The sequence below is a fragment of the Bos mutus genome, chromosome 13, assembly GCF_027580195.1.
Source record: "Bos mutus isolate GX-2022 chromosome 13, NWIPB_WYAK_1.1, whole genome shotgun sequence".
NCBI lineage: Eukaryota > Metazoa > Chordata > Mammalia > Artiodactyla > Bovidae > Bos > Bos mutus.
The window spans coordinates 54,332,302-54,620,659 of record NC_091629.1 but is presented as its reverse complement, the minus strand read 5'-3'; the positions used below and the strand labels follow the sequence as shown (position 1 = coordinate 54,620,659).

Genomic DNA, 288,358 nt, shown 5'->3' with positions numbered 1-288,358 from the left:
AAGACTTCAGAGCATGCTGCTTGGGCCTGTTTGAAGTCGTCTCATAGAAGGATGAAGGAAGACATTCAGGATTCCCTAATAAGCCAGATCGTTCACCTGTGATGGTGGGTTCTGGTCAGGGGAAGGAAAGGAACCGTGAAAAGGAATTTGAGGCAAATGAAGGATTCAAAGGGCAGAGAACAAAGCTGTGTAAGACAAGGATGAAAGGAGAGTTTCAGCAAAGGCTAGAGGACGTGATCACAGATTTAGAAAAAGGAAAAGAGCCATGGAGTCCTGGAAGCCAAGAGAGCCAAGTTCCTGGAAGGAATAACAATTGCTGCAGGGGTTCAAGGCAGGAGAACACTTTAAAATAACCGGTGGAGGGAGTTACGGTTCACAAGGGGCCCATAGCATATAGTGAAAATATGGTCCATTGTGGTGACATGACAAACAAGGGATGAAGCCACAGTGGCCACCTTGCCCTAGTGGGCATCCTGTTTTTTTTCCTGAAGGCAATATCCTGTTTTTCCCCTGCTGGTGCCAATTTCTCAAGACCACGTGACCACCTGACCATGAGACCCCTTCGACTATGTGACCACAAGACCTCAGCTAAGGGTTAAAGATGAACTAAGGCCCCCTCCCTTCAGGGCACAATTTCCCATCAATAGAGTATAAGAAGGGTTGGCTATAAAGGGAGGGCACTGGTTTTTCTCTAAAGCCAGTCACTTTCTTTCTTTCTTTTCTTCCTATACTAAATCTTTTCTCTGCCTGAATGCCCAGATTGCTCTCTTTTTCTCCACACTCACCTTACAGAGGGGACATCCCTGGTGGTTCAGTGACTAAAACTCTACATTCCCAATGCAGGGGAGCTGGGTTCGAGCCCTAGTCAGAGAACTAGATCCTACATGTGTGCGTGTGTGTGTGTGTGTGCGTGCACGCACGTGTGCACATGCTCAGTCTCTCAGTAGTGTCCAACTTTTTGCAACCCCATGGCCTGTAACCACCAGGCTTCTCTGTCCATGGAATTCTCCAGGCAAGAATATTGGAGTGGGTTGCCATTCCCTCCTCCAGAGGATCTTCCTGACCCAGGGATCAAACCCATGTCTCCTGCACTGCAGGCAGACTCTTTATTGTCTGAGCCACAGAGAAGCCCTAGATCCTACATGCTGCAACAAAAATCGAAGATCATGTGTCCTGCAATGAAGACCTGGGGCAGTCAAATAAATAAATCAAAAGAACTGTTGGATGTGACAGTCTAGAAGCCACTAGTGACCTGCCTGAGAGTCACTTCAGTAAAGCAGTGACAGCAGAATCCAGATTGCAGTGATTCCAAAGGGAACAGGAAGTGAGAAAATAGGCCCATTGAGTGTAGACGTGTCGATGGCTGGCAGACTGGTTGGAAAGGGGAAGGCGGGGAGGTGGCCTCGGGGGGAACCTAGGAGCAGGGCTCAGAGGACCTTCGCTCCACTTCTGCCTCTGCACAGGCAGCTTACTCATGCTCAAGGCCAGAAGAGAGAGAAAGCGGGAGTCCAGCTTCCTATACCAGCCTCAGCAGAATCATAGTTCCCTAGGGATTTGTATAAATTATCCATAGTGACAGAACTCTGTGCTCATCCTGTTTGCAAGACCTATGCATGAAGTATGATAATAACAACAGTCACCATTTACCGAGAGCTTATTTATGCAGAGCTAAGAGCTTTACATAAATTACCTTGTTTAATCCTCACAACGACTCTGTGAGGTAGGCCTTATTATGTTCTCCAGTTTGAAAATGATGAAACCTGAGATGCACAGAGCTTCATCAACCTGCTACAGGGCATCCAGCCAGTAAATGGCAGCATCAGGATCCGAACCCAGGTCTGCCCTCTTCCAGCAGTGCTCCGAACCATGAAGCCGGGGTCCCTCATGCTGGACTCCGTGAATCACAGGCATCAGGGTCACCTGGGACCATTTGAAACATGCAAACCCCCAGGTTCCACAGATCTACTGACTCCAAATCTATGAAAGTGGAGGCTAGAATCTGCGCTTCTATCCAGCTCCCCACACGACTCTCATGCTCACATAAGTCTTCTTTAAAAAAAAAAAAAAAAGATTTATTTGTTTATTTTATTTTTGGTTGCGCTGGGTTTTCATTGCTGCACTTAGGCTTTCTCTAGTTGCAGCGAGCAGGGGCTACGCTCCTGTTTTGGAACACAGACTCTAGGGTGCGTGGGCTTCAGCAGTTGTGGCACATAGGCTTAGCTGCCTCGAGGCATGTGGAATCTTCCTGGACCAGGGATCCAACCCGTGTCTTCTGCATTGACTGGCTGGTTCTTTAACCACTGGACCACCAAGGAAGTCCAGAAATCTTATGTGAAGAATTTCATCTCCTTCCTGGTTGAGGTGCCTATCATTGGTCATCATCCACACTGGGATTTACAATCTTCCTCAAGGATAAAGACACCCTGGACTGCTTGTTTGAGATAAAATAACTTCTCAGGCCTTAACATGAGCCTACTGAATGAGGATTTCCAGGGGAGAGGACTGTGGCCATCTGTGTATTGAGCAAGTTTCCCAGGCAATTCATTTGTTCTGTTATTTGAAGCTGAAAGTATTGTAAGCACCACCCTGGACTCTAATTTAGGTTCTGACACTTAATCATGCTACGGTTCCTCTTCCTTTACTGTCAAATAGGCAGAAGTAGGCCCACCTGGTAGAGCTGTGGTAACGAGAAACTGTACCAATTAAGATTAGATTTACCTGTTTATAACACAAACAAGGTAAATTATTACCTTATACAAAATGGGTTTATTTTCCTCTCAGGTTGAAGTTGGAGCTAAGAAACCCAGAACTGGTATGAGGTCTCTAATCATTAGGGACACAGACTCTTGCTGTCTGTCTTTTGGTACGCCATGTCATTATTAACATATTGCCTCTTGGCACAAAACAGCTGTTAAGGCTACAGCCATTTTGTCTATAGTCCCTGCAAGGAGGAAGGGAAAAAGGGATGCACCTCTTAGTCAAGTCAGAGCCCCTTCAGAAGCATTTCTGGCAGATCTTCATAATATTCCTGTTTATATTGCATGACCAGGGGTCTTGCAATATAGTCACAGAGCCACATCTAGTTGCAAGGAAGGCTAGGAACTAAAATTCTTTCATTCAGAATCAGGTCTTTGCCACCCCCAAATAAATCAGGCTTCGGATACATAAAAAGAAAGAAGATTAACAAAAACTGGCTGCCACAAAAAAGTGTTCTTTCTGTTGCAGGGAGCTGAAGACACCGGCCCCTGTGCTCTGAAATCCATTGGCCATGCCTCCCAGGGGCTGCCCCAACCCATGGCTGAGTTCAATGGCGTGCAAAGTCAGACCCAGTCCTGAGACAAGGGACTCCTTTATTGGCTAACGTTGGCTCAAGGAGGCCCTACAGCTTTGCCAAACCTTTGTTAGACTGAATCTTCCTGAAACTGCAGGGCCGTCTGGGACACTTGCCCCCCCTTCTCTTCTTCACCTGGGGTCTGATGGCCCTTCTGGCCTTCTCTAGCTCCCGCCCAGGCGCTTCCCCCAGTAAAACCCTTGCACAGTTAACTCCAGCTTGGTGTCTGCTTCTTGATGGACCTGGACTAACAAAATTAGTAAGGCAATTCTCAGGCTGTCGCATAGATTTAAATAATGCATGTAGCAGCTGCATAACTTGGGGATGAGCATGTAGTAGGCACTCAATAAATAATGGCTGTGTGGTGATAATGCTGGTGTAGGTGGAGAAGGGGGAAGAAGTAGGGGAGGAGAAAGAGGAGAACTGCTGCTGCTGCTGCCAAGTCACTTCAGCTGTGTCCGACTCTGTGAGACCCCATAGACGGCAGCCCAGAGCTAATTATGGAGAAAGGAGTGTTTACAAATTGGTGGGACAAGAATCTGAAGCAAATCACTCTGTTTCAATCTTCTCCACCCCCAGAAAATTTCTATTATAGTACAATCTGGTTAGAATCAGCACCAAACAGACTTCCCTGGTGGGTCAGTGGTTAAGGGTCCGCCTTACAATGGCGGGGACACAGGTTCAATCCCTGGTCCGGGAAGATCCCACAGGTCATGGGGCAACTAAGCCCGTCCATCACAGCTACTGAGCCCACAAGCTCTAGAGCCCGTGCTCCACAGAAGAGAAGCCATCACAATGAGAAGCCTGTGCACCACAACTGGAGAGTAGCCTTGGCGCACCGAAACTAGAGAAAGACCTTGAGCAGCAACAAAGACCCAGCACAGCCAAAAAACGATCAGCACCAAAGTCAGTGTGAAAGGGACAAAATAGACCCTAGATAGTGGTCATCTTAGGGGGACTGAACTGTTTTTAGTGAGCATCAGCCAATTCGAGACATTTTTTATACCAAAAAAAAAAGGCAGGGGTGGGGGGAATAGGGCAGGCCCTAAGACAAAGTTGCACAAAATAAACCCAATGCCCTGAGCAATTCTGGTTCTCATGGAGAAACTGTGACCAGAAATTACTTCTTGTAATGACCTAAGAGGGCTTCCCAGGTGGCGCTAGTGGTAAAGAACCGCTTGCCAATGCAGTAGACAAGAGACAAGGGTTCAGTCCCTGGGTTGGAGAGACCCCTTGGAAGAGGGCATGGCAACCTACTCCAGTATTTTTACCTGGAGAATCTTATGGACAGAGAAGCCTGGCAGGCTACAGTCCATAAAGTTGCAAAGAGTCGGACACAACTGAAGCAACTTAGCACAGCAGAGCACAAGGACCTAGGAACACTATTCCCATGAGAAAGTTTTCAGCATAAAAGTTAAATAACATGCAAGTCTTTGCTGCTGCTACTGCTGCTAAGTCACTTCAGTCGTGTCCGACTCTGCGAGGCCCCATAGATGGCAGCCCACCAGGCTCCCCAGTCCCTGGGATTCTCCAGGCAAGAACACTGGAGTGGGTTGCCATTTCCTTCCCCAATGCATGAAAGTGAAAAGTGAAAGTGAAGTCGCTCAGTCGTGTCTGACTCTTAGTGACCCCATGGGCTGTAGCCCACCAGGCTCCTCCATCCATGGGATTTTCCAGGCAAGAGTACTGGAGTGGGGTGCCATTGCCTTCTCCATGCAAGTCTCTACAAAAATAATAAAGAATTTCAAGGCAATAAGATAGTGAGGAGGGACTTCCCCCGAGGTCCAGCGGTTAAGAATCTGCCTGCCAATGCAGGGGACACAGGTTCGATTCCTGGGCAGGCAAGATTCCACATGCCGCAGGGCAACTATGGCTGTGCACCACTACTACTGAGTCTGAGTTCTAGAGCCCTGGAGCTGCAACAGTGAGAAGCCTGTGCACCACAGCTAGAGCGCAGCCCCCGCCACAACTTGAGAAAAGCCCTCGAACAGCAGTGAAGACCCTACGCAGCCAAAAATAAAATTAATTAAAAAGAGGTGAAAAAAAAAAAAAAAACAGGGAAAGCACAATGAGGGAGAAAGGTGGATGTAACCTGTATAGGACACAAAAGTTCCAGAGACATTGTATACTCGGCACATGGTAGAACCTCAGTTCATGATGGTTGCCCAGATAACTGAATGGCTCACCCAAGGTTATAGTTCAGCATTCATTCATACATGGAATAAAGATGTGTAGAAAGTCTACGATGTGCCAGGCCCTGTGCTAGGCCCTGAGGATGCCACAGTGAACAGGACAGTTGAGGTCCTTGTCTTTACCATCCTCTTGCAGAGACGTCTCCTTTGTAGACATTTTATGCGAGTCCTTCTACCTCTGTCTTTCCACAAACACAGCCTGAATTGGTGCCCATGTCTATCAGATTTAAAGCCTATTCATTTCTCCTAAAATATTTTCTTTGTCCCTGAAACCAAGCTGAACCACCCATGTAAAATGATCCATGATGCCACCCTGGGTGTCCATTAAATAACTCTGTATTAGTTATCTACTGCTGTGTAACCAGTTAACCTCCAAAATAAGCAGCTTAAAATAATATTCATTTTCTCACAGAGCTAAGGACTGACTTAGCTTGCTGGTCTGACTCTCCCCAAACTCCACCCAAATCCCAGTGGGGGAGAGGGAGTATGTGCAAATTCCACAGTTTGAAAATACAAAGGCACACAGAAATAAATTCACTCTGTCCTGGAAACCCAGCGTTTGAACCCCAGAGAACTAACTGCCTGTCCTCAATACTACTTTAGCATCACACCATAGGCCGGCAAAGGACATCACAGAAGTGTTAGGGGGACCACTGACCAAAACCACCTGCCTTGGCTAGGCACCACTGTAACTTGCATGAGTTACAATACGTTACAACAGGAGGTCCTTGTAAGGAATGCAGAACGAGCTACCACCAACCAGAAGAATTCAGGAAAGGGCAAAAGGAGAGAGGAGCTCAGTCCTAATGTCCAACCTCCCAGAATCCTTCTCACTGGAATCCACCTTGGCTAAGCGACGCGAGCACCATCAGGAAGGACCACGAGTCAGATGATTGGCCAGAGACAACCCAAAAATAACCCCTTCACCATAAAACCTGAAACTTCGAGTCACGTGGCAGAGAAGTTCTGGGCTCCCTTACCTGCTGTTCTCCACCCGGGCGTCCCTTCCCAATAAAGTCTCTTGCTTTGTCATTACGTGCGTCTCCTTGGAGGATTCATTTCCGAGTGTTAGACAAGCACCTGCTCTTGGGCCCTGGAAGGGAGTCCCCTTCCCTACAACAGACGCAGCTCCGATTAAGTCATCGGTGTTCGTTCCACCGTTAGTCGTGTCCTCTGTACTTTAGTCAGTCAGTGTCTTCTCTTCTATAACTGCTTCATTTTTCTCATGTAAAAATCGGGATTTTATTACCACTCATGTTTCCCTCTTTACTTTGGCTACGGGGAAGCTCAGAGTCAGCCGCGTAAGCCTCAGCGGGCGTCCACCTCCTTGAGCTAATGTCACCCTGAAGTTATCGCTTCTACTTATTCTATATCCCCTCAGATTTTCACTTTATTCTTTTGTGTATTTTGTGCTTTTATAATTCCTCTCAAAGCTTTTGTGAATTGGAGTATAAATACATAAAATTAAAAGTTTGCGTCTAAAAGCTGATTACTTGCACACATGCGCCATCTAGTGGCAAGAGTGATAACTGCCAGACTAGAAACCTCCCTGTTTTTTCGGGAAGTAAGAAGGGCTGGCAGGCGGGATGGAAGAAGATAGAGACTAGAACCAGTTTCTGTGCTTTGTCAGGGAAGTGAGACTGCTGGGGATTAAAGAGACTCCAGACAGCGTAAAGGAGCAGGTGATTCATTGGCTGGTATCCGACACGATTTACTTGAATATGAAGAAGCCAAAAAATTGCGAAGATCTAGCAAATGAGGAAGGCACTGGAAGTGGAAGGGTTAAGTGAAAGGTGTTAGAAAAACTAAACCATGAAAAAAATACCTGATTCAGGCAGAAGATCACTTGGAAGGTACTTAATGTGAGTTGACCGCAAACGTGACCAACCATTTTTTAAGCATTCACATTGACCACAGGAAGAAGCTTAGAGTCTACAATGTTTTCATTTTACTCAGGAGAAAACTGGGGCCCAGAGACGCTGAACACCTTGTCCAAAGTCACACAGCTTTTCACTCACAGCTCCAGGATGACTCCGAATCTAGTCCTCTTTCTCCAGAATGACATGCCCTTAATCATATGTAGCAGGTGCTTTTATTTTGCACTGTTGCTGCTGCTAAGTCACTTCAGTCATGTCCGACTCTGTGTGACCCCAGAGATGGAAGCCCACCAGGCTCCCACGTCCCTGGGATTCTCCAGGCAAGAACACTGGAGTGGGATGCCATTTCCTTCTCCAATGCATGAAAGTGAAAAGTGAAAGTGAAGTCGCTCAGTCGTGTCCGACTCTTAGCAACCCCATGGACTGCAGCCTACCAGGCTCCTCCGTCCATGGGATTTTCCAGGCAAGAGTACTGGAGTGGGGTGCCATTGCCTTCTCCGGTTTTATTTTGCACACAGGGTCTCAAAATAGAAAATCAGATTCTCACCCCAAATCGCTGGATCCAGCATGTTTCCAAGGAATTATTACTCGCTGGTTTTTCAGTTGCCCCTTGACACACCCACAAAGGGTCAGGATGGAAGAGGTGGTTTATGAAACACCGGTGTCCCTAACCTCCACTGGATGGCACAGGCCATTAGTCCACGATGATAGGGAGGGATCCCAGAAGCCCATTGCAGTAGCTGAGAGAGCTCCAGCCTGGGGAAGAGAAGATAAGCTCATCCATTCATAGTGTTGACCAGCATCTGCTCTGGGCAGGATGCTGAAGTGGCAAGGTCGCAAGGCACTGGCCATATCTGGATGCCATACACATTCCATCTGTCTGTACCCTACGTGTGTTCCTGAACATGGCTCGAGCTGCCGACTAAGAATAGCATAGTTACCGCTAAGGATCTGGAGAGCGCCATGAAGACTTAGCCCAAGGGTCTGTAGTCTGAGGCTGAACTGTTTTTCAAACAGCCTAGAGTCAAGGCCCACCCAGGAAAACTGGAACTACTGTCTGAGCAGAATTTGAGACATTATTTTATCAGACAGGGCCTTTATAGAAGAATTTAATCATCACAGAGTTCTACTAGACAGTACCAGCCCTTTCCTGGATTTTCTGCATCTTGCCAGTTCTTCCTGGCCCTTCAGATACTGACATAAGCAGAGAGTGATATGAGTCACTGGTTTCTGGAAGGGGCAGAACCCCACTGGCTGTGCCATATCTGATATTGCAGAGGTACAAATGGCCCACCTGAGATAGACGACACTTAGGAGGTCAGCTCCTTAAACTTTTCAGAAGTCTATACCAGTAAAAGGTGCCAGAATAGGGGCATGAAGGGAGTATTAGGGGCCCTCAACTTTTTCTTTTAATGTGAACCACTTTTTAAGTCTTTATTTATTGAATTTGTTACAATAGTGCCTCTGCTTTATACTTTGGGTGTTTTTTTGTTTGGGCTTTTTTCTTTTTTTGGGAGCAGGAGAGGTCGGGGTGGGGAATTGCTTGTTTTGTTTTGGCCGTGAGACATCTCAGCTCCCCAGACGGGGGATTGAACCCACACCCCCTACATTAGAAGGTGACGTCTTAACCAGTGGTCCATTGGTTAAGGCCGGGAAGTCCCCCGGCCTCAGCTATTAAGGTCAGAAACATGTAGGTTCCATTCCTCTCAGGTTTGAGACAAGAATCAGAATTAGTTCCAACCGTACTGAGTTCTTACTACACTACAGAACTCAGCTGTCTAGTCTGGTCAAGTCAACCACCTTTATCCACCATACCCTCAGTTTTCCCTTCCAATAAGATGAGAACAGTACCCCAGCAAGCTGGGCAGCAGGAACATCCTCCAAGGTAGAAACAGGAAGGCTAGGGGAAGGTCGTAGTCGCCCGGAACAGGAGCAGCTATCCGCTGAGGAGAGTGGGAAGCCCCGCGGGCGCCCCCTGAGGGCGAAAAGTCAATGCTCGCGGCAAGTCCCAACATAAAACAGATCCCCCACACGCCGGACGCCATGACTCTTTGCACCACTTAAAAGTGTCCGATGAGAAGCAAGAGCTGGGAAAATAATGTAGGGCCGTCATCATGTTTCTTTTGAAATAGCGCTCCCAACTTCTCAGATTTGCTTGATCGAAACCTAAGCTTGGCAAACTCTCAGGACTACACTGTAGAAGGGACATTCCCGCTGGTGATAACCCAGAGGTAGAAGCACTGACGCTCGGGCGCGGCGCCGCCTGGAGGTGGGGCGAGGCTAGTGTGGAAAGCCCACCCGTTCCCTCCGCTTCCCTCCGGAGTTTCCACCGCGCCCGCGACTCCCAAGGGCGGGGAGGCTCGAGCTCCCGCCTCTTGAACGTGGAGGGGCTCGACTTCAAGTTACTGCACTTCCCAGGGGCCTCTGTGCAAAGAGGGCGGCCCGGCGGCGGCTCGCTGTCCCCGACCTTCACAGCGCAGGATATTTTCATACCCGGAGGTCTCGCTCTCCCGGGGCTGCGCCTGCCGAGGCCCCCCAAAGACAGAGTGAGCTCGGTACCTCACCACCACCACCGCCTCCGCCCCCGTAGGAATAAAGCAGAAAGAAATCCGCGTCGCAAGACCCTCTGGGAAACGTAGTTTCCAGAATATTTCTGGGCAACAGTCGGAGGGAGGCCGCGAGGCTTTGGCAGCCAGTTAGCGCCGGGCTTGGGGCTTGTCACGTGGCCCGTGTGGTCAGCTGCTCTGGGGTCTGGGCTGGGCTGCGGGAGGGGGCGTCTCGAGCTGTGGGCAGCGCTGCTGCGGCCGTCTGGACTTCGGGACTGGAGTCCTCAGCACTCCCCGAGCCGTCCCCGCTGGCCAGTGACAGCGCTGACGGTTCATTTGCATATATTTGAACTTGGCTTTAGGGGACCTTGCAGTGTTCATCTCCTACCTTGGCCTCTGCAGCTACCAAACTGAAACACTGGAGTTGCTGCTTCAAAGCTTTCCTGAATAAATCATTCATCAGTGATTGGATGATGAATCAGTTATCGCCTCATCTTTTCTACGCGCTGTTCTCATTCGGCCACTTTTGTCTTCACCGATGACCTTGTCTCCTCGGAAACTTAAGTCCCGGGACCCGTCTGTTTCTCATTATCGGGCCCTCTCCCATTTATTTTTTCCCCTACCCAGCCTAGACCCTGCCCCGCTGTTGCGTGTTTCTGTAACATCAGACCGTCAGTTAATGCAGTCGCCCGCTTTGGGTTTGCTAGGTGCTCCTGGAGTGGGGAATCACTAACTTCACAGGTTGATGCCACTGGAATCAAGATCTCAGACGTCATCTAAGACCTGAACCTAGTTCATTGGGACCGCGCTGGGAGGCCAGAAAAAAACAGGCCGATAATTTGCTGCTGAAACCTCTGGTGGGAGTACAAGGTTTTAGAACCGCTAGCTTTGTTGCATCCACCTCGTGTTTGTCGTATTACAACCTGAGAATGAAGTGTACAGCAAAGCAACATATTAGTGATGAGAATATTCTAGAACAGTGCGTTGGTGAAAAAGTAGAAGATACTAAAAGTCTCCAGCAAATGTAAAGTAACATAAGGAATGAAATGAGAAATAGCGGGAAAGCATAGCCAAGACGCTAAGTTGGTATAAATCAGAAATTTTAAATGAACCCAGAGAGTAAGACAAAGTTCTTTAGAAACCATTATGATGGTTGTTGTCTCTGGGGTCGCACAGAGTCGGACACGACTGAAGCGACGCAGCAGCAGCAGCATGATGGAAAGAGATTGCATGTTTCTGATGGAAAAGCAGGCATTGGCCCTGTTTTTGCCAGCCTTCCAGAAAGATTAAAAGATTATACCCAAAAATATTCCCTTGAGAAGTGGCAGGTGTAAGAGGATCCTCAAAATCAGTAATTGGGCTTCAAGAATACACGTTCTAAACAGGAGTTTTTTCCTGGGGGGAAGGGAGCTGCCAAGCAGGTGCATTTGGGTTTATCAGAGGCACCTACCCTGTTGCTTCTCAGAAGCAGAATCCCAAGTAGCCTGGGTCCCTGCTGTCACAAAGGCCATTAAGCAGGCTTTGAAGCCCCAGGCGAAGACCACACACAGCCTGAAACTTCTCAGGAAGTGTGCTACCAAAGCCCTGGAGAGGAGATTTGGTTTGGTTTTGTTCTCTTACAATGATTATGTTTTATTAGTTTGTATCTTTCCATTCCTCTATAGCATATGGTCCACTTGTTACATAAAAAAATCTGTGAAATACTTTAAACCCTATCTAGCGTTTTCACATACTACGTGATAATTTGATTAAAACAGCAGCAAACTTGTCAGTTAACTGGAAAGGATATTGCTTTGAAAGCAACACAATGTATTACACATCTATATATCAACCTTGCCATCTGATTCTAAATTTAAAGACTTGCTGTTTACCAACAGGGTATTGCAAGTACATTTACATGTGTCTCTGGGAGAAATGCCTGCAGAAAATAACCACATATTTATATGCAAGGCAAATATCCGGAACCAAACAAAACAATTCTAGAATCCCAGGCTAGACATTAATATTTTAGGAGTAAAGCACAAGCTTTCCAATGAACAAGGAAACCTACACATTGTAGAGTAAGAAATCACATAGGTATCAATTTTCTTATACATCTCAGACTATCAGTTCAGGAGCAGTTTGGTTGGTTGGCTGGTTGGTTGGTTGTTTTCAATTCATTATACACCAATACTTTTGTAAGTAAGAGTTTATTTCTAGAAAAAAAAATTATAATGAATTATAAAATACAAAACACTAGTCCTACTTTTTAAATGGTTAGAGTCAGCATACATAAAATCACCTTCAAATTGCTATAAAAGTCTCCAAACACTCAGACTCAATTCTCTATTTCATTCATGGAATACCAGATAATCAACCCACCTTGTCCAAGGAGCATATTTTTATATAGCACAGAGATGAAGCATCTAAAATGGAGATCTTTTAAAAGTAAATCACTCCCTGGCTCAAAATCTCATTGTTTTTATAGTACTGACTTTTATTGTCAATATATGAATACACCACAATTTATTTACCCACTGTCCTGTTGACAGACATTTGGATTGTTTCCTACTTTTTATTAGTACCCAACAATGTTGCAATGAACATTCTTGTAAATGTTTCCTCGTGCTCAAGTCCAAGAACCTAGGGTATGTACTCATGTCATTCTGTGTGATTCATTTACCCATGAGTGAAACTGCTGTGTTGAAGAATGTATGTGTTTTCACTTTTAGATATTGCTTGCTTGGTCTCCAAAGTGCCTGTACCAATTTACACTTAACTTCAGCAGCGTGGAAGAGTTCTCAACTCTCCATTTGATCACAAACATTTGAAAGTGTCAGACTTTTTAATTTTCCCAAACTGCTGGATATGAAATGGTACTTCATTATGGTCTAGTTTGCATTTCCCTAGTTGATAATGAGATTGAACATCTTCTCATACATTTATTAGCTATTTTGCCTTCTTATTCTGTGATTTGCCTCTTTATCTTTTGCTCATTTTTCTATTGAGTGCTTTTAATTTTTGATTTATAAGTTATTTATATCAATATAGTCTGGATTTGGTCAATGATGTATGTTACAAATATTTTTTCCCAGGTTGCAGTTTGTCCTTTCATTTTTTAGTGATGTCTATTGATATTTGGACATTATTAATTTTAATGATGTTGACTTTATCAGCTTTTTTCTTTATGGATTGTGCTTTTTGTCATTTATTAAATCTTTGCTCTAAACAGAGATCATAAGACACGCTCTCGTAGTTTCCTCTAAAAGTTTTCTTCCTGCATTCTTGAATTCCTCTTGGATTTTTGTATTTGGTCCAAGACAGAGTTTCAGTTTTATTGCATTATATTCTGCCTGTATGAATAATGAATTACTCATCATCAGTTTTGGAAAAATCTGTCCTTTCTCCACTGATCTGCAATGCCACTTTGTCGAAGATATCAGACGTTCATCTATGGCTGTGTTTCTAGGCTCTGTATTCTGTTCCAGTGGTGTAGCTATCTAACCCTGTTCCAATGTTAACAATGTCTTAATTACCATAAAATAAGTTTTGTTGTGAGCTAGGATGAGTCCTCCATCCTCTTCTTCTTTCTCGTGCATGCCTCACATATTCTTGTACATTAGCATTTTCATTTTAGAATCGGCTTGTTGAGTTGCCAGAGAACCATGTCAGGATTTTTATCGTAATTGCAATAAAAATGGGGAACTGACATCTTTATGACACTTAAGTTTTTCTGTACATGTTCATAATGTTCTTCTCTTTATTTAGGTCATCTTTAAGATTTTTCTTTTTTAAAATAATTGTTCATAAAGACTAAACATCTTTTGTTAGATTTATTGAACAGTACCTTACCACTTCTTAATGCCACAAATAACATCTTTAAAAAAAATCATATTTTCTAACTCATTGTGTCTGAACTATAGGAAAACAATTGAATCACTTTGCCAAGCTCTCATATTATTTCTAATAATCTGTTTGTAAATTATCTTGTCTTTTTCTATATAGACAATCAGTATTCTTGCCTGGAGAATTCCATGGACAGAGGAGCCTGGCTGGCTACAGTCTATGGGGTCGCAAAGAGCCGGTCACAACTGAGTGACTCATACACACACACGGTGTAGACAATCACATAACCTTTCTCTTTATTTAGGTCATCTTTCTTTTTAAAAAAATCTTCATAAAGGCTTTAAACAACTTTGGTTAGATTTATTGAAAAGTACCTTACCATTTCTTGATGCCATAAATAACATCTTTTTTAAAATTATATATTCCACCGCTTTGTATCTGAACTATAGGAAAACAATTGAATCACTTTGCCAAGATGATGTTATTTCTAATAATGTTTGTAAACTGTCTTGTCTTTCTCTATGTAGACAGTCATATAACCTGTGAATGATTCCGTGGAATGATGTGCAGCAGACTGAATATCCACATCCCAGTCCCCTAAACCTGTGAATGTGTTACCTTACATGACAAAATGGGCTTTGTAGATGTGATAAAATTAAGGGTCTTGAGATGGAGAGGTTTCTCTGGACTATCCAGGATGGGCCCAATGGAATCACAAGGATCCTTTTAAGAGGCAGATGGAAGTGTCATACACAGTGAAGGCTATGTGATGACAGAGGCAGAAGGAGATGGTGTGACCATGGAAGCAAAGGTTGGAGTGATGTGCTTTGTTGATGGCAGAAGGGGCCACAAGCCAAGGAATGTGGACCTCTTTAGAAGCTGGAAAAGGCAAGAACATAGATCCTTCCCTAGAGCCTTTTCAGTTGAGTTAGTTCAGTCGCTCAGTCATGTCCCATGGGAAAAAAAAAATAAAACCTAGCACCAAGGTCTTTGCCAGTGAGTCAGTTCTTTGCATCAGGTAGCCAAAGTATTGGAGTTTCAGCTTCAACATCAGTCCTTCCAATGAATATTTAGGACTTATTTCCTTTAAGATAGACTGGTTTGATCTCCTTTCAGTCCAAGGGACTCTCAAGAGTCTTCTCCAACACCACAGTTCAAAAGCATCAATTCTTCAGCACTCAGCCTTCTTTATAGGCCAGTTCTCACATCCATACATGACTACTGGAAAAACCAGAGCTTTGACTAGACGGACCTTTGTTGGCAAAGTAATGTCTTTGCTTTTTAATACACTGTCTAGGTTGGTCATAGCTTTTCTTCCAAGGAGCAAGAATCTTTAAATTTCCTGGCTGCACTCACCATCTGCAGTGATTTTGGAGCCCAAGAAAATAAACTCTGTCACTGTTTTCATTGTTTCCCCATCTATTTTTCATGAAGTAAAATGTGAACCGTGAACTTCCAGATGTTTAAGCTGGTTTTAGAAAAGGCAGAGGAACCGGAGATCAAATTGCCAACATCCGCTGGATCATCGATAAAAAGCAAGAGAGTTCCAGAAAAACATCTATTTCTGCTTCATTGACTATGCCAAAGCCTTTGACTGTGTGGACCACAATAAACTGTGGAAAATTCTGAAAGAGATGGGAATACCAGATCACCTAATCTGCCTCTTGAGAAATTTGTAGGCAGGTCAGGAAGCAACAGTTAGAACTGGACATGGAACAACAGATTGGTTCCAAATAGGAAAAGGAGCAGGTCAAGGCTGTATATTGTCACCCTGCTTATTTAACTTATATGCAAAGTACATCATGAGAAACGCTGGACTGGAAGAAGCACAAGCTGGAATCAAGATTGCCAGGAGACATATCAATAACCTCAGATATGCAGATGACACCACCCTTATGGCAGAAAGTGAAGAGGAACTAAAAAGCCTCTTGATGAAAGTGAAAGTGGAGAGTGAAAAAGTTGGCTTAAAGCTCAACATTCAGAAAACGAAGATCATGGCATCTGGTCCCAATACTTCATGGGAAATAGATGGGGAAACAGTGGAAACAGTGTCATACTTTATTTTTGGGGGGCTCCAAAATGACTGCAGATGGTGATTGCAGCCATAAAATTAAAAGACGCTTAATCCTTGGAAGGAAAGTTATGACCAACCTAGATAGCATATTCAAAAGCAGAGACATTACCTTGCCAACAAAAATTCATCTAGTCAAGGCTATGGTTTTTCTGTGGTCATGTATGGACTCGAGAGTTGGACTGTGAAGAAGGCTGAGCACTGAAGAATTGATGCTTTTGAACTGTGGTGTTGGAGAAGACTCTTGAGAGTCCCTTGGACTGCAAGGAGATCCAACCAGTCCATTCTGAAGGAGATCAGCCCTGGGATTTCTTTGGAAGGAATGATGCTAAAGCTGAAACTCCAGTACTTTGGCCACCTCATGCAAAGAGTTGACTGATTGGAAAAGACTCTGATGCTGGGAGGGATTGGGGGCAGGAGGAGAAGGGGACGACAGAGGATGAGATGGCTGGATGGCATCACTGACTCGATGGATGTGAGTCTGGGTGAACTCCGGGCGTTGGTGATGGACAGGGAGGCCTGGTGTGCTGCGATTCATGGGGTCGCAGAGTCGGACATGACTGAGCGACTGAACTGAACTGAACTGAATGGGACTGGATGCCATCATCTTAGTTTTCTGAATGTTGAGCTTTAAGCCAACTTTTTCACTCTCCTCTTTCACTTTCATCAAGAGGCTCTTCAGTTCCTCTTCACTTTCTGCCATAAGGGTGGTGTCATCTGTATATCTGCAGATGACAGATATGCAGAGATTGTTGATATTTCTCCTGGCAATCTTGATTCCAGCTTGTGCTTCATCCAGCCTGGCATTTCACATGATGTACTCTGCATGTAAGTTAAATAGGCAGGGTGACAATAGACAGCCTTGACATACTCCTTTCCCAGTTTGCAACCAGTCCTTTGCTTCATATCCAGTTCTAACTGTTGCTTCTTGACCAGCATACAGATTTCTCAGGAGACAGGTAAGGTGGTCTGGTATTCCTATCTCTTAAAGAATTTTCCACAGTTTGTTGTGATCCACACTGTCAAAGGCTTTGGCATAGTCAATAAAGCAGAAATAGATGTTTTTCTGGAACTCTCTTGCTTTTTTGATGATCCAACAGATGTTGGCAATTTGATCTCTGGTTCCTCTGCCTTTTCTAAATCCAGCTTGAATACCTGGAAGTTCTCGGTTCACGTACTGTTTAAGTCTTGCTTGGAGAATTTTGAGCATTACTTTGCTAGCATGTGGGATGAGTGCAATTGTGCAGTAGTTTGAACATTCTTTGGCATTGCCTTTCTTTGGGATTGGAATGAAAACTGACCTTTTCCAGTCCTGTGGCCACTGCTGAGTTTTCCAAATTTGCTGGCATGTTGAGTGCAGCACTTTAACAGCATCATCTTTTAGGATTTGATTAGGATTAGAGCCTCTGCTGCTGCTGCTGCTAAAGTCGCTTCAGTCATGTCCGACTCTGTACGACCCCATAGATGGCAGCCCACCAGGCTCCTCTGTCCCTGGGATTCTCCAGGCAAGAGTACCAGAGTGGGTTGACATTGCCTTCTCCTATTAGAGCTACTAGAACACCTTAATCCCATCACACTAATTTCATACCTCCAGAAATGTAAGAGAATAAATGTGTACTGTTTTGTTTGGGGGGCCATACTGCACCACTCATGGGATTTTAGTTCTCCAGGCAGCAATTGAACCCTTGCCCTCAGCAGTGAGGGCATGGAGTCCTATCCACTGGACTGCCAGGGAATTCCCAAATTCGTGTTGTTTTAAACCACTAAATCTGTGATAATTCATTCTAGCAGCAATAAGAAACTAACGCAGAATGCATGGAAGGTATACTTTTTTGAGACCTGTCTTGTCTGAACTTGTCTTAATTCTTCTCTCAAAGTTGAGAGTTTGGCTCCAAAATTCTAGACTGAAATCTTGTTCCCTCAGAACAAGGTTTTTCCCCTAGGATATAAATGATATAAATCTTTATATAATTTCTTTCAACTATCTTACTGAACTTACCATACTGTCCAAATATGATGTTGAATAGAAAGATTTTAGAGGATATGCTTGTTATCTTCCTGATGTTATTTTTCAGATTATATGCTGATTTTTTCCAATGGAAATGGATTTGACATATAGCATTGTGTAACTTTAAGATGTATACCATGTTGGTTTGATGATCTGTCACTTTCCTGATTTTCAAGGGAATGTGTCTAATACTTCACCACTTAAGTATTCTATAGGCTATAAATTATTGGTAGAAAGTTTTCATCAAGTTAAGACATTTTTTCCTTCTCCTAGCGGGGAGCTTCCCTGGTAGCTCAGCTGGTAAAGAACTTGCCTGCAATACAGGAGCTGCTGCTGCTAAGCCACTCCAGTCGTGTCCGACTCTGTGCGACCCCATAGACGGCAGCCCACCAGGCTCCCCAGTCCCTAGGATTCTCCAGGCAAGAACACTGGAGTGGGTTGCCATTTCCTTCTCCAATGCATGAAAGTGAAAAGTGAAAGTGAAGTCGCTCAGTTGTGTCCGACTCTAGCGACCCCATGGACTGCAGCCTACCAGGCTGCTCCATCTATGGGATTTTCTAAGCAAAAGTACTGGAGTGGAGACCCCAGTTCAATTCCTGGGTCAGGAAAATCCCCTGGGGAAGGGAACGGCTACCCATGCCGGTATTCTGGCCTGGAGCACGGTCACAGAGTCGGACCAACTGAACGACTTTCACTTTCACTAGTTGATTAAGATTATTTTTAGCATAAATTGGTGCTGAATTTTATTAAAAATTTTTTTCTGTGCCTATCAAAATAATCATGTAGATTTTTCTCCTTTAAGCTATTGTTGTGATGATTTATAATGATATTTTTTAGAAGTTGGACAAGCTTTGCATTAATGAGGTAAAAACCAGCTTGCTTCTCCTGCTTTCACGTTGCTAAATATTAATGAAGCTTCCATTTATGTTCACGATCAACTGGCTGTAAATTCCTGTGTTCCTCTCTCCTAGTCTGGTTCAGGTTCCGGGTTTGACAAGCCTCACAAAATGAGTTGGGAAGTGTTCTCTCCCTTGCTATTTCGATTGATTCTTTTCGAAAATAAGCATTTACTCACCACTACTGCAGGTACAGATTTGATCCTCTTAAATTCCACACACTCTTACCCACAACCATACTTTCACTGCCTTCCTTCTTCTTATACAGTTGTGCTGTAATTTTTGGTTCCATCAGTATTCAGCATGTTAGGATTATATAAATTTTATACACTCATGAGCTACATTGTATATTATATTTATGTATGCTTTCCTGTACAGCCTTTGGTTTTCCCTGGGGTAAATAAATGGAATCTTGGTTGTTGGTTGGTTGGCTGGTTTGAGCTTAGTTTTCCGTGTGCCCATCGGTAACTCTTCTTGAAACTGTTGCACAGCACTCTAAATCTCATCTCCATTCACTTAAATACTAGGCAATGCTTAGTTTTACGTTTTTCATGGAGAACTGTCTCCTCGAGCTTTCTTGTTCTCCTGCTCCAAACTGGATTGTGCGGTGCCTGCTTCCTGCTGTTTGGGGGAATTTCCTTCAACTGGCATCATTTTTATTCCTTTTGTCTCTTTTATGTTTTGGAATCCTGGTTTCCATGGTTCCCTCTTTCTTGATTTACTGGCTCATCTTTGGTGGAGCACGATTCTCTCATTTTGAGAAGGGATGCAGAGAAGATAAATTTTGTGAGGCCTGGCTTGTTTGAGTTTGTCTTAATTCTGCTCTCTCATTTCCTACTTTATTGGGCCTCGAATTCTAGATAGGAATCTTGTTCCTTTAGAATCTAGAAGGTTTCTTGTCCTCTATTTTCAGTCTTACCAATGAAAGGACCAACACCTTTCTGATTCTCAGTTTTCGAATGAGTTGTTTCTCCTCTCTTATTGCTTTTATGATATTCTCTTTATCACTGATGTTCTGAAATTTCATAAAGATGTACTTTGGTATAGTGTTTTTCTTCCCCCCTCCCCCCTCCCATTGCCCTGGACTCTAATCTCGTATCCCTAGTTCAGGAAATTTTCTTATATTTTCATATATATATATATATATATATATGTGTGTGTATATATATATATATAATATAAGTAATACAAGTTATGAAGTATCATAGTAAAATAAACACCCATGAACCCACCACCCAATTTAGGAAATAGGATATTGGCAATACCTAGAACTTCCCTATGCACTCTTTTCTGATCCCATACCCTTCTGGGGCCATGCCACATGCACTCTCCGTCTACCGATCACATCACCATCCTCATAACTTTTCTCCTAATTCCCTTGCTTCTCTTTATGGTTTTACTATCACTGTCATTGTTCAGTCGCTCAGTCGTGTCTGACTTTGCGACCCCGTGGACCACAGCACACCTGGCCTCCCTGTCCTTCACCATCATGACCATTCATTACATGTGGCTAGACTATACTTCGTTTACTCTTGCTTGCTCTGAACACCATAGAAATGCATCACAGGAACTTCCGTGATGGTCCGGTGGTAAATAATCTGCCTTCCAGTGCAGGGGATGTGGGTTCGATCCCTGATCAGGAAACTAAGCCCCTCGAAGCAACTAGAGAAAGCCACGTGCCACAGCAAGGAGGCAGCAGAGCCAAAAGTGAGAAGTGAATGTCCTCACACACGGAAATGCCATTCCTCTGTGGCTCGAATCTCATTCCACATTGTTCCTAGCAGACATCTATGCATGTACCTAGAGTTTATTAACGTTGCATCATAGTGTAGCATTCTGTTGTATGGAGATACTAAATTTTATTTATCTATTCTGCCAAGGACCAGCATTAAGTCCTAACGTGGTCATTTCTTTCCTCATTTCTTTCCCTTATTTCCTCTCATCTATGAAACTTCCATCAGTCAATTGTTGAATCTTCTTGGCTGAGCCTTGCATTTTCTTACCTCTTCTCTCCTGTTTGCTGTTTCTTTGTAGTTTCCTTCCTCTCTGAGAATGTCTCAAATTATACTCTAAATCATCTATTGACTTTTTTTAAATTTCTGCTATCATGTTTTGAATTTCTCAAAGCTCTTATTCTTGGGATGAGCCTTTTCTTCGTTCACTGTTCTATTTTCGTAATTTTCATAGAGACAGACAGGGAAGGGGAAATTTCCCCTTTCCCCCTTGAGTTCTTTTGGCTCCTCTAATAGTTAAATTGACATGAGACAGATTAACAGGAGGAAAAAAAGTTAATTCTTGAGAACAGAGGTCTTATAGACCTCTGGTTGACCTTTAGTCCCTCTCATAGACCTTTGGTCCCAACAAGGACCCAAAGCAAACTGTGAAGACCTCACAAATTAGAGGGGCTTGTGCTTTTTAAGGTAACAGGCTAAAGAATAAGTAACAAAATGTGTTTATAGCTTTCTTAGCCTTAATAACCTAATTCTGGTGGTAAGCATGCTTTCTCTCCTTCTTGTATAGAAAGGGTACTTTCACATGGGAAATTTATTTCCTGCATTCACAAGGAAAGAGGGAGTCAGAATGGATTATATATATATATATAACTTTTTTACCAGCTGTTTCTCAAGGAACCTTAATTCAAAATAATAAATATGCCATGACGGCATATTTGGGGGCAGCCTTCCCTGGGCCCCAGCAGAAACAAGGTTTAGGATGTTCTTGCAATTTTCTTTTGCTTGCTGCATTCCCTCTTTCCGCCTAGGATACTTAGTTGGGTAATTGATGGATTTATATCTCTATATTCTGTATTAGAAACTCCCCTTTCAGGACTTTCCTGGCAGTCCAGTGGCTAAGACTTTGCACTCTCAATGCAGGGGGCCTGGGTTCAATCCCTGGTCAGGGAATTAGATCCTGTGTGCTGTAACTAAGACCCAGAGCAGCCAAATACATGTACAGACATAAATTATGTATATGTATATATATATATACACTCTCCTCTCATGTCAAGGAATGCTTAGCTGTAGGCTCTGACATAACAGTAAAGGCACCAAAATGCTAATTTTGAGCCCTAGGTGCATGGATGGGGCTTGTCTGCAGGGGGACTTCACAGTCTCTGCGTGGTGATCATGTGGGGATGCAGCTGCTTCACGGAGGGAAACACCAAATACTAGCAGGTCGTTTCTCTTGGCCTAGTCAATTTTCCTAGAGAGGAATCTTCCGTTCTTCCTCCCAGAGGATATAAGCTGGTCTACCATCGTTCTGGCTGCTGGCCCAGAACCGTGAGTGAGGCATTTGCCACTTCCAGGTAGACATTCACTTAATGCCCATTTTCAGTACAGTCCCCTGTTCTCAGCTGTGCTTGGTGTCTCTGAATCCAGAGCCTCTTGGTTTGACCTCCCCACCATCTTCCACTGCAGGGGAGGCAGTCATCTGGGAGTGGAGGTCTGGGCGGGGCGGGGAGGGTGGGGTGCGGAGTGTCTCACCACCCCTCAAACAAAGGCACAGCCAAGACCGCCTTCTATTTTCAGTCCCACCCCTCATCTCCATCTTCAGGGATACTCCAGTTGGGGTCCTGCAACAAAGAATCCACCTGCTGCTTCTTATTCTGCTGACCTCCCTTCTCAGTTTAAATTTCAGCCTTCTCAACTCTTCTAAATCAGTTACCACTAGCTTTTTTACAGATCCCAAAATTTTCTTGGCATCTGTCCTCTGTTCCTGCCTCCTCTCCAGTTCTCTTTGTCCTTGTGGATGTTTGCGTTTTTTGTTGTAATGTCTCTACTATCATTTTGAGACTTTGGGGACAAGGTGGAAATAAATGCACTTGTTTTCAGTATCACCACCCCCTTGACACAGGGGTGTTGGAGTGTGGAAGGTACCCAAGAGGAGGAGCAGAGGAAACTGCAGGAAGTCTGCAGGGCCTTGCTTGGACATCTGCAGCAGGCTTGGGTTTCAGAGCCTCCCTGAGGCTGGCCAGATGCCTGACATGATATGCAGTTCTGTGATGAGCAGAGAGGAGTTCTCTGCGTGTGTGTTCAGACCAGTGATGCTTGTGAAAAGAGCAACAGAGGAAGGTGCTGTTAATGAAGAAAGAGACTCAGGGTCTGCTGGAGCAAGCAAAAGTCTACTGGAAAATCATCGATGGCCAAGATCCAGCTGCATCTCACTCACCCCACACTGTCCTCCCCCTGTTAAGAGGGTTAATCCCAGGGGCAGCAACATCGGAACACTGGATGTTCTTGAGAAGCCATTCAGAGTTGCAGAGGTCACCAGTTGCCTCTCAGACTCAGAGGGCCCGGTAAGGGGAGGTTAATGTGGCTGATTCCAACCCCTGAGGGTGACTTCATGAAGTGGGGAAAATAGGAGATTTCTCATCCTCTGTCAGAGGGGCATTATCACATGCCAGGACTTGGATAACAACAATACCAAGTATCTTGCTTCCATCCTTGGGAAGATAGCCACAGACAGAAGAGTTGTGTCTCAAACACAAGGCTAGCCTGCCCTTGACATCTAGCAAACCAAAGTCAGGTGTTGCATATTTGAAAGAGAATGGAGCCCTAGCCACCTCTGCAGCCAGGGCTCCATGACCTGGGTGGGAACTTTATTCCCTCATCTAGAAGGGGAACAGAGTAGTTTCATGTAAGGGTTCTGAGGGGCTGATCCCAGGACTTAGTGTGAATGCTCATCCTTCCTTTCTGACCGTGAGGACCCTGAAGACCTCCTGAGAAGCTACCATGTAACTGAGAGGGGCCAGAAAATGGGAAAAGGAAGTACACTCAAGGGTATTTTCAACACCACCAAGCAAGTCTCCAGCTCTCAGCAGACACTGACTGGGTGTCCTACAGCTGAATTCTCACACTGTCTACCTAGACATAGCAACAGATCTCATGGACTAAGGGCTCAGTCCCTCAAGACTGCCCCCAGTTCAAAAGGAAGTTCAGGTTGTGGCGTTTGCTTCTGACCGACCAGTTGTAGAACATCTGTCAAAGCTCAGGGAGACATAATTTACATTTACCAGTTTATTAAAAAGAATATCATAGGGACCCCCCCCCCGGTGGTCCAGTGGTTAGGACTCCTTACTTCCAATACAGAGGGCACTGGTTCCATCCCTGGTCAGAGAACTAATATCCCACAGGCCTCTAGGGACTTCCAAAAATAAAAATAAAAAGGATATGACAAAGGATACAGATGAGCAGCCCGATGAAGAGTCCCATGGGATGACGTCAGGAAGAGTTCTGAGCTCAAGAGCTTCTATTCCCGTGGGTCTAGGGCGCACTGCCCTCCTGGCAAGTGGAATGTTCACCAGCTCATCAAATCTTGTTTAAGAGTTTTTATGAAATTTATTCTGCAGCCCCCAATCCCTTCCCTCAAATGGAGATAAAAGCTCCAATCCTATAAATCACCTGGTCTTCTTTTTTTCAATATTTATTCACTTGGCTGCATTGGGTCTTCTTTGTGGCGGGCACTTCTCTCTGGTTGCAGTGCACCAGCTTAGCTGCTCAGCGACATGTGAGACCCTAGTCCCCCGACAAGGGGTCACGACTGCATCCTGTGCATGAGAGGACGGACTCTCAACCACTGGACCACCAGGGCAGTCCCTACTTGGTCTTTCTAGTGACCAGCCCCCTCCTGAGGCTGTACAGGGGCCCCTCTCTAAGTCATCTCATTAAAGTAAACTCAAATGTAATAGAAAGGCCTTGTGAATAACAAAAGATACTCCCATCACCCAGCAAAGTGTAGGGGTTTTAGGAGCGCAACGCCAGGAACCAGGGATGGAAACCAAATACGTTTCTCATCATGTCACACATGCTGACATCACATCCTCAGTGACAGCTGCTTCTGCTTTCTAAGGAGTGGCGTGGCTCCCACCAGCGAGGACACTGTCCTCCACGAAACAGCCTTTCCCTTGAAGCGATGGGGAAGGGCGGAGAAGGGAAGGCTCAGAGCAGATACTGTTAGTGCTGTGCCCAGAGCCCCCAGGACCCCTGAACTGCTTGTGTGCACATTAGGTCTCCTTAAGATGTCACTCCCAGCAGCCTGCCCCTGCATCTCTTGATAGAGAGCTTAGGAACACATGTCGCTCTAGGGTGTGTGTGTTAGTTGCTCAGTCGTGTCCGACACTTTACAGTCCCATGGACTCTAGCCCACAAGCCTCCTCTGTCCACAGAGTTCTCTAGGCAAGAATACTGGAGTGAGTAGCCATTTCTTTCTCCAGGAGATCTTCCTAACTCTGGGATTGAACTGGGGTCTCCTGCATTGCAGGCAGATTCTTTACTGTCTGAACCACCAGGGAAACCCATGTCCCCCTAGGACTGATGCCAAATCTGGCCTCTATACCCTGACACCAACTTAAATCTCGGAGACACAGTTTTAGGTCAGGTAGAAAAGAACAACTTTATTGCTTTGACAGGCCAAGGGAGCTAATGCCCTCATACCTGTGTGTCCCAACCCAGGGTGTGGGGCGGGCATGGTGAGGAGTTTTATAGTCAAGGGGTGGGGTTGCTGATGAGGATTAGGGTGTGTGCAGGACCTACATTCCTTCAATCTAGAGACCTTCCCATGTCAGGAGGTCTCGAGATCTGTGGTTCTCAAGGTTACTGATCTGTGACCCTCTCTCTGGAACATCTTTCATTTGGTAGGGGCTTTAGTTTGGCAGAAGAGTTCAAAGATATGTCTAAACCTTAAGAGGGGACCGGGACCCTGCCCCAAGACAGCACTATTGTCTCGTTTTGAAATTTTTATTTATTTATTTTTGGCTGTGCTGGATCTTCCTTGCTGCATGCGAGCTTTCCCTAGTTGAGCTGTGGCTACTCTTCATTGCAGTGCAGCTCTAGAGCGTTATGGGTCAGTACTTGAGATGCGTAGGTTGCCCCACAAAGTGTGGGCTCTTCCGGGACCAGGGATCAAATCCGCGTCCCTGCATTGTCAGGAGGATTCTTAACCACCGGACCACCAGGGAGGTCCTGCACTATTGTTTCTTGACTCTGCATCCCCTCCTTTCCCTGATTAGCAATGGTTTGTACCCGCACTTTGGAACTCAGCAAAGGGGAAAAGCTGCTGCTGCTGCTCTGCTGCTGCTAAGTCGCTTCAGTCATGTCCCACTCTGTGCGACCCCATAGACGGCAGCCCACCAGGCTCCCCCGTCCCTGGGATTCTCAAGGCAAGAACACTGGAGTGGGTTGCCATTTCCTTCCCCAATGCATGAAAGTGAAAGTGAAGTCACTCAGTCATGTCTGACTCTTAGTGACCCCATGGACTGTAGCCCACCAGGCTCCCCCATCCATGGGATCTTCCAGGCAAGAGTACTGGAGTGGGGTGCCATTGCCTTCTCTGAAAGGAGACATAGAAAGGCTTTTGTGCCCAGGAACCCCACAGAGTCCTGCTGAGTTTCAGGACCAGCCGTTAACAAACGACTGAAAACAGGGGGTATAGCCCTCCAGCTCTCTTGCTCCTTTGTGGGGGCAGTTTTAAGGCGTCTCCAGTGTTGCCATGAGAGACTGCACCAGAGCTGCCCGTCTTAGGACACTGCCGGCTCCCATGTGTTTCCTTAGCCTCCTTTCTTTCCAACTCTCACTTCCCTACTCACCACCCACCGACCTGTTTGTTCGTTTGTTTTTCTGGGAACACTTCTTAAATAAATAATTTTTACATGAATCCTCTTCTTCTAGTCTCTGTTTCTGGAAACTCAATCTAAGACAGCCTCATCTTTCAGAGTCCTTGCTCGTTCTTTGCTACTACAAACTGGAAAGAGCGGGCAGCCTTTTGTTCATAAAGCTCAAAGATGCTGCAGGCGTGAAAGCTAGACCCTGAGATGAGGAAAGGGTGGAGACTTAAATTGTTTCTTCAGATCAAAGGGAGAAGAATTGGGCTTCTGAAGGAAACCTGGAGGGGGCTAAGAAGAGGCAGAAGCTGGAAGTCTGAGGCAGAGAAGGTGTTGAGCAGTAAGAAATGTCTCTATTGCACAAAACCTTCGATAAGGACTGCTACTCACACAGACACTGAGTAGGCACAGGGGGTTTGGGTAAGGCTGCTTGGAAGGCGATGCTTCTGTACGGACCAGAAGGTCAGGATGAAAAGGCAAGACAGTCCTGAAATGAGTTTGTTCAGTGGAAGCAGGAATTCTGGGCCAGAGAAGACTAGAGAAAACATAATCCCCCACATTTGCACCACACACACACACACACAAACACCAGTCCACCAAAAGGTGGAGGGAAATCAGATTCTCCTCTTGAGATCTGAGTTATACGTGAAAGGACAAACTTGAAATAAATGAAGGATAAGTTCTAAAATCATCCCAAATATACAAAGGCAGCTAGAGCATTGCAACAGCATCTGCCAATTAAAATCAATAAGTTGACCCCCGCAACAAACAGGAGCTCATGGGAGGTGGAGGAGGTAATGCCATCCAAGCCCACAGTGAGGGTCTTACAACACGGCATCCTTGCCCCTTATGACCCGAGCTCCTTCCCTACAACCCCAACCCAAGACAGAGCCAGGCAGCCCTCCTCCTTCCTCTGCCCTGAGCGCCCAGGGGCTCAGCTGCAGCCCTGCCTCTCCCCTGCCTCCCTCTCCTCCACCCTGCTGCCAGCTTCCCTCCCTTTGTGCCAGGGTCTCAGCTGTGGGTGTTCTAGAGTGAACGAGATCTACTGTGGTCAGGGAGCTGGGGACCCGCCTTTCAATCCACTCCCATCTCTGACTCTTAAACCCCTTTAAAGTCTTTATTCCACAAACATTTATTCACCACGTGCCACTCACCAGGAACTTCTGTCTTTATTCTGTCTCCACCCTGTTCCTGTTTCTTTTTTTTTTCTCTCTCTCTCAGACTCCATTTCTACCTCTTTTTCAGTTTCTTTCCCCTCTTTCTCTCTCCACTTTTCTCTCTTTCCCTTTCTCTCCCCTTTCTCCCTGTTCTGGTCTGTTTGAATTAAACTGGCCTGTATCTCTGAAGACAGATGATATAGCAAATTTGACAGTGCCCACAGTAAAGAATCTGCCTGCAATGTGGGAGACCCAGGTTCAATCCCTGGGTCAGGAAGATCCCCTGGAAATGGGAATGACAACCCACTCCAATATTCTTGCCTGGAGAATTACTTGGACAGAGGAGCCTGGCGGGTTGCAGTCCATGGGGTCACAAAGAGTTGGATACAACTAAGCAACTAACACTTTCACTTTCACAGATAACTGACAAGTCACAAAGCAGTTTGTGCTAGCAAGCCTTTCATTTCCTATTAGAAATAACCATGTACCGAGTGTGATTTTAGATTTTTATCTGTGTCTCTAAATAATTCCTTCAAAAGTGCTCTCTAGAGTACTTTCAGGTCAAAGGGTAAGGTCATTTTTAAGATTTGTAATATAATTGGAAACTTGCTTTTTCAGCAATATTGCACATGTAACTGGACTTCCATAACCTTATACCAACCTCGATTTAAGATAAGATCACACATGTTTATCCAGGGTCCCTGAAGACTCTCATATTCTGGAATATCTCTGTAGATTGGTTGGTTTGTAAAGCACAACGTAAATATTTCCCTTTCCGCACACGTAAATATTTGTTGATTTGTTCAACACACATTTATATCAAGCATGTGCCAAGTGCTAGTAATGACCTTGAACTAGACTTTGGTGGTTTAAAGCTTTGTCAAAATTATAGGTGACTCCTTATTTCAGACTAGACTTAATTCTGGCATTTGGTATTTCAAAAATCAGCAATGGGAATTTTCTCACAATATGAGACAGAGTGTGATCTAAGATCATTTGACCACCCATTATTTCTCTACCCAGACTCTCACCCACATTGCCTTCAGACTCTATTGGCTGAGACTTCTTTTTTCAAACAGCTTTGGATGTCTATATTTTAATCACTGCTTGCTAAAGACTGAATGTGTCCCTCCCCAGATTCATTTGTTGAAACCCAATCCCTAATACAATGGTATGAGGAGGTGGGAGCTTTTGGGGGGTGACTAAGTCAGGAAGGTGGAGCCCTTATAAATGCGATTAGTGCCCTTATGAAAGAGATCCCAGGGTAATCCCCGGTGAGGACTCCGCACTCCCTCTGCAAAGGGCCTGGGTTCAATTTCTGGTAGGGGAACTTAGGTCCCACAAGCTGTGCAGCATGGCCAAAATAAATAAATAATAAGTGAATAACTAAATAAATATAAAAGAGACCCCAGAGAGTTCCCTCAACCATTCCTCCCTGTGAGGACACAATGAAAAGAAAGTCATCTGTGAACCTGGGAACAGGCCCTCACTGAACACGAAATCTGCAAAGTGCCTTGATCTTGGACTTCCCAGCCTTCTGGACTGTGAGAAATAAATTTACGTTGTTTGTAAGCCACGTCCTCTATGGCAATTTCTTTTGGCAGCCTGAACAGAGTAAGGCAAGGCTTCAAAAAAGGGAGGTGGGGCTTCCCTGGTGACTTGGTGGTAAAGAATCCACCTACCAATGCAGGAGACATAAATTCAATCCCTAATCCAGGAAGATACCACATGCCTTGGAGCAGCTAAGCCTGTGCACCACAGCTACTGAGCCATTGCTCTAGAGCCCAGGAGCCATTACCTACTGAGCCCTAGTGCTACAGCTACTGAAGCCCTCATGCCCTACAGGGCTCCCCAACAGAAGAAGCCGCTGCAATGGGAAGCCCGAGCACCACAACTGGACAGCAGCCCCCAACAGCTGCAGCTAGAGAAGAGCCCTCACAGCAACAAAGACCCAGCACAGCCAAAAAGAATACATAAATACACTTTTTAAAAAAAGAAGGAAGGTGTTTCCATCCCTTTTATTTCCTCTCTTAGGGCAGAATGCAAGGGCCATGAATTCATAGGCTTATTTTTTTCTTTTATTCAAAGCAGGTCTAATGGTTGGCCTCTCTCCATTATCCAATGGGTATGTGAAAATACCAAACACTCCATATTCAACTTGTTGCAGTATATGCTCACAGATTCACAGATCTTGGTACAACTTGTTCACTAACACAATTTTTAGCTATTAGTTGAGTGACAAGGGGTGTTTTCAGGTTCCCAAGTGCAAGTTTGACTGAAGGTCTCCCAGAACATTTAGATGCATTTAGAAGCTTAAAGAAAATCCCATGGATGGAGGAGCCTGGTAGGCTGCAGTCCATGGGTCACTAAGAGTCAGATACAACTGAGCAACTTCACTTTCACTTTTCACTTTCATGCATTGGAGAAGGAAATGGCAACCCACTCCAGTGTTCTTGCCTGGAGAATCCCAGGGACGGGGGAGCCTGGTGGGCTGCCGTCTATGGGGTTGCACAGAGTTGGACACGACTGAAGTGACTTAGCAGCAGTGGCAGAAGCTTAAAGGACTGATGCTAAAGCTGAAACTCCAGTGCTTTGGCCACCTCATGCGAAGAGTTGACTCATTGGAAAAGACTCTGATGCTGGGAGAGATTGGGGGCAGGAGGAGAAGGGGACGACAGAGGATGAGATGGCTGGATGGCATCACCGACTCGATGGACATGAGTTTGGGTGAACTCCGTGAGTTGGTGATGGACAGGGAGGCCTGGCGTGCTGCAATTCATGGGGTTGCAAAGAGTCGGACACGACTAAGCGACTGAACTGAACTGAACTGAGAAGCTTACCAATGCACTTACCATGCATTTAGAAGAACAGCAGTGCATGTTAAGCCGATAATCACAATGTGTGTGTGTCTGTTCAATTGCTCAGTTGTGTCTGACTCTTTTGTGACCCCTTGGACTATAGCCCATCAGATTCCTCTGTCCATGGTATTTTCCAGGCAAGAATACTGGAGTGGGTTGCCATTTTCTAATCCAAGGGGATCTTCCCGACCCAGGGGTCGAACCCAAGTCTCTTGCGTCTCCTGCCTTGGCAGGCAGATTCTTTACCACTGCACCATCTGGAAAGCTCCAATAATCACAATACAACATAATAAAGGCTCTTCCAAAGTTGTACTATAGGGGACACAGGATTTGAGGGCGTAGTTAGAGTATAAGTCCAAAATACAACAAGCAAGGGCAAAAGACTTTATTAGCTGTGTAGCAGTCAACCACTGCTGCATAACAAACACTGTAATAATCTCAGGGTCAAACAACAATACATAGAGCATTTGTAAATTTCTCATGCAGATGACTGGAAGCTTGCTGGGCATTGATCTTGGTTTTGTCTGGGCTTACATGGGCTTCACTCCAAGCTACGGATTTGACTTGTCTTTTCCATGCATTTTGGCCCTCCTTCACTACTGGCTACCCGGTTATCATGGCAAAATAGAGGCATTCGAGAGACTAAGCTGAACGTGAAAGCACATTTTAAGCCTCTGCTCACACCACTAATTTCCCATTGGCCAAAGTAGGTCGTACCACAAAGCTGACAATCAAAGTGCAAGGAAATACATTCCTCCCATGGTGATGTGGTGAGAAGCAATGAATAATATTTGCTGAATAATCTTCCACCACAAGTGGGATCTTATAGAACCAAAGGATGTTTTTCTAAGGAAAAGCAGCAGGAAAAAGTGTTCCAAAGAGAGCAGCATCCGGAAAGGCAGGAAGACACAAGGATGTGTGAGACAGTTGGAAATTGTGGCTGTTTTGACAGACAGAAGCCCAAGACACTTGTGTGAGATGCTGAGTATGTGTAGGAAGCTGAGTCAGGAGAGGCAGACAGGAGCCAATGTTTCAGGGTTGGAGGAAACCTAAAAGATCTGGATAAATTGGGGCCAAGTATTGAGGCCAACCCTCCATTTTGGATTTTCAGGGGCTCCTGCTCTGCCTCCTGAACTCTCTGTTTCCTACGGCGGGGGGAACCGTCCATCAGTCCCCTGTGCTCTCTAAGCAACCAATATTATCTCCTCGTCACCATCCAAGTGAAGAACTGCACTAATTCTTTTCTTGATCACCTCCATGTTCAGCATGCTGCTGCTGCTGCTAAGTCGCTTCAGTCGTGTCCGACTCTGCGCGGCCCCGTAGATGGCAGCCCACCAGGCTCCCCCGTCCCTGGGATTCTCCAGGCAAGAACACTGGAGTGGGTTGCCATTTCCTTCTCCAATGCATGAAAGTGAACAGTGAAAGTGAAGTCACTCAGTCGTGTCCGACTCTTATCGACCCCATGGACTTCAGCCTACCAGGCTGCTCCGTCCATGGGATTTTCCAGGCAAGAGTACTGGAGTAGGGTGCCATTGCCTTCTCCCCATGTTCAGCATAGCATCTAGTGAATGTTTATTGTATATACTCCAGAATGTGGAAACAACTGGGAATTCTTCTTTAAAGTTTTTTTTTTTTCTGATAAGACATAATTATTGAGAGAATGGCACAAAATGATGAACAGGAAAGATACACAGCCTGTCAGCAGAAATATCCACCCTTCACATTTTGACCAATGACCTTCCAGATTATATGCAGAGCAATTACATAGATACCATCATATGTCCTGCTATCTTTAACCAGCTTCTTTATTAAAATTTTTAGTATTTATTTATTTAAATGGCTGTGCCAGGTCTTAGTTGCAGTACACGGGATCTTCGATCTTTGTTGCTGCTTACGAAAGCTTTAGTTACAGCATGCAGGATCTTTAGTTGTGGTATTCCAACTCTTAGCTGCAGCATATGAGATCTAGTTCCCAGATCAAGAATCAAAGCCAGACCCCCTGCACTGGGAGTGCAGAGTCAGGCACTGGACCACCAAGAAAGTCCCTGCTGAACTTTCTTATAAATCAACTCAAAACATAACCTATCACAACCTTTTTAATGGCTGCAGTGTATTTTATTGTATGACTATATCATCATTTATCCAATCTCTTTAATTTTTACTGCTAGAAACAATACTCTGAATAATATCTTTTTAAATATTTATCTACCTACTGGTCTAGTTATTTGTCGAAGCATAAGTTGCCAGAGTGGAATAGTTTGTTCAAATACATACTGACTTAAACTTTTCATACATATCACCAAGTTGCCTGCCAGAATGGTTGTATCAATATGCATTTCTATCAATGATGTCTGAAAGTGGCTTTTCCCCACACACTTGATGTCATTGGGTATTATACACATTGCTAGTGTGAACAGTTTTATCTAATTGTTATTGTAATGAAACAGTGGCTTTTTTTGTGACTTTGTGAATTTTTTTAATTAATTAATTTATTTAATTTGACTGCTCCAGGTCTTAGTTGCAGCATGTGGGATCTAGTTCCAAGGAATTGGACTCAGGTCCCTGCATTGGGAGCATGGAGTCTTAGCCTCTGATCCACCCTGAAAGTCCCTGAAAATAATACATTTTGAACCAAAATTCTCCTAGCAGAGCCACCAGCAAATGTTAAAGTAGACACAGATATTTTAGGAGGATGAATTATTAAAGATAGAAATAGAAATTAATAAATTAGAAAGAAAAAATTTAGATAATAAATAAAATGAAGAGCTGATTCTTTAAAAAAGGAGGAGGTTAAACAGAAGAGGAAAATTTAAAAATATCAAGCAAGAGAAAAAAATAAGAGGTAAAACACAATGCCAAGTATAAGGAATAGGGTTTTTATATCCACATATAAAGAACTAAAAATTATTAGAAAATTCTATGTTGATATACCTAAAAATTTATCTGAAGTGATTTCCTTGAAAATGTTAAGTTCCTGAAATTGATTCTAAAGAAGCAAAACCCATTGATAAAATGGAAACAGTTGTAAATAATCTACACCCACCAGCAACAGCATCCCAGATGGTTTTATGAATGAGTTCTAGGAAATCTTATTTTGAAGTATCTTTTCTATGTTATTTTAACTACATCTTTAAATTAGCATAGGAAAAGATGTAATTTGTAATACAAAAATACAGTGTGTTTTATAATACAAAAGTCTAATGAGGCATTTATAGACTTGAAAGTCTTAAATAAAATATTTATAAGTTATACCCAGCAGTATATTAAAAGAATTGTGCACCAGGATCATGTAGTGTTTATTCCAGGAAGGGTAATTTGTTCAGCATTAAGTAATGTGTGTTGAATCAAGCATTCTGTAATACATCAGATGGCGAAAGGAAAAGAGCATATGATCATCTCAATATATGCCAAAAATGCATTAATTAAAATGTGACATCTATTCCAGATAATGATGAAAATGACAGTAATGATGGCAAATACCTTAGGAAGAAAGAAAAGGAGGGCCAAGGATACTCTTTTAAAATCAGAAGCCACAGCAGCAATCTTAATAGTAAAACATTAAACATATTTCCATTAAATGAGATGCTCGCTATTATTGCTACTAGTCAAAATGTTTTTGAAGTCTCAGAACAATGCCATTACTTAAGAAAAAGAAATCAGTTCAGTCCAGTTGCTCAGTGGTGTCCAATTCTTTGTGACCACGTGCACTGCAGCACTCCAGGCTTCACTGTCTATCTCCAACTCCCAGAGCTTCCTCAAACTCATGTCCATTGAGTCGGTGATGCCATCCAACTATCTCATCCTCTGTTGTCCCCTTCTCCTGCCTTCAGTCTTTCCCAGCATAGGGGTCTTTTCAAATTAGTCAGTTCTTCGCATCAGGTGGCCAAAGTATTGCAATTTCAGCTTCAGCATCAGTCCTTCCAATGAATATTCAAGACTAATTTCCTTTAGGATTGACTGGTTTGATCTCCTTGCAGTCAAAGAGACTCTGAAGAGTCTTCTCCAACACCACAGTTCAAAAGCATCAATTCTTCAGTGCTCGGCTTTCTTTACAGTCCAATTCTCACATCCATACATGACTACTGGAAAAACCATAGCTTTGACTAGGGGGACCTTTGTTGGCTAAGTAGTGTGTCTGCTTTTTAATATACTGTCTAGGTTGGTCATAGCTTTTTTCCCAAGGAGCAAGTGTCTTTTAATTTCATGAAAAAAATTTTTTTAATAAATTTTTTAAGAAACTAATTTAAAGAAATTTAATTTTAAAAAAAGAAATTTAAATTTTAAAAAAAGAAAAAGAAATAAAAGATCAATATTAAAATAATAGTAAATTATCTTTATATCCAGACTACACTCTTTTCTTTCTAGGAAATCCATGAAAACCAACTGAAAATATTATTGAAACTAATAAGAGAAGTCAATAAAGTGCTTCAGTATAAGAAACACACACAAAAAAAGAAATACATAGAGAAATTTATGACTTTCTTCTATACTACCAATAACCAGTGAGTAAATGGAATGAAAAAAATCCATTCATAATTGCAATAATAACTGTAGAATACCTGTACATAGGACTATGACCAAAAGTATATGGTTTACATGAGAAAAATGATAAAATATTTCTAAAGAAAAAAAACTAAAAAGGTTTGAGATACCACATTTCATTATAAAAAAAGATACTAGCTTTCACTGAATTACTTTATAAGGATCCAGTGACCATTTTTTGAGGTTTTGAGTATGAAGATTTTCTCAAAAATGATTTATTTTTCCATCCCAGAGCTAGTTCAATTTGTGCCAAAAACTGTTAATTGTGCTTACCCCTTTCCTCTACTGACTGTTTCTTGTAAGAGGTCTTGATGCTCTTATGTCTGCCAGGATGGGAGAATGAGTTTTCTGGAAACACTCTGGTCTATAGATCTGTGTCTGACGAGAGAACCAAGAAGATTTGGACAGGGTTTGGGAAAGAGTTCTTGGAAGAATGCACAATCAAAGCAGTTCAAGGCTATGATTCAGGAATAGATGATGCTGACAGTGATGTGACAAGACTACTTCCCTTCTCATCAAAGCTTGGCACCTCCTGAGGCCAAGATAGCGCAGGTGGTGAAACAGATTCTGAATATATTTTGAAGATATAGTTGATAGGATTTGCTGACAAATTGAACACAGGGTGAGAGAAAAAGAGATGGATCCAAGATGACTCCAAGATTTTTGGCCTGAGCCGTTGGAAGCGTGGAGTTGCTGTTTCCTAACATGGCAGAAACTATAGGATGAGCAAGATTCAAAGAGGTCTGAAATTTGATTTTGGACATGTTATATCTGAGATGCTACTGGATAACTAAAAGAGGATATCAAGCAGGTAGTTAGATATGTAAGCCAAGAGTTCTTGGGAGAATCCAGGGTTGGAAATATCAGTTTGGGGGTGTTAGACTCCAGTATTCTTGCCTGGAGAATCCTAGGGACAGAGGAGCCTGGTGGGCTGCTGTCTATGGGGTCGCACAGAGTCGGACAGGACTGAAGCGGTGACTTAGCAGCAGCAGCAGCAGAGCCATGAGAGGGAGGCCCAGGTGTCTTCGTTGTCAAGAATCCACCTGCCATTGCAGGATATTTGAGTTCAATCCCTGGGTTGGGAAGATCTCCAGGAGTAGGAAATGGCAACTCACTCCAGTACTCTTACCTTGCCTGGTTAATCCATGGACAGAGGAGCCTGGCGGGCTACAGTCCGTGGGATCACAGAAGAATTGGACACAACTTGGTGACTAAACAACAGAGCCATGAGAGTGGATGAGGTCACCAGGAAGTAAATGGAGATAAAGAAAAGGATCCAGGACTGAGTCTGGAAAAATCCAACATTTAGATTGGGGAGAGGAGAAAGAAGCAACAGAGAAAACTAAGAACGGTTATTGAAGTAGAAGGGAAACTATTAATAGAAGAATGCAACGTCATGGAAGATAAGAACAGGAAGTGTTTCCAGGAGCAGAGAATCGTCACCTGTGCCAAACACTGCAGGTCAGTTGTATTAGTTCCGGAGGAACCAGCTGCTGTGACAGAGCTATTCCCCATATCTCAGTGGTATAGGCAATATGTTTATTTCTCGTTCACATATAGTATTTTCAGCAGCAGAGGGGAAGGATAAAAGGGAAAGAGAAGCGGTTCTCCACTCCACGATGATAACCAGGGTCCCATGCTGATAGAGTCTGAGTCATCTTCAACTTGTGGTTTTCAAGGTCAGTTAGCATGTGATGTCAGCCAGGAAATGGGGGCGGGAGATGAGGCTGGCACACGGGAAGTGAATTGGTAAGAGTCTGGTGAGAGACAGAGAGCACATTCAAGTTGGGTAACTAGAGAAAAGTGTAAAAAAGAGACGATGCATAAAGATGTGAGCAGGGGCAGGAACACTGTTACAGGCTTCCTGTAACTCTGGTATGGTTGATCGTGGGAGCTATTACCACCCCAGGTCTGACGAGACAGGAGAAAGTAATGGTCAGAGGAAATGGGGGAGAGAAAGAACTATGTGGGGAGAGATGCTGGACTGAAGCTTTGGTAGAGGAAAACAGCCAACCCAATCCCACAGGAGGGAGCCGGGGGAACAAATACTCTGACCTCACTCTCCTCCTGCCCTCCAGTCTCCTCCAGGTATCTTCCATTGACTCCACCCAACCAGAAACCAGAAGGCTCATTGATAAAGTCCCTAGTGGTTATGCTCCCAAGGTACACAACAGCATGGAGGACAGTGAGAGGAGTGGATCTGGAGGAGTAAATATCCCGCACAAGATGTTTCTATAAGTCAGGCTTGGAAGTCACAGAACTTCCTTCCACTTACCTTCCATTGGCTGGAACCCAGTCATATGGCCCCACCTAACCACCAAGAAGTTTAGGAAATATGGTCCAGCTGGTGCCTAGGAAGAAGAAAGAGAGATTTAGTGACCAGATAGCCTGTCTCCAACTCAAGGTCAAGCAAGATGATAACCATCCATTGACCATTAGATTTAACAACATGGAGGCCATTGGTGATTACAATAGTCTGGTCTTGGTAGAGTGGTGGGTGTGGGAGCCTAGGTGGAATGGATTCAAGAGAGAGTTGGAGGAGAAAGCACAGCAGTTATTAGCAACAACAACAACTTCTTTCAATAAGTTCTGATGTACAGGAAAGCAATAAGATTCCATTTCCTTCTTCAGGGGATCTTCCTGGCCCAGGGATCGAACCCACGTCTCCTGCATTGCAGGTGATTTCTTTACTGCTGTGGAGAAGGAAATGGCAACCCACTCCAGTACTCTTGCCTGGCAAATCCCATGGACGAAGTAGCCTGGTAGGCTACAGTCCATGGAGTCGAAAAGAGTCGGACACGACTGAGCGGCTTCACTTCACATCTTTACTGCTGAGCCCCTGGGGAAGCCCTCTAAACACTAGACTGCCAGGGAACTCCTTTGCTTTGTTTTTTACAATGAAGAACCAAAAGCTTATTTTTATGCTAATACGAGTTTTCCAGTAGAGAAAAAAAAAAAATATGTTGTAGGAAGCAGAGGCTAAATGGTTGTAGTGATGTCCTTGAGTAAGCAAGCAAGGATGGGGGCTAGCGATAAAGCAAAGGTTGGCCTTGGAAAGAACACAAGCAGTTCATCTCTAGTGACAATGATATATGGACAAAGTCCAGGTGGGGAGTAAAAGTGTGCTTATTGAAGTTCTTTTTCCAATCACTTGTATGATCTCAAGGAAATAAAAAGCAAAATTAGGGCACATCCCTGGTGGTCCAGTGGCTAAGACTTTGCTCCCAATGCATGTCGCGCAGGTTCCTTCCCTGGTTAGGGAACTAGATCCCACATGCCATGACTAAAGATTCTACATGCCACTGCTGCTGCTGCTGCTGCTAAGTCGCTTCAGTTGTGTCCGACTCTGCGCGACCCCATAGACAGCAGCCCACCAGGCTCCCCCATCCCTGAGATTCTCTAGGCAAGAACGCTGGAGTGGGTTGCTATTTCCTTCTCCAATGCATGAAAGCGAAAAGTGAAAGTGAAGTCAGTCGTGTCCGACTCTTAGCCACCCCATGGACTGCAGCCTGCCAGGCTCCTCTCTCCGTGGAATTTCCCAGGCAAGAATACTGGAGTGGGTAGCCATTCCCTTCTCCAGGGGATCTTCCCAACCAACAGATACCTAAATTGAATTCAGTCTCAGGCCGTCTGTCTTCAGATCCCTTGCCCTTGACTTCAACATGTGGATCTATACATACTGGCCATGTCAGAGAGTGATAAACACCAGAGGTGGCTGGGCTTGAGAGGAATAAATGAAATTTTACAATTTTTTGTTGTTGTTTTTATAAATTTGGCTGCGCTGACTCTTAGTTACAACATATAGGATCTAGTTCCCCAACCAGGGATGGAACCCAGGACCCCTGCATGGGGAGCACAGAATCTTTGGATTCCACTGGACCACCAGGGAAATCCAGAGAGGAGTAAATGAAACTTTAAAAGGTCCAAGGGCTGAGGCTTGTAGGTGAGGATGAGATGCTCTGCGTAGGAGGGAGTTTCTGGGGGCTTGCTGTGAGAGATGATTGACCAAGTGGTGACTCAGAAAGCCTAGGACCAGAAGGCAGAGCCAATATCAGGAGGACAGGGACGAGTGAGTAGATTCAAAGAGACCCTCCCACCATCCTCAGCTTGTGTCGGCTCTGCATCTATCAGCATGATACGCTTGACAGGGAGGCCTGGCACGCTGCAGTCCGTGGGGTTGCAAAGAGTCAGACACGACTTAGAGACTAAACAACAACAACAACAACATTCCCATGGTTTCCGTGTGTATATCACTGGCTGAGACTCTGTTCTGTTTCCAGGGTGCTGTGGTGGTAACCGTAATGACGATACTGTGGTAAAAAACAGCTTCCAGTCAATGAAAACTTGATAACAATGATGAACTTCGTGAAGAACTTTATCAATGAAAGATTCATCAATCCCGGGAAAAGGGGATATGTGCATGCATGCAGATGACTCACTTTCCTGTACAGCAGGAACATAACATTGCAAAGCAACTATACTTCAATAAAAATAAATAAATTCATCCGTGAGTGAAGAGGCTTCCCGAGTAGCTCAGTGGTAAAGAATCCACCTGCCAGTGCAGGAGACCTGGGTTTGATCCCTGGATTGGGAAGATCCCCTGGAGAGGGCATGGCAACCCACTCCAGTATTCTTGCCTGGGAAATCCCACGGACAGAGGAGTCTGACGGGCTACAGTCCACGGGGTCACAAAGAGTTGGATACAACTTAGTGATGAAACAACAAGTAAATGAAGAACCAAGAATTTTTCTTACATTTTATCATTTGATGCTTATAATACCACTGTGAGGTACACACCGCTCTTCCCATTTTCAGATGAGCAAAGTGAGGCTCAGAGAGGTTGTATCCCTTGTCCAAGGTCACACAGGTAGAGAGTGGCAGAGCTGGGGCTTCAACCCCAGCCTGTTAGAGTCAGAAGCCTACACTTGCTACATGGTACCATCTGCCTCTTTGGGGGATGAAAAACTAGGAACCTAACAGGGCCTCAGGGGGGCAGGGCCCCTGTGTGAAAGGGACTCCCTTTAATGAAGGCAATTGAGAAACAAGCCTCCTCTTTATTTGCCTGTAACAGGGGCTTGGCAAAGCTAATTATCTTCCTGTGAACCAGTTAACTATTCAATTTTCTCCATTTGGATAATTCATTATCAGAGTCAAATGCAGGATCCAGCTAATTTTAGAAACATGCAGCTGTAGGGTCAGCTGGGGAACAAGCCCAGCTGAGAAAGAAGGAAAAGCAGACACCAGCCTCCGCTTTGAAGGGAGAGGGGGAGACCTGAGGGGCCCCATGGCCGGCAGGAGTAGAGCAAAGGCTTCGGCGAGTGGGCTGGGATTCCCCCAGCACCAGAAAGCAGGGAAGTCAGGGAGGGTCTGGAGCCCCAGGACCGCAAAGCTGCAATCGCGGCTGCCAGCACCCACTCACGTAGAGATGGGGCACTTCAATCACTAGCTGCTTTAACTGCCTCCTCCCTCCCTTTTGGGGATCCACGGGAATCAGTCATCCCTTCATCCTTACGGTTTCACTGGGAGTCAGCTCATAAAGGTGTCAGGCCACAAGAAGAGAAAGACCTTAGGTCCTGCCTCTGACTATCGACAAGGGTCAACATTGCTAACATTTATCAAAAGTCAGTCCTGTCTCATACCAAGGAGGTTACGAGCTGTCATTTCCTGTACTATAGATGGGAACACTGAGGCTCGGAGAGGTAATGTCACCTGCTCAAAATCTAGTAATTAGATTTATGGCAGAAGTTGGGATTTGAGCTTAACTCCCAAATTCGTGCTCTCATTGTCCTTTTTTTCTTTTTCTTGCACACAAGTTATTTTTTTTTCCCCAGATTCTTTCCCCTCATAGGTTATTATAAAATATTGAGTATGGTTCCCTGTGCTATATAGTAGGTCCTTATTGGTTATCTATTTTATATTTAATACTGTGTAAATGTTAACCTCAAATTCTTAAGTTCTCTCTCCCTGCCTTTCCCCTTTGGTAACCATAAGTTTGGGCTTCTCAGGTGGCTCAGTGTTAAACTTTCGCCTGCTAATGAAGGAGACGCAGGAGACAAGGGTTTGATCCCTATGTCAGGAAGATCCCCTGGAGAAGGAAATGGCAACCCATTCCATTATTCTTGCCTGTAAAACCCCATGGGAAGAGGAGCCTGGAGGGCCACAGCCCATGGGTTTGCAAAGAATCGGACACACCTGAGTGCCTGAGCACAGCACAGCAACCGTTAAGTTTATTTTCCATGTCCCTGGGTATATTTCTGCTTTGTATTGGTATATAAGTTCATTTGTATCTCTTTTTTTTTCTTAGATTCCACATATAAGCTGTATCATGATATTTGTCATTGTCTGTCTGGCTTACTTCACTTAGCATGATAACCTCTCTATGACCACCCATGTTGCTGCAATGGAATCATTCCATTCTTTTTTATGGCTGAGTAGTATTCCATTCTGTATATGTACCACATCTTCTTTATCCATTTATATGTTGATGGACATTTAGGTGGCTTCCAGTCTTGGCTGTTGTAAATAGCACTGCTATGAACATAAGGGTGCATGTATATTTTCAAATTATGGTTTTGTCCGTTTTCATTCCAATCCCAAAGAAAGGCAATGCCAAAGAATGTTCAAAGTGAAGTGAAAGTCACTCAGTCATGTCTAACTCCTTGCAACCCCATGGACTATACAGTCCATGGAATTCTCTAGGCCAGAATACTGGAGTGGGTAGCCTTTCCCTTCTCCATGGGATCTTCCCCACCCAGGAATCAAACTGAGGTCTCCCTCAATGTAGGCAGATTCTTTACCAGCTGAGCCACAAGGGAAGCAATGTTCAAACATTTGAAAGAATGTTCAAACTACTGCACAACTGCACTCATCTCACAGGCTAGCAAAGCAACGCTCAAAATTCTCCAAGTAAGGCTTCAGTAGTATGTGAACTGAGAACTTTCAGACGTTCAAGCTAGATGTAGAAAAGGCAGAGGAACCAGAGATCAAATTGCCAACATCTTCTGGATCATAGAAAAAGCAAGAGAGTACCAGAAAAACATCTACTTCTGCTGTATTGACTATGCCAAAGCCTTTGACGGTGTGGATCACAAAAAACTGTGGAAAATTCTTCAAGAAATGGGAATACCAGGCCACCTTACCTTTCTCCTGAGAAACCTGTATGCGGGTCAAGAAGCAACAATAAGAAGTGGACATGAAACTACAGACTGGTTCCAAATTGGGAAAGGAGTATGTCAAGGCTGTATATTGTCACCTTGTTTATTTGACTTACATGCAGAGTATATCATGCAAAATGCTGGGCTGGATGAAGCACAGGCTGAAATCAGGATTATGGGGAGAAATATTAGTAACCTCAGATATGCAGATGAGACCACCCTTAGGGTAGAAATCGAAAAGGAACTGAAGAGCTTCTTGATGAAAGTGAAAGAGGAAAGTAAAAAAGCTGGCTTAAAGCTCAACATTCAGAAAACTAAGATCATGGCATTCAGTCCCATCACTTCTTGGCAAATAAATGGGGAAACAATGGAAACAGTGACAGACTTTATTTTCTTGGGCTCCAAAATCACTGCAGATGGTGAGTGCAGCCAGGAAATTAAAAGACTTGCTCCTTGAAAGAAAAGCTATGACCAGCATAGACAGCATATTAAAAAGCAGAGATATTACTCTGCCAACAAAGACCCATCTAATCAAAGCTATGGTTTTTCTGGTGGTCATGTATGGATGTGAGAGTTGGACTATAAAGTAAGCTGACCACTGAAGAATTGATGCTTTTGAACTGTGGTGTTGAAGAAGACTCTTGAGAGTCCCTTGGACTACAAGGAGATCAAACCAGTCAATTCTAAAGTAAATCAGTCCTGAATATTCATTGGAAGGACTGATGCTGAAGCTGAAACTGCAATACTTTGGCCACCTGATGCGAAGAACTGACTCATTGGAAAAGACCCTGATGCTAGGAAAGATTGAAGGGAGGAGAAGGAAACGACAGAGGATGAGATGGTTGGATGGTGTAAGCTCTAGGAGTTGGCAATGGACACGGAAGCCTGGAGTGCTGCAGTCCATGGGGTAACAAAGAGTCGGATAGGACTGAGTGATTGAACTGAACTGACTGATGGTAGTTCTATTGTAGTTTTTTTTTTTTTGAGGAACCTCCATACTATTTTCTATTCTGGCTGAAGCAATTTACATACTCATGTATAGTGTGGAAGAATAACCTTCTCTCCACACCCTCTCCTTTCCAGCATTTGTTATTTGTAGACGGTTTGATGATGGCCATTCTGACCAGTGTGAGGTGATACCTCATTGTAGATTTGATTCACATTTCTCTAATAATTAGCACTTAAAGCCACATGCTATGCATGCAATTTCTAGAAGCAGCAGGATAAAGAAAGGGCGTGTTGGGACATCTCTGGTGATCCAGCGGTTAAGAATCCGCCTTGAAGGGCGGGGCACTCGGATTCAATCCCTGGTCAGGAAAATAAGATCCCACATGCCTCAGAGCAACGAAGATCATGTGCTGCAATTCCTGAGCCTGTGCACTCCAGAGTCCACATGCCACAGCTAGAATCTCTATCCCAAAATTGCTGGAGCCCACATACTCTGGAGCCCATGTGCTGCAAATAGAGAGTCCAAGCGTTGTAACGAAAGATCCCGCATGCCGCAACAAAGACCTGATGCAGCCAAATAAATAAATACATAGTTTTTTTAAGGAAAAAAAAAGAGAGAATGGGGGTGTTTGGGCAGCAAGGTTTGGAGGGGCGCTCGGTTCAGTAAATAAAGTCAACTGATCAAGGATATTCAAACCCTCAGCAAACTCCTTAGAGGAAAGGGGCACATTCCTTCTGTCTGCAAAAAAAAAAAAAGGTCTAGAATTTTTGCCACTGTCTATTCCCATGTGCTTGAGGATCATCAAGAGAGATCAGAAAATAACCTGGTGAGTCTGTCTGCTGGGCCAGTTGCTGGGGGCCAGGGTTGGGGTGGGAGTATACTGACAATAGTTCTACTGAGCACTTATTCTATGCCAACAAGTATGATCATCACTTTTTTCAAGGTTTAACTCATTTAATCCTCACAATGCTCCCTGAGGCTGTCATTCGTATCATCGCCATTGTAGATAGAGAAACTGAAACACCAAACACAGTTCCTCACTAGCCCTTGGGAGAGGAAGCTGAATTCAAAATCTGAGCAGTTTTACTCCACAGCCTCCCTCCAGCCAGCTGGGCCCTGGCAGAGGGTCAGAGGGCTTCCCTGGTGGCTCAGATGGTAAAAAAAAAATCCTTCTGCAATGCAGGAGACCTGGGTTCCATCCCTGGGTCAGAAAGATCCCCTGAAGAAGGAAATGACAATCCACTCCAGTGTTCTTGCCTGGAGAACGCCATGAACAGAGAAGCCTGCGGGCTACAGGGTGTGGGGTTGCAGAGAGTTGGACAGGACTGAGCAACTAACACTAGAGGGTCAGAAGGAGAGCGGGTGGGAAGACCACCCAAACCATGGAGAGCTCCCTGAGGCCCTGAGCTTGAAGAGCCAGGTTCCTGAGGCTGGTTCTTTGTGACTCCTGACCACCACCAGTGTCTTGCCTTTGTGGGGAGCTCTGATTTCTTGCAGAGGGAAATTCTCCTCGGGCCAACGCTGAGGGCCCAGGTGCTCTGACTTGATTCAACTTCCTGAAAAGCCCTGCAGAGTGGAGTCCTGAGCCAGACGCATTCATCCTCAGGGTTCTGGAAACCCATCCTCTGAGAAGTCAGTTTTTTCCAGGGTGAGCAGACAGAGAATTGCTCTGCACATCAACCCAACAGTCACTTCCCCTGTCCAGCCCTGCTCTTTCCACATCTGCCACTACTTCCCATATCCCATTACTATGGGAAAGCCAAGCCCCTCTGTCTCAGCTTCTCCATTTTTACCTCTGCCATCCCTGCAAAAGCCCAGGGCCAAAACTGGATCTGCCCAAATTAGGTCTTCCACCTTTTGCCAGCCCTGATGGGAGTTTCCAAGTTCAAAGCCAAGCTCCCCGGCCCAAGCTGTCGGCCCAGAGCCCCAGCAGGTGCAGCCTAGTTGCTAAGCAACATCTTTGGAGCTCTGTGTTTTCCTGTCACATGACTATTGTTGCTAAGGAAACAAGTCCTCTGGCATCCCGGGACACAGCAAGGCTTAAGCAGCGGTGTGTTACCTGAGGTCTAACAAAAACCTTCCTGTCCCTGGTTTGTGATGAGTTGTGAGTCCCTAAACTGCTCTAAGGGACCATCAGATTGATCCTGTCTTTTCCTCAGGCATTGACTTTTCAGAGGGAGTACCTAAACTGGAGTCTTGGGCACTCACTGGGCACTCATAGCATCCAGTTCTTTGGGATGGTCAGTAGCAAGAATGGCTTTCAAGAGATGTACTAATATGCCAGGGTTCAGAAGACAATCTTGCAGTCCCAGTTCCCCCACTTCTATCAATAGATTCTGCTGTAGGGTCAGAATGAAAACGATTTGGATTGGAGAGTGGGAAAACTGAGGAGAGGCTATGGACAAGAGGGTTATAGCGGGGTCTCAGTAATACAGCGACAAGAGGGTTATAGCGGGGTCTCAGTAATACAGCGGCAAGAGAGCCGGACGAGGGTCTGCTCCCAGTACCACCCCCACACCCACAGCTCAAACAGCAGGAGGATGGATGCCACAGTCTCCCCGAGGGCTTGCTCCCTGGATGCTCATGAGGAAATGTCTCTAAAAGACAAAATGATATAGAGATGGACAATAAGAAAGGAAATATGAGGGACTTCCCTGGCAGTCCAGTGAAGAAAGCTTTACACTTCTAATGCAGGGGGCATGAGTTCGAGCCTTGGCCGGGGAACTAAGATTCCAACATGCTGAGAGGCACGGCCAAGAAAATAAGTAAATAAACATTAAAAATAAATAAATACAATTAATCCATTAAAATTTTTTTTCTAAAAAATGTAAAAAGAAAAAAAGAAATATGAGAGAATTGGGGTATCAATGAGGAGTTGCAACAATTGAATAACATATAGAAATTAGAAAAGTAAAGAACAGAGAGAACAAATGGGAGGAGATTATTCAATCAATAGTAGAAAAATATTGAAAATAATTGAAAAATCCCAGAAAATATGAGTTTTAAGATACAGAGATTCTAAGGAATAGATCCAAACCAAACACTTATTTCTATCTCCAAGTCACATCTTTGAGGGAATCACTGGTGACAGAAGATCCTAAGAGCTTATAGAGAATTAAAATGATTTTCATAGAAAATATCAAAATCATAACAGCATCAGACTTCACGAGTAGAAGACGGAAGACCACACAGATCTTCTAAATGTCCAAGGAAAATGAGTTCACCCTTTCCATGAGAGCTGCTTTCATTTCCAAGACTTCTTTTTTTAAAAAATATTTATTTATTTGGCTTTGCTGGATCTCAGTTGAGGCATGTGGGATCTTTCAGTTGCAGCATATGGGATCAAATTCCCCGATCAAGGATCAAATTCAGCCTCCCTGCTTTGGAACACAAAATCTTAACCACTGGATCACCAGGGAATTCCCAAGACATCTTTCTTTATGTGATTGATACGCCCTCTTTTTTTTTTTTTTTTAAGAGAAAGGGATATCTTCTCTTCTCCAACTTTTTAAAAACAGCTTTATTTATTTATGGCTGTGCTGGGTCCTTTGTTGCTGAGCAGGCTGTTCTCTGGCTGCGGTGCGTGGGCTTCCACAGTGGCCTCTCGCGCCAACCACGGTCTAGAGCACAGGCTCGGCAGGTGTGGTGCCCTGGCTTTAGTTGCTCTGAGGCACGTGGGATCTTCCCGCATCAGGGATCAAACCCACATCTCCTGCGTTGGCAGGCGGGTTCTTTGCCTCTGAGCCACCAGGGGAGACTTGATCCCCCTTTTATAACACCTTGTTCGTTTTTCATGGATGCACTGTCTAATCTTATCTCCTGTCTATTGTCTTGAATTCCTTCAAATTGAACCTATTTGGGTCTCTACCTTTCACACTGGAGTTTTCCTCAAATGTTTGGGGATGTTTAGTGGGTTGTTTGGATGACTGGATTAAGCTTAGAAGTTTAGGTTGCCTGGTCATACATAAGAGGAAAGCACCAAAAAACTAATCAGCAGCTTTTTGCACTTGGTGTGGACATGTGGTTTGAGAACTGCATGGTGAGGTGATTCCCCAGGATCCATTTGTTAGATCCTTCTTAGGCTGGGCAGATTCCCCAGAGAGACCAGTTGGCCACACTCCTGCCTAGAGGATGTGATCTGGCATTCTAGCAATTTTGAGAGAAGAAATGGGTGGGAGTTTTCACATTCAGTCTTCAGTTTCTGCATTCAGAAAATAGTGTTTTCAGCAGGGACACCCCTGGCCTCAATTATACCTGGCACCCCCAAATCTAGAAGCCCAATTTTACCTTCTCCAGAAAATAATCTGCTGGGGAAGAGAACTGGGAATTTTAGACTTTAATCTTTCTGGGTTTGGTTCTTTTTTTTTTTCTTTTAATATTTATTTATTTGGCCGTGCTAGGTCTCCATGGGAGGCATGTGAGATCTTGATCCTCATTGCAGCATGCAGGATCTTTTTTATTAATAGTTGAGACATTAGAGATCTAGTTGCCTGACCAAGAATCAAACCTGCTCCCCCTGCACTGAGAGCTCAGAGTCTTAACCACTGGACTGCAGGGAAGTCCTTAAATCAATCTTCATGTTTTAGCCCCATCTGATGGTGCTACCAATCCCTAAACTTTTTTGGGGGAGTGAGGGAAAAGGCAGGGGAGGTTCTACCATAAAAGCAGGTTGCATTTATTGGCTTTTCCCATGGCCAGTTTAGGATCAGGTTTCTGGGTCTTCTAAGTGAGCCCCATTTATTCCTGTGCTCTCCAACTTCTAAAATTTTATCCCTGCTTGGGGAGATTCATCTTTGAAGATGTAAACCTTTTTAAAACACCTGCACTGTTATGTGAGGATTCGGGGGAAGAAGGTTCGTTATCAGTTGCACTAGTTCAGTCTGCCATCTTGCACCCAAAGTCTTGAATAACAACTGGCACTAAAGAGCATCGCCCGGATTCCAATGTTGGCTTTAGTATCCTCACAGTAGTGTGCACTGGCTACTTAACCATAGGCAAGTTTCAGAAACTCTGTCTCAGTTGTCTTTTCTGTAAAATAGGGATGATGATGGTACTGAGACAGGCCTGGGACCTGGGACCCTTCGCTGCAGTGTTGCAAAACTTGCACCTGGACAAATGTCTTCCTAAGCTACAAAATACAAACTGTAAGGGACTAAGGGATTACGTGCATGCTGCAGTTGGGGCAAGTTATGAGCAAAAAAGATACAAAAAAGTCAAAAAGCCCAACTGCCACTGAAGACCCAAGAGCCAAAAGAGAGTGTCAGGAGCAAAAGCAGGGTGCTCTGAATGCCCTCTCCACACAACACCACCATAAAGGTGGGAGGAACACCTAAGCCCCTGCTCTGGCTGGATCCCTGGACACACCCCTACCCTCACCTCAAATAAGAAACTGAGGGAATGAGCAAGGGAACCTGTTACTTATTTTTGCTGAAGCCTGGCCTTGAAAGCTTTGTCTGGCCTCTGGTCAATTTCTATGGATTGGAGAAGGCTAAGAACCCTGGCTGGTAACAGTACATCCTTCCTTTGAATGTTGTGAGCTCTTAGACCAGTGCCTAGCACACAGTCAGCCATTCTATCAGAGATGATCAGAGGATGGTGGCAGTGACGATACAGATTACCACATGGCAGCCCCTGTGGCAAAGGCAGTGTGTCTGAGGAAACCAAGATGAACATTTCATTTCACTTTTTCCAGTTCCAAACTGGTGTAACTAGTTCTCCCACTCTAATCTATACCATGTAAATACAGTATGTGCCCTAGGTAAACTACAAGCAGGTGGAAGTTCTCCTTGTGCAAATATGACTGGTGACTGGTAACAGTGTAAACAGAGTATTCAAATGAACTGGAGGCTAGCATTGCAGGGCAGTTGTTTTCCAATACGGTTGGATCTCTTCTGTTTAAGTACAATGGCCACGGGCATCATTTCCCAAATGACTTCCTCACACATTTATTTCTGAGAGAGCATCCAAGTCTCATTGTCTGGTACTTGTTTCGCAGGGCAAATGACACCATCTGGACAAGGGAAACAGCATATGCTTGGGGGCAGTGTCCCCTTCTTACCCCAGTGGCTTAAGCAAAGTCTCCTCCCCCTTTCAAGAGCATTCTTCATGTTTTCCTTTCTTCTGGTCGGCTTGGCTTTCATCTTTTAAGCTCTGCTCTCTTTATCCTGCTGAGCAGGCAGCAAACCTGCAGGTTCTGTGATCCTGCTGCTCAGCTTTAAAAAAAGAAAAAAAGAAAAACAAAACAAAAACCAAAAAAAAGCCACTCTGTTGCAATTTGTGAACTTCCCCTCCTGGAAGGCATAAGCCATCAGGTTTTGTGAAAGCCACTGCTGCAAGGTCTTGAAATTGATGAGGAAAAGATGGAAGAGGCAAAGAAAGAAAGAGACAGAGGGAAAGAGGCATGGAGAGAGGGAGAGAAAGGAGAGAGGTAGGCGGGAAAGCAAGAAGAGGGGAAAGAGACAGGGAGGGTATCCCCCACCCCCAGCTCCCAGTCTGAACCCTGCTTTTAGAAACAAGGCTTCTTTTATCATGAATGCCAGGCAAGTTTTTTCCACTGAAGATTCACTACCAAGCTGAAGATGACTAGACATATTTTTTAAAAGACAGCAACTGGGTTAGTCTTGGAAGATGCAGCTATTCATATTATCAGCGTCATCGTGCCCTGTTGGGAGTGTTCTTCAACCTGTATTTGGATGGCTCTTCCTCCTAGCTTCAAACACAAAACCTCCACTTCCAGGCAACAATCTCAGACCAGATCATTCAGGGGCCCAGGGGTGTCTCACATATGTTCACAAGTCCGGACAGTTACCCTGAGACATCTGCAGATGTATTCTTTGGTTCCAGCCACCCTCCAGTGGGGTCACCTACATCACTGGGCAATGCTCTCTTCCTCCAGACGTTGCCACGTGGCGAGATACACTGGGAGAGAAAAGGGTTCTGTCCTTGGGACCGATAGAAGACCAGCAGCTGGGCTGTGACTGGGGACAGAGCTGTGCAAAGTCTTCAGGTTAGCATCTCTTTTAGTTTTCCCATTTACAGTCTGTCTTCAGTTCAGTCTCTCTCTCTCTCTCCCAAGTCCAACTTAAGATTCAGATATGATACTTATTGGACACAAATCTAAGTGGAACCCCCTTCTCTGAGCTCAGAATTGCCCACAATGAAGGCCTCGCTCACTAGGTCTTGTTCTCTGGTTCCCTCTTTGTTTAGGGTGAATTTCCTGCCACAAAGCCCCTGATAACCCAATGCCAATAGACATCTGGTTGGCAAGCTCATCAGTTCTACAGAGACATAATCAGACAGGTTACACCCCATATGTGGACACAGCTTAGACTAGGCTGGCGAGCCTGCTACCCTCTTGACCCTTGGAAATCTTTCCCAGTCTCTTTCATGAGCTTCTGCCTTCCCTCAACGGTTCTACCTTAAAAAGTGAAGATATGATTCCTCCATTAATGCTTTTCAGAGCTTGGCTTCCAGGAACAAGGATTTGACGTGCTGAATAATTCTGTCCTAATGAGCTCTCAGCACAAACAAAAGCTGTTCTTACATACCCCGGGAACAAAGTAAGTAAGCCTATTGCTGCCCTATGCTTTGACCTCTGATCTGGGGATCTATCCCCCAGCCCCTCAATCTCACCCGTCTCTGCCATGCCGAATTGATTGGTTTGAGGATTCCCCAGTCAGGCCCCGAGTTACATGGAAGCGGGCAGCTGTCTTCGACCTCAAAGGTGGAAGCAAGTCCATATGGATCATCTGATCCCTGAGCCAGTGTCTCCAGCTGCAGTCAGGTCTTCCTCAGGTTTGCCTTCATTTTGGTTCTTGGTCAGCTTCTTGAGGGTTTCCCACATGGCGCTAGTGGTAAAGAACCCGCAGGTTTGATCCCTGGCTCAGGAAGATCCCCTGGAGAAGGGCATGGCAACCCACTCCAGTATTCTTGCCTGGAGAATCCCATGGACAGAGGGACCTGGCAGGCTAGAGCCCATAGGGTCACAGAGAGTTGGACATGACTGAAGTGACTTAGCAGACTCACGTGGTTTCTTGACTGGAGAAGGGAACACTCCAGTTTACTTTTGGGGCCACTTCTTCCTGTCTTACTCTATTTTTACTGTGGAGCCATGATGCAAACAACACAGCTCTCCACTCGCTCTGTCTTTTTTTGGGGTTGGGGGAGCCTCACTATGAGGCATCTAGGAGCTTAGTTACCCAATCAGGGGGTCAAACCTGTTCCCTCTGCAGTGGAAGATTGGAGTCTTAACCACTGGACCACCAGGGAGGTCCCTTCATCTGCTCTCTTTGGTGGGGAAGGAAAATTACCTGCCTACACTGCACTTGGCCTTGAGGTCCTGCTCTCCCTGGACCATCATAAGCCGTTGTCATTTAGTCACTCAGTTGTGTCCAACTCTTTGAGACCCCATGGACTGTAGCCCGCCAGGCTCCTCTGTCCATGGAATTTTCCAGTAAAGAATACTGGAATGGGTTGCCCTTTCCTTCTCCAGGGATCTTTCCAACCCAGGGATCAAACCCACGTCTCCTGCATTGGCAGGCAGATTCTTTACCGCTGAGCCACTAGGGAAGCCCAATCAAAACGCTTGCCGGACGCTAAGTGGACCCTTTCCCCTCCTCCCTGGATTTTGAATCTGGAGCAGAATGTTGTTGTTGAGCCACCAGGGAAGCCCATATATACATATCAGTTCAGTCAATCAGTTGTGTCCAACTCTTTGCAACTCCATGGACTGCAGAACACCAGGCTTCCCTATCCTTCACTATGTCCCTGAGTTTGCTCAAACTCGTCCATTGAGTCAGTGATGCCATCCAGTCATCTCATCCTCTATTTTTCCCTTCTCTTCCTGTCCTCAATCTTTCCCAGTATCAGGGTCTTTTCCAAGGAGTCGGCTCTTTGCATCAGGTGGACAAAGTATTGGAGCTTCAGTTTTAGTATCAGTCCTTCCAATTAATATTCAGGGTTGATTTCCTTTAGGACTGACTGGTTTGATCTCCCTGAAGTCCAAGGGACACTCAGGAGTCTTCTCCAGCCCCACAATGTGAAAGCATCAGTTCTTTGGCACTCAGTCTTCTTCATGGTCCAGCTCTCATATCTGTACGTGACTACTGGGAAAACCATAGCTTTCACTGTACAGACCTTTGTCAGCAAAGTGATGTCTCTGCTTGGAACAGAATGATTCAAGAACACAAGTGATTTCCATGTAGTAGAGCTACTAAAACCAAACTTCCTAAAGAGACTGCTAATTCTGGCTCCCTAGATCCTGGAGCTAACCTTATTCCTGATCTTTCTAAAAGCTGACTATTTGGCTTTCCTTACAATCCTGTGACTTTTCCTATAGTCTGCGACTGTGTCTCCTTTATCCCTACATTAGTCCAAGTCTGTATCTGTTGCTTGCCACTAAGAGCCTTACCTAATTTCACAGGGATGGTCTATTCTCCATCACCCCCTGTCACCTAGGTTCATTTCAGAGCCAGGAAAGTTCAGGCTCATCACTCGCTGTATGCCCACAGTTCCCAGGCAAACTGCAGCTTCTGATTCTTTGTTACCATCTTTCAGAAAGTGGCTGTCTTCAGTTTAAAAAACAAAGTTTTCATCTATGATCCCTCTCCACTGATATTACCTATAACGGACAGGGCTTAACCAGGAAAAGAGAACCACTTTAAGTATTTAAAGGAGAGGGAATTTGGGGCTTCCCTGGTGGTCCCGTAGTTAAGAATCCCGCCTGCCAGTGCAGGGCACACAGGTTTGATCTCTGGTCCCCCATGCCTTGAGGCAAACCGAGCCTGTGTGCCACTACTACGAAACCTGTGTGCCCTAGAGCCCGCGCTCTGCAACGAGAGAAGCCACTGCAATGAGAAGCCTGTGCATCACAGCTAGAGAAAGCCCGAGCATAGCAACGATGACCCAGCATAATCAAAAATAATAAACAAACTTGTATGAAATAAAGGAGAGGAAATTCAAGGCAGAGATTTGGTTATGTAAGTGATGGAGGCGCTGACAAGCTAACCTGAGGACAGTGAGGCAACTCAGAGCTTAACAATGACAGGGAGTCACTGATACTCCTAGGACCGAGGGACAAAGACGACAGCCACTCCTGAGAATGCCTCCCACGACAGAGCTGGGGGAGAAACACCCTGGCTATTCCTTTCCTCCTGTTCGCCAGTCTTCTGCCAGCGCCTCCCAACTGTCACCCAGCTGACAGAGTAGCCGCGGAAAGGAAACTCCGGGGTCAGCCCCGCTGTGACAGAGCAAAGCAAGGGGGAGACAGTGATGGGATCCGAGAGCAAGCCAACCTTGGACAGCACACGCTTCGTTATTTCAGTGACTTTTCTGAGAGTATGATTTAATTTCCGAATGAAATGAATTTAGCATTTAAATAGCACTTAATAAGTGTTTGTCAAGGTTCAAAATGCATGCCTTATTTTCATTCCTTCTTAAATACAGATCTTATCACACCAATAAAAATAAAAAAGTGTTCTCTACTGGCAGCAGCTCTGTCTCTTGATCACGGGCTCAACGTAATTAACAAACCCCCTCCTTTCTTTCCTGTTCTCTTTGACTCACACACTTGTAGGATCAAGGGATACAGGAGCAAACCCACCACCGCCACCAAGAGCGGTTTCTGGTGCTGCATCCGCACACCTCCAGACCCCAAAGGAACAGGGCAGTTACTATTTGGCAGCTTAGTAACACAAATTACTCAGTTCCTCCCCCACCCTCCTGCCTTCTCCTGCCTGATTTCCCCAGCTGCCAACTACAAGGCAGGGCTGGCCTCACATCAGAGGACAGAGAAATGGGAGTGACCACAGCCCAATGACAAAACAGGGCTCTCTTTTCTTACATCAGGAGTTGTTAAAATGTGTATGAGTAAACATTTGGTTAAGCGATTTATTTCGTTTAACAATTTTTAACTCTGAGAGCAGCACAAGTGTGTGATCTGAGCCCGCAGCTTTATCAGTATGTGTTGTGTTACACCGAGGCTCCGGCATTCTGTGCAAGCTTACATAACTCTGAGAAAGTTGTGCTGCAGGGTTTGGGCTCAGTCTCCCAATAAAAGCCAGCTGCCCATCCTCTCTGCAGCTGTAAGAGAATGGTGAGCCATGGAATGAGAGCAGGAAGAGAAGACATCAGGATCAAGCACATAGTAAGCCCTCAATATTTATTTAAGCATACATAGATGTTTAATGGCAGAGTCAAAGGCAGAGACAATGCTGGGGTCTGAGACGTAGAACTTCCCAGGGTCTCTGTCCTGGGCTCACGTGTCCCAGCTGGAACAAACCCTCGCACTGCTCTCCAAATGAATTGCTACATCTCCACCAGTAGTCTATCTGACTGTAGGTGTGCTTTCCCAGGACCTTCTGTTGTAATGAACTTCCCAAGGGAGGTCACCACCTAGACGTCCTACAGACACCTAAAACAACATGCCAACTCATGAAGTTCTTCATCTCTACCCCAGTCTTTCATGTCTTAGGGAGTGGTAGCCCTGCCATTCCTGTATCTAACTGAAAAACTAGGATAGCATCCTGGATAACTTGTTCACCCTACCAGCATCATTACACCGCTACCAGCATCTAATGTACTCTATCTCCCAAACACTGCCTGAATCTGACTACTTCCCTCCATCACTATAGTTCAGAATACCTGTTATTTAATATTTATACTCCATGTCACCTTTTAATTGATGATCTGGCTACCTTGTCCATACCGTAGTTACTCATTCATTCATTGCACGATTGTTTATTGAGCACCTGCCGCATGTTAGGAGTTGTTGATACGTGTGTGTGTGCTCAGCCGCTCAGTTGTGTCCAACTCTTTGCAACCCCATGGGCTGTAGCCCACCAGACTCCTCTGTCCTTAAGATTTTCCAGGCAAGAATACTAGAGTGGGTTGCCATTTCCTTCTTCAGGGGATCTTCCCGACCCATGGATCAAACCCATGCCTCCTGTGTCTCCTGCATTGGCAGGTGGATTTTTTTACCACTGAACCACTTGGGAAGCCTTTGGTGATACAGTGGTAAGCAAAACAGAGTCCTTGTCCTTATGGAACTAACATCCTTATAGGAGTCAGCTGCCATTCCTAAAGCACGAATATCATCACATCTGCCCCTCCCCCAATTTCAAATATATCAATGGTGTCCCACTGCCATCAGCATAAAATCCAAATTCCCTACTATGCTCTTCTTCTATAACTCATCTCAGGGTCTCAGTCCTGGGCTCATGTGTCCCAGCTGGAACAAACGCTAGCCCTGCTCTCCAAATGAATCACTACATCCCCCATCCCCTTTGCTTATCTTCCCAGTCATGTGGAAGATGACTTTTCAGTCAGTAACTTAAATGCACCAAGCCTAGGGACCTTGCTGGTGGTCCATTGGTTAAGATTTCCCCTTCCAATGCAGGGCTTCCCTGATAGCTCAGTTGGTAAAGAATCTGCCTGCAATGCAGGATACCCTGGTTCGATTTCTGGGTCGGGAAGAGCCTCTGGAGAAGAGATAGGCTACCCACTCCAGTATTCTTGGGCTTCCCTTGTAACTCAGCTGGTAAAGAATCCACCTGCAATGCAGGAGACCTGGGTCCCTTCCAGTGCAAGAGGTGCAGGTTGGATCCCTGATCAGGGAGCTTGGCCAAAAAACCAAAGCATAGAACAGAGGCAATATTGTAACAAATTCAATAAAAATCTTAAAAATGGTCTGCATCAAAAAGAATCTTTAAAAAGATCACACCAAGCCTTTACATATCTTGGAAGATCTCTCCCCGCTTCTCTTTGCCTTGCTAATAGCTACTCACCACTCAGGCCTCAGCTTAGAGCTCTCTTGGTCAGTGTTAAGTTATGTTGGTGACGATGGAATTTGGAGAAGGTGAAGGATTCTTTGAGACCTGATGCCCATTCTGTCCCAACCACTTCTGCTCATTCCTTCTCCCTTAGTCTTTGAAAGAAATATACACCCAGAGAACAAAGCCAGGTAAATGTACAATATTGTGTTCATTTTTCTGAGGTTCTGGCCTCTTGTGCTGGATTGACCCACGTGGAGGATTTCTTTGATCTGAGCTAGAGGGAGACCTAACTGACCTCAGAAGAGTACATTCACCTTTGGTGCACCTGAGCAGCACCCATTGTAAGAAGTTAGAGCCTAGCCCATTGGGGGCAGCAGCTCTGGCAGAAATGACCTAACTGAACTGTCTCTGAAGTAGGATGCTAGCTTGCTTTTCTGAGGCCAGTGTTCAAGCCCTTTTTGTCAGTTCTATGATCTACTTCGAATAAATCACTTTCTCTCTTTCGGATCACCATGTCAACAGAAATAATCTATAAACAAATTGGGATGGAAACGTTTTAGTTGAGTCAAACTGGAGACTAGAGCCTGAGAGACTCAGACTCAAGAAGGGCTTCAATTGTATTTCTCCAGACTCCACAATGAAAGCGGCCACAGGCAAAACCTGCAAAGTCACGTACAATTGTCAGTCAAGAATTAGGATGGGAGGGACTTCCCTGATGGTCCAGTGGTTAAGAATCTACCCACCAATGCAAGGTACACAGGTTCGTATCCCTGGTCCAGGAAGATCCATGGGGTAGCTAAGCTGGTGCGCCCACAACTGCTGAGCCCGTGCTCCACAAGAGAAGCCACCAAAATGAGAAGCCTGCATGCCACAGCAAAGATGAGCCCCCGGCAGCTGCAACTAGAGAGAGCTCGCACATAGCAGTGAAGATCCAGCATAGCCAAAAACAAACAAACAAATAAAAAAATTTTTAAAGAATTAGGATTAGAACCGGCAAGAAGTAAGGATGCTTGTTAAGCAAGGATTGGTTGGGAGCCAAAATGATTACATAGTTACGAGGGGGGAAGCCTTTGAGACCTGAAGTTGGCGCTGGCGGCTGCTAGTAGACATTATTCTGAGAATGGCGGGTGGCGTCCTTGAGCTTGATACAGGTCAGAAAACTCAGGTTCTCAGTGATGCACGAATGTGTCTGAGATCACATCCACAGTGGCCACCCAGCTCCATTTTGGATGCCTGAACCATAGCCATTTTTATTTTTAAATGCCTTCTTTAATAGTTAAAGCAGATATACAATGCATATTTGACAAGCCGTAAGACAGGCTGTTCAAGTCAGCGTAAAGTTCAAGCCAAATCATGTATAAGCCAGAATGACTTCCCCATACCTCATATGGGAAAATGTCTTCCTTCAACTGGATGTGGTTTCTATTGTTGCAAACCAGAAACCCTGAATGGTTTCATATCCTTTCTGTCTTATCCCCACCATGGAGCCAATCTCCACTTCCCACCCCAATGGTACGAAATGGTAACCCCAAGGATGAATATACTGAGCAGGATAATTGCCCAGCAGGTCTTGACTTACCCACTCACCCCAGGCTTTCATTGATGGGTTAGAAACACAAATCTTAAATGGAAACAAATCCAGGACATTTATCTTCTCAACCACCTCGGAGGATCAGAGGTAGTATTTCAAAAGAGCTAATTATAAGGGAGGGAGATTCACCCTTGGCCCTGTGGCCCAGTTAGTATCCTGGCCTGTGGCCCATGCACATTGGCATGCCTCCTATTTGGAGGCAAAGCCAGGGAGAGAGAGAGTAGCTGGACCTCTCCCTGGAGTCTAGTAGTTGTGGATGAACAGAAAATGTTTGTTGTCTTTCCAGACATTCCATGGTTCCATGATAAATGGGCACCATTGCTCCCTGCCTTTGTTACTTCACCACGCTCGTGATCTATTGCCTTTCTGTCTCCACCTCCATCTCCTGCCTTCTCCCTCTGGTGAGTATTGATTTCTTTTACCCCTACTATTCGCTCTCACTGTGTCCTTGCTTCTCTCCAGGCTCCTTCTGTCTACCCCACAGCCTCTTCTGCCTGGAAACGTTGCTGCCTCATGGCTTCTGCCGGCCATGCTGCTACCTAAGTTGATCCCTCAGATCCAAACTTCCCCAAGGAGAGTGTGATTAGATCTGTGATCCCTATTCATCCAAAGAGTCCTGCACAAGTCCTATGGCTTATGGCCACTTTGCTCATAGAGACTAAAGAAATGTCAAACACACAGAGTTAATGGATTTCATTCTAATCCAGTATTTCAGACTCAACATGTACAAACCTAAGCCTGTCATCTTCACTCCCGGATCTGTTCTTCCTCCTGTGCTCCTGAACACAGTGTATGTTCTGTAGAAATGTGGTCTTCAAAATGAAGTCCTTGCCTACACCTTACCTCTCCAGCATCATGTCTTTTTGCTCCCTCTGTCCCACAGCTATCAGAACGTCTCATGTGCTGTGCTGTCCTCAGTCGGTCAGTTGTGTCCAACTCTTTGAGACCCCGTGGACTGTAGCTCACCAGGCTCCTCTGTCCATAGGATTCTCTGGGCAAGAATACTGGAGGGGGTTAGTCATGCCCTTCCTCAGGAGACCTTCCCAACCCAGGAATCGAACTGGTGTCTCCTGCATTGCAGGCGGGTTCTTTACCAGCTGAGCTACCTGGGAAGCCTGAACTTTTCATATATAATTTTTAATATAAAATCAGCTCTTGCCACCCTCTAACCAATGCTTTCCTTTTAACCACACTCCACACAAGGGCTTTGTTTGGATTTCTCCGTCTCAACTTGTATTTCCCTTTCTCTACACAAGAGCCCAGTCTGGAGTGTTCAAACATCTCCATCTGCTGAACCACAAACCCTTCAGGGCAAGAATGATGATTTAGTGACCTTTGGAGCTGATCCAGAGGGGATGCCAGCTGCTAAAAGCCAACTTTGCAGTGACCCTGAAAGATTCTTCCCTTAGGGTTCAGTATACCCGACCACCGCCCCCATCCCCTGATTCAACAGCTTGTCTTGAAGAGGTGTGGAAAAAACGAGGGTCCTGGAGATAGCCGAGTGGGATCGCATGGTCCTTCCCTTGTGCCAGAGATGACTCAGGTGTGAACAGGTTTGCAGGTTCGGTCCCGAGAGCACCTCTCTCCGTAGAGGGGCAACAGGCAAGAGGACGCAGTTACAATCTAGGTGGTCCTTTGCCTGACCTGCCTGGGGCTGTGGGGCTGTCTGGCTGCTCTAAGCACCTCTCTGTGGAAAGAGCAAATTTTCTCTCGCTCTGTTGATTTCACTTGTGATGTTGCAGGATTTCTGGCTCAGGAGTGACTCAGCTGATTTGCCTTCTGACATGCTTCAAGTGGAGTAGGAGGGGGGAAGAATGGTAGGGGATCAAGTTGCAACCAAAGTTTGAGTCTTATGATCATGAAGAGGCCTGGTCTCATGCCCATAAGACCCTGAAGAAGGCCAAAAGGGTCAGGGTCTGGTCCTGAATTTAACCCCAGGGAGGACAGCAGGGCCTGGGGGAACTCTGCCAGCTCAGGAAGGATTTAAAGGACTGCAGGGTTCACTGGAGAGCCCAGACTCTAGGACTCTCCCAATGAGCCACCAGACTTAGTGGTGGGAGTCCAGCTGATAGGTGATACCAAACAAGAGGTATATCAAGGTTGAGACAGAAAACAGTCTTCCTGAAAGTTGGAGAAGGAAGTAAATTATTTAAAGCAACAAATCAGAGTGAGATCTATTATCAGGTGCAGAAACAGTGGGATGTCCCTGGCGGTTCAATGGTCAAGACTCTGTGCTTCAAACACAGGGGGCCCAGGTTTCATCCCTGGTCAGAGAGCTAAGAGTTCACGTGCTGGGCAGCATGGCCAAAAAAAAAAAAAAAAAAGCCTCTCCTCTGAAAACAGAAGCCAGCCCCATGAGTCTAGGCACAGGCTGGGTGGGGAGGATAGACCTCAGAAGAACCATCCTGCATTTATCACTCTGTGCTGGGCACTGGGGGCGCAGAGATGAGTGATGCCCTGGGGGGAATCCCTGTTTGAGTTTAGTGGTGAACACAGACCCAGTAAAACTTGGTCAGGGCTAGGGGAGAGGTAGCACCAGGGTTGTAGCGCACAGAAGATGAGGCTCTGACTCTGCCTTTTTGGAAAGAGCGACTAGAGGTCCTTCCTCTCGGGGGGACTTGGGGGTCCCTTATAGTGGAGGGGAAGGTCTGAGGGTCCTTTACAGTAGAGGCGAGTTGGTAATTAAAGGATGTAAGAGCAATTACTAGGTGGAAAAGTGAAGCCTGGGTTCTGGCATAGAGGTATGTTACAGCAAAGCCTGCTTGGGGCCCTGCCAATACTGAGATGAGGCTGATGCGCTGGGTGCCTATGAAAATTAGCAGCAAATGCTGCAGATGTGGATGGAGGAAGAAGAAAGGGATGTAGTCCTGGTTATGATTTTGGTGGTCTTACCTACTAATAAGGGCTTCCCAGGTGGCCCAGCAGTAATGAATCTGCCTGCCAATGCAGGACACACAGGTTCGATCCCTGGGTCGGGAAGATCCCCAGGAGAAGGAAATGGCTACCCACTCCAGTATTCTTGCCTGGGAGATCCCATGGACAGAGGAGCCTGGTGGGCTACAGTCCATGGGGTCACAAAAGAGTCGGACACAACTTAGCAACTGAACAACAACAAAAAGAAGACCTACTAATAAATACGGATTTTCACACCACAACCCGAGCATCTGACACGATCAAATTACAACTCTTCCTCTTAAGGAGGGAAGATGGATGTTAGCTTTCTCCTCTTTAGTATAAGTTCCTTTTTTCCTCTAAATGTAGGAGTCTGACTTGGCCTGGCCTCAAGGCAAAAGGGAAACCAAGGCGAGAAGTGGGGGAGGAATTGCAACTCAGTGTGCGCTCAGGTGTGCCAGACTCAAACCCAAAAACTCACAATGTGCTGCAGCAAGGATGCTCTGATTGTCAGCCTACCCACTACTTCTGCCCGGCTGGTGCTGGTGCAGGAATACGCTGGGGCCCTGGGTGTTGTAGCAGGGTAGAGATTAGGTGATGGTCAGGAATGCTGGGAGCCTCCCGGGAGGGCACTTGCATGACTGAGAAGGACGAGCACAGCTTTCACTTCAGGATTCAGGTAGTCTTTGCTAGCTGTGTGTCCTTGAGCAAGTTACCCAGCCTCTCTGAGCCACCAGCTATGAAATGGAGATTATAGCACCTGTTTCCTAGGATTGTTTTGAGGATAAATGAGATAATTTTATGTGAAAGAATCTGGCACACAATGGATGTTTGGTTAAAGGGGATTCTCTTCTGCTTTTTCCTCATGTGTATAAAGGGTTAATTCCTGAATAAATAAATATATATATATATATATAAAGAGTTTTTAAATCAATAAGAGAAAGAACACCTCAATATAAAAACAGGCAAAAGATAGAAGCAATTAGTAGAAGAATATGTTATATAAATATAATATCAGAGACATACAAATATACATCTACGTATACATATGCACTTCATTAACAAAAGGGCAGCAGGGGATGAGATGTTTAGATAGCTCATCAACTCAGTGGATGTGAATTCGAGTAAACTCCAGGAGATAGTGAAGGACAGGAAAGTCTGGCTTACTGCAGTTCATGGGGTTGCACAGAGTCAGACAAAACTTAGTAATTGAACAACAATAACAAAAAGGCAAGTTATAACAATAATAAAATATCAACCTGACAAAAGTACAAAACAGTTACTCATAAGCACAGTGTGTTTCCTTTCACAATTTATAAATGTTTCGTATTCTTTTTCTGTGAACTGCCTGTTCCTATCTTTTGCCTGTTTTAGTGATGCAGTGTTGCTCTTTTCCTTATTGATTCATAGGCACTTTTTATTGGTTAGATTTTAGCCTTTCCCTTCTCCAGGGGATCTTCCCAACCCAGGTAACCATATGTGTTAGTCATATGTGTTACAAATATTTTTTCAGTTTATCATTTGTCTTTTGACTTCATTTCTGGTATTTTCATTGTACAGAAGTTTAAAATTTTTTGTGCACTCCAAATCACCAGTGAATGTTTACCTTTTTGGCTGGACAAGAGGATAAAGTTTCACAGTACACAGCAGAGGAAGGCTCTCCCTAACGTGAGATTGCCGGCTTGGGGTAGCATGGATTGGGATTACTTGTATAGCTCTTCCTAGTCTCTCTCCTGGGAGAAGGCAAAGGCAATCCACTCCAGTACTCTTGCCTGGAAAATCCCATGGAGGGAGGAGCCTGGTAGGCTGCAGTCCAAGGGGTCGCTAGGAGTTGGACACGACTGAGCGACTTCACTTTCACTTTTCACTTTCATGCATTGGAGAAGGAAAAGGCAACCCACTCCAATGTTCTTGCCTGGAGAATCCCAGGGATGGGGGAGCCTGGTGGGCTGCCATCTATGGGGTCGCACAGAGTCAGACACGACTGAAGTGACTTAGCAATAGCAGTAGCAGTCTCTCTCCTAGTCTCTGACTATAAATGTTTCTTATGATGTAATCTTATAAAGACTTGGCTTCCCATGTAAGCGTGAGCCCGGGACCTAGTCCCATCAAAAGCTGTTTTTTTCATTGAAAATTAATTGTCTATGATCTGGTTTATACATTGGTCTAAAGAGTTTGGTTACTGTGAGTCTGTCCTAGAGGCGAAACTGTTTTCCGTACTAACAGATCAGGTTGTTGAGCTGTACATCTGAGAATCAGAGTCCAGTTTGAGTTAATTCATCCAGACCTTTTTGAGAAAAGTCAGTCTTACCATGTTCTTTGGAGATAATCTCCAACATTTCCAGTGCTATGCAAATACCTTTCTTAATAATAGGTACCTTTCTTAATTGTAGAAGGCAAATCTGCCAGAAACCCCATAAATAATAATCACACTTACCCCCTTATTAAGCACTTTTTAGCTGCCTGGCACTGTTCTTGGCACATTTAATGGACTAGTTAATAGCCAGAACATTTCTATCATGTCAACAATATTAGTTTCTAATTTACAGATGAAGAAAATGGGACCTAGAGAAATGGAGTAACTTGATCTAAGTTTACTAAGTCAAAAAGTGGTGCTGTCAGGATTTGAACCCTGGACCATCTGCTTTCCTCTGTGCTTATGTTGGTTGTAGTTGATTATGACCCTGTCTTGAATTCTCCCTTTAGCTTGAAACTGAAAGTCGCTCAGTCGTGTCCAACTCTTTGTGACCTCATGGACTATACAGTCCATGGAATTCTCCAGGCCAGTATACTGGAGTGGGTAGCCTTTCCCTTCTCCAGCGGATCTTCCCAACCCAGGGATTGAACCCAGGTCTCCCACATGGCAGGCGGGAGCCACAAGGGAAACCCAAGAATACTAGGGTGTGTAGCCTATCTCTTCTCCAGGGGATCTTCCTGACCCAGGAATCGAACCAGGGTCTCCTGCACTGCAGGCAGATTCTTTACCAACTGAGCTATCAGGGAAGGGATCTTTACTATAATCTATAGTCTATATTTAATATAATCTTTACTGTATTCCAAAAACAAATTGATAACCCCTTTCCCACTAATTTCTTACTTTCCTTCTGAATTTTCAAGTCTCCAGCACTAAATCACATAGGTGGGCACCTTGGAAGTAACACAAAGGGACTATCAGCAAAATACTCTTTTTAAAAACAAATATTTATTTATTTGGCTGCACCAGGTCTTGGTTGCGGCAGGCGGGATCTTTAGTTGTGGCATGTAGGATCTAGTTCCCTGACCAGGGATCAAACCCAGACCATCCTGCACTGGGAGTATGGCATCTTAGCCACTGGACCACTAGGAAGAGGGGAGACAGTGTGCACTCAGTAGTGCCCAACTCGTTGTGACCCCGTGGACTGTAGCCTGCCAAGTTCCTTGGTCTGTAGATTTTTTTCCAGGCAAGAATACTGGAGTGGGTTGCCATTCCTACTCCAGGGGATCTTCCCCAGCTGGGAATCGAACCCCCATCTCCTACATCTCCTACATCTCCTGCATCGGCAGGCGTACTCTTACCACTGAGCCACCAGAGAAGAGCCACCAGGAAAGTCCCTGCCAAATCCTTCCCAGAAAACGTGGACTTCCATTCTTCCACTAGCTTTGTGGCTGTTGTGTCAAATTTAAAATACAGAGTTTCTTGTGCATTGCCTCTGAGCCAGAAGACGCATCAAAAGGCTGACACATTGCATATGAGATCTTAGGCCTCAAGGAAAGTGTCTGTCCCTTACTGTTTTCCAAAGTACTGCTTTAGCTCTTTATTTTCTGAATGTGAATACAGACCTTTATTTACCAGCTTCAGATGGTTTTTAGTAATGCTCAAACAACTAAAATTGACCAGTCTATAATTGAATTGAGTTATTTGGAGGATATAAAAATACTTGGCAATTTTGTTTTATGTAGTGCTATTTTTATGAAGGCTAGAAAACATTTTGTAGACAGAAGAGTGGAAAATAGAAAAGGAGAGCACATTGTGCTGTGGGAAGAAATAAGAGAGAAACAGCTGGGGGAAAAAGAATGGAAATTAATAATTGATCATCACTTACAGTTGCCAGTCATTGTGCTAGATGCTCCATTTATATCGTCTTATTTAACCTCCACAGCCACCCCAGGACACAGATTCATTGCATCCATTTTGTGGATTAGGAAATAGGCTCAGAAAGGTTAAGTAGCTTGTCCAGTCCTTGCAGCACGGGGATTCGAGCGCCCTGGACACAGAAAGGAAGCAAAGATGACAAAACTCAAACTGAAGCCCAGCAGATCCCTGAAAAGATCAAAGTGCAACTAACTAGAGGTGAAGTAAAGGGTGAACAGAGGTTCTTCTCGTCGCTAGAAGAGGTAGGGCTTCTGCTTCTGCCAGCCTGAAGCAGGGCAGGGGCAGATGGCTGGAACTGCTGCTGACGGAGGTTGAGATGGAAGATGGCTAGAATGGCTGGAACTGCTGCTGATGGAGGTTGAGATGGAAGATGGCTAGAGGCCCTCAGCAAGTCAGGGAGGTTGCGGTTTCCAGGAAGACGGAGTGAGGATGACCTGCGTTAAGGCAAAGATGTGTTGGACCTGGCACAGAGAAAGGGGCCCTATTCCTCTCTAGGACAGAAGACTTGAACTCAGCGTGTGGCTCCTCTCTTTTGGAGGAACATTCTTTGTCAAAATCTTCCATTAGGAAAGCCAGACATGGGATTCCCTGATGGCCTAGTGGTTAAGAATCTGCCTTCCAACGCAGGGGGCTTGAGTTCATCCCTGGTCAGGGAACTAAAATCCTACATGCCATGAGGCAACTAAGCCCATGCCACAAGTACTGAGATCACGCACACTCTAGCGACTGTGCGCTGCAATTAAGAGAAGCCTGCACGCCAAAACTAGAGAAGCCCCTGAATGCTGCAACCAGAGAGAGCCCATGCATTGCAATGAAGACCCAACACAGCCAAAAAGACTTTGCCACCATGTTATCAGTAATGCTCAGCAAACCAGCAAGATCTTCTCTGGTCATATGAGTAAGAATGATGCAAGAAGGTTTCAGACCATTCAGAAAGGTACTTACTAAAAAAAGCCCCACATTTTCTGTGTGCCAGGCATGACTTAAAAGATGGAGACAAAATGGTAAGTCCAAATACCATTTGATCCTTGCCCTTTGGAACTGCAGTTTAGTGGAGGCGACAGATACTAATCACATGATCATACAAATAAATGTAAAATTAAAAATTTTAAAGTACTCCAAAGGAAAGATATACGATACTATAAGAGCTTATAATCAGTAAGGCATCTTCGAGAAAGCAATGCTTGTGCTCTGATGCAGGGAATGAGTAGAAGTTAATTACATGAAGGAAGAATGTGTGTGCTTGTGCTAAGTCACTTCAGTCATGTCCAACTCTACAACTTTATAGACCATAGCCCACCAGCCTCCTCTGTCCATAGGGATTCTCCAGGCAAGAATACTGAAGTGGGTTGCCATGCCCTCCTCCAGGGCTCAAAACCATGTCTCTTACATCTCCTGCATTGGTAGGCAGGTTCTTTACCACTGCCCTACCTGGGAACCCCCAAAGTAAGAATATTAAGAATATTACATTCCAAATGGAGAAACCATCAAGTGCAAAAGTCTCTTGTTTTAAATGGTTCATTCCGCAGAATAGAGGGTTAGTGCAAGATCAGGACTTTGTACACTTTTTTACAGGCTATCTAGATTGCTCCTCTTCCAACTGGAAACTTCCCTGATGGCCGCAAAGTCCACATTTCAGGTCAATGATAGTGCTTCTGTCTTTAAGCATAAGATGCTTTCAATTTATGCATGCATCGCACACACAAGTACTCACCCATCCAATCAGATCTCCAACCAAGTATCTATTCATTTATTACCCATTTATATATCCATTTAATCACCCATCATACCGATCATCAGTCCATGCATCATCTACCCATTCACCAGACAACCATCCATCTATCCAAGTATCTACACACCCACCCACATTTTATCTTGCCATTTATTTGTATATCCACTATCTGTTCACTCACCCACCCATCTATTCTCCATTCATTTTCCCGTATGTCCATCAATTTGTTTATCCATTCATGTAGCCTAGCCTATATTTATTTATCTCTCTGTAACATAATAAATATGTTTGATCTCAACCCTTGATTCCTGACACAGAGCTCCTAAATCCCTTGGAATTTCCTGGGTGATTGAAAAATCTTTTGTTCTCATAAGGCAATCCTGAATAGCTTCAGAATGGGGCTTCTAACCAGGAAGATCAAGACATGATTAGAAGCCTGGAACTTTCAGCCTGATCCTCCATCCTCTGGGGAGTAGAGAAGGACTGGAGATTGAGTTAATCAATCATGCCTGTGTGCTAAGTCGCTTCATTCATGTCCAACTCTTTGCAGTCCTATGGACTGCAGCCTGCCAGGCTCCTCTGTCAATAGGATTGTCCAGGCAAGAATACTGGAGTGGGTTGCTGTGCCCTCCTCCAGGGGATCTTCCCGACTCAAGGATAGAATCCTGCATTCTCCTGCATCTCCTGCATTGGCAGGTGAATTCTTTACTGCTGAGTCACGTGGGAAGCCCAATCAATCATGCCTACAGTGATGAAATTTTCATAAAAATCCCTAAGGTATGGGGTTTAGAGAGGTTCCAAGTTGGTGAATGAATGTATCTGTGTTCTGGGAGGGTGGCACACCCAAGACTTCACCTGGACAGAAAATCCTGTGCTTAGGACCCTTCTAAACCTTTCCCTATATACCTCTTCATTTGGTTGTTCATTTTATCTGTTACAATATCCTTATAGTAAACTGGTAAACAGAACTAAAGTATTTCCCTGAGTTCTGTGATCCATTATAGCCAATTATCAAACCTGAGGAGAGAGTCCTGGGAAACCATAATTTATAACCAACTTGGGTAAAAGTGTAAGTAATCTGGTTCCCCTCTATTTGTGATTAACATTGAAGTTGAGGGGAGTAGTCTTGTGGGGATGAGTCTTTAACCTGTGGGGGTTCCAAGCAGTTAGTGTCAGAACTGTTTAATGTTAGGGGAAAATCCACATGCTTGATTTCAGAAGTGTTGTTAGAGACAAGTTTCCTTTTATCCTCTTCTCCAACAAACCAACCAACCATTTATTCATGTATATATTCACTGATGGCTCAGACTATAGAGAATCTGCTTGCAATGCAAGAGACTCGGGTTCGATCCCTGGGTTAGGAAGATCCTTTGGAGAAGGGAGTGGCTATCCACTCCAGTATTCTTGCCTGGAGAATTCCATGGACAGAGGGGCCTGGTGGGCTACAGTCCATGGAGTTGCAAAGAGTTGGACATGACTAAGCACCTAACACTATGCATTCACCAGTCCTTCCATTCATCCACCCATCTATCTGTATACTCATCCATTTTTATTGGTGCTGTGACAAACCGCCACAGAATTAGTGACTTGAAACAACGGAGAAGGATTTTCCTGCTGGTCCAGTGGCTAAGAATCAGTGCTCCCAATGCAGGGGGCCCTAGGTTCGATCCCTAGTCAGGGAACTAAACCTTATATGCTGCAATGAAGATTCCATATGCCATAACTAAGACCTGGTACAGCCAAATAAATAAATATTTAAAACAATAATAGCAACACAGATTGATTATTTTATAGTTTTAGAGTTCAGCAGTCCAAAATAGGTCTTAAGCGGTTAAAATCAAAATGTGGTTGGAACTTCCCTAGAAGTCCAGTGGTTAAGACTCTGTGCTTCCGATGCAGTGGGCACAGATTCCACCCTGGTCAGGGCACTAAGATCCCACATGTTTCATGGTCCAGCCAAAGAAAAATGTGGGTAAAATAGAAGTACTTCTGGAGGCCCTAGGGAAGAATGTGTTTCCTTGCCTTTTCCAGCTCCTAAAGACCACCTGCATTCCTGGTCTCCTTCCTTAAACTTTAAAACCAGAAGCCTACCATCTTCAAATCTCTAACTCTGTCCCTTCTGCCTTCTTCTAAAGGTACTTGTGATTACATTGGGCCCACCCAGATAATCCAGGATAATCTCTCCATCTCAAGGTCAGTTGATTAGTAAGCTTAATTCCCCTTTGCCATGTAATCTCACATATTCACAAATTTCAGGAATGTTAAAATATCTTTGGGAGCCATCATTTTGCCTATCACATAATGTATTCACTTATGCATTCATTTATCCATCTGTTCGCTAGCCCATCTTTGTGTTCATCCACCAATCCATCAGTTTGGTTACCCACTCAATCATCTAATATCTATGCACCCACACGCCTATCTATCTAGCTATTCATCCATCCATTGTACATTTATTTATCCATTTATCCAAATAAATCACTCACTTGCCCACCACCCATTCATCTGTCATATCAGTCATCCATCCTAATTTCATTATATCCATTTATCCATTCAACCATCCATTCCTCCACCAATCATTCATGCATCATTTTTTTCATTTTATCATGTTCTGCTTTATTGTGCTTCACAGATATTTCATTTTTTCATGCATCATTTTAACTATCCAACCACCCATCTAATCATTCATGAACTACCCCTATCTACCTTGTCTTTTCAAATTAATTAAACACTACCCTTCCAAGACCACATACTCTCTCTCTCTCTCTCACACACACACACACCACTATTTGAACATACTTACCAAAACAGACCATCCTACCTGAATCTTTGCTATTTGCTTTCAACCACTCATTTTTTTCTGATCCTAACTCCCAAAGACTTGGAGCCCCGGCTCCTAATCCTGACTCAGTTTTGCCTGTCCTTTGTACTTGCTCAACGTCAATGGGTCTTCCAGAAATTTTACTTCATTTACAGAGCCCTGCCTGTGTTGACTCTGATCTGCCCTTGTCCTTGTTACACCCAGAAGCAGTAAAGAAAATAAGTGATCTTGCAATACGTGAGCATTTGTGCAAGGAAGGCATTGGATCAAAGCTGTGTCTCAGTGTTTTCTCTGTTGCACTTCCCTGTGACCCTGATCAGGAAGTTTGGATGAAACCTATACTCCTCACCGTCTAGGGTGATTTTTTCCCCCTAGGGAAGTAAGACAAATAGTATTGAAAATATTTATGGTGTAATGGTTATAAAAGTGTTTTGAAAAAAAAAAAAAAAAAGCAATTTAAAAATTTCAAGAATTTCCATTATATAAGGAAAAACTAAATAAATCTGGCTAACTTTGTGTTTTAATATTTATTTTTAAAATAATTTTTGACATGTACACACTGCCCTATTTATTTATATTTGATTTACTTAATTAATTTATGGCTCTCCTGGGTCTTCATTGCTGTATGCGTGTTTTCTCTAGTTGCAGAGAGCTGGGGCTACTCTCTAGTTTCTATGTGTGGGCTTCTCATTAAAGTGTCTTCTCTTGTTGCAGAGCACAGACTATAGGCACATGGACTTCAGTAGTTGCAGCAAGGCTCAGTAGTTGTGACTTGCTGGGTCTAGGGCACACGGGCTTCAGTAGTTGTGGCACAGGGGCTCAGTAGTTACAGCTCATGGGCTCTAGAACATGGGTTCAATAGTTGTGGTGCACGGGCTTAGTTGCTCGGAGGCAGGTGGGATCTCCCCAGGCCAGGGATCGAACCCACGTCCCCTGCACTGGCAGGCCATTCTTATCCACTGCACCATCAGGAAAGTCCTGGCTAACTTTATTTTTAATGTTTTGCTTTCCCCCCAGACTTTTGCCCTATAAATACTAGTAATACGTTGAGAAAGCTTATGCTACTGAAGCAAAAGCATTAATAGCGGTGATAACTATAAATCATCACTCTTTCACCAACACCATCATGATTTATAGTTGTCAGAACTGGTAATGGTCTTGCACCTCAAGTGGAACCATAGATAAGGTACCCCAGTGCTCAGCTAAAATGCCACCCCTGCTCTGTTGCTCAGGACAGCACATCAGAATACAAATGAATATGAATGACATTATTATAAGAATATATGTTCCCGTTTATTTATTTTTTAAAAGGTAAATCATTTAGACTGTGTTCCTTTATATATGAGCAGTGACAGATTACTTGCCATATCCTGCATAACTGGCCATGTCAAGACATGACACTGAGAACCATGGCTAAATGAAAGCTAAATTCCTGTATAGTTTTAAGGTCAACAGTCCATCACGGGTACATATTTAAACTGGAATAAAATTATCTGGGCAAATCTTGGTAGCCCAGCTCTTCTCATGCAAATGTTATTTACTTGTTGGGTAATCAGAAGGCATAAAACCAGGTACTTCTTCATGGAACTCAACAGTAGCTCTTTAGAGGGCAATTGTTTACACTTCTTCAAAACTGTTCAAGAAAAATTTAATGAAAAATGTGCTGCTATCCAAAAGAGTATTTCAGAAATGCATGAAGAGAGGCAGTGTCCTGGCAATTCTCTATGACCGATGGGCAGTCTGGTCTGGGAAGATGTCACACGGCAGCAGTTGGAAGAGTCTATGGCCCTAACTCAAAAGACTTTGGAGGCACTGACATTTCAACAACACGAGGACACTGGTTTATAAATATGGGCTCTGGTCATCGCTAAGACACATGCAAATTATACATAGTGGGTTTATACTTGATGTCTTGTGTAGAAAATGCTACACCTGGAATCTTCAATAATGATTCTTGGTTTTACGCCAAAGCTCTTAAAGATGCTGCATCTCATTTAACCCTGATGACACCTTGAGAGATTGCCTAGACAGGGCATTATCCCCATTTTACAGATGAAATGACTACCTCATTGTTGTCACTGTCAAAGTCGATGTCTGGAGTTGGCAAACAGGTTTCACACTGCAAATCCTTCCTACTTTCGTGCTTGTCAAGTCACTTCAGTCACGTTCGACTCTTTGCAACCCTGTGGACTATAGCCTGGAAGGCTCCTCTGTCCATGGGATTCTCCAGGCAAGAATACTGGAGTGGGTTGCCATGTCCTTCTCCAGGGGATCTTCCCAATCCAAGGATCGAACCCTTGACTCTTATGTCTCATGCATTGGTAAGTGAGTTCTTTACTACTAGCGCCACCTGGGAAGCCCATCCTTCTTCCTACTTCACCCTACCAAGTAGCGGGGACAGTATAAAGGTTTGAATCCTTGCATGTGGGGATCGTTGAAAGATATCTTGGAGGGTGTCTACCATGCAACATGGAAATTAATTAATTTTAAAGAGCTATAGTGCTTAATTCCGAGGGTGAAAACAGCAATGTGTTTATTGTCAGTTTGCAAATAGTCCTCTCTCTAAATTAGTCAGTAATGCTTATGGTAGAATTTTGTACATAAGGGAAAGGATTCCGAAGCAACTTGAGGCTTGGTAAAAAGCTTCAGCTTGAGCATGTTTTTATGGCTAGAATGGTCTAACTGTCGCTGCAGGAAAGTACACTGCTGAGCGAGAATGAAGGATTTATGGAACTATTTCAGGGTAGGGTGATCAGTGTTTTCAAAAATCCTGCCCAAGAACATTTGAGGTGTGAGTTTCCATAAATCATGGTTATTGAAAGTGAGCACAGTCATTTATATGTATAAACTCAGATTAAAAAAAAAATCAAAATAGTAGCAGTGTCATACCTGGGTGAAGGAGCTCTACAGCACTTTAAGAGTTAAATCAGCCCAATTAATACATGAGGGATGGAGGCCATATACATCAGCAGAAGCCACTCGAAAAGACAAGGCGGTCCCTCAGGCCAAAAGCAAGAAGGACAGAGACTGACTTGGGTCGAATCAATAGAACTAATATGTTTCAAAAAAACAAGTCAACAGAACTGGGAAGGTCTATACAGAACTTAGGGAAATGGGGGTCAGAGGAAGGAATGTAATTAACAATTAGTTGAGCAGTTACCACGTGCTGAGTAGTTTGTATGAATAATTTAATTCATGCATGCATGTGTGCTCAGTCGCTTCAGTTGTGTGGGACTCTTTTTGACCCCATTGACTGTACCCCACTAGGCTTCTCTGTCCATGGGATTTTCCAAGCAAGTATACTGGAGTGGGTTGCCATGCCCTCCTCCAGGGAATCTTCCCAACCCAAGGATCAAACCCACGTCTCCTGTATTGGCAGGTGGATTCTTCACCACTGAGCCACTGGGGAAGCCCAGTTTAATTTATACAACCTATTATTTATACAACAACCCTATAATCAAAATCAAAAAACCCTAAGTAACTTTCCTAAGGTCACCAGTGGCAGAGCTGGAATTAGAATCAGCTCTTTTGGTCTCCAAATCCTGTGGACTTAACTATTCTTATCCAGTTTCATCCTGGGGAAAGTGCTTTTGCCAGGCTAGGACACTGCCACCAGCTATACATTTTTTTTTAAAATATTTACTTTTATTTATTTACTTGGCTGCACCGGGTCTTGGTTGCAGCATGTGAAACTATTAGTTGGAGCATGTGGGATCTAGTTCTCCAACCAGAGATGAAACCTGGGCCCCCTGCATGGGGAGTGTGGAGTCTTAGACACTGGACCACCGGGGAAGTTCCTATATGCGTATGTGGTGTATGGGTAGTTGCTCAGTTGTTGACTCTTTATAGTTTTCTAATTCTTCTTTGGGCATTACCTCCACACACCATGGGTCACTGGCATCTTCTCAGTGGCAGATCATAGGCACATGATTTTGAGCTGTAAGGAAGAACAGAGCTGATGCTGCCCACTCTCCTCCCTTAATAGATGATATCTGTGAGTTTATTTGTGCAAACCGCCACAAACCCCTCTCCACCAGCTCTGGGGAATAAGAGCCATGATTTAGCAGGGGAATTCCATTTTTGGCAATTGGTGAGAGTGGCTCTAAAGAGATGCTGTTGATTTTCTTAGGTGGTTTGTTGTATTCATCATGGTCTAATCAGAAAACAAAACATTCTGAGAGGTTAACACACAAGGACTTCATCAGAGGACAAAGATGTCTGGGACCAGCATTGCTTATAAATTGACTTAGAAGTTTTGCAAGGACAACACTATTGGAAATAAGTGTATGGCCTCATAAGATATTACTTAGAAGGACAAAACTCACTGGGAGTGATCATCCTGATACACTTTGTGTGTTAGTCACTCAGTGGTGTCTGACTCTTCATGACCCCATGGACCGTAGTCTTCAAGGCTCCTCTGTCCATGGGATTCTCCAGGCAAGAATATTGGAGTGGGTTGCCATGCCCTCCTCCAGAGGATCTTTCGGATCCAGGGGTCAAACCTTGGTCTCCTGCATTGCAGGCATATTCTTTACCATCTAAGCTACCAGGGAAGCCTGATGGTATACTTAAGATCTCAGCTAATGGGCAGCTTTACTGACTTCCTTAGTCAAGGCATATCCTTCCAGCACGGGCTCTGATGGCACCATGTGCCCCTCCTTTATGGCACTTACTACTGCTGCTATGTTTTACATTTGTTTGCACAATTAGTTGACTAACTGTCTGCAAACTCCACAAAGGCTGAGTTTTTGCTGCATTTTAAAAAATTAATTTTATTATTTATTTACGTTTGGCTGTGCTAGGTCTTTGTTGCAGTCTGCGGGTTTTCTCTAGCTGTGGCAAAAGGGGGCTACTCTTCATTGGGGTGCATGGGCTTCTCATTGGCATCTCCTATTGCAGAGCACCGGCCCTAGCACACACGGGCTCAGTAGTTGAAGTGCTAGGTCTTTGTCTCTTTGCGTGGGCTTTCTTTAGTTGCAGCGAGCAGGGGCTACTCTTCGTTGGGGTGCACGGGCTTCTCACTGCAGTGGCTTCTCCTGTTGCAGCTTGTGAGTTCTAGGGCGTGGACTCAGTCATTGTGGTATGGAGGCTTAGTTGCTCTGAGGCATGTGAGATCCTCCCGGACCAGGAATCCAACCTGTGTCCCTGTACTGGCAGGATGATTCTGAAACACTGGACCATCAGGGAAGTCCCTGTGCTGCATTTTATTCACCACTGTGTCCCCAGCACCTATTCACAGTGCTTGTGAGTCAGACAGTCAGTGAGTGTCCTTTCAATGTATGCATTCAATTATAAGCATCGATCTCCTTAGATATCTACCAAGATAAATGAAAACATATGTCCACACAAACACTTGTAGGTAATGTTCATAGTAGTGTTATTCATAATAGCTCCAAAATGGAAACCATCCAGATATCCATTAGTTCATGAGTGGGTAAGTAAAAGATGGCATATCCATACAAAGGAAGACTCTGCAGCGATAAAAAGGAAGAAACTAACAATATATCCTACAACAGGGATGAACCATAAAGATACTGTTTTACGGGAAATAAGCCAGACACAAATGACAGTATAGTGCACTATTCTATAAACATGAAATTCTAGAAAAGGCATGACTGTAGAGATGAAGGCAGGTCAATGGTTGCCTGGGCCTAGGAGTGGGAGTGTGAAGTGACTGCAAACAGGAAGAAGGGAACTCCTGGGGGTGATGGAGCTGTTCTAAAACTGGATTGTGGTAAAGGTTGCACAACTGTATACATTTACTAAAAATCATTAAACTGTACACCTACAGTAGGTGAGTTATATGGTATGAGAATTATCCTGAATAAGGCTGTTAAAAATGTTTAGAAACAGTCTCCTTATTTAGTCATTTTATCCTAACTTACGTTCTGGGAATATTATTTCTGCGGGACATTGTGCCAGAGACTGCTAATTAAGTCCGCTGTTTAATGACAGAACCTCAATTTTTTTTATTAAATTATAGTTGATTTACAATATTTTGTTTGTTTCAGGTGTACAGAAAAGTGATTCAGTCATATATATATATTGCTAAGTCACTTCAGTCTGTGTCCGACTCTGTGTGACCCCATAGACGGCAGCCCACCAGGCTTCCCCGTCCCTGGGATTCTCCAGGCAAGAAAACTGGAGTGGGTTGCCATTGCCTTCTCCAATGCATGAAAGTAAAAAGTGAAAGTGAAGTCGCTCAGTCGTGTCCAACTCTTAGCGACCCCATGGACTGCAGCCTACCAGGCTCCTCTGTCCATGGATTTTCTAGGCAAGAGTACTGGAGTGGGGTGCCATTGCCTTCTCCAATATATATATATATATATATACTTTTCAGATTCTTTTCCATTATAGGTTATTACAATACATTGACTATAGTTCCCTGTACTGCACAGCAGGTCCTTGTTGTCTACTTTGTATATAGCAGTGTGTCTGTTAGTTCCATACTGCTAATGTATCCCTATCCCCCTTTCCTCTTTGGTTTGTTTTCTATGTCTGTGAGTCTATTTCTGTTTTGTAAATAAGTACTCTTGTGATATGTTTTAGATTCCACATAAGTGATATTACATGATGTTTGTCTTTCTCTGACTTACTTCATTTAGTATAATAATCTCTAGGTCCATCCATGTTGTTACAAATGACAATATTTTGTTATTTTTTTTTTTACGGCTGAGTAATATTGCCACATATATAGTGTACATCTTTTTTATCCATTCGTCTGTTGATGGACATTTAAGGACCTCGATTTTTAACTTGACATATGGCCAAGTGAATTAAAAAAAAAAAAATACCATATTTCCCAGCCTCTTCTGCAGCTTGGTGTGGCCATGTGACTGAGTTCTGGCCAATGAAATGTAAGCATAAGTGATGTGTAGTGTTTCCAGGAAGGCTGTTTAAGGGCCATGACTCAGCTTTAATTTCTTCCAATGTGTCTTTCCTTTTTCCATCCAAAAAAAAAAAAAAAATACGGACTGGTGTTCCAGCAGCTATGGACCGTGAAGTTACCTGAGGAATGAAAGCTAAAGATGCAAAGGAGCAAAAATACTGAATCCTGGATTGCTGACGATACCACAGAGCTCCAGGCCTCTCTTGAAATGGGTGCTTCCTAGATTTTTTATGAGAAAGACAAAAATAAACTTCAATCTTAAAAAAAAAATTTATTTATTTGGGTGCCCTGGGTCTTAGTTGCAGCATGCGAACTCTTGGTTGAGGCATGTGGGATCTGGTTCCCTGACCAGGGATCAAACCCATGTCCCCTGCATTGGGAGTTGGAGTCTTAGCCCCTGGACTGGCAGGTAAGTGCACTCCACTGGATAGTTTTGCATCTGGCCAGCAGATGAGGATAGGAGAAGAGTTTGGAGGATCACTTAGGAAGTTTTAGAGGATGCTTAGAAATGAGATATACTTTTATTACTTCTGTCCTGATTCCATTAGAGCTCAGTCACAAGGACCTATCTGATTACTAAGAAATGTAGTTTTGCTTTGAGCCTAAGAGGAAAATGAACTGCGCTGGGGAAAGCAACCATTTCACAAATATATAAGCAAGAACAATAGAGAAGCTCACCGTCTAGAGGACTTCCCTGATGGTCCAGTGGTTAAGAATCTGCCTGCCAATGCAGAGGACATGGGTTCAATCCCTGGTTTGCCAAGATTTCACATGCTGCAGGCAACTAAGCCCACAGGCCCCAACTGCTGAGCCTAAGAGCTGCAACTACTGAAGCTCTTGCCCCTGGAGCCTGTGCCCCGCAACAAGAGAAGCCAACACACCGAGAAACCCTTGTGCTGCAACTAGAGAGCAGTCTGCGTGCAGCAACGAAGACCCAGCGCAGCCTAAAATAAATAAACAAAATTTTTTAAAAAGAAGCTCACAGTCTAAAAACAGACAAGTGAACAGAGGCGGAAAGACAAGAGAGAATGTGGTCAGGCAGGATGCAGCTCATGTTGGTGGAGCTGCCGTCACAAAGTTCCAGAACTGTCGGAAGCCCTTATGTGGCTCCCCTTCAGAGCTCCTAAGGATTGCTTTCTTTGTAAACAGGGATTTTTTACAGAAAGTCATGCATCACTGGTGTCACCCCGGCGTCAGAACTCCAGGACCTCTTAGTGGCAACCACGCCTGTCCCTGCCAGCTGCTGTAGCATCCAGCTCTGCAAGGCTGGATGACTCCACGTAACTGTACCCCAATAATTCTTTGCGCTGTGGCCCTGCTGCACACTCCTTGACACCAAGTTTTGGGGCCACCTCAGAACCCACATTGGCACCTAAGCACAAACAACTGGAGTGAATAAGAAATCATTCAAGATGAATTGGTAGATAAGCTTCCTTCCATTCCACCTCCCACAGGCTGTACTGAGTCTCATTTTATACGGATTCTGAGAGGACGATCCCTTGAGTGGGAGCCATCAGCAGCACTTAGAAGAGGAGATGGACAATTATCCTGGCACTGGCTCTTCCCTTTTCCCTGCCTTCCTCCTTTTGCCTCTCATTCCTGCCCTACAGAGTCAGGCTCTGCATTCTGGAAAACCCAGGCTAAGACGTCCCCATGGATGGATACAACCAGAAGACACTTAGCTGTCTGGGTTTCCTTGCCAGCCTCTGGATACTGTGGAAGCGTTTTAAGGGTCTGATTCCACTCACCTTGCTCAGTTCTACAAACCAGATTCTTCGAAGGTCAGGACTGCTGCCTCTCCTGAGTACACTGACCAGATCTTTCCTTCGCTTGTACCTGTATCATTCATTTGTGAATCAATCATGCACTCCTATAGATTTCTTGTTTAGTGATATAACATTCGTGTCTTTGCGTGTGTTTAATTTCTTACGTGCTACTGACTCTTCTTGAGTTTAAGAAGAGGAATTACTGACACATCTACCTCCCCCCTCCCTCTCCGTCCCACACCTCCCAATACTGTCCGTGCTTCTGTGCTTAGGCATATACACTCTCTTCCCTCTCCCCCACCTCATTTATGCTTTCATCTTTCGTGGGCAAGAGATTTGAGTGCGTGAAATGAGGACTGCTTGATTCCCATGTTGGACTCACCAACTCTGCCTCTAATACAATTCTACTCCCAGCCCCTTTCCAGAAGTTAAAGTTCACAGACCCAAATCCCATGCGCAGTTTTAAAACCTTGATCCTGGAGTCAGACTGGAGAAGCTGTGGCTACCAGCTGCTTGGTCCTGCTTCAGCCCCTGCAGCAGCTGGTTCAGGGGGGCAAGTCCGCTTTCCAGCTGGGCAGGACTGGAGCTCTTCAGAATCCATGCGTCAACCTCCCCCTTGTACTCAGCTAGACAATAAGCTCCTTGAGGACACAGATATCATCTGCCTCATTTACTGCTGTCTTTTGTGTCTAAAGCAATACCTGGAACATAGCTGGTGCTCAATAGTTAAGGAAGGAAGAAAAAGAAGGGAGGAGGGAAGGACCATGATACATCGTGGCCAGTCTTGAGTTAAAAGAGAGAAATGTGCACAGGTGAGGTTGACAGGTGGGACGGGGGCTGCTATCTGTATTTTCAAATTGATGAAATCTCTGGGTCTGCCAAGAAGTTGAAGAATTGGTCCAAAAAAGAGAGTTGGGGCCACAGGCTGAAAACCATAGGAATGCTGGGGTTTCAAAGACACTAAAAATATCCTCTCTCTGGGGGTGCAGTAAGGCTCTTCTAAATCATTACAGCTACCTCTGACAAAGTCAACCGTGTTCATCTTGAATGTATCAGACAAACGGCTCTTGGAATCACTGGGACTCAGATCATTCCTACTTTAAATAAGGTGAAATAAGCTTCTACAGTCAGAATCCAACCTTGTTTTGTTTATTTTTGTGGGTGCTAAGGAAACACCTATGAGGGAAGCAAACAGGGGGTAAAGTGGTGAGGTGACTTGCATCTGGGAGGTGGCAGTAATGGGATGGTATACAGAGTAATCAGCCTGACAGGGCCAACTCCCCATTCCTCTCTGCCTCCGTCTCTTTTGTTCATAGCACTTAGCCCTACCTCTCCCCTTGTATTTACTTACTGTCTTTCTTTCTCCTTAGCATGTCCATCGCACCAGAGCAAGGCCATTGTCTTACTAACCCCTGTATCTCCAGTCTCAGATCAATGCCTGGCATTTAGTGGGCATTCAAAAATTAACTACTAACGAATGAACGGAAGAATATTAAGACAATTAGTTGAATCCCTGCCATGTGCTGGGCCCTGTCCTTGAGGATGCTACAAGGATAGTGAGGGAGACAGGGCAGAACATAAAACTACCAAAGCTCGACCCCTGATTTTAGAGAGGTATATACCCAAGGTGTTGCAAGATTCCCCCAAAGCGGAAACCTCCCGGGGTGTGCGGGGCGGGCGCGGGGAGGGGGGGGATCGTCCTTGGGAAGAAGCCCGTGTGCCAGGAGTGCCAGGGAGCCAGGGGGACTGGCAGGGATGTGGCTGGAGACAGAGCTACTCTTCGCCTGGATCCTCGGCATCTTTTCCCGACCTACGGAACCTCGGCCCCAGAGCAATCTATCTGTCGCGCGGGACCCCAGTCACATCTTCTCCCGGGCCCGGAGATGCCAGCCCCGGGTGTTCCAGTTGTCCAGCCCAATACCTAAGAGACCTCCACCTGCTGGAGGAACCCCCTCCCCGCCCCGCCGGAGCGCGCTCCAGGTCCCCGCCCCCTGCCTGCCTTCTGCGGCGGGCAGGACCCCGCCCCGCCCTCTCGGGCCGCAGGACCCCGGCCCCGCCCCGCCCCCGTAGCCCCGCCGCTCCGTCCCGGGGGGCGGGGCCGCGCGCCGCGGCGTCTCCGAGGCGGGGGGCGCGAGGCAGGGGGCGGGGCGGCCCCCGGCGCTGGCCAATCAGCGCCGCTATCACATCCATGCAAATACGAGCACAATGGAGCGAGCCCATCACTCGCCCCTGCAAGCAAGCTTGAAATGGGCTTCTGCCTGAGCGGCAGCCGGGCTGACCAATGACGCTGTATTTTGGGCCGGCGAAGCCCAATGGCATGGCAGGGAAGGCGGGCCCGATCCGGGTTAGGGTGTCCTTGCAGGGTGTCTGAGCTAAACTTCACCAAATAATAGCTGTTTGTATTTTGGCTGCTGCAGGAGCCATTTTAGGTAAGTTCTTCTCTTAAACTTTTTATTTTCCTCCCCGGCGTCGGCGGGCCAGCCTTTTCCGCGGGCTCCCGGCCCCGCCCCGCCGGCCGGGCTGGGGTGCCCCTATGAATGAAGCCAGGATGAGGGGCTGCGGCGGCACCGCCGAGGCCCGGCCCGGGTCCGAGCTGGGGCCGGCGGCGGGCGGCCTGGCGGAGGGCAGGCGGCGGCCTGAGGCCTGAGGCTAGGGGCCGGCCTCCGCATGCGCTCCGCTCCGGGCTCGCGCTCAGGCCGCGCTCCGGCCGGGTGGCCGTCCTTGGGAGTGCGCCGCTGCGGGCCGCGCGGAGGGGCGGGGGTCCGGGCAGACCCCCGGCCGCGGGCCAGGCGGGCGGAGGCGGGGCGTGCGAAGGGCTCCCCCATTTCCCCCGCCCCCCGCCTCCTCGGAACCCGGCCGAGGAGGGACCCCGGTCGTGCCGCGGCGGGGCAGGGGTGACCGCTATTCTCCCCCCGCCGCCCCCGCGGAGAAGTTGCTCTATTGGCGTCCTGCGTCTGTTTGCAGGGGTGGAGGAGGGTGGGCTGGTGCCAGGCTGCTGCTCCGGGAGGGGGCGGGGGCCCCCGGCGCGTCCCCGGAGCGCGCACCCCCTCCGCCCCCTTCTTACGCACTAGCGCGCACTCGCCCCGAGAATTGGAACCCTGGAGGTGTCCAGCAACCCCGCAGCCAAGTTTTGTGCATTATTAGATTGCATGTTGGAGCGTAAAGGAAAAAAAAAAAGGAATCTCTCCCTTTCAGGGTATTTCTTTCCTTGGCTGTTGAGAAGTAACGGAGTCTGTTGCTCCCAAATTTCCAGGGACGTGCCTGTCAGATGTGCAAAGGGTTGGCAGCTACTTGGTTTTTAAAAAGACGCTATTAGGAAATCCCCTCACTAGTGAGATAATTGAAATTTGAGTTTGTTTGCAGCTTCAGTTTTATTTGATCCGATTAAAAATGCATAAGCAGACACTTATATTTGTGTACGGAAAGTGTTCCTAGTTCCAGTTATGACTGCTGTGACTGTGGTTTCGGTAGCGTGTGATCTAATAAGGCACTGTAATTCGATTTTGAACCTGTAGGCCCGTGTTCTCCAAATGAGGGTTTATGGACCATTAGTAGTCTGGCCAAGGTTGCTAGCGAATCCCTAACATCTCCAGGCATCTCTGGAGCTGTGTATGCGCCTTATTTCCCACCCCCTCTACACTGCTCCTTTCTGGTGTGGCAGATCCATGAACAGAGAAGATACCCATTTAAACATTTTTATAGTTTTTAGAGTGTCTGCAGTATTGCCTGAAATTCGATTTTTGTTTCTCAAATGGCTTATAGGAATACCATCCCAGTAGGCTCCAAATTTAGATGTACTTTGAGGGGATACGCTTGGGACCCGTACAAAAGTCCAGACAGGGACTACTGCTGTGTTCCCGAGACTAATTATGAACTGTCTTTCTTACTGGGGATTTGTCCCCATCAGCTGCATAGCACAGGAGAATTTGCTGGTATTCCAAATGGGAAGATCAGGCTGGCAACCTCAAGGAGATAGTTTTTCTAAACTTTGTGGCTCTCTGGGAATAGAGAGAAGGTTTGAGATCCATGTGTGATAAAAATGATTAGGCGTGAACCATCAAGTGAAAGGATGTGTGCCAACCAGAACAGGTGGTTTCGTATAAGCCATGCATGCCTGTAACCAAAGGCCTGGGAAAATGTGGAGTGGTGAAATGATTAATTTTGGACTTCTTTCTGTCCCAGGGCAGAATTCCTAGATGAATTATGATGAATTATTTAAGCCTTTTTTCTTGATTAATAGACTATTAAAAACTAACCTTTACAACTTCCTCCCTCCCTTTTTTTTTTTTTTTTTTGCTAACTTAGAAATCTCCCTTACCAGATTAGGATACTGTTCTCGGCTATAGTCTGGCCTTGGGCAAAGTAAACCTAGATCTGTTGTGAAATTAGTTGTGTCTCATTGTGCTACCACAGTCTGCCTGGAGTCACATTTTTTAAAAAATTTTAATTTATTTATCTTTGGCTGCCCACTTGGTCTTCGTTGCTGTGTGTGGGCTCTCTCCAGTTGCAGCCAGTGGGGGCTCCTCTCTCGTTGCGTTTGGTGGGCTTCCTATTGCAGTGGCTTCTCCTGCTGCTGTTGTGGCGTGGGGGCCCCTCGGCATGTGGGATCTTCCCAGACCAGGGATCGAACCCATGTCCCCTGCACTGGCAGGAGGATTCTCAACCTCTGGACTACTAGGAAGTCCAAGTCACATCTTTCATACTGCAATGATTTTCTTGCTTTTTACATTTAGTTATTATTGCACTGTAAAGTCTTGGAATAGGATCACCTTTCCCACAACTTTTTAATGTTCTATGGCTTTCCCATTATTTTTATAATTTATTATCAGTATAGTCAGAAGTTCTTTGAACTCATCAGTATATTACTTCCAGACAAATCAAGTGAAACATTGAATGGCCAGTTGAAAGTGAAGTGAGAGGCCGCAAGTAACAAGTAACATTACTGCATTTCTGGAAGATCCTTTGGCAGTTCATTTTTTGTATTTATTGATTTACTTATAACTATTACAAGTACCAAAGAAAATCTGAAGCAGAATCTTATCTCTTTAGAAACCACTGTCTCATTTGTAAGTTGTTTTGCCATTATATTATAGAAAACCTATCAGGAACAGCAGGCCCTGGGGCTACCGTGTCTTGGAGCTCTCTGATTTAGAGAAGTTGCCAAGAAGTTTTCAAGTTTTCTTGAATGTATGACTTTGCCCCAAGCAGAGTTTGCGGTTACGTCTTCCTGTGTTAAGCCATGAGGGAACAGGCTTGCGACTGTAGGTGCCTTATGTTTTTCAGCTTTCACCGGAAGACTTTGTAATAACCACATGGAGTCACACATGGATTCATGTTCTGAACCCTTTTGAACAGGCTTTAGGATTTGAGGATTCTACCTGCATAAATATCGTTGGTACTATGACACAATGACAGTATCTAAATCAATTGAGAAGACTGTGTTCTCACCCTCTTCTCTCATCCTCCCCAGTATAGCAAGGTTTGAAATTTGTTTTTTAAATTGAAGTATAGTTAATTTACAGTGATGTGTTAGTTTCAGGTGTACAAGCAAAGTGACTCAGTTTTATATATATATGTATATATACTTTTACAGATTCAGTTGTATATACATATATATACTTTTTCCAGATTCTTTTCTATTATAGGTTGTTATGAGATATTCAACATAGTTCCATGTGCTATACAGTAGGTCCTTGTTGTTTATTTATATATAGTAATGTGTATTTGTTAATCCCAAACTCCTAATTTATCCCTCTCCCCACAATTGTTTTATTTTTAGTAAATAGTAGTTCTCTTTATACTTCCAGCCCTCACAGAAGCTTTAGTCAGATTTAGGTGAAAAGCTACAGTGGATCCCATGCAACTGCCTGCATTTCCCCGTACCAGATTATTACTATTCTGAAAACTCTGAAATACCTAAAAAACATCTAGAGCTTAGAGATCTTATTTCCTAGAGAAAAGTTTTGTTTGCCATAGACTACGACACCCTTGTGAGGGAAACAAAAAGAACTAGCATTGAATGAATGAATACCTGGTCTGGGTCCAGCACTTAGCCAGGTGCTGGGACTACAAGAGATGAGGGAAAACAAAACAAAACAAAACCTTGTTTTCTTAGCCAATCCAGGAGCTCCATGGACTACAGCTCAGAGAAATGAAGTAACTTGTTCAAGGCCATGAAGCTGGTTCAGGTTAGAGCCAGAATTTGAACACACATCATCTCCATCCAAAGCACACATATCCTTTTTTACCACTAGTATGCTCGAAAAAGATTTCTTAAAAAGCTGGAGTGTGCTGTCATGCTTTTGTGGTATGATGCTAGATTAACTAGCACACTTTGCTTGCGTTTTGTACACCCATCCCTTTTCACTTCTCCATTTCGAGAATTTGTCATTGAAAAGGCAAGTTGGAATACAGTGAGGGCTGTTCCCCCATCCCACCCGCCATAGTGCAAAAGAGGTCTTTCTAGGGCACTTGGGAGTTCAGGGTTAGCCCAGTACAGTAATAACCATGAAGTGCACAAGGGGAATGCAGCTGATTTTTCCTTGCCAAAATGTTCTTCTCTTTGGTTCATTTCATGGAGGCCTTTGATACCCTTGTGAGAAATTCTGTTATTTCCATAAAAGTCCTGAAGGTAGTAAACTGGAGTTGTTTTAAAGTATCTACCCCTTTTCCAACTTCTGAACCAAATTATTTGCATAAAATCTGGAGAAAAGCTTTTAGTTTTGCTTGTGGTACCTGGATTAGTTGGTTTTTCTAGTTTGTAATAGTGACTTTTCAATAGACCTCCATCCACTGACAATTTCAGAAGAACTTAACATACCGAATAGTGTTTGAAAATTTCAGGAAAACTGGGAAGTAGAATTTTAAGTTAACTTCAGGACGTGAATCCAGACATTTACAAAGTGACAGATGCATGTTTATTTTGTAAAAGAGTAAAGGAAGATTTCTACTTTTCTACTCCTTTATTAAGGATTCTTCTAGGGGTTTTTTTTTGTTGATCTAATTTTATGGATCAAATACAGTATTGGTAAAATTTTAATATATGTTTTGGATTTTCTTGTACACTATGTGGCCAAAGCATTTTATTTGTGGAATATCTACATTTTTAACTTCTAAGATTGTCTTTCCATAAAAGGTCAGGCTTCAGGTTAAATGAAGGTCTTGCTTCCCAGGAGGTGCAGTGGTAAAGAGTCTGCCTGTCAGTGAGGGATATGCAGGAGACAAGGTTCAGTCCCTGGGTCGGGAAGATCCCCTGGAGTAGAAAATGGCAACCCACTCCTATATTCTTTCCTGGAGAGTTCCGTGGACAGAGGAGCCTGGCGGGCTACAGTCTTCGGGGTGCCAAGACTTGGACATGACTGAGCAACTGAGCAGCCACTGTAGCATTGACCTTTGGGTCCTACCTATTTAGGTTGATGTTTTCTATCCTTGGATTCATGGACATCGAGGGAGTGTTTAGCTCATCTGTAAACTCCCCAAAATAGTATGTAAAATATCGCTTGTGTGTGCATTTTTATGGGAAGCAAATCCATTGCTTTTTATGATTCTCAAAGAGATCTGTGACTCCCCCCTTCCCTTCTCTCCCTCATCTCTTCCCACCCAGGTGCAAAAATAATATTAAGGATCATTGGTCTAGGTCATTACAAAGGAGTTATTTTGTTTGAGCAAAATCTTTTGCCTAGAGGCTGACTTCTTTGGGTGTTTTTTTGTGTAATCTCAGTTTCAGGTATTTTTTTGCGTAATCTCAGTCTGGATCAGTTGACCTGGGCTTGAGGACGCCCTTCTGCATCAGCCATCTGAGGATGGCTTCTAGGCAAGGGTTACCCCCAGAATTCTTCCCTGTCGTATAGTTGGGAACCCGTTCCATGCCTTTGCCCATCGTCTGTGCAGCCTGATAGAGTGAAGTTTGCAGCAGGTGACAAGACAGTCTTGAGAGTCCAGGGCCTCTTGGTCTTAGCCATCTGCCTCTGCAGATGGGACTGGAGGGGGTGGCCGCGGCAAAAGCTCCTGATGTTTTCTTGCTTTGAATTTTACTTCTTATTCATTCTGTTAGTGCTTCATTCAATATGTTAAGAGGAAAAGGATTTTCTTTCTGACGCTATAAGCAGAACAATTAGAAATAATCTCCTCTCATTTTTATATTCCCCAGACTTTTTAATGAGCTATACCTTGTAACTTTTCCATTATTGTTGTTAATTTTAAGTGGACTTTTTCTTAAAACAAGGACTAGTTGAGCATGTAACCTTATTTTGTCAGAACATCGTATATGTCAAGTTCTGTTGGACCAGATGTTATTATAGGAAAAAGGGTCACGTATTACAGTTCTCAGAGCCTTATTTTACAATTTATTTAAGTAATAGTCATATAGATTGGTAAAACAAAATGATTGAGCAGTCAGAAAATTCTCAGAGTAGTCTCTAGGAAGTGGCCGAACTTGAAGTTATCCTGGAGATTTTCTCCTAGGAGTCTGTTTGTTGGGCCAGACTAGAAGTTGAGTAGAAGGAAAATCTGTTTGGTTTGATATATGGAATGAGGAAAACACCTAAGCTTTAGGTAGTTGGGGAGGGGCATTGAGCCCCATCCAGGGACTCTGTTTGATGTGCTCCTTTCCTAAGGGACAGGGGTGAAGAGATGTACCTGGGCTGGTCATTTTGGGTTTGGGGAAACCATCAGCATTCTTAAGAAGTCCTTTGAAGGATTGTGTCTGGTAAGGAAGGTCCCAAATCATCAATCTTATTTAGTGAAGAAATTTTATGGAATTTAATGCAGAGACCTTAGTAATGTTCAATGGGTATCTTGGCTGATCAATTTTTGCAGTGTTAGCCGTCTAAAATCAACGTTGGGTTAGCATGAAAAAGTCAAGCCATCATCTTTGTTGACCACGTGACAGTTTTGGATCACATTATAATTGAAGACCTCTCAGGTTGTTTCTTTGAGCAAACCCCATTACCATTACCAAATTACATTACCCTTTTTAGGAGCTGGTGGAGGGTGGTTTCTGCTTCATGGAAATAACATTTTTGCCTCAAGTTGTAAAAATACATTGAAGAAATGGTAGAGGATATGAAAGAGATCGTTAATGACCAGCTCCAGAAAGATAATCATAAAAACGTAAAATCAGCTCTTCTAGATCAGGGCTACTCAAACTTAGTCTGGATCCTTGGAAATCTGTGGACTGTTTGTTACCTGTCTGCGATGAGGTAAGTTCAAAACTTGTAAGAATTGACTGCTTTTATAACATTTTTGGGGCTTCCCTGGTGGTTCAGCGGTAAAGAGTCTGCCTGCAATGCAGGAGACTCAGGTTTTATTCCTGAGTTGGGAAGATCCCCTAGAGAGGGAAATGGCAACCCACTCCAGTATTCTTGCTTGGGAAATCCCATGCACAGAGGAGGCTGGCAGGCCACAGACCATGGGGTCGTGTAAGAGTCAGACACGACTTAGTGACTAAACAACAACGATATTTTTAAGAAAAATGATTTGTCTGTTGAATCTGATAATAGAAAATGCAAGTTTATGGTGTAGACCTTGTTTAAAATACTTTTTCCTGGTAATTAGCTTTTCTAGCATTTTATCCAAGTGTTGGTTAAAGGTGGATTAAGAAGAAGCACAAGCTGATCCTTTATTATAGAGTACTGTACTGCTTGAGACGAAGGGCACATCACGTCCTGCTGGAGCATTGTTAGAAATGCAGGTTTTTGGCCCCATCCCTGGTGGCTCAGATTGTAAAGCATCTCCCTTGCAATGCAGGTTTGATCCTTGGGTTGGAAAAATCCCCTGGGAAAGCAAATGGCTACCCACCAGTATTCTTGGGGCTTCCCTGGTGGCTCAGATGGTAAAGAATCGGTCTGCAACGCAGGAGACTTGGCTTTGAGTCTGGGTTTTGAAGATCCCCTGGAGAAGGAAATGACATCCCACTTCAGTATTCTTGCCTGGAGAATGCCATGGACAGAGGAGCCTGGAGGGCTACAGTCCATGGGGTCGCATAGAGTTGGACTCAACTGAGCGTCTAACACCTTCACTTTCAGACCCCTGAGATAAACTCCTGGGTTAGGGACCCAGTAATCTGTGTTATAATGTATTATAACATGCTGTCCTGATGATTTTGTATACCTTGAGAAATGTTGTTCTAGGTCAGCACTGTCCAGTAGAACTTTGTGCTGTGATGGAAAATGTCCTCTCTCTGTGCAGGACCTGCTAGTCACATGTGGCTTTTGAAGCTCCTAAAAGGTGGCTGGTTTGACTGAGGAACAGAATTAAAGTTTTTATTTAAAATATTAGTTAGTTTGAGTTTAAATAGCCACATATGACTGGTGGCACTGGCATTTGACAGCACAGCTCTAGACCCTTTAACAACCTACCTGCCCCCCCACCCCCCACCAACTTTTGGGGGGAAATAGTGGATTTTTTTTCCCTCTCTTTATTTAGAAAGGAAAATACAATATGGGACAAGACTGTTCTTTAGCCTGAAATGAGACTAAACAAGTCATATAATAAAGTTTGACACTATTTTTTGCATTTATATTTACCTATTTATTTTTATCTAAAAGTTGATTTGCTGTTAAGAAAATAGTAGGATCAGAAAATAAATTTAGATCTGTGTCTTGTAAGGTTTTGTAAACAGCAAGGTAGGTTTTCATGCGAGGCCTTATGACCTTTCATGTCTTTCAGAATGACTGCTGAAGCTTTTTTCTTTCTTACAAAGATTTATTACAGGCAGGTTTTAAGTGCAATGCTTAATTCTCAATATAAAACACTGATATTGAGGGTTCTCATTACTTTAGTTAATGGAGATTTTTCCTATGTAAAGTATTTCTGGTTTACCAGCTTTCTTGGAGGATGGTTTTTCAGTTTATAAAGGTATAATCTTTGTCTTTAATAATATTCACCAAACTTCCCTTGAAGGATTGAGCCTTATCTTCTGTCCTCTTTCAATATATTTAAAAGTTGATTGGTTAAAGGAAAGGATTTCTTTTACTCACTCAGGGTTTGTATATGCTTCCCTGCCTCCAGCCCCATCTATTTATACTTCAAATTTTAAATTCCTTAAAATCAAGGATAACGTTGAGGCAAAATATGTTTATTGGTTAACATCCATTGCAGAATTGGAAAGTATTTTGTGATTGACAAGGTGGAAGGAAACATGGCTATAGAGGTAAGTGAAGGGACTTCCCTGGTGGCCCAGTGGCTAAGACTCTGTGCTCCTATTTCAAGGGGCCTGGGTTCAATCCCTGGTCAGGGACCTAGATCCCATGCGCTGCAACTAAAGATCCTGCATGCTGCAGTGAAAATCCAAAATCCCCAGTTCCATAGCTAAGAACAGGGGCAGCCAAATAACTAAGTATTTTTTAAAAAGTAAATGAAGATTCGCAGGTAGAATTATAGCTTTTTAAAATGTTGTCTAGACATAATAAAATGGATTTTTCTAGGGATATTGTAATTTTCTTAAATTAATTTGCCAGGTTTTAGGTTTTCAAGCAGGAGATTGTTACTCATTCAGCAGTGACTCTTGAAGCATGAGAGACAGTATGATGTTCCATACACTTTTTACACTCATAGATATTAGACTCGGAAGGCTTCTTAAAGATCGTAGGTAGGACTGCAGGCAGAGCAAAGTTGCTGATGCAGCAGTGGCCCTTGCTTTGTTTATGGCCTGAACATGAGTTTTCATTAAAAAGCAGCACTGTTTTCCCTTTAATTCTGTTGTAGGAGACAGTCTTATTCTCTCAGAGTGACTTGAGATTTATGGTAGGTTGTCTGGGCAGGGGCTTCTGTTCAGCTGCGACACAAGTTATCACTGATTGGGGGAGCTTAACGTTTTGTAACATGCAGCTTTGAGCTCTTTTGTTGGACTTTCTCCAAAGGATTTCAAGTTCTTGATCCCTAGGCACATATTTGGATTACTGCTTTGGGGTCTTAAGGAATTGGAAAACCCAGCCTGTTGGAATTGAGATCTGGTAGCTGACAGATCCCAAGCCCTGAAGTTTCAGAGGCACCGTCGCTGATTTGCAGAGCTATGACTGGAATGTTGTATGAGATGTTACTAAAACAACTGATTTCATAAGCCGTGCTGAAACACCAGACTCCTCATTCACACATGGTAGTCATACCCGTCCGTCCTCATCTGCTCTTCCTCCCACATCTCTCGCTCGCAGGGCTCTCCCTGGTGCTCTTGACTTTTCTCCCACTGTTCACTCTTGAACTAAGCTTTGTCCCTGCCATCATAGCTGTGATTATGGCAGTTATTTCTAGTTTAAAGTTTTAAGTGTTATCAAGTCTTACATAATTCAGCATCTTCACTAGATTCTTCTAAACCAAAGCTGCTTTCTGGTTTCTCAGGATTGCAGAAGAGTAGAGTTGAAAGGGACTTCAAGGCCATCTAGTCAATATTGTTATCTTATGGATGATGAAGGGGCTTCCCAGCTGGCACTAGTGGTAAGGAATCCACCTGCCGATGCAGGAGACCCAAGAGATGCAGGTTCGATCCTCAGGTAGGGAAGATCCCCGGGAGGAGGAAATGGCAACTTGCTCCAGCATTCTTGCTTGGAAAATCCCATGGACAGAGGAGCATGGCAGACTGTAGTCCACGGGGCCACAGGCTTCCCTAGTGGCTCAGACGGTGAAGCGTCCATCTGCAATGCAGGAGACCTAGGTTCGATCCCTGGTTGGGAAGACCCCCTGGAGAAGGAAATGGCAGCCCACTCCAGTATTCTTGCCTGGAAAATCCCATGGACCATGGAGCCTGGTAGGCTACCATCATGGGGTCGCAAAGAGTTGGATACGACTGAGCAACTTCACTTTCCAGCGACTGGACACGCACATGGACGATGGAACAGAGTCCCAGTCATGTCCTAGTCAAAAGATTTGTTAGGCCATAGCACTAGGTTACAGTCAAGCTAGGATTCAGTTCTCATTTCACTAAATAGGACTCTTGCCCTAACTCTGATGGTTAGGGTCCTAAAAACACACACAGGAGGATTTCCCTTAAGAACTTGTGGAGAAAGGTGGGGAAAGAGTGCTCGGAGATTAGAAGTGAATTTATGAAAGGCTGCGTAATTTTTCTTATGTTCTCTAAAATAAGGATATCATCAATGAAATTTTGCATGTCCTAAAGGAGTCAGAATGACTGGTCCTATTTTGGTAACTCTTGTTTACTATGTCTTGTTTACTAGAAACAGTCTGGCATGTCCTTCCCTGATACCATGGTAAAAGGCTTGTGATACTATTTTGGTAACTCGTGTTTACTATTCTTTGCTTACTAGAAACTTTTTGGCATGTCCTTCCATTATATCCTGGTGAGATGCTTATAAGTTCACCTTTGCTTTATTGCAATTAATATGTTTGGAGGTGGTTCTCACATCTGCTTATTCCTTCAGCTTTATGCCTTAGGGTTCTTAGAATAAGTTTTTCCCAGAGCCCTCAATAATCATGATAATGGTGATAGCAGCTACTCGGTCATTGGCTGCTTACTGAACACCTGGTACGGTGCGAGGTCCTTTCATGGTTTGCTGGTTGTTAGGGCTGTTCTCCGTGTTTCTTTTGGGTACACGGTAGAGTTGCAGTCCATCATCTTGAAGTTGAGCGTGGCCACGTGACTTGCTTTGGATACTGAAATTTGACTGAAAGTCATGTGAGATACTAGGCAGATGCTTTTTTTTTTCCCCTGAAAGAAATCTGCAGTGGTTACACAGTATAAGCCAGTTAGCCCATACTTTAGACCACTGCATTTTTTAAACAGGAATTTTAACTGCAGCATAACCAAGCGCATCCTGAGGAATATACATGGATTTCTCCTTCATCCTCCTGGCTAAGGGCTGATAATAGCCCATGTTACAGCTGAGGCAGTGGAGGTAAAGGAGTTAAGTTACTTGTCTGTAATTTCTGAGCTAGTCACCTAGGCAGTTTGAGCCTGACATTCTTTTTATTTATTTTATTTTATTAATTTTTTGGGGCCGTGCTGGGTCTTGGTTGCTGCACAGGTTTTTCTCTCATTGCGGTGAGTGGGGGCTACTCTCTCGTTGCAGTGCACTGGCTTCTCCTTGCGATGGCCTCTCTTCTCGCTCAGCATGGGCACTGGAGCGTGCACGCTTCAGTATGGGCTGGGTTCTTGGGGCTCTGGGGCTCTGGAGCGCAGGCTCAATAATGGGCTTAGTTGCTCTGTGGCATGGGGAGTCTTCCCCGATCAGGGATTGAACTCCTGTCTCCCGCATTGGCTGGCGGATTCTTTACCACTGAGCCACCAGGGAAGCTGCCTTTGGTTTTATTCGTGTCTGCTTGTTCATTTTTGGCTGTGCTGGGTCTCCGTTGCTGCGTGTGCGCTTGCTCTAGTTGTGGCGGCGAGTGGGGCCTACCCTCTGGTTGTGGTGCTCAGGCTTCTCGTTGTGACGGTTTCTCTTCTTGGTGAGCACGACCTAGGGTACTTGGACTTAGCTGCCCTTCCTGGAGCAGGGATCAAACCTGTGTCCCCTGCACTGGCAGACGGATTCTTAACTGCCAGACCACCAGGAAGGTCCTGAGCCCGACATTCTTAAGCAGTTGCGGTGTGCTGCCCTACTGTGGGCTGTGTCATCTCGGTACCGAATGCGTCTAGAATGTGGGCTCTGCCTGTAATTACTTCATGTCAGAACTTCTGCTTACCTCTCTGTTTCGTCCCTTCTTACAGATAGATGCTCCTGCCGTTTCAGGTCCAAGGCTGACTGCTCCAGCCAGCATGTATCCTTCCCAGCGTTGGGCTGCACACCCACCACTCCTCTGTCATCTGTTCTCTGCTCTTATTGCCTTCTGAAATTCCATCTTCCACGTGATGAGCATAGTTCCTTGCCGTAAATATCCTCGCATTTCTAATATTTGTGAAGCAAATTTCTCAGAAGGCCACATTTAGCTTATGAATAGGAGACTGCCCGATGTGGTGATTAAAATGCATGGCCTCTGCAGCCGGCCACCGGGTTTGACTTCTTGCTGTGCTGCTCACTCTCCATGCCTCAGTTGCCTCATCTGTAAGGAGATAATACCTGTGTCTCATGGTTCTTTCGAGGATTAAATGAGTTAATTTATGTAATGCCTTGGAACAATACTTGGCACACTGTAAGCATGATTTAAGCATTAGATATTATAATTTTATGAAGAATCAGGTATCCAAGGACTAAGATGGAGATAAATCACTACTGATTTTAATCTTTCTGAGGTTAATATTAAGATATCAAAGATTTAATACCACCTTTAATTTTTCCTTTTGTTCAGTAGGAATTACTGAGTAACTTTATACGCTCTGGGGAGGAAATGACCTAGAGCTTGCCCCTAAAGAATTTACAGTATAGAGGGGAGATAAGATATATGTCTACCTGTACAGCAGATACCTGTACACAGATATTTGTGCTATTATGAAGTAGCCCATAAAAAGTGTCCAAGACAAGAAAGATAAAGGGCTTTGGAAGTTCAGAAAAGGAAGGGATGGGGTGTCAGAGAAGGCTTTGAGTCAGACTGGGCATTTTTTCGGGTAGGAAAGATGCAGGATTTGGATATGTGGAGACTGGGTGAGGAAGGGAGCCAGTCTCTGCCTGAAAGGAAAGATCAGATCCGAGGGCATAATAAATATATTCATTCATCCATTCAGCAAATATGTGTTGAACCTTGACTTTGTGCTCAGCACAGATATAAGCCCTGGGGCTGCAGTGGTGAACAGAATCAAGTTCCTGCTCTCATGGAGCTTATGTTCCAGGCTTATTTGAATATGCAGAACCATGATGTATCAGGTGGCTGACTAAGAAGAAAAATAAAGCAGGATAAGGAGACAGAATAGATTTACATAACTAAGAAAAGCATGATTAATTTCTAAAGGTCAGTTTTTTTGGGGGGCTGGGAATCTCTTGAGAAAACCCACTGTGTTACTTGCTTAGTTGTTTCCACTCTGTGCGACCCCCTGGGCTGCAGCCCACCAAGCTCCTCTGTCCCTGGAGTTCTCCAGGCGAGAATACTGGAGTGGGTAGCCATTCCCTTCTCCAGGGGATCTTCCCAAGCCAGGGATCAAACCCAGGTTTCCTGCCTTGCTGGCAAATTCTTTACTGTCTGAGCCACCAGGGAAGCACAAAGAATACTGGAGTGGGTTGCACTTCCTTTCTCCAGGGGTTCTTCCCAACCCAGGGATAGAACCTGGGTCTCGTGCCTTGCAGGTGGATTCTTGGTTACTGTCTGAGCCACCAGGGAAGCCCAGGAGACAGCTAAATGGCTTTTCCTGTGCCATGGACTGTATCTGCTGTTTTCTGTGCTCCTAGTTTTCTGTCCCTTGCTCTTGACAAATATCTAGATATTTCCCTTTCTGTGAGATTGAGACTAGTCCCAGTGTCTTCATGGGGCCTTCCCCCTCTGTATCTGCCAGAAGCACTCTCTTTACCCAGTTCTCTTCTGGAGTCAGAGTTTGCCTCTGTAACTGACTTGTCTTTTCTCATACTGTTACTTCTTTATTCCTGGAGAAGAAAATGGCAACCCACTCCAGTATTCTTGCCTGGAGAATCCCATGGCGGAGGAGGGCTACAGTCCACGGACACGACTGAGCGACTTCACTTTCGCTTTCACTTTCCTCCTTTATTCCACAAGCATATGATGCCTCAATACTTAGTAAACAGTTGTTGAACTTTCGTTTTGTTTCGGCCTTTACCGGGCTTTAGGAACTTGAAGATAAATGCACTTGGCCTCTGCCCTTGAGGAATGCACAGTCCTACTAGAGATAGAAATAAAAACTCCTACTACCAACATCGTGATACATGTCAAATTAGAGCCGTGTCCAGTTTTGTTAGAACTCCCCATGTACCCAGGGAAGTTGGTGAAGGCTTTTCAAAGGAAGGAACTTTTAAATTGGTTCCTGAAAATTGATTTGGAGTGAATAATCAGACTGGGACTGGTGTCTGATTTGAAGAAGCCTTTTATGCATAGGAAGTATCCTCTGAGGGAACAGGCGGAGGCTGGTGGAGCCTGTGGAGCTGAGTGGGAGGTCGGGCTGGAGGAGTAGTTTGGAGACATTGAAAGGCTTTGGAGATTGCAGGAAGGAGTTTAGATTTGTATTGGTAGTGAGGAGTCATCAGATACCTAAACAGAGGAGAGTAAATTGTATTCCATCCTTGGTAGAAGCGATTGGTATAAAACAGTGGCGCTCAAACTTGACTGCGTATTAGAATTGCCTGGAAAGCATTAAGAGAGCCAGTGCCCATTCTGCACGCCGGAAAAGCAGATTTCCCTGGAAGAGAGACTCAGGCGCTGGAATTTTGGTCACTTCTCAGGTGATTCCAGTGTGCATCCAAGTTAAGCACCAGTGATTGGGAGAGGCTTGACCAGCAGGTTAATGAATGAGGGAGGCCATTGCAATGGCCTGGCTAGGAGATAAGTCTCTGAATTGAGGCATTGGGAGCAGGGATAAGGGAAGACAGAGTCAACCATTATTATTGTTCTTCAGTTTGCTGTATGTTTGTCTTCTCCCGTAAAGTTGTGGCCCCATGAGTGCAAAGTCCAGTCGCTGTACTTTGAATTCCTCATGGAGAGCTGTGGGTAGCAGGTTCTCAATAAATATTTGCCATGATTAAAGTCAGTTTTCTTTTGTTCAGATACCCATAGTTGAGTTCTTAGGGCATTTTTATTTCAATTGGTTCTCTCTTTTTTGTTATTAAACAGAAATTCCTTTAGGAATGAGAATGGATGGAGATGAAACTTTTAGGTCAGTTTTACTTCCTCATAATTCTGATGAAAGATTTAGGAAGTTAAAACCCAGTGATTAAAACAATGTCTGCATATGGAGTTGATTTATCTGTACTGTCTTTCATTAGCCCAGATAATTAAATTTGCCCTTAACTTTTGGTATTTGTATAAAATCAACTAGTATTCATATACCCTTTAAAATAAAGACTCCACGTAGAGTACCTAGATTCTTAAAGTATTCCTGAGGTTTACCTTCCGCAACAGCACATGAAAGGTAAACCTCACAAATAATACCCAGATTCTGTTAAGCTGTGTATTGACTCAGGACTTTATCACTATAGTGTAGAAACAGACATGGTTTGTGCATGTGAAATAATTCCTCTTTGCCAAATAAATTTATCTGTGGGGATAGTATTTTAAAGTGTTGTGAAGCATTTTCATGTCAACCTTTCATACTCTGTTCTAATGGAGGCGAGTTGGAACATATGGAAATTAAGAACTTTAAAAATATTTGACAGCATTTATACCCCTTGCCACTTTGTATTTTGAAAAATAGCAAACCTACAGAAAGTAAGTTAAGAGAATTATACCTTAACACCCATCTCCCCTCTACCTGGATTCATCAATGATTAATGTTTTTCCAAATTTGCTTTATATCTTTTTCCATGTCTGCATGTGTGAAGTGTGAAAGTAAGTCGCTCAGTCATATCTGACTCTTTGCAACGCCATGTTCTATAGCCCTCCAGGCTCCTCTGTCCATGGGGTTCTCCAGGCAAGAATACTGGAGTGCGTTGCCATTCCCTTCTTCAGGGGATCTTCCCAACCCAGGGATCAAACCTGGGTCTCCTGCACTGCAGGCAGATTCTTTACCGTCTGAGCCACCAGGGAAGCTATATGTCTAGTTCTTTCTAAAGCTATCCCCTTTGGGAGTTTCTTGCAGACATGGTGACACTTCACTCCTGGAGAAAGGATGTCCAACTATAATACAGTCATATGACTTGGGATACTTGACATAAAACCAGTATGTAGTCCATATTTAAATTTTACCATTTCCTTGTTCTTTAGCTTTTTTGTTTTTCCTGATCTAGTATTCTGTCAAGGATCATACATCGTATTAAGTGTGTCCTTGCCTTTCAGTGTGGATTAGTGCCATCTGGTAGTCACAGGTTTCCAGAATGGGAGTGAATACCCGCTTTAAAGGACGTCATGGCCCTGCTTCCCACCCTGCTTACCTGTTTACCCCCTTCCACGGCCCCCGTCACAGACTGGGAATGGACCTTCTTAGACTGATGGCAGGAAGTCTAAGGATGACCGGTTCATCCTAAAGTAGAACCTAGCACTGAGTGTCGACTGGCTTGTGGGCATCATCCTGATGCTCGGAGATGTTTTGTCCTATGCAGAGTCGCTGCCCATTTTATGGCTAAGCCATTCAGGTTGCCCAGGTACCTAAGAGAATGTTAGCACAGGGAACTATGTTCAGTGTCTTATAATAACCTATAACGGAAAGAACCTGGAAAAGAATATATATATATTTACACACACACACACACACACACACACGCACACACATATATATAACTGAGTTACTTTGCTGTACACCTGAAGCTAACACAAAATTGTGAATTTACTGTACTTTAAAAAATGATAAAAGAAGTGGAGAATGTGGTAGTGTTAATGAGACTTTGGGAAGAGCTTTGCATAGTTGTCTCTAAATCACCTGAAACAGTAAGAGTTAGGAGTTGTCTTCTGAGGACATTTCTTGAGGACTGCTGATTATGATGACCTTGTCTTTATACAGTTCATATTAATTAATAGTTTTAATTTTTTGAGAAAACTGTTAAGGACCTCCCTACCCCCACCCCCACTTTAAATATTCTAGTGGTTGTGGCCTTTTGCTCCCTTGCCCTTCTTGTTTTACACTCCTTCCTGGGCAGACTTCTTGCTTGTTTTAGCTCTTGATGACCCTGAAATCTTTGTTTCCATCCCCATTCTCTTCTGAGCTCCAGACCCTCATTTCCAACCACGTAACTCTTTGCAGCTTCTCCTGCATGTTCCATATGCAAAACTGAACTTGCTGTCTTTCTGTGTAAACCTGAGCATTGATCTGAATGTTGGGTGGGTGGAGGTGAGAGTGACGTGGTATTTGACCAGGGGGCTAAGAACACTAGACTCAGGTCCCTAACCGGCTCCTGCCGTCCCGAACACCCCTCCCTTCCCTAAGCCCCGTCCCTGCACGAGCCCCCCCTCCCCCCAGCATACACACTTAATGGGAAGGAGGCAACCGAAGGCAGGGCTTTGCTCATAACATCATTTCTGGCTGAATGTGGAGTCTTGGAAGTTAGACTTTATGAAATGGTTCTCAATCTTTTTTTTTTCCATTATCACTCCCCTAAGGAGCCTTTTTTAGACAGGCTATTTTTTTTAGTATTATCCTCCCATCCATGAAGATTTAATACCACAAATATGTAGCGTATCTGTTTATGTACTGTGTCTGCTTAATAATGAGTAAGGTATTTTAACCCCCAGGAACCAGTTTTTGCCCCCTTGGAGAGGTACTGTCCCCTTGAGAATGCATGCTTTAAGCTAAGCTGGAGGCAGTCTGTGAAGTCTCGAAACAGCACAAGCCAGAGTGTCTGCTTGCCATCTCTCCTGCCCACAGAGAATTTACCTTAGGCTCACAGCTGATGGCTGAAACCAGAGTTTGGTCATCTTGTTGTGACCGTGGCTCACAGAAATAACACTGTACTGTGCCCAGTGTACATGCAAATATGTTATTCAGATGTTTTAATACTCGGTATTTATTCTTAACTGCTTCTCATGTACTCTATTTTTAGTCTGTATTCTTTTAAAGATAGTTTTATTGAGGTAATTTACATACTGTAAAATTCACCTGTTTTCTATGTATTTTTTTATTTTAAAAGAAATGCTGGTTGTGACCCACTGGTTGGCAACAGCCTGGCTCTCAGCCAGAAGAACAATGCCAAGGCCTCGCTGGTCTGGAGACCACCCGTAGTCCACCAAAGAAGTGAGAAGGAAGTAGTGACAGGGTCCTAACCCTGAACCCCTGGTTCTCACTGTAGTCATGGGACTTTGTTTTAATAAATACCCTTGGACTTGAACAGACTGGTCATTTTACTCCTTGGTAAGAGATGAATGCTGGAGAGCTCCTGGTGGCTCAGACAGTAAAGAATTTCCCGCAGTGTGGGAGACCAGTATTCAGTCCCTGGGTTGGGAAGATCTCCTGAAGAAGGGAATGGCTATTCACTCCAGTATTCTTGCCTGGAGAATTCCACGGACAGAGGAGCCTGGTGGGCTATGGTGCATGGGATCACAAAGAGTCAGACAATTGAATGACTAACACTTTCATAGGGGATGAATGCTGGAGAGCTCATGGCAGGGGCCGTGCGCTTTTCAAACCCACAGGTGAAAACTGCTTTGGTGGCAGCCAAAGGGTTTGCCTCACCAGGAAGGTGAAACGGGCATCTTCATTCTGTGATTTGTGGTGCCCGCACACATGCTCCCCCCACCCCCCCACCAAAAGAAAGTGGAATGGGGATGTGGAGAGGGGAAGATTGGATTTATCCATAAGAATATTGGAGAGAGCGACTGTAGCAATCTATATATTTGATTAATTTGCTGTCGTTAATCTCTTAAAAGGGGATGAAGCACTGAGGAAATGAAATAGGAAGCTGCTGAGTCTTCATTAGAAGAGCAGAAGAGGCCTAAACAATGGGGTCTGTTGGGGTGCATGCGTGGTCAGAGGGAGGCCACGCCTGCAGCCAGGAGGAATCATCTGCGCAGACAGGGAAATGAGTGGTCAAAAGGTCTGGAGAGTAGATTTTGCCCGTGTTTACCTTTTTGTTTTTTGGTCGTACTGTGCAGCATGTGGGGATCTTAGTTCCCCCACCAAGGATCGAACCCATGCATCCTGCATTGCAAGGCCGGAGTCTCTGGACCAGCAAGGAAGTCCCTGCCCCTGCTTGCTTTTGACCCCAGAACCAGGCAGGGCAGGAATATGATAGGAGCAAAGAAAACCGGCAAAGAAAAAGAAAAAGGGCTTCCCTGATAGCTCAGCTGGTAAAGAATCCGCCTGTAATGCAGCTCAGGAGACCTCAGTTTGATTCCTGGGTTGGGAAGATTCTCTGGAGAAGGGATAGGCTACACCCCAATATTCATGGGCTTCCCTTGTGGCTCAGCTGGTAAAGAATCTGCCTGCAATGGGGGAGACCTGGGTTGGATCCCTGGGTTGAGAAGATCCCCTGGAAAAGGTAATGGCCACCCACCCAGTATTCTGGCCTGGAGAATCCCATGGACAGGGATATTTAGGAGTTCCTGATAATTCAGGTGGTGAAGAATCCGCCTGCAATGCAGGAGACCCCAGTTCAATTCCTAGGTCAGGAAGATCCCCTAGAGAAGGGAAAGTCTACCCACTCCAGTATTCTGGCCTAGAGAATTCCATGGACCGTGTAGTCCATGGGGTTGCAAAGAGTCGGACATGACTCAGCAACTTTCACTTTCAAAGAAAACTGAGACATCCCATCCCAGAGCAGCAGAATAATTAGAGCATATATTCGTGGAATGCTTAACTATATGCCGGGAACTAAACATTGTATATTCTCACTTTATATTTTATATTTAATCTTTTAAAACTATGAGGTTGTACATTGTTGTAGTGCCCCAACTCCCCATGTTATGATGAGGAAAACTGAGGTCAGGAAGATAAAGAAACTTGTTCAGAGTCACACAGTTAGTTTTTTGTTCTTACATGTAATGTAGGACACTGAAGACCCTGCCTGGACTAGGTGAACCTGCTGCCTCTGGGACCATGTCTGCTGCACCAGCCTTCTGAGGAGTGCAGCTTACCTGGCAGATCCCGTGATCATCATTTAAGTCACTTAGTCTCCAGGTTGCTACCCTGAAGTTCACTGTTAGAGGCTGGTGACCACAACACTAAAAATAACATTGTCCTAGAGAATATTTATAGTTTTTTCATTCCCTCAAGTACAGACTGTGCCTTATCTGGGAAATACCACTTATTTTAGGGCTCTTGAGTTGGGCATTTAAATGGTAGGGCTTGTTAGGTGGTAGTCATATTTCAAATTAGTTCTGCGGACATTTGCATGCTTCTGAGTTCCCTGTGACGTACCTGGTGCCAGGGTAACATGTTACCACAGGTCTGGTAGGGGAAATAGACACAAGCAATATTTAAATTGCAGGGAAACAAAATAAGTAGAACAATAAAAGGAACATTAAGGCATAGGGGAGGTTAGGAAAATCTTCTCAGAAGAGTTAACATTTGAGTTAGGTTTTGATGGATGAGTAGAAGTTAGAAGTGAAGTGAAGTCGCTCAGTCGTGAACTGTAGCCCACCAGGCTCCCCCATCCATGGGATTGTCCAGGCAAGAACACTGGAGTAGGTTACCATTTCCTTCTCCTGGTAGGTAAATAGTTGCAGAATAATTAAGTGAAAATGGCTAGAGAGATGGACAGAGGCCTCCTTCTGATGTTATTGCCAGTGTGTTTATAGATTCTTAATGATATAGTAGAAAGAGCTTCCAGTTGTAAAATCTCCCCCTTTTCCCCTAGTGTCCTGAAATGCCATTCGGCTCCTATGCCTCAGCAGTAGGGCAACTGGATGCCCAAGGATATTGCTGTGGGCCAGTTATAGGAGGGAAAAAATTGCTACCCATGTAACACCCACAGGCACACTGCAACTCTGGCAGTTTCCTACTTGTGTGAGGAGATGGGGGTATTCCTTGTAGCCTAGCTCCAAGCTAAGACTTTTTTTTGGCCACACTTTGTGGCATGTGGGATCTTAGTTTCCTGACCAGGGATCGAACCCACACTCCCTGTGTTGGAAGCATGGAGTCTTAACCACTGGACCACCAGGAAGTCCAGAGATTGGGTTTTTGAAGTATAACGTGCATTTGGTTAAGTGTACATATATCAAGGGTACTGCTCACTGGGTTTTAACATGTGTATATTCCTTTGTAGGGCTTCCCCTGTGGCTCAGTGGATAAAGAATCCTCCATCAATGCAGGAGCCACAGGAGGCACGGGTTTGATCCCTGGGCCAGGAAGATCCCCTGGAAAAGGGCATGGCAACCCATTCCAGTATTCTTGCCTGGGAAATCCCATGGACAGAGAAACCTGGTGGGCTGCAGTCCATAGGGTTGCAAAGAGTTGGACACGACTGAAGAGACTGAGCACACACACTCGCATACAGAACGTCTTGTTTTGTATCTGGTTTCTCTTACTCAGCTTTATGATTGTGGGATTCATATAGATGGCTGGAGAGCACTGATAACCCGTCACACTGTCAGGAAGCGATCCAGAATAATCACATGTGGCTTATGTGTTTATTGGTGACATGTGTTTGTGCAGAGCATTTGCAGGTGCCAAATTCCAGGTGCTCCGCATGGGCCTGCGAGCACAGGTGAGCAAGTTCCTTCCATCACGGAGCTTGCTGTCCAGTGCAGGAGATAAACGCACACACGTAATTACATATAATACACAGAATTAAAATGAAGATCTGGTCAACCTTTACGGTTTTTGCAGTGATTTTGAAAGATTTTCTTTATGGTTTTTGAAAGACTTTCTATTGGAGGTGAAATGTCTTCTCATTGTCAAAGGATTAGAATTTTTCCAGGTGGTCAAGTTCAAGTGTGGAGATGTGAAGCATCATGGTATCTTTGGAAACTTGCATTAGTAATACTTGTAGATTGATTAAGATGTGTAAGAAGACCAAAAATACTACTTTCGGAAGAAATTTTGAGGAAAACCTTAGTGTGCAAGTTTGGCTTCTTAGTTGGAGCTGTGGGTAGGAGATGACCACTCTAGTGACCAGTTGTAAATGCATCATTATGAAGAAGGCAGAGAACAGAAGTCAAATTTGGTAACTGCTGTAGCCAAAGGAAAACTCCCTGCAGTGCTCTTCTGTTGATGTTATGGAAGATTTTTTTTCAGGTTAGATAAAACTACAGAGACGCTTATTATGATTGTGTGTTGTTTTTTTTTTAATAATTGAGATGACTTGAGATGTCCTGTAAGCCATCAAAAATTTCCTAAGGGAGGGTGGATTTTGCTGGAGCATCTCTCCCTTAATCATGAGATTTTGTAGCAAAATGTGTTCCCTGTTCTCTCAGTTTTCTGGCGCTAACATAACAAAATACCACCGGCTGGGTAGCTTACCCAAAGGTGTATTTTCTCATGATTCTGGAGGCTAGAAGTCCAAGGTCAGGGTGGCAGATTTGATTTCTCTTTGACTGCAGGGCTCCTTCTCGCCCTGTCCTCACCTAGGCTTCTCTCTGTGTTCTGTTTCCTGATCTCCTCTTAAAAGCACACCTGCCATATTGGATTAGGGCCCACTCCAGAGACCCCTATTTTAACTTCATTACTTCTGTAAAGACTTGCTCTCCACATACAGTCACATTCTTAAGTACTGGGGATCAGGGCTTCAACCTGCAAGTTTTGGGGTGTGGGAGGAGACGGTTCAGCTCATTTACACCCATGTCCAGAACCTGTCATGACATTGTTGGGCTGTGTGAAGGCTGTCCCCTGAGAAACGCAGGGGTCAGACCGCTCCAAGACCAGCAGGGAGCTGTGAGGTAGCCGAGTCTGCTCAGACCGCTCTGGGGGCTGGGCTTGCTCTTAAAGCACCACTTCTGACTTCCTCATGACTTGTCTGTGCACACACAAACCTGTGAGTCCTGAGTGATGTGTCTAGAACTTAAGACTGGTATTCTGTCAATTAATAGAGATTGAAAATAGGGACTAGGATGAAAAGAATCCAAACTGTATAGGCCAGGTGAATGTCATGAGAAAAGTGATGTCATAACTTTCATAACTCTTAATAATCTGTTCCAATGTTGAGCAAACCATATCCCTCTCCTGCCGTTTCACCCTTTTGATTAGCTGAAGTTAAACAGCCTTGGCATTCTCCTTATCAGAACATTTGAACACCAAAGAGCTGTTCCTAAGTCAGATCACCTTAACCTTCCTCCTGCTTCTGGGCGGAAAGTTGTTTTCTGTAGAAGGATTTTTATTTTGAATTTTCTATTGTGATGGCCACTGAGGGGATTTTTCTTTTAAAGATGTGCTCTTAGACAGTCATCTCCTAAGCTTGTTTCAGTGGAGACAGAAAAATCTTGTTGGGATGAATTTTGTAGGGGCTGCTTCTGTTTCGGTCCACACTGAGATTCTGTGGTGCATATGAGGCTTATTATAGGTACCTGGGAGCTAGAACTCTGGTTTTCAGTGAAGTAGTGTGTATTATTACGGTGTGTGTCCCAGAGTTGCTGTGCTAAGACCCATTTTCAGAATTAGAACTTTGAAACTTCTAGGCCATGAAGAGAACTCATGCAGAGTTGAACGAGATGTGTTAGCTCACATCATATTGTGTGTATGTGCTCAGTCGTATCTGACTCTTCCCAACCCTATGGACTGTAGCCTGCGAGGTGCCTCTGTCCAGGGGATTTCCCAGGCAAGAATACTGGAGTGAGTTGCCATTTCCTCCTCCAGGGGATCTTTCTGACCCAGGGATCGAACCCACTTCTCCTGCATTGGCGGGCAGATTCTTTACCACTGAGCCACGTGGGAAGCCATCGCATCATATTAAACCCAGCCTAATGTGAAGCAGGGGGTTTGAGAAAGTCATGGCATGCCCAGGCGTGTTCATGTTGCATCCCTGTTACTGCCAACATAGTTCTGTTGCCTTTTCTATTCTTTTGCTTAGCTGTGGGCTGATTGACCAGGAGTTTAATTTTTGCCAGTATGGTGTGGGTCACAGTGAGCATTTAAAGATCTTTGAACAGCATTCAAAGGTACTGTGCATTGTGACTCTAATTTCTGCTTATATTAATATAATACTCATGTTCTCTTTGACTTGCTTGGCTGTTTACTGATGAATGAGGTTTTTTTTTTTCCTTTTTTTTTAAACAGACATAACTGAGTTACTGTTAATTCTTTTACAGGGAGTAAATTCATTGTTTAAAATGGGTCACAGTTCCAAAGTATACCCAGAATTTTACTTACTTTTTGGAGAAACAAAACTCTTTCAAACCTGTTGAAAACAAAATTCAACTGAAGGGATTTGAAAGACCTTATTAACTTTATTAGATGATTCATGAACTGGGCAGCGTCCCATCCAGCACACAGATGGGAGCTCTAAAGAGCTGTGTCAGATGGAAGATCTATAGGCAGAAGGGAATGGGATGAAGAAGTTACTTGCAAAGTGTGGATTATTTGTGGCAAGGTCACCTTCCTTTAGGGGACTGCAGAAGTCTGTCAAGCAGATTACCTCACTAGTGCTGACCAGGTAACTCCAGATTGACTGGTTTAAAATTCCCCTCCTGGGAGAAGTTGAAACTGTAAATTACGTATTAAGTTGCTGTTTGGTGACCCAGGCTTAGCCCAAGTGACTCCATTTTGGTTTGGTTGTGTCTTTCTTTTAAAAAAAAAAAAAAAAAAAACCTTTCTCTGTTTAGTCAACAGTATTTCCTGTACCTTCAACAAATCAAATGTTTTCATTTTCCACATTTGTCTATTTAGTTTCCTACCATTTTGTTCTTCTGTACTCTTAGATTTGACTCTACTGACTTTTTTTTTTTTGGTCTGTGATTTTTTTTCTCTTTTACAAACTAGGTAGGTAATACTATTCTTGAAAAGTGTTTTTTAGCCACAAAGGTGCTAACAGTACTCATTTACTTTGGCTGTTGGGAGCCTGCAACCCACAGCAGACTGATTTGAGATTCAGAGGAACGTGGTAGAGTGGTGTGTTTTATTGGAACCTTCCATCTTTAGAAATCCTTGAGCATTTGCTGCCATATTTTCTAGATACGTCTCCTGACTTTTAAAGTCCCCTCACCCTTTTAAAATTAGAAATAGTTCAACAAAATAATTCAGATGATATCCTCCCTCTTAAGAGGAGGAGGAGATAGGATCCATAGGTAACATTGCACTGGGGAGTGGATGCTCCCTGTGTTTTGTATCCCTGAGTCTTTGACCCCAATTCTTCAGTTCTTTGTAGTAGTGTTTTACATTCATTCTCTTGCCATAGCCTCGTGGTGGATGGGATTGTGTCCCTATCCCTTGATTTTGGGCTTGGCTGTATGATTTGCTTTAGGTCGGTGGGATGTTAGTAAACATGATGAAAGTAGAAGTCTGCGCTGTGCTTGTGCGGGTGGGCTCGTGTCCTTTTGTGCCCTTGTCATCACCGTGAGAAGACCCCTGAGTAGCTGCAGCCTCTTCAGCTTGGGCCTCAGAGTGAGACCATAGAGCAGAGCCCCCACAGATTATCTGTAACTTAAAGCAGAGCCAACACAGCTCAGACACCTGAGGGAAAATTAAATGCTTCTGCCAGTAAGATTTTGTGGTTTGCTGTTGTACGCATCATTGTGGCAATAGATGACCAGTACGGTCATCCTGCTGCATCCAGGACAGGCAGGCTTTCTTGGGTGGTCTCTCTTCCTGCCTGGCCATTACAGGATTCCCAGTTGGCCCACTCCACCCTTTTCTTTCCACCCAGTGTTTTCCTCATTCTTCCTTATTGTTCTCCTCTACCTTATAGCTTCTACTTACTTGTATGTTGTGTTCTCTCCTAACTTTTCCACGTCCAAAGCCCTTTCTGACTGTAGTTTCTCTTGAACTCATGACTTATCAGCTCCCACTCCTGTTGCCTATGCCTTACTTGGTACCTTCCATTTCAGATTTCTGAGAGACAATCAACTTTGCCTGGCAGGTTTTCTCCCAGCCCAGAAATGTCATGTCCTCAGTTGTTGGCCTGCTTGGTCATTGATTCATGTTAGGTTAGGGGCCCACCTCTGGTCCAGTTAAATGTGTAGGGATGTGTTGGGAAGGGGACATGTCTTGAAATACACGAGTGCCTAATACTGCCTTGTTTAAGAGAGGCTGTTAATGTGTGGAAATCACAGTTATAAGACAGGTCTTCTACACAGGGTTGTATGTCATCTGGGGGTTTTAGTGAATATTCACGCTTTTCATTTTCTGGACTCATCAGTTCCCCAGAGGGGAAGCTTTTAACTTGGCTTTTGCAAGTTTAAAATGTTCTGAGGCTGCATTCCAGTTTTAAGTTTCCTAGTTCTAAGATAACTAACCTTACAGTGTGAGTTCTCAGGATGAACCTCTTTCAAGGAAAAATGTGAGAGAAGAGACCATCTACTGGAAAGATTGTTACTTGGCAAAACCTTCCAACGAGTTGAGAAGAAAATAAGTTGGCCTGTTCTAAAGTTCTAGACTATTTAGGCGGTTCCATAGCTTTTCTGTATAGGGGAAGAGATTGATCAAATTAAAGCTGGTTTATAGCATTTAAAAGGTTGTGCTTTTAATTTCAATTTATCTCTTTAAGTATTTATGTTTTGGGATACTCTTATAAATGATACTTTAAAAATGTTAATTTACATTTGTTCCTTGCTAGTATATAGAAATACAGTTGGCTTTTGTATATCGACCTTATATCCTATGATCTTAGCAAACCAATTTACTGATTTTAGAAATGTTATTCTAGATTCTTTGGGATTTACTATATTAATAGGTATTTTGAGTGCAAGTAAAGACAGTTGTATTTCTTCCTGTTTAATCTGTTTGCTATTTCTTTTTCTTGTCTTATTGCACTGGCTAGGACCCCAGTATGATGTTGAAGTGATATGATGGTAAGATTAGACACTCTTGCCTTGTTCTTGAGTTTAGGGAAAAATTATGCAGTCCCATTAATGGTAGGTTTTTCGTCCTTGCTTTTTATCAGATTGAGGAAGTTTGCTTTTATTTCTGGTTTCTGGAGGGTTTTCATCACAAATGTTGGAGTTTGTTAGATGCTTGTAGCTGCTGAGATGATCATGTGGGTTTTTTCTTTAGTCTGTTGATACAGTGAATTACATTAATTGATTTTTGATGTTGAATGCCTCTTGCATACCCAGGATAAATCCCACTTGGTCTTGATGTAGTACCCTTTTTATTTATTGCCATATTCAATATGATAGTATTCTGTTAAGATTTTAGTGTCTTTGTTTTGATCTTTGTCTTAAATGTGTGGCTTCTTATATTGCTGTTGCAGGACTTGTCGGCTTAATGCTGGCCGACATTAGATGGAAGTATTCCCTCTTGTATTTTCTGGAAGAGTATATGTAATATATTGCTATACAGGAGATACTGCAGATTCAGTTCCAGACCACTGCAATAAAGTGAATATTGTAATAAAGTGAGTTGCATGAATTTTTTGGTTTGCTACTGCATATAAAAATTATGTTTATACTATAGTTCGTCTAGTCAAGGCTATGGTTTTTCCTGTGGTCATGTATGGATGTGAGAGTTGGACTGTGAAGAAGGCTGAGCGCCAAAGAATTGATGCTTTTGAACTGTGGTGTTGGAGAAGACTCTTGAGAGTCCCTTGGACTGCAAGGAGATCCAACCAGTCTATTCTAAAGGAGATCAGCCCTGGGATTTCTTTGGAAGAAATGATGCTAAAGCTGAAACTCCAGTACTTTGGCCACCTCATGCGAAGAGTTGACTCACTGGAAAAGACTCTGATGCTGGGAGGGACTGGGGGCGAGAGGAGAAGGGGACGACAGAGGATGAGATGGCTGGATGGCATCACTGACTTGATGGACATGAGTCTGAGTGAACTCCGGGAGTTGGTGATGGACAGGGAGGCCTGGCGTGCTGCGATTCATGGGGTCACAAAGAGTCGGACACGACTGAGCTTCTGATCTGATCTGATCTGATACTATAGTCTGTTAAGTGTGCAACCACTAGCATTATGTCTAAAAAGCAATTTATATAACTTAATTAAAAATAAGTTTTATTGCTAAGGCATGCTGACTCTCATCTTTTAAAACAGGGTTGCCGCAGACCTTCAATTTGTAAAAAATGTAGTGTCTGTAAAGCACGTAAAATGAAGTACAATAACTATTTGGTGAGATTCTCCGCTGAAGCTACCTGGGCCTTTGTTGAAAGGTTATTATCTACAAATTCACTGTCTTTAATAGATGAAGGGCTGTTCAGGTTCTTTTGTTTAAGTGAGCTTGTCTAGTTTGTGTCTTTGAGGAACTCATACATTCATCTAAGTTGTCCAAATTTAGAGGCAAGTTCTACCTTCACATACTATTATACCGTTTCACATTTCACATGCAGTGTAAGATGCTAACAATACAGTATGCTTCTAGTTCTTCCCTTCTATCCTACGTGATTATTGGTGTCATACATTTTCCTTTTAGATATTTTATAAATTCTACAATATACTGTTATTATTTTTGCTTTAGATTGTTCTTTTGGAATAAGTAATAATTTGTGGAAAAGATTTTTTATACTTACATTTTGATAACTTTTGGAACTATTTTGTGTGGATCCTCATTTTTTGTCTGATTATCATATGCCTTTTACTTGAAAGACGTCTTTACCTTTTCTTGTAGGGCAGGTGTGCTGACATTGAATTACTTCATCTTTTGTCTGAAAAGCCATTATTTTGCCTCCATTTTTGAAAGGTATTTTTGCTGACTAGAATTCTGGGTCATGAAGTCTTTTTTTTTCTTTCTTCCCCTTTTCAGTGGTTAAGAGGTGCCTCACCATTATCTTCTGGATTGCAAGTAGTGTGCTGAATTTTTTTCCCCCCCTCAGAAGGTAATGCCTTTTTCTTCCAGCTGTATTTCAGATTTTCTCTTTAACCTTGGTTTTTAGCAATTAAACTGTGAAGTGTCCAGGTATGTGTTCTCTGTTGTATTTATTTGTTTGTTTACTTGTTTATATTCATCCTGTAGGATTTTCTTAGATCTATGGTTTGATGACTTTATTTTTGGAAAATCTCAAGCCATCTTTCTTTCAAATGTTATTTCTGCCTTGCTCACCCCTCTCCAGTTGCATGCTTGTGGTATTTGGTCATACCTCACAGCTCTTGGACGTTCTGTCTGTTGTGTCCTCCCTGCCCCTCTCCCCCTTTTGTGTTTCGGTTTAGGTAATTTTGTAGTGATCTGTCTTCAGGCTCGTTGATTCCTTCCTTAATTTTATTGAGGGTTTGGTGGGCTCGTCAAAGGAACTTTTCATCTCTGATACCATTACAAAAAAGCGTTTCTCTTTGGCTCTTTCTTACATATTCTAGCTTTCTGTTGAAATTTGCCATCTATTCATGCATATGGTCTACTAAACTGTTTAACGTGTTAAGCATTGGGGTTTTTTTTTAATAGTTTTTAAAATTTCTTACTTTATTTATTGGCTGCTCTGGGTCTTCATTGCTGCACATGGGCTTTCTCTGGTTGTGGTGAGCAGGGGCTGCTCTTGAGTTGCCGTGTGAGGCCTTCTCATTGCAGTGGCTTCTCTTGTGTGGAGCGTGGGCTCTAGTGAGTGGACCTCAGTAGTTTGGTGCATGAACTCAGTTGCCCCTTGGCATGTGGGATCTCCCCACACTGGGAATCGAACCCATGTTGCCTGCCTTGGCAAGTGAATTCTTAACCACTGTACCACATTATAGCTGTCTTAAACACTGTTAAATTCCCTATCTGGGTCATCTCTGATTGATTCTCTTTAGAGGTTTGTCTCCATTTCATACCCACTTTGCTTTTTTGTATACCTTGTAATTTTTGATCAGCTGCTGGACTGAGACTGAGTTGGACATTAAATATTGATGTTGAGATTAGTGTTACATTAGGGGTAGGTTTTTGGGAGGAGGAAAAATGTCACATTTGTGTATATAGAATATTCAGGACCTGTTATAGGACTGGGGACGTAATTTTCTTTGTTCAGTTGTAAAATTTTAGATTTCTCTAACTTGCTCTTTTTTACAGCATTCCTAAGGGTCACCTTATCATAGCTTGACCCTTGTAGTTGCTTTTTCCTTTCCTTCTGCTCCCACTGGACCTAAAACTCTTCCTTAGTTCCATTGGCATGCACACCAAATACGTTTGTTAGCAGATTTGTCTTCTCTCTCTGGACTAAAGTAGGTAATGTCTTATTCCTATATTTGGATCTCTGTGATCTTTTATATATATATATATATATTATATATTAAAATTTTTAGTTGCATTTTGAAAGTGAAGTCTCTGACTCTTTGTGACCCCATGGACTGTAGCCCACCAGGCTTCTCCGTCCATGGGATTTTCCAGGCAAGAACACTGGAGTGGGTTGCCATTTCCTTCTCCAGGGGATCTTCCCATCCCAGGGATCGAACCCAGGTCTCCCACATTGCAGGCAGACGCTTTACCCTCTGAGCCATGAGGGAAATACATACACACACACACACACTCCCCAGTGTTCTTGTGCTCTCTCTCTCTCTCTCACCCCACACCCCCTCCCTCCCTCCCTCTACCCTCCAGTATTCTTGCCCAGAGACTTGCCCAGAGACTGCACAGAGGAGTCTGGTGGGCTATAGTCTGTGGGATCGCAAAGAGTTGGATACAACTGAGCGACTAAGCATAGCACATACATATATGTATACACACACAGAGATGGGCACACTGTGTTAAGTTGAATTGAGATTGTGAAATAATTTTTATCCCATAGCCAAAAATCCACACTGCTGCTCCCACTTGTGCCCACCACTGATTAGTGGGAATATTGTCTCTGATTTTCCACAGTGAACTGTGATGTATCTAAAAAATGCACTGAGGTGAGAGTGAGGTCTAGAATGGTTGAATTTATGAAAAGGTAGCTCTTCCTTTATATTTTCCTTACTAGTTTTATATGTGTATTTTGCCTCCCTACCTTGGCAGTATGATTTTGAGAGGAAATAACTGTCTTCAGCTTCTCCTCTGGTGTCTTGTTAGTAAGCAGCACAATGTTGATCACACAGTAGATGCTCCACAAATTATTGAAAATTTCTGAGACTTAATGATACTAATGAATTTTAGAATGAGTTGCCAGTAGCTTTTCTTTTTCTGTTTATCCCAAAAGACTTTGAGTTATGGCGAGGATGAAATTATTCCATTCTTTACCGGCTCTGTTTTCTTTGGCAAGTTGCTTAACATCCTGTGTTTTGGTTTCTTTATCTATACAATGGGAATAATAACAGTACCTAACTCATAAGATTATTACGATGACTCAGAAAAATAATGTAATAAATGTTGCTTGCTGCATTCTAGTTCCTCAGTTATTATTAACAGTGCATGTGAGAAGGGCAAGTTTTTAACAGTAAGGTTTTAGATGCTAAGGTCTTTCAGTAGGAAGGTGTTTACTATCTGAAAACCATCTATCTGAGGATGGATAAATATAACTACTTCTGTATTAAATAAGGAAGTAACCTTTACTCAGAATATTAACAACAGAATGGGAGCAGAGCTAATTAATTTCTGCCTTGTTGGCAGTAATGCAGTGTTGGATGCTTGCTCTGTTCCCAGGGGCATAGTGATCAATACAGAAGCAGATTTCCCAGATCAGCCTTCCCCAGGACCAAAGGCGCTTCATCTTACAGATCATTGTTAGTTACAGTTGACCCTTGAACAACATGGGTTTCAACAGCACAGGTCCACTTACATGTGGATTTTTTTTCTTTGACTGAATATGTGCTACAGTATACAGTCCATGGGTGCAGAACCTTGGCTGTGGAAGGTCGACTGTAAACTTAAACGTAATTTTCGTCCGCACATGGAGCAGCAACACCCCTCACCCCCACATTGTTCAAAGGTTAACTGCATGTTTTAAAACTGTATTCATCCTACCTTTAGGCATCATTTATTGTTGTTTATTTTTACAGTCTCTTCCTTTTTACCACTGTTATTGACCAAATCATATTCAACAGAGAAATAAAGCCCAGAGAGAATTATGGAAAGGGGCGATAGCCTGATGAGAGTTATTAAAAATTGTTGGCAGACAGCTGTTAGGAAAACATTGTGAAAACTGGTCAGGTGCGGTTTTCTAGATTCACTGTTTTATTTACTGAACAAGAAGGGGGATGGAGCACACGGTTACAGATGAAAGAGGATTCTCCTGTGCACAGCACTGGTGCTTGTATTACTGAACCCCTTTATTAAATTAGTGGTTTTGATATTTGAACAGTGCACTCTCCTCTCAATGCAGTACACTACCATTATATGTGGAATAATGATAATTATTCATATAGTTTTCTAAGTTTTGGAAGGAAATAGGTGATACATTTGACCTGCAAATCTGTGGCATAATCAAGCTTTAACTGCTGTGATACCAAGTACGGGGTGAGAATAGCACAGCATGAACTATGTTAGGAGCAGTGGGAATGGATGAGGGATTGAAAGGAGGGAAGTTATTTAACTTTTTTTTTAACAACAATGGGATTTTTTATTACACTAAAGAGTATTTCTTCAGCTTGTAGAAAAATATTTATTTTATATGAGTGTTGGAAAAAACTGAAAAGTGCAGATAAACTGCTGAAGACTTAGAGACATGCCATTAAAAAATACATATTTTGATAGTCAGTTTCCTCAGATAACTTTTCTCAGGGGAAAGAGGCGTGAAGAGCTCAGCTTGGTATCAGGACACCCTGTCTGCACCTTGGTAACAGTACATGGCCTGATGGAAAGCACACCTCCAGAGGAATGCTGTAGAGAGAATTTCTGCTGACAAAAGAAAGCTGCCCGGAGTCTCTCACATACAGTCTTCAGAGGCCACTACCGTCAGCTTTTTTCGTGTTTATTTTACATAAAGGCTTTCTGCAGTTTTTCATGTCTTGTGGATGGTGGCCAAACTTAGGTTTGGTTATGAATTCCTGTCTCTTCTTTCCCTTAACCTTAAAAAAAATGTTTTTATTACGGGAAATTTCAAACATACACATAACTGGAGAGAACAGTACAGTGAATCCTCATGCCGTTCTTGTTTTATCTCTCCCTTCTCACTTTCTTTTTGACCTAGAGTATTTTGAAGAAAGTCCTGACAGCCTGTCCTTTAACCTATAAATATTGTAGTGTGTATCTGTTGGATAGAAAAGGGCATTATCATATACATTAACACCTTCCCTACAACCTAATTGCTTAATTTACCTGATTCTGAATCTCTTCCCTTGATTTTTCTCAAAAATGGCTTTTTTACAATTAATTCTTTGAATCAGGTCCAGATAAGGTTCACCTAGTGCATTTGATTGATGCATATCTTTAATTTCTTTTAATCTAAAATAAATCTCTTTTGTTGTTGTTGTTACTGTTATGCCATTTTTTGTGTGGAAAAAGCTAGGTTGATGCCCCTTCTCCACATTGTGGAGTTTGCTGACTGTATCTTTGTATCATATCACATGTTACTCTTTTTCCATATTACCTGTAAGCTGGTAATTAGATTTGGAGGCTTAACAATTCTGGTAATTATTCAGATTTTTTTTTTATTATTCATAGGTAGTATATCGTGCTTCCTGTTCACATTTGGAGAGATGTTTGATTTTCCTACTGTGTATTCCTGCACTGTTTGATCGTCCTCCTGTATATACTCAGAGTAATTGAGGGGTCATGTTGGCATAGCCTTTTGTGGTCAAGTTGTATTCCCCCAGTAGAAGTCCATGGGGTGACTTCGGACAGCCTGCAGATTTCCAGTTCTGTCCACCTTTCATCTAATGGTCCTAATTTAACCCTAACTGATGAATGTTGCCTGAATCATTTATTTCACTATTGTTAACCCTTTAAGAAGACTGAGAGACTTGTAGAAGATGAAATGAAAATTTTTGATTAAGAACTTAAAAAAAAAACAGTAAAATGAGGTGTCTGAAAAATTTGTTTATGCAAAGTACTTTTTTTGGTCTGATTATGTTTAGTGAAAGAAGTGTTGTGTAGAAAGGGACGTTTAAAAGTTTTATGTTTAGGAATTCCCTGGCGGTCCAGTGGTTAGGACTCATTGCTTCCACTGAATGGTTGTTTGTTTTGTCTTAGTCTGTTAAGTTAATCTGTGTGGATCAGAAAATGACTAGATTCTCAAGAATCTGAACATTGTTGTAACAGTGTGATGTTTTAAACAGTTGGGTATCACTGATAGGGATGAGTTAATACAGAACTATGAGGAAGCATCCTCAGGTCATTCTTTCCTTTGTAGTAAGTTTCTCTTGAAGGAAAAAATGAATTTATTATTACCCTTCTGTATTTTAAAAAATCCAGCTTTCTTATTCACCTGGAGAGCAGAGAACTCGGTAAAATAGCAGATATCTTACTGTTTTTGCAGGATTCTTTTCCCATAGGTTTTTTTTTTTTTTTCTCTCTCTTTCCCTTTCTCTCTTCGTGTGTGGTTTTTATATATACTGGGTCATAGAAAATTTTAAGACATAGGATCCTTGGAAAAGGGTTTTTCAACATCTGAGGTCAACACCCTCATTTTAAAGCTGAAGAAGCAGAGTCGATTCCTTTGTTTCATTGGTGACTTTCCTGTATATCTGCTCTTGTTTGTTACTGAGTGAGGTGGCTAGCTCCTCAGAGATACTATAAACCATACAATGAAAGGGAGAAGTATGAGAAACGGTTGAATCTGGTGAAATATAAACTCAAGATAAATATTGTATGGAACGCATGCTAACACAGTTCTTGGCTAGAATTGAGTTAATAAAGACAAGCCACACGTGAGTTGCCCTCGTGTGACTGAGTCAGTTCCAGTATGGTACCAAACTCTACAGTGGGAGGTTGGCCTCTCACATCTGGCCTTTGAAGGGGGGCCTTTGCCTTGGCACTGGCCCCTTGAGTAGGTGATGACAGGCAGAGCAGTGGGGTTGGTCTCGCTTGGTGTGCATGGTGTGAGCAGCACCACCTGTGCTCTAGAGGAAAATTTGAGGTTTCTTTCAACAAAGTTAGTGATGTTTACGGAGGAGCCTGGTAGGCTACAGTCCATGGGGTCTCGAAGAGTTGGACATGGCTGAGCGACTTCACTTTCACTGTTCACTTTCATGCATTGGAGAAGGAAATGGCAACCCACTCCAGTGTTCTTGCCTGGAGAATCCCAGGGACGGGGGAGCCTGGTGGGCTGCTGTCTATGGGGTTGCACAGAGTTGGACACGACTGAAGCGACTTAGCAGCAGCAGCAGCAGTGATGTTTGTACAGATGTATTTTTTTTTTTTTTTTTTACTGACCATCTTATAAACTCTTTCTTCGTTCTTATAGTTTTGAAGTTGTTTCTTCATGGCTTACAAGAACAGTCACATCATATATAAATAATAGTTTTGTATCTTTCTTCCTAGGGGCTTCCCTGGTGACTCCGTGGTAGTAAAGGATCTGCCTGCCAATGCAGGAGATGCGGGTTCAATCCCTGGGTCAGGAAGATCCCCTGGAGAAGGAAATGGCAACCCACTCCAGTATTCTTGTCTGGGAAATCCCATGCACAGAGGAGTCTGGCTGGGTACAATCCATGGGGCCAGTCAGGCACAATTTAGCTACTCAACAACAATCTTTCTTCCTAGTTTATACATCTCATAATTCTCCCATATATTCTCTAGAATGTCCAGTGCAATACTCAATGGATGGTGTCATCGTCTTTTTCCAGACTACTTAATAGGAGTGCCTTTAACATTTCATCATGAGATTTGATTTGGTTTCGGATGGATGTTTATGAGGCTCAATACTGCTCTAACTAGATAAAGTATCTTAATTCAGCCTTTGATTTTGCAAATTAAGGAAGAAGCAACATAGAAAGTTCAGGAGCAAGCTGAAAATATGTGGAGTATTATAACATTAAAGTGAAAGTCGCTCAGTCGTGTCTGACTCTTTGCAACCCTGTGGACTATACAGTCCATGGAATTCTCCAGGTCAGAATGCTGGAGTGGGTAACTATTCCCTTTTCCAGGGTATCTTTCCAATTCAGGGGTCAAACCCAGGTCTCCTGCATTGGAGGCTGATTCTTCACCAGCTGAGCCACCAGGAAAGCCCATATAATGTAAAATGCATGGGAATATTTATCCTAGAGAAGAAAAAAACTGTGGGATAATTTCATTATCCTTAAGTGTAGGTAGGACCTGTGCTGGTAGATTAAAGCTTCTAGATGATGTCTGAGTATGGGAGAATAGGCTAATGCTCTGGGGATGCTGTCGGGGCAGAGTACCACCAGATGTCCCTACATACCTTTCACTGGGCAAAGACACTACACCCTTGAACCCAAAAGACAAGCTTCCTTCCTCCTGCAGTGCCCCCTCGAGCGCCCTCTGCTGACCAAGCTTAACATCACACTTTCTGTAAAGGGAAAATTCTTCCAGAGTCCAGAGTATCATCACAGAGCAGGTACTGAAGGGTGAATTTGAAGTTGAGAGGCTTACTCCTTGGAAGGAAAGTTATGACCCACCTAGATAGCATATTAAAAAGCAGAGACATTACTTTGCCAGCAAAGATCCATCTAGTCAAGGCTATGGTTTTTCCAGTGGTCATGTATGGATGTGAGAGTTGGACTATAAAGAAAGCTGAGCACCAAAGCATTGATGCTTTTGAACTGTGGTGTTGGAGAAGACTCTTGAGAGTCCCTTGGACTGCAAAGAGATCCAACCAGTCCATCCTAAAGGAGATCAGTCCTGGGTGTTCATTGGAAGGACTGATGCTAAAACTGAAACTCCAATATTTTGGCCACCTCATGCGAAGAGTTGACTCATTGGAAAAGACCCTGATGCTGGGAGGGATTGGGGGCAGGAGGAGAGGGGACGACAGAGGATGAGATGGCTGGATGGCATCATTGACTCGATGGACGTGAGTCTGAATGAACTCCGGGAGTTGGTGATGGACAGGGAGGCCTGGCGTGCTGCAATTCATGGGGTCGCAAAGAGTTGGACACAACTGAGCAACTGAACTGAACGGAACTGAAATTGATAACTGACACTGAAGCCAGACCCAAGAGTACATACTCTGTGATTCTACTTTTATAAGATATGGAAACAAGCAAAACTATTCTGTACTGTTGGAAGTCAGGCTAGTGGTTACCCTTGAAGAGAAGTAGTTGTGACCAAAAAGGAGTGCGGAGGGGGCTTTTTAAAAAAATGTCTATTTGCTGCTCCATGTGTTAGTTACAGTACGCAGAATCTAGTTCCCTGACAGAAATTGAACCCAGACCCTCTGCATTGGGAGCATGGAGTCTTAGCCACCAGATCACCAGGAAAGTCCCTGGCTGAGGCTTTTGTAAGTGCTAAGAGTGTTCTGTTTCTGTTAGTCGATGCTGGTTACATGTGTGTTCCATATGTGAAATGTGTTCGTATGTGAAGAGCTATACTTTTTTTAACGTATATTATACTTCAATAAAAGTTAAGGGGTGGTACAGTCTGATTTCAAAAGGATAAACTTAAAAATAAGATCCAGTCTCGAATGGGAGAAATACAAAATAATCCAGGCTATCTCAACCTTTTTTTATTTTTGAAAGCCTGTTTGAGGGCTGTTTAACTTAATGTCAAACAACAGTATCTAATTCAGTCAGCAAAAAATATTAACTGCCAGACCACCTTTTTTTATTTTTCCTTTTTAAATTTGGGACCAAAGTGTTAGTACTGAAGTCTTCTGTAAAGCAATATACTTCTCATGTTGTTGACCTTCTTACCAAGTCTTAGAACAACAGCTTCTAAGTGTTTTTTTTTTTTTTTAATGGCTTTTCAGATACCTCTTTGTTCTTAGTCTAAATATCACTGCTCTCCTCTGTGAGCATTATCTTTGCTTTTATCTTTGTCATCACATTCCTTTCTTTCAAAGCAGGTAAATCACCATTTGGCCTGACTAAGAAATTGGGGGCCCCCAGTGCAACTCTCATGTAAGGGTTAGTGGGCGTGGGAATTATAGATCTTTGATTCAGGAATTTATGGTTCAGGAGAGGCTCAGTGTATGGCTTTGCTACAAACAGAAGCAGTTCAGTGCTACGGTTTGTTTTGGGCTAGATAACTCTGGGTGCAAAATCCTAAGGAATTCACCAGGTTGGAAAGTTGGCCTTGGATCCAAGAAATGGATAGGGAATCTCAAGGGGGGTCATATTTCCCAGAAAGCATAGGTTGCTAGGAAAGTCTGACCTTATACTGTGGATAGGATTTAAGGTGAATTTTAAAGAAGAGTTGGCTGTGTAAAGCCCAGTTGTTACTAAATCAAGGTGAATAACAAAAATAGGTTTTGTGTACAGAGCTTGATATCTCCACATTAGGTTATGGTTGTGTTCATGCTTTGAATTGCTGGTGGTAACACTTTGGCCAGGCAGAGAGTTACCACAAACATACAACACAGCAGGCTGAAAAGCAAGAATGATTGCCTTGCAAAAATAGTTTCCTTGTATTTTTTAACCCTTAAGTCATTTGAGGGAAGAGGGAAGAAAATAGTGTGGGTGGTGAAACTAGCCAGTGAGCCTTTCATTTATAAATTCAATCCAGAAGATCGAGAGTTTCCTGACTTGTATTTATCTCATTTTCTTACTGGCCTGATCTTATACTTCGTTGCTGTTTGGTCCCTAGGTTGTGTCCGACTCTTTTGCAGCCCCATTGACTGTAGCCCACCAGGCTTCTCTGTCCATGGGATCTCCCAGACAAGAATACTGGAGTGGGTTGCCATTTCCTTCTCTAGGGGATCATCCTGATAAGGGATTGAACTCACATCTCCTGCACTGGCAGGCACATTCTCTACCATTGCTTATACTACACGGATTGGATGGGTGCCGACTATGTCACAGGCCCTGTCTTAGGCGTCGGGGACTGATGCAGTCCCTCGGCCCACTGGAGAGGTACTGTTTTGTATTCTTCTGTTTGAAGGTGGCCTTTAGTATACTTGGCTGTGACATGCAGCTTTGTCACCAACTCCTGTAGGATCTATGGAGGCTTTAAAAACTGTTATTTGGACTTCACCTCCAGGCTAATGAGAGTTTCCCGACTTGTATTTATTTCATTTGATCACTAGCCTGAGCTTATACTCTGTTGTTGTTTAGTCCGTAGGTCATGTCTGACTCTGTTGCGACCTCCATGGACTGTAGCCCACCAGGCTTCTCTGTCCATGGGATTTCCCAGGCAGGAATACTGGAGTGGGTTGCCATTTCCTTCACCAGGGGATCCTCCTGATCAGGGATCGAACTCACATCTCCTGCATGGGCAGGCAGATTCTCTACCGTTGCTTATACTGTGCCACCAACAAAGGGACTTCATTTGCAAATATAGCGTCTTAAGGAAAGGATGCGGGTGATGGAAGGTATGATTCTCATTCTGCACATGTACTCCAGAGCGGCAGTTTGGAAATTTGCGGTCCTCCAAAACTGCTCGTCTGCATCTAGAACAGTCCTGAATCACATCCCTATGTCTGGTTTTCAGTGCTCATGCTGATGATGGATGGGAGCATTGGAATGGGTGGTATAAATACAGGGTAGGAATATGAATGGGAGATTATGGGTATTAAGGAGATACATTTATATTTCAAAATGGTTGTCTTTTGATCTGCGAATGGATGCTATTTATCAGGTAAACTAACAGGCCCCTGTCTGTGGTTCTCTCAGCTCAACCTGGGCATGAATTCTGTCATCTCCCAGACCAGTCCTCCTTAAATAGTACCATGTGCCAATCTGAAAACTTGCTGAGTTTTACTTCTGGTCAAGCAATTATCTAGGTATTAGAAGTCAGTGCTTGTAACTATATGTTGTTTGCTCATACATTAATTTAAAGTAGGTGACTACATCTATACTGTGATTAGGCAGATTAGATGGACCACACATAACATAGACAGTGTTAACAGCTTTTCGTCAGTTGGCTTACATTTGCCGCGGGTGGCCTCTTGAGGATTCTGCTTATTGCTTGAGGTTTCTGCTCTTAGCATCGTCGCACAACCAGAGTTGTATCACCAGGGCGTTTTATTGGCAGGAGATTCTGGTTGCCAGCCACCCGCCTCACCCTTCAGCCAGTGCTTGTCAGAGCTTGCTTTTGCAAGGACAGGTTTCTCTCTCATCAGTCCCATCAGTCCCATTAGGCAGGGCCTTGTTACATGCGTTCCCCCACAGTCTGGTTCTGCACTTACCACAATACTTTTCTTCTTTTTAGATTTCAGGGAAGGGGGAATTGAGGGCGGAAGAGGATTAAGAACAATTTAATCTTAAAACTCCAGAGCTTTTTTTTTTAAAAAACAAAAAAAAACCCTCCTCAGATTCTGTTAAAGAAAAAAATTTAGCCCCTAAAGAAAGTGCAGGAGGTGTCAGAGTTGAGCAGCTTTTAGGAGGTGAAACGACTGTGGGATGCATCAGGGTGCAGCATCCTTCTGGGTTTGCGGCGGGTGATTTAATATACGATGTGGAAGTTCAGTTTCAGGGTTTCACCTTAAAACTGGAACAGAAGGAAATCTGTGTGAGATTCAGAATCCATTTGTTTTGTCTTGTTTTTAAACAATAGAAAAAGAAAGTCCACCTGGAAAAATCTTGGGTTTTTATTTTATTTGAACACAGCAGAGTTGTAGAAGTCGGGGAAAGAGCCTGTCTTTTTAGTACAACTGCTAAGTTGCTTCAGTCGTGTCCGACTCTGTGTGACCCCATAGACAGTAGCCCACCAGACTCCCCCGTCCCTGGGATTCTCCAGGCAAGAACACTGGAGTGGGTTGCCATTTCCTTCTCCAAAGCATGAAAGTGAACAGTGAAAGTGAAGTCGCTCAGTCGTGTCCGACTCTTAGCGACCCCATGGGCTGCAGCCCACCAGGCTCCTCTGTCCATGGGATTTTCCAGGCAAGAGTATTGGAGTGGGGTGCCATTGCCTTCTCTGTTTTAGTACAAGGAATCCCACAAATGTATTTGATGTCCTCAGATTGTAGACTGGTTTGCACTTGGACTGGCTCTTCTGTTTCCTGTAGCATGAAGAGTGCTGAGCCTGGATGGCCATAAGTACATGATTTTTCTTGTATTATTTACCCCAAAGTCAAAGCTCTGCTGAGTACTGTCTGTGTTATGGTTTTGCTAATGTGTGTTTACTGTGTTTCCTGCTGTCTTGGATAGCCATCAGATAGTTTGTCCCTTACTGTAAATTGCTCCAAAACAATTTTGTTGAACAATTTCAGGATTCAAATGGGAGGTTTTAGGAAAGTAGATAAAGAATTTAAACAATTACTTGGCAGTTATATCCCTAAAGATTTTTTTTTAATCTCTGTTTATCTTATGAGTTATTTGTATGAGTTATTTTTTCCCTTATATGTAATATAATATTATCTGAAGGGTCCATCTTACTTAAAATGTGCTTAAAAGGTCTTCTTGAATGATCGTTTTATCAAGCTGTTTTAATTGCTTCCTCTTCACCCCCAGGATGAATCAAAACCATCCACTATAGCCTGCTTTCTTTCTATTTTTCCTCGTGAATGTAGTGATTTGTCTATAGGATATCTTTCTAATCTCTGTCCGCTCTCCAGTAGAACATCTCCAAGCCTCACCTCCTGGTGGCTCAGACAATAAAGAGTCTGCCTGCAGTGTGGGAGACCCAGGTTTGATCCCTGGGTCAGGAACATCCCCTGAAGAAGGAAATGGCAACCCACTCCCACTCCAGTATTCTTGCGTGGCAAGTCCTGTGGATGGAGGAGCCTGGCAGGCTACAGTCCATAGGGCTGCAAATAGACACAGTGATTTCGCTTTCCTCACTTTCCTTTCCTTTCGGGGGAGGGGGTGGGCACGGCCTTCCTGCATCTCTAATCTCAGGTTTGCATGCCTCAGTTTCCCTTAGTCACTCCTCAGCCCTTCTAACAACTGACAACAATCCTCACCTCTCCTGCTATTTTCATACAAGGCAGTTTGGTGTAGTGCTCAGAGGTCTGAATTGGAACCTCGGAAATCTAATCCTGGTACTTTTGCATAATTGTGGCCCTTGGGCAGTTAGGCTACTCTGACCCTTAAGTTTCATTATCTTAAGATAAAAAGATTGCATTGCCTGACCTTAAGGTTCTCTCCCTTCACCTTGCATATCTTTACTGTTTCTTCAAATTTAGCCTGCCCAAAAGAGAACTCATCCATCTCCTCTTGCAAAAGATAGTTTTTGCCCCTATTCTATAAATGAAAGACTAAGACCTAGGAAGACTGAATAAATTGTGCAACTCATATTGCAGTTGTGTCCAGAACCTAGATATCTTCGCTCAAACTGTGAAAGTGTAGTCGCTCAGTCGTGTCCAACTCTTTGCAACCCCTGCCAGGGTCCTCTGTCCATGGGATTCTCTAGGCAATAATACTGGAGTGGATTGCCATGCCCTTCTCCAGGGGATCTTCCTGACCCAGGGATTGAACCTGGGTCTCCCACATTGCAGGCAGATTCTTTACCATTTGAGCTTCAAGAGAAGCCCCTACAGGTATTATTCTTCCTCCACAAATGGCATTAAAAGTGCCACGAATCAAAAAGGTCTTGTGTTACTGGTGAAGTCTCTTGAGACTGAATATGGAAAGTCATCTGTAAAAACCCTGTCTTCTCACATAAGGTTATAGCTTGAATCTTTAGAGCTCTAAACTTTGAATGGGCTTGGCTGTTAGGAGGTTGGTTTCTTCAGTTCTGTGTTCACAGATGAGATCATTCCTCATCTGGGTCAGTTGACATTATAGTGTAGGGTTTAATGACAGAAAGGAAGGGCAGTCAGGTTTTACATTACAACGTGTTATTTGATAACCCTGGTAATGCCTGGCCGCTTGCTTCTACTGCTGCCCTTAATAGTGATTCTTATCAAGCAAATTGATTTTTATCACTAGATTAGGAGTTGACATGATTGAAGAGATGAACTGGGATTTGGAGTTGATTTTTCTCCTTTTGTATTACGAAAATATGTCTCATTCATCATGAAGATCAGAGTGTTTGACTTTGTAATCTCAGAGGTCCCATTCAGTTCTGATTTGGTGAACGCGGCATTGTTGAAATGTTGCTAGTCACTTCTAGAGAGCTTCCTTAGTTTACACCTTTATACTATCTAGAAGGCTTATTTATACCTTTATACACCTTTATACCATTAGGGCTGCCCAGTGCTTACACCTGTATACCATTGGGGCTTCCCAGGTGGCTCTAGTGGTAAAGAACCCACCTGCCAATGCAGGAGATGTAAGAGGCATGAGTTTGATCCCTGGAGGAGGGCATGGCAAACCCCTCCATTATTCCTGCCTGGAGAATCCCAGACAGAGAAGCCCGGTGTGTTACAGTCCAGAGGGTCCACAGAGTTGGACATGATTGAAATTACTTAGCACACTTAGCACATACCATCTAGATGGGCTTTCCTAGTGGCTCAGTGGTTAAGAATCTGCTTGCAATGTAGGAAACTCGGGTTCGATCCCTGGGTTGGGGAAGATCCCCTGGAGAAGGAAATGGCAATCCATTCTAGTATTCTTACCTGGGAAATCCCACAGACAGGAGCCTGGTGGGCTACAGTCCATGGGATCGCAAAAGAGTCAGACACGACTTGGTGACTAAACAACAGCAACCATCCGTTAGATACAGCAGATTATAATAAGGAATATGGCAGTGGTTGATCAGGTGGTGGCTCAGATGGTAAAGCGTCTGCCTATAATGCGGGTAACCCAGGTTCAATCCCTGGGTCAGGAACATCTCCTAGAGAAGGAAATGGCAACCCACTCCAGTATTCTTGTCTGGAAAATCCCATGGAGGGAGGAGCCTGGTAGGCCACAGTCCATGGGGTGGTAAAGAGTCGGACACGACTGAAGTGACTTCACTTTCACTTTCATGGCAGTTGAAGTCAATAGTAATGAGTTTAAAGCCTTGTTATTTTGTAGTTGACCAACAGGAAGCCTCTCAAAATGGACATTTCTAATACTCTTGATCCAATAACAAGAGTTTTCTAGAAGATTATTGCTCTTACTGCTGATTATGGCTTCTCTCACAGACAAAGATTAAAGTCAGTACTCTTCATTTGCTTTTTGGCTTGCATCACCCACGTGGAGGGTAACAAAGCTTTCAGTATAATGTATTGAGTGTTTAAAACAATTTTTGAGGGGCAAAGCATCTCAGTTAGTATTGGAGGCGGTAATTGTATTTTCAAGCCAGCAAAACAAAGAGCTACCTCAGTTTGGAAATTGTGGCAGTGCTAAGGCCTTCTCCCTAGTATTGTGGACAGATATTTCAAGTTAGGCATCTGCATTTTTGGAGAGAAGGTTTTTTTTAGTCTGTGCCTGGTTTATTTCCCTTACATAGGTATGATCCTTCTTTTTTGACCCACCATTGATAAATCCTGTGTAATATTCACATATTCACTCATTCACAAAATACTGTACTAGGAATTAGATATATAGTAGTATTCATTAGATAGTGTCCCTGTCCTCGCGGTCCTCCTGTAACCTGGAGGGATGTGAATGCTTCTGACTTGTAGGCATGAGATGCTTTGTTCTTTCCAGCCTGTTGTGGAGAGCATCACAGATCACCCCTTAGAGATTAGCTCTAGCCTAAACTGTATGTGCGTGTGCGAGCTCAGTCATATTCAACTCTTTGCAACTGTAGCCTGACAGGATCCTCTGTCCATGGGTTTTCCCAGCAAGGATACTGGAGCGGGTTGCCATTTCCTCCTCCAGGAGATCTTCCCAACCCAGGGATCAAACTCACATCTCCTACGTCTCCTGAATTGACAGATGAATTTCTTTACCACTGAGCCACCTGGAAAGCCCTAAACTACATACAAAAGGTAACAGAAATAAATCTAATTTGTAAATTTTGTGTGTTCCCCCCCAAAAAAGATCTAATTTATAAATTCTCTATGGTAAAAAAAAAAACTTTCAGGTATCAAAAAATTTATATATATATAATCAAAACCCTAATTTTGTGTGTGTGTGTGTGTGTGTGCTGTGACATCTTTGATGGAGGAAAACTCATTCAGAGCCTTGAAAATATAGAAAATACTTAAAGTTGGTCCAGAAGCATTTTCTCAGTCCAGGTTGAGTTTTCTGGTCGTGTGGAAGTCTTCTAGATCTTGGGGTCTTTGAAAGGAAACGCCACTGTTTCTTATTGAATGGCCTTCCATTGTGGGTTACTGGAAGAAAAAAAAAAAGAATTATTGAATGGTAAACTTGTTAGCTATTTAAAAATAAATAAATAACAAGAAAGGTGGGGAAACCTCCTAGAAAGCAGATCACAAAGAGACAAAAAAAAATTTTTAATGAGAAAATTAGAGGTGTAGCCTAGAAGGTCTATCATTCAAATACAATAATAGTTCTATTACAAGAAAACAATAGGGAGGAAATTATGAGGAAGTAATTCAAGAGTATTTCTCAGAACTGAGACAGGAGTTTCTAGCATGTGAAAGAATTCACCAGGTGCCCAACCTGGTGGATAAAAATAGCCCCAAGGTGCATCATTATGAAAAGATGCTCCCTTGGGCTAAAAGCTTTCTGTGAAGGAAGAGAGGTTTCAGATAAGGGATTAGCCATCTCAGTGGTTCAGATTCCTTAACAGGCGTTGGAAGGAACAGGACTGTGTGAAATGTTCTTGAAATTCTGAGAAGAATTCCATCTCCAACTTTTGATTTGCTGCCCTCCAAGCTGTCAAGGTGGACTATGAGCATAGTCAGACACGAAGGTCTCAGAACTTACATTTCCTACTGAGTTAGTGGACATTGTGATTCACCAGAATGAGAGAGTAAATCCTCAGAGAGAAGAAAGAAACGTGGGCGTCCACTCTTAAGAGCGACACAGAGAACACGTCCCCAGGAGGATGGAGGTGAGAGGCCCTAGTAAGGTGAGGTGCCTTTGAAGCAGACTGAGGAGCGCTCTGAGACTTCAGATAGAATGGTACAGGGGGAAGAAATTGAACCTAGGCTGAGAGGAATCCTGCTTCTCAAGTTTTGGGGGAGCATTTTTAGGTAAGTTAGTGACTCAGAGAACAAAGCACATTTTTAAATTTAAAGGTACTTGCTGTCTTTAGGGGGAAAGATTACACAAAAAAAGAAAACTTTAGCACAGTATAGTAGTAAGTAGTAGTAGTAAAGTCGCTAAGTCGTGTCCAACTCTTGCGACCCCATGGACTGTAGCCTGCCAGGCTCCTCTGTCCATGGGATTCTCCAGGCAAGAATACTGGAGTGGGTTGCCATTTCCTTCTCCAGGGGATCTTCCCGACCTAGGAATTGAACCCAGGTCTCCTGCATTGCAGGCAGATTCTTTACTGATTGAGCTATTCGGGAAGCCCTAGCACAGTATAGTTCATATCTTAGCTGTGAAATGAATATTGATTTAATAATAACTGTACCAGGAAGATACAGTTCATCTTCTGTGGCAAGGGGGCTACGTGCTTTTGTCGCTTCTTTGAAATACAGACAAACCCATACGTTTGCATGTTGTCTGTGGCTGTTTTTATGCTGCAGTGGCAAAATTGAATAGTTGCAACAGAGACTGTGTGGTCTGCAAAACCTAAAATATTTATTATCTGGTATTTTATAAAAATATTTGCCATCTCCTGTTTTATAGGAAGAAACTGATAGAGTAATGTTTAAAATCATTAAAAAGGTCTGATAGCAGTATTAGTATACTTTTTAGAAGTCTCATTTGTTCATTGATACTGAAGTATAAATTTAGTGATACTGAAGTACAGTTGACGGGCAGTATTGTGTCAGTTTCCCGTGTATGCTTCAAAATCAGGGAGTGTGACGCTTTCATCTTTCTTCTTCTTTCTCAGGATAGCTTTGGATATTTGGGGTCTTTTTTGGTTCCACACAAATTTTAGGATTATTTCTTCTATCTAGCTCTGTGAAGAATGCCATTGGTATTTTGATAGGGATTGCATTGACTCTGTAGGTTGCTTTGGGTAGTGTGATCATTTTAGCAGTTTTAATTCTTCCAACTTGTGAACACAGTGTATCTTTCCATCCATTTGTGTTGTTTTCAGTTTCTTTTATCAGTGTCTGATAGCCTCAAACTACAGGTCTTTCAGCTTCTTTGTTCAGTTTATTCCTAGGTATTCTACTCTTTTTGATGGGAGTTGCAAATGTTTTCTTAATTTCTTTTTCTGAGAGATCATTATTAGAGTATAGAAATGCTACAGATTCCTATTATTAATTTTATATCCTGCAACTTCACTGAATTCATTTACTAGTTCTGATGGGTTTTTGTTGGAGTTGACAATGTTTTCTTTATAAAGCATCAGGTTGTCTTCAGATAGTGATGGTTCTACTTTCCAATTGCTGCTGCTGCTGCTAAGTCGCTTCAGTCGTGTCCGACTCTGTGCGACCCCATAGACGGCAGCCCACCAGGCTCCCCCATCCCTGGGATTCTCCAGGCAAGAACACCAGAGTGGGTTGCCATTTCTTTCTCCAATGCATGAAAGTAAAAAGTGAAATTGAAGTCGCTCAGTTGTGTCCGACTATTAGTGACCCCATGGACTGCAGCCCACCAGGCTCCTCCATCCATGGGATTTTCCAGGCAAGAGTACTGGAGTGGGGGCCCATTGCCTTCTCAGACTTTCCAGTTAGATGCCTTTTATTTCTTTTCTAGTCTGATTGCCCTGGCTAGGACTTCCAGTACTGAAGTGGTGAGAGTGGGCATTCTTGTTTTGTTCATGATCGAAGAAGAAAAGCTTTTCACTGTTGAGGATGGTATTAGCTGTGGGTTTGTCATTGCACTCAGTTAATCAGTCCTGTCTGGCTCTTTGTGACCCTTTGGACTGCAGCCTGCCAGACTCCTCAGTCCATGGGATTTTTCAGGCAAGAATACTGGAGTGGATTGCCATTTACTCCTCCTCCAAGGGATCCTCCCGACTCAGGGATTGAACCCGCATCTCCTGTGTCTCCTGCATTGCAGGCGGATTCTTTACCGCTGAGCCATTGAGGAAGCCCCGTGGCTGTCATATATGACCTTCATTACGTTGAGGTATGTTCCCTCTGGGCTCACTTTGTTGAGAGCTTTTTTATCATGAATGGATGTTGAATTTTGTCGAAAGCTTTCTCTGCATCTATTGAGATTACCCTAATGATTTTTATCCTTAATTTTGTATCACTGTTTTTAAGAAATATTTTGAAACATAGCAGAAGGAAGAGCTATAGATCAAAAGATTACCCCTGGGAAGAGTGAGTCAGGAATGGGGAGGAGTAGAGTCAGGGGAATATTTTTTGTTTTAAGCTGCGTATTATTGAATTCTTAAGCTAAGTACATGTATTACTTTGAAAAAGCATGAATGATGAATGCTAAGAAATTTGATTGGACATAAAAGAACAGTAAACAGGAAACAAAAAAGAAAGGCCACCAGTTATGATAAAGAAGGTAGGAGCTCAAAGCCTTTTCTGTAAACATCGCTTTCCCATTTATTCACCCCCTTACTCCACAGATAATCCTTTATGAGCCCAGATGTCAGGCACTGAGCCTGATGCTGCAGGACACAGTCCCTTCCTGGAGGGCGCAGAGGCACAGAGCTGGTGGCACGCAGATACGGGGAAAAGATGATAACATGGTGGCATAGCTGCTGTGGCTTAGCGCTCCTCAGAGGTGTTTTCAGGGCTTAGGGAAGTCAGGTAAAACATCCCGGAGAACATGACACACAGCGTTGAATTTTGAAGGATAAGAGAATGAAGTGGAAGGAGGCATAGCCTGAACTTTAAGTGTTCAGAACAGTTGGTTGAATGGTGGAAGGTAAAGTCAGAGCAGCAGACACGGACTAGAGGCTGGATCCCTTATGCAGGGCTCTGTGCTGGGAAGAATGTTTTCTTTTCTGAAGACACTGCAGAGATAATGATCTGATTTGGCAGATACTTTAGGAAAACACACGCTTGGTGCAATGAGGGTAATGGTATGAGGGTGGAAGACACTTAAGAACAAAGACACTTAGGAGGCTGGGTCAGGTGAAAAACACCCCCTACCCAAAGTGGACTGGGGAGGATCCTCGGGATTCAGGAAAGAGGAAGGAGATAAGGGAAGGGGAAGGATTTTAGGATAACTGGACTCTGGGCTGGGTGGCAGGTTGTGGGACTCTGACCTCCAGTGGGAGACATAGGAGCAGGGGTGGGTGTGTGGGTGTGTGTGTGTGTAAAGGCAGCATTGAGTTTGATTTTGGAAGAGTTGTGGGATTTGGGGGGGATCTGTGGGATCCCTGATTGGAACTGGCCAGGATATGGATGGATAAGTCCACTTAGAGGTCAGGAGGACTTGAATTTGGAAATGTTACCCCACTCCAGTATTCTTGCCTGGAGAACCCCATGAACAGAGAAGCCTGGCGGTCTCTAGGCCACGGAGTTGCAGAGTCCGACACGACTGAGTGGTTGAGCACACACCTGATGTAGAGGTGAGGTCTGGAAGTTGAGTGGAGCTCTCAGAGCCCGTGTGGGATTTATTAGCACATCATTGACTCTGCCCCGTTTTAGAGTGATGTGATTAACATTGCCACGTGAAGTTGTTAGAACTTAAAGAGTATTTAGCCGTGGGGACACTGACATTTAAGAGTTGGGCCTTATAATGCGAGGAGCCTATGGAGGAAGCTAAGCTTTGGAAGCCTGCAGTCAGAGGGAAAGCTGGAGAGAATGGCCTCCAGGAGACCAGTGAGATGAGAATTTTAAGAGGAGAAAATGGTCTGTAGCTTACATTGCTGCAAGAAACTCAGGATAAGGCCTTGGACTTGTTAACTAGGGAGTCATTGCCAAGAGGAGCTTTAGGGAAGTAATACGGAAGGAAGTGATGATTCAGGTGTGGGATTTGTTAGTATGGTTACTGTTCTGAGGTAGAGTTGAGCCTGTTTGCGGAGAGAAGGAAGTGATTCTTCGTGGAACACATGTTTATTGAGTCCCTGTTATGAGCCCATTGCTTTTTCAGACTCAGGAAGTACAGCATGAACAAAACAGAGCTTACACTCGTGTGTGTGCATCTCACAGGTAATAAGTTCGTAATCAACTAGACGTAATACAACGTCAGGTAGTAACAAGTGCCAGGAAAAAAAGCTAAATTAGGGTGAGAGAAGAGAGGGTGGGGACAGGGGTTGGCGGGAGTAGGGGGTCAAGGAAGACTTTGGTGGCAGGTGACATCTGAGGGGAAACCCGGAACGAAACGAGGAGAGACTAGCTGCAAAGTGATCCAGAGGCTGAGGTGGCTGAGAGGCAGAAGAGGATGGACCCCAAGTACCGATGGAAGGCTTAGTTGTCCTCTGGAGAGGGGGGCCACCTTGCTTCCCCTGCCCTGGAGGGAAGCCCAGGACAGGTGACACCAGAGGCTGCCAGAAGGCTTGTGTGCGTCCTGTGTCCTGATACTCTCTGAGGTTGGCGCTGTGGGGAGACAAAGGCTGACCGCACGGAGGAACTTGGGAGATGGCGCTGGGGCAGAAGTGTTGAACTGGAGAGAGAAAAAGTCATACATTTCAGAATGTTCTTAATGAACCTGCACCCATTTTTCTTAATGTAAGCTTTGCTGTGAGTGTTAAGAAGGAATGGGAATATTTATATTGTTTACTTTTTATATTATTAACAGCTAACCTTCTTGTGAAGGTAATTAAATACTGCTTTCATAAGTGAGCAGTGAAATGCATTGAGGAGTTCTCCCAGTTTTCTTGTCATTCAGAAGTTAACATACTTTTTCGTCTTTATTGTTTTTGGCTGTGCTGCAAGGCACGTAGAATCTAGGCCCCAGCCAGAGAATGAACCCGTGCCCTCCAGCAGTGGGAGCGCGAAATCTCCACCACTGGGCCACCAGGGAAGCCCCAGTTACACACTTTGTTTTAATGTACTTTTTTAATACACTCTCAAGTTTCCTGGTTTGTCCACACAGGAGTTTCAGAATATATTTGTATTATGCTTCTAATTAAATTGTGGGACTCTGAAATTACTGTTTTAATTTGCATTTTATTGAACCTAAAGGATCTATCTAATCACAACTTTTGGGTGATGTCAGCACAGCAGCAGAGGCTGTGAAACCATTTCCAGTGTTGTGCAGAAGGACCTGCTTTAGCGTATATCTCGTTCGCTATTCCTGCTGCATAAAATTCAGCTGCACAAAAAGATTAGATAGTTTTGTGTTTTTTAAACACGTGCCATCAAAGAGGAAAAAGGTAGAGAAAACCTCAGAGAGAAAATACTAGATGGTATTTGGAGAAATAAAAGTCAATACATGCTTACTGAACACAAATCCATGCTGTTGATGCCAGCTGCTACCTTGTGAAGTGCCCACGTGCTGGTGTGTGGCAGTCCATCCAGGTACTAGAAATGATTTCACAATCACAACGCAAGGGCGGCCAAAGACCTGCTTTCGGTGAACGAGAGCAATTCTTCTTTCCTTGGCATATGGGATCTTAGTTCCCCGACCAGGGATGCAGCCTGCACCTCCTGCATTGAAAGGTGAAATCTTAACCCCTCAACCACCAGGGAGGTCCCTGAAGCAGTTACTCTTATAGCAGCCTCACTGGGACGCACTTGGATTTCACACACATTGTCTCTTTCAGGGAATGGAGTGGGTTTATCTGCATGGCGTGAAAATCCCTGAGGGTGCGGGTGTCTCGCGTGTGAACACCTGGTAAGGAATGGTGGTGAGATTTGGTTTAGGATCTTTCACCCAGCTCTTTTCCTCCAAGCCTTCTGTCTGCTGAGTAACCACAGTCAAGCCTTACTTGGGTCAGACCCACACCTTCCCAGTCTTTCTAGCTTGTGCTCATCGGCCGCCTCTGATCTTCCCAGGCCCTGTGATGACAGGGACCCAGGGAACAGTGACCCTCTGCAGTGGCCAAGCTCTGCTGTGACAGCATTTCCACACTGTCTCCCACCCCATCCCTGAGCTTCCTCTCAGCTTGACTTCCTACTGGCTAATTGCCTCGGGGTGGATTCCTGAAAGCGGAAACTCCGCAGTCCATAGATCTAGGTGGCACATTGCCTGAGTGCTCTCAGAACGCTGGAGACGATGGACGAGCCAACAGTGACGATCAGTCGGACCTGTTCTCCCCGCTTTGCAGGCAGCGCTGGGCCCTGATCATTTGCATGCTGGTTTGTGGACCTTAATCAGAAATTGTGTTTTTTGATGTCTCTACTGCATTATACTTAATTTTTTTTCGATATATTAAAAGACTGGTTCCAAATAGGAAAAGGAGTACGTCAAGGCTGTATATTGTCACCCTGCTTATTTAACTTCTATGCAGAGTACATCATGAGAAACGCTGGACTGGAAGAAATACAAGCTGGAATCAAGATTGCCGGGAGAAATATCAATAACCTCAGATGTGCAGATGACACCACCCTTATGGCAGAAAGTGAAGAGGAACTCAAAAGCCTCTTGATGAAAGTGAAAGTGGAGAGTGAAAAAATTGGCTTAAAGCTCAACATTCAGAAAACGAAGATCATGGCATCTGGTCCCATCACTTCATGGGAAATACATGGGGAAACAGTGGAAACAGTGTCAGACTTTATTTTTCTGGGCTCCAAAATCAATGCAGATGGTGACTGCAGCCATGAAATTAAAAGACTCTTACTCCTTGGAAGGAAAGTTATGACCAACCTAGATAGCATATTCAAAAGCAGAGACATTACTTTGCCAACAAAGGTCCGTCTAGTCAAGGCTATGGTTTTTCCTGTGGTCATGTATGGATGTGAGAGTTGCACTGTGAAGAAAGCTGACAGCCGAAGAATTGATGCTTTTGACCTGTGGTGTTGGAGAAGACTCTTGAGAGTCCCTTGGACTGCAAGGAGATCCAACCAGTCCATTCTGAAGGAGATGAGCCCTGGGATTTCTTTGGAAGGAATGATGCTAAAGCTGAAACTCCAGTACTTTGGCCACCTCATGTGAAGAGTTGGCTCATTGGAAAAGACTCTGATGCTGGGAGGGATTGGGGGCAGGAGGAGAAGGGGATGACAGAGGATGAGATGGCTGGATGGCATCACTGACTCAGTGGACGTGAGTCTGAGTGAACTCCGGGAGTTGGTGATGGACAGGGAGGCCTGGTGTGCTGTGATTCATGGGGTCACAAAGAGTTGGACATGACTGAGCGACTGAACTGAACTGAAGGTGATTTTTCTTGGCACTAGACTTTTTCTGCATTTTGTAAGCAGTTGATTTCATTTTGTTGGGTAGAATTTTAGTTGAGTTACATGTCTGGTTATTGATAATACCCTTTTCATTAGCTAGAGTTTATTTCGCAAACTTCCTTCTTCATTGCAGAATTTGTGGCAGTTTGTGGTGGTTGAGAATGTTGGTTTTCTGGGGTCTGATAACTCAAAACTGAAAGATAAAGGAGACGGACTTTTGTGCTAACATAGTTGACCTAGAGTCAGCTCCACTGTATTGAAGTCCAGAGGGTAAGATTCTCTGAACTGCCCTGATTTCAGAGCCCTTACCTTGCCATTTCTCAGGAATTATGGTTTTCTTGAGGAAAGTTCGTTGTTTCATCAGATGTTAGTCCTCACACTGACCCTTCAGAGCACTGTTTACTGACTTGGTTTTCCCTTTTCCTGGCTTGGCCGGTTCTTCTCTGCCGCCCTCTCTTTCCCCCTTGTCTAGGGCCTGCCTGTGCCCACTTTGCCACTTGTTGCTTCCATGGATGCTGTGCTCTTTGCAAGCAGCAGTATCCTGGTAACATGGTATGCTCCTTTGAATAGAAAATGCTTCTGACTCTTGGAGGAAAAGAAAACCCTAAATTGACAGACTTTAAACTGTAGTTGTGGTTCCCACGGATGATTGAAATCCCAAGGCCTTCATTTTTCTCAGTTGCATCAAACACACCATGAGCCCACTTAGGTGAGACTGCCTTGGATTAATCTAAAAGCTCTCTGACGCCTGCACATACCATTCACTTGCATGTGAGAAATAAGTGTATCATAGGGATAATCGTGCGCCTCTGGGATGGGCTCCTAGCTCTGTGGGATGTCCAGGAAATCAAGGTAAACAATGAATATGAATTGGTGTCTACATCCAGACTAGAACCGGAAGCCAAGATATATATACTATGATCTTTCCATTGTTTGTCTTTGGGGGAGGTGAGAGTGGGTGATTCAGGCAGCCCTCCATTTGGGTTTCCTAGAACAGAGGTCCTTCTGTCCCTTGGATGCCCCACAGCACTTCTGGACCTCTCAAGCCAATGGCTGTGCTGCTCAAAAGACATTTATGAGAAGCTCAGTGGCATCGTGGCTTTGTGCTTGGAGCCTGGGAATGGGTATAATAAAATGGGTATAATAAAATCATTAGGAAATGATGGGAATGGGTATAATAAAATCATTAGGAAAAAATTATGGGATATTGAAATAGAATTTATTTTGTCAGTTTAAAATGCACATGGTTTGAAACATCAAGTAATGTAGGACAGCATATGATGAAGTGCAAGAGTGCCCTGTCCTGTCTCATACCAGCTCCTCTCTCCTTCAGAAAAACCAGTTTTAACTCTTTCAGCTCTTTCTCTTTTAAAAATATTTATTTATTTATTTGGCTGCACTGGGTTTTAATTGTGGCACATGGAGTCTAGTTCCTTGACTAGGAATCGAACCTGGGCCCCCTGCACTGGAAGCATGGAGTCTTAACCTTTGGACCGCCAGGGAAGTCCTTTAACTCTTTTTTATTGTGCATATTTCTATTTCCTGATATATCAGTTATAGATATTATTTACTAATTCCCCCCCCCAAATGAGGGCTTTGCTTATTAGTTCTAGCCCCTCCACACCTCCACACCCCAGAAATACTCATGGCATCATTTTCAGTTCCTCTTTTAGTTCCCTTTGTGATTTAATGCGCCAGCATCTCTTATAGCTTGTTTTATCTATGAAGACAGTATTTTTTTGACTCTGCTGCATCTAGAGCAAAAAATGAGGGCTCAGGATAGGAGTAAGTAGGCTTAGGCCAGTGCACAGGGTTCTCAGGAGTGTCAGGCTGGAAGATTGCTAATCGTAAATGTTCTGGGGAAGTAATCCTCCATTCTCTGTTTTCCTCATGGGCCACAGCTAATCTTGAGATAATCTGAAATGTTTTATTATGGATTTTAACATAATTTTTGCCTTTTTTATGTTTTACAGAAATAAAATAATTGCCTTTAATAGATGATAATGAAAATACAGAAGAAAGAGAAGCAGGTAAGAGATCACCTGTCTTTTAAGTGAGTGAATCCAGCTCACACTGGTGCTTTGCTTTTTTTTAAAACGAGGAGATGCCAGCAGTTGTGGCTTCTCTCTCAGCCTCTGGTGGTTACTCTGATTCCTGTGTTTTCCATTCTCCACATGGTAACTGAGAGCTCTGTCCTGAAGGACTTAATATATAGATTTGTAGTGTGCTCAGGTCAGCTCCATATAGGAATAAATGTAATGAAGACTGTAAATCAGAATATGACTCAAAATTGGTTATGTGAAAAAGAGATGTTTCCCCCCCTTTCCCGCCCCCAGGAATAGCTTACCAAGTTTTTATAAAGAGAGAAGTGCTCACTTCTTTATAGTTTACATATTTATTATTTTCGACGTTCAGTTAAACTGAAAGCATTTTCTCACAGACCTCCTGTTTATCACAATCTGCAGAAGTTTTCTCCTGCAGAAAATAGTGAACCTCTCAACTATTCAGCCCCGTTTGGTTTCCTGGAGGGAAGGGGTGTTGATAAAACATGTGGCCTGTGTTTCCCACCCTGCTAAGATCTTTTTCCTCAGTTGGTATTATAGTTCTGTGTTCTAGGTGGTTCCCTATTCAGAGCAACCCACAGACCTAAACCAGTGAGGCCCAGGGAGGTGAGATGAGGGGACCAGGCTTGATCTCCTGGAATTGGGCTGGTTTTCCTTGTACAGAATTGATGACAACCTGGTAACCGGGGAGGTCTAAGTCTCTGCTCTTCAGCTGGAACCCGTGCACAGAGGTTGAGTGGGACCACCTACTTCCCTCTCCGCTTCTACAGAGCACTCAGTAGTCAAATACAGGGTGGTCTGGGGATACGGTTCCAAGGACGACCCTCTGTTCTGTCTCCAGCAGATAGGTCCTTGTGAAACCAAACTAAAACAGCCTGTTCTAGGAAATAATTGACTCATCTGCTGTCTAAAGGCTGTCTACACTCCCGATTTCTTCCTGTCCTAGCTCTTTAGAGTCAAAAGTTAGCAGACAAACACTGCAGAACATGCAGTTCCATCTGCCAGAATTTTCTGCTATGGATATACTCAGACAAGTGTGCAAAACTGCGTGTACGGCTTCATGGCTGCTTTATTTATAAGAGCAAAAATGGAAAAGAACTTACGCGTTCATTAAAAAGGGGACTACAGGAAGGCTTCATTTTACTGTCACAGATACTACTTTTTTTTTTTTTTTTAATGGAAGGTTTGTGGCACCCCTGCCTTGAGCAAGTCTAACAGGGCCATTTTCCCAATAGCATTTGCTCATTTCACGTCTCGGTGTCACCTTTTGGTAATTCTGTCAATATTTCAGACCTTTTCATTGCTATTTTATTTGTTACGGTGATCTGAGATCCGTGATCTCTGGTGTTACTGTTGTAATGGTTTTGGGGTGCCAGGAACTGCACCCCTGTGAGACACAGAACTTCATGGATAAATGTGTGTGTGCTCACTGCTCCACTGACTGGCTGTTCCTCCACCGTTCACCTTCTCTGGCTTCTGAGCCCAAGAAACAGCCGTTCCTCAAGACACAGCAATATGGAAATTAGGCCACGTAATAACCCTACAATGGCCTCTAGGTGTTCGGGTGAAAGGAAGAGTTGCTTGGCTTTCATTTTCAATCAAAAGCTAAAGGTGATTAAGTTTAGTGAAGAAGGCACATGGGAAGTAGAGACAGGCTAAAGTCAAGGCCTCTTGTGCTTAAGTTAGCCAAGCTGTGAATGTAAAGGAAGAGTTCTTGAAGGAAATTAAAGGTACCACTCCAGTGAACACATCAATGATGAGAGCGCACAGCAGGCTTATAGCTGATGTGGAGGAAGTTTTAGTGGTCTAGGTGGAAGGTCAAGCAAACCACAGCATTCCCCTGAGTCAGAGCCTCGTCCACAGCAAAGCCCTAACTCTCTTCAATTCTGTGAAGGCTGACAGAGGTGAGGCAAGTGCCCAAGAAAAGTATAAAGCTAGCAGAGGTTGGCTCATGAGGTTTAAGGAGAAAAGCCATCTCCATAAATAAGAATGCAAGGTGAAGCAGCAAGTGCAGATGTAGAAGCTGCAGCAGGTTATGCAGAAGATCTAGCGCATGTGATCCATGAAGGTGACTACGCTACACAACAGATTTTCAGTTTAGACAAAACAGCCTTCATTGGAAGAAGATGCCATTTAGGACTTTGATTGCTAGAGAGGAGAAGTCAGTGCCTGTCTTCAAAACTTCAAAAGACAGGCTGACCCTCTTGTTAGGGGCTAATTGAGCTGGTGACTTGAAGTTGAACCAGTGCTCATGTGCCATCCTGAAACTACTAGGGCCCTTAAAAATTGAGCTAAATCTCCTCTGCCTGTAGTCTCTAAACGAAAATTAGAGCCTGGATGATAGCACGTGTTTACAGCATCGTTTACTGTTGAGTCCTGCTGCTCAGAAAAAAATGACTGCTCGTTGACAGCGCCCATGGTCACTCAAGAGCTCTGATGGAGTTGTACTGCAAGATTAATTGTGTTTTCATGTCTGCTAACACAGCATCCATTCTGCAGCCTTTGGATCAAGAAGTAATTTGACTTTCAAATCTTACTATTTAGGACATGTATTTTGTAAGGCCATAGCTTCTATCTATAGTGATTCCTCTGATGGATCTGGACAAAGAAAATTGAAAGCCTTCTGGAAAGGATTCACCATTCTAGATGCTGTGAAGAACATTTGTGATTCACAGGAAGAGGTCAAAATGTCAACATTAACAGGGATTTAGGAGAACTTGATTCCAACCTTCATGGGTGACTTTGAGGGGTTCAAGACTTCAGTGGAAGAAATAACTGTAACTGGTGGAGAACTAGAAGTGGAGCCTGAAGATGGGACTAAATTGCTGCAATCTCACGATAAAACTGAACAAATCAGGAGTTGCTTCTTATGATGAGCAAAGAAAGTGATTTCTTGAGGTGGAAACTGGTCCTGGTGAAGAAGGTTTGACGATTGTTGAAATGGCAACAAAGGATTTAGAGTATTGCACGAACTTAGTTGATAAAACAGCAGCAGGGCTTGAGAGGATTGATTCCAATTTTAAAAGTTGTACTGTGGGTAAAACACTGCCAGACAGCACTGCAGGTACAGAAGACTGTGAAGGGAAGACTCCATCGACGTGGTAAGCCTCACTGTTGCCTTATATTAGTAAACTGCCACAGCCACCCCAGTCAGTCAACAGCATCAACATCGAGGCAAGACCCTTTATCAGCAAAAAGAACATGACTTGCTGAAGGCTCAGGTGATGGTTAGCACTTTTTTTAGCAATAAAATGTTTTTAAATTAATGCTATTGCATATTATTTTAATAGACTTCAGTATACTGTTAACATAACTTTTATATGCACTAGGAAGCCAAAAACTCTGTGTGATTCACTTCACTATGATACTTGTTTTATGTGGTGGTCTGGAACTGATCCTGCAGTATCTGTGAGGTAGGTCTGTGTTTACATTATAGCCAGGGCCAGTGGAATATTATGCTGCTGTTCAAAAGAACATATTACTTGAAGAGAACCCCAAACCCTCAAACTATTGTCATTTATGATACATGGACAGATTTATAATTCTTTTATAAAACAATCTGCATATTTAATTTTTTAAACACTATTTAAAGTAAGCTTTCATGTCAGTAAAAAACAGTTCAGTTCAGTCACTCAGTCTTTGCGACCCTGTGGACTGCAGCACGCCAAGTTTCCTTGTCTGTCACCAGCTCCCGGAGCTTGCTTAGTCTCATGTCCGTCAAGTCGGTGATGCCATCCAACCATCTCGTCCTCTGTCGTCCCCTTCTCCTCCTGCCGTCAATCTTCCCCAGCATCAGGGTCTTTCCAGTGAGTCAGTTCTTCACATCAGGTGGCCAAAACAAACAAAAAAAACGTTCTTTATCAAAATTATTCCAACATGAATTTTCAAAGTCACATTAAGACCTTTGATATGTCAGCTGGCTATTACGTAGCTTCAGTGAGATGGGTTTTCATTTAGACCTCGTAGTCAGTGTTGAGGCATAGTGCAGGGTTCTTACTTAGAAGTTAGGTGGGGTAGAGAAGAAAGTTAATTAAGTGGAGCAGTTGCTGCTGCTTCTCTTCCAGGTACTGGTGATAGTCCATACAGATGCCTGAACTGCAAGATGCTGCCAAGCATGAAAATAAAAAAACCCTTCCCACCAAAGCAATCCACAGGCTCGCAAACTGGTCTTTGGACATACCTTAGCATATTTTTACTTTTGTTACTGCCCTAATTCATTTTGTGCTCTGAAACATATACTTGAGAGGTCAGAGCAAAGTGACTGTACAGGAACACTGACTGCGTGAGGTATGATAGGCGAGACTAAGATGATGGAGCCTGAAGAAGGGATGATTTAGAAGGATCTTGTGGAGAAGAGGTTAACTGTATCTGTCTGTCTCATCTGAGGATGAGTATGGACACATGTGGAGAGTTACAGGTGAGCAGGGGATAGCTCCAGCTGAAGAAGACCGTCCTGAGAAGTTGAGCTGCTCAGCCGTGTCCTGTGCCTTGTGGGCAGTAAGCTCCCTGCCTCTGGAGAGGCTGGAGAGCCATTTGCTTGGGTGTCAGAGGCCAGGAGATGGGAGCCTGGGCTAGATGGCCTCCGAGGTCCATCCTCACTAGAATCCTAGGGTTTACCGTGTATGGTATTTATCTGTTGGTACCAAAATAAAAAGTATTTTAAACAGATACAATTTTTAATTAAAATATATAATTATATATTACATAGTGGTTCTTTCAGCTCATGTTACCGATGTCACTCAGTATGTCACTAGCTGAGACAGACACAAAGGAACTTTTTAAAAACAGAAATAAGCTGCTGAGTTTTAAATTCTATGAATAAGTGACGCTGAACCTATTTACATGTAGGAAACCCTGGAAGAAAGACTACCACGTTTCAACAGCGAATAGCATTGCCTCGTATCCTTTCCTGGCCAGAGGAGTCTGGGGAGCTCTGGTAACGAGGCCTTGGGCCAACATCAAAGTGGCGACAAAAGATCTAGGATCTGTGACATTTGACAAGTGTGGATATAGCTGCAGAGAATTGCCTTCCTCTGTTTAACTGGGATCCACTCTCGGGAAAAACTAGCCCAAAGCTGGTATTCTGAGCATTATGATGGGAAGCAGAAGTAACAGCAGTGAACTTCTTTCCACTGTTGATACAGTTTATAGTCTTCTCATTAACTCACTGTCTGGTTTCTTAATTAGCTCATCCTTTTACCACTGATACAGTTTTGGAGAAATCTTGGAAGTTTGGAGAAACTATATAACACTTAGTGACCAAAGATCAAAAGTTTGTGGAGGGAAAAGGAAATGCAGTACCCAGTGCTAACAAGATACATCCTTAGGATGGTGGTTGCGGGCCTTCTGGTAGCTGTCAACCCTTATCTTGGGGTCCTTCTGGGTAGTTTTGAAAAGTCTGAGGTCACTTATTTAATCTTCAGCGTTCTGCTAGATTGATTGATTCTTCATGTATTCTCCCATTCTGTTCTGGGAAACAAATGGATTTGTAGAGAGATGGATAGAAGAGGAAAGGGTTAACGGTTTTCTGGGGAAAGGTTAGGGAGATACAGTGGTGCTGGGCAGTGGATGATGGAGATAAAGTAGAGGTGCTTAGAAAGTGAAAGTGAAGTCGCTCAGTCGTGTCCGACTCTTTGTGACCCCATGGACTGTAGCCTACCATGCTCCTCCATCCATGGCATTTTCCAGGCAAGAGTACTGGAGTGGGGTGCCATTTCCTTCTCCAGAGAATCTTCCCAACCCAGGGATCGAACCTGGGTCTCCCGCATTGTAGTCAGATGTTTTACCATCTGAGCCACCAGGGAAGGCTGAGGTGCTTAGAGAGTCTTGCTAATTCTCATTCTAAGTTTGGTGTATCCAGAGCATGAGGCAGCATCGTGAAGGAGTCAAGAGCAGTGGCTCTTAAAACCAAGCATCAAATCTGATCTCAAATGGCAAGTCTACTGCTCACGAGCTGTGTGACTTTGGGCGAGTTATTAACCTCTCTGAGCTTCTCTAGAAAATGAAGTTGTAGTTGGAACCATAATATACTTCCTCTTAGAGCTGTTTAAAGACATTATCTGTTCAAGAATACTCAGTCCTTAGTAAAATCAGGTATTATTATGATCATTGCTGGCGTCTATTTTGTCCTTCAGATATCAAAACAGTGCTGAATACTCGGAGTAGCTGTGACTAGGGTGTATGAAAAGCACCATTCCTGTCCGCACATGCAGTATTCCTGACTCTAGGCCCTGGTCTTTCTGGGCTTTGGTGTGTGGCAGTGCAGTTGGCCAGGGTTTGCTGAAGTTCTGGGCTCAGAGGCCCTGGGAGCCCAAGCCTACAGTGAAATTCCAGATGGGCCAGGAAGAAAGGAAGGAAATTAGTCTTATTTTTCTGTATTTGTTGACCTACTTAGTTTAGAAGATGCCACAAAAACATTCTAGAAGAGGCCTCCCCTAGCCTTGGATGAAGCAAACATCATTCCTCTTTGACAGATTTAGAGAATTGAATCACTTTGAACTTTTGGTTTTTCCATTAGGGCCATAGTTGTTTGAAAATAAAACTCGTAGTTTCTAGAAACAACACTTGTTAACAAATAGGCACTTATCAAATAATTTCCCTCTCTCTTGCTCTTTTCTTCTTAGCATCTACATTTGATAATCTGCCTGCTCCCTCGCCCCATTTTTGTTACTGCCTGGAATTGACAAGGTTTAGGTTGACTTCACCTAAAGATATATTTAGAGATGTTGACTTTCTAAGATTCCTGGAACATTGTAAGATAAAAACCCAACACCACCCTGTACCCTGTTTTAATGTGGAAATAGAGATGGGGACCGGGAATGACCAGGTTCAAGGGTTTTGGGGTGGATGTGTTTTGTAGAAATGACATCACCAGATGTGTTGATCACTCTTCAGTTCTTAGCTTACCTGCTCCTCAGCAGCATTTGACACCTGTGAGCATCTGTCATAAAATGCGCTCATCCTTGGGTATCTGTGAAGCCGCACTTTCTTGCCCTTTTCCCCGCTACATCACTGACCTGATGATGCTCCTTCCCACACGATGTGTAGGTTCTTCCCCCTCTGGGAACCGTAAGCATTGGTGTTCCTCAGGTTAGGCCCTGTTCCCTCTTCTCTCTCTACCCATTCTTCCTGGGCAGTCCAATGTACTCTTCTGGACATTTCCCTTGGAAAGTATATCCAAGAGCCTCCTGGACACCTTCGTCTACCTTACATACCTAAGGTTTCCACCTTAGATCCCTGAAACTGAGCTCTTCCCCTGGCGCTGACCAGCTGTGACTGTGGGAGAAGAGACACAGGATTGGAATGGCTGCTTTACTGCCCAGAGCACAGGACTCTTAGGTGCAGAAGGATTGAACATGCTGAATGCAGGGGTAAAACACAGAACACAAAGGGGACACACACACACACACACTCTCTCTCTCTCTCTCTCTGTGACACATACACACCCACTCACTCACTCTGTTTCTCTGATACTCTCTCTCCTCAGATGAATATGCTGAATGCAGGGAAAAAACTCAACACAGAGGGGGCACACACACACACACACACTCACTGACATTCTCCCTCCTCAGATGAGTCTTGCCATCTCAGCACAAATCTTTGTGCTGAATGATGAGCGTCCCAGTGCAACTGCAGTATAAAAAGGCAAGGATATGTGGGCTTTTCTGTCTTTACTGTATTCCACAGTCAGGTAACTATGAGAAATACTCTTTCAGATGAAAGAGAAGGCAAAAATATAAGACAATTCTAATTTTAATTGGGAAGTAGGTTTGCCACCTGAAATGTCCACAGACCCTTTGTTATTTGGACTTAAAAAAGACAGGTCTCAAACTTAGTTAAGCTTTTCTGCTTAATTTTATATTTAACTGATTTCTTTAGATTAAGTAAGTCTGCACATAGAGCATGGGCTTCCCTGGTGGCTCGGTGGTAAAGACTCCTACCTGCCAGTGCAGGAGACGCGGGTTCGATCCCTGGGTGGGGAAGATCTCCTGGAGAAGGAAATGGCAACCCACTCCAGTATTCTTGCCTGGAAAATCCTGTGGACGGAGCAGCCTGGTACGCTGCAGTCCATGGGGTTGCAAAAGAGTCAGCTAAACAGCACCACACAGAACACCTTCTCTCTGGGGAATGTGGGCGGCCCTGAAGCAGACTGACAGCAGGGCCCCACGGGGCCGCTCAGCACCGGGTGGAAGCCGGAGGAAGTGCTTTTGGGTGAAGGGTGTGCGGGGGCCTGCCCGGCCCCAGTGAAGAGGGCACCATGCCCTGCGCCCAGTCACATGTCATCGTGAGCTGGCACCTCTCGTAGTCTCCCTTTGATTCCTGAAGCGTGAGGACTTGGAGGAGCATGAATTGTCTGGCAAACAGTTTTTCCTGTTTAGCATTCAAGTCTTTAAAATTTTTCTGCTAAACATCCATGTGAAAAGTTTATCTGTGCAAATATCATGAAAGTATTATTCTCATTATTGAAAATCTAGATGTCTATGTATTAAAAAAGAAAAAAAATTTACACAGCCTCAAATGACTGTTCACATTTTGTTTATTTTCTTTCTTCTGTACACAGGTATTGTCATTTTTGCTTTCATGTACAATTTTGTAGACTTTTTTCTTTTTCTCAAATTGAAAATACTCATTTCACCCAATAACCACATGACTGAGTTTTACTATAAGCCACAAAAATATTGGGGAACACCACAAAGTCACTGTCTTATAAAGCTTCTAATCATGGGAAACAATTAAAGACAAACAGGTAATAACTTGGAGAAAGTTTTGGAAAAAAGAAGTGAAACTTGCCCACAGTCTTATCTCCCAAACATAATGATGGTATGTATCCTAAAATGTATTTTAAAAAGCTAGTGGTGATGTCTTATTTTAAAAAATTAGATTTTATGTATATATATATATATTTTTTTATTTTCCCACATGTTGTCAGCTAAAACTTTAAATGTCAGCTAAAAAACTTTAACTTTTAAACTTTAAATTTTTAAATGTCAGCTAAAACTTTGTTTAATAATGGCTGTGTAGTGTTATTCTATGTGGATGTGCTATTAATTTAAGCGTTTTCCTAAAGATTGACAAATAAGATATTTATGTTCTGTGTATTCACTTGGCCATGCTGCGTGGTGTGTGAGGGCTTGATCCCCTACCAGGGACTGAACCCAAGCAGTCTGGCAGTGACAGCGCTGAGTTCCAGCCACTGGACTACCAGGGAGTTCCCTGTGTTTACTTTTAAATAGGATATTTATTTTTACTCTATTAAAAAACAATTCTGTATCAGGTGTTCTTACATATAAACGTTGGAGTTTCTAAATGTTTCCCTTATGTTCTCAAAGAGAAATTGCTCACTTAAAAGCATATCCATGATTAAAATTTTAGTGTTTTTGCTACTCTCCCCTGCAAAAAGGCTTTCACTAGTTAACACTGGGGACTTCCTTGGTGATGCAGTGGTTAAGACTCCATGCTGCCACTGTAAGGGAGCATGGGTTCAATCCCTGGTCAGGAAACTAAGATCCCACATGCTATGTGTTGCAGCCAAAAAAAAAAACTGATACTCCTGTTAGCAACGTAAGAGAGAGGACCCTTGTCAGTATATTCTTATATTGAATTTTTTTTAAGTGAGATATAATTCACATTCTATAAATTCCATATTTAAAATATGTAATTCAGTGGTTTTAGTCTATTCACAGGATTGTGTAAAGCTCACCATTATCTGATTCTAGAACATTTTCATCACCCCAAAAGAACCTTAAGCCTATCGCAGACACTACTTTTTCTTTCCTCAACCCCTGGCAACTCCATATACCTCCCTTTATGTCTCTATGGACTTGCCTGTGTTGGGCGTGAGATGTAAGTGAAATGAGACAGTATATGGTCTTCAAGGTGCCTGACTTCTTTCACTTAGCACAGTTTTTTCAGGGTCTCTCCATTGTGTAACATGGATGATTTTCTTAGAGTCTGTTTTGACTTTCAAGGACTTGCCTGATTCTTCAGGGGAACAACCCAGATTTGTCCTTGGATGTCTGTCTGGGAACCTGTTTATCTAGATTCAGATCTTTTAAGTGTCTTTCCCAGGAATATTGTAGATTGTTCATTTTGAGCCCAAGAAATATGTTTTATTACTATCAGTGTGGTTTAGGAGTTAACATTGATGTGTGTTTTATCCATCTCTCTCAGCTTCATTCTGGCCTCCCTAGATGCGTGATTCTGGTTAAGCTGTCAGTGTAATATAAAATGATACTATTCCTGCAGTCGGTCATCTGCCGTCTGTCCCTTTTAAGGCCATTTTCAAAAGGGGTAATTTAGTGCCCTTCTTGGTGGAAGCTGAAACAGAGACTTCATTTATACTCTTTTGCCTCCCTCCCCTCCCCACCCCTCAGCTGACCTTGAGATACATGGAAGAAATATTTTTTGTCTTATATTTTTAATCCTCAGCAGATATCTTTTCCAGGCTCCCAACAAGGTCTCTTGAAAAAAAAAATTTTTTTTTCTGAGGAATTATTGACTTGCAAGATTAAAATTTTATATTTTTGCTTACTAATACCTGCCTTTTGGGATACTTCTGCCTTTTAAACACTGGTTGATTGTGCTCATGTCTTGCTTGGGTTTCCCTTCTCCCTCAGGATGTCCCAGCTGTGCCACTTCCTAGGAAAATATCTTGACAAACTGCCTTTTCTCTCTGGTAGCTCAGCGGTAAAGAGTTAGTAAGAATTCACCTGCCAGGACAGGAGACACAGGTTCAGTTCTTGGGTTGGGAAGATCTGGAGGAGGAAATGGCAACCCGCTCCAGTATTCTTGCCTGCGAAATCCCATGGACAAAGAAGTCTGGAGGGCTATAGTCCACGGGGTCACAAAAGAGTCGGACACAGACTTAGCAACTAAATAACAACTCTAAATCTCAAGACAGAGTATTTTATCTGTAAAGTGAGAGGTGGACTAGACAACTCTGTAGGATTCCTGGGAATGGGATTGCTAGGACATCAGGTAAGTATGTGTTTAGTTTTATAAAGAACCTGATCTTCTCCCAAAGCGATTGAGTACACTGTCACATTTAGGGTTTCTGACCGAGTGTAGTTAATGCTTGTCTGGTGGTCTGTTTCCCTGGGGTGTCGTCAAATGCTCAGTGAAACCAACATTAGCTTTTGGCTAGAGAGTTCCAATCCCGGCTCCTTTGGCCATTAGTTGTATGGCCTTGGGCACGTTACTTAGCATCAATTAGTAATCCTCCCTTTCCCCTTATACAAAATAGACATCATTGTGCTAAGAAGCCTGCAGGGTTGTTGAAAAAGATTGGCGATGTCATGAAACATGCTTTGCGTAGTTCTGAATGTCTCCATTTGATGTGTGTTCAGTAGCTCTGGCTGCTGTTACTGTTACAGCCTAGTGATTGAATACCTAGGTACCACCACACCTGCCTGAGCTACCTGCTCAGCTTTCTGGAGAGCCCCCAAAAGAGAGACCTTAACATGAGGTATGAACTGAGGAGAGGGTCTCACTTTGAGCTTCAGAGAACTGCCTTGGTAGAATTAGGTCTTCAATGTGTTGTCTTTTAGTCTCTTTGAATAAACACCTGGGTGTCTCTGCCTTTTTCAGTGTGTCCACCCTTGCGTGCTAAGCAAAAGCTTGTTCCCTGAGGGCCGAGTGTCCCGGGCACAGAATTTAGTAACATCCCAGGGATGGTAAGGTGCTCACAGGATCCCAGCCTTAACTGGGTGTGTTACCCATTGAGTTTCTTGCTGTCTTTTCTTTCTTTCTTTCTCTTTCTCCCTCCCTCCCTACTTTTTTTTGTCTTTTTATTGTGATGGAAAACACATAAAATTTACCATCTAAATCACTTTCTTACAGTTGATTGATTTAAATTTCTTTGAAGTTTACTTAGCTCTTCTTTTTCCTAAACCATCTTAAATACTGAATCAGCAGTGAGGTAGTGACACTGAATTGTCCCCCCAGCCTCACCCCCCAAGTAGTGAGTCCTGCCAGAATGACCAGTTCCCTCCAGATTTAGGCTTGTTTATGACCCTGAACTGTGTTTATGATAAAAATCCAGAAGAATCCTCCTTTGCTTTCATCATCATCTCCTGGGATTCTCAGTGTTGTGTTTGGGAATATCAGGCTAAGAAAGGGAGTTGGGAAGAACGAAAGGGAAATAAGCAGCTGGGCTTTGCACCCCATCACTCCCAGGGTGGGCCAGGAAGTCTGAGCAGAGACGGGGTGACCAGAAGGCCAGAGGGAAACCGCACCACCTGGCAAGTGTCTGTGCCCTCGGCACAGGCCAGGCCTCCTGTTAAGAGAGCAGGCGACTCACAAGTGGGGCCGATGCTAAGCCATCATCCAGTGGTGTAACCGTCCTAGAAGGCCTGCTGGTCTCTTCCAGGTCCTCCGTAAGTTACTTCTTTATTTCCGGAAACTAGCACCCGTGTATTGTCAGATTACTGGCAACCTTAGCGTGGTTATGAAATGACAGATGTTCTCTGTGACACCACTCCTGAAAATATGAGACATAACTTCTGCTTCCAAAGGGATGTCTCCTTAAAAGCAGTGTTAGGTGTTAGGAGGCTGCACGTTTATTTGGCAGTGCTCCAAATTGGCTTTGAAATGTCCCTTTTAGGGCTGCCTTCAGCACCTGTGACACTTACTTTCTAAAGGCATCTGTTACAGTAAAGCACGCTCCTGTACAGTTACTGGCTTTTTTGTGAGTGGCCAAAGGTTATCTTTGGCGGGCTTCCCTGGTGGGTCAGAATCTGCCTGCAATGCGGGAGACCTGGGTTCGATTCCTGGGTCTGGAAGATCCCCTGGAGAAGGGATAGGCTACTCCCTTGTGGCTCAGCTGGTAAAGAATCCGCCTGCAGTGCTGGAGACCTGGGTTCGATCTCTGGGTTGGGAAGATTGTCTGGAGAAGGGAAAGGTTACTCACTCCAGTATTCTGGCCTGGAGAATTACATGGACTGTATAGTCCATGGGGTCACAAAGAGTCGGACATGACTGTGTGACTTTCAGAGGTTATCTGGTGCTGAGTCTGTGACAAGGTTAGATGATCATACACAACACTGTTTTTAGTTAAAAAGAAAAGGTGCAGTTTTGAGTGACCAGGTGTTCTTGTTCGAAAATCAAACCAGCTGAATGTTGATGCTGCTTGATGATACGTGAGAGCGAAGACTGGGGGAAGAAATCTCACACATGGAGCTTGACCCTATATCCTTATCACCCTGCTGACATCAGCTTTATCGTGGAGCACACTTGGCCAGTAACTTTGTGTGTTAGCATGATAAATGCCACTCTGGGTTGGAGCAGTGTGCCCAGGTTTTGCGTCCGCTAGTGGCTTCTGTGGCTTCCCTGGTGACTCAGACGATAAAGAATCCGCCTGCAGTGTGGGAGACCTGAGTTCGATCCCTGGGTTGGGAAGATCCCCTGGAGGAGGGCATGGCAACCCTCTCCAATATTCTGGCCTGGAGAATCCCCATGGATAGTGGAGCCTGGCGGGTTTCAGTCCGTAGGGTCACAAAGAGTCAGACACAACTGAGCGAATAAGCACAGTGGCATCTACAGGTATTTTGTGGGAGACCACTGTTGTTGCCGGTTCTAGACTTGGAGTTGAAAAAGGTGTTTCAGATTTCTGTAAAACATGGAAAGCCTTCAGATCTTGGCATACACATTTCCTACATAATATACTAACACCAACTTGGTCCACCAGGACCTTGCTCCACACAAGCAGAGGCAAATATTTTCAATAAAGCGTCCTGTTTGCCGCTATATGCCCATGGCTGAGCAGAGGAGGAACTGCCACGTTTTAGGCACTCAGGAGATGCCGAACAGATCCATGCATTCACAGTTGACGTCACTGTTTGTGTGAAGCTTGCAGTGGAAGAATAACATGCTTGTCTCTTTCTCTGTTTCTTGCAGTTGTCAAGTCTAAAAGTTCCGAATCACTCCCCAATGTCTGATGCCTCTGTCAATTTTGACTATACATCCCCCTCCCCATTTGACCACAGCACTGACCAGGAGGAGAAAATCGAAGATGTTGCCAGTCACTGTCCAGCCCCAAAGGAGCTGTACGACGTTGAAGAGGAGGCCGGGCCCCTTTTCCCCAGGAAAACGACGTCCCATAACGGTATGGAGGACAGTGGTGGAGGAGGCACGGGCGTGAAGAAGAAACGCAAGAAAAAGGATCCAGGGGAGCACGAAGGGGCAGGAAAGGGAAGCAAGGACAGGGAGCCTAAGCCAAAGAGGAAGCGTGAGCCCAGAGAGCTGAAGGAGCCCAGGAAGGCCAAGGAGCCCAGGAAGGCCAAGGAGCCCAGGGAGCCCAAGGAGCCCAGGGAGGCCAAGGAGCCCAGGGAGCCCAAGCAGAAGGACGGCGCCAAGAAGACGCGGAAGCCCCGCGAGGCCTCGGGCCCCAGGGACGCCAAAGAGAGGAGGGGCGGCCCTGACGCCGCAGCCAGGACCAAGTCCAGGAAGGCCAGGTGCGTCCCCTTCTTCCCGCCCCCAGCCCTGGGCTCTGCGTCCACAGCCCAGCTGGCCATGGCCAGGCTGTAGCCCCTGGACAGAGCTTCCCCACTTTGAGCCAAAGTAAACCCACCTCCTCACCTCCTGAGGAGAGAAAGATAGCCTTAATTAATACCGTGCCTGCCATTTCTTGCCATTCCTTTTGGATTAAGAAGAATTAAAGTATGTGAGCACACGCAGGGTGTTGGGGAAGGGACGTCACAGGTGTGTATGGGGTGGGCAGTGATTCGGGAAGCAGCAGCCATGTAGACAGCAGAGGGGCAGCTGTCGGGGGAGAGGCGTGCACAGACCCCGGGTCGGTGCTGGGGGTCTGGGAGAGCCAGGGATGTGTGCAGAGCTCCAGACAGAGGACTGCCTAGACCCCCTGGCTGCCAACCGTCTAGTGCTGCCGCCTCCCTGGTCTGCGTCTCTCATTCGGCATCTAACGCAGTGCCTGACATGTCAGCAGGTGCTCAGAAAATGGTGAGTCAGGGAGACCAGAGGAGACAGACCACAGGGACCCATGTAGAGACCCATCTAGAGAAAAGAGGGCGTGGGGACACATGGGCTGCTGGAGGTGACCGCAGGGGGCCCTGGCTAGAGATCCTGTCAGGATCCAAACATACTCTTTATTCAGGGAGCTAAATATTTGTCATCGCTGTACAAAAGTGCGCTTCCCAGGGGGCTCACTGGGTAAAGAATCCTCCTGCAGTGCAGGAGACATGACTTTGATTCCTGGGTCAGGAAGGTCTCCTAGAGGAGGGCATGGCAACCCATTCCAGTATTCTTGCCTGGAGAATCCCATGGACAGAGGAGCCTGGTGGGCTGCAGTCCCTGGAGTCACAAAGAGTCAGACACAATTGAGCGACTGAGCACACGTGCATGCAAATGTGATGTCTTTTGTTCTCTTTCTAAATTCTTGGTGGAAAACATTTAAACTTTCTGAGGTCATACAAAACTCCTCTATATTTAAGGGGAATTTAAGTTCTAAGTGCCGAGGCAGAGTATAGACGGGGAGCACCCATTAAAGGTGCAGAAATTGATTCAGTTGCTAACAGGATGTAAGCTAATGGGGCATCAGTCCTGTATAGGGTCAGGCAGAGAGGACGTTAGTTTTAAAGAGAGAAAGCATTTTAGAATGCCTTGTACCACAACTCAGAATTTATTTTATGGTTCGGTTCATTTTCAGAAGGACAGTCTGTTGGGACCAGATGGGTAATTGTCTAATCCAAGTTAAAGCTGCCTTATAATATGTACTCTCTTCTCCCTGGCAGGGGATTTTACCTTTTGTTTATCACAGAGGCTTGGGTGGGATCCCAGGAATGTAGTTCACAGCAAATGGACATAAACTAACTTCCTCAGAAGGTCAAGAGAAGTCAGTAAAATCAGGAGTCTGACTAATGAGCAACTTGTGTGTGTGCGCAGTTATGTCTGACTCTTTGCGACCTTGTGTACTGCAGCCCGTCAGGTTCCTCTGTCCATGGGATTTCCCAGGCAAGAATACTAAAATGGGTTGCCATTTCCTCCTCCAAGGAATCTTCCCAATCCCGGGATCAAACCCGAGTCTCCTGCGTCGGCAGGCGGATTTTTTACCACTGAGCTACCTCAGAAGTCCATTGAGCCACTTTCTCAGTGAACCTAGGCTCATCTCTGATGTGGGTGGAGTGGCTTGTGGCGGGGGTATCCGAGTTGAGTTTCTATCTTCTGCCAGTAACTTCCAGATTATTTTGGAGAAGCTGAAATGGTTCTGCAGGGTAGCTACTTGTGAAGAGGGAGACTCAGACATGAGCCAGTGGTGTGACTGAGTTTGGTTATTAGAGGAAGCAGCAAAGAATCCTCCAGGGTGATGTTTTAGAATTAAGGCCATCAGGGTGGGAGGGTCTGAGAGCTCTAATAAGGAGTTTGGTTTGTGTTTAGAAGGTAATAGAAAGTCAGAGGCATCAGGCTCACTTTAGTCACTGGTCTCTGGTGCTTGTAATTTTATCAACTTCTTAAAGGAATTCATGTTTACTCTTTGTGAGACAAGGCAACAAGTATATAGACATTGTCATAGATTCCGTTTGGGGCAACGAGGGGGAGGCATTTCACAAAGCAGGATGTGTGATAAGTCATGTCCTACTCTTTGGGACTCTTTGAACCATAAGTCCGCCAGGCTCTTCTGTCCATGGGATTTCCCAGGCCAGAATACTGGAGTGGGCTGCCATTTCCTCTTCCAGGGAATCTTCCCGCCCCAGGGATCAAACCTGCATCTCCTACGTTGCAGGAAGATTGTTTACCACTGAGCCATCAGGGAAGACAAAGCAAGGTTGGGTGTCAGATGTATGCATAGCAATGTTAAGGGAATTGATTTTTACCTAATGAGGCTATATAAAATATACATGAGTTGGATAAGTGCTTGTGAGTTTGCTAACTGAGAAAACAGCAGATGCTCTTGAGGTTTAGAAATCCAGGAGATACCTTCTGAGAAAATGCTGACAAGTTGGGCTGGTTATCCCTTTAGAAATGTACACAAGATCCAGGAGGCTTTCCACCTCCCTTGGTACGGGAGCAGTGGGAGACTGACCAGTGGATATCACGGAACTCCTCCATGTAGCCCAGGTCCGGTTCAGGACTGTTGAGCCTTTCTGTCTTTTTTATATTTATAAAGCTGCTTCGGCTCCTTTTACTCACGACGCCACTAGTCAGCAGAGGCAGCTCTAGTTCTGAAAGGACATTAATTGATTAAAAAAAAAAATGTTGATAATTAAGTCATATGTTTTGTGTTCTCTGATTTACTCTCTGGCAGATTGGCTTAAGTACGTGTTTTGATTTGAGCCTTTATTGATTAGCCCCTGGATCGCACTCCTCAGTTACAGATGATTCAAGGGACATTTGGATTGTTGGAGGAGCTTCACAGCTGATTTAAGGGCTTCCGGTCTTTTCTTCCTTCAGTCCATCTTGCCAGCTGCCGCCTAGCTCATCTTTCTGAAGCCCCGCTGTTACCTCATTTTTTATGTTTGTAGCTGGTGGTGGTGGTCAGTCAAGCCCCCTCTTCCCTCTCTCCATTCCAGATCATCTGGGAACCGGTCCACCGAGATGGAGGTGGAGTTAGGAGCTCTACGACTGATGGGCCGACTTGAAACACTTGCAATGGCTTGCGGCCAGAATCGGGCTTCCTGTTACGCCCTCGGTCGAGTTCACCCACCAGCACTGCAGGCGCGGCCCTGCAGAGGGAGGCCTCTGGGCAGTGGATGCTTTATTCCTCCTCTCAGTCTCTCCAGTCCCTTAGGTCCCCATCAGAGAAGGTCAGGCAAGTGAGAGGAATTATAAGAAAGGATAAAGTATGTTTCCAGTATCGTGCCCTCCTCGGGAACACGGAAGCCTGAAGACATGGGGACAGGGAAGTGGGATTCCGTCTAAGTTACACCTACTCAGACACTTCTGATTGTTCCCTCTGCCTCCAGCATAGAATCAGGCTCCTTTTTCTGTTCCCCAAACCCTTTGGGGGTCTCACCTCTCCTTGCCGCCTGGTCTCCGACAACAGACCTTTCCAGCTAGATTGACCTCATTAGGCCTTTATGAAATTTTTAAAATTTTATTTCTGACTGCGCTGGATCTTCATCGCTCTGCGCGTGGGCTTTCTCTGCTTTTGGTGAGTGGGCCACCGTTTGTTGCATTTGGGGCTTCTCACTGCAGCGCACCGGCTCGGTAGTTGTGGTGCGCGGGCCTTGACACTCTGAGGCATGTGGAGTTTTCTCGGGCCAGGGGTGGAACCTATGTCCCCTGCATTGGCGGGTGGATTCTTAACCACGGGACACCAGGGAAGTCCTCCTCAGGCCTTAAATGAAGTACTTGGTTCCTTCCGCTCTGGATCACTCTTCAACATTATGCCCTTGGTCCCCCCTCTCAGTATCCCAAAGTCCTTCCCGTTCTTCAGCTCCAAGCTCACGTCCCGCCCAGTTCCTGCACGGAACGCCCACCCCTGGTGCTAGAGCATGCCATCCCACAGCTCTCGGGGCCTCACTGGCATCACAAACCAAGAGTTTTGGACCTTGAATAAAAGACGTCTAGTGCAGCCCTGCCGCGTTGCGACCAGGGAAACAGAGACCTGCAGAGAAGTGACTTGTTTGCGAGGGTGTGTCATAGACTCAGACGTCCTGACTCCCAGTCCTGTACACTGAGCTCTGCTGTAGGCTGTCTCTCAGTCATAACGCGGGGTTTTCATGTATGTATTTGTCTCCTCAGCAGAAGTGAAGTGCCCAAGGTCAGGACCACCATGCTCTGTGTCTTCTGTGTCCCCGAGGTTGTCAGTTCAGTTCAGTTGCTCAGTCCTGTCCTACTCTCTGTGACCCCGTAGACCTCAGCACACTAGGCCTCCTTGTCCATCACCACCTCCCGGAGTTTACTCAAACTCACGTCCGTTGAGTCGGTGATGCCATCTAACCATCTCATCCTCTGTCATCCCCTTCTTCTCCTGCCCTCAGTCTTTCCCAGCATGAGGGTCTTTTCCAATGTTCTTCGCATCAAATGGCCAAGACATTGGAATTTCAGCTTCAGCGTCAATCCTTCCAATGAATATTCAGGACTGATTTCCTTTAGGATGGACTGGTTGGATCTCCTTGCAGTCCAAGGGACTCTCAAGAGTCTTCTCCAACACCACAGTTCAAAAGCATCAATTCTTCGGCACACAGCTTTCTTCACATTCCAATTCTCACATCCATACATGACCACTGGAAAAATCATAGCTTTGACTAGATGGACCTTTGTTGGCAAGGTAATGTCTCTGCTTTTTAATATGCTGTCTATGTTGGTCATAACTTTTCTTCCAAGGAATAAGCATCTTTTAATTTCATGGCTGCAGTCACCATCTGCAGTGATTTTGGAGCCCCCAAAAATAAAGTCTGTCACTGTTTGCACTGTTTCCCCATCTATTTGCCATGTAGTGATGGGACCAGATGCCACGAATTAGTTTTCTGAATGTTGAGTTTTAAGCCAACTTTTTCACTCCTCTTTCACTTTCATCAAGAGGCTCTTTAGTTCCTCTTCGCTTTCTGCCATAAGGGTGGTGTCATCTGCATATCTGAGGATACCTCTCTCGCCAGTCTAGATTCCAGCTTGTGCTTCATCCAGCCCAGCATTTCTCATGATGTACTCTGCATATAAGTTAAATAAGCAGGGGGACAGTACACAGCCTTGACGTACAGCCGAGGTTGTCAGCAGAGAGGTTTGTCAGGTTGTTGGACACGTAGAAGGGGGTATGTGTGTGTTTGTATAGTTTATATATCATTTTAAAGTATTACATATGTATATAATATAATTGTCTTCTTAGAACCAATGGTTAGAGCTCTTCTCCCAAAAACAGGAGCCATACAAGTTACTGTACAGTCACTCCCATTGTTAAATAACAGTAGGGAGTTATGATTAAATATTTTAATCCCATAAATTTTATTATTTTAGGAATGAAAACTTCAAGGTAACTTGTCCAAGATGCCAAACTAATGGGCAGCACTGTCAGGATTTGGCACCAGGCTCCCCTGACCACAAAACCCACTTTGTTCTCTGCAGCTTTGCACCTCTTTTCGCCTTGCTAGGGAAGATGGCAATGGATAAAAGTGGGGAGAGCCTAGTGTTAGAGAAACTGGTTTTTATCTGTAGGAGACGGCCCCTCTTCTACAGAATTTCAGTTCGCACACTCGATAGGATCCTCTCAGGGACAAAGATGACCCCAACCTTTTCCTGTTCTATTTCTCTCTGCATTTGAGGCAGCAGCTAATTGAACACAGTTTCTCTCCTTAACAGATGATAGGGTCTAGCGAATTTTCCTTTTCAAGGATGATAATTAATAGTGACTAATATTCACTTATTGCTTAGGGGATAAAAACAACTCAGGTAGCAGGAGCCTTTAAAAAACAAAAACTACCCTCTCCCTTTACCTGCAAGTTACCCTGGAGTGTGAGCCTAGTTCACTCCTTTATTATATAAAACTTAAGCAGGAAAGCTTCTCCAGGAAGCTGATTTAGGTTCTCTGTCATTTCCCTGACTGTGAAATTTAAATTTCACCAGTACAGTTTGCTTTTCTTAAAATTATAGTACCTTTCCTAAGGAGAATGGGGCCACTGGCATTCTCACAGAAGACACCCAGAGACACAGACACACAGAGATACAAATCCTCTTAGAAACACACACACAAACCTGTGCATACATGGACACCATGGCCCGCACAGCTGCAGCGTGGGACCTAGGGGTAGGCAGGTTTGCGGGGTCAGGTAATGTTGATAAGGGCTTTGGGAAAACGCTTTGAGATTAGAAAAGCACCGGGCCAGCTCGTCAAGCAGGTCAGATTTTTACCAGTTGAGAAAGAAATTTCTCACTGGGCAGCACCACATGATGTAATGGATACTGTCCTCAATGGTTTTTTTGCATCAAACACTTCTGAGTGCCTATGAATTTTGTATTTCTTTCTTAAAAACGGCCTTTAGTAAAAGTCAGATTCATGGCATTAAAGCGCGGCTTGGTGAGCAGGAAAGATGAGCGGTTCCAGTGTGTACGAAGCCATCGGGCCCTACTCAATATCCAGGGAAAATCTGAGGGGTAGGTTTATGGCTCTTTGAGTTACTCTTGCAAACCAGGAGCCAAGTGCTTTGACAGAGAGGGAGGTCGCATTTGTAAGCCAGGGTCTTGAGTGTCGGTGTCCATGTTGCTGGTTAAGGGCAGAGCATATACGTTTTGGAATTTCCACATATGTCAGAGCTGGGGCTGGTTTATATTGTCTCTCAAAAGTCAAGAAATGAATCCATGTGCTGGCATAAGTGAAGGGTTATGTGATATCTGCTAGGAATGAAAAAGCCAAAATGAAAAGAAATGAATACTCTGATTAGCCCCAATTTCTGTGCTCAGCTTTTTACCCCCATTTGTTTGGATCTGTCAACCCACAGCAGATTTTTATCCCAAATCCAATAAATTTGATAACGTCCTAGGAGAAAGATTTTACATTTTTTGATTTTTTTCTTTGATGCTCGCTTCAAAAAAGGTAAGCCCCAAACCTTCTGATTATGTAACTGTTTGAGCTGTGAGTCAGCTAAGAACTATGAAGCAGGAGAGGTAATAAAATTCAACCAGGTCAGCTCTGCCTCACTGCTCGAAGGTGAATCACCTGTCTTTGTTTAGAGTGCAGATCTTTATGGAGGCTGAACTTAGGTTCATGAGAGTCCATTGACAGGATTCTTTCTGTTGGGAGACTTGTTTTTACATTCTGATCATTTTATTAGGAGAAAGAAGCAAATATAAAGACATAAATGAGTTCTGAGTAGAGACCCTCTGCTTAGAAGCTACTGGGCTTTCTGTTAAGTAGGGAAGAAAACTAAATGATAATGTCAGAGACCCACCTCTGAAGCTTTGGACTAAATCTCTGTTCCTATTTTTGTAAGAGCTCCTGTAGTTCTTATTCTGTAATTCTTAGGATTTTCTTTTTATATATAATTTTTAAAATTAATCAATTGGACTGCACTAGGTCTTCGTTTCTGCACACGGGCTTTCTCTAGTTGTGGCAAGCCGGGCCTGCTCTCCAGCTGCAGTGCACGGGCTTCTCACTGCGGTGGCTTCTCCTGTTGCAGAGCGCGGGCTCCAGGGGGTGTGGGCCTACTAGTTGAAGCACGTGGGCTCAGATGTTGTGGGGCGTGGGCTTAATGGCTCCACAGCTCGTGACATCTTAGTTCCTGGACCGGGGATCGAACCCGTTGCCCCTGCAATGACAGGTGGATTCTTAACCACTGGACCACCAGAGAAGTCCCCTCAGAGCTTTCTGAATTAGGGTCTGGGGTATAGGAGACCTTTACTCGGTCCATAAGGAAACAGTAATGCTAGGTGAATACCTGCTCCTTTATTTATCCAGTATGTATGTATCACCTCCTGCGTACCTTGCTTCGTTAATGAGCACTTGTGTTGGGAATGGGACAGTGGAGGAAGGAAGATGCCTCAGAGGTATCTCTGAGCCTTGCCATCGAGGGACTTTCACAAGTTAGAGAAACAGCCTGGCACGTGTTCCCAAAACAGGCAAAAATATAAACAAGTGAAAGAACCTAATATACAGAATAGCTGAAAGGATTTAGAGAATTAAGAGTATTTCAGGGAGTTCCCTGGTGGCATGGTGGTTAGAATTCTGTGCTTTCACTTCCATGGCCTCAGTTCAGTCCCCAGTGAGGGAATTGAGATCCCACGAGCCCAAAAAAAAAGTGTTTCAGTTCTGATCTAGGGAGTCCCTTGAAAGAGTACTGCGTTATTAAAGCAATTGAGTCAGTTATTAAAGGAATTAATAGATGAGAAAAGACTTAATAGCAATGTGATGTTTGGGGGGTTTCCAGTTTTAAAATGGTAGATCAAGCATGCTGTTATTTTCCCTTCTTCACCAGATTTTCACTTAATGAAATGACAGGAAGAACAGAAGGGAATAAATTCTTCAAAGATGGGAGGTGTTACAAAGTTCCAGATGTGGGGGGCCCCTGGTCAAGTATTGATGGGTGAATGCTATGGAGGACGTCCCCGCTCAGAGCACATGCAGGAGCCATGTCTGCAGCAGAGGCGGAAGTACTTCCCCCTGGTGGTGGCCCCCGCAGCCCTGGAGAGGGGCCGGGGCTGGAGGTGGCAGGTCGGGGACCATCTGCAGAGCGGCCGCGTGATCTGGCAGCTCCAGGCTGAAGTCAGACAGTAATTCTAAAGATGCGGAGCAGCTTGTTCTGGAAGAGGGTCTAGGCTCCAGTTGGGCAGGCTGACATCCACCAGAAGGGGCTTCTTTGCCTTTCCCTGCCCAAACCCCTTAAAGGGGAGAGAGGGGCAGCCCCTTGTGTATGCAGAGTCCCAGGTCAGGCCTCCCATTCAGGGGTGAGGCTTGCTGGAGCAAGTGACTTAACTCGGCAGCAGGGAGCCTCACCAGCCCCTGTGTTATCAGCCTCCTTCACGCTAAATATTAATCGGCCGCCAGAGATCCGCAGACCATGAGGAGAAGCAGTAGAGCAGCAGGAAGAAGAGGACTGACTGACCAGGACAGCTGTCCTCAGAAAAAGCAGTTCAAGGCAAAGAAGCCATAAAGATTTCAAATTAGTGTCCTCATATCCAAGATGATCAATACCATGTCTGCAAAACAAGAAATGTGTAATCAGGAAAAAGACATAGTCAGAAAACAAAAAGAATGAATGAAAATTTAAAACATGGTTGCTCACACTCATTCATCAAAAATTTTGAGCAGAGAAAGGAATAGGGGAGATATATAAGATCTAAGCTGATCAACTTTAGGATGTGGGTAGCAGTTGCTTAATGTTGATGAATAAAGAACTAGAGGCAAGAATGTATTTGGAGTGAGAGAGGTATCTGTCAAGAGCAGATCTTTCTGGCAAGTGGGATTTGGTGCAAGTAGGGATGGCTTGTATGTTTCATTTGAAGCCCTTCTATGTTAAAAAAAAAAAAAGTATTTTCATTTGCTGTGATCACTTTTAATAAGTTTGTTAACTCTGCCTTGTCATCTTATAAGAATGTAATTTTTTTTAAAAAATTATTTATTTGGCAGCATCAGGTCTTAGTTGTGGCATGCAGGGCTCCTCAGGGTGGCGCCCATTTTCTCTCTACTTGTGGTCTTCACGCTCCAGAGCACTTGGCCTCTGTTAGTTTGAGGCACGCAGGCTTAGCTGCTCCACAGCATGTGGGATCCTAGTTCCTGGACCAGGGATTGAACTCACGTCCCCTGCATTGACAGGCAGATTCTTAACCACTGAACCACCAGGGAAGTCCCTGTAATGTTTTTGTTTCTTTCTTTTTTTTTTTTTTAAGCTAGAATGTCACAAACTTGCATAATCTTTGTTTTGATGATGCTAATGATGTGATTAGAGGTTCTGAGAACAGGGAAATACAATTCACATCATGTCTGCAGATAACTCCATCTACACCAAAACCAATAGTTTCGGGGGTGTGTTTTTCTTTGAACCAATATCTTGAAAAAATCCGTGCTAAAGTCAGCCCTGCGTGTATAGATGGGATGAATATGGGTAGCAAGTAAAAGCTGGATTAAGTGTGCAAATGAGCTCCCTGGAATAACGCCCAGGGTTTCAGTACTGTCCTTCCTGGAACAGGCTCCGAGCCTGTGGCGAGGCCTGGATAGAAGCTATTCTGGAGAGTCGTTCCCCGAGTGGGGCAGTGGCTCCCAGGCTGGGCTCCCAGGGGCATGCACATTTGTGGAAGCAATGATTGACCTCATGTGCTGTTTTCAGTTGTCCTGAATTTGGGGATTATGGCAACTCACTGTGGAAGTAACTGATTGTTTCCTGCTAAAACCTTCATGAGCATTTTGCCAAGTTTAATGTTAAAATGAGGAGATGAGTCATTTGAAATAATGCAGTTTGTCCGATAGATAAAAAATTTTCAATACCTGGAATCCATGGGGAAAAGTTAATAATAAGACTCATAGCCATGAATCTCAGTGTTCTGACGTGCACCCAGACTTTTCTTCTAGTACTCAGATCCAGCACTCAATTTCTAACTCTCAATTCAAGCAAACAAAGCTAGAGGTAGGGAACTGGAGATGGAGCTGGGAGAATTTGAGGAAGTCTGTCTTGTGATTAATACTATAATTTTCTACATGGAAGGCAAAAAGGGTACTTATTTTTCTTCTCTTTTTTTTAACTGTTCATTTTGTATTGCAGGATAGCTGATTAACAATGTTGTGATAGTTTCAGATGAATATCAGATAGATTTATGCATTCTCCCCAGACTCACATCCCATCCAGGCTGCCACATAACACTGAGCAGAGTGACACTTTGGTTATCCATTTTAAATATAGCAGTGTGCACATGTCCTTTCCAGACTCCCTAAACGATCCATTCCCCTCAAAAAAAGCGTACTTATTTTTCTAATGCAAACTGTGAAGAGTCAAGGTGTATAAAATCTTGGCTGATGAGACTGTGTAGTAGACAGGATGTGAGAGCGTTTTGGGGCTGAGGGCTGCTAATGAACTGCTGTTGGTCATACCTGATCCTTGTCCTGCATGGATGATACAGTTTATATGTTGGAAGTTTCTTGCATGTCATAAATACCTGATAGATGCTTTCTTTAAAGTGGACATATGGATATATGTTATAAACTCAAGTTGAATTTTACTACTAAAAATAGGTACTTTGAGCCTCTAAAATCTTGTTTGCCATTTTTTTTTCCTGTCCTGTAATGTAATTTGTTCTAACTCTGAAAGCTGGAAAAGCAAGGATTATAAAAATTAGATGGCTTTGATGTGGCCTCAAGTGTTGTTAAACGATGAGAATAGTAGGCCTTTGTATTATGAGAACTGCACTGGTTGCAAGGGACATAAACCCAACGTGAACGAACGTAAGAAAAAGGGGAACAAGTGGTTCCCTGGTTTAGGGAGTCAGAACCCAGGGCTCTAGTCAGGAACTCCACAGAAGTCTTTGTCCCCCAGCCTTCCTGAGCCTCTTTGGGTGTTGGCTCCATCTTTGACGACTGCCTTCCTTCTCCAGATTGAACTGTGCCTGCCCATATCTCTGGGCTCATAGCTTAACAGACCTAGGACCTAGGAGGAAAGAGATTATTCATTTTCCTGCCCACTCCTGCCAGAAATTAGTCCTTTTTTTTTAAAGGAAGGAGCCTTTATGCAGAGTATAAGAGAAACACTGGGCTGGAGGAAGCACAAGCTGGAATCAAGATTGCCGGGAGAAATATCAATAACCTCAGATATGCAGATGACACCATCCTTATGGCAGAAAGTGAAGAAGAGCTAAAGAGCCTCTTGATGAAAGTGAAAGTGATGAAAGTGAAAGAAGAGAGTGAAAAAGTTGGCTCAGCATTCAGAAAACTAAGATCATGACATCTGGTCCCATCACTTCATGGGAAATAGATGGGGAAACAGTGGCAGACTTTATTTTTGGGGGCTCCAAAATCACTGCAGATGGTGATTGCAGCCATGAAAATAAAAGATGCTTATTCCTTGGAAGGAAAGTTATGACCAACCTAGTCAGCATATTAAAAAGCAGAGACATTACTTTGCCAACAAAGATCTGTCTAGTCAAGGCTATGGTTTTTCCAGTGGTCATGTATGGATGTGAGAGTTGGACTATAAAAAAAGCTGAGCGCCGAAGAATTGATGCTTTTAAACTGTGGTGTTGGAGAAGACTCTTGAGAGACCCTTGGACTGCATGGAGATCCAACCAGTCCATCCTAAGGGAGATCAGTCCTGGGTGTTCATTGGAAGGACTGATGTTGAAGCTGGAACTCCAGTACTTTGGCCACCCGATGCGAAGAGCTGACTTATTGGAAAAGACCCTGATGCTGAGAAAGATTGAGGGCAGGAGAAGGGGACGACAGAGGATGAGATGGTTGGATGGCATCACTGCCTCAATGGACAAGAGTTTGAGTAAACTCCAGGAGTTGTTGATGGACAGGGAGACCTAGCATGCTGCTGTTCATGGGGTCGCAAAGAGTCTGGCACAACTGAGCGACTGAACTGAACTGAGTCCCACATTGGCCTTGCTAGGTCGCGTGTCCATATCTGGACCAATTCCTGCAGTAAAAGGACTAGGACACCATAGCCCAGCCTGACTCTCTGCTTACTCTTGTGGTTTGGGCGTCAGTACTGGTTATCAGCAAAAAGGTGCTGGGCAGTAAATGTCCACTTCAGCAGTGGTACAGGTATATATGCCTTTTACGTTTGTGTGTGTGTGTAATTTATATGGTTTTTCTTCAGCCATTGTGAGAATGAGTTGCAGATATCATGCCTTTTTATCCCTAAATGCTCCGGTGTATCTTTTTAAGAGTAATGCCATTTTCATAACCATTTGTTTAGTTATTGCTTTTGTTTCCGTACAGTCTGTGGAAAGACACGCTTTAAATCATGCAAATATCCTGTGTCTCTTCAGGTTGTTCTCCCCCAGATTTAGCATTCCTTGATGGTTCTGGACTATACTTATCTTGATTGCAGTGGTTACAAAATGATTTTCCAACTCCACCACTCTGTCTACATTTACTGTTTGGATTGTATAATAAGCAGGAGCTTTCCTTTCCCCCTCATTTATTCATTATTTGTCTGTCTGTCTATCATTGGTACGGATTCTTACCATTTTCAATGGCTTATAATTCATTACTGACCTTAATTACTTTCGTGCTCACATGGCCCCAGTTTTGACCAAGGAGAGTTCTTCCAGCTGACTCCTGTGCCCTTTTGATGTGCTGCCTTCGCTTTTTTGGGCATTCCCTTTACTTTACGACACAGAATGTCTCAGGCTGATATTACAACTTCCTTCTCTTGGAACCAGCCATTTTTGTGCGGAACTTTGGAATTCGAAACCAAAATCTGAGAGTTGTGTGTGCAGATTGAGCTTGGAGTGTCTTTGCTTGTTGGCTTTCTCAGTTGTCAAAGCTAGGGGGAAATACACAAGACAAACACGTGTACATACCTGTGCGTGCACATGGATACACATCTACATGCACACACAGTATACTCGTAATGCACATGCACACGTTGGTATGCATGTCATACATATACTTACCTTAGAAAGCATGTGTCACACGGAGGCCTCCAGTTTAGAGGCCTCCCACAATCTCTTCCTTGCCTTACATTTCGTATTTATGTCTTCCTGGTGAGAACCACAGCTCCTCACATCAACACATTTACTAATTTGTTTAATCCTATTACCACAGCTAAAATGGCTTCAGAACTGCTTCCCTTATACGCCTACCAAAGAGAGTTCACCTTTTGTTTGCTGTTTTCCTCACTTCTCCCCAAAACTGAAAGTATATAGTCGGATACTGTGTTTATAAATTAATGAGATTTTTTTTTCCATCTGTTGAGTCTGGTTGTGTTTTTCATTTGAAAAACACCTAGATTTATTTATTTCAACTTGTTTTCATCTTTCATTAAAAAAATTTTTTTGTGTATGTAACATGCTTCCAAAACGCAAATCTGTATAAAAAGATACTTACCCCTTGCTTTATTTGGTTTATCCTCTTTGTGTCTCTTTTTGTAAAATAAGTAGATATATGCAAGGTTTCTTATGTTCTCTTTATTCTTTCATAAAAAGTAGCATGTTAGTATATTCTTGCACTTTGCTTTTTTCTGTTAACAATATATCTTAGAAATCATTCCATGGTGGTTTATAGAATTCTTTCTTAGTTGTTTTTACAGCTGCATAGTTCTCCTTTCTATGTATCCTCATTTATTCATCACTTATGTTTGGACATTTAGGTTGTTTTTTGTTATTTTTAAATTATCAAACAATGTTGAATAACCTCATGCATATGTGTTTCATACTGATGGAGGTGTATCTTTAGAATGTATTCCTATAAATGGAATTGTTAGATCAAAGGGTACATACATAGGTAATTTTGTTACATATTATTTGACTACTATGTTTGAAGAACCTAGAACCCAAAGGAGAAAACAGTACATTCATGGTCCAAATCCATCTGTAACAAAGTGGGGGTTAAAATGTCTTCATTTGATAAAACTCTCAAGTGTAAGTTTTTTAAAACTCATTTCGAAGATAGGGAAAACACATTTTACCTAGTCTTCCTAGAGGATGAATTCAGGTGGTATTTTCTTGATATCCTATTTGAAAGTCCCATTTATAAGCTCACAAGGAATCTTTTCTTCCTGATACTTGTCTTTATCAAAAGAGCTCCAGCAAAAAGTTTTGAAAATCAAAATTGATTCTTCTGTCAAAGGTAATATTCAGAATATCACTATGAAGATTTCTCGATAGAGTATCTTCTTGCTGCTGCTGCTAAGTTGCTTCAGTAGTGTCCAACTCTGTGCGACCCCAGAGACGGCAGCCCACCAGGCTTCCCCATCCCTGGAATTCTCCAGACAAGAACACTGGAGTGGGTTGCCATTTCCTTCTCCAATGCATGAAAGTGAAAAGTGAAAGTGAAGTCACTCAGTCGTGCCCGACTCTTAGCGACCCCATGGACTGCAGCCTACCAGGCTCCTCTGTCCATGGGATTTTCCAGGCAAGAGTACTGAGTAGGGTGCCATTGCCTTCTTCGATAGGTAAGCAAGTATCACTAGACTTGTTCCTGTTTTACTCATGTATATTTAAGAAGTTGTTCCCTCCACCCCACCCCACACCCAACTTCTGGCTAGGAAACCCATGGTGCCCCAGGCTTGACTTCGGAGGGGCCTCACTACAGCTCCTCCTTGTCATCATTTAATGTGTTTCTGAAAACATGGAAGGCAAATGTATACACGTCTTATAGTAAGGTTGAGTATTTTGAGGAGGTTCTATTCCTTAATTCTGTCTTAAGCTTAATTTAGTTTTGAGCAGGATATTTTCACAATGAAGCACATGTTTCTAGCCCATCCATATAATGAATATTTAAAATGGAGATTAAACATATATAGATAAAGTTTTCCAAAATGAAATTATATTTCGTAGAAGGATAAAATTGATTTCAAATGTTGGAAGGATTTAAGATTTTACAGAAGATTAAATGGGATTCCAAGCATGTGATTATTATGGTGACTATATTTATATTACTATTTCTAAATGTGTGTCCAAAAAATGAAGCACATACCTTCTTCTGTTGAGACAATCAACTATGGAGTTAGGAATTTTTCTTTTTCTTTTTTTGGTATATCTGAGTTATTGGAGTGTTTTGTAACCAATTCTTTTGGTGATTATTTTGAAATTCCAAGAAGATTAAGAGAAATTTGAAGTTTTTGCATTTGTTGAAAGGGAGACTGGGGATTTAAAAAGAAAAAAGGAGTCAGGAAACATGATATCATGTAAACAGTGAGGGGATTGTGAGTCAGCTGAGCTGAGCACCGGCCTCTGCTTGGCTGCTGGCTTTGGGGCCTTTGTGCTTCTTAAACCTGTTTGTACATCTGGAACATGAGTGTCACCTGCCCTGGCTCCCTTGCAGAATCGCTGTTGCTACAGTTAAACGAGACAGGAAACACTTAAGTGCTTTGTAGAATATAAATTGTAATTTTCTATGTAATTTTCTTAGTGAGAGCCACGTTACATGAGATAAATATTCCAGTGAAAATTGGACGGACATCTTTTTAAAAACTCTTTTCACTGGAGTCTTCTGTCCTGAAACTGGTAGGAAGTGGTCTTTCTCCCCTGATCCCCACCCCCAGCCCCCGAGTTTCATTTCCTAAGTTTGGGTCAAAACAAGTTCATAAAGAACTTTGCTGATAGGTAGGCAAGCCAGTCTTCAGCCTACGGAATCTAGGGTAAGACTGGGTTTTTGCCCACCTGATGAGTGACCCACGTGCGAAAGGGTGAAGGGTGTTGGGAGAAGCAGACTGACCCCACGGGTGCCTCCCACTGGGTCTTCCGTCTCTGTCCCTGTCTTCCCCCACACCTTGCAGTGACTCACCGGATGGGAAGTACCAGTAACTGTGGCTCTTTCCTCATCTCCACCTTCTGCCAAGACTTACTGGTTCTGCTTCTGTCGGATCTTTCACATCATTTATACCCTTGCGTTTTCTCTGATCACATGTCGCTTGAGTCTTCTTTCTCCCTTGCCCATTCTTGCCATTGTGCCCTTTTCATGCAGCATGAGTCTAAGCTCTCCAGCCTCATGTACCCCTGGGATCTTTCCAGCTGCATCAGCTTAGTGCTTCTTTTCACCTTTCCCGTCATCCAGCCGCACAGACTGTCTTTTAGCACTTTTCCATTCCCCAAGAACGTCATGGTGACTATGCGCGTGCCTGGTTTAAATACTTTCTCTTCCATTTACTAGCGTGTTACCCTGGAAATCTTAACCTCACTGTTTTTCTTGATAAAATTAGGATACTAATGCTATCTGCCTTAAATGGTTGCTTTGAGGAATAAAGGAGATAATCCATGTAAAAGTTTAGAGAACTGTGTCTGCATGTAGTAGGTGTTACATACAAATTAGCTGCAATTATTATTATTATTGTCTTCTGTCAAAATTCTGTGTGTATCTTTGCTCAAGTGTGTTTTTCCCAAATCTCCCCAGTTGTATGCATCCATTAGTGCATCCATCTATCCAATGAATATTTTATCGAATCCTTGGTATGCTTTAGGCATAACACTACTACTCGCTGTGAAGAATACAGAACTTAAGCGCATACTGCCCTCTGGGAACTTAGTGTCTGATGGGAGAGCACAGATAAGTGTAAACTGTTCATCCATTCAGCACATGTTGATCAAGTCGCAGCAGAGGATCCGAGGTCCTGTTTAGTTCTGAGCCTGGTGTCACTCTGGTGAAAGATCAAAGTTTGAATGCCTTAGGCAAAGCACAGTTGAGGTGCTTGAAGAAAAGTAAAAGTTGCTCAGTCGTGTCCGACTCCTTGGGACCCCATGGACTATACAGTCCATGGACTTCTCCTGACCGGAATACTAGAGCAGGTAGCCTTTCCCTTCTCTAGAGGATCTTCCCAGCCCAGGGATTGAACCCAGATCTCCTGCATTGCAGGTGGCTTCTTTACCAGCTGAGCCACAAAGGAAGCCGTTGGGAGTGTAGAAAAGGGATTTTATCAGCCAGGAGGGGCCAAAAAGGCTTATTGGAGATGCTGCCGTCTTAGCAGGGCCTTGCACAGTGAATTTTGCCCATCTCCACCTCTCTCAAGGAGCATCCGTCTCCTGCCGTGGGCGATGGCTCTGGGTGGTCAGAATTTTATCCATGTGACCTCCTCAAGGGCTGTGGCAGTGTTGTCTTCAGTTTTGAACGTTTATTTGAAAGTGGGGTTTTTTGGGGGGTGGGGAGATGTTTGTATCATTTTACTTCGTATCACATTAATCCTATCTATAGTAGTCATGATAGGGGTGTAAAAAAAAAGTGAATTTTACATCAACCCATGTAGATGTTTCTTCCCTTTTTCCTGCAAATTTCTGACAGGAAACTCTTGCTGCTTTTCCATTAAAGCCTCTCCTGGCCCCAGAATTACAGGATGTACCCTCGTAACTTGAATCATATGAGAAATCTTAGCTTAAGAACTGCCCAACAGTTTTAATTCTGAATTTCTCCTTGTAGCAAGGAGCAAGGACCAACCCCAGTGGAGAAAAAGAAGAAAGGAAAAAGGAAAAGTGAAACCGCAGTGGAGAGTTTAGAGCTGGACCAGGGCCTGCCGAACCCATCCCTGCGGAGCCCCGAGGAGTCCACTGAGTCTGCAGACAGCCAGGTACCACTGTGCCGGGAGCCCGAGCGGGCACTGCGGCTGCGGGGTGGGGTCTCGCTGACGCTCATCCCAGTACTCCTCTCTCCCTGTCTCCAGCCCGCTTCCCTCGCACCCAGACCTAGGCTGGGCTTTCCCTATGTTAGTGGGTGACCACAAGGCTCTTTATCTAGCATCCTGGTCCTTAGACTAACAATCTCCCAGCGGTTTAGCAGTGTTGGCTTCCTTCCAGGAGAGTCGCATGGTATCAGGCTGCAGTGAGAGGGAACGTGGAGAGGGGAAGTGTGATCCAAAGTAGATGAGGCTCCGAGGGCCTCTCTCACCTTGCAGGTGATGCGTTGATGGCTCGGGGTGCTAATAAGCCAGTCTGCATGAGGACACGTTCATAATCCCAGATGCTGGGAAAGTCAGGGATGGATTTCTTTTGCCAAGATGGGAAGGAAAATTTGGGGAAATGAGTGGCCCACCCAAATGAGATTTCTGAAGGTGCACCAAAATGGGCGTGAGCCATTGGTAGGAGTTCTCTCCCTTGAGTTGAGGCAGCGTCTCTTGGACTTGAATTCTGATATTTCAAAGTGCTGTTTCCTCTGACAACCGCAGCAGTTTATCTGGGCTCTGCTCCCACAAGGGGCCATTTAGGATAAGATCAACTTACTATACCTTAAGTCCTGTGATCTTCACTGTAGGAAAGTGTCGGCTCCTAACATCACAGTGATGAATAAGTTGTGACGTCTGGGGAGTCAGATCCGAGACCCCCTTTCACTGCCTATATACTTGGGTTAGTGACTCCCAAGTATCCTGACTGGCAGAGGAGCAAGTACGTCCGGTCCATGAGGGTCAGCAGGTAGTTCGATGTTTCTGGGATGGTAATCTGCACGTGGGATTGAGGGAGAGCTTTTTATGTGAAATCTCTCCTGTAAAATGAAATGTCATTGAGGTGACCAGTAAAGAAACAACACAGAGAGAGGCCCAGGAGGCATCTTTTAGACAATAAGGGCCGGGGGGTAAGGTGGGGGTGAGGTGTGGCTTTTCGTTTTGTTTTGTAGGGTTTAAGTGTTGAAGACTCAGCTGGCTGAGTGGATAGTTCCCGAAGTGTTTCTGCTGCTTGGATGTGATGGGTAGAGATGAACCGTGTGTTTTTCTGCTTGAGGAAAGCCACTGGGTTGCTTTGCTGTAGGATGTTATCTCTCTTAAAGGTCATAAGCTATTTAATTATAGTAAGTCCTTACATGGTGAGTCACGAATCTCGTTTTGTCACACTCAAGACGTCAGCTTGAATTTCAAAGGGTGGTGTTAGGAGATTCTCAAAGTAAGTCCGAATAAAATTGGTATTATTTAGTTGTTTGGAAGTACATGAAAAATCTGGTGAACTTGGAAAATTGAAAATAAACAAAAAAAAACCTGTTAAATCATTGTCATAAACCTGGAGCTTCAGGCTATGCTTGGAGATGATGAAGTTACTTCCCATCCCTGTTTCACTGGAATGGAAACCAATTCCAGAAAGGAGGGGGAAAACACAGGTAGAGATAATAAAACACATCTCCCTGGATCCTGAGACTACACCTCCTACTCTGTGGATCCAGGAAGGTGGCTCCCTCTCCTTACCTGGGCCCTGTTTTAAGTGAGTTTAGCTCTGAAAAGAGTTGTGCTCAGGGCAGATCCTTCTGGGAAAGTCGGAGAGTGTGAGCGAGTGTAGTAAGGCGAGGGTGTCCTTGTGCGTGCTTTTCCCTCCGACTCACTGAGCGTCTCTGGCGGATGTGTTTGTCCTGCAGAAACGACGCTCAGGACGGCAAGTGAAGCGCAGAAAATACAACGAAGACCTGGACTTCAAGGTGGTGGACGATGACGGGGAGACCATTGCCGTGCTTGGGGCCGGCCGGACGTCCGCCCTCTCAGCTTCGACCCTGGCCTGGCAGGCGGAGGTACGGCCTTTAGGCTGGACTGCTGGCCTCCACCGGACAGTCACTTCGACTTTCTGATGGAGTTGTACTGTGGCTCTTTTTCAAAGCATAAGCTCGATCACCTTAACTGCAGGTTCTGTCCTTCAGGTAGCTTCCTGCTGAACTGAAAGTTCAGGCTCTTTGTCTGGGCCTCGCAGGTCCCTCTGTCATCATACTCTCCTGAATTCACCTAAGTTCATTTTCCAGATACACGACTTTGTGCCATCTCTCTCATTATTCTCCAGCCAAAAGACTTGACTCTTTTAAAGCCATGTATCAGCCATTCTTTCCCACCTACTGCCCTTGGCCTGTGTGGTCCCTTTTGGTTGGAATGCTCTTTGCCACATGCTTCACTTGAATCTTATTTAAAGTAGACTCTTGCCCCTTGTCCTAATGATTCTTTTTTTTTTCCCAATTAATTATTATTTATCTGACTGCACTGGGTCTTTAGTTGTGGCACACAGGATCTTTAGTTGAAGCCTGTGGGAGCTAGTTCTCTGACCAGGAATCGGACCCTGGGCCTTCTGTGTTGGAAGGACAGGGTCTTAACTACTGGACCACCAGGGAAATCCTCTGATGATTCTTTATTTCACTCCTGTTTGTTTATTTCATAGCACTTATTACAATTTATAGTTGTGTTCTGATTTCATTTTATTTGTCTCTCCCATTAGAATGTAGAAGTCTGATATGGAGTAAATAGCTACTCAATGAACGGAATCGCGTAAAGCAGTCATTACAGTTGGGACTGGGGTTACAAATGTGTATGGAGAGCCCACAGCAGGGCCAGGTCCTAGGACACAAGGATGAGTATCACGGCTTGGTCCCTGCCTCCAGGGAGTTTAATCTGGGAGAAGGAGCGTATGGCTACACTGGTATTGTGAGTTAAGTGCGGTCTTGGAAGTGTGTGCTGGATATGGTGACTGGAGGAGGAATGGACAGGAAAGGGAGGTCTGGGTTTTAGGGGAGGCGTTTCCGACCTGAACCACAGCCCCATAGCCTGCTGAGTACCAGAGGTTGTGATATGACAGTTTAATGAGCTAGGTCAGACGTTGGGGTGTGATTTGAGGAGTGATGGGAGATGATCCTGGGGTAGTAGGGAGAGCCACATTATGCAAGGCCTTGGCTCTCAGCTAAAGTATTTGGCCTTCCTCCTGCAGGTTGTACAAGGGGCCTGGGGCAGTCAGAGACGCAGGATGCCCATCTGTGCAGTTTAGGAATTTCCACTGGCAACAGTGTCAGGGAAGACGAGGACAGCATTTAGTCGTGGTACCCCCAGATGCTACCAGGGAAGAGGGGGTGGGAATACATGTTGAAAAGGAGGAGGTCTGAGCCAAGGAGTTTGCAGAGCAGAAAGCAGAAGCAAAAGAAGCAGCAGGCTGTGCATGTGGGATGCGCCTGATGGCCGGCAGCACATTCTGGGACACAGGCTGTCTGTTGTTAAGGAGTCCCTGTTGCTGACTTGGCAGGATTCACGTTCTGCCTGTGCAGCAACAGCACAAATGCCTGTCCTTCCTCCTGGACTCCAGTGTGGCTCCTGGAGCTGAGGATGCTTTTATCCGTGCCATCCACCTTGACTCCCACATCAAGCTTTTTCATGTAATTTCTCACAGCCTTTTGCTCTGTGTCTGCATAGAAAGTAGCTAGGAGCAGGGGCCCTTGTGCCTGTGTTAACAATCAGGAAATAAGCACAGAACAATCCAGGTCATAGCATTACATCGCAGCAGTGGATCAGTGATGAGCGTGTAAGAACTGATTTCGTGTCTCTCTCTGGGTCAGGGTTATCCAGCTAATGAATAGAACACCTAATAGGAATAATAATTTGAAGTAGTACAAGCAAGTAGTTAAAAGTAGTCCTTGCAAAACTTCTTTGACGTGATAGGATTACATTGCTTTACAGTGGGTCTCCTGGGACTGCCCTGTGGCCCAGTAGCTAAGACTTGACGCTCCCAGTGCAGGGGTGCAGGTTCCATCCCTGGTCACGGAACTAAATCCCACGTGTCACAGCTAGAAAGCCCACGTTTTACAATGAAAATCGAAGATCTCGTGTGCTGCAACTAAGACCCAGTGTGGTCAAATGAATATTTACAGTGGGTTTCCCTTCCTTGGCGATTTTATGGTTGCTTTGGTAGTTAAAGCACTCTAAGGGGTTTTATTTACTCCTAGTAGCCATTCAGCCCAGGTCACTAACTGTATTTCGGTTGTTGTTCTGACTTCTATCTGGTACCTAAAGGGCAGTAGTTTTTATCTTCACAAGGCTCTTTTTATCCTCATGAAGGGTACATTCAAGAAAGAGTTTATATGTGGTGAAACATAAGCTAGAATCTGAATCTGCATTAATTACACTTCAAAGATTGTGACTAAATTTAAAAAAGAAAGCGGCCCCAAATGTGGTTTTGGTGTTGATGTTCAGAAAAGGTAGCCATGTGGCTCTGGCCTCCACACCACAGGACAGACCTGACCACCTGCCGGGGACTGAGCGACTGACCTGAGTCGGTGCTCCATGGAGCCCTCTATTCGTGTCTATTTTACATAGTGGGGTCTCTGGGGAGGTCTGAACAAAGATTTCCCAGACTAACACGAAACCCAAAAGTCAGGGATCTCATCTAGGATTCCAGGCAATCCTCAGAGTGTCCAGGGGCCCAGAAACCAGTAGAAGAAGATTAGACTTTTCTTCCGTCCTTCTCCCAAGGCCCTTTGGAAGGGTGTCCGCCTGCTTGCAGACGGGCAGAGAAGGGGCAGAGAAGGGTGTGCAGTCAGCACCAAAAAGGCCCCACTGCTCCCTCCCTGCTTTCTTTGTGGTGTCTTATCGGCATGCTTAGCCCACTAGTGTGGCTCCTGTCCCAACCCCAAATCGCAACCTCAGCAGTGCTTGCCTAGTGGTGAGTTGCTGCAAACGTCTTTACGCATGATTCATTCTAGCTCGGGCCTGGCAGATCAGCATAGACGCCTGCTTTGGAGTCTAGAGGACAGTCCCCTGGCTGGGCAATGGGAAATATGTTCCCATCCTCACTGTGACTCCCTGCTTTCTTATTCTTTGTCAAATCGATGGCAGTGCTTGGTACAGAGACTTGCCCAGTTATGGCCCATTTACAGCATATAGATTCTTACAAGGCGGTCTCAGTTTTTGCCTCCTGCAATTGGTGTGGTTTGTGTGATTTTTGCCACTGAGAAAGAAGGACTTGAATTTGAACGAGGCATCATCTCCCAGTGCTCTCTTGTGCCCGCTCTTGCGTCTTTGCAGACAGTACCCTCTGCTTTTTCTGGTCTTTGCCTGCTCCTGGCAGGTGAGCGCAGTGGTTCCCTCACCCAGGAAACTCCCTGCTTCCCCTCAAGCTGGAGGTAAGTGCCCCTCCTCTGTCTCCCATGGCACTCCAGTACGGTTAACTCTGTCACTGTCCTTTAAACACCTGCCAGTTTTTGTTTGCCTTTGTCGAAGCCATGAACCATGTTAGGGTAGGGCTTGTAATCTTTTTCTTTTTTTTTTTTTTAACTTATCTCTCCAGCATGAAAAGGCTTCAATAAAGTAAACTGTACATTAAGCCCCAGGAACTATTTAGAGAAAACTATGGCACGTCCCTCCTCTATTTTGTGGTGTATTCATTATGCCTAATGTCCCCAGAACCCACCCACCACTTGTTTACAGCCCGTAACTGCACTGATGGGTCAGCGCCCCTACCATATTGCTCTGAATATCACTCCTGATTGTTCCCGCCATCACACTGTAAACTTTTGCAAAAACAAGTGTCACTTTTTAGTTGATCATAATTTTCACTTAACATAGGTAGTACTTGACATTGGGTAGTAAGTAACATAAAGACATGCATTCAGTTGTACTTATCATCTGGAAAATTTTGAAAGAGATGGGAATACCAGACCACCTGATGTGCCTCTTGAGAAACCTATATGCAGGTCAGGAAGCAACAGTTAGAACTGGACACGGAACAACAGACTGGTTCCAAATAGGAAAAGGAATACATCAAGGCTGTATATTGTCACCCTGCTTATTAAACTTCTATGCAGAGTACATCATGAGAAACGCTGGGCTGGAAGAAGCACAAGCTGGAATCAAGATTGCCGGGAGAAATATCAATAACCTCAGATATGCAGATGACACCACCCTTATGGCAGAAAGTGAAGAGGAACTAAAAAGCCTCTTGATGAAAGTGAAAGAGGAGAGTGAAAAAGTTGGCTTAAAGCTCAACATTCAGAAAACGAAGATCATGGCATCTGGTCCCATCACTTCATGGGAAATAGATGGGGAAACAGTGGAAACAGTGTCAGACTTTATTTTTTGGGGCTCCAAAATCACTGCAGATGGTGACTGTAGCCATGAAATTAAAAGACGCTTACTCCTTGGAAGAAAAGTTATGACCAACCTAAATAGCATATTCAAAAGCAGAGACATTACTTTGCCAGCAAAGGTCCATCTAGTCTAGTCAAGGCTATGGTTTTTCCAATAGTCATGTATGGATGCGAGAGTTGGACTGTGAAGAAAGCTGAGTGCCGAAGAATTGATGCTTTTGACCTGTGGTGTTGGAGAAGACTCTTGAGAGTCCCTTGGACCGCAAGGAGATCCAACCGGTCCATTCTAAAGGAGATCAGCCCTGGGATTTCTTTGGAAGGAATGATGCTAAAGCTGAAACTCCAGTACTTTGGCCACCTGATGCGAAGAGTTGACTCATTGGAAAAGACTCTGATGCTGGGAGGGATTGGGGGCAGGAGGAGAAGGGGACAACAGAGGATGAGATGGCTGGATGGCATCACCGACTCGATGGACATGAGTCTGGGTGGACTCCGGGAGTTGGTGATGGACAGGGAGGCCTGGCGTACTGCGATTCATGGGGTCGCAAAGAGTCGGATATGACTGAGCGACTGAACTGAACCGAATGAATAAATATGCTTAAAACATTGTAGAAACAGGTACGATTCTTAACTCCTGGATTAGAAAGATGAGAATGAGGTGTTTTTCTTTCTTTCTCAAGCTCTTGTTTCCTCCACTTCTTTGTACTGGCCTGTTTTCCTGCTGGCATTTGCCTTCTTCTCACTCCAGCCCTGACTGCCATGGGGAGGCCCGGGGCAGAGTGACTGCAGCTCTGCACCAGCCCGGGTGATTCAGGACCTAGGCTGCCATCCCACTCGGCCCAGGAGGATGGTTTTCATTCTTTCCATTTCTTCATTGGCCACAGCACCATTTCCCACCCCGGGTCTTTCCTCCGAGTGCCTCCTGTCCTTGTTTCCTCTTGGCTGCTCCTGGCCACCAGTCCTGCTGAGGCTTTTAGTGTTCAGACAGCTGCGGTTTGCACCTTTGTCATTCCCTGCCCCAGGCCTCTGTCCCTCGCACTCCATTCCTAGGTTCATTTCCCCATTTTCTCATTTTCCCAGGGCAGTTTTTGGCTTTTCTCAGTGTCCCACTCAAGAATCTAAGGTGATTTTGCCTGTTAACTCCTGTTTTAGATCAAAATTCCTGCCTGATTTTCTTCTAAGGAATGTGGCCACATTCTGTTCTCATTTATCCCCACTCCCCATTCTGTGAAATGTTTTTTTCTATTAAGACTGTGTTCCTTGGTATCCCAATAGGCATCCTGCTTCCGCTATACTGATCCTTTCATCACATGGGCACGTTTCAGCTTTCCTTCCTGTTTGCAGTCCTCTTATGAGCCAGCATCCTTTAATGCCCAACTGAAAGAAAACACACTATTTGAAAGTCAAGCTGTTCATGCTTTCTGCTCTCTTGCTGGGCTTGGGGTTACTGCTGCACTGATTAGGATTTACCCCAGGCACATTTCTCAGAAAAATATGTTTTATTTTGCTTCCACTGAGAGCTAAGCCCCTGAGACTGGGCACCTTGTTTAATGTGACTTCGGACCTTCCATGGCACTTGGTAAATACTTAATGTTTTGAAAAGTGAGTTATGTCTCACTAGAGGCTCTCCTTATTCTAGCTGAATAGAGTGAATCAGGTGGTTGGTTGAGGTTGGGAGTGATGTGAGTTGAAAATTTTTTCCCTAAGGGAAAAAATTAATTTCATGAGTTTCTGACATGAAATTGAATGAATTAAAATGGTCTTCTTTGAAGGATAATTTGAGAAAATTCCAAGAAGTTGGGAACAGATGGCTGTTATGGAAGTGTGTTCGGCAAGCAGATTTAGTTTATATCTGTGTGTATCTGTATACACTGAGTGTTTATACACACATGATCATGCTTATGCACGGTCTCTGTTTAGGAAAAAGAAATCCTGATTTTCCAGTCTTCTTCCTACTTTGATGTGTATTTTTGGTAACACTAGCCTCTTTTTTCCCTTTTATTAGGATAGAGTAAAAAAAAAAATCTGTTGTCAGATTTTGATGATAACTATTGATTTTTTTAAAATTCTAGTGTTATCCCCTGTTCTTTAGTGCCAAAAAGCAAACTGAACTTTTATTTCAAATTCCTTAATTTTTACTTAAAAAATTTTCTATAACAAAGAATGCTTTAAGCCCTCCATCCTTTTAACCCTCAGAGTAAAGTTCTGAGCCTTCTTCATCCACATGTTAATGTTTCTGTGGATTGGGTCCTGGTTAAAAACTGAAGAGAAATCAACATTTTTCCATCAGAAGCCATCTTTTTCTGCTCTTCATGGTAGGTAAGAATAAGAGACTATTTGAAGGGACGTCCAGTGGTTAAGAATCCACCTGCCAACGCAGGGAACATGGATTTGATCCCTGGTCCGGGAATTAAAATCCCACATGCCATCGGGCAACTAAGCCCATGGGCCACAATTTCTGAGCCCACTCTGTCTAGAGCACATACTCTGCAACTAGAGAAGCCCCTGCAACGAGAAGCTCTCACACCACAACCAGAGAGTAGCCCCTGGTCACTGCAGCTAGAAAAAGCCCATGCATTCAACTAAGACCCAGTGAAGCACCCCCCCCCCCAAATATATAGTCGAATAAAGAAAATTCTTTTAAAGAGAGAGCCTATTTGAAGTCACCTGCTGGTGAGGAGAGACCGTGGTTCTCTCAGCATGGGTGCACTCGTGTGAAGGCTTGCTTGTTAGTCTGGTTCGTTCAGACTTGGAAGTAGGTAGAAAAGGTAGTTGGCAGTGATGAAAGTCTAAGGCTAATAGACATCTAGCTTGTTTCCAAAGCCTCTTCTGATTTGGCCAGCTGCTCTGGCTCTGTGTGCCCGTAGCACTTGCTCTATACTGCTGTTCCCATGTTGCATTGTAAAATCTCTTAACATTACTTATTCAGAAATATTTATTGAGCGCCTACTACTATTGGGCACCAAGGTCTGTTCTGAGCGCTGGAGATAACATCAGGGAACAAAAGAGCCGGAAGTCCCTGCCCTTGTGGAGGGAGCCTGTTGCATGCACACAGCCCATCTCCTCCTCCAGATGTTTGCCAGGTTTTCAGCCTACATGGGGTGTCAGGCCAAAGGGCTAAGCTCAGAACTTCCAAAGGGTAGAAATAACTTGGGAGAGGCTGGTTATCAACCTGGAAAGAGTAAAATTGTGTAGTGTGTACATGGTGGTAAGTGCTATGGAAAAAAAAACATCAGAATAGGAGTGTTACGCAATTCAAGAATGAAGCTTGCAATTTTAGATAGGGTGATCAGTGTTGACTTCACAAAGGTAATATATGATCCAAGAACTAAAGGAAGTAAAGGAGTGAGGGAGTCATGTAGGAAGAAGAGGATTTCAGGCAGACGGAATAGCAGAGTCCTGTAGGTGGAAACGTGCCTGGTGTGTATGAGGGACAGACAAGGACACCTGAAAGGTGACAGAGGAGGTGAGAGGCTGGGGACGCATTCCGTGGGCTTCTGAAGACCTTTGGGAGACTTGAGGTTTTACTCCCAGGTTGAAAGAAAAGCAGTTTAAGCAAAAGGATGACTTAAATGAAGGGGCCATTCTGATAGTTGTGTTGAGAATAGACCAGTAGGACAGGCTGGGTAACAAAGTGATTACTTAAGAGATGACTGGGAATAATCTGGGTGAGAGATGAAGGTGGTTTAGACCAGGGTAGAAGCAGTGGAGGTGGTGAGAAATGGCTGGGTTCTGAACATACTTCAAAGGTAAACTCAACAGGATCTCTTGGCTGATGAGATAGGGTGTGTGGCACAAAAAGAGAGGAGTTGGGAATTACAGGATTTTGAGATTGAACATCCAGAGGGATAGAGTTCTTTTTAATTCAGTTGTAAGAAAACTGTAGTTTGAAGGGGTAGGGTTGGTGGCTTGGCTGAGAGACTTAAGAGTTTGGTTTGTGGACATCTGAAGTGTGAAATATTTCTGAAATAGGTGCTGATGACAAATAACAGTTGGATAAAGGAGTCTGTAATTATGGGGTTCTAAGCTGGATTAAATAACTATGGCAGTCTGGACAACATGCACACATGCGAGTTACGGTGCTTCAGTCACGTCTGACTCGTTGCGACCATATGGACAGTAGTCCGTCAGGCTCCTCTGTCGTGGGATTCTCTAGGCAAGAACACTGGAGGGGATTGCCATGCCTTCCTCCAGGAGATCTTTCTGACCCAGGGATAGAACCTGCATCTGTTGCATCTCCTACATTGACAGGTGGCGTCTTTATCACTAGCACCACCTGGGGAGCCCAGGATAAATAAATATGGCAGGCAAGACACATATAGCCAGTGTTTAAAACCACGAGACTGGATGGGATCACCTAGAGAATGAATATAGATAGAAAAGAAAGCCCCACAACTAGGCCCTAGGGAACTGCAGAAATAAGAGTTAGCGTTGGAGGATTCTATTTTCAGGTAAGAAATAGTTGGGCATGGCAGGCCAACACTCGCTGCAAGGGGGAAGAAAAAGGTAACTTGCAAAGAACATATTTTTAAAGACATCAGATAGCTGTGGAAGCAGTAAGAATGAGATGCACTAAAATTCCAGACGGAGAAGAGCTCTTCCCTAGATGAGCTGACCGTTGCTGACTGTTTTCTTCTCTGGAAGCATTCTGTAATTCCGGGCAGGGGCTGAGTATCAGGCTGGGCCCAAACAGAGACCTGCTCTGGGTTGACGAGAAACATCTGACCCTGCTGGTGATTGATTATGCAGGGCTGATGAAATGATTGGGAACTAGGGGAATCCCCAAAGCAAGGAGCCTTCCACAGGTGACATTTGCTGAGTTCTGGGGTAGTACAAGAAGTGGGTGGCCGAACCAGAAGGCAAATTGAAATCTCACAGTCTTGCATTATTTAGGAGATAAAATCTCACTGAAAGGGTGGATCTACTGCAAAACAAAACTGAATCTCCCTTAAGAGAGATTGTTAACCTGCTTGGGATTGGAAAACTCAAGGCTGAGGAGTAAAAAGACCTGCCGAGTTTACAGTCAAGTGACTGTGGGCATTTGTTCTCAAGGAATAGATCAAACAAGAGATGGACTGAGTCTTAACAGAACGGTGACCCAGTCCTGACCCAACAGAGCCTGATTGGACTGGACCAGTGGGACCCATTCCTTCTCCCTGTTCATCAAGGAGAAAATAGGAAGCATTTGGAGCTGCTGTGATTCTTTTGTTCACAATATTCACCGTACAATAAAAAATTATTAGACATTGAAAAGGCTGGGAAATTGACTAACAATCAGGAATATTAATGAAAGCAAAGCCCAGATGATCCAGATAATGGAGTTAGTAGAAAAAAATTTTTTTGAATTACTATGATTAATGTAATCCTCTATTTAAAGAAAATAGAGAAAATGATGGACAAAATAAGTTTAAAGTAAAGAATTCCAACAGAGAATTGAAGCTATAAAGAGAATCAGATCAATGCTGTAAAACTGAAAATTTGTAAAATTCATAGCATAATAGGTAAGTTTAAAAGCAGATTAGATACAATAGAAGATAAGATTAGTGACTTTGAAGACAGATCAGTAGAAAATTTCTAAACTGACATACAGAAAAATGAATGGAAAGAACAGAGCAAAGCATAAATGCATAGAGACCACTGGGATGCAGGAAAAGGTCTGATGCTCTGATTAGCATCCTAGATGTAGAAAAGGAAAGGTCAATCACTTAGTCATGTCCAACTCTTTGCAACCCCATGGACTGTAGCCTGCCAGTCTCCTCTGTCCATGGGATTCTCCAGAATGCTGGAATAGGTTGCCATTTCCTCCTCCAGGAGATCTTCTCCACCCTGGGATCAAACCTGGGTCAGTGGAGAGCCAAAAAGTCCCCCAAACTGATGCAAGATATCAATCAGTAGATTCAATGTTAGGTAACCCCCAAGCAGGAAAAACACACAAAAGAAAACCATACCTAGGCATATCTTAAACTGTAGAAACCAGATACTAAAAGAATATCTTATAAATCACTAGATAAAAACTGACAGCTAATATTATATTAAATGGTATAGTATTGAATGCCTTCCCTCTGAATTAGCAAGTAAGAAAAAGATTCCACTATTCTCATTTATATTCAGAAATACATTGGAAGTCCTGCGCTAAGGAGAAGAAATACAGGCATGCTTTATTTTATTGTTCTTTGCCATATTGCATTTTACAGATGCTGCCTTTTTTTTTTTTTTTTTTTTTTGAAGTTTGAAGGTTTATGGTAACCTTGTATCAAACAAATGTATTGGCATCATTTATAATATACTAATATTACAATATACCTTTTACAGTATACTTATTTTATAAACTAGCAACATCAAATCAGGGATGGAAAATTGTAAAATGCCACTTATGATAGTATCAAGGTATTAGGTACCCTGAAGTAACTCTCAAAAGATACATAAGCCCTCTGTATGAAAAACATGGCTGAAACAAATGAAAGAAGCCCTAAGTAAATGGAGTGATATGTGACACGCACGTATTCAAAATTAAGCTATCTGGAATTCAGTCCCCGTCCACATCTAGGCAGGGTGCTTTTTTGGTGGAAATTGACGATGGAAATACAGATCTACCCTATCCAAGGTGATCTTGAAAAGGAAGAACCCAGTTGGAAGATTTATAATCCATACTTTGTAATCAGTTTACAAAAATGAAGACAGGGTAGTGTTGCCATAAGAACACATAGACCAGTGGGCCAAAAATAGAGCTGTATGTGGCTTCTGAGCACTTGAAATAGCCTAGTTCGAACTGAGATGTGCTCAACAAAGTACAGAATAGATTTTTAAAGACTCAGTATGAGAAGAAGAATGTAAACTATTTCATTAATAGTTTTATATTGATTGCATGTTGAAATGATATTTTGGCTATGTTAATTAAAATATTGTGAAAATCAAATTCATCTGTTTTTAAATGCAGCTGCTGTTGTCATTCAGTCACTAAGTCATGTCCGACTCTTGGTGACTGCATGAACTGCACCACACCAGGCTTTCCTGTTTTTCTCTCTCTCCTGGAGTTTGCTCAAACTCAACGTCCATTGAGTCAGTGATGTCTTCCAACCGTCTTATCCTCCGTTGCCCCTTTCTCTTCTTGTCTTCAACCTTTCCCAGCGTAAATGTGGCTATAAGAAAATTTAAAACTATGTATGTGGCTTATTTGTGGCTTTGGTGGCAGCAAAGATTCGTTCAATGGACATAAAAATACAAAAGAGAAAAGAAAGGTGAATCATAGAGAACTTCTCTTCATCAAAAGACACATCTACAGTTTGAGAGGGCAAACTATAGATTGATAGAAAAAGTATAGATCATAACAGAGGACTCTTATTCAGAAATACAAAAAGATATAAACTTGCAAATATAAAGAATCTTGACAAAAAAAAGAACAATTTTTAAAATAGGCAAATGACTTGAATAGAAGCCTCATAGGGCCAATAAGCATATGAAAAGATGCTCAGCACCTTCTAATTATCAGGGAAATGTGAGTTAAGGAGGGGATGTGAGATTTGAACTCTAAAGAAAGCTGAGTGCTGAAGAATTGATGCTTTTGAACTATGGTGTTGGAGAAGACTCTTGAGAGTCCCTTGGACTGCAAAGAGACCCAACCAGTCCATCCTAAAGGAGATCAGTCCTGGGTGTTCATTGGAGGGACTGATGTTGAAGCTGAAACTCTAATACTTTGGCCACCTGATGCAAAAAGCTGAATCATTTGAAAAGACCCTGATGCTGGGAAAGATTGAGGGCAGGAGGAGAAGGGGACAACACAGGATGAGATGGTTGGATGGCGTCACTGACTCAATGGACATGAGTTTGGGTAAATTCCGGGAGTTGGTGATGGACAGGGAGGCCTAATGTGTTGCAGTCCATGGGGTCGCAAAGAGTCAGATGTGACTGAACTGAACTGAGTACACATCCATTGGAATGGCTGAAGTTTTCAGTACTCATGATATCAAGTCAGTTAGAACTCCCATGCACTGCTGCTGGATATAAAAATGGTTGCAACTACTTTGGAAAAAGTTCTGACAGTATCCCTCAAAACTAAACATATAACCAACCTCATAACCTAGCGATTGCCTTCCTGTGTATATATCCAAGGTAAGCGAGTGCATTTATATGAACATTGAAAGCAACCCAAATATTCCTTAGCAATAGCATGGATAAATAAGTGGTGGGTAAATAAATAATTTATACAATAAAATACTGCACAGTGATACAGGAGAATAAACCACATGCTATATGATTCCATTTGCATGAAACTTAATAACAGGCAAAACTAATCAATGGTGGTAGAAGTCTGAAGAGTGGTCATGTCTAGAAGGGGGCGTGAGGATCTGCCAAGAATGTTGAAAATTTAATATAACTTTATCTCGGGGGGACTTCACTGTATATGTGTACATGTAAAACGTCGATAATTGTATGCTTGAGATCTCTGCATGCTGTATGTATGCCATACCTCAGTCACTTACAGCCTTGTGTGGGTGTGCCTGGCCGTTCCCCGATGAAGACTATAGCGCATTTATTTCTGTAAGACCAGTACGTAAACTCAAAAGACATGCAGTAAATAACGGGGAAAGTTTAGGAAGGAAATGAAGTGGTAAGGAAGGAAGCCGGGTCATTAATCTAGTTTCCTTTAACCCAGACCCTGTTCCTTTGCTTGCTGTCCACTTGTCATAGTCCAAGCTCTGTTTGTTGGCTGCAAGATTGGGGTTGTGATTTTACTGCTCAGGAAAGGACATCTAGTTTGGGCCCTTCACTGGTAGCCATCTGGACAAGAGAAGTTAAGTCCAGGTATATGGAAAAAGAGGGAGGCTTTAATTATATGATATAGATCAAGAATAACCCTTTATCTTTCCTTTGTAATCCATCTGTCTTCCATGTTATTTAGCATTCAGCCAATATTCATTGATCACCCACTGTTGTCTGGCTTTCTCAAGGTATCTAGCTACACCAGTGAGTAAAACAAATCAGGATCCCGCCATTACAGGCTAGCGTGATGGGAGAAGACGGCAACCCACTGTGAACTGCCGCCGCCTCCTTTTCTTGTGCATAAGAATCAAGCAGAGCAAATATACTTAGAGGAAATCAAAAGCCAAGTCTGTATCCAGCCCCAGTTCACTGATCTTCCGGTTGAGCAGTGGGAAAAGACTTGTCATTTTAGATTAACTTCACAATGCCATGTGTCCAGGGGGACATAATGAATATGCGTAGCCTTTGGGAGCATCTGTCAGCGCCTGCTGATTTCCATACTTCTCTTCCACCATCTGCCCTGCTTGTCGTTTTTTTACTATCAGATTTCTGGGAAAAGCTTGATTTAAGTTCTTAGAAAATATGTTTTCTGTAACGGTATGACTTTGGGATAGTTGAGCCCTAGAATGGGTAGACTGAAGGCAATGATAATGCAGCACAAATCATCCTTTTGGAAAGTTCTGAGAAGGAACCCAACTAGTTATTCTGAGAGTTAGGGTTGGGGTGTGTGTTCTTTTCATGCACTGTTCTAAGTCTCATATTGTGATAAATGGTAGATCTGGAAAAGTCATATAGTGCAGTTGAAACCACTGAAATAAAACTGCTCAACTGAAATCTTAGGAAGAACGTTTAACAGGAGTGTTTTTGTAAGTTTATTGTTTATTTTATTTTTATTTTTTAATTTCTGTTTAATTTTATTTGTTTATCTTTAGTTGTAGCACGTGAATTCTTATTTGCAGCATGTGGAATCTAGTTCCCAGTGAGAGGAAAAAAAGTGAAAGTCACTCAGTCATGTCCAACTCTTTTCGATCCCATGGACTGTAGCCCACGAGGCTCCTCTGTCCATGGAATTCTTCAGGCCAGAATACTGGAGTTGGTCCCATTCCTATCTCCAGGAGATCTTCCTGACTCAGGGATTGAACCTGGGTCTCCCACATTGCAGGCATATTCTTTACCATCTGAACCACCAGGGAAGCCCTAGTTCCCAGACCAGGAATCAAACCTGGGTTCCCTGCTTTGGGAGTACAGACTCTTAGCCATCGGACTATCAGAGAAGTCCCAAGTTTGTTGTTTTTTAAATGCAAATTTTTTTAAAATCAAGTACTCCTCTGTAGAGATTTCCTGGAGATTAGAAAATGTTGATGTGTATCTAGGGTAGAAAGGAAGTAATTAAATTGTTTCCAGTTGGGATTTGTAGTCAAAGGATGATCAGTAAAACAGAAAGTGATTTCCAGGTACAGAGGGGAACAGTGATACCATTTAGTAGAGAATAGTGCCTTACATTTGCCTAACGCTTCCTGTCCAAAAAATGTTTTCACATGCCATCTTATCCTCCCAGTAACCTAGTGAGATATGTATTTTTAATTCTTATTTTAATAGATTTGAAACTAAGAGATGTTAATTGACTTGCCCAAAGTCAACAGCTGGAAGGTGTCAGAACTGGGGCCTTCTGCTTCTGAAGCCCCCAGACTCTTTCATATTACGCTTTTCTGAAAATTTTATGCAGTAACATGTAAGCAGTTTGGGCAGAGAAGGGAGGTCCCAGGACCAATTTTAATAATGCTAAAGGCAGCTCTGAAGTCAAGAATCTGCAAAGCAGAGTAACTTCCCTGCTCACGTGGGAGGGGAAGTGGGAGGGTCGTGCACAGAGGTTAGACTCTACCATCTTTGCATCACTCTGAGCTGGCAGGATGGAGGCCTCTGTACTCAAAGGTGAACCTTTGGACCAAGTAGTATCTATTGTAGCATTTCTTGTAGAATTATTTCATGGCTTCTGTGGTGCCAGTAATCCACTCTCTCTCTCTCTCACCTCTGTCTTCAGGAGCCTCCAGAAGATGACGCAAACATCATTGAGAAGATCCTGGCATCTAAGACTGTCCAGGAGGTTGGTGGCTGATGTTTCTGGCTTGTGTGTCTCTAGCGCACATTACACCCTCTGTTAAAAGATGTCTCTGGAATGGTCCTTCTCAGCTGGACCGAGAGCTAGGCAGAAGCGCTTTCGGGCTAGTTGACACTTAGGTTTACCTCTGTAGAAGATTTTAGGACACGAAATTCTTAAATATTTGAGTATGACCCAAATTGATGTTTTTCTTCCCTGTGATCCTACTGATAGGTATTGACCTCTTAGTTGCCACAGCTCACTGAAAGTCATCAAAGACCCAAGAAGAAGAGATGGGGAAAGACTCCCAGTGCAAACACCTTTTCCTTTCCATGTCTTCAGGGCTGTCATAGGGAACTTCTAGAGAAAATCCCTGGTGTGAAAGAGCATAAGAACATAGTGTCAGGGAGAGCGTGGTTTCATTTTTACCTCGAGGATTTATGAGACTTCCTCGCTTTGAGTGAACCCCTCTGGAGTGTGTGGGGAACAAGCAGGGGGTCGGGGGAGGGTAGGACGGGTTGGCAGGGACACTGGAAATGCATGTTCTCACTTTCGCAGCAGCTCTCAGAGCCCTGGGCCAGTTGGGGTTTTTCAGCTGAGTGCCCTCCTAGCCCAGATCTCGGAGTGACACCAGGAGGATTTTTTTTTTTTTTTTTTTTAACGTTGTAGCTTAGCTGTGTGTTCAGCCTTTAGAAAGTCTGCTCCAGGGCTGCCAAAAAAACCGACCTGGTAAAATACAAATATCCTCGAGAAACATGTTCTAAATCAAGAAGGAGCGCTTGATTTACCTTTCTCGTTTGGTACTTAAGAGTGGTCCACAGGGGTCTAGGCTGATAACGGCTTGCTTTGGGTTACAGGTCCACCCGGGAGAACCCCCATTCGACCTGGAGCTGTTCTACGTCAAGTATAGAAATTTGTACGTCTGTTTAACGTATTCTTTGTATTTGGATGTTATATCACTAAAATGTCTTTCCCTCATCCCATCATTATCTTCTATATTTTCCAAGAATGGCCCCTAAAGTGTGACTCACAGACCTCAATTGGCTCAAGTTCACCTTAGGGGGCAGTGCCCAACTTTGTGTATAGAGTCACCTGGAGAAATTTTTAAAACTACTGAAGCCCTTGCTGCCCTCAAGGCCGGTTGACTCCTTCTCTGGGTGTAGTTCCCAAGGGTTGACGTGTTTTAAAAACTCCCTGTGCGGTTCCTGTTTGCACACAATGTGGAGAATCACAGTCCTATAGCCTATACTTTTCTGCTCTCTTGCATTTTCCCTTTTTTCTCTGCTTGTGCCCACTTACTAATGTGCATGAATGCTAGCCTCCCTATACCTGCCCTGCCTCCAACTGTGAGCCATTTTCTCTAGAAGCCACAGAGTGACCAGTTGCTTGGAATTGCTGTCTTGTCCTGGTTCAGTTTTTGTCCTGAAGGGCAAGGCCCTTCTAAGTCCAGTCTCCAGCGGTTCCACAGCAAGCCACTCAGCTGCTGCTATGGTAGATGGTCACCCTGGTTACTGAAACTTTAAAGTCTGATTATTTGCTGGTTCTACACTCGTCTCACAATCTGTATGTCTTTGGATAGTTCCTACTTACACTGTAAATGGGCCACAATGGAAGAACTCGAAAAGGACCCTCGCATCGCACAGAAGATCAAGCGATTTAGGAATAAGCAAGCCCAGATGAAGCACATTTTTACTGAGGTGAAGCGTTACTTATTAATTTGATCACTGCTTTTCCTGCAGTATTAGATCCCAGGTTTAAGTTTCTTTAAGTCGAAGTCCCATGCAGATCTATTGCTTAGGCGTGCCCTGATTTGAGATGCAAGTTGTCCAGATTTAAGTCAAAGAAAATGGAATAAGGCTCAAACTTTACAAATGATAACTCCTAAGGATCTGCATCTTGGTTACATTCTAGGCAAAAGGAATGTGTTCACAGTTTTTTCATTTCCTTCCTCCCCCTCCCCAAAAGGGTAATTCCAAGAATTAATGCTTGGGTGTAAAATAGAAACAAAGCCAAAATGTTAGAAAATAAGTAAATAAATATATCAACTTGGGAATTTCTAAGTGTAGTAAGAGGAAGGATTGATGGATTTGGGTATCAGAACATCTTTAGTGTCTATAAATTGGAAAATAACCACAAATCTTAAAGTAAGTACATATATACATATATGTATTTCCTAACTGTATCCATGCATACCTACATACAACTGGGCTTCCGTGGTGGTTCAGACAGTAAAGAATCTGCCTGCAATGCAGGAGACCTGGGTTTGATCCCTGGGTCAGGAAGATCCCCTGGAGAAGGGACTGGCAACACACTCCAGTACTCTTGCCTGGGAAATCCCATAGACAAAGGAGCCTGATGCGCTACAGTAGCCCACGGGGAGTCAGAGGTGATGGGCACTTTCACTTTGGAATCCCATAGACAAAGGAGCCTGATGCGCTACAGTAGCCCAAGGGGAGTCAGAGGTGACGGGCACTTTCACTTTGGGCCTCCCAGGTGGCACTAGTAGTAAAGAGCTCCCTGCCAGGAGCCATTAGAGGTGCGGGTTCAGTCCCCAGGTTGGGAGATCCCCTGCAGGAGGGCATGGCAACCCACTCCAGTACTCTTCCCTGGAGAATTCCATGGACAGAGGAGCCTGGCAGGCCACAGTCCATAGGGTCACGAAGAGTCGGACACGACTAAAGCAACTTTCCATGCGTCTACGTATAAGGCATGCATTCTTATCCAGTATGGAAACCTTACTTACATTTGCATAGACACAGACATGATACATATTCATATACATATGACAAAAGCTTTAATGATAAAAAATGCTCTTATAATTCAAAAAGGAAAATACATAGAGACATAGATATAAAAAACAGATGTGTGGATACAGGGAAGTGGGATGGATTGGGAGACTGAGATTGACAGACACACACTGCTGTATATAAATAGGTAACTAATGAGGTCCTATGGTATCACACAGGGAACTCTACCCAGTGCTCTATGGTGACCTAACTGAGAAGGAAATCCAAAAAAAGAGGGGATTTATGTATATGTGTAGCTGGTTCACTTTGCTATACAGTAGAAACTAAAAATTGTAAAGCAACCATATTCCAATAAAAATTAAGAAAAAAAAAGTACAAAATCCTAAATGGAAAAAAATGGACAGATTATTGGGGAATTCAGGAAAGAGGGGGAAATTATTTACTAATCATACCAAAAAAAAAAGTAATCAATTTCATTAGCAGCCAAAGAAATGCAAATCTTGTAGTTTTCACTTACCAGATACTGGAAGGTTTTAGAAATAAGCATCATCCATTGCTGGTGAAGGTGTGTGGAAAAGACCCTCTTGTCATCGCAGCTTGGGAGCATAACCTAGGATGCCCTCTCAGGAGAGCAGGTTGACAGCAAATGTCAAATGCCTCAATATCTGCATAGCCCTTGTCCCAGCAGTTCTAATTCCATCATTTATTTTTAAGGAAACTATCAGATCTTGGAGCAAAGACTTAGCTATGATAAACAGTTTATGTTGGTGAAAAATTGAAAACAAGCATAATGTTAGGTAACAAATACTATTAAATTATGATACATTTCAGAGTGTAGTACTGCGCAGCTAGTAAAAGTGATACTGGAGGACGGTTATTAATGTCAATAGGAAGGGGCTTAATGTTGTAAACTACTGTTAATTGAAAACGTTAGGCTCCTACAGCATGTGAGAGTTCCATTTTGGGAATGGTTGTTCTTCAGTCGCTTAGTTGTGTCCAACTCTTTGGGAACCCATGGACTGCAGCATGCCAGGCCTCTCTGTCCTTTACCATCTCTTGGAGCTTGCTCAAACTCATGTCCATCAAATCAGTGATGCCATCCAACCATCTCATCCTCTGTCATCCCCTTCTCCTCCTGCCTTCAATCTTTCCCAGCATTGGGGGTGAGAGTGGGAGGTGGGTGTGCAGGGGCAAAGAATCACCATAAAAATGCATAGAAAATGTCTGAGTTTATGTAAAAACACTGACCTAATTTTCTCTATTCAGTAGGATCGTGGTGATTTCTATTTTCTTTAACATGTAATTTTTCAATCTTATACAGACAACTTACGAAGAAAAAACAATATAAATTATTTTTTAAATGTAGTCACAAATAAGATGCCATCAAATCATAGCAAACTGCCACACATAACTTACCAGTTCATTGTTCGCATGGTGCTCCTTTTCCCACAAATGCCAAAAACCTATTTTAGGACAGTGTCAGTAAGTGTTCTTTTTGTCCCAATATGGACTCCTTTCTCTTTAGCTTCAACGTTTGGCCCCAGGCCTCTCCAGGCTCGTTGTAAAGCCTGTGAGAACTGTTTTTTATGGCATCATTCCTCTGATAGAGCATCAGGGAAAGGAAGGGCTGGAATTGGAAAAGCCGTCCTGAAGCCCTGTTGGACGCTCTCCCTGGGTTCCCAGAACATCGCACTCACACCTCTGTTTTAGCGAGGATTTGCAGCATAGCGACTTGTTTACAGGTCTGGGTCTGCCATTCTGAGCCCTGTGAGACAGACAGGGCCTCGCCTTCCTTGTGTTTCCCTCTAGGACACCAGACGCAGGCTCCGTGCTCAGTCACCATTTGGCTGTGCCCAGGCTGGTGAGGAGGGTTTGGTGAGGAGGGTTGCCTGCTTAGACCCTGTAGCACTTCCTGTCTCCCTGGAATAAAGTCCAGACTCCTCAATGCAGTCTATGAAGCCCCATGAGTCTAGTTTCTGATTTATGCCCAAGGGAGTGATTTTTTTTTTTTCTTCCCTTGGTTGGGTATTGAAAGAGAAAACTGTGTTAGGATGTGTAGAAATACCATAGTGGGAGTCCCTGGTGAGACCCTGGTGAGAATGGACAGTTACGGGAGGAGATTGGAGGCCACTATGAGAGGAAGGGAAATTGGGAAGTAGTTGCTATAACGCTGTCTTCAGTCTTGACCTGGTCAACAGTTTTACTCATAACTTGCATAAATGATATTCTTGTAAATAATAACCTAGTTCTGAATAGAGCTTCTTCATACACATTACTTCCAGCTGCTTTATAAGGTAGCCAGGGGCACGTGTAAAGGAGAGTCAGGCTAGAAGGCTGAGCGTTTCCCACACCCCACGGGGCTGGAGACCTGTTAACCCCTGACTCCTCAGCACCAGACCCAGCACTGGGAGAATGAATGACAGAATCCAGGTTCAGGTTCACCTGGACAGGCAAGGATGAATTAAATCATGCAGATGGCAATAAGTAAATGTAATGGCTCACATTGGTATTGTAAAGATCTTTACAACTTTGGAGTAGGGAAGATGACTGGATGGCAGCTCAAGGGACAAAGTTTACTATGAACCAAGAGCTGGTGGCTCAGTGGTAAACAGTCCGCCTGCCAATGCAGGAGACCGCAAGTTCCGTCCCTGGGTTGGAAGGATCCCTTGGAGAAGGAAATGGCAACCCACTCCAGTATTCTTGCCTGGGAAATCCCATGGACAGAGAAGCCTGGTGGGCTACAGTCCATGGGGTCACAAAAGAGTTGCTTCAGACTGAGCGACTGAACAACAACAGCAAGAGTAGGGTGGGGCTTAAAAGGTGCCAGTAATCCTAGATGGCACCCTGCTTGCCATGCTCTGTTCTCTTCTGAGTATTGTGCTGATGTGGGTACCGGGATTCAGTGAGAGACTTTGTAAAGCCTGAGGGCAGCTGGGGGAGGACTGTTAACAGTGGGCAGAAGCATGTCTGAGTGATCGAGAGCAAAGGTGGACAGTGAATGCCCAGTGCTGGCGCCCCCCAGCAACCACACCCACAGGTGTCCACGCACTGCTGAACGTCCTTGGGCCAACTGAATAGCTCCTCTGCACTCAGCATCCTTTGTTTTCGTAAATCAGAAATCCTCCTAACCCTCACGATACCCAGGAGGATTAAATGACACAGTGTTGATGAAAGTGCTTGGCATGGTCCCCGCCCCATGGTCACTGCTCCACAAAGGTTAGCTCTGCATCACCGAGGGATCTGGAAACATGGCATCTGAAGAACACTGAACACCTGGGGTGGGGAGGTATTTAGATAGAGAGGAGAGAATCACTTGGCTACTGCTTCTGTAGAGGAAGCAGTTCACTCCAGTGAGTCACAGTTCCAGGAGGAAAATTAGGCAGTAATTTGATAGTGATAATGATAAAGATTGTGATGCTACTACTGAACAGGCAGAGGTAAAGCTGTCTTGGCAGTGGGTCAGGTCTCAGAGGGCAATAAATTCCTGAACATGGGAATAATTGAATCCGAGGGTGGATTTGCCAGGGTTGCTGTAAGAAGTGTTTCTGTATAGATTGGAAGGTGAAACTATATAGCTCCTAAAGTGCCTTCTAGCTTAAGGGGCAGTGAGAACACCCCTGCAGTTCGGAGGAGGGCTTCTGGGCAAGAAAGACCTGGGTAAGCGTTCCAGTCCACGTGGCTTTGGGACCCTGGCCACAGGACATATTTAACCTCTCTGAGTCAGTTCTCTCATCTCTAAAGTATTTACAGCACTTACTGCGCCATAAAGTAGTTTAGAGGCTTACATGAAAGCATTGGACACACACTGAATATTTTGCTTATTACTGTTCTTATAAGTACACTATGCGGGGGGGTGGGGGGGGTTCGGGGCGGGAAGCACAGTCTATTTAACCGTAAACAAGTCCTAAGAGTACAGCTCAATGAACCTTTACAAAATAAACACTCCTGTGTAACCACCACCTAGATCAAGGAATAGAACATTATCAGTATCCCCGGAAGCTCCCCTCATGCATCCATCCAGTTATTAACTGTTATTGGTGTGAAGAAGAAAAAGAAACTGACATTCCGGATTTCCATGGGTTATCTCTGGAAATCCTCTTTGTGCTGATTTTTGCTCAGTACTTAATAACCCTGGAGGAGGGCAAGACAACCCATTCCAGTGTTCTTGCCTGGAGAATTCCATGGACAGAGGAACCTGGCAGGCTATAGTCCAAAGAGTCGGACACGACTGAGTGACTTAGCATGCACTCGTTGGAATGACCTATAGGAAACCCTTACCCGTGGTGCAACCTGCAAGGTGTGCTTGTGCCTTTAAATGTAGTCCTGAAGGGCAGGATTTGGGGACAGTGAGAAAAGTTGGTGAGTTGACTTATTTAAGCAAACCTCCTTTTTTGTTGTTTTTTTAATTTATTGGAATGTAATTGCATTACAGTGTTCTGTTACTAAGACAGCCTCTTCAATAAGTAGTGCTTGGGAAACTGGGCAGCTTTACATAAAAGAATGAAGTTAGATTACTTTCTAATATCATACTCAAAAATAAATTCAAAATGGATTAAAGACCTCAGTGTAAGGCCAGAAACTACAAAACTCTTAGAGAACAACTTAGAACAGTCTTGGACATAAATTGCACCTAGATCCTCTTGACCCACTTCCTAGAGTCATGGAAATAAAAATAAACAAATGGGACCTAATTAAACTCAAGCAGACCTTTTCATTCTGCATTCCCCGATAGAGCCCAGGGTGGGGGGGATCACTTAAAGATAAAACACTGGATGCTGGGTCGGCAGGAAGGGAGTCACTTCTTAGCTCTTCTTTCCCGTTTGCCTTAGCCTGACGAAGACTTGTTCAACCCAGACTATGTGGAGGTCGATCGCATCTTAGAGGTGGCCCATACCAAGGATGCAGAAACCGGAGAGGTGGGTATTTCTGTTTTAACTCTTCTAAAGCGTCTTCCTTGCTTGTCTCGTGTTTTGCTTGTTTTGTCAACACGTGGCCTCTGTTTTAGTGGCCTTGGTGTGCTGTGTCATAGGGAGGGTTCCTGGGTCATCAGTACAGGATCGATTTCTCTAATGGAGTAGGAAGACCATAAGTGCCTTTCCCATTTGCCACCAGGAGGTGACGCATTACCTGGTGAAGTGGTGCTCACTGCCCTACGAAGAGAGCACTTGGGAACTGGAGGAGGACGTGGATCCTGCCAAAGTTAAAGAATTCGAATCTCTGCAAGTGCTCCCCGAAATCAAGCACGTGGTAACGTACCCATGTCACTATTTCGGGTGTCTCTTGTAATGCGATGATCCGGGGTGTCCCCCAGGCGGTTCCCCCGAGTGGTTTCTGTGGCATCTTACCGTTGGTTGTGCCCATTGAAACTGGGGTTCAGAGTATGTTTCTGCCCACATCACACTTTGCTAGCACTGGGTCAGCTTTAGGTCTGGGCTCTAGTTTGATGGATGTGACATTTAAGAAGCTTGGTTATGAGTTTTGTTTTCTTGGTGTATGGCTGTCAAGTGGGGTCAGTAAGATAGAAGGTGTAAGAAATGCCTGGCTCGGGAAAGAAGCTCCATAAGTTGTTGGTATCTTTTTTGTTTCCTGTTTCTTATCTCTTTCTCCATCAGCGATCTCTTTTCTTTGGTTTTATCCTTTGCTTTTACTCAGAATATTCTTAAAGGGAAGAACTGTCCTTTATCAAAAGATCCCTAGGACTTGGCAGAGAAAACATAAGTTTTCCATATGTGTTGAATTGGTTAGTTTTTCTGATTCTGGCTTATTACCACCAAGCTGCAGAAATGTCATGGGGTACCTAGTAATTACAAAGAGGCGGAATTGGGATAGAGCTCAGTTAAGGTGTAACTAATTTGGGAAGAGAATCAGAGATGTTAAAGAATATGGCTAAAGACTGGAATGATCAGTTTCTGTTTTTTTTTCTAAGTCACTTTTTTTTTTTTTTTTGCCACACTGTATGGTGTGCAAGATCTTAGTTCCCTGCTGCTGCTGCTGCTAAGTCGTTTCAGTCGTGTCCAACTCTGTGCAACCCCATAGACAGTAGCCCACCAGGCTCCCCCGCCTCTGGGATTCTCCAGGCAAGAACACTGGAGTGGGTTGCCATTTCCTTCTCCAGTGGATGAAAGTGAAAGTGAAGTCGCTCAGTCGTGTCCGACTCTTAGCGACCTCATGGACTGCAGCCCACCAGGCTCCTCCGTCCATGGGATTTTCCAGGCAAGAGTACTGGAGTGGGTTGCTGTTGCCTTTTCCCTTAGGGATCAAATCTGTGCCCCCTACAGTGGGGGTGCAGAGTCCTAACTACTAGGCCACCAGGAAATCCCACCTCCCTCCCTCCCAAGAAAATCACATTTTTATATGATTTTCTCTTACCCAGTTCCTTATTGTTGTTTTTATATCGCTTGTCTTAATGACTAGAACATTCTATCCCTAAAAGCTATTTGGTTAAAAATTGGTTGCTTGTACGTAAAATAACAGACTTTGGGGAGAGCAAGACAGAGTGTCAGTAACGACTTTGCAAAGAGAGTAGCAGTCATTTAATAGTCAAGACCGACCTTGGAGACTCCAAATATCAATTCTCTTTTGAATTTAATAATAGCCACTGAAGGTTTTGGAGCCCTGGGGTAGGTGCTTGCCTGTCATCTGTGATACCACTGAGGAGCCAGCCAGACCAGGCATCGGAAACTTCTAGCTGATTTCAAGTCTCATCCTTAGATCACTGAAGTTTCTGGGCAGTAGGTGACATAAAACTAAAACCTGGAGAAAGCGGGAAGACCCAGAGGAGGGACTGGATTAGTGTATGATGCCTCTGTATCTGGAGTGCTACCAGGGCAGCAAAGTAGAAACCTGCAGTGAAAGTCTATTCTACAGTATCTGTGATGCTAAAAGTGAGCCCCTTCAGTCTCTAGAGATGAGGAACATTCCAGAAAGTCTCCCCATAGTGTCGGGTAGAGTGCCATTAAAATGAGTGACGTGAGCTTCAGGAAGCCAGGCTGAATGATTCCTAGGGGATAAGAATGTAATTTCTTTAAGGGAACAGAGCAAGAGAGTTTATATGAGAATGTCTTGGCTTAAAAGCTTTCTCTTTAAAATTATTTTTTTGACGTAATAAATTATTTCCCCTTACATTTCTAAAAGCACCTTGTACCTATGTGCTGATGTAATATTCAACAAAGTTGTATTTCAAGGAGCTTAGCCTAACTACAGCTATCGTAATTTTGTAGGTTAAGTTGTGGTATGCAAGTTTCTGAAAGTTTCCACACTTCCAGTAGTCTGGACAGATTGAACCCTTATACTTACCTCCAAATATCAATGATACAATATGATTGGGGATATTTTATTAAATCTTACATGCAAATGGCTTAGTTTTAGATAATAACCTATTTTAGGAGCAAGCTTTCTGTAATACCCCAAAGTAAAACTCCCAAACTAAAATTGCTGTTAGAAAAGCTGCAGTCTCAAAATTCTCTATGTAACTACAGGCATAGGTAAGATTTTTTTTTTTTTTTTTTAATTTTTTGAGACCTTTAAAGTGTCAGTCTAGGGGCTCGATTTGTCTAGAAGCAAAATAATCAAATATATGTCCAAATAATAAAAAAACCTAAATAAAATTTTTAGATGGGCAGACTTAATACCTAAAAATTAAAAATTTCCCCAGATTAGAAATTCCAATAGAATTTTAAGGGAATTTGACATTGATTCTACGGTTGCACAGAATACTAAATTTAAAAATAGCCAAGACATTTTTGTAAAATAATTCCCCATCAGATGTAGAGCTATAGTAATTCAAATGTGTGATTTTACTGCAGTAAGACTCTGGATATAGCTCCCTGGATATGTTAGAACTTAATATATGATAAAAATGGCATTTCATATAAACAGAGATCAGTTACATTTAGAAATTGGTGTTTCATATTGAAAAGTAAAGCAGTAAGATTGCTCTTACGTTTATGGCGAATTTAAAGAATTTATAGTTTCAATTATACAGGCTTTTTAGCTTGAGAAACTCATCAACAAAATATTTGACCCGGTGTACTTTCCTGAGCTAATATCACAGGGACAAATAACAAAAAATTCTGTCTATAGAAAACTAAAAACCTTGGTGCTGGCTTGTAGGGAAATTAAAATGTTAGTGGGAATGATTTCTAAGAGTCTCAGTAAAGCAATATAACACTTAACCAAGATTTTAGGTGAATCTGTTTCTCTTCTTCATTAATTGCTTGCAAATTTTATAGAGGTGTTCTTAGTGTAATCTGCTGAAATCTAGAAAATACAGGGCCTGCTCCTCAGTCAGAAGACAGCAGCTGCAGTTTGCAGGTAGCTCTAGGACGGCGTTGTGAGGCTTACCACCTTCCCCATCGCCCCCTGCGTCCCTGTCCACACCGTGCTCCTGAAACATCGCTGTGTGTCCTGTGTTCTCTGCCCTCCCTCCCCTAGGAGCGACCTGCTTCAGACTCCTGGCAGAAACTTGAGAAGTCACGAGAGTATAAGAACAGTAACCAGCTCCGGGAGTACCAGCTGGAGGGGATGAACTGGCTTCTTTTTAACTGGTATAACAGGTGTGGAACCAGAACCAGTCCTGTCTTCAGGGCTGATCTTTCTACCAAATGTTTGTGCCAGGAGGGAGATGGTGGGCTTAGCCAGCATAGCGGGACAGTAGCAGAGGGGTGGAGGAGTGCAGTGGAGCCATCAGTTCAGTGGGTGATCTCTGTACATCAGGAATACCAGGACTTCTGTTTTTCATGTCAGATTTGGTTTGGTTTGCTTTCTCTGACCAGAGAGTAATGATCTTTAGATGTCATCAACATTGTTCTTTTTTTTCCTTTGTCAGTCTAACCAGAAGGTTGGGTTCAATCTAAGTGAAACAAAACCCCAAAGATCCTTTAAAACTGTGTTTTTATCTCCCAAGTCTTTAACACAAATTGGCTCTAAGGGAGAATGAATCTGCATTCTAGTCCCAACTCCACTATCTGTTTGTGAGCCGTGGATGGCCTCGACTTATCGTTTTCAATCCTGTGCTTCAGTCCCTGTCAGAATCTAGATGAAGCAGATGACATCTGAGAAAGATGGGTTAACATCTTTTAAGATGTTATTAACATTCTAGGGTGCCCCCCAGCATTGATGTTAAAGACCACATGGCATGGAACACATACCAAGCTGGCACTCTGGAGACCTGTGTTCCAACCTTGTCTCCGTCACTCACAGTGGGACTCAGGGTGTAGCTCACTGAAACACAGCAGCAGGTCTGGGGTTGCCCACCTGCGCGGTGATGAGCGAGACTGGACAGGGGCCACACCTTCAGAGATGACCAATGTGTGCAGTCCGTGGTTCTGGGTCACTGCAAGAGACCAGTGTTTTCACTCTGACACGGAAGTTAGGATAGGGGTTGAAAGTCTGTCCTTTGATAACACAGGTGATAGGCGATGAGAATCGTGTAACTTGTGTTTCTGTTTTTGCCTTTGCTTCCATGAAGTTCGTCAGGTAGAGAACTGGTGTAGGTTTGAGGCATTTTATTTTCTCCTTGCCGCACTATTATTTTAATTTTTAGTATCTGTAGTTTCCTCTTGAATGGATGCATCTCATGTATTTTCTCACAAGTTGCAATAGTTCCCTTCTGGAAGTAGGCAGGGTGTAAATAACAGTAATGGAAACTTGCCTCAGTTGCATCTCTGGAAAATGCTGATAAAACCTCCACCGATGACCTTACAGGTCAAGGTACGCTTCTGTAGTATCTTTTTCATTGTAACCAACCTCCGCCTCTTTCCCATGTTGACGATGAACGGTCTGTTTCTTACTCTGCAGAAAAAACTGCATTTTGGCCGATGAGATGGGCCTAGGGAAAACCATCCAGTCCATCACGTTCCTTTCAGAAATATTCCTCAGGGGCATCCACGGCCCTTTCCTCATCATCGCCCCACTCTCCACCATCACCAACTGGGAGCGGGAGTTCCGAACGTGGACAGAAATGAATGCCATCGTGTACCACGGCAGCCAGATCAGCAGGCAGATGATCCAGCAGTACGAGATGGTGTACAGAGACGCACAGGTGAGCCCTCCACCCGTCGCAGGGATCCAGGACAGCTTGCCATCGTGGTGCACAACAGCCTCTCTACCCCTTGTCTTCCAGAGTTCAGTGCCCTACATGGAATTACTGTTGACTTACTCTGTAGAGTCACGTTCTTATTGAGGCAGACGTCTCACTCCTCCCTGTAACTTCTTCGTGATAAAACACAGAACTGTAGGGCACACTTTCCACTCCGACATGCACGAGAGGCTCTTTTTAGGACCCCGAAAGCTTCTTGGTTGGCTTAGGAAGTTGCTTTTACATGCAGAAAATTTTATCTGAATTGTGATGTGCTCAGTGAAGAAAGTGAGCAGAGGGATTTGTGAACAAAGGAAGGATCCTCAGCCAACGAGTTTGGAGAGAGAGGAGGTTAATGGATTTGAGGTTAAAGGATAAAGAGAAAACAAATAGTTTAAAGCACAGCAGGATTTTGTAAGAAGATTTTGTTAAGTATAAGCACTTTGCTCAGTATCCTTATAGGCTTGTCCTAAGCATTGGTTTCCATAAAGAAGGTAAATATTAAATGAATGCAGTCACAGGAGAGGCAGGGCTCATACCATAGTTTTCACAGGCAGCAGGAGACACCCAGGAGAAATTTAAGATGTGCTCTAATGGGACGCAGCTCTGCTTTGTAAATGTGATGGTGGCAGGAAGACAAACGGAAAGACAAAACTATGTCCTGCCTGGTAGCCCTTGTCCCAGGTGAATCAGGGTCACGACATTGAGTCTGTTCTAGAACCCAAGGTACAAGGTGAAATTAATTCTACCTGAAAACTAGCAAAGAGGGTTTTCTTTGGGCATTCAAGCTCTGCGTGGTTTAGACCACCAGCTGGCTAGGAACATGTGGGTCAACACCCATCAGCTTTCCCTATCATGGCAAGTAATGAACAAAAAGCTTCCTTGCTTGGCCTTCCATACTCTTATCTCGCTTTTGTGGGGGTACATGCAATCTTGATTTTTGTTTCTTTGAATTAACAGGATCTCTCTCTTGTCTAAACAGCTGGTTTGATTCTCCTATTCTTTCTCTTCTCAAAGAGGAAGATTGTGCTTATTGGCCTCTCACCTAGGTCCGACCATCTATCTTGCCACCTTCTCCAATCCAGCTTGTAACCCGGTAGCTGCATTCTCCAGCCATGTGTAAAGCTCTGCCTTTGCTTGTGTCATCCTCAGGGAAACCCCCTGTCAGGTGTCTTCAAGTTCCATGTTGTCATTACAACATTTGAGATGATCCTGGCAGACTGCCCAGAGCTGAAGAAGATTCACTGGAGCTGTGTGATCATCGATGAAGCCCACAGGTTGAAGAACAGGAACTGCAAGCTTCTGGAGGGCCTGAAGCTCATGGCCCTGGTGAGAGTTGGCGAGCTCTTTCTGTAAACACAGGCCCCTCCTGTTCACGGTGGAGGAAGCGTTCTCTAGCCATCTGCATGCAGCCTACTTGTGCACAGTCTGTTTACCCTAGATTTTCTTCTTGTCCTTTGTACCTCCGATGGTGCAGGAATCAAATTTTTGTTGTTGTTGTTATAAACTGGGTCGGCAATTTGACCTTTTCCACAGATTGACTCCCAGAGGGACCCAGGGGCATCTTAAGTACCATGGCATTTGTGACCAGGAAATGTGTTGTTTTGGCTTGTTTCCAGGTCCCTGAATGATCTGGTACCAAAGATGATAGCCTTGAACATCACTGCCTTGGCGCAGTGCCCAGTCTGTGGCTAGCAGGCCCTCCAGAATGTGAATGAGTGAGTGGGTGCTTTAGCTAACATGGAATTGCTGCTGGACTCAGGGATGTAAAAGGAAGGTTGATCTGTTTGTTGATGTTATCACTCGATGTTGTCATAAAAGCAAAAACAAACTTGCCCCCAAATTGAGCCCAAGAGGCCCTGGCGTCACTTTCCCACCCAAACCTGCTGTCTTGGCGGCTCAGACCTGTTCCCCGTGCTGTGAATCTGTGCAGGAGCATAAGGTGCTGCTCACGGGGACGCCCTTGCAGAACTCGGTGGAGGAGCTCTTCAGTCTGCTCAACTTCCTGGAGCCATCGCAGTTCCCTTCAGAGACTGCTTTCTTGGAGGAGTTTGGAGATCTGAAGACAGAGGAGCAGGTAAATAGGGGCCTGAAGGATTGGAGGAGTCAAGGTGATCGCTACTTTCACCATCAAGGGAAAAACAAAGTCACCATGGGGACAGGAGTTAGCCAGTTTTCACACCCCTGGTAAAATGAGCACCGCCTCCTTTATTTAATTTATGTGGAGGAGGATCAACTGATCATTAGCAGTTTCTATCCAAACAATAAATGAATCGGCATCCAAAATACCTAATCTCCAGCCTCTTGCTTTCACTAATCTCATGTATAAATAACTTTAGTGATTTTGTTCATCGTCTGCCCTCAGGGCCATGCTTCCCTCCTCCTCTGCTTCCTTCATCCTTCGCCCCTCCTCCTGCAACATGTTTCCAGGCTCATTTTCTTGAGGAACAGAAGGCAGGTGTACATTAGAGTAGTTGGTCGGTCCAGTTTTGTCCAGATCAACTCAATTTCCTGTTTTCAAAGATGTGGTCCTGAGTCTTGCTTATTGGACTCAAAGCTGTTTCAAAACAAACCAACATTAATAAATATCTATCTACAGTGGGTAGAAATCTCGACTGGACATTACAGAAATAAGGCAGACAGGTGTAAGGGTCACAAGAGGAACAATGAACAGAGCTGAGGACTTAAAAGGCAAGAAAGGTCACATCTGTTTAGGACTTTGGAACAACTGCATGGAGAGAGTACAATTTGAAAATAAACTTTAAAGGGTGGGTAAGTTTTCATTAGGCAGAGATAGAGATGATAATGACTACTTTGCATGGGAAAAAAAAAGAATCAGCAGCAGCCATGGAATTTATTCAGTGGTAGGGGATCATCTGGCTGAGCTGGGGATGAAGTGTGGCGTATGAAGCCGGAGGAGTTCCGCACTGTATCGTGGGAACATCTTGAAAGACAGGTTGAAGGATTTGATGGGCATTAGAGAAGCAACACAAGGCTTTGATCGTGGCAACGACACAATTAGTTCTGCTAAATTAATCTAGCAGTGGCGTGAGAGTGGGTCTGGGCAGAGAATTTGGGAACGGAGAAAGTTTGGGAATTTCACTAACAGATATCGAGAGTACATGCTGTGGTTCCAATCTGTTTGTTTCTACTTCAGCGACGAGTCAGACTTTGAGAGCAGTGAGTAATCAAACTTCATTCCCCTTCTTGACGTTTGCAGTATCTATTGAACTTTGCAAAGCCAACTCCAGCCCTCTCTCCGTTTTTGGACCGTTAGAAATGCTTCCTCTTCTCCCGTTGCACTTATCTTGTGGTATGCATTTTCTCTTCTTCCTAGACAATGACCTCCTTGAGGACAAGGCCCACATCTCCTCCCAAGTTGTGTTTGTTGTATTGACCAGCACAGTGTCTGGCATATAGTATACTCTAAATGATTCAAGGTACGAACCAGGTGAAGGGCGAACGCTGAACCCAGCATGTGGCAGACTTGGCATTTGTCCCTGTCTTTTCACAAGTCCCTAGCTGTGTCTTTCCCCTTTGGGTTCTTACGTAGTAATTCCTTATCCCTGTGGGGATTACATACCTAAGTTCCATGGTTGCTAAAATAAAGCGTTCATTAAATGGATTAGATTGAAGATTGGGGTTTGTTAGGGAAAAGCCACAAAAATGGCCCCAAATGTCTATATATTTTAAATCCTAGTAAATAGAAGTTTTAGAAAGCATCTGGTTACAAAGTAAAGCCTATTCCTTGTTGTTTAAAACCTGCTCAAGTAACTCCTTTAAATCAAACTCTCTAGAAATCACTTTATTTCAGCAGGAAGCATTGGCACAACCCACAGCTTATTTGTGCAGAATCTACCCTTTTGAAATTTTTGAACAGCTCTTTATAACTTGATCTTTCGTACTTGCCTCTTACTTTCCCACCAGCATTAATCTCACTGGTCTCAGGTTTTAGCTCAGGGTGAACTCAGGTACCTTGACTTTGAATCCCGTCTCTGCCCTCTTCTTGGGAGAGGGCACTTGCCAGTGCAGTCAAGTGCATAGAGATCTGCTGTCCAGGCCTGGTCTGTTAGGGCAAGAACACACAAATCATAGCAAAGAAGACTGTCAGGCTCAAAAGTGCCCCTGAGATGACAGCTTGCCTGATGGAGTGGGAGGCGTCACCTTACCGCATTCCCTGTGTACATCACTACCCCCAAACTTGTTGGCTGCTTTTATTTAAATACGAGAGGAATCCATTTCCAGATTGCCTCTGCCTTTTTTTTTAAATTGAGATATAAATGACGTACAACACTATATTCGGATGTGCTTTGTAACAATTCAATATATGTAGTATAGTGAAGTGATATAGTAGTATATAGTAAAGTGATTACACCAGTAAATCTAGTTGCCTCCCCATACATATGTAAATTTTATTCTAGTGATGAGAAGTCTTAAGATTTACTCTTAGCAACTTTCAAATATACAATATGGTATTACTAACGGTAGTCACTGTGCCGTCTATCACATCCCCGGGACTTACTCATTTTATAACTGGCAGTGTGTGCCTTTTGACCACCTTCATCCATTTGGCCCACCCCGCAGATTCCCCTGCTTCTTACTCTGTTCTTTCAGCATATACATCTTCCCCTCGTAATATATCACTTGTGCCTCCTAACATGGCTGAAAACATTCCTCAGGCAATTGCTCCATACAAGTGCATGTCAGAGAGAGAGGTTTGTTTTCTCCATCCTGGAGAAGAGGTCCTGTCTTTTGTATCTTTCTCCCTTTATATAAGGTTCCCACATGAGTTCTCAGTAATTGCTTGCGAATCAAAACCAGATCCCTTTTTTCCTTTCAGTCCTCCTGTAAGCTCCTCCTGTTCAGGCATCAGGCTTGACCTTACATTTAGTCAGCTGCCGCAGTTCCATGATTAGATGCTCAAGAGACTGTAGCGAAGGTTGGAATCACCCCAGTAACCATTACTGAATGGGGATCCGGGCAGGTAAACAGGTCTCGTTTCCCTGGCCAGGTGAAGAAACTGCAGTCTATCCTCAAACCGATGATGCTTCGGCGGCTAAAAGATGACGTGGAAAAGAACCTCGCTCCCAAGCAAGAGACAATCATCGAAGTAGAGCTGACCAATATCCAGAAGAAGTACTACCGTGCCATCCTGGAGAAGAACTTTTCCTTCCTGAGCAAGGGGGCCAACCAGCACAACATGCCCAACCTCATCAACACCATGATGGAGCTGAGGAAGTGCTGCAACCATCCCTACCTGATCAGCGGTGAGCGGGCGCGGGGAGGCCTGTCCATCTGACGTATTGATCCCCATGAGACACTCGGGTGTGAATTCTGACCTTCTTACCAAGCATTAAACTGAGGTTCAAAGAGGTCAGTGGATCTGCATCAGTGATCTGGCCAGTGAGTACACAGAGCCCCGTTTTGAACCAGTTCTCTGCCCATCAGAAGACAGATGATGACAGCTGTCCTTTGTGGGCCTGCAGTCTGGCCCACACTTCCCACTTGGGAGCAGGGAGATGTCTTACTTCGTTGAAAAAGTGATCATGGCACAGTGAGATTAAAACTCTCTGCAGATAAATTAACAATTAACTGTACTAGATAGAGAACATGTTGGAAGCTTTTTTTTTTTAAATAAAACTTTTTGATGAAATTTTAAATCCCAAATGGCTTGCCGATCACTAGTGTTTATGTCCAAGAGGTATGTCTTTTTGTCTGCTTTTAAAATTTTTCTTTGTTTATTTAGGCTGTGCTGAGTCTTCATTACAGGACACATACTTTATCTAGTTGGGGTACTCAGGGGCTTCTCTCACTGTGCGGCGTGGGCTCGGTAGTTGCAGCACATGGGCCTGTCTAGTTGGGGTGTGCAAGCTTAGTTGCCCAACAACATGTAGGGTCAGGGATCAAACCCACATCCCCTGCACTGGAAGGTGGATTCTCAACCACTGGACCACCGGGGAAGTTCCTTTTTGTCAACTTTCTGTGAAGGTTTATTTACTTGCCTGAGTCAGCTTGGTATTTCAGATCCTTTCTCTACCTAGTCAGACTCCCAGGAGAGCACGTCACCTGTGTTCTCTGCAGGACAGTCGTGCCCCTACTGTGGAGCCCATGGTTGAGGGGGTGGATCAGGGATACACACACCGCACTGCCTCACTCCGTTCACTCCGTTTCTTCTAGGCTCTGTCAAACAGAAAGTCACTTGCCCATACAGATTGTTCAAAGAATACTTTCGTTGCATCCTTTTTCAGGGGCAGAGGAGAAAATTCTGGAGGACTTCCGGAAAACCCACAGCCCCGATGCCCCGGACTTTCAGCTGCAGGCCATGATCCAGGCCGCAGGGAAGCTGGTGCTGATTGATAAACTGCTCCCTAAGCTGATCGCTGGCGGCCACAAAGTGCTCATCTTCTCGCAGATGGTGCGCTGTCTCGACATCCTGGAAGATTATCTCATCCAGAGAAGGTGAGCCTTGTGTCAAAGCTGGGCATCAGGTGCTGCAGGCAGTTCCTTTTCTTTGTTGCCTTTTTGATTCATTCAAAAATTATGTTTTAACAACAAAAAAGCATTAGAAAATAGAGAAAAGGAATCTTCTCTTGAAAGACTGGCTGAAATTCAGAGTTGAATCTTATGGCCAGGTTTAAGTGTCTTGAGAGTGAATTTCCTATGATAGGAGCCTTTGCTTTGCTTAAAAAATAAATTTTGCATATTTATTTATATTCTTTTAAGAAACAGAGTTCAAATAGCATTACAGAAGGTTAAGAAAATAATGTATTTACTCCCCCCACCGCCAACCCCCTTCTCGCCCCGTGATGAGAAAAATAAACTCTGGAAAGCATCACTATATCAAGTTGCTAAAAGAGCTCCAGCTGACAGTTGAACTTGGGGATGCTTTATGTTTTTTCTCAGCCAACCCTCTAAGGTTTTATGATACACTAGCTGTGGCATCCCAGTTTATTTTCTTGTTTATATTCCTCTAATTCCTTGAACCTAGGTTCCATTACTGATGCAGGTGGAAAGCCTGGGGTATCATGTGGGTTGCTTGGGCTCTGTGAGGGTACTGCATTTGTTACATTACACCATATCAATCCATTTCCAGCCATTGGGATCCACCAACGATCTGAAGATGGCAAATGCATTTTTAAAATTTATTCTTAATGTTAAAAGACTTCTCAAAATCTTAGAAACTATTAGCTAAGGCATTGGTAGGTTTAGAGTACCTCTTTGTTTTTATATAGTCATCGTGGCAAATCCCAATTGTATTACATGTTCTGATCTTTGAAGATTCTGTTTCTCCTTATAACATAGGAGAAGTTATAGAAAAAGTAATTAAAGGAAATGACCAACTTAACTATGGGTTATTCTCACATTTAACATTACATAAATAATTCTCTGAAATCAGATTAGGCACTAAAAGAATTTCTCAGACTCCTGTAGTGGAGATCTAATTTAGGTAAAGAATTCTTGAGACTTGCATTATTTTTTTTCTTTGAGGAATATATCAAAACTAGAAAGCAGTTTTGTATTTAATAATTTACTCTAGATGAATTGCCAGAATACTTGCTTCTTATATAGTTATCTTTTCAAAATATATACAACTACTAGTTTGAAGATTTTTAAAGAGATTCCCCCCCCCCCACCCAAATGAGTAACAGTGTAATTAACTTTTACCAAGTACGAATGTCTTTATTTAGCTCCTTTATCACTTATTGCTCATTTTGTTTTAAAACTACATAAGTATTATAGTTGCTCTTGAAAATAGCGACACTTTTTAATACCACCACCAGCTCAAAACTCCATTCATACTTGGACATTTATCTTCTTAGTCTCTTTTCTTTGTGCCTACGTATATTTAGTTTTGTTGTTGATTTGCTTGAATTGGGGTCATATGCTACATTCTGCATTGTAACTCACCTTTTTATTTGATATATTATGGAGTTTTTTGCTTTATTTTTCTACAACATAGTTTTGATGATTTGAATGATAGTCTCTTATTTAGGTTGTTTCCAGTTTTTCAACATTTTTAGGAACTCTAAATATCATTTAGCAGTCACTGTGAATGTTGCCAGTTATTTCCTTGGGATAAATTCTGATGTACATTTTTAAAAACATTTAATACGTATTTCCAAAACACCCTCTGGAAAGACACTTTTATCTCCCTTTTCATGGTGTATGAGAATGCTCTTTTTTTCCTCATACTCTGATCAATCCTGTTTTTGCCTTTTAGTCTCTGCTAATTCAATAAGCCAAAATTATGGTCTCTTGTTTTAATTTATACTTATTATTATGAATGAGAGTGAATATATTTTATGTTTATTAGCTGTTTATATTTCTTTTCTGTGCATTGCTTATGCTCTCCCATTTTCTGTTACTCTTTGCCTTTTTGTTTATTAATTAATTTATAAAAATCGCTTGTTAAGAATATGGTGCAAATGCTTCCCCAGTGTTGCTTTTGACTTTTTCTTTATGGCTGTGGGTTTTTGTTTATTTATTTTATTCTTAGAAGTTTTAAAGTTTATAAGAAATCTCCCAGTCTTAAAACTGCTTTAAATAAACTTAAGTGCTTATTTATGCTTAAATTAACATGCTTAAAAAGACTTCCCCCACCGCTCAACTGTATCATATAAATAGTCTGAAGTTTTTTTCTTTTCATTTTTTTATGGCTTTTTTCTTTTCATTCTTTAGTGGTTTTTTTCATCCAAGCTCTGTACCCAGCAGGGACTTCTGGCCTTAATATCACCATTACTTTTCTCTTCTTAATTTAGTTTTTTGTTTTCATCAAAGTTATACATGCACATAATTTGACAAGGCAAATTATTCTTTTAGACCTATGAAAAATAGCATTTCCTGATAGCACCACATACCCCAGCTTCCCCCCACCTGAAGCTTTTAAACTCCTTACGCACTTTCTTTTGGTATATATAGCTGTAGCTTTACAGAATGTTAGTAGTTGTAATTTCTTTTTTTTTCTTCAGTTTTAAATATTATCTGTTCTCATTATGGGAGATGAATATTTCCTTTCTTTCACTGCCCCTCATAATTACCACCTCTGTGCCTCCTGTCCTCCCATCTTCCCATCCTGCCATGCAATACTTTGGGTTGAATTAATATTTAGTGTTTGTTGCAACTTATATAAATAATGCGTTACAGCTCAGCCACGTAGTATGCTGTTTACTGTTTCTTTCCTGCATGATTTTAATCTTTCCTGAAGCTATAAATTTTTTTTTTTATTCAGTGTGAAATTTTAAATATACACATTATAATTCAGCTCCAAAATTTATTGTGGCCATCTGAATCTCCCTTTGTTATGTGCAGCCACATCAGCTTCATGTCTGAGCCATCTCTCCTGGGACCTTTGGTCTCTTCCTCTCTGCCCACTTACCCCTCCTGCCTGGTGCTCAGTCACCATCTGTGATCTCCCTTCCTTCAGCACTCTGGCAGCTTTCTTTTCCTTTCCTCTTGAGTCTAGTCTTGCTGGTGGACCCTGTGTACCTCTTCTGAGAGCTTCTGCAAAGGGGTGAATGATACGTGGGTTCTGAGACTTGGTCAGAATGTTCACTCCCACCATTGAGCAATGGTTTGGCTGAGTTTGAGATAGTAGATTAGAAATAATTTTCCCACAGAGTTTCGAAGGTGTTGTTAGTCCATTTCTTCTAGTTTCCAGGATTGTCTAGAAGTTCAAAGCCTTTCCGATTCCTGGTCTGTGTATGCGACATGATCTTTCTGTTCAGAAGCTTTGATCTGTCCTCTGTCCCAGTACTGTGACATTTGACAGTGAACTGGGTTTTGTATAGCATCTGTTGAACTGGATGTATTTTAGGTCTTTCCATGGCAAATTATACTCTGTCAGTTCTAGGGGGTGTTTTCTTGTATTTTATCTTTCATTATTTCTTTCTGGTCTGCTTTCAATCTGTGGAACTTTTGTTATTTATGTGTCAGACCTTCTGATCACCTGATTTCCTGTTTTCTCTACTTCTCCATCTCATTTTATGTACCTCTGTTTCTTGTTGTACCTCTGTTTTGCTGTGCCTCTGGTTTTGCTGTTCAGTCACTCAGGCGATCTGACTCTTTGTGACCCCATGGACTGCAGCACACCAGACTTCCCTGTCCTTCACCATCTCCCTCTGGTAGAACACCTTTAATTTCTGAGTTTTCTTCTGTAATTTTTCAGTTTTTATAGCACTCAGCTGGTTATTCCACAGGCTCAGTGTCTTGTCCTTTTGAGATGAGTGATGATAAAGATTTTTATTTTTTCATTCTTCCTACAGTGTCTGTTTCCTCAAGTCAAATTTTTTTGTTTTTGTTTGATGTCTCTGTCTTTCATATTAGAATTCTGGGTTGGCCTTTTTTTTTTTTGCCTCCCTCTTTTCAGCACTTTGAACTACTGTTCCACTATGTTCTCACCCCCGTGGTTTCTGATGAGAAGTTTTGCAGTCATTTAAGTAGCTGTTCCCCTGTATATAATGTATTTTTTTACTCTACTAAGATTTTCTTTTTAATTTTCAGTTTGTGGCAGCTTGACTATAATGTGTGGATTTCATCCTGTGCAGAGTTCACTGACCTCCTTAAATCCATAAGCAGATCTTTCACCAAATTTAGGAAACTTTTGGTCAGTATTTCTTTGATTTCTTTTTTTTTTTTTTTTGCCCTACTTTTATGTTTCTCTGTGAGATTCCAATTACCTCTATATTTGACCTTTAAGTTCCTAGGCTCTGTTCTTTCTTTTTTATTATTATTCTTTTTCTAGTCCTTTTTCTCTCTCTCCTTTTGTTTTGAATTATCTGTCTTCAAGTTCACTGACTCTTTTCGTCTGTCTTTTCCATCATGCTTATTATGCCATTGGTTTCGTTATATTAGAGATTGTATTTTAGTTCTGAGATTTCCATTTGTTTCTTAGTGTGATGTGTGGTTTCTCTGCTCTTATTTCCTATCTTTCCACTCATCATGTACATGTCTTTACTTCACTGAACATGATTGTAAGAGCTGCTTTAAAGGTCTTGTCTGAGCATCAGAACATCTCAGATTTGACATCTGTTGTCTGTTCCTTTGAGAATGGGTTACGTTTCCCCTGGACATTGTGAACATTTTTGTTATGGAGATATAGGATTCTGTTACATTGCTGTGAGGTGTTGATGGTTTCTATTTGGGGGCAGTTAAGGAGGTGAGTCTCAAAGTGCAAAGGCTGTTGGCATCTGGCAGGTCTAGTCTCAGCTCAGACTGCTTTCAGCTTGCCCCAAGTGTGTGCGCCTCAGAGGTCAGCCAGACCCTTGCTGCTACTGCTGTTGAGTCGCTTCAGATCAGATCAGATCAGATCAGTCGCTCAGTCGTGTCCGACTCTTTGTGACCCCATGAATCACAGCACGCCAGGCCTCCCTGTCCCTGGGATTCTTCAGTTGTGTCCAACTCTGTGTGACCCCGTAGATGGCAGCCCAACAGGCTCCCCTGTCCCTGGGATTCTTCAGGCAAGAACACTGGAGTGGGTTGCCATTTCCTTCTCTAGTGCATGAAAGTGAAGGGTGAAAATGAAGTCGCTCAGCCAGGTCCGACTCTTAGCGACCCCATGGACTGCAGCCTGGTAGGTAGGACTGCAGCTCCTCCGCCCATGGGATTTTCCAGGCAAGAGTACTGGAGTGGGGTGCCATTATACCCAGAGTTTGGGGTTCACCATCTCCGTCCCTTCTGGAGGTCCCCTCTCACTCTCTGGTGGTCCTAGCTGCCCCAGACTGCTGTCCTTGGTGCCGCTGGCCAGAAAGACAGTGGCGTCTCATCAAGATGTGTAGCTGTCCTGCACCTTTGCCATAACTCCTGCTTCCCCCCATGGCCAAAACCACAGATTCCTGTTGTTTCCCCAAATCTGCTTGCTTTCCTGAACTCAGGTAGGTTTTTCTGTTCACTTGTTTGTTTCTGTATTTTGCCAGGGTCTTGCGGTTATTTACTGGAGGGTTAGTGTGTTAGGACCTTGCCCCTCCACACCAGAAGCAAAGCCTTCGTGTTTCAGGTCAGAGGCTTTCCTCAGATGTCTGGTTTGGCTGCCTGATGGTAGGCACCATCCAGAGACGAGAAGCTCGGGGCCTGTGGGCCGGCGTGTTGGCTCCCTTCCTCTCCATCTGCGAATGCTGTCCGTCTAGGTGGGCCATTTCACTGAGGCGCCTCCAGAGTCAGTGCTTTGGATTCTTTTCTTCCTCTCTCCTGCCCAAAGGGTGGGAACTTAATTGGACTTGGAGCTGACTTGTGGGGAAGGGGTGGAGAGAGGTAGGAAGTCTCAATATCTCTTTCTTTCCTCCTTCCCTTTTTTAGTGTAAGACCTCTGCCTTTTACTGTGTGATATTTCCTAGGTAGAGAAAGCTACAGGTCTTTTTTCACTCTCAAGGCTGAGGTGGGTGATCTGTAGGCTAGTAGATACTTCAGCAGATATTCAACTAGTTAGTTCTCTTATGTTCAGACTCTTTGCATCCCCACTTTCAGGGCACCTAGTGCCACCAGTGCCTGATCCCTTGGATATTCTGCCATGTTGAATTAGGCTCTTTCTCACCTGGGATTTCTTTGAATCAGGTATCACTTGATTTATTTTACAACTTCCAGAATTTTATTATAGCTTCTTGTATTCTATTTGTAGGTTTATTTGGGGGAGAGTATTATTATGCATTAAAAAACTCCCTTTACTTATCATTTTAAACATTTGAGGAGATACAAGAGTTAAATGTGTATGTTAATTCAGAATCTTTAATTGGATTTCTTTGGTTTATTTCATTTTTTTACATTTCAGTCTTCAGTCCTTCTACAGTTTTGGTAAATGACATTAATGGGGGGGGTCTAATTTAATTTATTTCCAAATATGTCTGATTTTCTGTTTATTAAGTAGTTCATCTTTTTCCCATTTATATAAGACACTATCCATAAAACATAATGAGATATTATATATATTGGGTGTAATATGTAACCTTTCTATTCTTTTGATCAGTATTTCTATTGCTTTGCAATATTATTTGCAATTTAATATTTTCAATATTATTGCAGATGAACTTCAGACTTATTCTTTTTTAATGTATTTACTACTCCAGTCCTCGCTCCCAAAAAAAGATTACACATTTACATATCTGTATTTATCTATGTATAGCTATATCCATTTGTTGAGATTTTGATCAGCTCTTACACATGTTGTAGGGTGGGACTGACATCTTTGCATCATTGAAGAACTTGATATTCACTGCCGTCCCTCAGGTCTTTTGTATACACCGTTGATTCAGTAAATATTTATAAGGACCAGCCTTCTGCTGGGACCTCTGTAGGGACTTGGTGACCAAACCACCATGACCCCTAGTGTCATGTTGCCAAGTCCCATGTATTTCTTATTTAGATTAGTTGTAAGAATTTTATATGTTTATGGCAATCATGAATGGTTGTGTTGTGGTGTTTTTTTTTTTTTTTTCCCAGTCTTTATTTTTTCCAGCTGGGTTATTGCTGGGAGACGAGATTGTTCATTTCCCTTCAGGCCTTCTGAGGTCAGCATTTCCTGTTGTGCCAAAAGCGAGTTTTTGTCCCCCTCCCTCCCTCCCAAACACACAGAGGTTTTCCAGAGTGCCACCTGCTTCTTGTTGATGTTTGACAGCGACTCAGAATTACCGTTTGATGAACCACATCAACTCCTAGGGATTTCACTCAGAATGCAGTTGACACAGAGGGTTAACTGCTATACCAATGTTTGGTGTGGAAAATGTTATGATGTCTGTAATTTCCTCATTCAGACTTACTAGCCCTCGAGATTTTCTTTGTTCCTGAGCCTCGTCGCCACGCCAGCTGTCAATTTGGTTTTGTTCCCATTTAATTCTGTGCCATACTCGTACAGGGGTACGGGCAAGAGCGAAAGGATCTGGCTCAGAAGTCAGGGGAGTGAGGAACGATTTAATTGAACTCTCAAATCACTGGATTTTTACTGCAGTTTTGTGTTCTTTGAGCACACTCCCTCAAAACCGAGTAAGTGATAGAAATGAGAAGTAATGTTCCACTCATCCTGGACAATTTCTAAAACTATGTTCTATCATCTCTGGCCAAAACACTACCTAATTTTATGGGAATGTTTTCCCTAAGTGATTGCCGAACCATATCATCACTATTTATTGGTTTCTCCGCCTCCTTAATACGATGCTCGTTCCCTGCCTCACTCAGATCCTCGGGCATCTGGCTCCTCTCTGATGCTTGAGGGGTGTCTTGTCAAAGAACATCGAGTGCTCTGTGCCTGCAGCACTGACTGTGCACACGTGTGATGCTGGGGCGCTGGCAGCCAGCGTTCAACTGAATCTCAGTCCTGCCTTCCGACTCCACGCGCTGTGCTGCTTCCACTGCCCAGTGCGTCACACACGCAGCCAAATGTAGGAGTAACTCAGGGCAGGTCCTCAGGGCATCGGTTCATCACAGCCAGTTTGATGCCTGTAGCGTCTGTTCTCACCTTCTACTAGAATTAACTGGTTTCCAGAGGTGCTTCTTTATCTTTAATTTTCTCTTCTAAGTTGTTAGGGAAATCTTCCTGCTGCATGGACACGTAGGGTACATTATGAAGGCCACAGAGCAACCTGACTAAGAGGGTGGACTCTGAGTCAGAGGGATCTCACTCACCAGCTAGGTGACCGAGCAGGTTATGTTGTTTGAGGGTCATTTTGTCTTTGGGGGTTGTTTGTTTGTTTGTTTTTGATGTTTTCTGAAATGTAAAATGGGAAACTACCTCATGGGATTATTACAAGAAGTGAATATAAAGAATGCATGTATCACAGCGCCTGGCACCGAGCTTGACACTTCAGAGCTTGCTGTGAATATTGTTGCTGTGGCTGTTGTAAATAACAATGATAATATATCTAATTGCTTCATAGTTTTGTAGAATTCAACTTATGACCATTAGCTTTTAGTATAAGACAGAATCTCCTTAGCCTACCTTCATGACAATCCTGTACTGTGTTTTATTTATTTATTTGCTTCTATCGCCTCATGTATTATTCTTAAATTAATTGCATTAAAAAAGAAGAAGAAAGGAAAGCTCTGCACCTGTAATTCCAGATGGGGGTGCACTACAGCTTCGTGAAGGGAAGGCGGTTTCTGGACTTGGCTCTTTGCCTTGTACATCTCCCTTCTGAGCCTGAGTTGGTCTGGTGTCTCTCCCTGTATTTCCTTGGGTGATTTCTCGTGTGGATTTTCCTCTTCCCTGGTGGCTCAGATGGTAAAGATTCTGCCTACAGTGCAGGAGACCCAGGTCCCATCGCTGGGTTGGGAAGATCCCCTGGAGAAGGAAATGGTTACCCACTCCAGTATTCTTGCCTGGAGAATCCTGTGGACAGAGGAACCTGGCAGGCTACAGCCCATGGGGTCGCAGAGTCAGACATGACTGGGTGACTGACACTTTCACTTTCAAAGACGGCAGGGTTATATCACCAAATTTAGTTATCTAGAGCCACCCCCACCCAGAGCTGTCTACCCCTCAGGATCTGTCCTTAGTCTCTTACCAGTCATTAATCTCCATTTTTAGCAATCTAGTTTCCCAGATTCTGGGCTACTGAGATTTTCATCAGGATTCACGTTCTTGGCTATGGTGGAGTCTAGGGTAACTTGATTCTTTTCTCACTTGGTTCCTATTACTTATACTTAACCAACCAGTTCTTACTTGTTGGTCAAAATTGGGCCCAGGGTAGCATCCTCATATTAATTTGTCCATTGTCAAGGGGTAGATAAGAAAAGATAAGACTCAGCAGCTACCCAGATTGGCATTGTTTTAATTCTGTGCTAATTACACGATCTCCATCCTAAACGTACCTTTTGATTTTTTGAAGGTGGTTCTAGGCTCCCAAAGTAATTACTCTCTTACCTTCTCCTACTCAATGCTGTCCACCTTTATTTCTTAACTTTCCACACAGGTATGTGCCTTCTTAATAACTTTCAGTTTTATTTCCTCACTGTATTTTCCTCTAAAAATTCTTCTAGTTTCTTTCCAACCTGACTCAGCTCAGAAACCTTTCTTATGATTTCTCCCTATGTGCTTGGCAACATATTGCCCACAAGACCTTGGTTTCAGCTATAAACTTGGAGGCGTTGCTTTCTGCTTCTAGAACCTCGAGGAACTGTTAGGGTAGAAATGACCAACTGAGACGTAACAAGACAGCCTGTCCATACTGTCTTCCTCCCATTCTCAGTCCATCCAAAAGCAGATAGAGCCTGATTCGAACTCTGATTCCATGCTACATGCTCAACTAAAAGATGGTTGAGGCTTTTATTTTTCTTTCCCGATCTTATGATTAGATTCAGTACAAGAAAATTGGGAAACACCGAGAGTAAATTTGCCCAGGCAGTGGGGATTGATACTTGTTTACAGCTCCTCTAGTCCTCTGTAGTCTGTGGCTGGTTTTTTGTTTTGGTTTGGTTTCTGTTTGTTTTGAGAGGGGGTACATTTTGCAGCGCGGTTTCAGGTGTCTGCCCTGCTGCATACAGAGAGGGGGGATTCTTTCTAGACTGCTGACACTGGGTCCATACGTAGAAGTGAGGGGTGTAAGGCCGTTAGTCACCAGCTTCCTGCGTTGTTGCCTGTTCTCCACTGAAGTCATGATTAACACCTGGGCTTTCGTTCGTTTGGGTCCCCTCAGATACACCTATGAGCGAATTGATGGGCGAGTACGGGGAAACCTGCGCCAGGCAGCCATCGACCGGTTCTGTAAGCCAGACTCAGACCGCTTTGTCTTTCTTCTGTGCACGCGAGCGGGAGGCCTGGGGATCAATCTCACAGCTGCCGATACCTGCATCATATTTGATTCAGACTGGAACCCACAAAATGACTTGCAGGTAACCATAGGATGATTGCTGTTTGCCTTAGCTGTCCCTGAATCTGAGCACCTCACGACAGGGCCTGGCTTGGCTGCAGAGAGAGTCTGCCATGCTCCATGCTACTGCTGCAGCATTGGCCGGGTGGCAGGCTCAGGGCCTCGGTCCGGGGGCACAACTAAGGAGGAAGTGAATGTCGAGCCTTCCCACTAATCAGTGGTTTTTTTTCTTTTATGATAAATCAAATGGTATTTCACAGTGGTAGCCTCCAAAATGTAGAGTAGAGCTACTCTTCATTGTTATTATCAGACATATAAAGAAAGATACTAAGCTTGAGTAATTTTCTAATTCTTGACATATGGATTGATTCTGGCATTTTCACTCACTTCGGTTGTGAGGTAGTTGGATGTCGTTTACAGCACATGAAGATGACCCAGAGGTGTGGGAAGGTTCCCTGGTGTGGCTGGGGTGACTGAGGCATCCTCATTAGTTCCTTTGCTCCCCACTTAATGTAGCACATTAGAGTCAGTGTGGCCAGTTAAGTTTGGGTCCCCTACTACATATGAATGAGTTCATTTCCAAGAGCGCGTTTGTAAGTCCAATTTGTTTGTTAAGTCCAACAGAGTTACCACAGGTACCCAACTAACACATTCAGCTGTATAGTACTGTGATGCGATAGGTTTATAACTTTTCACACAAATAATAGCTAATAAAAACAAACAAGCACAGAAAATAGAGGAAATATTTTTAATCTTATACTGCAGTGCCTTGAAAAGTACAGTAGTATAGTACAGCAGCTGGCTTACAGGGCTTGGCACCGAGCGAATGGGCAAGAAGAATTACTGACTGGAGGAGGCAGAGGAGGGAGATGGCAGAGCTGAAGGGCCGCCAGCAGTAGGAGGCGGAGCTTCACACAGGTTCTGGTTCCTGCTGGAACCAGACGCGTGTTCGCATCTTTGAAAGCTCACCACCGGAAGGTTCACCTGTAGGGGACTTAACTGTATTTGCAGATTAAATTTGTTCTTTCTAACCAAACTGAATAATGTTTGGTTTTAAAAAATGACTGGCTTGCAAGGGTTGGAGTTAATGCATTTTAAAAGCAAATGTAAACAAACAAGAAAACGACAGAGCTGATCCTTCTGGTTCAGAAAAAAATGACATTTTAGCTAGATTGCACAATAAGTCAGTCCAAAAGATTCTGACTTGTCAAGAAGACCATTTTAGATCCCAGAGTTGCATCCATTACCATTAATGACACGCTTCATCCCACTGTGTATTGGCTCCTGGAATATCTGCTGACCCTCAGAGTATGAGTATGTGGTGGGGAGAACAGCGGGACCTCAGAGCCTGTTTCCTGATACTGATAAGAGTGACTGATAGGAGAAGCTTGAAGGCTGCTGTTTCACCAAACTGAAGAGGTGCCCTAGAGGGTACTGCCAGGGAAGGGATGCAGGGAAAGGGAGCTAAGGTGATGGGTATCTGGCTTCTTCCCTGCCCACCACGTCACACAGAATCAGTCTGCTCTATCCTTTTCATTTAACGAGTTTCCAAATAGCATTTTATTGGAAGAAAACAGTCTCCTAGTTAAAATAGCAATGCTCTGAATTATCGTGTTGGTGACAACTGGATAAAACTCAGGGGTAAAAAATCATCGTAAAACAAGTTTTGTGGCACATTGTTCAGCATCCAACGAGCAGCTCACCATCAGGCCTTTCTGCTGGTGATAGGATATTTGGGTCCAGGATGAGCTGCCGAACTTTGCTGGCAGGTCCAGTGATAATAACTTTGTGCTTCCAATGCAGGGGGCGCAGGTACCATCCCTGTTGGGGAAACAAAGATCCCACAAGCTGCGAGGCCACCAAAAAAAAAAAAAAAAAAGAGTTGCTAGATATAATGAATCACCAAGTTTTAAAGGAGTTAACATACTCAAAACCATGGTGCCTAAAATCGGTAGAAACTAGTATTTGACAAGGTCAGCAGCAGGAACCTAATGGGGGCAGGAGACTACTGCCTGTGGGCTAGCTGCCTGTTTTTAAAAATAGTTTGATTGGACTGTAACCCCACGCATTTGTGTCTGTGTTATCTCTGGTTGCTTTCATGTTACAGTAGCAGAGTTGAGTGTTGCAACAGGGCCCTCATAGCCCAAAGCATCTGAAATATTTACTCTTAGAGAAGATGTTTGCCAACCCTGAAGCAGATGATTCCTTAAGTCGTAAGTTCTCAACAGCTGTAAAGTTCCGTGCTCCTTCACAGAGCTCACCTGGCGATGAGGCTCGGTACCTGGGCCGGTGGTGGGGGCCATTTGGAGGCTCTGTTAGCTGGGCACGCCTGAAGGACTTGCAAAAGGAAAGTAAAAGCATAGGGCTGGCATTTAGAGATGGGTCACAGCCAGAGGCATCTAGACATTGATGGTGCAGTGCCAAAAATGGAATGAGCAAGAGTGAGAATGTCTAGGCCTGAAGGCGGTACATCAGTCACCCCTCAGGTGATGGATTGGTCTGGTCAGATGGGGTGGGCAGGGCTCTCACAGGGAGAAGGGAGCAGCTTTGGAATGGCCATTGTTAGTGTCCACTGCTGGGGGAGTCGCAAGAGATGAGTCAAGGAATGAGTGGGGATGTCCAGACTGAAGTTGGGTTGTGTGAGGGTTTCATATGCTGAGTCAGCTTCTGAACTTCCTCTAATACTCAGCCTTGGTGGAGAAACAAGGACCGTGAGCACTCGGACGATTCAGGCAGGCACTTGTCCAAGAACGTGCAGAAGATCATGAATGATGGTGTCAATGAACAGCCCCAGGTCCATGTTAGAGTTAGAATTCCTCAACTTGTGGTCTCCCAGACTGGCTGCCTTTGGGATTATTTTTATTTACATTTTTGTAACCAAGGGAGAGCTCTCCTTTGTTTTTGAGACATCTGATCAGACTAGGTAGAAATGAAAGAATTGGAATGCATAGAGTAATTTTAGGGTAGGGAGCTGGGTCTGTGGTTATTGGTGGGCTGTTCTGAGTTGCCCCCCAGAGATGGAGCAGGGTGTTTTTGGCTTGCCTGGCATGGGAAGGGGAGTACAAGGGCTGAGACTATGCCCCCCAAAACCATGCGCATTCAGCACAGTCTCCCTGGCATTTACCCTTCACCCACATGCTGGGAATGTGATATAGAAAACAAAGTCTGGAGACTGGGGTGCCGAGACCAGCGTGTGGTTCACAGGACTGCAGCTAAATCAGCTGTGAACATCGGTGAAATGCATTCCTGTCCCTAACAGAGCAGAAAACTCAACCTGACCGTTCCCGGGTACTGCCCTTGCTAGCCAGTTAGGTCATATCAACACACACAGTCGTTCACACATATGCCCATATTCTGACATTTTCTGTATATGAGTGAGAGGTTTTGGTCATCTGTAGTTCTTCATGGTTATTGAAGAGCCACAATTCCTACCCTGATTAAAGATGATCATATTCTTCTTGGAAAACGGGTGTGGCATAGAACATTCCTTTACGAGTGGATTGAAGCACGTTCTACCTGATAAAAGTATCAGGACCACAAAAAGAGAGTCCCATATGAACATGGTCTTACCTTCTATGCCAGTGAAATTTTAGCATAGCTCCAGAGGTCAAGTTCAGATAGTGAGCTTCAGGGTTCACTGTGATCTCAAACAGCCTGGGCAGATCTGGTGCGGTCTGTGCTCCTCCAGAGTCGGGGCAATGTGGGGAGGCAAGGATTGCTAGCATACTGCTTCTCGACTGATCCTAGGCAGACCCCCTCTGAGCCTCGACAAGGAAGCTGACCAGGTTGGGATGGGGCGGGAGTGGCAGGGCGATTGGGCTCGGCTGAAGTCAGCCCGAGTCCCCAGGGCAGGGCTGCAGACAAGCCAGCGTCCATGGCCGTGAAACAGAGCTGCACTGTCTGAAAACTCAGCCCAAGTCAGAGCGCAGTGTTGCCTCTTCAGTGCTTTTTCATTGACGATTATTGAAAGTTCATTCATTCAGCCTTCTGTTCTTTTTGCTGGAGCTTTCTGTGCTTTGGGGATTGAACTAGAGAAATATATATGTTTTAGGACTTGCTCGAGAAATATATGTGTTTTAAAAAGCCAATGCCACTCCAGCCCTGAGGGCACATGCCACCCTTGCAGAGGCTGCATGGTAACAGTGGTAAGGTGGCCCGGGTCCCGTCCTTCCTGTGGATAAGCCCCAAAGGGGGGAATTCAGGAAGCCTGGGTGCGGGCATCCTGGCGGAGAGCACACCACAGGTGATGCGGCCTCTGCAGAGGGTTGGGAAGGGAGGAGGGAACCCAGCCAGAGGAGCGGGGACCTGACACTCTGCTCTGGGTGGGGAGAGGGGCTCGTCCCTGGTGGCCGTTGCCTCTGCTGGAACCACCTCTTGATACTGATAGTGTGCGTGCCCGTGACTTGGAGGACTGAACTGCATCGAGTTCACTTTTCTTTGCTAGAAGAAAGGAAGACTTTGTGACTGCTCCGTCATGTGGCCCAGGTGCTCAGTGACTGTTTATTGAATGCTGGGATGTGCCAGAATGTGCCGGGCATGTTTAAATTGCCAAAGACACAGCAGTGAGCAAGACCCGTGGCGTGTGCTCTCTTGGAGCCTTCGTCTTAGTGGGGGAAGCAGACAATAAACAGGGAAGAATAAGTCATACGGTCCAGACAGCGATACACAGAGACCACACAGGGTAAGAGGACACGAGTGATGGGGGTTGGGCGCCCTGATTCAGAGGGTAGCCTAGGAAGCCTTCTTCAGGAGGGTGACATCTTGGGGGAGATCCGAATGGTGGGAGTGGGAATCTTAGGATACAAAATCAGTAGGAAGAATGTTCCAGACAGAGGGGACAAGGTGTGTGGCCTCTTAGAGTGGGGGGAGCGCTGGTGGCACCCCTGACACAGATGGAGGTGCTCACGGTAGAGCGTGAGTCCCCGATTAAGTGAGCCAAGCTCCTCTGAGGTCTCTCCTGCCCCTGTCTTCAGTGTACTCTCCATCTCACCCCCTGCTCCTCTTTTCTGCTGCCCCAAAGCTCCCTTTTCCCAGGCTGTTCGCTCACCTCTCCTCCTTTCCTGTCCTCAGCCAGCTCTTGCCTGACCAAGAGACGCTTTTAGGAGTGCTCCACACAAGGCCAGGCCCTGGGGAAGCAGAAGCGTGCGGGGCTTTGGAACCACACAGTGGAAACACAGCGTGGTGGGCCGACACCTGTGCTCTTCCCCAGAGATGTTTCCATTGTCAGAGGGAATGTGCCTTTCCCCCAGAAATAAGTCTGGAGCTGGAAATTTCAGATTCCAAAGTAGGCCTGCAAAGGAGATGGCTGAAGGGAGGCAGCTTCCTGGGGCCCTGGTTCATACTGCACTGAGGGCCCCTGAGTCCTCCTCTGATGAGTAGGTAGCCCGCGGACACAGACTACAGAGTACCAGGAGAAACGTCAAATCGCTGGGTTTGAGATGTAACTCATGTGTGTCATGAACTGGCAGAGTATCCCAGCATGCTCACAGTGCTTGAGTTAGAGGGCACTCTGGGAAATTCTTTTAACCTCTCTGATGATGTAAATTTTCTTTAAGGTACAAGTAGTATTTTAAAGGATTTTTTAAAACATGCCTTTAAAATGTCATAGAGCTAATCATTTGAAGAAGTAGTATAAGGGTCAAGAGAGGAAGGAACAGCTTGCCTGGTTCTTCATATCGACCTTTGAATTTTCATGTGATTGTAGAGACGTGATATAAGGTTCTAGACTTGCACCTAAGCACCGTGAATTGAGGGCTGGAATCAGTTGGAAATCTGAGACTCCCTCTGTCTTCCCATCGCAGTCATTGGGATCTGTACCCATTTAAAATTTTTCTGAACATGACTACTTGTATCTCGTATGTTTCTCAGAGGCTCTTGGTATTAAAAAGTAGAGAAAACCTACGAGCTCTCAAATCATGCAGGAGCACTGGAGCTCTGATTTCCCCTGGGTGGAGGTTGTGGGGTGAAGGGGTAGCACCACTGCCTGGGACAGGGGCCTGACTCCAGCAGAGGTTCTGTGTTTGTAATGTGTTTCGTTTGGACTTCATCTCAGTTGCTGCCTTAGTTCTGAATGTTCCTCTTTCTACCAAGTTTTGTGTGTGTGTGTGTGTGAGTTCTGATAAGGAAAATAAGGAGTGTATGAATTGTGAAATGACAAGCTCTTAAATGGGACAGAATTCACCCTGTTATCTTCAGTAAGTCATCTTGGTCTCCTGGTACCCCCCAGCTACTTGTGACAGCACCCCTGCCCACCCCTACCCCCGTGCCCCCAGCAGAGGTGTGTTTTCCTCAATTGGCAAGGAGTCCAGAGATAGATATCCCAGGACTAGTCAGGTGGCTTCATGCTGACTGGAGAGTCCCGGGTTCCTCTGTCTCGCTGCTCCATCAGCCTCCATGAGTATGGTTTACACGCTCTTGGTTCCAGGATGGACCCTTCAAACCCCGGGTAGGGAGAATAAGGAAGGAAGGCGTGATGCTTTTTTCAGGAGAGCAGAACTTTTCCAGCTAGTCCGGGCTGACTGCCGTTACATGTCCTTGTCCAGAACCGTAAGACCTGGCTGACTCTGGGAGGCTGGAAATGGTCTCAGCCGAAGACGTGGCTGCCCTTGTGTAAGAGTCAGGATGCTGGTAGCAAGGACCAATGGGGATGTCGATTCTAAGAAGGTCATAAATTGGTGATGTCTGCAGCTCTGTTAGACTTTTGCTCAGAACATTTCTGAAACTCCCTCTTGTAATTTTCCCTCAATACCAGATGAACCAAAAAAATAAGAAAATCAATGCCAGTACTTAATGACAACAGTTGTTAGTCTCTCAGTCATGTCCAACTCTTTGTGACCCTATGGGCTATAGCCTGCCAGGCTCCTCTGTCCATGGAATTCTCCAGGCAAGACACTGGAGTGGGTTGCCATTTCCTCCTCCAAAGGATCTCCGCAACCCAGGGATTGAACCTGCATCTCCTGCTTTGGCAGGAACCACGTATTACTACTGCTTTATAGTCTCTATAATCCATAAAAGCATATGACGTACCTTGATCATGTCCTTTATTTACCAGGGCTGGCCATCAGATTCCCTCCTAATAATAAAGATTTACTACCACTAAAGACAGTAAAAGAAGGTGTGGCAACTAATTGTAATAGCCAAAACCTAAACAACTTAGTTGTTTATCCGTAGGAGACTTAAGTTGACTAAGATAATACACTCAGCTCTAATAAAAGAATGGGAAGTATTTCTGCACACTGCTGTGGAGTCATCTCCTGAAGATATTGTTGGCTGAAAAAAATAAAGTAGAAAAAATGTAGTATGCCAGCCTTTATCTAAAAAGGCTGGATGTCTGTCTATCTGTCATGCCTCCCCTGCCATGGAGAGGTAAACAAAAGCCTTCATTTTAAATGGTTACCTACTGGGGGAAGGGGTCAGGGTGAGAGAACAGAGAAGTGATGTATAGAAACTAGTTTTTCTGAAAATGCCTTTTTGTATATTCAACTTTGGAACCATCCTAAATATACCATTATAAAACAAAATCTCTTAAAAACTTTTTATTCTGAAGTCATTTTAAGTAAAAAGTGCAAGATAGTGCAACATTCTAAGATCCTTTGCCCAGCTTCCCTTGTGTTATCATTTTGTATAACCATACACGTTTCCCAGGTGGCTCAGTGGTAAAGAATCCGTGTGCCAAGCAGGAGATGCAGGTTTGATCCCTGGGTTGAGAAGATCCCCTGGAGAAGGAAATGGCAGCCCACTCCAGCATTCTTACCTGGGAAATCCCATGGACAGAGGAGCCTGACAGTCGGCAGTCATGGAGTTGCGAAGAATCAGACTCGACTGAGTGACTGAGCACGCAGCACCCGTAACCACAGTGTGATTACTAAAACCAGGGAATAAGCATCGGGACAGTACTCTGATCTACAGACCCTATTCAGATTCCTTCATTTTTCTGCAGATGTTCCTTTTTCTGGCCTGGGATCCAGTTCAGGATCTCACGTTTCCTTTAGAAATTACAACTCCTTAGCCGCCTGTAATCTGTGACAGCTCCTGTCTTTCCTCATCTTTCAGGACCTTGACACTTTTGAATGGTACTGACCAGCTGTTTTGTAGAATTGTTTCTCACTTTGGGTTTGCCTGATGTTTCTCTCATGATCAGATTTGAGGTTATCCATTTTTGGCATGAATATCATAGAAGTGATGTTATGTCCTTCTCAGGGGGTACGTGATATCGATCTGTCTTACTACTCATGATTGTTAAGCTTGGTTACTTGGTTGAGGTGGTGTCTGCCAGGTTTCTCCACAGTAAAGTTACTATTTTTACCTTGAAACATAGTCAGTTTCTTGGGAGGCGATATTTTGAGATGCTATAAATACTCTGTTTTCTTATCATACTTTTGCCTATTAATTTTAGCATCCACCAGTGGTTCTTGCCTTCAGTAATTAATACCATGGTGTGTTTGGCTAATGGTAATTTTCTATTTTAGTCATTCCTTCTGCTGTCGGAATTGGACTCTTAACTATAAAGAACAGCTGTTGTTTGTCCCCCATATCGGTATGGATTCCTAAATATTTATTTTATCTTACAGGTTAGAATCCATTATTCTCATAATTTTTCTGTATGGATTTGGTCTTTTGGGAGCCCATTCAGGTTGGTTCCTATCCTTTAGACATGTTTCTGTCAGTTTGTGGGGCTTCCCTCATAGTTCAGTTGGTAAAGAATCTTCCTGTAATGCAGGAGACTCGGATTCGATCCCTGGGTCTGAAACATCCACTGGAGAAGGAAATGGGAACCCACTCCAGTATTCTTGCCTGGAAAATCCCGTGGACAGAGGAGCCTGGTGGGCTACAGTCCTTGGGGTCGCCAGAGTCAGACACGATTTATCGACTTCACTCACTTCATACTTTAATCACTGGAGAAGGAAATGGCTACCCACTCCAGTATTCTTGCCTGGAGAATCCCATGGACAGAGGAACCTGGAGGGCCATGGTCCATGGGGTCACAGAGAGTTGGACACAACTGAAGTGACTGAGCACGCCGGGCTACTGGAGTGTTACTGCTTCTAGACTCCCTGGGCAGACAGCTAGGAAACACAGGTGTGCATACCGACGCAAGCACGTGTACCACACACCTGCATTCCTTCTGTATCTGTTCATCTGTCGTGAGATTTCTGATCCCTGTCCCAACACAGAAGGACTCCTTGTAGCCTTCTGCACTCTTGCATATTTGTAACTCCTTTCTCTGGCTGTGAGAAGCCTGGTCTCATTATCATAATACAATACCTTTACTCATTTGTTCAGTCTTAGTATATGCATAGATCAAGCAAGTAGTTTCAGAATTACTAACCCATATTCTCTGAAAGCTTCCCCAGTGGCTCAGTGGTAAAGAGTCTGCCTGCAATGCAGGAGATGCCCTGGAGACTCAAGTTCAATCCCTGAATCAGGAAGATCCCCTGGAGAAGGAAATGACAGCCCACTTCAGTACCCTACCCTGGGGAAATCCCATGGACAGAGGAGCCGGGAGGATTACAGTCCACAAAAGAGACACGACTTAGCGACTAAACAGCAGTATCGGACTAAAGTGTTTTGTTTTTTTTACATTATTTCTTACTGGAGTATAGGTGCTTCACAGTGTTGTGTTGGTTTCTGCTGTACAGCAGAGGAAATCAGCTGTACATACACACTTATCCCCTCTTGTTTGGGTTTCCTTTTCATTGGACCAAAGTGTTCATTAGGCTTAAAGTATGTTATCAAAATACCATTTTCCAAAGTTACTTGGTTTAATTTTTTTTCTTTCCCACATGGTTAAATTAATGTAGAGACACTATCCTTATTTCTTGATCCTGAGAACTAAACTGTGGTTATATAAGAGACTGTAGTGTGCAAGGCTAAAGCACTCGGGACAGCTTACTCTCAAATACTTCAGACAAAAAGTGGCCTGTGTGTGCACAGATGTGTTTATGTCTTTGTGTGTGCTCAGAGAGACAGGAGAGAGGGCAGAAATGATACAGGAAGTGAGGCAAAATGGTGAATCTGGATAAAGGGCATGTTGGAGTTGTAAACTGAAATTATATCACAATGAAGGTATTGAAAAATTAAATACAAACACTCGAAGTCATCTCTCTCTTGGGGTTATGCTGTCCATGTCATATACAGCTAGATTCAACTGTTTGATTTTGCTTTTGATGTTTAGGGTTTCATTTCTCCCCACATTAATCCATGAGGTCGCAAAGCGTTAGACACGACTTAATGACTGAACAGCAACAACTCCGATCCACCGTCCATATTCAGATTTTATCATTTCTTTCAACATCCTTTCTAGCTATTAGGTTGGCCAAAAAGTTTGTTCAGGGTTGTGTTTTTGTTTTTTTGCACAGTTGCATGAGCGTTTTGGCCAACTCAGCGTTCCTCCCCAGGATCCAAACCAGGATCACCCATTAGAGTTAGTTCTCTTACCTCTTCAGTCTCCTTTAGTGGATCAGTTGCTTGATATTTCTTGTTCTCCCACCCCCTTGATGTCTTTGACGAGTGCAGGCTGTATGTTTTTTTAGATGGTCCCTTGTTCTGTGTTTGCATTTCCTCAGGACTGGGCTCAGGTTCAGTGACACCTTTCAGTGATAGGTCGTTCTCAGGGTGTCACGTCTACAGGAACACGACATTCATTTGTCGATAATAAGCACTTTGAGCTCAGTTAGTGGCGTCTGCCGGATTTCTCCACTATGAAGTTGCTCATTTCCCTCTGAAATTAAAAAGGAATTTTGGAGAGACGCTTTGAGAGTATGTAAATATACTGTTCCTCATCAAAGTTTCGCCCAGTGGCTTTAGTTTCCATTGATCCTTTTTGCCTGGATCAGTCATCACTGTGATGGTTGCAAAGTGTTGATTTTCTAACATTCTACATTTGTTAGTGACTTTCTATGCTATGAAAAAGTCTTCCCTTTTCTCCCATTAGCTTATTTATGTCAGTATGTACTCATGGATTCTTCTTCTGTTCAGTGGGTTATAGTCCATCATTGTATTTATTTTGATGTTGAGTTAGTCCTAGACCCAGCCAATGGAAGCCTCTTCAAGTTTCAGGTATTGTTTTGATGTGTCTCCATCATCCTTTGAGTTCTTCCTCACATTCTGGCATAGTGATCTGTTTCAGACTGACTGCCCTGGCCCTAGAATTAATCACTTCTCTGACAGGCCTTGTTCTTCTTATGGAGAACGGAATTTAGAAACCAAGATCTGAGAGTTAGTTGTGTTCTTTGCTACTAGGATGCCATTGTGTCTAGGCCCTCTCAGTGGACAGAGCCAGAATACACACACACAAAGGGAATCCAGATATGCATATATACATACGATGCCTTCATACGTATATGTGTGTATATACATGCATATGTCTACCTAAACATATAAACATAAATACACATTCTGTCTATTTCTATGTCTGTATATGTGTAGCTGTGTACACACACGTGCACACCTAACCATGACAATACTGATAACCTCCAAATCCAGTCTGACACCACAGAGAGGTTTTCTAGTTTTTCTTCTTTCCATATTTGTAACTTCCTTTGTCAACAATGAAAAGCTTGACTCCTCTTACCCTCGGTATATTCGCTAGTTGGCTCAATCCTAGATTACACAGAAAGTGTTTTAGAATTGCCAATCTTGACACTATAAAAAAGAAAGCTATTTGCAAGTATGTGTATAAAACACTGCAGTTTGACTGTACATACTTAATGAGACATGGCCTAGGGTGGGAGGGCAATAAGCCTTACATTGTTTTCAGTAATTATGTTTTTGGGAGAAGGGATCATAATGATGCTATTTTCCTGGTATTTTATATATCGTGGGATAGATCAAATAGGCAATGATATTGGCATGGTTGAGAACTGAGCTTTTCAGCGTGGTTAAAAAGAGATACAGATGTGTGGTTAAGGAAGATAAAATCCCATAGTCCCAAACTGGAATTAAAAGTTATCAGTATGATTTCATGATGTGTTTGGTCTTATGTGTGCACACGATCATACACACTATACACACACAAACACTTGTACTTTTGCCCACTGAATAGACCCAGGACCAATGACCAAGCAAGCGAGTGGCAGCGAGCATCCAGACTGTATTCCCTCACGGCCACTAGAGCAAAAGAGGCTCTTGGAGTCCTTGAAAAGAGGGCTGAATCTGGGTTTAGGCAAGAAATATGCAGTGGGAGCATGGAACATGTTATACCAGAAAGCAAGGGAGCTGTCAGAGACTGCTCGTCTTTGACGTAACATATGAACTTAAGTGTAGACATATCCGTATCTTTTTCTTTACACACAGCATATCCCAACTGTGAGTTTATACTGATGCCTCCAAATGCAGTATCAGAATTTTTTCTAGTCTTCCTCAGAAAGCCAGGAGCCAACGAAGAGGTTCCCACAGGCCATATTTGAACAGCATTAAAAATAATAACATCAGTAAGTGCAGTAAAAAAAAAAAAAAAAGCACATGTATTATTTAAATGCATACTTTCATTGTATTACTTAAAAAACTAATTACAAAGATCTTTGTTAGTCACTTCTGGAGGGTGTTCATTTGGAAACTGATTAAATATAAAGAGAAGAAAGAGCCAGACATTTAGCTTGTCTCTCCTTTATGAACTGTACATCAGGGTCACCAAAAAATCAGAGGGGAATTGTAACCCCTAATGATATAATGAGTCTAGGCAGTGATCATCAACTTCGAAAGAAAGACAAACCAGACATCATATACCTTTTGATGGAAATTTATACACCACCTGTGAAATACACTTGCCAAAGGTAACATCTTAACCTCAGCAAGTCTCAAGGTATAACTCCAGTTTAGAGGAAGTAAAGGGAACAGAGGAATCTGTTCAATAATGCAGCCAAAGCACAGGTGGCAGAATACAGACTGTGGGAAACTACAGGAGAGATGTTTGGTCTCTTCAGCAAAGAAGTTGCATTTTAAAAAAGGAGAGAATACAGGTAGGGAATATCTGTAGATTAAAAGAGACTTGAAATATATCAACCAATTATAATACATGGGCTTCGTTTGAATCTTGATCCAAACAAGTGAACTTAAAAACATATATATGAGATAAGCAGGGAAATAGGAACACTGGCTAGATAGTACTCAGTGTTGATTTTCTGAAGTTTAGCCATAGTAATATATCTTACAAGAGTCCTTCTATTTAGAAATATGTATTGGAATATGTGAAGATGAAATGATAATCCATAATAATCTTAGAGGATCAAGGCATAGCAGAGATGTGAAATAAGAATGACCACAAGAGGTCCTTATACTTTTCTCTGCTTTTGTCTTATGTGTGAAAATTTCTATGGTAAAATGAAAACAACTTAACTATTGGGTTTGCTGGCTCTGAATGGCACATTTTCCCAGAGAGCAAGGCAGCCTCCTGGGACCGAGTGCCTGCACGCAGACCGCAGGCTGGGGAGGGAGGAAGCCAGGTCCCTCTCGGCACTGTATCCCAGCACACGAGGGTCACCCCATAAATAACGGGAGGTGAAAGGAGCACTCTGGAAGGGATGGCTGGCACACGGGTGAGTTCTGCTCCACAATCAGTCCCATGACTCCCACCTCTGAGAGCCAGCCACTCACACCCTGTGGAACACAGCATCATTTCCCCATCCCTTGGGCTGCCACCGTCCTGTCTGGTGCCCTGACGCGTGTGCCCCTCCTTCCTCCCCAGGCTCAGGCCCGGTGTCACCGGATAGGCCAGAGTAAAGCCGTGAAGGTGTATCGCCTCATCACGCGGAATTCCTACGAGCGGGAAATGTTCGACAAGGCCAGCCTGAAGCTGGGCCTGGACAAGGCCGTCCTTCAGGACATCAACCGGAAGGGCAGCACGAATGGCGTGAGTATGCTGGGGCTGCTCTTGGGCCCGGAAAGGGGGCCCCCACCCCCACCTGCCAGAAGCCTGTGCTCCTACGGCTGTTGTAAGGTTCCCTTTCACTAAATTGAGTTAGGCCACACATCTTTGGGAGCTTTCCAGGTGGCATGGTGGTAAAGAATCTGCCTGCCAATGCAGAACATGCAAGAAACACAGGTTCGATCCCTGGGTCGGGAAGATCTCCTGGAGAAAGGAATGGCCACCCACTCCAGTATTCTTGCCTGGAGAATTCCATGGACAGAGGAACCTGGCGGGTTACAGTCGAAGGGGTCACAGAGAGTTGGACATGACTGAGCACACACACACGCACACACATCTTTGATGGTCAATCCCCTGGAATAGAGGATTACTGAGGTGAATCTCTACATCTCTAGATGGATAAGGGAATCCATAGGAGCAGTTAGGTAGTAGGATTGCCCAACATTAGATAACATTTCCGTAAATAAACTTTTATTTTTTAATTTATATTTGTATTTATTTTTAACTGGAGGACGATTGCTGTACCATGCTGTGTTGGTTTCTGTTGTGTAACAGCGTGAATCACTGTATGTGTACATACATGCCCTCCCCATGGAGCCTCCCTCCCACCCACCCCATGAATAGACTTTGCCCTTTGGAAATGAGTCGGTCTTAACCCTCTCGGCTCTATAAATTATCTAGTGTCACCATGCTTTATCTGATACTATAGATTTGGAGCTCCCTGAAGGTGAGCTATTCCATACCCAGCACCCCTAAGAATACTTGGTATATTAAAGACGTTCAGTGCATCACGGTCAATGAAGAAATGAATGAATTAATTATCAATCAGCTTGAAACTTGGCAGTGAACAGAATCTTTTTCCTGCCTCCGGAGGGGATAAAAAGTGCTGCTAAGATTCTTGAATTGCAGTAAAGTCCAGGCAAACAAAGCAGAATATCTCTCCTTAATCTCTGGCCCTCTAAGTGAGCTGTCCTTTCGTCCAGATGTTCTGTATCCTCTTAGCTATGCATATGCTGCTAAGTATAATACTTCATGGTACAGCGCTGGGAGTCATGGAATTCCCTCCTGTGACTGATATAAAGAGAACCAGATTCTTAATTAGAACCAGGAAAGGGTGTTTTGAACTCCCATTTCCTGTTTTCAGCAAGCAATTGAGCAGATCACACTTGGCATGGGATCCTCTCTTTAGTTAAGAAATGACATCATTTCCAATACTATTGTTTTTATTTAATAATGAATAAATCATTATTCTTTAGCTCAGTTTGGTCCATCTGGAGGTTTTTAAAGATACAGACTCAAACTAAAACATAAAATAAACCTTAAACATATTCTGTCCGGTGGTGCCTAGTTTTAACAGTTTGTGACATTTGATAATAACCAACATCCTGAGGAATGTTAGGGCCGTTGGGTCCTGGGCTGGGTTTTATTCCAGGGCTCCCTGTAGAGGATCGTCTGCCCGCCCTCCCCATCATCCTCCTGCGTGTCTTTGGGTTTTCATTTTCTAAAGCTCGTTGTCCATGTCTTTCTTCTTCTGACATGCACAATGAGTGGAGGAACTGGGCGCTAAGTCCTGAAGGTCAGAGTTGAGGCCGTTTTCCTCCTGTGCATTTCCCACTTCGTGAGTAGCCTTTGGTGACCCATCCAGGTACAGCAGCTCTCAAAGATGGAGGTAGAGGACTTGCTCCGGAAAGGTGCCTACGGCGCCTTGATGGATGAAGAGGACGAAGGCTCCAAGTTCTGTGAAGAAGACATAGACCAGATCCTGCAGAGGAGGACACATACTATCACCATCCAGTCTGAGGGGAAAGGATCCACTTTCGCCAAGGTATAGGGCCTTCTCTGCAGCGTCCACGTGGGGCAGGGCCGGGGCGGGGGGCAGTGACAAGGAAAGTCTATTCTTTGACCCTCATCGGCTGGGCTCCTACTTCTCTAAATGCAAACTGTTGAGATTTTCTGGCTGTATGCCTATTCTGTATGCCACTCTGAAGATGCAGATTCTTAGAAGAGGTTTGAATGATGGGTCAGAAGCTATAAAAGAACTCACCCCTTCAAATCCTTGGCTGATCTTCAGTGGGCAGGGAGGACACTTGGGTTTGCAATTTGCACTCCTCATTATGCACAGAGATTGCTCCAGAATCCTCGATTGGTCCTCTCAGTTCCCTTATAGGATACTCCCTGGTCAATGTCAGAGAGTTGAAATTCCAGTGAACATTCCATTCGTCAAACTCAAGCAAGTATTCTGTTCATTTCATGAGACTTGAGAGAGTGTTTATCCAAGATTCCCAGCTTCTAGCCTAGGTGCCTCTTTGCTCTGCCCGTCAGGTCACTGGGTTTAGAATTCAACTTAACCAAACCGCTTACAGATCCCTCTGGGGTTCCCTCGCCACAGGCTCTCTGAGCTTCGTGACCTGTCTGTAAATCACCAGTCTGGTGACTTATAGAGGGAGGGCTTTTCCAGGGACATTTTGCACTTATGAGGCATAACTCATCTCTGCAGACCTCATACTGCCCAGCCATGGCCTGTCCCAGCATGGACACTTGGGACCTGGTGAACTGAAAGAGAAACCACGTCCAGGGAGGTTGTAAGAATCAACCCTTTCACAGGCAGCTGGACATATGCTTGCCATTGTCTCCCACGGGCTTGTCCTCCTGCTTCTGAGTTTAAGTTATAAAAAATGATCCTGTAGGTTGAAATTGTAATTTCCTCACCCAGTGTTTGAAAGAAAATTTAAAAAGAATAGCTTTGAGATTTCCATTTAACATTTTGGCAGCTCTGTTAGAGGTTTTGATTTTGAATGCAGATGGAGCATATACTTGTGTCTCTGGTGCATTGGAGATCACAGGGTGTTTTATTGTGTTCAGATATGGTTTATTGGTTCTTTCTTCTTCACAGGCTAGCTTTGTGGCTTCAGGAAACAGAACGGATATTTCCTTAGATGACCCAAACTTTTGGCAGAAGTGGGCTAAAATAGCTGAACTGGACACTGAAGCAAAGAGTGAGAAGGTACAACATTAAGCATATTTTATTTCATTAAACATTTCACAGATATAGGGCCATAAACTCCTACCAGCTCAAACCATGATTCACTCCTGAGCCTTAGTTCTTTAATGAGATGCTACATGTAATCTACTTAAAACATGCTTGCCACATAGACAAAGCTTGAGAAATGTTAACTGTATTTAAAATGACCTAATGGGTACCTGGGAAATTCTATTAAAACTGGAATTTCCAATTTTAGTAAAAATTCACTTTGAACTAGAACTAACCAAACAGATCAAGATCAGCCCCGTGACCCAAGCCAATATCCTGTCCTTAGCATGTGGCTGTTTTCCTCTATTTGAGCACTTCCTATGCGAGGAATTTTACCTCTGACAAACATTAGTGGAAAAAAGCATGACGTGGAAAAGCGTATTAGGTTCCCCTCCATTCTTTCAGTATCTTGAATTTTTCTATTTCTGAACATGAGGAAGAGAATGGCCTTGGACTAAAACCAGGGTTTGAATACTGGCTCTGCCATCGACTCGCTGTATGTCTTTGGGCAAGGTACTTGACCTCATTGAGAAAGTGAAAAAAAAGAGAGACATGTGAACAAAGGAGGTGGTGGCACCCAGTTTGCAGAGTTGGAGGTAACACTGCGAAGGCAGCTGCCCCCAGCCCCACTGTGAGGCTCCCAGAAGTGTTAGCTGCCCTACCTTCCATCTCTGACCCCATCACCTCCCTTGGGATTGAGCACACGTCACTGTCTGCTCTTGTCCTCAGATGAGTGTTGAACTCTCCTGGGCTCACAGACCCAGCAGACAGTCCCTGCTTACACCCTTTTGATTCAGTAACCAGCATGCAGCCTTGCCAGTTCTTCTGTAGGATCGCCAGAGGTTACTTAGTCCAGCTTCTTCTCCTAACAGGAGGATTCTGCCGTCCCCTTAGTAACCTCTTTCTAGTTGTCCAGTGTCACGGTCAGGAAGTGACTTATGTACAGGGCAGTGGGCAAGAGGGGGAAGAAAATGCCTTGCCCTGAGACAGTCAGAAGCAGTTGGAGCATCCAGGCGGGAGGGAAGATGATTGAAGCAGGTACAACGTCCAGGCCGCATAGATGAGTGTGCAGGGGCTTAGCCGAGCTTCCGGAAGAGGCCTAGGCGGAGGGGGCGAGAAGCATGAAATGATAGAGACCAGAGAAGTGGTCATGGTTGTGGCCAAGGGAGCCACCGAATGGGTGCGTTTCTCTCTTCCATGAAAGACAACAGGGTAGTGGCGCCAGTGGAAGGCACAAAAGGAGGCAGCACTAATATGTGTTCGTCTTCAGAAAGTTGCCTAGCAGATGGAATTCTCCGACTCCTGTCTCCAGAGCCGCCTCCGCGTGCTGGGCAGAACAGCCGGGGTGCCCCAGGCAGCACTCCAGCGCTGGGGGCCCTCGCCCTTGTTAGAAAGACCGCAGAACCAGCAGATGGTGGCGGCCAGCCCTGGAGGGAGGCGGGGGGACAGGCCAGCCTCAACAAGTCCCCGAGCGTCCCCTCTGCTTGCCGCGGACCCGGCAGGTGTGCTGGAGAGGGCCTTTCCTGCTGGCGGACGAGACGGGGGTGTGGTTCTTCCCCGCGCGGGTCCCGAGGAGCGGCAGCAGGGTCCGCCATGATGGCGGAGGGGGACCAGGCCTTTCTCCCCAGCAGTCCCCTCTGCCTCCAGGAGAGCCTGGTGCTCGACCGCCCGCGCGTGCGGAAGCAGACCAAACACTACAACTCTTTCGAGGAGGACGAGCTCATGGAGTTTTCGGAGCTGGACAGCGACTCTGACGAGAGGCCCACAAGGTCCCGGCGCCTCAATGACAAAACCAGGCGCTACCTCCGGGCCGAGTGCTTCCGGGTGGAGAAGAACCTGCTCATCTTCGGGTGGGTGTTGGCTTCGCCTCTTCGCCCTCGTCTTTTTCCCCCTCTTCTGTTCAGTCGAGATGTGTCCAGCGTGTCTCTCCCCTCCCCTTTGGGGTCTGGGCGGAGGGAGGGTCTGTTAGAGAAAGAGAGAACTGAGCTTTCTGCCCGAGGGCCCCTCAGTCAGTATGCTCTGCCGCCATTTTACGGACGTACCGTGATTCTCTCGTGTGTTTGCCACAGCACATCTCTGGGACTCATTTGCTGCCTGGTACTGATTTCCGGCCTTTTCCCCCCAAGGACGTACAGGAATCAGTGCAGCAGATGTTAGCGTTACCGCATGATGCGTGCCGGGCTCTGGCGCTGGTAGAAGCTGAGGGTTTAGCTTCTGGGAGCTCCCCATCGCTTTCCAGCACTGCAGCTGGACTCTGTCTTAATTCCAGATTTATTCCTCACTCCAGATACTGGCATTCCTACTTAACATTCTAGCGGCCGTACAAAGCTCTCTGTGTCCAGTGTCCAGGTCCCCTCAGTCATTTTTGGTGGGCTGCAGTGTGCAGGCCTCCGAGGTTTTTCAGGAGACAAAGCCCTCAGGGAGGTTAATAGGCCCCACCAGGGGTCAAGACACGCTCTTGGCTCCTGTGTGCCCCGCCGTGTCGAGGGCACAACTGGCCCTTCTTCTTTCTAACGCCCTTCTGGGGTCCACTCTCAGCTGGGGCCGGTGGAAGGACATCCTGACGCACGGGCGGTTCAAGTGGCATCTGAACGAGAAGGACATGGAGATGATCTGCCGGGCCCTGCTGGTGTACTGCGTCAAGCACTACAAAGGGGACGAGAAGATCAAGAGCTTCATCTGGGAGCTGATCACGCCCACCAAAGACGGACAGGCCCAGACACTCCAGAACCACTCAGGTGCGAGGTGGCAGTGTGTCCTTCCCTCCCTCTTCTGTGCTGGTCCACATCGCTGTGCTTCGGGGACTTCTCTCTCTCCTCAGGTGTATTTCAGAATGCCACTGGTGGGAAAGGATGCTGGGTTTTGTTCATTTCCATTCTCCTTCCCACTCATCCATGTTACCTGGGATGTTTTAAGTGTGGCTGGGCCCTCTTGAAGTTCTCTGCTCCTGCCCTCTGCCCTCGGGGTCACAGCATCTCCTCCTGTGACCCGAGGACTCGGAATGCATGCCCCACCCCAGTTCCACCTCTGTCTGTGTGTTTCCTGGGACTGCTCCTTCCCTGTGCTGAGCCGCAGCTCACTCACCTTCTCATCTTCAGGTTCAGTGTTCCTTTTCCCCAGCTGGGTGGTGGGATCCCCAAGGACACAGGTTCTGCTGCACCTTTCTTGATCCTACAGGGTACTTGGTAGATTCTTCCTAACTGACTGAATGGACCACACGTTCACTGAGTAGGGGACTGGCTGCTCCCTCACCATCCGTGCCTCGGGGCTGAGGAGCAGGGTCCTTCGTCCAGGGCCACCATGTGCAGCCCCGCTGCCCCCTGCTGCCCTAGCCCAGCTCTGTTCCAACAACCACATTGAAGGCACCCTGGCTCACCTCCCTGCCTTTCTGTCTCAGGCTTGTCCGCTCCAGTCCCCAGAGGGAGGAAGGGGAAGAAGACGAAGAACCAGCTGCTGCTCCCGGAGTTAAAGAACGCAGACTGGCTGGCCACCTGCAACCCCGAGGTGGTCTTACATGACGATGGCTACAAGAAGCACCTCAAACAGCACTGCAACAAGTGAGTGCCCCTCACCCCTGGTCACTTGGTGCCCCTGAACCACCGTGCAAGGTCAGAAAGGCAGGCGGCTGTATGCTGGAAGATGGATCAGGGTTCATTCACCCTGAAGCCTCTCTTTTTACCTTTTTTTTTTTTTTTGAAAAAAATATCTATTTAGCTGTACCAGGATCTTTGATCTTCAGTGTGGACATGTGGGATATTTAGTTGCTTAGCTGTGGCATGTGGGATCTAGTTTCCCAACCAGGGATCAAAGTCAGGCTACAGGAGTCTTAACCACTGAACCACCAGGAAGATCCACTCTCTACCTCCATTAACCATCTCTCTTCTCTTCTGGAACCTGGCCTCTCTCACCAACGGAGTTCATACAGAATCTTGTGACCTGACTCTCAAGATCCACTGAGGACCCTGATGATTGCACTGCTTTCCCTCCCTCTGTCCCCATGGGCATGTCAGCAAGAACGGAGACTGGCCTCGGCGGCCACCACACTCAGCTGCCCCCTCGCCATGCCAGGTTTTCCCTCTTCCCATCTGCCGTGACATCCATGGCCTCCTCGTGTATGATGGACATGCATCTGAGATAGCATTCTGTATATCCCCGGGCTCACAGCTAGGGTGGGGCAGGCAGAGATAAAGGAAACAAGTGATAGAAAATGAACCCTTCCTTGTGAAGTTTAGTTGTGGGGAGTGAGGCCACCAGTCACAAACAGTGATAGGTTTGCATGTGGATACACAGAAAGGAGGCTGGCGGGGACAAGGACTCCTTGATGGATGGGGAGACCTGGTGCCCCAGGCTCCTGAGGAGTCTGTTGTCAGTATTAATATTAAGCAGCCATGTTTCTTGAACAAGTCAGACATGATTGAAAAAATGGTATTTGGGGAGAAAAGTAATCTGGTAACAATTTGCAAGATGGAGTAGGTGCTTACCTGGAGCTGAATGGCCAACACAGAGTTTTGTCATCACAAATGTTGATCGTGATGACCTAGATTAGGATGCTGACTGTAGAACCAGGGAGAAAGTGTCAACTATGAGAGGTGTGACTAAAGGAGAAACCATCACCATGTGTGATGAGGGACATGAAAAGCTGGTAACTCCACGGTTGTGAGCCTTATGGGCTGGGAGAACAGTGGTGCTTGTCTCCACAACAGAATTGTTACATTCGTTAAATGATGAAGACCAAAGCCAAGGACCAACTCCGGTTTTGCCTTATTAAGTTATAGCAGCAACACTTGGCTGCCCTGTCCCCAGCTGCAGATGGGGATCTGGAGTGTTGGAAACAGGCTAAGCTCTTCCCTCACACCTGCATGGGTCATCATAGATGCTGAGCAGAACTAATTGTAACCTCGGAGAAATTCTCAACATTTCTGCCACCAGCCCCAACTGTCTCCTGAGTGCAAGCCTTATCCCGGGAATCAAAGAATAAAATAGTAAAGCAGTTCTCTGGGTTTGAAGAAGCTGACTGCTGTTTATTCTTCTGAATCTGGTGGAGACCACTGTCTTCTTGGTTCTGGCTCAGTGAGGCCCGGAGACTCTGAGCTGGTGGGTGCTTGCAGCGCCTTCCCTGCAGCCTGGGAGTTTTGTGGGCAGTGTCCCAACAGGGAGTCCTCCAGCCTCCGCCCCAGTCTTCCTAGTGATGGGAGTTTACCACTGAATTACCAGATGATTATAACTCATTGTCCTTCTGTGTATTGAATCTACAACCTGTCCCCTTGAACTGTCCACCCTTTGCTCTTGGATTCTGGTTCTCTCCTGAGGTCCTGGTCTCTGCAGAGACCAGGCAGGATTGCTTCAGCATAGCTGGCCTGTGAGCTTCTAGAATTATGGGCTCTTTCACTAGTAAATTTACTGCCACCTCTATATTAGATGAGCTTCCTGGGTGGCTCAGTGGTAAAGAATCCTCCTGCCTATGCAGGAAACACATGTTCAATTCCTGGGTCGGGAAGATGCTCTGGAGAAGGAAATGGCAACTCAGTTCACTACTTTTACCTGGGAAATCCCATGGACAGAGAAGCCTGGCAGGCTACAGTCCATGGGGTCATAAGAGTCGGACACGACTTAGTGGCTAAACTACCACACCACCAATATCAGATGAGGGTCAAGACAGGCTCTGGGGTCAGGACTGCCTGGATTTGAATCCTGGCCCCATTGCATACCTGCAGATGAATTATTTTAAAAATAAGGATAGTAGTTCCTCGTTGTTTGGTCGCTAAGTCATATCCAACTCTTTGCGACCCCATAAACTACAGCTCGCCAGGCTTCCCTGTTCTTCACTATCTACTAGTTTGCTCAAACTCATGTCCATTGAGTGAATGATGCCATCCAACCATCTCAACCTCTGCCACCCTCTTCTCCTCCTGCCTTCAATCTTTCCCAGCATCAGGGTCTTTTCCAGTGAGTCAGCTCTTCACATCAGGTGGCCAAAGTATTGGAGCTTCAGCTTCAACATCAGTCCTTTTAGTGAATATTCAGGGTTGATTTCCTTTATAATAGTTCCTACCTCCTAGCATTGATTTGAGGATCAAGTGAGCTAAGACATGCTGGCACATAGTGGGTACTCAAACTACTGTTTGCTGTTGTTAGTAGCATGAGAGTGCATGAAGTTGTTATCAGAAGAACTCCAAAAAGCTAAAAAACAGCTGCTTCAGATCTAAGCTCAGGAAGTCAAGACAGTGATGATGTATTCAAGGGAGAGTAAAGTGACCGGAAGGGAACACCACGGGGGCCTTGCGGGGAGATGTTCTGGTTCCTGATCTGGATCCTGGATATACATGTGCGGTCAGTATGGGAAGATTCACCAAGCTGTGCATTTGTGCAAAACACACTCCATATCACGAGAACAGTCATTTTTAGAAAAAGAGAAAAAAGAAAAGGCAATGCTGCTGCTAAGTCACTTCAGTCGTGTCTGACTCTGTGCGACCCCATAGACGGCAGCCCTTAACAGATAATTGACAAGATAACCTTTTCGTGTGTGAAATGGGAATGACCACAGTAACGTCTGCCATTAATGTTCTCTTTTCCTAGTACTCACGACCTGGGAGCACCCAGAATTGCCCTGGGTCACTGAGGGAATGGCAGTGCACAGGCAGCTGATGGGTTCTGACGTGTTTCTTTATCGTGTCCACCTTTCCTAGGGTACTTCTGCGAGTCCGGATGCTGTACTACCTAAAAGCTGAAATACTGGGAGAAGCAGCTGATAAAGCATTTGAAGGAACTCCAGCCAGGTAAAATAGGTCATCCTTAATGCCCAGTGTGAAGGAATTGCTGTAAAGTACCTGTTGATGGAAACAGACAAATCTGCCTGTGTTTCATGAGGCCCGTGTTCGCTCCCTCCCAGGGCCAGTCCCTAGTAAAGCAGGCTAGAAGAGTGAGGAGAATCCAGCCAGGTCATCTGTGAGTGAAATAAAAGAAAAAGCGGTTGTTTAAAACTTAGCTCGTGGGCCTCTCTCATCTTCTGAGCTGCCCCACCCTCTGTCTTGAAGAGTCTCCCTGAGTAAACCTTTCTTTAAAAAAAAACAAAAACAAAAATAACACGGTTCTTGGTGAGGTTCTTAGTTGTTTTTCCCCCCTCCGGTAGTGTTGTAAAATTGCTTTTAAAGCAGTCATTTCTCTGCTTTAACTAATCATCATTCATGGATGGATACAAGTGACGTTGATGTTTGATGTAGCAGATGTAGACTGAAAGCTTTACACACTCGGCCTCGGTCCTCTTCCACCTTTGAATGGTTCTCCTTTGTTTACTAGGTAATAACACTTAGTCGTGTTACTGAGGCTTTGTCACCTGTGCCTTAGTTTTGTAAGCTAGGGTTTCCGAAGCTATAGAATCCTGGAGTATCCCAAGATTTGGGGGAAGAGACTGCCGAGCCCCAGGCTACCACTTGATCAGGCTGTCAGATAATCACAGTGAGTGAGTGGGATCCCCAGGCGCCTCCCTCACCATTCCTTCCCCCAGACCTGCAGTTGGCTCTGGCCCCAGACAGTGCTAGTCTTCCCCGAGGACCGCAAGTGTTGGCGTTTGAACTTTGCTTTGAGATTCCCCAGGGCAGTGGTTCATTCCCTCTCTTTCTTCCCATTGGGCAGTGCTCATGGCCTTAATGGTCACAGGAGCATGAAAGGAGGAGAGAGGTGAAGGGCAGTGACAGTCCTACCCTTGAGCATTCTGTAATCAGGAGCAGTCAGCTTGTTGACTGTTACCACTGGCTACGCATTTCATAGTTACCATGGGCATTTCTAGTGAGAATCGGGAGGTTGGGTGTTCTAATAAAAAGGTCCAACTTGTGAGTCATGTAAAGGCAGCAGAATTCAACCGGATTATTTATCTCCAGTGTTACCTGGCAGAAGTAATCTACCTGAGTTTACTTATTCCCCTGTCACCTGCTTTCTTAGACCTGCAGATGGAGGGAAGTGAGTAGACCGTGAAGAGACTAAGTCCGTTGCCCACCTCTTTCCCCCTTTCCTTTGCTTTCCACGGTCTTAGTTCTCACTGGTCCTATTCAGGTTAAATACCTTATGGTGGAGAAATTGTCATGAGGATTGAAACACTGCTCACCCCGAAAGAGTTGTTCAGCCATGGCACCACACAGGCAGAGCAGTGGGCCAGGTGGAGAGAGGTGGGGTCAGGGAGTCCCACCCCTGCAAGGAGAGCTGGGCCTGGCAAGGGGCAGGCAGCCCTGCATCCCAAGAACCTGATGGAAGAACCAGCTGGAGATGTTCCAGAGGTGGCGTTCCAGGCACCTGGGAGGTGGGAGGGAGGAGCCATCCATTGGATGCTCTCCCTCAAACCCCAACGCCTTCCAAGAGTGAGGACGGTGTTCAGACAATTGAAGCCAGTTAGCTAAGGGTCCATGTGAGCTCTCAGAATGCACACAGAAACTGAAGCGGAGCAATCCCTGCAGGTCTGCTCCGTGGGGTGAGCCACGTTCATCCCTTCAGCCAGAAGTTTGACCCAGCAGACTGTTAGCAGACCCTGGCCAGGAAGTTCCTCCTGCTGTGGCCCCTTTCCCCTGAAAGGCTCATTACCTGCCCTGTGTGCAGCAGTGCAGACTAGCTCATTCAGGAATAGGGCTCACGATCTCTACGTGTCAGACCAGGATGCTTGGGCACTTTTCAGCTTTTGATCATGTATGAATTCACACACTTGGGGGGTTGTTCTGTCTTTACCTAATGGACATATTGATGGCTTTTGGCGTGGTTGTCAACTGAAGGTGCACATTAGAATCACCTGACACATGTAGAGCCCCGGGCCCCACCGCAGACCAACTGGCAACATGTTCTCCACGAGGTGCTTTCAGATTCTGCATCATTCAGTTTGAGTTGAGCCTGGACATCAAATACACCTGCTGAAGTCACTCCCCATTTTAACCAGGTGCAGGGCCCTGGTTAGGACCGCTGAGCCCCCTGCTCTCTGAATCCTCCCAGTTTTGCTCCTTCACCCTCTAAGCGTACACCTAGGGATGTGGCTTAGCCCCAGGGCTCCATCCAGGAGCTCCTGTGTTGTATCTGTCCGTGTGGAAGGCACTCTGAGTTCACGCCCTTCCTTCCACAGGGAGCTGGACGTGCCCCTGCCTGACATCGACTACGTGGAGATCCCGGTGGACTGGTGGGACGCTGAGGCCGACAAGTCCCTCCTGATTGGTGTGTTCAAACACGGTGTGTATTTCAGTGCATGCTTTCTCTTTCCTGAAAAATCCCACAGGCCTGTCACGTGTCTCTCTGAGAAAGTAGAGCCTCCCCTCTGTCCTCTGAGGAGTTTGCCCGGATGAGTGTATGAGTCATGCAAATACAGCAAATGTGAGTATCAGCAAGGCCCTAGAAAGGATGGCGTGTTTTCCTCACTAGTGTGACTGCCCTGCTCTCGTTCACTCACAGACCCAGCATCCGGCATGGTGTCACACGGTAAGCCCTAGGATTTCTGGAGTGAAGCAATAAATAAATGGGGAAAATATTAGGTTTTACCATTTCACATGTATCCAGAATTCTAAGGTCATTTCAGCTGATCTACTTAACTCCTAGTACATATCTTTGGTATAAAAATTTTAAGAATAGAAGATAGCATATCCTTTTTTTTTTTTTAATATAGTTACCTAGAGACCAAAGGGGATTGAGAGAGGTTTTTTAATAGCTTGGGAAAAATGACATAAATGGTGTTTTCTTCATCTCTGATCCTGTTCTAAGTACCTGCCCTTGCTTTCAGCCGACTGTTAAGATGAATAAAGCAAGTCCCAGAAAATATTCATTGTAATGTACCTGATACACACCTTCCCTGCCAGGTGAACAAGTCGACATTTTGAGCTGGAGAGCAGGGCTTAAACGTGGGAAGAGGTAGATGTCCCTGGCCTTCACTGCCAGCTCTGCCACTTATAAATGTGTAACCTCGGGCAAGTCAGAAACTTCTCTGACCTATTTCCTCACTTGGACACCAGGCAGAGGACAAGACAGCCCACCTGGAGGGTTGTAGGAAGATTAACTGAGACGGGCCATGTGGGTGGCCTGAGCGGTGCTTTGCACATAACAGGTGCTGGGTGCCGTCCACCGTCACTGACTCCCCTGCCTTTGGAAGGTTCACTGTCTTTCTCACACATGCCCTATCGGTAGAATTCTTCAACATTTGCAGGCCAACCTGCAATATTTACATAACAATGATGCATATACCTGTTTTAATGAGGAATCCCTTCAAAACATAGATTCTGGTGTTTGCAGGCTTTGGGAGGCCTGGTGGTGTTAGTGTCAGGATCGTCAGCCATAGTTTCCTGGTGAATTAATACCTCCTGTCATTGTGTAATGACCCTCTGTATCCCACATTGTGCTTTTGGCTTTAAAGACTTTGTATGTGATGAGCTTAGCAGACATACTGTGAAGATGGGGAATACCTAGCCTCTGTGCCCAGTGCTGGGGGACTGGTGTTAAGCCACACGTGGTGCTGACCGGCTCACTCTTGGATGGGACCAGACCCGTGTAGTTGGACAGGGATGTTGGAAGCAAACCTAGGCTGGGCTGGACAGAGGCCTGTAGTTGGCTCCATGGACCCATCCTCTGGTGTCTTGCAGAGTCCAGATCAGATTGCACTCCTGGTGGGCTGCCGCCCAGCAGACAGTCCATGGGCCTCGGCTTAGATCTGTCCTTACCCGGGTAACACACCTCATCACCCCACGGAACAGCCCTCTCCACAGAATAATCCAGCCCACACAGTGTGTCTCACCAGGTGACAAACTCTCAGATACCGGGCGCCGGTGGACATGTGACATTTTCAGAGAGCCACGTCGTCTGGTGTTCTATTTTTCAAGGCTCCATCAGGAGCTCTCTCTGCCTCACCTCCATGCCCTGGAGATACAAGCATGAGCCGTAGGGCTGCAGCCATTTTCTTTCTTAAGAAACATGCAGCTGTTCATTGTCCGAGGTTTCGTGGCTCTTTTAGTCCACCCCAGACATAGTCTCCTACGACCCTGCTTAGATGAGAAGACTGAAGCCCCGGTTCCATCTCTGAGCCGACCACCGTGGAAGAATTGGCTGCATCTTTGTTGGGGCTTTCACTGACAGCAAGAAGGACTCTGCAGCAAATCTGTTCGGAACGATACTCTTGATAGCTCTTAACTGCAGGAAGACATGGACGCCGCCCTCTAGGGCAGCCTGGACTTATGAAATAGTCATCATGCTGTGGGTTTCAGTATCCCTGTTCACATTCTTACAGAGGAACTTTTAGACTAAGTGGACAGGAGCAGGCAGCCTGTTGTTCTACTGTTTATGTTGCTAGCACACAGCTCCTACTGCTCTTCAGTAGTCAGGGTTTTCTAGGGAACTGGATCAATCACTCTTTCCCACCTCCAGCTCCAAAGCTGATTGAGAAAGAGAAGTGGAGAACCTGTCCAAACTTCATACCTACTTATGCACGACAAGAAGTCTGCAGAGGAGGAACCTACCTGGGTAGTAGGCGCCTCTTTTCCTGGGGAGTGGCAGGTGGAGATGGTGGCAGGCACATCCTCAAAATAGTAGGAGAGTCACGGACATTCCTGTCTTGATGTGAGCTGAGGCAGAACGGGGAGAGCGTGAGAATGGTTCTTCCTACAGTGACTGTTGGAAGGGGATCCGGGCCAAACGGACACATCCAGGCAGTTGTTATTTGAGTTTATACAGTGTCAGGCACTGTGTGAGGAACTGAATATATAATGCCAAAGCAGATACAGATTCTGTCCCTGGGAAGCCCTCAATCTCACGAGAGAGACTTAAAGTTATCACACTATCGCCCTGAGGAATGAATGAATAAAGAAGAACATTAGGGACCCATTTCTCCCACCATATGCCTCGGGCAGGCAGCACCTGTCGTGGAGAAGGCAGAAGAGTCACTTTGGATTAAAAGATGAAGTACCTGAAACCCCTTAGAGAAAAAGTGCCAGGTGCTGCCTCCATGTGAAGGCTAGACCAGCATCAGCAGTGACACCAGAACAGAAACCAGTCTAGCAGGGGAATACCTAGCAGAGTAAAATCGTTTGTTTGATCAAGACAGTTCTCGTTTTCAGTGCAGCATCTACCCTCATTGGAGATGGGCTCTCTGCACCACTACAGAACTAGAAATGGACTTTGTTAGGAGCAGCAAGAAAAGGATTTTGAGGACCATAAAGGAGTTCCCCCCAAATAGTTTGATGTGACAATAGCTATGACCAAATATCCGGTCTCATTATAGGATTACATTAGAGTCAATAAAATAGCATTCTCACACATGGTGTTATCACATTAAAAGTGACATTGTTCCATTGTTTTGCCTTCCTTCTGGGGTCTCTCTCTCTGGGTCAGAACTCCTCCATCTGTTTTTGACTCTGGGGATACAGTGAGAGGCGGTTCCAAAGCCCTGGTCAGTGGGTTAGGATTTTATACTGAGTCTGAACACAGAGGCAACGAGTCCATTTTAATCCAGTCAGCAATCCCAGTTGTCCTCTTTATGTTTCATCCTTTGTATCATCACTTTGCTCAGTTTTCTTTTCTAACACATGGGATAAATTTGGACCATAAGAAAATTTCGACCCATTCAGGTGGTGGTAGTGGTAAAGAACCTGCCTGCCAATGCAGGTTAGACATAAGAGGCGAGGGTTTGATCCCTGGGTTGAGAAGATCTCCTGGAGGAGGGCATGGCAACCGATTCCAGTATTCTTGCCAGGAGAATCCCATGGACAGCAGAGCCTGGCAGACTGCAGTCCATGGGGTTGCACAGTCAGAGATGACTGAAGTGACTTAACAAGCATGCATGCAGGCAGGAGATGACAAGATAACAGGGTGTCCAGAGTAGGGGGCGGGGTGTTGCAGTGAGGGGAAGAAATTGTGAAACCAGCTTGCCTGATCCTCTTGCTTTCCAAAAGAAGCCAACAAGTGGGAATGGAATCTGTATCTTGTGTGTCTTCAAGGACACACAGTACACCTCAGCTTTCATTTTTTGGTCAAGCACTACACAAAGGAGTCCGTTTAAGCTCAAGGATCTTCCCCCGACGGGAAGTCTTACAGGATCCAATTATTCTTAAATAAGTATTTTTTCTTGGCTTGTTTTGTTTTTTACTTAATAAGGGAAACAAAATGTGTGTGTAGGGTGCAAGGAAGATTTAATGAGTTCTGACATGACCCCAGTCGTGACCTTGTGGTTTCTCGCCACCCCCGATCAGGTTACGAGAGGTACAACGCCATGCGAGCCGACCCAGCACTTTGCTTCCTGGAGAAAGTGGGCATGCCAGATGAGAAGTTGCTTTCTGCAGAGCAGGGTGTCACAGACGGGGCCTCAGACGTCCCCGAAAGGTGAGAATCTGCACAGACCAAACACGGTGTGACTGGTTGCGCCACTGATCTCTGACCACAGGCACCCAGCACTCTCACAGTCTCTTCCTCACAGCCTGGCGTCTCCCTTCAGCCTGAACCGCCTTCCAGAATTGCTTCAGTTACATCCTACAGCACCTCGGGCCTTTCTCTTGAACTCTGAACGCTCTGATCCAAATACCCATTTCTGTCCTTCCTGGGTTCCCCAAGCTGCCCACCATCCTGCCCTGTTCCTTAACCAGCCTCGTCTGGTCAGAGGATTCTCAAGGAGGAGTTCAGGCCTCTCTTAACCTCTCATACTTGGCAGAAAGTTAAGAGGCACAGAGTTTAGACTTCCTGACCTTGAAATGCCTGAGATGAAATACCGGCGTTTTCTAAGGACTGCACGGTCCATGAATAGCCACTGCATGATGGCCATGGCATTCAGGTCCTATCCATGGGTTGTGTGTAAAAAAGTATGGAGGCGTCCCCTTTGTCTGAGTTTTATTTACTTTTGGCATAACCCCAAATGTATGAATTCATAGGAAAACTAAATAAACAGCCAAAGCTGTGGTTTTCATATGTGTGTGGGTATTTGAAAGACATAGTATAGAATCTCTTGGTTTGCATTTGGTGAGCTTTTGGCCTGATCTTCTCCCCCAAAGTTGTATTTCCTAGGGTCACAGGCAAGGCTGGACTCAAGGGTACACAAGCCAGCCCCCCTAACTGTCTGCTAAGGCTGAGAAAAGGATGAAGTGCATTTTTCCATTCATGCTTAGCCCCTGACAAACACTCAAGCTAGCGATCATAACCTTCTCTGCCCCCAAAGATAATAAGGATCCATCCAGAGAAGTGTTAACAAATGTCCAGAGGACCAGTGGTGGTAATATTGGGTTCATGGGGTTGGGAGAAACACCCCCTGAGGGAGGTGCCCGAATGTGGCTGAAAGCTGGTTTCTCTGTGGCAAAGCTGTTTTTTCTCTGGTCAGGCAATGAAGGTAGGAGACCCCTTCTGCCTCCAGGACCTGAGCGATGAAGAGCAGAATATTTGAGACAGGAATCCTTCAAAGTTGATTTTTCCAGGGATCATGGAAAACAAATAGGCATCAGCAGTAGTTACGCTCACGAGAGAAGACATCAGGCAGTGGATTTAGAGGCAAGCAGCCAGTGGTCCATCGGGCAGTGTCCTTTCCTGGAAGGGACCGCTGCCGAACATGAGCGACTCTGCACCGAGACTCGCCCTACCATGGGAGCTGAGGTCGGCCCAAGAGGACTCTTGGTTTGTACGGCTGTCAGTGTCTAGAGTCTGTTCTTTTATCAAAGCCATGTATTGAGCTAATTCTTGATGGGCAGTAATTACCTTTTCAAAGATAGCATGATTGTTGAAAAGCAGGCCTCTGAACTGTCCTGAGTAGATCCTGAGGCTCCTGCTGAAGTCTCATTTGAGTGGAGGTCATTGCTTGTAGAAGTTATGACACTGGAAAAATCAAGATTCTGAGGCCTGTGGAGAAAGGTGTCTACTAGTACTCACTTTGGTCAGTGATTTAGGGGTGTTTTGTGACAGCATCCTGGTTGCAGAATAGCTTCTAGATGGTGTGTGATGCTTTTTACTCTTTTTATTTAATTTTTTTTTTTTTTAGAGGCCACACAGATAAAGAAGACAATACAGAAGACAAAGTAGACGGCCTCCAGAAACAAATGGTGAGTCAAATGTGAGAAATCCCTATCAAGGTGTATTGGTCTTTGATTGCATTGCCGCAGTTGCATTGCATTTTCCCCAACATTTTATTGTAAAAATTGTCAACTCATAAACTGCTTTGCAGTCTTACTTTAATGAAACTTTTGCTTTTGAGATAACTGTAGATTTTAGATAGAATCAGAAGATACAATGCAGGGTGATCCCATGTACCTTCTGTCCAGTTTCCCACCATGGGGATAATCTTTTCCAGCATCAGGGTCTTTGCATAATAAGGTAGCCAGAGTACTGGAGCTTCAGCTTCAATGTCAGTCCTTCCAGTGAATTTCCCTCTCAGGGTTACTTTAGCTATGCTCCATAATTTTTACCATTTACTGTAAGTGGTAAAATTTGTTGTACTGTGTTTTCATTTTCATTCAGTACAATGTATTTAAAAATTTTTTCCCTTGAGACTTTTCCCTGGGCCCATAGATGATCAGATGTGTGTTATTTAATTTCTAAGCATTTGGAGGTTTTCCTATAATCTTTCTGTTGTTTATTTTTAGTTTGGCTCCAAATGTAATTACAGATTTATGTATTTCTCCTTTCAGCTTCTGTCAGTTTCTCTCACGTGTTTTGCAGCTCTGTTGTCTGGGGCATGCACATTTAGGGTATGCCTTCTTGGTGGGTTGACTCTGTTGTCAATATAGAATGCCCCTCCTTGTCTGATAGTTTTTTTTTGGGGGGGGGTGCTCTGAAGTATACTTTATCTAATATTAAGATAGCTATTGCTGGTTTCCTTTGACTAATTTGCATGATAGTCATGCAATTTGAAGAGTCAACTAATTTGACTATTTGCATGATAGTCACTTTTTCCGTCCTTTAGCTTTTAACCTGCCTATTTGAAATGAGTTTCCTGTAGACAGTGTTTAGTCAGGTTATATATTTTAAGGCACCTTGTTTTATAGTTGATATAGTCAGCCATTTACATGTAATGTTATTATTGATGCATTAAGGATTAAGTCTGACATTTTATTGTTTTCTCTGTATTTTGATTCTCTAGTTTCTTTCTCCTGCTTTCCTCTGGCTTACTGGAAAATTTTTTCTGATCCTTTTTTGACTTATCTATATTAGGTTTTTAAGCTTCTTAGTGGTTATTTTAGATATTTTACTGCATGTACATAATATATCACAGTCCACTGGTATCATTTTACCAGTTCAGGTGAAGTATAGAATCCTTACTGGAATTTATCCTTACTTCTAGTTTTTTCTCTTTATAATGGTCTTAAATATTTCTCCTACATACACTGAGAATAATGATAATGTAATTTTTGCTGCAACTATGAAATATAATTGAGAAAATTCAGAAGGATAAGGAACGTCTACTGTTTTTACCCATACATTTACTTACTGTGTTCTTTCTTCTTCCTGATGTTCCAAGATTTCTTCTTTCTATTGGGAGAAATTCCTTGAACCATTCTTTTAGGATAGGTCTGCTGGTGATGGTTCTCTTAGTTTTCCTTCATCTGGGGATATCTTGATATCCTCTTCATTCCTGAAGGATATTTTTACTGGATATAGGATTCTGGGTGGACAGTTTTCTTTCAGCTCTTGAAAATGTTGTCCCACCTCCTTCTGGCTTCCATGGTTTCTGAGGAGAAATCTTCTGTCACTTGAGTTGTTTTTAATTAGGTAAGGTCTCTTTTCTCTTTTGCTGCTTTCAAGGCTTTTCTCCTTATCTTTAGTTCTCACAAGTTTAACTCTGAATTTTGTATATGTGGATTCTTTGAGTTTATCCAATTTGGTGTTTTTTCAGCTTCTCAAATCTGAAGATTTGCCAAATCCATGTCCTTTGCCAAATTTGGGAAGTTTTCAGTCATTATTTCTTGGAACCCTTTCTTCTTCCTTCCGGAACTCTGATGACATGCGTGTCAAGTCTTCTGTTACAGCTCCACTGGTCCCTGAGGCCCTGTTTTAATTGTCTTTAATCTGTTCCTCTCTGGTGGTCACACTGGGCACTTCGTATGTTTCCCTCTTTGAGCTTGCTGATTCTTTCCTTTCTCCTCCCTCTGCGGTTGAGCCTATCCATTGTGTTTTTGTTCGGTTTGGTTACATCATTGTATTTTTCAAATCTAGAATTTCCCTTTGGTTCTTCTTTAAAGCTTTGTTTCTTTGCTGAGATCTTCTGGAATGTGTTCAGAATTCCTCATTGATGACTGCTTTAAATTTTTATGTTAGGTAATTCTTAAGATCTCTGTCATTTCAGCATTAGCATCTGTTGGCTACCTTTCTTCAGTTTGAGATCTTCCTGGTTCTTGGTATGATAAGTGATTTTTGACTGAAACCTGGACATTTGGGGTATTATATTATGAGACTTGGGATCTTATTTAAAACTTCTGTTGTGACTGACTGCTTCTAACACCTCTATTGCAGAGGAAGGAGGCAGGGGGAGGAGGGGGCTAGTGCACAGCGTGTACCGCCTTTTGACTGCCTGGCTGTAGTAGAAGTTAATGTTCCTAGTCAGCCCCCAAGGAGACCTGAGGGGAGAATGGAAGTTCAGCTCTCCATGTGGTCTTTGCTGATACCATGGGTGGTTGGGGACCTCATTGCCAGCTGTCAGGGATGAAAATCCAAGCTCCCTACTTGACTTTTTGACACCACCCAGCAGGGGAACCGGGTGCCCTGGTACAGCCTGGCGAAGGCAGAAGTCTAGAGTGCCCCCCAGCCTTTGCTGGCGTGGATGTGGTAAGCCACTGTCTGCTCTTGTGTCGTTGGGCTGGAGTGTAGCACGTCTCATCTCAACACTGAGTCCAGTCCTAGCCTGCCCTTTTCCTTGTCCTGGGCTAGAGAAAGCAGGCTTTTTTTGTCTGCACCCTTTTGTCATTTCCAGGTAGCCAGCTTCTTTACCTCCAAATCTAAGGCATATAAGGCAAAAAAGAAAACCCAAGGAACTCACTACTGTGTCATTCCACGGGTCCCAAAGTCCCTAGTTGGTCTACCTTCGCTTCACCTGTCAGCGTTTTCTTAGGTGTGTTTTATATATAGTGTCCAGGGGCTTTAGTTGTACTTAAAATGAGCAACAGGGAAATAATGCATCTTCCCAGAAGCAGAAATCTGTATTGCATGTTACAGATGAGCTTCTGGGACTTTGCAGAAGCAGACTGAAGCTTTATTAGAGCCCTAGCACTGTTCGACCACGTTTTCTCTGGCTTTGAGTGGAGAAACTAAACCTGTTAGGATTTGTGGATTTTGGGTACCGGAGGTTACTATAACCTTGTCCTCAACTGACTCTTACCGCATAATCTTTCTTCTCCTGATCACCAATCAAAAAATTTCAGTTCTCTTCTTTTAGTTCTAGTTGGAAGAATGGTATCTACTTTGGTTTCCATCAGTTCTGATTCCTATAACAGTAACAAAGACATCAGTTTCCCAAAGTAAAAAAAAAAAAATTTATTTTTTGAAGATGTGTTTCCGTATCTCCTCAAGATTTAAGAAGCAGAGGCTTGAAGCATATCACCCTCAGGCTTCAGACCGTGGCCCTGGCAGAAGGAAGCTGGCTGTGATCTTGACAATTAGAATCTGAGCTCTGCCAGTCAGTTCCCTAGCTTATACTGTGATTTCTTTTGTCTGGAACGTGGGAAGTGTTTTCCCACAGTGGTGTTTAGTCACTACATCACGTCTGCCTCTTCTGAGCCTCCATAGACTGTAGCCCACCAGGCTTCTCTGTCCATGGGATTGTTGAGGCAAGAATAGCAAGTGGGTTGCCATTTTCTCCTCCAGGAGATCTTCCTGACCCAGGGATCGAACTCATGTCTCCTAAAAGTCTCCTGCATTTTAGGCGGTAACTCAAGTATCAAAGAGATGAAAATAGTACCTTAAATTCTTCTGAATAGTACTGTCTCCAAAATACTGTTCCAACTTGTATCAGTTGATCGTCACCTCAGCCGTGTAAAGTAAGAGCTTCAGGTGTTAACTGCTCTCATTTGAAAGCTGAGGAGATTCACCGCCACCCCTCGCCCAGGAACGTAAAGGACTTTGCCAGATTCTCACAGATAGAAGAGTTCAGACTAGATAACTACATTAGACAGACTAGACAGTAGAATTCAGACTAGATGTTATGGCTTTTTTTTCCCTGATCAAGTATTCTTTTCATAGTCAAAAGAGTTGTTGTTGTTGCTCAGTCACGTCCGACTCTTGTGACCCCGTGGACTGCAGCACTCCAGGTTTCCCTGTTTTTCCCTGTCTCCCCGAGTTGGCTCAAATGTGTGTCCATTGATTCAGTGATGCCATCCAGCCATCTCATTTTCCGTCTCCCCCTTCTCCTCCTGCCCTCAGTCTTTCCCAGCCTCAGGGTCTTTTCCAGTGAGTCAGCTCTTCGCGCCAGGTGGCCAAAGTATTGGAGCATCAGTTTCAGCAACAGTTCTTCCAGTTGGTTCCGGGTTGATTTTTATTCTAGCTGCAGGTACACACCCCTTCTCCTAGCAACAGCCAGTGTGAAGAGCAGACCAGCTGCATTCCAGGCCCAGCTCTGAAGGCCACTCATAGTAAAGTTCATGTGTCTAACTCCTGGGGCTTGTCCTCACTCTGCAGTGCTCCCTACAGCAGGTGCTCTCTGTAAAAGGAGGGTGATGTTATGTGCCAAGTGACCTAGGAAAAAACTTCTACAGGGAAACTTAATGCCTAACATGGTCAGATCCTACTGTAAGAGAAGTTCGGTGAGGATCTGAACAATGACTCTATTCTTAGCTGAGAGTTTGAGGGGGTCTCTGAACTCAAATAGTGATGTTTGACTGTAGCTGGAGTACTTCCAGGCTTACCAAGCACGTTTCCCTTTCAGTTGCATGTTACTCTTATCCCCATTCTAGACGGGGAGAAGATCAAATAGTTTTAATGAGCTGCAAGAAAAGTCATACTAGCCAAGAGCAATGTCTCTCCGCTCACGTCTTTTTCTAAATCCTGCAGTCTTTCCGTTGTAAAATCCTTGAATTTTCTGTTAATGACATTTGATGTGTATCTACTTTGTACATGAAATTTATGAAGGTCATAGGATGCTTGATTTTTCCACAGATGAAAACTGCTGTGGGGTCTTTTTAACTGCCTTTCTGCATCGTGTTACCTCTACACAGAGAGCGCCTGTGTTCTCTTCCTCGTAAACTCCTGTGTCCTTCAATCTGAAGCTCAAAAGTTACCTCTTGGATGTCTTCCTCCTGCCTGATTTGGGTCTGGCAGGGGTGGTGACTCTTCCTGATTTTCCCACTGTGTTTAGGAGCACTTTCACACTGCATGTTGTTTTTGCTTAGTTGCTAAGTCGTGTCCAACTCTGCGATCCCGTGGACCATAGCCCGCCGGGCTCCTCTGTCCATAGCATTTCCCAGGCAAGAATACTAGAGTGGGTTGCCATATGCGTCTCCAGGGGATCTTCCTGACGCAGGGATCGAACCCGTGTCTCCTGCATTGACAGGCAGATTCCTTATGGCTGTGCTACCAGGGAAGAAGCCCTGTCACACTGCATGGCCAATATTTATTTATGTCTCTCATAACTGCCAGAACGTGAGCTCTAGAGGGATAAGGACTCCATCTTTTTGCACTGTTGGAATGCCTGAACTGAGCACAGTTCCTGACAAACAAATGTGGGAAGGCTACTTGTGGCCTCTGCATTGGCCCTGGGGTTTTGTGAGTGCTTAGAGGAAGTTCCCTGGGCCTGCAGGTCTGGGCTGCTACCACCCCTACCCACACCCCTACCCAGGCCAAAGAGGGGAGGCAGCCAGGCCTGGAGGAGCAGCCACAAGCACGGGGATCTACTGTTCTCGAATCTGGAAACAGCCCTGCACCCATGCGGAGCTAAGATGCTGTTAGAGAGTGACAATGCATTTGATTCAGCCGGGTGTGTCTCCACACACCCGAGGCCATACTTCACAGAGATTAGAGCTCCTCATCTGGGTTCAGGCCTTCCAGGTTTGAATTCCATCTTCACCACTTAATAACTGTTTATAGTATTCGATAAGATTATCAGCCTCCTATTCTGCAATTTCTGTCTGTCTAAAAAGGGTCATTTAGTCATTTTGAATGAATGAAACACACATATGAAGTACTCAGTGTGATATCTTACCCACTTACTTACCTGGGTCTCCATAGACTTTAGTTGTTACTGCTGTTGTTTTCCACTGTGTCATGAAGCCGTCCTTAGAGGACACATTTTAGTTGAATGAAAGACATGCTGGATGGTCCCCCAGCAGTTGGGTCCATGTGTGGGTTGCTCCTCAGTCCCAGCTGCCATGTGTCAGGCATTTGCCTTGTGCCAGCATTTAGTTAAACGGTTCACATCATCAACTTACCTGTGCCCCACAATCACCCTATAAAGTGCTATCATCTCTATTTTGCAAATGAAGAAATGAGCTTGACCACAATCACCCCATAAAGTACTATCGCCTCCATTTTGCAAACAAAGAAATAAGCTTGAGCAAGCTCGGAACAGCTTACCCAAAGTCAGAGAGCAGTAGACAATCAGATTCCAAACACAGGCGGGCTCAGGATGGAGAAACTGCAGTTTGGAACCAATCCATTTGCCTGCGCTTTGATGGTCTTACGGGGACCCTGTACTCTGAAATAATGGATTCACACTTCTTCCGAGATGAATATTTCTTTCAGGTTGATTCACAGAGGCAGAAACCAGGAAATGTTCATCCTCAGACTTCAGAGGCAGAACTTCACGTGTGCTTCCCTCAATCCCAGTAATAAACTGGTGATGTTGAATGTTACGGCGTCTTTTTCACTTTGGCTGCTGCTCATCCAGATCTTCTCCTTTCTGTCATTGCCAGAGAGGGGACCTACCATCAGGAGAGGGCAGGAGACAGAGAGGCACTTACCAGTCCCAGAAGCTTTCCTGACTTGAGAGGGTTTGCCTGAGGCCAACAGAAAGCATTAGGGAGACTGGAAAGGAAGCCTGCATGTCGTGTATGTCTGCTACCTGCTGCCTGGAGCTACCCATGTGGATTTGGGGTGTGGTGGGGCTCACACCAGCCACCTGTATGGCATAAGGAACACCCGACTAGAACCTGGCTAGAACATGTCTCAGTCTAGAAGTGTCTATAATTACAACTTTCAGCATTCAGAGGGTCTTCATAGATTACTGTCAGTTCATTTCAGTCACTTAGTCGCGTCCAACTCTTTGCAACCCCATGAACCACAGCACACCAGGCCTCCCTGTCCATCACCAACTCCCGGAGTCCACCCAAACCCATGTCCATCAAGTCGGTGATGCCATCCAACCATCTCATCGTTTGTCATCCCCTTCTCCTCCTGCCCTCAATCTTTCCCAGCATCAGGGTCTTTTCCAGTGAGTCAGCTCTTTGCATCAGGTGGCCAAAGTACTGGAGTTTCAGCTTCAATATCAGTCCCTCCAATGAACACCCAGGACTGATCTCCTTTAGGATAGACTGGTTGGATCTCCTTGCAGTCCAAGGGACTCTCAAGAGGCTTCTCCAACACCACAATTCAAAAGCATCAATTCTTTGGCGCTCAGCCTTCTTTATAGTCCAACTCTAACATCCATACATGACCACTGGAAAAACCATAGCCTTGACTAGACGGACCTTTGTTGGCAAAGTAATGTCTCTGCTTTTTTTTTTTTTTGTCTCTGCTTTTTAATATGCTGTCTAGCTTAGTCATAACTTTCCCTCCAAGGATCAAGCATCTTTTAATTTCATGGCTGCAGTTACCATCTGTGGTGATTTTGGAGCCCCCAAAAATAAAGTCTGACACTGTGTCCACTGTTTCCCCATCTATTTGCCATGAAGTGATGGGACCGGATGCCATGATCTTAGTTTTCTGAATGTTGAGCATTAAGCCAACTTTTTCACTTTTATCAAGAGGCTTTTTAGTTCTTCACTTTCTGCCATAAGGGTGGTGTCATCTGCATATCTGAGGTTATTGATATTTCTCCCGGCAATCTTGATTCCAGCTTGTGCTTCCTCCAGCCCAGCGTTTCTCATGATGTACTCTGCATAGAAGTTAAATAAGCAGGGTGACAATATTCAGCCTTGACGTACTCCTTTTCCTATTTGGAACTAATCTGTTGTTCCATGTCCAGTTCTACCTGTTGCTTTCTGACCTGCATATAGGTTTCTCAAGAGGCAGGTCAGGTGGTCTGGTATTCCCATCTCTTTCAGAATTTTCCACAGTTTATTGTGATCCACACAGTCAAAGGCTTTGGCATAGTCAATAAAGCAGAAATAGATGTTTTTCTGGAACTCTTGCTTTTTCGATGATCCAGTGGATGTTGGCAATTCGGTCTCTGGTTCCTCTGCCTTCTCGAAAATCAGCTTGAACATCTGGAAGTTCACGGTTCATGTATTGCTGAAGTCTGGCTTGGAGAGTTTTAAGCATTACTTTACCAGCGTATGAGATGAGTGCAGTTGTGCAGTAGTTTGAGCATTCTTTGGCATTGCCTTTCTTTGGGATTGAAATGAAAACTGACCTTTTCCAGTCCTGTGGCCACTGCTGAGTTTTCCAAATTTGCTGGCATATTGAGTGCAGCACTTTCACAGCATCATCTTGCAGGAGTTGAAATGGCTCAACTGGAATTCCATCTCCTCCACTAGCTTTGTTCATAGTGATGCTTCCTAAGGCCCACTTGATTTCACATTCTAGGATGTCTGGCTTTAGGTGAGTGATCACACCATCGTGATTATCTGGGTCATGAAGATCTTTTTTGTACAATTCTTCTGTGTATTCTTGCCGCCTCTTCTTAATATCTTCTGCTTCTGTTAGGTCCCTACTATTTCTGTCCTTTATTGAGCCCATCTTTGCAAGAAATGTTCCCTTGGTATCTTTAATTTTCTTGAAGAGATCTCTAGTCTTTCCCATTCTGTTGTTTGCCTCTGTTTCTTTGCATTGCTTGCTGAGGAAGGCTTTCTTATCTCTCCTTGCTTAGATACTGTGAGGATACTCAAAAATGTTCTCAGTGGCAGCAGAAGATGTAAGGCGTGGCTGATTGGGTTTTGCTTATAACTCCTAAAACAGTGGGAAAGGCTGTGATGATACATTTAAGTGACACTTCAGAATGGTGCAGTCGATCAGCCTGAGGCTTCCTCCCTTCACTGATGTCATATGGCCAAAGGAGAGAGATTAAACTAGTGTTTTCCAGCCCTAAATATGTTTCACTCTCTGAATCACATTTTCAGCCGGAACTCTTTTTTTGGACAGCTCAGTGGTTGCAGTGTAGGCCCTTCCCAGACTCCTGTGCTCAAAATCCAGCTCTGCCCTTCCGTATCCATGTGACCTTGGCAACTTACAGAACTTCCTAGAACTTGTTTTCTGCATCTGTAAAATGAGGATACTAATACTTTCTACCTGGGGAGGCAGTTCTGATGACTAAAGGAGAGAAGCCATGTAAAGGGTTTTGCACAGTGACACGTAGTTCTCGTTAACGTCAGCAATTATCGCTATGCCTGCTCCTCTGCCTTCTCAAGGTTTTCTCTTTCAGGTCCTTCCACAGTATTAAGGGCCCAGGAGAGAGATTTGGATTTTAAGTATCACCAGTTGTCGGTATCTGTCCATCCCTCCTGACCCAAGGTTACGGCTCTCCTGGGCTGTGGGTCCCAGTTTTCTGTAAAGGACCAGACAGTGAATATCTTAGGCCTGGGGCCAGGAGAGTCTTCCTCACATCTTCTTCTTTGCCTCTTTCTTCTCCTTTTCCTCCTTCCCCCTCCCTTCCTCCTCCTCCAGTGTAAACCCTGTTCTTAGCTCGAGGGCCACACAGAAACCATCGACAGGCTGTGGATTGCCAAACCTTCTTCTGATCTGGCCCTGTGCTCCCTCATGGCCGCAGTCATGAATCCTGGGGTGATTCTCACCTATCAGTCAGGTCTTTAGATGCTCGTCAGAAGCACAGTACATTAGGTGGGAAAAAATGGGTGAACCACGTAAAGGAGATTAAGTGGCGCAAACTTCTGTTTATAAAATAGTAAGTCGTGGGGGTGTGAATAGGGGGAACCTACCACATGGGGAACGTAGTCAGGAATATTGGAATAACTTTGTGTGATGACAGATACACCCACGGTGAGGATCATTTCGTAATGTATGAAGATATCAAATCGCTATGTTGTATACCTGAAACTAATATAATACTGGTAAGTCCACTTTACTTCAGTAAAAAAATAAATAAATTTTCGTGTTAAAAACGGAGTCTAGTTGAAAACTAGAGCTATCTCTTTGCCCTTCCCCAAACTCCCACGTGCCTTGTGTGTGAGGAGCCTTTGAAGTTCATTTCCTGAGACCAAGCACGCCTTTGGAGAGGAATCCATTAAAGCCAGCTTGACATATACTCTGACTTGGATAAGCTCTGTGCCTGTGATATCACTTGAGCTTCTGAGCCTCAGATCGTGATTTTAATTTTAAATTGCTGGAGTTTTGTGCCATCAGGTCTCCCGTCTGGAGCAGTCGTGTTTTAGGAAAATAGTGTCGATTGCTGTGAAGTACATGCAGCATAATGAACATGAGCGTGACACTTTCCCACAGCCCAAATCCAACGACACAGGCACATGCTTTACAAAATGACAGTATTAGATTGAGAGCGACGACGGTAAAGCAAATATTTAAGTTCACAATTAAAATAGTGCGTGTAAAACGTAGTTGCCAGGGGGAGCATGCCAGTTTGTCATTCTTCAAGCTCATTCTCTCTACAGGCAGAATCATTCCACACAGTTCCAGGGGGAAAACAATACTTATTTTAAATAAACTGCTTTCTGGCTCTTTGAAGACTGTGCCTAAGTTAAGCTTTATTCATCAGGGACCATCTTGATCTTTGAGAAGTTCCCAGGCAGGAGGTGTGGCCTGTGCACCTTTACTCCTGTACAGGGACTGGGTGTCTGAGCCGCAGTTTTGCTGATGACTTGACTTCATTTATCCCTAGGAGAGTTCCAGTGATGGAGGTGATGGCCTTTTTGCTGAAAAGAAGGATGACACCCGGGCAGGTGAGACTGTGTCCTTCTGAAGGCAAAGAGAAATAAGATCTCCATTTGTAGTTATCCTGGAGTTCACACGTAATTTTTTTAAAATGCTGTTTTTTTAAGGAGGCTGTTTTTAAAAGCCAATAAAGTTGACCTTCACCAAACTCTGCTGGAGTCGCACATGGAGCTTTAATGTGACTCCGGCCAGGTTCCTCTGCCTGGCAGTGAAATGAAAGTCAGGATGGATTCTGAGGATGAAAAGGAATCGTGGTTTCATTGATTTTTCTTTTTTTTTTTTTCTCTCTTTTGAGAAAAGTTAGAAGTATTTGGTTTGTCCTTTTGATTATTTTTCTGAATCCAGACTTAATGGAGGCTTTGGTGCTTAGAAAGCCCAGCCACACAAAAACCCATAGTTCTAGAGACGGCTTCAGTGGGTCCACCCACTCCGGTACCTTAGAGCAAGGCCCTTGAGTCCATTCTGCCCCCACAGACAGGCACACTTGTAGCTCAGAGAGAACAGAGCCCACCACACCCAAAGCTGTTTCTGAAGCACTATTGCAGCCCTTCCAGCTGTGCCTGGCTCCCAAGCTGTTAGATATCAGCTATTTCCATTAAGTTACAAAGTTTGCTTTAATTTTCTTTAAACAAAGAGGAACAGCCACCACCAAAAAACCCAGTCACCATAGCCTTAGTTCTGTCTATAAATACTAATATCCTCACTGATGTTTGAAGCCCAGGATGGCTCCGACCCAGACAAATCACCCTGGCCTGTTTCATCCGCACTCACTGCTCGTCTCCGACGCCTGGTCACCATTTACCAGCGCTGTAACCGCAAGGAGCTCTGCCGGCCTGAAGTCCTGGGACTAGGAAACCAGAGCTACTGGGTCCAGGAAGAGATGTTCCGGAGGTCCTCAGAGATGGAGCTCATCAACAAGGAAGCCCAAAAGAGGTAAAAGCCAGTGGTCAAGAGGGCATGCTGAGCTGCCCACTGGGTAAAGGTGACCAGGGAAACACTGATAGCTGGAGGGCAGATGTGTCTGATGTTCTTGTATGGAGTTAAGTTGTCTCTAGAGTCCATTAAATCCAACCCCAGTGGTGGTGTCATGCTGGCCCAGGAGTCCAGTGAGATCTAGGACACCCTCTCTTCACAATTCCCAGCCTTGCCTGAATAGGACCCCAGTCTCTGGGAATGTGATTTAAACATATCCATCAGGTCATATTCTTTTATCAGAAAAATGAATAGCGTGCATTGAAGTGGTCTTATTGTAGCCAGCAGTCTTTATCAAGCCTTTGAGAGCATTGACTACCATAAAATGCCAGCCCAGAAGGAAGGAAGGAAGTACTTGCCCATCTGAGAATTAAGTTAAAAATGGCAGCCGAAGGTCAGCACAGACGGGGATGAGGCCACAAGAACGGATGAGTGAAGCTCACGTTCTTTGAGTCAGTTCAGTCCAGTCACTCAGTTGTGTCTGACTCTTTGCGACCCCATGGACTGCAGCACACCAGGCTTCCCTGTCCATCACCCACTCCTGGAGTTTGCTCAAACACATGTCCATTGAGTCGGTGATGCCATCCAACCATCTCATCCTCTGTTGTCCATTTCTTCTCCTGCCTTCAGTCTTTCCCAGCATCAGAGTCTTTTCTAACGAGTTGGCTCTTCGCATCATGTGGACAATGTATTGAAGTTTCAGCTTCAGCATAAGTCCTTCCAATGAATATTCAGGACTGATTTCCTTTAGGATGCAGTCTTTATGTCTCCATCCTTTTACTGTAACGTCCAATGAATTGAAATACCACATAGTGAGTTCAATTACTTCTCTATACTCCTGGCTTTACGAAATTTGGTAATTCAGGGAGAAGAGTTCTCTCATCTGGCCCCAAAGAGAGAACCAGAGCCGCCTCCTCCCTTATTCTCACTCCTCCACTGACCCCTCACCCCACTCCTAGCTTGAGTCCCTCTGGGGGCAACAGGTACCATGCCCAAGAGCTCCTGGTAAAGACTGGTGGGAAATAATAATCCATTTCCCTTAAGTCGTTATTTTAGTCCTGCAGGGTTTAAAATCTAGAGAGCCTTTGTGTCCTAGAAAAGATCACCCATCTACTTTCATTAAGACCAGGAAGAAAGCCCATGTGAGATGAAAGTCAGGGAGGTGTGTGACCAAGGGAGACCCCACCTCACTCCAGACCAGCTTCTCCATCTGTAAAATGAAGGAAGTGAAGTTAATGGTCCAAAAGATTCCTCCAGGATTATATGATTATAATAGAATCCTCCAGGATTCCATGATTCTCTGTTGTCATGGGCAGAATATTTAAGCCTACAGAGTATTTTTATATTAAAATCTTTATCTCCCACAAGAGGAAATGAACTGGGTAATTTCTGAAACTTGGTATCTCTTGATCAAGCACGCACACATAATTTGCAGGCGGTGGTAGGCTGATGGCCTGTTTTTGTTATAAGTGACTCCTCCCAACTTAATAAAATAGACACGCTGTGCCTGCTCTGTGAACCTTACAGACTCTCCAACTAGGCACTCAGTAAGTAGTTGTTTTAAGCTCTTTTCAACAACAAAAGCAAAAAGGGAAAACTGCTCCCTCTCCTTTCTGATTCTGTCTCTAGGTGGACAAGGAGGGAGCAAGCCGACTTCTACAGAACAGTGTCTTCCTTTGGTGTCGTTTATGATCAAGAGAAGAAAACCTTTGACTGGACACAGTTTCGCGTCATTTCCCGTCTGGACAAGAAGTCGGACGAGAGCCTGGAACACTATTTCTATAGCTTCGTGTCCATGTGCCGCAGTGTCTGTCGTCTGCCAGCCTGGAAGGATGGTGGTGAGGATGCTCTGTCACTTTGTCACTTTGTCCCAGGGGGACAAAGAGGGTAAAAGCTTATTTTCAGGGTATAGAGTTGTTTTAGTCATAGCTATAGACATGAAGACTTATGTGGAGAATTCAGATAAAGTGGGTTTTCCCAAACCCACAAACTTCTAGTTGAGCCCACCCTCATAAAATAAAATCTCTCTCCCAAAATGATGTAACTCCACTAAAAATTGAAATTCAGATTAAAATGCCACAGAAATGTTTTCTTTTTTCAGCCTCATAGAGATTTAGCCTGCTGTGAGCTCTGCACTTTGCTTAGACTAAATCTTAAATGTTTTCTCATGTGTTGACTTGTAGCCACGGAAAATATGGGACTGTCATTTAAACTTCCTGTGCTCCAGTAGAGGCCCCTTCTGAGAAATTTCTTCCCGGTGGGAATTTGCGCCAGCTTTCCCCCTGGCCTCTCTTCAGTCTCGCTATAATGGATTCACTCACTCTGGACCATAGTACTACATTCTAGAAAAGCGGAAACAAACGTCGAGCCTAATCAGCATGGGTTCTGGACTGACGGCAGCATGTTCAGGCAGTTTTCAGTAAAACCAGGGAGCTGCACAGACTGAATCTCACAGTCACACCGACAGGACCTAGACTGGCGTTCTGGTTCGGACACCTGGAGCAAGTCGGCCTGTCTGCCTCTTTCCTCGTCCTCACACAAGCATGATGGTGTAGCTAGGGGTTCTGTGAGATCTGAACAGCATCCATAAAGTATCTAGTGAGGAGGCACTCAGCACACGCTTACCGATCAGGAATGATATTTCCAGAACTGGAGTGTTCATGCTCTCCTTTTACCCTCAGTGGGTCTGTCCAGGTGTCATAAATCTCTCCCTCCTGCTTCAGCGTTCATCTTTGAGGGGCCACTAAGGCCCTGCCTTGCCAAGGGCCAGGTGGTCAAACTGTAAGATCAAGGATGCAGGGACTCAGGGGGCAGGGGTATCGAGGACCTCCCCTTAAGTGACGGCTCTGTGTTTTCCCTTGCAGGCCCCCCGGATCCCAGCATCTACGTGGAACCCATCACTGAAGAGCGGGCCGCGAGAACGCTGTACCGCATCGAGCTGTTGCGGAAGGTGCGGGAGCAGGTGCTCACGTGTCCTCAGCTGCACGAGCGCCTGCAGCTCTGCAGGCCCAGCCTGTACCTGCCCGTCTGGTGGGAGTGTGGGAAGCACGACCGCGACCTGCTGATCGGCACCGCCAAGCACGGCCTGAACCGCACCGACTACTACGTCATGACCGACCCCCAGCTGTCCTTCCTGGATGCCTACAGGAACTACGCCCAGCACAAAAGACCCGACCCCCAGGCCCCAGAGAGTCTCTGTTGCCTCTACCAGACCAACTCCAAACTGTATGAGTCTCTGGCCTATACGCACATGAGCCGGACTTCCGAGTCCCTTGAAAACGAACCCGAGAACCTCATGAAAATCGAAGCTGGAGACGATCACCTTGGTCCGCCCAGGGGCAGCTTATCTGACATGACCTGTGAAAGCTTCATCTCTAAAACTCAAGATGTCCTTTCCCTTACCCATGACGAGAGTCTGCTGCCTGGGTCCTTGGAGACCATGATGTACGGGAAGAAGGCACTAAGCCAGGAGCCAGGCCCTTTTCAGGGCAGCACGGGTGCCAGTACTGAGTCCAGGCAAGACACCGCGGCCATCTCCGCAGGCAGAGACGGAAACTGCCAGCCCCGGGGCCACGAGGCAAAAATAACCTCAGACCCCTCTTTTATGGAAACTTTAGAAGCAGGAGTAGCTCAGATGAACATTAAAAATGAGAAACACCTGTTGATATCTCTTTCAAAGGAAGGGGAACTCGGCTGCAGCGAGGCAGGGCCAAGACCTGAGAGAATCGGGCAGCTGGACCCCAACTGCTTTGCCTCCCCTTCCTTGGACCCAGGGAATGAGAGCGGGTTCGTTGACATGTGCAACCTGAGTGTCTGTGACTCCAGAAGAAACGTGTCATCAGACCAGCAGCTAATCGACTTACTAGAAAGCAAAAGCTTAGAAAGCAAATTGGTTTTGGGTCCGAACCACAGCGACGAGGAGGACGACGAGGACGAAAACGAGGAGGAAAGTCTCGAGCTGGCCGCAGGCAGGCGGGAAAGGCTGGCAGCGTCGCCTCTCAGCGAGCCCACCACCCGCATGGCAGGGGAGCAGAGCCTGGCCGGCTTCCTCACGGAGGAAGCCAAGAAAGGGAGCACGGAGGCCAGAAGCCAGCCTCCTGGACCACAGGGCCCTTTCCTTCCCACAGCCTGTCAGTGTCACTGCAAACACGTAGAGAGGTGGGCACGCGGCCTCGAGAAGGACGAGTTTGAAGTGGAGAAACCCCAGGCTTACCCCCTAGACCCCTTCACAAGCAAAGCCAGTAATGTCACAGTGAGGGGCGAGCCCACTGCTGTCCCACCTGAGCTGCTCCAGGTGAAGCAGGAACTGCTGAAGGAACCCTGGAAAGAGAGCACAGAAGGGAACCAAGGTCTCCCTCCGTATCCTGAAGGGAGTGAGCTCAAGCCGGAAGACATGGATTATGAGAGTAAAGAGGAGTTCGATAAAGACGGGAACTGCCAGAGTCAAGGTACCGTGTGTGGGACCTTGTGTCCTGGATGAGCCAGTTCTCCCAGGCCGGGGAGGGCGAGTGCACAGGGGCTGGTGAGAATTCTACCACTTCTGAAACCGACCTCTTACACCCACCGCGTGTTTAAACGCAAAGGCTACAGGGCTTATTCTGAAAATGAGCAGAGGAGCTTACTTTTGATCATTCCAGAAAGATGAGGATGACTGTTGCACCTTGGCTGCAGCAGCTGCATGGTCTGGGCAGGGGCTGTGTGCCGGTATCCATGAGATGCCATATAGGACGTTGAGGGGAAAGAATTTGTTCTTCCACCAGGTAGGGTGCTGAAACTGGGTAAAGGAGAACAGCCAGGGAATGCCAGGAACCTGAAGTTTAACAGAAATGCAGGTCAGTTTTCAGGAACTCCACAAAAATAATTGTGATCTTTAGGAAGGTTGGGTTTCCCCAATAGCTCAGCTGGTAAAGAATCTGCCTGCAATGCAGGAGACCCCATTTTGATTCCTGGGTCAGGAAGATCCCCTGGAGAAGGGATAGGCTACCCATTCCAGTATTCTTGGGCTTCCCTGGTGGCTCAGCTCAGTAAAGAATCTGCCTGCAATGCGGGAGACCTGGGTTCCATCCCTGGGAAGATCCCCTGGAGAAGGGACAGGCTACCCACTCCAGTATTCTGGCCTGGAAAATTCCATGGACTGTATAGTTGGGCTTCCCTGGTGGCTCAGAAGGTAAAGAATCTGCCTGCGGTGCAGGAGACCTGGGATCAATTCCTAGGTCAGGAAGATCCCCTGGAGAAAGAAAAAGCAACCCACTCCAGTATTCTTACCTGGAGAATTCCACGGACAGAGGAGCTTGGCAGGCTACAGCCCATCCCAAAAGTCAGACACAACTGAGTAACTAACACTTAGTAAGGTTAACAGAGATCCTGCCTTTTATTTCCTTAATTGTCAAAACCCTGTGTTGTAATGTCAGTGCATTGTATTGAGAGTCCTTTGAGTAACTCAACAGAAATAAGAATAACCAAATTAGGGAACTTCCCTGGTGGCCCAGTGGCCGAGACTCCATGCTGTAGATGCAGGGGAGTCTGGTTCAATCCCTGGTGAGGGAACTAGATCCCACATGCTGCAACTAAAGATCTTGCATATCACAGCTAAGACCCAATGCAGCCAAATAAATAAGTAGATTTTAAGTAAAAAAAAAAAAAAAAACCAAATTACACGCAACTCGACAAAAATGCAAATAGGTCTGAACTTTTTAAATAGGGAAATCTTAGGTAAGGAAAGGATTTGAAAATGTTAAAAATCTAGGTGACCTGAGATTTGCATATGTTTTACGAGGATATGAATACACTGATTAGAGATCCTGAGCAACAACAAACGGTTTTTAACTTTTTCACTGTTGTTTTTATGTCCTCAAACCCAAGAGGGCATATTAGGGTGAACAAAAAGTAGTTCTTATTTATCCTCGTCAGAAAAAAAAAGTAACAAAGAACACCCTGTTGGTGGCTGGTCTGGTGCCAGGGCCCGTGTATTACACAGGGATTCAGGTGGGCCGGCCCCTCCCGCACAGGACAGTGACTTCCAAAGCTGAGGTTCCTCAGGCCACACAGCCAGAGGCGAGCAGTGGGCGTGCAAAGCTTCATCTGTATTTTACAAGCGCACGCCTGCCCCCCGTCACTCGCGTTAAGATCCTCCACCCCTCCCAACCGCCAAGAAATTGGCTTCCATGAAACTGGTCCCCAGGGCTAAAAATGTTAGGGACCGCTGCTCTAAAGTGGGAAAGAGAGAGGAACCCTGCTCTGCTCCCTGGGTTGTCCGACTTCCTTTTTATTTCCGAGCTCCCACCTTTGGCTTCTGCCTTGTGATTGCTGACTCTCTTGGGAAGAGTTCTGAACCCAAGTTAAAGTGCGTCCGCCAGCCAGGCTGAGGCCAGAGATGCTGGAGCAGAAGGAGCGGCACCACCCCGTGTGGCCTCAGCCACCCTGGGAGGAGCCAGCCCCGACCTGCCCACCCTCCTCGCCACAGGCCATAAAGGGTCCCTGCCACACACGGGGTTATATGTACACCTTGCTCTTTGAACTCTGTCGTGGGGGAAATCACCACCTACTCAGTCCTGGGAACACAGGCAGTCCAGCAAGGATGGGTTAGGGAAGAGGTGCTTGGTCCTCTCCTGGCTGTGGGGCTGGGCTGTGCTGGACTAGGAGGCAGCAGTGAACTTGAAGAGCTCTGGTGAGCTACTCACACGCTCAGCGGTGGGGAGTCCCTTGCACCAGTGCTTTTAAAGGGGCTTTGGCAGACCCCAAAAGGGTTCCTCCGAACCTGGGGTGTGGGCTCGGCAGGGCCGAGAGGGCCCTGCCTGTCTTTCAGACTGCAACTCTGGGGCCGAAGAAGCAGTCTCTGGCTGAGCTGGACCAGCCCCTTCTCTCCTAACTCCTTCTCATACGGCGTTGTGTTTTCTCAAAACTTAAATTCACCTTCTGTGCTTAAAACCTGGCAGGGATGTGCCCCCATTGGATCTAGAATTGTTTGGATTTTCTGTCCCTGCCCGGCCCACAGAGCTCAGCATGATGGTAGTGGTCCTGCCCCCACCTCCACCACCACCCCGCCATCTCTGTATATACTTGCCCACCCCCCACCTTGTTCCTCAGCAGGTCGAGCGCACCCTTCCCCGCCGCTGCCTCTTCCTGGGTGGTCTCTCCTCTGAGAGGCCCCCTCTACCAGCCCTCCCTTCTACCAGCAGATTTTTTCCTTCCTCTTCCTATCAGGGCACCTTGTTTCTTTCCCTTTATGGTCCTCACCATGGTTTATAATTGAAACTGTTCGTTTATCATTAGTGTGTTTTTCCCGGCTGCCTTTCCCTCAAGGAGCTCTTAAGAGCCTAGAAGACCAGAGCCACCACACTGTCCTGTTTTTATCCTTGAATCCCCTGGCCTGGTGAGACCCTGCTCCTGGGGAGGGGTCCCTGTGGCCCCCTGGGGGACTTGACACACAGTCAGCAGTGAGACCTCCACGCTGCAGAGGGTGGACGCTCCCTGTCGTCTCACCGAGGAAGGGGCCCACAGCTTTTCCCAGTTCGCCCCCCGTCAGCACTGTGAAGCGGATGATGGTTGAAGATCCATTTCACAGCTGATAATAAGCGTTCACCACTGAAGACTGAAGGAATGAGTCGCGTTTCCATTTCTGTCAGTGATGTTGACTGATGGTGTCTTTGCATCATTTTTTAGCTTAAATCAGGTCTGTTTACCTTCGTTGTAAGTTTCAGGACTCTTCCTCCCTCCTCGTTAATCTCAGCCTCTTGCCATGTTTATTTCCCACACTGTCCCTGCCTCTGTATCAAAGCACAGTGTTCACTTCCCTCTCGCCTGCTGTACCAAGTGGGGAAGCCTTTGCCGTCATCCAGTGCTGTTGTTTGGTTACCAGCGCAGACTCTTATCAGATGACTTGCTTGGATAGCCTTAGGGCAGGATGTGGCTTTAGGGCTTAACTGATGGAGTGCTTCTGGAAATAGAAGACATGGTAATTAATCAGTTTAAAATAAATAAGCACACAATAGGCCAGTGTTTTAAGAAGTTGAGGGACTTCCCCAGCAGTCCAGTGGTTAAGACTCCATCCTTCCAGTTCAGGGGCTGGGCATGGGTCCAACCCCTGGTTGGGAAACATAGGTCCCCTGTCCAGTGCGGCCAAAAAAAAAAAAAAGCTCAGGTGTCCTCATCTTTCAGATCACTCCAGTCTTCCAACTTCCTGTCTCATTTTTTTTTTTTAAACCTCTCTTCCCAGATTATCCAGGGAAGTACTCTGAGGAGGAGAGCAAGAGCTCGACCTCGGGCATCACGGGAGACCTCGGGGACGACCTGCAAGAGGCGCGGGCTCCCACCATTGCTCAGCTGCTCCAGGAGAAAACGCTGTATTCATTCTCCGAGTGGCCGAAGGTACCTCCCGGAGCTTGCATGCTCCACCCAGAGCATCCTCAGCTTTTGAATCCTTTACATTAAACCTTTTAGAATCTTTCTGAATCACCAACTCAGACAAATGTTTAATATCTTTAAAAGATGTTAGTTACATGACTTTAATGGTATCAGAACCATAACTAGACCATAAGACCAAAGCGTTCAGCGCATCTTTGTATTTACGGTACTGTGTCTTTTCATCTTCATTGTCCAGACTACACCGTTTCTTTTAAGACTCGAAAAGTGAGTTCCTTTGTGTGTGCCCTCTTCTAATCAACTCCTTCTGGTTAGAAAATGTGCAGCTTGATTTCAAGGGACTTTGTAAACTTGGATAACTTAGTACTTCCTCCTAAGGGCTTGCATGCTTTTTTATAGGATCGCGTGATAATCAGCCGCCTAGATAACATCTGTCACGTGGTGTTAAAGGGGAAGTGGCCCTCCAGCCAGCAGCACGAGCCCTCGGGCACGCTGCCAACCCCCGTGCTAACCAGCAGCACTGGTCCCCGAGGCGGCATCTCAGAGCCGGAGGCATCAGAGCACAGCTCCAGCAGTGGCGCAGCGTGGGTGGCCCAGATGCAGAAGGTGAGGCCCTAAGAACGCTGTGTCTGACCTTGAAAAAAAGGAGGAGGGCCCTTGGCACTCTTTGATCGAGCGATTCGTTCGAGTCTTGGGGCAGGAAAGTGTGTGATGAAAGTGGGTTTGCAGCTCTGTGGCAGTGGTGTGCTAGTTTGTGGGAGATGGGGTGGGAAGCTGGCATACGTCTGAGGTGTGGAGGCAGATGGGCACTTGAAGACAAGGTGAGTTCCCAACCAGCTTAGTGGCAGGAGTGGATCCAAAGAAATGGAGGGAGTTGGTGGGCATGGCTTGATGACAGATGACTAGAGGAAAGGGAGGGGTGAATACTTAAGGACTGGGAACAGTAGCAGCCAATAGAAATGAGGGAAGCAGACACTTCCCTGGTGGTCCAGCAGCTAAGAATCTGCCTTCTAAAGCAGAGGATTCGGGTTTGATCCCTCACTGGGGCATTAAGATCCCACATACTGCGGAGCAACTAAGCCCATGTGCCATGCTGGAGACCCCACGCACCACAAAAAAAGATCCTGAGAGCCGCAGCTAAGACCCAACACAGCCAAATAAATATATAAGTTTTTAAAATATTTTTTAAAAAGAAATGAGGGAAGTCAACAGAGGAGTTTTATTTGAGGTTTGTAAATGCAAATGAAAACTCGAGGGCTCAAGTTTAAGGTCGGTGGTTAGCACACTAGCTCTTAGCTGCACGTTGGACTCCACTGGGGACCTTGAGAAGCTCCAGGTTCTGGTTGGATTGGTCCAGGGTGTGAACTTGGTATTGGCTTTTTTTTTTCTCTTTAACTTCCTAGTTGATTCTGATGTACAGCTAAGGTAGAGATCCCTAAACTATGATCTTGGCAATTGCAAGTATAGTTCATGGACTAGGAGCTTTCGCAACACCTGGGAACTTGTTAGAAATGCAGAATCCCAGGCCCACTGAAGTGGAATCTGCATTTTAACAAGCTATCCAGGTGAGTAGGTACTGAAATTTGAGAAGGCTTGAGTTAAAAGAAGTTCCAAGGAGGCGATTACTAGCCCCCAGGAAATCAGGGCCAAGACAGAGCCAGCATTGAGCCACAGAGGTGGCATTCAAACCTCTCTTGCCACATCTGTGTGTTTGCAGGAGAGCTTCTTGGCTCCGGTTTTCACAAAGGATGAACAGAAGCACAGGCATCCTTACGAGTTCGAGGTAGAGAGGGATGCGAAGACCCGGAGCCTGGAGCAGTTCTCGGCCTCCCACGGGCACCCCCCCATCGTCCTCAATGGCTGGCATGGAGAGTCAGCCATAGATCTCTCCTGCCCATCGGAGGGGTCCCCAGGGGCCACGTCCCCTTTCCCAGTGAGCGCCAGCACCCCCAAGATCGGGGCTATTGGTTCACTGCAAGGAGCCCTTGGCATGGACTTGTCGGGGATCCTGCAAGCTGGCCTGATCCACCCAGTGACCGGACAGATTGTCAACGGAAGCCTCAGGAGAGATGACGCTGCCTCCAGGAGGCGGAGAGGAAGGCGGAAACATGTCGACGGCGGGGTGGACCTCATCTTCCTGAAGGAGCAGACCCTGCAGGCGGGCATCTTGGTGGGTATTTGAGGCCATGAAGTACAGATTTGACCTCTGTACACTGAGCTGCAGACCCTTCTTCCTCAGACACAATTTTTGATTTATGGATCTTTGTTGGAGAAGGAAATGGCAACCCACTCCAGTATTCTTGCCTGGAAAATCCCAGGGACAGAGGAGCCTGATGGGCTGCCGTCTATGGGGTCACACAGAGTTGGACACGACTGAAGCGACTCAGCAGCAGCAGCAGTCCCTATTTCAGTTGTCCGGCTTGAAACAACTCTTGTCATCAGTCGTCCTCAGTCTTTTCTAGAAATAGATTAGTCCATTGAGGGCCTTTAACCTGCCTGCATCCTGGAGACATGAGCCAGGAGGTCTCACCATGTCACAGAGAAACAGCCCAGCCTCCAGGGCCTTGGAGCCCCTGGGGATCAAACGAGTGAAGCAGTAGGGCTGGGTCTGCAGCATCAGCGGGCTTTCCAGGAGCAGGGACTTGGGGGTCAGGAGGTCCTGAACATCAGTCCTGGCTCAGCTGCTGCTTGACCTGCTGGGCGACCTTGGGCTCATCATCGAGCCCTGCTCTACACCTATGTAAACTGGGGGCCGTAGCTTCTGCCACCGAGGGTCACTGAGGCTTTGCTGAGGTTACAGTAAGGTGCTCTCAGCCCAGAAATCCTTGTCAGAAACGGAAAAGGGCAGACCCTGCACACGTGCCCGAGATCTCCTCTGACTCCACTTACTGTGTCAGAGACCACCGACTTCTCTCTTTGCGTTTTTATTTTTCCCATTTATTGAATTTCAGGCTGCAAAACAGGAACCAACATTTTTTGCTTTCTTAACTACTTTAAAAGGAATAATAGTGACGAGTATTGAGTGCCTCTGGCAGGCACTGCGTTGAGGGTTTTACGTGATTGCCCTGTATGATGTTCACAGCAACACTCTGAAGGTGTGGTTACTGCTCCCGTTTTGGAAATGAGCAAACTGAGACTTACAAGCGTTAAATGATTTGCCCAAGATTATCCAGGTAGTCGGAGAAGGCAATGACAACCCACTCCAGTACTCTTGCCTGGAAAATCCCATGGATGGAGGAGCCTGGTAGGCTGCAGTCCATGGGGTCACTAGGAGTCGGACACGACTGAGCGGCTTCACTTTCACTTTTCACTCTCATGCATTGGAGAAGGAAATGGCAACCCACTCCAGTATTCTTGCCTGGAGAATCCCAGGGACAGAGGAGCCTAGTGGGCTGCCGTCTATGGGGTCGCACAGAGTCGGACACGACTGAAGCAACTTAGCAGCAGCAGCATCCAGGTAGTAAATGGCAAACCAGGGAACTAAGCCAGCGGCGTGGTCCTCTGCAGCCGGGGAGCTCTGCTGTGCTGTTTGGTGGATGTCTCCCTCTTTGATTTTCTATGTAATGTGAGAAGCTGAAATGGCAGATTCTTTCCCTTCCCAGTTCTTCAATGCCTTCAAGAAGGTTGTCTGGTTTTTCAGTGACGCAAAGCTGTAGTTTTCCTGTCATGATCATAGAATTCCAGTGGAGTAAGTGAAATATTTTTTTCTTGGCTTCAGAGCGTTTTGAAGATCTTATCACACAGACATTTAGCACTGATATATGTTATTCAGTTCAGTTGCTCAGTCGTGTCCGACTCTTTGTGACCCCATGACTCACAGCACGCCAGGCCTCCCTGTCCATCACCAACTCCCAGAGTTTACCCAGACTCATGTCCATCAAGTTGGCGATGCCATCCAGCCATCTCATCCTCTGTCGTCCCCTTTTCCTCCTGCCCCCAATCCCTCCCAGCATCAGGGTCTTTTCCAGTGAGTCAGCTCTTCGCATGAGGTGGCCAAAGTATTGGAGTTTTAGCTTCAGCATCAGTCCTTGCAGTGAACACCCAGGACTGATCTCCTTTAGGATGGATTAGTTGGAACTCCTTGCAGTCCAAGGGACTCTCAAGAGTCTTCTCCAACACCACAGTTGTAGACCCCATACGGGCACTGGGGACACAGGGCCGAGTATATATACAGCTGGAGAACCAGGTGGGTTGATTGCAGGGTGGCACTCTCTGTTACGTGAAAACCTGTGACAAGTGCCATGGGGGAGCAAAGTGCGGTGGCCAGTGTCACGGGCACAGTCCATGCTAGTGACAGAGATGGAAGGAGGGAGCCTGAGCAGGTAGGATGGCACAGAGGTCACCGCGGAGACAGGGGAGGAGAGCAGTTGGCTAGAGGGGTCTCCCGCCACGTCAGGAGCTCGTGGCAGGGATCGGCGGTCAGGCATGGGCGGTCCTGTTCTGGTGGGAAGAGTCCTTTAAGAAACCAGTTTTCATTCCGTCGCGGTGAAGGGCACATACTTGTCTTCCCTCCATCCAGGAAGTCCACGAAGACCCAGGACAGGCCCCCCTGAGCACCCCACACCCTCCTGAAGGGCCGGTGCCCGCCACGTCGACCCCGGAGCCAACCCCGGCCGCTGGCAGCCCGGCCGAGAAAGCCATTCCCAGCAAGAGCCTGCTGGACTGGCTGAGGCAGCAGGCCGACTGCTCCCTCGAGGTCCCGGGCTTCGGCGCGGTGAGTGCGCGTCCCCTCTGACACGGAGACGCAGGGGGCCTGGGAGGACTGGTGAGCCCAAGGGAATTGTGTGTCCTCCGAGAACTTCATTGGAAAGTGAGGGTGGGGGAGTTTAAATTCTGGTTACGTCTTCTGGTAACAGAAATCCCAGCCCACATCAGAACGCCAGGCCAGAAAGTCGACATGCGTGACCTCTTAACCAGGACAGCGAGCCTCTGCTCGGCCCTCCCTTCCCTGTGAGTCACATTTGTGAGCTCACACAGCATTCTTTAGGTTGCATAAGCGCTGCTCCCCTTCACAGAAATGCTACCGTGTATTCTTCTCAAGTCACCGTGTCTCCACTCTGAGGTGATGGGTTAGTTTCAGTCCCTGCCCAGGGGCTGCTCACCGAGTCCTCTTCCTCCTCTGCCCTTGGTCCTTCAGAGTAAGGGTCCAGAGGAGAGGGCGCCCCAGCATTGACACCCCACCACCACCCCTGCTGTCCTGGCTAAAGGGGAAGCACTCAGAAGCTCACAAGGAAGGAGGGGGATGCATTCACAGACACACACCCTCCAGAGACACACAGCCCACCAGGCTGGGAGCAGCGAAGAGAGAACCTGAGAAAACGGTCCAGGGAGGCGAGGGCAGGGGTGAAGCAGTGCCTTGGGAACCTGGAGGGCCAGCGGGCCCCCCACAGGAGGCCCACCTTGCAGCTTAACTGCAGGAACACCGTGGCTTCGAGGAGAGCGCCTCAGTGGGGGCCCAGCAGCTGTTCCCTGCAGCCCTGACCCGACAGGTCCTGTGCAGAGGGCCATGAGTGAGGAAACAGCACAGCCGTCTGAGCAGCACCACCCACATCAGGAGATCCTGTGGCCAGAGCGTTCTGTAACGTTGGTTTCCATTTACCTTCTAGAATTTTTCAGACAAACCAAAGCAGAGGAGGCCACGCTGTAAGGAACCTGGAACGTTAGACGTCACCTCTCTGAGTGGGGAAGAGAGGGTTCCTGCTGTCCCCAAGGAGCCCGGCCTGAGGGTAAGGGAGAGGACGCTCCACCTGGGAAGAGGCAGACGGGCAGCCTTAGCAGGAGGACCAGGGTCCGCCCAGGGGCTGGATGAGCAGGGACAGGTGGTATTGGGGTGTTCTCACCAGCAGCATGTCCTCCATGGTCGTTTGTTTTCAACGTTTCCCTCCAAAACTTTGGGGTTAAGTTTTACACTAAAGTGACTCCCAAGGCTCGATTCCCCCCGTTTTGGAGAGTTCAGGGAAAATACCTTTTAAGTCTTATCAGGAGACTGTTATCCAGTGTTTTAACAAAACTTCTTTATTGGAAATTTTCATTTTCCAGCCTTAAGTTTTTCCGGCTACCATTTAAGACACCCCCTCCTTGTCCGTCCTCGCTGGCAATGAGAAACAGCTGACTCCATGCACTGCCCTTTTCCTATTATAGAATCATGAGCCTGGAAGAGACTTCAAAGACATCTGCAGATACTTGTAGTAGAACGAATCCGAGTTAATTATAGTTTACAGATGGGTACAAATTTGGACTAGAAGACTTGTCACCTCTAGGGGGCGGTAGCATTTCAACCTGAAAGCGTGTTAAGATTGGGCAGGCGATACTCAAAAACGTGCTTCTGACCTCAAAGCGAGTTCTGCCCACATAGGGAGCTTCTGAGGTCCTCTGGGGCTCTGCCCTCGTAGGCTGTCCTCTGAGCTCCCAGGCGCTCCTGACTGCCTCCTTTGGTGCTTGATCATCTACAGCTCTCCTCCAAGGGAATTCCAGGATACCATTTCTGTGTTTAGTTCCCAGAGACCACCCACCCTAGTCATTTCCTCCTTGTTAATGTTGTTAGGAAGCTCGTTTCTGATTTGGTGGCCTGGAGGGTCACTCCACTAGCAGCTCAACAAACATGACTGCCTGCTGGACAGGCCGATCCAATCCCACGTCCCTCCTCTCTCTGTTTCTCCAGACCCCGCCCTCGGCCTCCCCGAGCTCTCCTTCTGTCATGAGAGACCACCCCCAGCCCTCTTGGTGGGGTCTCCGAACTCTTGGTTGAGCGACGTGCCCCCCTCCCCCCCTTGACCTCCTCATTTCTTTCTTCACGTCTCAGTTTCTCGGACGTTCTTTGGAAGTTAAAGTTCATCACGGCCCAGCCGACGCCAATGTGCTGCCAGAACACTCATTTCCAGGCTGTCCTCACAAGCCAGCCTCCTGCCAGAGATGCGCTTTCCCTCCTTTCCCTCCTTTGTTAAGTAAACACAGGCCCCGCCTCGGGGTCCCCTGCTTGCAGTAAGGCCCAGCCTGGACGCAGGGTCCGCCTGGCCCTCGGGGCTGCTTGGCGGACCCCAGTGGGGCCGGAGCCTCTGGGTGTGTGACACTCCTTGTCCGTCCTTAGAGACCTTCCCGTTTGAAATATCCAAATCCCGCAAGGAGCTTCTCCCTGCCTTCAGCCCCTCCTGCTTTTGTGTGCTGAGGCTTGGCTGCCAGCCCCACTGACGGCACCACACAGGCGGACTCAGCTCTAAGAATGCCTGCCCGGCACATAGCCGTTGCTCACTATTACATGTGTGTACGCACACACGTGCCTCATATATTTCACATGCAGAGTTACGTTTGTTTCACCTACTCGTATGCAGTGGGTGTGACGGTTTTGCTAGTTTCTTCCTGAGGCATTTGACAGTAAATTGCGGAGACTGCTTACTTGCTGAGTGTGCTGAGTCGCTTCGTTCGAGTCTGACTCTTTGCTACCCCGTGGACCATAGCCCCCCAGGCTTCCCTGTTCATGGGATTTCCCAGGCAAGAATACTGGAGTGGGTTGCCATTTCCTCCTCCCGGGGATCTTCCTGACCCAGGGATCAAACCTTCATCTCCTGAGTCTCCTAAATTGCAGGCCAATTCTTTACCCACTGAGCCACCTGGGAAGCCCTGCTGAGATGACAGTTCAGTTCAGTTCAGTCGCTCAGTCCTGTCCGACTCTTTGCGACCCCATGAATTGCAGCACACCAGGCCTCCCTGTCCATCACCAACTCCCGGAGTTCACTCAAACTCATGTCCATCGAGTCGGTGATGCCATCCAGCCATCTCATCCTCTGTCGTCCCCTTCTCCTCCTGCCCCCAATCCCTCCCAGCATCAGAGTCTTTTCCAATGAGTCAACTCTTCGCATGAGGTGGCCAAAGTACTGGAGTTTTAGCTTTAGCATCATTCCTTCCAAAGAACACCCAGGGCTGATCTCCTTTAGAATGGACTGGTTGAATCTCCTTGCAGTCCATGGGGCTCTCAAGAGTCTTCTCCAACATAGATTGCTGGGAGAAATACCAATAACCTCAAATATGCAGATGACACCACCCTTATGGCAGAAAGTGAAGAGGAACTAAAAAGGCTCTTGATGAAAGTGAAAGAGGAGAGTGAAAAAGTTGGCTTAAAGCTCAACATTCAGAAAACTAAGATCATGGCATCCGGTCCCATCACTTCATGGCAAATAGATGGGGAAACAGTGTCAGACTTTATTTTTGGGGGCTCCAAAATCTCTGTAGATGGTGACTGCAGCCATGAAATTAAAAGATGCTTACTCCTTGGAAGGAAAGTTACGACCAACCAAGATAGCAGAGATGACGTGTCACCCCTAAATAAACACCTAGCATGTGTCTTCTGGGAACGTTTTCCCGTGTATCTGTCACCACTACCACACGTGTCAGTAGCATGTTGTAGCTCGCTCATATTCAGATACCCCCAGCTCTCCCAGAAGTGTCTTTCCAAGCTAGTTTTTGTCTTTTGTTTTTAGAATTTTTAAACCAGGATCCACCTGCTGCATCTGGGGGTAAGGTTTCTTACTGCTCAGGGCATGTTAAGCTGAATCGACTCACCTTCCTGGGAGGAGCGAGGCAGTTTTGGCCACCATCTCCTCCCTTGCCTTTACCCAGGACTTGAGTGTTAGAGCCAGGACACACAGGCTGTGGGGTAAACGCTGCCTTGTGTTGGATTAGAGAGATCTGGGGGGCACATACGCGTGCCATCATTGGGAGGAACAGACCCGTCGCCTGTGACTGCCCCTCAGTCTCCCCTCACCTCGCCCTCCCCCCAGCCTCCCTTGGAAGAGGAAGCAGGCCTGTTCCCAGGGTATAATTACCAGGAGGGAGAGCTGCCAAAGCCTGGCTTGGCCGCTGTGTGTGGTCCCCATGCTGCTGGGAGGGGCACGTGCCCCGGGTGGGCAGCCACGGGCCAGCCGGGGGCAGGGTGACGCGCCCACCCGCAGGAGGAGGTAGATCCCCCTTCCTCCGCCAGCCCGCCGCGTGCTCTGCAGGGGGCAGGAAGCCCTGTTCTCACCCTAGGCCCTTCCTGCTGCTGCTCCCTTGTCTAAAGGGTGCAGGCGGCCAGCCTGGCCTCCTGGGCAGGTTCCCTGTCCTGAGAGCCCAGTGTGATCTGCCCCAGTGGTTCCCAGCGAGGGCGGGAACATTCTGATGCCTGAGGAGTGTGACTTGAACTTGCGGGGCCGGGCCAACAGGGCCACAGGTCCTGCAGGGTACAGGCCGCCCAAAGTCACCTCTTCAGCGCCCAGTAGCCTCAAAGCGTGTTACCGGACGCCTGCTGTGTAGGTAGCAGATTATTCAAAAGAAGCTGAGGCCTTACTCAGCAAGCTCAGGGTTTCTTCTCCCTGACAGACTTGTGAGACGGCACAGGCCCTCCCACTGGAGAGTGATGGGGAGAGCGAGCATGGAGGCGTTTGAGGGCACAAAGGGAGAAGATACATCTGGGGCCTTTTCCCTGGCCCTTGACTGTGGCTGCGTAACAGGGAGGAGGGCTTGGGAGGCCTTGTGTCCGAGCACTGGTCCCCGTGGCCGGGCCCTGGGCTGAAAGGAGGAGCCTGAGGCCATGGTCTCCAGAGGGAGGCGATCTGCACTAAGGGGCTCCAGAGAGAGTGGTGAGAAACGCTTCTTTCAGCCCGGCCCCGTCCCTCGCGTCCGACCCTTGCTTTAGAAACGGGAACCAGACAGAACTGCTCCCCAAGCCTCGTTCCCACACCCGGGCGGCTGCCCCACCCCATCAGGACGGACCGGCTCCCAGCCGCAGGGGGCTGGTCCCGCGTGGGAGCAGTCAGGTGGGCCGGGGCCCAGCTGCGCTCCAGGGCACATCCCACCCCTCCTCAGTTGGTGAGGAAGAAAGGGGACTGAACTGAGGTTTCTCCCTCGTCTGCTTTCCTAAGACAAGGCTGGCTAAGAGGATTTCTTCTCACACAAAGGTGACCATCATAGCACTCTTTGCCTATGACACCTTGGTTTTTCTATGATATCACTAAGGAAATTGAAGGACAAATGTAAAACCTCAGGGATAATATTCTTTACAGGGACCTGGGAACGTTCAAGTGCACATTTTTCACATGTGTGTGAATCTCTGAACTCCTTGTGAAACGGCTGTGACGATAGTGCCGACTCGTAGGGTGGGTGTGATGACGAGTTAAGAGCAGGCACACGGAGCCGGGCGCGCACAGCCCGACACGGGGCAGTAGCCCTGCTTGGCTCCTCTGTCATCGCTGCCCCCTTCGTCAGCCCCTCCGACGTCCATTTTCCCTCTGCTGAGAGCTTGACCAGTGTCCCCCACCGGCCTGTGCCCATGGCCGCCCATTGAGCAGAGACCTGTGGCATCTTCTAAGGATTCGACTTGGGTACCCTTGTCCCTTCTCACCCACAGCCCGGGACCTGCAGGTCAGGACAGAGCTGCAGGTCTTCCTGCTCCCAAACCCCATCCTCCAGCTCGGCTCTGTGGCTTCAGTTAAAATCCTTCCTGTGTCAGGAGGGAGACGAACACGGGCCTGGCCGAGGGGGTCCCCCCACGGGTCTCGACCGCTGGCCTCAGCTGCACACACACTGAGATCAGATGAAGCCGGGAAGTCAAGCACGGCCCTGCACGGGGACGACACGCAAATTCATGAAGTCCTTTGTTGTTTTTATATTTTACATGTGAAACTGCTATCACGTCAGTTATGCCTCAGTAAAAACACTCTAGGCTAAGACCTGAGGTCCCTGGCTGGCCCCAGCTCCTGGGGCTCCGACAGCCTCTCCACAGGGCACGTGGGAACCTGCTCAGCACTTTCAGGCTGTCCGCCTCAAATGGGCGGTTCCCGGGGCGCAGAGCTGTGAACCTCCTGGTGGGTGGGTGGGCAGGAAAGACCACTACGGAGCCCCGAGCTGCTCCCTGCCGCCATCCATCGCCTGAAGCATCTTGTGTCTCTCTGTCATTTTTCAGGGGTTTCTCCCAGAAAACAAGTTCAATCACACCCTGCCCGAGCCCGTTCTCCGAGACGCAGGCCCCCGCCGCAGGGGCAGGCGGCCACGGAGTGAGCTGCTGAAGACCCCGGCCCTGGTGGCGGACGCCCCCTCCGGGATGGGGCCGCTGTTCATGAACGGCCTGATTGCCGGGATGGACCTGGTCGGGCTGCAGAACATGAGAAACATGCCGGGTATCCCCCTCACGGGGCTGGTGGGCTTCCCAGCCGGCTTCGCGGCAATGCCCCCAGGCGAGGAGGTCAAGAGCACGTTGAGCATGCTGCCCATGGTGCTGCCGGGCATGGCCGCCGTGCCCCAGATGTTCGGGGTCGGGGGGCTCCTCAACGCCCCCATGGCCACCACCTGCGCCTCGGCCGTGCCAGCGCCCCTGTCAAGCACAACCAAGGGCGGCGTGTCGGCGGCCGAAAAGACTGCGGAAGACCAGCCTGGCAGCCGCAACGTCAAAACGGACCCGTCGGCCGAAGACAAGCCCGGCCCTAGCCCCTTTTCCTCCGACCAGCCTGAGCCCGCAATAACTACAAGCAGCCCCGTGGCGTTTAACCCGTTCCTCATCCCAGGTGTTTCCCCCGGACTCATCTACCCTTCCATGTTCCTCTCCCCCGGCATGGGCATGCCGCTGCCGGCCATGCAGCAGGCCAGACACTCGGAAGCAGCAGGTCTGGAGAGCCAGAGGAGGAAGCGGAAGAAGACCAAGGGGGACGCCCCGAACCCCAACCCAGAGCCTGTGCCCGGGCTGGAGAGGGAGCCGGGCAGCGAGCAGAGCTGCCCAGAGCCCAGGGCCCCCGCGCCCCCCGACAGAGAACACGCAGCACAGGCCCGGGAAGGGGGCCCCCAGGACTCTCACGGTGACACCAATTAGAACTTTTTCATCGAGGAAAATGATTGTGACTTGTAAGTTTCTTATCCCATAAAGGTTTGTTACTTCCCCTCACTTCACCGTCATAAGAACCTGTGTTTCCATGAGTACTATTACCTCCCTGATTTCCTGTCTGAGAACTATGGTAACAGATGTTCATAGTCAGTCACAGGGTCTTGCCACGCCATCAGCTCCGTGTCGTTGACCTAGTATAGGAGGTGCAGAACCCCTCACTCCGTTACCCAGTCGTCCATTCCAGCGATCGTAGTTAGTGCAGACGTGGGGACACGCCCTGCCCCCTTCTCTTCCAAGTTTCCCATTTATTCGAAGAGGAAAAAAAAAAAAAAAAGAAAGCCGGCTAGGGACTGACCAGTGCAGGGCCGAGGCAGAGAGCAGCTCTCTCTTGTTTTTTTTCCGTGAGCTGTGCCGAACGGGAAGAAGGGTAACAGGGAACCAAAAAAACAAAAGCACAGAGAAAGGAAATGCTGGTGCATATTCTTTAGTTAAAATATTTCCCAGTTTTAATCACGATTACTAAACGAGTAGGTTAGGCAGAAGTCTCTAACTAACGGTTGAAACCGCACATATCCATTTCTAAAACAGAAACCTTAATGGTAGTAACATGACTTCCCCCCACTCTGTGGGTTTTCAGGCAACCTGCAGCAAGAAGACATAATGACCAGGCATCATTTCTTACACACGCACGCATCCCTCACCTCCCGAGTCAAAAGGAGATTCCCAGTACGAGCAAGCTGTACGCACCGTGGGCTGTTGCCAGCGGGGGGGTGGGATGGGGCGCGCGCCTGCACACGGCATAAAGCACACGACCGGTTCTGCCCCTACTCAGGCCTCTTAGGAACCCCTCTGGCCGCTGCTGGAGCCTCCTGGACTCTTACTTTTGATTCCCTTTGCCAGGACCCAGGCTCACTCTGGAGCCTGCAAGAAAAATAAGTCCCCCAACACTGACACTAGCCAGGGGTTCGAGGTTGTCAAACCTACATGCGTTCCACCTTTTATAAAGAGTGCAACTGTGAGAAGTTTTTTTTCCTTCCCTCTGGATTTTTCAGTTTATATTTTACAGTCGGACCCAGATCTCAGATCATCAAGTTAGTGGAGACTGTGTTGGCAAGCTTAACATTCCCCCTCCTTCCTCAGCTGCCCAGCTCTCCGGGCAGCTCGCCCCGCCCCTGCCCACCCCTGCCCCATCTTCCTTCACCACCCCCACCACCACCACGCAGTCCCTCCTTTCTGATGGTCTCAACTCTCCATCCACAGTTCACACTCTGAGACTTGAAAGAAGCTCGTGGTTCAGTCCCCAGGGGGCACAGGGTTGTGTGGGACCGTTGGAAATGTTGGAAGCGTTACTCGTACCGGTTTCACATTTTGTTGTCAACAATTTACTGTATTTTTTTTTTTTTACTTTTTCTGTAACAGTTTTGCTATAATTTATCAGAAGGTCCAAAAGTTCGACATAACTATTTCAGTTTGCATTATTTATTTATGATGCTTTTGTCATTGTCTTTTATACATTTGGGATTATAAATTATGTAAATGTTAAAATGAGCATCTCAAAGAAGTCTGTTAAATCATGGCCGGGGGGGAAAAAAAAAAAAAAACCAGCTTTATTTTTAAAAAGTGGAGTCCCAGTTTTAATGAATCAGAGTTATAAATCAGAAATTCTGTAAACCAATTCCATAAGAAGAAAGGATCCAGTAATTAAACCGATTCTATTTAATGACATCTTTGTCGCATAGGTGGTCTCTAATGCTGACAACAGATTTCTTAGAAATGCTGCTCTCTCTATTTAACTAACATTTTGTTCAGTTTTGCCTCCAGTGGAAGCAGAAAGGGTTTTTTCAGCTGTTAAATCCTAAAAATCAATATAATTTATTTATGTAAAAAAAAAATCACTCAATTGATATATTTTTGAACCTTTTAAGTACTAATTTTCTTTTTATCAAGTAGGAAAAAAAAAATGTATTTGCCCTAAATCCTTAAAATACAAACGCTATAAAAATTCATGTATCTTGAAAGCCTTACTGCAAATGAGTATTATAGACACCCAGCAGAGCCTGGGTTTTCTTTGCTGTCGTTGTTGTTGTTTTGTATGGAAAGGCTGCTTTCCCCAGGTTCCACTTAGAACCTCCAGTAGGTCACAGGGTTCAGTATGGATTTGATTTAACAACCCACCAGCATGCTAAAAATCCCTTGTTATATCTTATCGAACCTGTATGTTAACTCTCTGGGTGTTTAGGCTTCTCTTTGACTGCTATTGTGTCCCTGTTTGCAAAATGAAAATGACACTCTGTGGATTATTTGCTCTGTAAGGCATAAGTGCTTCTTATGATTATTTTGACGTTTCCAAGAGCAAAAGCCAAATTTAAAACTCTCTTCAGCAAACTTGAGCCTTTTCATCTAATTCCATGTCACTCACAGCCATAACTTTTCCTTGATCGTTCTTCACCCCATGTCTTACATAATAAATTGTCTGTGGTCTCGATCCTGGATTTAAAAAAAAACAAAAAAGTTTAAAAGTCAAATTTGTATTTGAGGACTTCAGTGGCACTCGGCTGTCTCTTCCTGCCCCGACATCTTATGAAGGCATCGTCTGCACACACAGGTCTGCTGGCTTTCCTAGGCGCCCATGCTGGGCACCATGTTGGGGACTTGGTAAAATACTCATTCATGAGGGCTGGCCTGCCTTCTCTCTTGAGCTTCCAGACACCTGGTTAAGACAGATGCAGTTGAAGGGGACACAGCACAGCACCCGCTCCCCAGACTCGGGGCCCGAACACCCACAGCCAACGCTGCCACTCTCTTAAGCCCCATTCCAGAGCCCCCCACCCTCGGGCAACACACCTGGGGCTTCAAGGAGCGGTGGCGGGGCGGTGGGCACACCTCTGTGGGTTGGAAGAGGCCCCCAAACACCTAAGTGCCTCCTGTGTCTGAAGTTAAGAACTTTGTGATCCCTAGCTTTGGGAAGCAGGGCTTCTCAGGTCCCAGAAGGGCTATGTCCGAAGTTATCGACCAGGCTGGCAGAAATGTGCCGAAGTCTCGGCAAGGAGGCAGATAGCAGGAGCCCCGCCAGCTTCACCCTTGGCTGGGTCCCTACCTAGTTTCAATAAATGGTAGATAAACAGCCTGGAGCCTGGGTGGGCCATGCTTCTAGAAGCCCTTACAGACTTTTGCTACAAGTAAATATGTATTGCTGGCTTTGTAGACCTCTAGACTTGGGTAGCACTGCTGGGTAGAATGATAAGTTGTGAAGGTCAAGGTTTCACCCTTGATCTCTAAGGCTGCCCCAGTAGGTTCTACCTCCTTTATGAGGGTGGGCGAACACACCTAGTCATGTACAGTGGGCTAGTGTTTCAGTGTTTTGTGTGTGTTTGCATAAGTGACCTCAGAGCATGACCTCGTTTGTCTTCAGAGCATCTTGGTTGCCAGGTGGAGGATCCTGGCATCCTGTTGGCCTTAGGAAAGCCGACAGGCTGCAAAGCTGTCTCATCCATCCTAGAAAATAGCCCTGGGACAGACAGCGGCCCCAGTCCCACCAGCCTGAGATCAGGACACCCCAGCCTTTGTGATGGGACCAAACCCTCCCCCACCACAACCACCAAACACAGAGACCAGCTCTAACTGAATTACACACAGAAAAGCTGGCACCAGGAACAAGGGAACAGTTGTGTCACACCCTCCAGAAAAGTTTATGCTTGATTTATTTCCACCTTAAAACTGTTTCTTGCAAGAATTACTGTTCGTTTGCCTGCTGTAGAACCACGAGAACTCTTAGGTCGGCAGTGGGGTTCACCCAGCCCAGTGACTCGCACCTTGGTTCTAGACTGTGGCTTCTCCAAACCCAGTCTCAGGGACAGGAGTATGCAGGCAGGTGTTCAGGACACATGGCTTGTGCTGACAAGTGGCCAGCCTTGTGACCACCCTCATAACCCATACGCAGCAGGGTATCTGGGGGATAAGACTGGAAATAAAAGGGGTGAATTAACTACTGGCTCCTACAAGGAAGGTCCTCCATGTGATGGATTTGGAAATGACCAAAGTCGGTGCTGTGGAGCCCATCCTGGTGTCTGAGCTTGGGCTCAACTGTCACCCAAGGCCAAAAGGACAAAGGGAGGAACTAGGTTGGGAGGCGGCAAGGGGCGAGTGGAGGTGCTGGGAGAGCTGTGGCTCCCCTGGAGAGACAGGAACAGCATGCCCGCCTTCTCGAAGCTTCAGTTTCCTCATCTGAGGCTTCAGTAGAATAAGATGAGGAATTAAACAATTACAACTTGAACCAGTAGGGCTGTTGATGGGGTTGATTGAAATGATTGAAGTCAAGTGCTTACAACTGCTCTTTATGTTCGAGTCATGTGTCCCTGCTGCTGCTGCTGCTGCTAAGTCGCTTCAGTCGTGTCCGACTCTGTGCGACCCCATAGACAGCAGCCCACCAGGCCCCGCCGTCCCTGGGATTCTCCAGGCAAGAACACTGGAGTGGGTTGCCATTTCCTCCTCCAATGCATGAAAGTGAAAAGTGAAAGTGAAGTCGCTCAGTCATATCCGACTCTTAGCAACCCCATGGACTGCAGCCTACCAGGCTCCTCCGTCCATGGGATTTTCCAGGCAAGATAGCTGGCGAGGTGAGGATTGCCAGTCCTGGAAGGATGAGGTAAAGTTAAATCAGGGGTACAGCAGCAGAATCAAGGAGGAGGAAGATCTTGCTCCAAACCCTGAGGCAAGTACAGAGTGGATCTGGGATTAGACTCAAAGCGCGGCAGGAAACTGGGTTTTGTGTTTTTTTTTTTTAAGGTGGACTTTTACAAAGTCTTTATTGAATTTGTTACAATATTGTTTTTGTTTTATGTTTTGGTGTTTTGGCCTCGAGGCATATAGAATCTTAGCTCCCCAGCCAGGGAATTGAACCCACACCCCCTACATTAGAAGGCGAAGTCTTACCCATTGGACCACCAAGGAAGTCCCAGGAAATGGGGGTTCTGACCGACTGTCCCTATGACCCTACCTGCAGGAGAGAAGGGATCTTTCCATGCAAGCCTATTGGTCAGAGTGAACTAAAGGTTTGAGGAGATAGTGGGCTGGGGGACAGCGCAGCTCCTGGGTCCATCAGGGTAGGGTTGCCAGATTCAGGCAGAAAAATACACCCAGTTGCATTTTAATTTCAGATAAACCTAATGAAGTAAAGTGTCAGTCGCTCAGTCGTGTCCGACTCTGCCACCCCATGGACTGTAGCCCGTCAGGCTCCTCTCTCCATGGAATTCTCCAGGCAGGAATACTGGAGTGGGTAGCCATTTCCTTCTCTAGGGGATCTTCCTGACCCAGGGATTGACCCTGGATCTCCTGCATTGCAGGCAGATTCTTTACCGTCTGAGCCAAGTTAGTGAAAATGAAAGTCGCTCAGTCATGTCCAACTCCTTGCAACCCCATGGACTATACAATCCATGGAATTCTCCAGGCCAGAATACTGGAGTGGGTAGCCTTTCTCTTCTACAGGGGATCTTCCCAACCCAGGAATCAAACCCAGGTCTCCCACATTGCAGGTGGATTCTTTACCAGCTGAGCCACCAGGGAAGCCCAAGAATACTGGAGTGGGTAGCCTATCCCTTCTCCAGGGGATCTTCCTGACCCAGGAATCGAACCAGGGTCTCCTGCATTGCAGGCAGATTCTTTACCAGCTGAGCTACCAGGGAAGCCACAAATTAAGCTACAATGTTTTTCGTTTATCTAGATTTCAAACTTCTGCATCCTGTTGTCTCTGGTCCCTTAATGTAACGACAGACAATTACTAGGAACTTCTTGAGTAGGGCTTAATCTTTATGTCCATATTCCCAAGCCACAATAACTCCGAGGTTCTCCCCGTCTTACAGAGGAGAGAACTGAGGTCCAGTGAGGCTAAGTCACACAGCTGACAAATGACAAGGCTGGGATTTGAGGGCCTGGAGAGACTGGTGATTCCAAAGCCGTAAATTGACCGATAATGGAGTCAGGGTGGACACCTGAGGCCTGGGGCAGGCCGCCCCTCAGCTGCAGCTTTGTAAAATAGCAGTAAATGGATGGTGAGCCAGGACAGAGGGGTGTTCTGTCTCCACGCTGCCGCGGCCAGCCCTGAAGCCAGGGGAGCAGGGCCACCGGAGAAGAAGGCATTTCCCTTCTGTCCTGCTCCACAAGCCTGGGGACAGTCTTGGCATCTGATCCTCGGGCTCCCAGCCTGAGTCCAAGAGGAAGCATCCAGGCTTAGAAGGTGGAAAAGAAGGGTGTGGCAGGAGGTTGTGTAACAGCTCAGCTAGCTAGAAGGGCCAGAGGGCAGGAGAGAGTCTTCCGAGGCTGAGAGGAGAGGGGCAACTTGAATGTTCTTTTTCCTTTTTTAAGCGGAGTGGCTTGTGGGATCTTAGTTCCCCGGCCAGGGATGGAACACGTGCCCTCGGCAGTGACAGCGCAGAGTCCTAACTACTGGTCTGCCAGGGAATTCCCAAACTGTATTTTGGTGGGGGCAGTGTGGGGGGAGCTGAGAGGCTTGCAAACAGCAGATCATCTGCCAGACGGTCACTTCAGCCCAAGGACCTGGAAGCAGGACTTGAAACTGGGAGAGCTTTGATCTGGTTTGTAGTATGAAAACTGCTCGCCTCTCGCCCTTGGGTGCCGTGGATTACCCACCACTGCCGCACCGGGCGCTGCCCGTCTCACTCACCAGGCCCCGGTGACCAGCACGGGCAAGCCCCACATCCATGAACAGTCCCCAGAGCTGCCTCCCGGCGCCCACTCTGCAGGCCCCTGTGCCAGGCCTCAACTCCCATGATCTCATACCACACGTGTTCCCTGGACGAGGACGAGGCCCAGGTGGCTGTCACCTCTTTCAGTGGCCCTGGGAATGAGGGGACAGACAAGGATCAAGGGGTGCATCTGATTCCAAAACCGCAGGTCCCACACAGTCTTCCTAGAGCATACAGCCCATCGCCCGGTTTTGTACCGCCCACAGTCAAGAACGGGCTTTTACGTTTTTTTAATAATGGAAAAGCCAAAAGAATAGTATTTCACGACCTGTGAAAATCATACCAAATTCAAATTTCAGAGACCAGGAAGCAAGCTGCATTAGAGCACAGCCGCACTCCCCTTTGTGTCGCCTGGGGCTGCCTGCACCCCACAGCAGAGGGCTCCGATAGTTGTTCCAGAACCACACAGCCTGTAGAGCTGAAAGTATTTGCTATCTGGCCCTTTACAGAAAAGTTTGCAGACCTCTGTTGTAGAGCAGCTATTGTATTTGCAGATTCAGTGCAAAAACTAAGCCACTTAAAATATTGTATGTTAATTCATGCATAGTTTTGTATAAATAGGAACCAGATGCCGGGATAGAAGAGTGACGTTGACTTCTGAGATAAATCAGACCTCAAAGAAGTGCTGGACTTTGGGCTTGTCTCAAGGTTCCGCCTCCAGGCCCCCAGGGCATCCTTTCCTTTCCAAGTCAGAACCCCATGTCCTGCCCTCTCCTTCACGCCACTTCCCGTCTGGGGCAAAGAGTAAGGGAGCCAGGGGATATATTTGAAGCTGGCAGAGAAGAGACAATTTTTAGAGAAAGGACCCAAAAAAGGGCCAGTGGTGGTGGTTAAGTCACTAAGTCATGTCCGATCGTTGTGACACCGTGGACTCTAGCCTGCCAGGCTCCTCTGTCCATGGGATTCTCTCTTGCCTAGAGAGAGATGGGCAAGAGAGAATCCTCTCTAGGCAAGTTGCCATGGAGTGGGTTGCCATTTCCTTCTCCAGGAGATCTTCCTGATCCTGGAATCAAACCTAGGCCTTCTGCATTGCAGGCAGATTCTTTACTGACTGAGCTACGAGGGAAACAAAACCGGGCAGGAAGAGGAGCATTTGGAAGGACAGGCAGAAGGACACATAAGACAAGTTAAGGACCTGGAGGCATAACCGCCATGCCTTAGAGAGGGGCCTTCAAGACTTTTGGCTTACGGGCTGGCTACCTGCAAGGTGGGTGGAAGACAGGCCTGATGGATGAGCCAACCTGGGTCCTGGTCCCACTTGGAGCTCAGACAGCAGGAAGGCCCGAGGTGTGGAGAGCTGAGTGCAAAGCAGCAGCAGCTGGGAGCCCCCGGCAGGTACCCTGGCCAAGGCTGACTGGCAGCCACATCCTGGGAGCCAAGTTCAGAGGAAACAGGAAAGAGCAGCTGGGACCACGTCTATGCAGGGACAAGGGCATTCCCATCACACGCCCTCCACATTGTGACTGAGGCCAGCTGGCTCAGCTCACTGGGCCCCAACCCATGTCCAACTCAACACTCATGCAACTGAGATGATGAACCCGCCTCCCAAAGGCCCTGGGCCCTAGAATACCCCGCCTGCGGACTTCCAGCCCACCCTGCTGTGCACCAAGCTGGGCTGGGCTCCGGGGCAAGATCAGGTCAGGCTCCACCCTGCTGTTGGGGGACAGGGCTGACCCCCAGAACTACTGAACTTGCTGGTCTTTGCCCTCTCCTTACTTAGCACCGGGCCAGTGGACGTGAGGCACTGAAAGGATTCCAGCCTCCTGCCAGCCAGAGTGGCTTGTGCATGGGGAGCAACTACCATGGAGCAGATGTGGGTGATGAGGGTGGGGTGGGACCCGGGAGGGAAGAAGTGCTGCCGTTTTCAGAGGAGGAAGATGCGAGATTCAGCAAACAGCTTCCTAGTAAATTTTACATCAACACTTGAGGCAAAATTATGTAGAAGAGAGTTTAAAGCTATGCCAAGGGTTTATGTAAAACACATCAAGCCACACTCCATCCTTTTAGGGGAATGACTATTGGGCAAAGAGAGCCGAGCTAAGTGTTTTTCATGGTGATGGACAAAATGGAGAGTGGTGGGCATTTATCCAAACCTGAATGGCCACACCCAAAGGGAACTAAGAAACAGGTATATGTCCTTCTGGAGAAGTGTCAGTGACTTATGGGCCCTTTTCAAAAATATTTGTTTATTTGGGGCTTCCCAGGTAGCTCAGTCTGGAGAAGGCACTGGTGACCCACTCTAGTACTCTTGCCTGGAAAATCCCATGGACGGAGGAACCTGGTAGGCTGCAGTCCATGGGGTCACTAAGAGTCAGACATGACTGAGCAACTTCACTTTCACTTTTCACTTTCATGCGTTGGAGAAGGAAATGGCAACCCACTCCAATGTTCTTGCCTGGAGAATCCCAGGGATGGCAGAGCCTGCTGGGCTGCCATCTACGGGGTTGCACAGAGTCAGACACGACTGACGCAGATTAGCAGCAGCAGCAGGTGGCTCAGTGGTAAAGAATCCACCAGCCAAGCAGGAGACTCGATTTTGATCCCTGGGTTAGGAAGATTCTCTGGAAAAGGAAATGGCAACCCACTCCAGTATTCTTGCCTGGGGTATATCCCATGGACAGAGGGGCTTGGCAGGCTACAGTTCATGGGGGTCCCAAAAGAACTGGACATGACTTAGCAACTAAACAAATTACTTATTTATCTGGCTACCTTGGGTCTTAGCTGCAGCAATGAAGATTGCCTCAGTTCAGTTCAGTTGTTCAGTCGTGTCCAAGTCTTTGTGACTCCGTGTGTTAGGGGAAGCACATTGATTGAAACCGCCCACCCTGGCCAAGCACCATAGTACCCATTTGCATGAGTTGTTTTATGATAGGAGGTCCTGCTAAGGAACACGGAACGAATAAGCCACCACCAACCGGAAGAGTTAGGGAAAGGTCAAAAGGAGACACCACATGTCCAACCACCTCCCAGAATCCTTCTCTCTGGCATCCATCTTGGCTGAACAAGGCGTGCACCACCAGGAAGGGCTCTGAGTCAGAATGATTGGCTAAAGACAACCCGGAAACTAATCCCATCACCATAAAACCCAAGACTGCAAGCCATGTGGCAGAGCTGTTCTCCTGGGTTCCCTTACCCTACTGCTCTCCA

The 288,358-nt window shown here is 45.1% G+C and overlaps 1 protein-coding gene and 1 long non-coding RNA gene across 6 annotated transcripts; both read left to right on the top strand.

Moving 5' to 3' along the window:
* Positions 1 to 79,925: 79,925 nt before the first annotated feature.
* CHD6 (chromodomain helicase DNA binding protein 6) lies at positions 79,926 to 280,630 on the top strand. Of its 5 annotated transcripts, none has more exons than XM_070381752.1 (38): positions 79,979 to 80,025; positions 127,736 to 127,935; positions 135,023 to 135,079; positions 149,006 to 149,562; positions 167,559 to 167,706; positions 169,473 to 169,622; positions 184,744 to 184,806; positions 185,658 to 185,716; positions 186,380 to 186,497; positions 192,377 to 192,463; positions 192,660 to 192,794; positions 195,981 to 196,102; positions 197,346 to 197,589; positions 198,778 to 198,954; positions 199,559 to 199,702; positions 202,637 to 202,892; positions 203,874 to 204,084; positions 214,242 to 214,437; positions 228,100 to 228,264; positions 229,925 to 230,104; positions 231,173 to 231,283; positions 232,958 to 233,160; positions 233,849 to 234,048; positions 234,708 to 234,867; positions 237,997 to 238,086; positions 240,408 to 240,511; positions 244,507 to 244,636; positions 246,273 to 246,333; positions 257,220 to 257,280; positions 257,989 to 258,205; positions 259,874 to 260,082; positions 261,109 to 262,692; positions 266,460 to 266,611; positions 267,005 to 267,211; positions 268,323 to 268,775; positions 271,125 to 271,319; positions 272,212 to 272,331; positions 277,539 to 280,630. In XM_070381752.1, the coding sequence occupies exons 3-38, from the start codon at positions 135,047 to 135,049 to the stop codon at positions 278,436 to 278,438; spliced, it is 8,202 nt and encodes a 2,733-aa protein (XP_070237853.1). In that variant the 5' UTR covers positions 79,979 to 80,025; positions 127,736 to 127,935; positions 135,023 to 135,046; the 3' UTR covers positions 278,439 to 280,630. The 5 variants fall into 5 exon arrangements, with proteins under 5 accessions (XP_070237852.1, XP_070237853.1, XP_070237855.1 ...); XM_070381754.1 differs by having other exon boundaries at positions 79,980 to 80,025; positions 127,867 to 127,935; XM_070381751.1 differs by lacking the exon at positions 127,736 to 127,935 and having other exon boundaries at positions 79,926 to 80,025.
* LOC138990541 (uncharacterized) lies at positions 90,764 to 93,435 on the top strand. The gene is made up of 3 exons (XR_011466677.1): positions 90,764 to 90,823; positions 92,256 to 92,305; positions 93,240 to 93,435. It is a non-coding gene; the product is annotated as an uncharacterized lncRNA (long non-coding RNA).
* Positions 280,631 to 288,358: the final 7,728 nt, after the last annotated feature.

Excerpts from the sequence above, each read along its gene's own strand:
- CHD6 (XM_070381751.1), top strand. The coding sequence starts at position 135,047 with ATGATAATGAAAATACAGAAGAAAGAGAAGCAG. Across the intron at positions 167,707-169,472 it reads CTGAGTCTGCAGACAGCCAG|AAACGACGCTCAGGACGGCA; the intron begins GTACCACTGTGC and ends TTTGTCCTGCAG. Across the intron at positions 233,161-233,848 it reads AAGAACCTGCTCATCTTCGG|CTGGGGCCGGTGGAAGGACA; the intron begins GTGGGTGTTGGC and ends GTCCACTCTCAG.